Below are 288,358 nucleotides of genomic sequence, written 5' to 3' on the forward strand. Positions count from 1 at the left end.
TAGGAAGGATTCTTTCCTGAAGAGAACTTTCCTGACCATTCTAACAGTTCCCCCATCCCAGTCGCTCTTTTTCCAATACCTCCTTTTATTTTCCATTTGCTGCTTATTAGAATGAAATTATTTTTTTCTGCCTGGTTTTTGTCAGTGTGCCCCTACTAGAAAGCATGCTCCATTAGAGCTAGAGGCTTATCTTGTTGTGTTTTTTTAAAAAACTCTCTATTCCCAGCACTTAGGATAGGGTACAAGGATAGGGTACATCATTCATTCATTTGTTAAATAAATTAATATGACACAGACAGTTCAGACCCAACAGTTTCAAATTCATCTCATTTTTTGCTTTCACCAAAAGTGTTCTGCAACTTCAATTCTCTATTCTAGTGGAGTTTTATCTACTTTGTAGATAAAAACAGGACAGTCATCTTTAACTACTCCCTTCTCTCAATTCATTTGCATTTGTTTCTCAAGCCCTTTCCATTCAGACTCTAAACTGTCTGTTGAGTCCATACCTTCCTCTCTTTTCAGAGTCCCAAACATTTAAAGTGGCCTCCCAATGGGTCATTCTTTGCCTGCTGTTATTGATTCTCTACGCTACCCACAAAATTACCCTTCATAAAATATAAATTTTGTAATGTTTTTCTTCTTGAAAGGGTTCCAATGAATCACAGGAAAACATGTAAAACTCCTTAACACAGCTTTTAAAACTATTCCCAATCTGGTCCTCTACCTTCTTTTTCAGGTGTGTCTATTTATTTTTTAAGCTTCTTTTCCATGTACTGATATGCACTGTCTGCTTCTTTAGAATCAACCCCCTACTATTCCTTGAAAACGTCATACACTTTAAAATATTTCTTTATCTTGTTCAAGCTATTTCTCTGGACTGGAATTCCCTTTCTTCTTCCTTCCACAGAGGAAAATCCATTTATCTTCTTCAAATCCAATTCAAATGCCACATCCTCCATGGAATTCCTTTATCCTATCTGTCAGAAATTAATAATTCCTTCCACTGTGCTCCCATGGCCTTGACATAGGCACTTCTGTTACAGCACTAAACACCATCTGACCTAGATTAAAGCAACTTCGTGCGTGTCATCCTGGTAAATTACAAGCATCTTATCTTGAGGGGTAGAAATTGACTTGTTCATCTTCCTAAGTGCCCCATGAAACCTAGCAAATTCTGTGACTATATAGTCTTTTGGAAGATGTTTGCAGAATTAAAATCGACACCTAAAGAAGCAGATAAGCTTTTGAGAGCATCTCAACCAGAGATTTATGGGCATGCTCATTTGCTGAAAAACACAAGTAGCTTTCTTGTCATAGGGTGACCCCTCGGCCTTAGTCTCCTGTTAAATATTCACGCCCCACTGTGACTTCCTAACATCTTTCCCCCTCCTCCATCCTCATTACAGTATTTTGACATTCTAATTATATCTTTGGTACTTTTTCATATAAGGTGCATCAAATCCTCTTTCAAAGTACCTTTCTCAAAGTATTTGGCACGAGAGGTTTAGTTCATTTGTAATCTCTGATTAACACTGTTCATACCTCACTTTAGCTGGCAAATGGAAAACAAATGGTGAGGTCCAAAGTTTTCCTAGCTACTTATGGACTCAGACTGGATTTTTAAAGTTTCAAATAGGAAAAGCCAGATATCACGTGCCTACTGATGTGATGCAATCAGAAGCACACATACCCACCTATGTAGTATACTTGCCCCCAAAATTGAGCTTGAATCTAATCAATCTTCTAAGACTAACTCCTAATTACAGAAAATATAGGGAACAATAGGTCAAGTTAAATAACATCACAAAGAGAACAAAGGAAAAAACAAAATGGGGTAAATTCTATAAGACAACTGATCTAATTTTTGCAACATCAATGGGAAAATATGGGGTGGGGGGAATTATAGTATAAGAAGTTAGCGAACAATGTCGAAAAAGGAGAAAAAATTAGAGCCTCTAGAACAGGGGTGTCCAAACTTTTTTCAACGTTTTTCACCAAGGGCCATATGCGGTAAAATACACAAACAGCCGGGCCACTCACTCGAGGTAAAGTATGTACTGCCTCACCTGGTTTATTTAGGTAAACTAAATGTATTTTTGGAATTTGCTGCGGGCCAATTAACAATGGATTGTGGACCGCAGTGGCCCGCAGGCCGCAGTTTTGACACCCCTGCTCTAGAAGGACCCACCTATAGTGAAATGGGTCTAAGGAGCTCTGAAAATCAAAGAATAGTTGTATAACTCCTTGACTCAGAGACCTTGCTTTCCTGAGATGTGGCCTCTATCAGAGAAAAGCAATGTGATCACAAATTTTCTGATTCCGCCACTATCCTTTGATATTTCAGCCAGACTTGCTGTACTTTGGTTTAATTTCCTTCAAAATTGAGGCTGTAACAGTAGCTAATGGAATAAGGGGGAAATGGGCTTTTCAGTGTACCCAACTGATTGAATGAGGTTCCTCAAAACAGGTGACAACTCTAGAATCAGATTCTTAGAGTAAATGAAGAAGTGGCCTAATGCACTGTTTAGAAGCCAAGAACTGTTCTCCTGACTTGCCTCACTTGAGTTATAATGTGTGACTAAGAAGTTGAAAAAAGAAACAAAAATAGTGGCTGCAGAGTACTCCCAAAAAAAGGTTCCCCATTAACTGAACATCCTATTCAAAACTGCAATGTCTCCCTTATTGTTGCTATCTTTCTGGGTCCACCATCATCACAGTTTACCAGCTGTTTGATTTTCTCATGATCTACCTGGAAGCCAATACATATAGCTACAGGAAAGTAATTACGTTCTTTAAAAGGGGGTCGGGGGCAGCATTGCTCTTTATTCCCCTGGCTTCATCCATCCTCAAATAATACCGTGGGAAAGGAAAGGTAAAGCATCTCCTCTGTACTTTCAAGTGGAAAGTAAGCACAGAAAAAAATACACTTAGCTAAAATCACTAAATGACATGAGACTATTAAAAGCTGTTACTTATTTTTAAGTATTGCTGTGATGCAACCAAACATATAAGCATAGTGGCTTGCAAGAAACTGTGATGTGGTAGAAAGAGTGGTCATCTCAGGGTCTTGCCAATAGAGGAAACTGGGATGAGCAACTTCTCTGAATCACTGGTAAAATGGAAATCATAAAACCTGTCTCACATGGAAATGGGTTCATGGACATGATGGCACTTTGTAAACTCTCAAGCTCTATCTAAATGTGAAGCATTGCTACTGCAAGTTTTATTGCCGCACTGAACATTAAATGGCAATGATAAAGTTGCATTAGAAAAAGAGATTATTTTATATTGACCAGGTATTAGATAGAAAGTCAAATCCCTACAAGTCTAGCAGTCAAAATTCTTAAAATGGAAAACATTTCTGACATATGGATTTAATACATTTGGCAACTATAATTACACTTGACAATTGAATAAAATAACCTATCATATTGGTGAGTATAATACGTTTGCTCTCCTTTTGGTGTCTCTGTGGATTATTAATTCTCTGAAAGATAATAGGTACATACCATTTTCTTAATCAAATGAAGAAAATCAAACCCTATTAAGAATGCCAGCATTTGCACTCTTAACAATAAATTAGGACCCTCAATCTTTTTTATTGTAACAGTATTTGTTGTTAAGTGTTATCAAAGATCAAGTCAAAATGCAAGTCATGTATCCAGTAAGTAGGAAAAAGCCCTTTTTCTTCTTATTCACAATTGCATTCTCCTCTGAAATAAAATAATAATAATAATAATAATAATAATAATAATACCTGGCATATATTGAGCACATATTATGTGTCAGACACTATTTTAGTCTTCCACAAATAAAATCATTTGTATTGTACATATTAACTGTATACAATTTTCATATCTATTTCAATTAATTTAGAATAATTTTCCCTTTATCACTTTATATTTTGTTTTATCTACATCACAATTCCGAGACTGAATGAGAGATGTTCTCATCTACTATCAAAAGGGAGTTCCACCCGAGTACATGAAATGACATATTTAAATGAACTCCAAAGGACTAAAAGTTTATCTCAACTTTTCTATAAAAACAAAAAGAATTATTTATCCCCATCGTAGTATGTTAGTTAATTGAGCTAGAAATATTACATAATTACTGAATCCAAATTTCTGAATTCAAAGTTTAAAAATGGGTATCTTTCTTTATATAGACAAAAATATGTTCTACTTCTATAATGGTTCATATTATAGTTCTTCTTCTAGAAAGCTAAAAATCTATTAAGAAATTCTCTGTAGCTTAAGTTCCAAAAAGATAAATATTCTCCATCACATTTTCTAATACACACCTCTACTGAGATTTGTCAGAGAGTCAGAGAAATTGAAAAGAGGTGGGCAAATACAGATGGTTTGAATTACCCAACAACGCCAAGAAGTGGATTCTACATCTATTGAAAAGCAAACAAAAAGCATCTCATGTCAAGATACAAGCTTGAAAAGTTTTGATCAGTGTGTTTAAAGGACTTGTCACACCTGCATGCTTATGACAATCACCTGCCCACTGCTCACCTGGCTCTGACAGACAACCAAGTGAGCAGAAATATACCGCAGCCCCCTACCCTCCCAGCAAGAAGGCTGCTATAAACAGGGAGTTGTATATGTTTCTCCAAAAGCTATGCATTAAGCACAAAGCACTTGGTAAATACTGTGCTTAGCAGGTTACACGTAATTATCGCAATTCTTTCAACCCCACCTATAAAATAGCCACGATTACTTTCTATATTTCACAATGAAGAAACTGAGGTTTAGATGACTCAAGTACTTCACTGAAGGTCACACAGTAAAATGCAAAGAACTAAATCAAATGCAAGTATGTCTGATTCTGGAGCCCACTCTCTTAACCACAATACCATATTGCCTAAATGTGATGGGCTTCACTAGAGAAAATTATAATTTGAGTATTGACTGCCTAATTCAGTTTACTTATACATCTCACGTGATAGAGAATTACCCAGCTTTTGGGATAATTATTCAAAAAATATAAATCTCTGAAAACCTCTGTTAATTTTGAAATGTACACATCAAGGATGTTTACTCCAAGTATAAACTTTGATTACTGTTATAAGCAGTAGTAGCATTACTTATGTGTTAGGTTATTTACTTATCATTTAAATTCATGAACAATTTCCAGCTCTAATTAACAATTCTAAACAACTTTATAAGTCTTGCTAAATATTTCTGCTGTTCTCCCGCATGCTATTTTTAAAAAGATTATCTTAATTTAGTGATTTGAGTATTATACTGGAATTTAGGATACTATTAGGTTGGTGCAAAAGTAATTGCAGTTTAAAATGTTAAAAATAATTACAAAGACCACAATTACTTATGCATCAACTTGAGAGCTAGCCCTCTTCAGCTTTATTACTAAACGCCCCCTAAAATATAAAATAGTTCAGTTTAAATTCCCTGAACACTGAGCAATGTAACTGGCAAAAGAAGTGCACTCTATGTGTGCATGTGTTCAAAGTGAATACTACATCATTTTCATTGTTAAGAACCTATGGGTCTAATAGTTTCTAAGATAAATATAAATTTGCCTAAGTAATTGTTCAATAAAAAGACACTTTTTACATACTTTACTATTTGCATAACTTACTCATTATATAAGTTTTCCTCAAATTCTAAAATCCCTGTGATAGCATGATGCAATTCCGGGGGTAATCTCTGTTGGCCGTCAAATACAATAGCAAGGACATTTTGCGGGTGCAGGAAACCCCAGTCTTGGTGATAGCTGCAATCCTGAGTTCGTCTTTAAATCTAGTTACCAATCCCCACATGAAAATGACCTATTTCCCTGCCTACCAACCCCTGCCTACCTATTTCCTTGACACTAGCTGTTCACCTCAGCGATGAGTTTCTCTACAAAACCTTTATGTTCAGAATTTCAGAACTGGAAAAATTATAGGGATCATCTCTACATACAAACCTGCTCATTTTATAAAAGAAAAACTGAGATAAGGGGAGACAATTTGCCAAAGGTCATTTTGTTTATAAATTTGAATTTGATGCCAAGATTAGTAGAATAACATGAGAACTAAGCTGAGCTAAAAAGGATCAGTGTACCTACCCTTCTGGAGAAGCTCAAATTTTGGAAATTCTATATTAACAAGAGGAACATCAGTGGGTGGGTTTCAATTCTGGTTCCATCAACCCCTAATCTTGGACAATTCATTTAAATTCACGGATTTCAAGTTTTCTATTCTATAAGATAAGCAATCAAATGATCTTGAAATTTCCAGTAACCTTGAACAAATGAGGAAGGTAAAAATGTGTGTGGTTGTTGAATACAGAAGTAAAACACCAGACTGGAGGCATGAATTAGAATATAATAACAACAACCATTAATTGATCATTTACTATGTTCCATATACTCAGATAAATGTTCTGCATGTGTTTACTTAATCCTCACAACTTTGAAATAGATTCTACTATTACTTTGATGTTGCAGGTGAGGAATCGAAATTTAAAGAAGTAACTCAGCCAAAGTTTCTACCTATGAGTTGGAGCAATAAGGGGTTAAACACAGGTTGCCTAACTCTAAAGTAATGCTTTTAAATACTTCACTGTCCTTTGGAAAAACATTTTTCTATCATTTTTCTTAACTAGCCACTTTTCTGGATTTTTTTTTTTTTTTTAGAACAAATGTGCTTCTCCATGACTCCTGATAAAATCCAATTCCTAGCTCTGTGGGCAGCCATTCACTCCATTTCTGTTCCCGCTGGCATCTGTAAATTAGCCTCTGGTAATTATCAGTGTAAGAAGCAGCAGGCAGTGTACAGAACAATGTAACTGTTGGTCAGATTCCAACATGGGAATGTAGCATTCTTGAGACATAAATCAACCAACCATGGCCCAACCTGAGGATGGATTTGCTCAAGCTTTAAAAATAGGCTTAACTGCCATAGCTGTAGGCAAAATACAAATTCATATACCTGAAACAGTAAATCTTCAGTCTGCAAGAAAGAACAGGTGTTCACACCTTGTCCTCAGAGACAATTGGTTCCCACTATGTTTGACCAGACGGTGAGTACAATTTTAGGGCATCTGTCCTCCCTTGACAGTGTCTTGCCTTCAGTAACAGAAGTCATATGCAAGGACTGGAAATGTAGCCCGAGGAATAACTTTAACTTAAAAGTTAAGATTTAGACTCAGTAGCAAGAGAATAACTTCCTAAGAGGCCTAAAATCTCACAGAGTTTTGTTTTCTTACATGCCTAGGCTGTGGAACACTCATATATTATTGTGTTTTTCTTTGGGGGAACTGGAGCACATGGGAGAGATGAAACTAAAATGACCCAAGAAAATAGGTTATCTTGGGTTTAAAGCAGGGCTTGGGAAACTACAGCCTCTTGGCCAACCTCCCTGCCACCTGCTTTTGTAATTGAAGTTTTATTGGAACTCTGCCACTCCCACATGTTTCCATATTGTTTATGACTACTTTCATGCTACCACAACAGAGTTGAGTAGTTCATGCTACCACAGAAGAGAGCACCTGACACCTAAAACCTAAAATATTTATTACCTGGCCCTTGATAGAAAAAATTTGCTGACCACTGGCTTAAGGCATGGTGAACTTGAAATCTTAATATACTTAGTTCTTTGTAAGTTTCTTATAAAAATATATCTATATCTATAAATGAAAAAGTAGAAGTGCTCATCAGGTTACCTATTTTATCTCACTTAAGAAAATGCAACCTAACAATCTAATATCAGCAACTTTAACATCAGTTCCATTAGCAGGTGGTAACTGTGCTGGTCCCATAACTTCATACTCTACAATCAAAATGGTTCAGTACTCCTAGTAGAGACATCTCATCATAATAAATTGTACTTAATGAAATAAGAAAAGAAAGGGGAAGAAAGGAAGAGTGCCAGGCACAACGGACAACATCTTATTTGTCTTCAGGGCACTGAAGACCTACTTCGTTTATTTCACAGCTATTCCTAGTCCTGGCCTTCTTACTCTCTTACAAAGTGTGTCAAAAAATAGAAGACCATGTAAATGAAGTCTCCTGTGGGCCTGAGATCAGGCCCTAAAGGTGCAGAACAGAAAACATGACTGCTGATCCTTTGGTCTAAGTAGAGATGGAAGACAGATTCAAAGAAATAGCACTGAACAAAAGTGAATCAACGTTTAACAGTCAACATAAGTGAACCAGAGCCTCAGAGAAATGGTGGTTATAATGTTCTACTGAGGATCTATTTCTTTTGATCTTCTGTATTTCAAAGTACCTGTTCTTCTATTCCTGAATGATCTTGGGAGTCCACTGAGAAAGTACCAACATAAATTAGAATGATGGATAAGGAAAAATCTAACTAATATTTTAATTTCAAGACAGTAGACTTTTGAAATTCCAAAATTTAAAAGTTTACTGAAGCACAAATCGGTATTGCATACTTTGTAAATTTGGTAAACTGAAATGAGTCATTTACGTAATGAGTGAGCACAGCTGACAGCCCAGCTCTCACATCTCAAAATAGCTTTATAGTTCTCTGTTCACCTTCCAGATGAAGCAATATTCATGAAGTGATTACCAAAATGGTACACCAAGGAAAACTACCTGCTAGTGCTCATGACAGAAGAGGAAAAAGGTAAGGAAGGCTAAGAATATGATAGTTCTAAAGCCACAAAAATGGAAGGCTTATGGATACATGCTATATAGTGATATCATAAATGTGAGCTTTTCAAAGTTTTAATAGCTATACCACCTGTTCATGTCAAAGGAGGGAGCAGGGCAAGATGGGTATAAAAGATAAGAAGAAATCTAGCTGTGGTACTGTGCATTCTGGGACATACTGTGTATCATGTACCTATATATATATATATATTGGTTAAACGTACTGAAGAACTGAGCAGTTGATTATAGGTGCCTTCATGGTAGAGAATATATACATAAATATCTGTTACAGGAGAATTTAACCATAAATCAAGTGTAGAGACTGGGGGCAAGTGCAATCTCTAGACACTGTATGTTAACATACAGTGAATTTGAAAGGATTCAGCACATTTGACAGTCAACAAAAAGAAAAAAATGCATGGAGGTGATGCAGGGGAATATGGCAAGGCAGTGAAAGAAATTGTCCTGAAGGATCAAGTGAAGAGCAAGTATCTGGAAGTTACTCACTAGAGGATCCAGCAGGAAACTTCAGATAACTATTTGGCATTCTCAATAAAATATTTACATTTCCACTATAAAACAAGAGAGTCCTGCTATGTGGAGAGAACAGATCAGAAATAGAAATAAAAAATGTGATAAAATGGAATGGAATGAGATGGAGGAGATGGATCAGTGGGGTTTAGGATTCCACTCTAAGAATTCACTGGGACATGTTATCGGCTCACCAGTTTTCATAATTTTTGTTACTGTCATTTTCATATTTTTTTGATGAAAACATGTATGCATTTTGAGTGTATATACCAACTTCTGGGTCATAGGGTATGTGTATATTCAATGGTAGTAGATACTATCAAACAATTTCCAAAGTGGTCATACCAATTTATACTTCCATCAGTAGTGTATGAGAATTCCAATTGCCCTCCACCTGTACCATCCTTGACAACACTTAACCTTTACAGTCTTTTTCAATTTAGCGATTCTACATGTATGTATATGTGTGTATCACATTGTGATTCTAATTTGCATTTCCCTGATGGCTGAATTTGACCACCATTTTATGTTTCTTACCATTTGGGTATGCTCTTTTGGGTTCATATCTTTTAGCTATTTTTATTGGTCATTCTGCATTTTTCTTATCAATTTGTAGGCATCCTTATATATTATGTATACAAGTCCCAACCGTGGCTTGCCCTTTCAGTTTCTTAATCATTCATTTGATAAACACATTAATTTTAATATGGTCCAATTTATCAAATTTTCCTTTACAATGTCCCTTTCTCTGTACTGTTTTGTATGCCATTAAGAATCTGTCATAGACTCTCTCTCTTCCCAGATTATAAAAATAGTCATTTTTCTAAGATATTTATTGTTTTACTTTTCACAGCAAGATCTGTGATTCATCCAGAATTTATATTTGTGCATCATGTCAGGTAAGGGTCAAGATCCATTTTTCTATACTGATATCCAATTAAACCAACACTATTTATTGGCAGTGCAATGGAGAACCGTTGACCATCACAGTGTTCTTATATATGGATCCTAATTGACAACTTTATAATGGTGAGTCTCCCTATCCACTGGTTCTGACTTAAGGCTAATCCTTGTGGACCCGGAACACACTTCATGCAATCTTCAAATCAGGGTGGGAGTTTATGGAAACCATGTGGCAACTGGAGTTATAACATAAGTCCCCACATGATTGACCAAGTGAAATACTGAACCTATTCCAGAGATATTTTTTCTAGTTTCTATACATTGGAAGATATATTCAGCAAATGACAGAACATCTTCATTGGCTTCTTAACCCACTGAGTGAGAATTAGTATGCTAAGACGGGCCAGGTGAAAGCCCCTGGATCTCCTTTTCCCTACCAAAATAGTAAATCAAAAGTAATCCTGTATCTTTATGGAAAATTCTGAGTTTAATGTTACCAAGAAGAATTTGAAAGATACAGGATTGGTGACTCCTATCATACAGCCATTTGACTCACCATTTAGTCTATGCCAGAAGACAACTGGGTCTTGGAGGATAGCACTGAATTGTTGCTAACTAAATCAGGTGATGACGTTCATTGGATCTGCTCTTCCAAATGTGGTCTCTTCGTTGTGATCAATCAACAATCTAGTAGCAGATAGTTTTCTGAGAAATACTTTTTACCTGTCCCTCAAAGCGAAAAATATCAGAAGCATTTTGATTTATTTGGCAGGATCACAAGGATAACTTTTGAAAATTCTGACACAGTGCTCTCCCATCTCTTGAAAACTGATTGCTTTACCATCCCACATGGCATTGCATTGGTTTTCTACATTGATGATATGAGGCTGATTGGACCTAGTGAGCAGTAAGTAGCAGGTACCAGATATATACATGCCAACAAATGAGAAATAAATCCAACTGAGGGATGATTTCAGTAAAGTTTCTGGGAGTTCAGTGATCTGAGCCATACGAGGTTATCTCTTGCAATATGAAAGACCAATTGCTACAAGTTAATTTCACCAAAGCAGCATTAGTCAATTTCTTGTGGCCCGCTTGGATTTTATGGAAAACATACAATATTTGGGTGGGTTACACTGGCCTAATTATTGAGTGACCCAAAAGGCTACCAAACATGAGTGAGCTAGGAACAAAAGAAGGCTCTCCAGTTGTCCAGTTGCAGAGCAAGCAACTCTGCCATTTGAGCTTTGACCCAGCAAGTTCCATAGTTCTCAAATGTGCATAGTCAACCATGATACTATGTGAAGATTATAGCACGCCCTAGTGGAACGATGACAGCAAAATCCTATATAGGATTTTAGCAAGTAATTATTCTTATTCAGGCTACTACACCTGGTAGAGAATTCATGCTTGACCATGACACATCGAATGAACATGCAACTGGAGTGACCCATCCGGGTTTGGGTATTAGCTGACCTCCAAGCCATAAAGACTCGAGTGCCCAGCAGGACTCTATAATCAAGTGGAAGAGGTCTAAATAGGATTGAATTCAAATAGACATTAAGGCACAAAATGCATGAGTTTGCTTTATTTTCCCTGTGTACTTACTCATACTGATCTGCCATATTGCCATCAGCACATTATTTATGACCTAATAAGGTGGTCCCTACATTAAGTTGATAGAGAAGGAAAATATTTTTCCTAGTTTACAGATAGTTTTGGACTATATGAGTAAATAAAAATGTTCAAGAACTGTAGCGGACCAGCCGTTACGAGTCGAACAGTTCCTGACAAGGGGAGTGGGAATGAAAAAGAGACACTCACACAATTGATGATGTGGCCGGTCTTCAGTGATCCTGAAGCGCGGAGTTTACTTTCCTTTACCAATATATACCACCTGTGTACGTGCAGCTTAACAATCACGAGTGAGCATTTTCTCATTGAAAGTAAAATTTGCAACTTTTACATATGAACTACAGACTCACTGAAACTCTCCCAAAGTCATTATGTCAAGGACAAAGCCCACCAATTACCCTGATAATCATCAGTGATCTGTGTCCGGGAACTGGCCCTTCCCCCCTCATTCCTTAGCAGCTTGCAAGCACCCTCCAGGTGTAAGCAGAGACAACGCCTTAAGAGCTAAAACTGAGCCAGTCTGCAAGGTTACAGAATAAACAAGAAATCATGGCTCCCCACAAAGAACATTTTATTGCCCACTTTGTTGAGGTGGAAAGATGGCCTGAACCTTTCCCAACTCGTGGGAAATAGCTGATGGTTTGGTCAGATGGTAAGGGACTTGTAAGCAACTAGATGGGAAAATTGACATAAAAAGGAGGTTTGGAGAGAAGTTTGTGGGTACAAAGTATAAATTATTTGTATCCCATGAAAATATTAATCAAAAGACCCCTTCTGTGAATGAGTCTCTCAAAAAGGACCCTAAGGTAAAATAGTTCCTATGAAAAACTCAATAAGAAAAACAACGTATAGAAAGGGTAAAAGCAAACTGCACATAATTTTTTAAAAAACATTCAGAGAGTACATGAAAAATGTATGACAGATAAAAGATTACACACACACACACGAGATCTGACAATTACATTCACAAATCCATCCAAGAAAAAGTGCTACATACCTCATTGCTGAATATCACTATAGTCACCTTCAAAGTACTCCCCTTGGAAAGCTGTGCACTGACGCCACTACTTAGTCCACCCTTCAAAGCAATTTTGGAAGTCTTTTTCTGGAATGGCCATCAGAGCTGTTGTTGTATTACCCTTGATATTCTGAATATTGTCAAAATGTCTTCCTTTCAATATTTCCTTTATCTTCAGGTAAAGAAAGAAGTCATTGGTGGCCAGATCAGGTGTGTAGGGAGGGTGTTCCAATATAGTTATTTATTGTTTAAAAACTCCCTCACACGCAGACCCATGTGAGCTGGTGCATTGTCATGCTGCAAGAGCCATGAATTGTTGGAGAAAAGTTCAGGTCATTTTAGTCTTTTTCATGCAACCTTTTCATCACTTCCAAATATTAAACTTGGGTAATTGTCCAGCTGGTACAAATTCATAATGAATAATCCCTCTGATATCAAAAAAGTTTAGCAACATCGTTGCAACAAGTTTACAAACTTAATTATCATTAGACCTTGGGGGGGGAGAGAGAGAGAGAGAGAGAGAGAGAGAGGGAGAAAAGAAATATAGAAATAGTTTATGTCTCTTAAATCTGTCCTCTCCTTTAAAATCTCTAGAGTTTACGTCTGGCTTCTCAGGCGGGGTAAGAGATGTGGTCAGACTGTATAACATAGAAACTTTCAGGTGACTCTCCCACCTGTTTTTAACCCTATGACTCAATTTCGTCCCGATGGTACCTGTTGCTGTCAAGACCTGAACAGGTCTAAATTCTCATCAGCAGCATTTGGTTTCCATCTTCCTTTATTCTGCTTTCGGTCTTCTAAATATATGTGACATCTGTCCATTTTTGCCTCTTCTCTAAAATGTTATGGTTTTATTTATTTTACTATCAATTTATAGAAAATGGGAATGGCAGAAAAATTAATGCCTTTAACCCATCATTTAACAGCACTTCTATCCTTACCTTTTTAACCACCTCCTCCAAGCAAAGGTACTTTTTCTTCTATACAGTTCTTTTCCCAGCTACCCATATTACTACTTGTTCCCTTTCTAGTCCCTGTGGTCAACTCCCACCTCCATTCTTCCGTCATCCTGCCAATCTTGATCTCCTATTACACTTTCTCTGTGGAAAATGGCCTGGATGTCAGATTCAGATAAAGAACAGACTAGATAAAGCAAAGTTGAGTATATTTTGAATTTGGTGGCTGTTCTCTGAAAAGGTATATGTCTCCTCCCCTTGGGGAGAGAGAGGCTGCTTCTCAACGTCTTAGGGAGAAAGTCTGCTTTGGTTGCCAGCCCATCTTTTACCCAAGGCTTTCAGGTCACAATTAGGTCCAGTCAGCTTACCATTCCTGGAATGTTGAAGGCTCCATGGTAACTATTTCCAAGGTTTCTCACTTTTCCCATTTCAGCCATTTAGTAGAGTGTTGAAGTCTACAAACTTTTCTGTAATTCTCTATGAAATTTCTTTCTGCTTTGGGACATTATATGATCCCATCATATATCAAACTTAAGTTTCTAAAACATTCTTTGGACATGCGTACTACACCATACATACATATACACATATATTCTCTACCTACACTCACTCCCCAGGTGCTCTCATCTAGTGTGTGGCTTTAAATACCATCTTGATGCTGCTGGCTCACACATTTATTTTAAAGTTCTGGCTTCAAGATGTGTATATACAACTGTCTAATCTACATCTCTACTTAGTTGCTTAATGGGTATCTTTTAACATGACTAAAACCAAGCCTCCAATTTCAGCACACTTCCTTCAACCTGTTCCTCTCATAAACTTCCCATGTGAGTAAACTGTAACTTCATCTTTCCAGTTGTCCGAGCCAAATATCTTGGAGTCGAATGGATAAAGAAAATGTGAGAGATATAGATAGCAGGGACAGGGATAAGGATAGAGATGGGATAGGGAGGGAGATAAATAAATATAGATAATGGAACACTATTTGGCCATGAAAAAGGAACTTCTGCCATTTGTGAGAACATGAATGAACCCTGAGGGCATTGTGGTATGTGAAATAAGTCAGAGAAAGACAAATATGATATGATCTCACTTATATGTGGAGTCTAAAAACAAAACAAACAAACAAACAAAAACACCTCACACAAACCAAGATCAGATTGGTGGTTGCCAGAGGTGGGGTGGTTGGAGGGTAAGGGGATTGGGTGGGTAAAGGTTGTCAAAAAGTACAAACTTCCAGTTACAAAATAAGTAAGTTCTGGGGATATAATGTATAACATGATGACTACAGTTAAGAATACTGTGTTGTATATTTGAAAGTTGCTGAGAGTAGATCTTAAAAGTTCTCATCGTGGGGGGTGGGAGATGAGGGTAAAGGGGATCAAATATATGGTGATGGAAGGAGAACTGACTCTGGGTGGTGAACACACAATGGGATTTATAAATGATGTAATACAGAATTGTAGACCTGAATTCTATGTAATTTTACTAACAATTGTCACCCCAATAAATTAAAAAAAAAAAAAATCCATTCAAAAAAATTTTTTAAAGTGAAAAGAAAAAAAAAGTTGTCATCATCACAAGGGAAAAAATGTAACTATGTGAGGCAATGGATGTTAACTAAACTTGTGGTAATCATTTCACAATATATACACATATAAAATCATTGTATTGTACATCTTAAACTTACACAATGTTATATGTCAATTATATGTTAAAACTGGAAAAAAACACTTAAAAATAAAACAAATATCTTGGAGTCAACCTGTACTCCTGTCCCTCACACACCATAATAAATGTATTAGCAAATTCTGTTGGTTCTATACTCAAAATATATCCACTTCTGCCCTCCACCACCACTACCATTCTATTCCAATTCACCATCATCTCTCACTGAAAATATGTTGAAAGCCTTTTAACTGATCTCCTTGCCTTCTATTCTTGCCTTCATATAGCCTATTGTCAACAGAGTGTCCAGAACAATCCTTCCAAGATTTAAGTCAGATCATGTCACTCCCCTACTCAAAACCTTCCATTGGCTCGCCGTCTTACTGAGACTAAAATCCTGCAAGCCAGTTAGCATTGGCTACCACCTCGTACCACTCTCCCTCCTTACGTACTCTCCTCCAGCCTGGCCTTCTTGTTTTTTCTTACACATACCAAGTATAATGCTTCTTCAGAGTGTTTGCACTTGCTATTCCCTCTATCTGTAATGCTTTTCCCCAGGATGTAGAATAATTTCTGAGGCTTCCAGTTGGCCTTCCCCATAAAAGCTCTTAACACATAGAACAAGAAACAAGTGTAGTAGTGCTATCAACTTCCAAGTACGTTCATTCCAACAAAACCTTTCTTGTTTTCTAATAAAAAAAACATTTCAAGCTAGAAATTACCCTCTAAGCATTGCTTTACTTGCATCTTATAATTTTGATGTGTTGTATTTCCATTATTGTTCAATTTGAAATATTTCTGTAGCTTCATTGTGAGTTTATTTTTGACCCATAGATTACTTAGAAACGTTTCCATTCTAATCAAATATTTGAGAAATGGAGAAATGACCACTAAGTGGGTTCAGGACCCTCTGTGAGCTGGACTCATCCAGGACTTTATTCAAACCAGGTAAAGCCATTTCCATAGAGTTAATAAAAATAAACTCAGGATATTAGGCACATAGTTTCAAAGTCATCATTTAATAGCTCCCAAAGCAAGACACCTTCTCTGGATAAATTCTTTAGCTTTATGAAGAACTAGAGTTTTTGGATTGCACATTGGTGGCCTAAATGTCCAAAGTCTGACCACAGATGTACTTTGATTCGCACACAAAGTGTTTTCTAAAAATTGAATTAGTTGCAAACAGTTAAAAAGCAATAAATCTCACAATAAAATTAGATTGTTGACTTCTCTTGAAAAGGGATATATGTAGGAACACTTGGGAGTAGGCTGCCCTCTCCCCATTGTAATATTCAATGGTTGGGACCCCAGCTAAACTGTCCACTCTCCTCTGGGGAAAGCACTTCTTATTGCCTGTGGCATAACAGATATAAATTGGCAGAGGTTCAGACTGCAATAAGTTTGCACCACTGAGAAACCAGGAGCCTGGAGTATATTTTTTATTTGTGGAATTTCAGAGCATCACTAACAGAATTTGCAAACAGTTTGGCCCACCTAATTTTTTAAGCCCTAATCTCTAAAGGCCAACGAACAGAGTCTGGGACAACTATGCCAAGAGTTAAAAGCAGAACTGATAACTTCTTAGCCAGTCCAGAATATCCACTTTTAAATGTAGTAATGAATAGAATGAACTATAATATATCCCTTAATCCTGGCTTCCAGATTAGATATTTTTTTAAAGTTTCTCCCAAAGTAGCTCCCACCCTACCATTTAGTATTCAAAGCTGTTTTGTACAAACTGCTCCATTTTAAATGTTCACATCTTTATATAAAGAATAGCCCATGGCAGAGTAATTTTCCCATTCACTATCCCCAAAACATACATGGCATCCAGACCCCCGAAAATCATAACTTTCTTGCATAATTTGTATAATGGTCCAATGAACTTTGTGGGACCGTGTGCCCAAATAGACAGCAAACACTTGATAAAAGGAAACTTAAATGTTAAGAGCAATCACACCTAGATAGTTGGGTAATCAAATAAGGAAAGTAAAGACTCCTGTTTTTCAAGCCAGGGACCGAGTAGCAGCCTCAAGTTGACAAGGGGACATGGTAGTAACTGATTTCTACCAAAGTGTGTAGGATCATTTCCCCCAACATCCAAGAAAGAAACGATGTCCAAAACTCTGACCGTGGGCTCAACACAAATCTCTTGATATTGATAGCACCCAAAAAACAAACCATCAGGCTCTCTCTATATAAACCCCAAGTGTTCAATAGAAAGTTCTTAATCATTGGGGATCATGTAGGTGTTTTCCAATAACCATTCTTCTTTGGTAATAATGGGGAGAGCAAGAGTAAGCAGAACAAAAGGCAAGATAAGGTGGTGGCAGCCTGGGAAAAACAGGCAAAGGGCTGAGGTAAGAATACAAGGTTGCTAACATTGGATCCCTTCCAGTGAAGATAAGATAAACCCATCTCACTGGAGTCTTGTGGGAATGAGGTAATCAGAATTATGCTAGTGCTCATTATGCATAGAATGATGAACAGATGTTTCCAATATCTGAGGCGCCAACAAGTAGGAAAGGGCACACACTGCAGCATAAAGTACGTCTTAGTGTTTCTGCAGCTTTAATGTGCATCACCATCACCTATTGAATCAGAATCTTTTGCAAGGCGGGAGTTGGGGACGAGAATTTGCATTTTAACAAGTGCCATGGGGGACTCAAATAGAGGTGGTCTTCGGACCATATTCACATAAACCCTGCATAGTAGTGAGCCAGAAGCAAGAACTATCTACAGCTGGGGGTTAAGTCTCTGGAGAGAGCTACTGATGGGAATTACTGAGTCTCAGAGGCCATTCAAAGTAAAATAAGGATCCTGCTTTCTTAGTGATCTGTGCAGAGTTATGAAAAGCAGAAGGAAGGGGATATTGAGGCAAAAATTTTTGTTTTTTGTTTTTTTTAGAATAAAACCTCGTTGGCTACATCAGCAGGAGGTCAGGAAATAAACATTAGAGTGGAAAGAGGTCTAGACTGAGGATAATGTTGCTGAGTATTTGTCTTTCCGCAACTCTAACTGGCAGAGTAAACTTCAACAAATCACTTTACTCTGCACTTCTTTGGGCATGATTTTCTTCATGAATAAAATGAGATTAGCCTAAAATTTCTAGGTGCCCCTGTCTTAGTTTTCTATTACTTCATAATAAATTACTGCAAACTTAGCAATTTGAAACAACACAAGTGTATTATCTTAACAGTTTCTGGAGATCAGAAACCAGGTTTGGCAAGGCTGAATTCTCTGCCCAGAGTCTCACTGAGCTGAAATCAAGGGTTTGTCTACATTGTGTCTACATAAAATTCATATGTTGAAGCCCTAACCCCTTCAGTGTGACTGTATTTGTAGATAGAGCCTTTAAGGAGGTAATTGAGGTTAAATTGGGCCATAAGGGTAGGACCGTCATCTGAGAGGACTAGTGTCTTTATAAGAAGAGGAAGAGACAACGGATCTCTCTCTCCCCTTCTCTCTCTTTCCCCCTCTCTCTCTCTCTCTCTCTCTCTCTCTCTCTCTCTCTCTCTCTCTCTCTCTCTCACACACACACACACCCCACCACACCACCTCAAGTGTACACAGATGGAACAAAGTGATATGTCCAGGTTTGCCATATGAAAACACAGCAGCTGTCTGCAAACCAGGAAGAGAATTCTCACCAGAATCTAACCCTGCCAATATCTTGATTTCCAGGTCTGTGAGAAAATAAATTTCTGTTGTTTAAGCCACTTGGCCTGTTGTATCTTGTTATGGAGGCCCTGGCAGACTCATACATCTTTCAGGTTCACATGGTTGTAGTAGAATTCAATTTCTTTTCATTGTAAGCCTGAGGTCCCTGTCCTTGTTGGCTGTCAGCCAGCGGCTAGTTTCAGTTCCTAGAGGCCACCTGCAATCCTGTGGTCCCTTGTACCTTCGTGTCCGTAATGGAGAAATTCTTACACATTGAATCTCTCTCATGTTTCAAATCTTTGACATCTTCTGTCTCTGAGCCCTAGACTGACATTTAAAGACCTCAAGATATTAGGTGAGGTCCACCCAGATAATCTCTCCATTTTAAGGTTAATGATTTGAATCGTAATTACACCCAGAAAAATCTCTGTAAGCAAAACAACATTAGTGTCTGAACAACTAGAAGAAGGTATATCTATACCAGGGTCCAGGAATATTGGAAGCCATGTTAGAATTCTTCCTATCATAACCCTTCAAAAAAAATCAGCTAACCTCTGGTCTATACTTTTATGATATAAAAAGAGTTACTCATTATTTTTCTTTCATTTATAATGTTATGTTCCTGGCAAACCTAGACATGTCACATTGTTCCATCATAAGGTTTCTAGTTTTAATGTTTTTTGCCTAAAAATGAAATTTGTAGTCATTGTCTTTTTATTGAAGAGATTAAATAAAGTGGTAATTAAAGTGGGTTTTTTTGTTCCAAAAATTCAAAACTAAACAGCAAAAATCTATTTGGACTACTAACTTACATCTATGACATCTATAAAACAATAAAACTAAAGATGTTTACAGTCATTTAGTCTACTCATTTTTAAATATTTCTTTAGCTGAGGAATCTTTTAACCACGGGAAATCTTACACAAAACTTCAAACAACAATTAGGCTATTCTGCTGAGGTGAAATGTGGTCCCATTTGGCCCACAATAAATAAAGAGGCATTTTTATATGCGTCATAATCTTACTCCCTCACTTTCTTGAAACTTTCAGGTTTAAAGAAATAATGTGCTTTTTCCTGCCCCATATATTCACATTAGTGGTAAAGAAAAGCATAGAACTCTAGACTTCTCAAGTCTTGATTTAATGTTCTTTGCAGTCAACATGTATAGTAGACTATAGTTCTCTCCCTGAATCTTTCTACCTACTCAGCATTATATAGCTACCATACAGTAGCTAGAGAATTGGATTAAACCCATTTCCACATATGGGACCAGGTTATTTTAACCTAATCAGGACAGTCCCCTTACCTTTGTCACAGTTAATTGGTTAAGGTAAATCAGACCTAAGTCATTGTGTAAATAGCATTTTTTAGGTGAAGTGATTCAGAAATGAGCATATGATCATATTCAGGCCATTTAGTCTTGGGGGCTCATTTACTACAAATGAAGATTCCCTCACTCTTCTGAGTCAGTAGAAGACAGTCCTCACAAAGATTGATGCTAAGCTTTAAAACATCTCAGTATCTGATTTAATTGAGATAATCAGTTCCTGGCCTAACTGCCTTCCAAAAGCAAAAGTTATTCATTGCTGGAGAAAGATACCATGGTTCAAAACTTCAATTTCTCATTATAATTTTTTATACACTATATAGAGCATGCGATCTGAAATTATCAGGCATCAAAAAGATAAAAATTGTCTGAACATTAAGAGAGAAAACAGAACAGAAACAGACGCATAGGAAATCCAGATATTAAACATGTCAGATACAAAATTTAAGATAATCTTGGCTGATATATTCAACTTAAACAAGATGGAAAATTTCACAATAAAAACTATTTTAAAAATAAAATAGAAATCTGAAACTAAGAAAGCAATTATTAATATTAATCAATTTAAGACAGAGTTAATGACAAGAAGATAATTCAAAAGAAAATACCAAGTAAATAGGAAGACTCAATAGTATTAAGATGTCAGTTCTTCCCACCTATTTCTATAGATTCAGTGTAATCCCAATCAAAATCCCAGCGAGTTATCTTGTGAATATCAACAAACTGATCTTAAATTTTATATAGAGAAGCAAAAAACCCATAATAGTCAACACAATATTGAAGGAAAAGAACAAAATTGGAAAGACTGACATTATCCAATGTCAAGACTTACTATAAAGCTATAGTAATCAAGAAAGTGTGGTATTGGCAAAAAAGTAGACAAATAGATCAATGGAACAGAGTCGAGAGCCCAGAAACTGAACCACATAAATATAATTAACTGATTTTTGACAAAGTAGCGAAAGAAATACAATGGAGAAAAGATTGTCTTTTCAACAAATGGTGAAGGAATAAGGCATCCACTGCAAATAAATGAATCAAGACACAGACTTCATACCTTTCACAAAAATTAACTCAAAATGGATTATAGATGTAAATGTAAAATACAGTATCACATAAAACTTCTAGAAGGTAACATAGGAGAAAGTCTAGATGACCTTAAGTATGGAGATGATTTCTTAGATACACCAAAATCATGATCCATGAAAGAAACAATTGATAAGCTTGACTTCATTAAAAGTTAAAACTTCTGCTCTGTGGAAGACAATGTCAAAAATGAGAAGACAAGCCACAGAGTGGGAGAAAAGGCTTGCAAAAAATATATCTGATAAAGGACTGTTATCCAAAATATACAAAGAATTCTTAAAGCACAATAATAAGAAAACAACTCAATTTAAAAAATGGACCTAAGACCTTAACAGACAGCTCACCAAAGAAGATACATAGATGGCAAATAGGCATATGAAAAGATACTCCACAACACACGTCATCGGGGAAATGCGAATGAAAACAACAATGAGATTATACTATGCATCTATTAGAATGGCCAAAATCTTGAACACTGACAACACCAAATGCCAGCAAGGATGTGGAACAACAGGAACTCTCATTCATTGCTGGTGGGAATGCAAATGGTAACAGCCACTTTGGAAGAGAGTTTGGTGGTTTCTCACAAAACATACATATACTTATAAGTCAACTCCTTGGTATTGAACCCAAAGGAGTTGAAAACATGTCTCCATAAAAACCTGCACATGGATGTTTATAACAGCTTTATTCATAATTGCCAAAACTTGGAAGCAACCAATATCCTCTAGGAGGTGAATAATAGGTAAACTGTTCCATATCCAAAAAATGGAGTATTATTCAGTGCTGAAAATAAATGAGCTATCAAACCATGAAAAGATATAGAGAAGCCTTAAATGTATATTACCAAGTGAAAGAAGTCAACCTTAAAAGGCTACATTCTGTATGATTCCAACTATATGACATTCTGGAAAAGGCAAAACTATAGAGATAGTAAAAATACCAGTGGTTGCCAGTGGATGGGGTAGGAGGAAAGGATGAATAGGTGGAACACAGAGGATTTTTAGGGCAGTGAAAATACTCTGTATTATACTATAATGATAGAAAGTATTAATACAAATTTGTCCAAACCCATAGAACGTACAACACCAAGAGTCAACCCTAAGGTAAACTATGGACTTTGAGTATGATGTGTTGATGTAGGGTAATCAGTTATACCAATTGTACCACTCTGATGGAGGCTGTTGATAATGGCAGAAGCTATGCATGTATGGAGGCAGGGGATATATAGGAAATCTCTTTACCTTCCACTCAATTTTGCTGTGAACCTAAAACTCCTTGGGAAAAAAAATAAAATAAAATTATATATATACATATATATATATATATATATATATATATATACACACACACACATATACATATATATATGTATATGTATATATATATATATAAAGTCTTTTTTAAAAAGAAAATATCCAGAATGAATCAAAAGGAATATGATAAAAATATATTTAACACATGTAATTGGCTCTCAGAAAAAGAGAGAATGAGATTAGAGCAATCTTTTGATATATATTAGCTATGAATATATATGAATAAAAAATTATATGAATAAAGCTATGAATTTTCCAAAAGAAATGAAAGACGTTAATCAAAAGACACTACAAACCCCAAGCCAGATATATACAAAGAAAATGATATCCAGGTACATCAGAGTAAGATGTACCTAGTTTATTTACAGAACTAAAACTGCTGAAAAATAATAGTAAAGAGAAAGATTACTTGCAAAGGAGAAACAAAAAGACTTGGGATAACTTTTCAAAAGAAATAATGGAAACCAGAAGATGACGAAATGATATCCTCAAAATACTTTAACCTAAAATTCTATATAGTATAAAAATTACGATTTAAAAGTGAAAATTCAATAAACCCATTTCAAACAAACAAAAAGTAAAAGCATAAACATTTATCACCAGCAGACCTACAAAAGAGGAAGAGAAAAAGAGAGAACATAGAATGAGTTTGAAAAATATAAAACAAACAGTAATGATAGGTTTAAAAACAAATATTTAAGTAATTACAATAAATTTAGCCTTACTAAGTAGTCCAATTAAGAGACAAAATTGGTAGATTTGGGGGAAAAAAAAAGATAACTTAATTCTATATTCCTCATAAGAAACATGCATTAAATCTAAAGAAACCAAAAGGCCTAAAGTAAAAACTGGAAAAATATGTACTATGCAAACGCTAACCATAAGATAGTTTGTGTAGGTATCCTAATATCACACAAAGTAGATATTTTGGCAAAAAAATTTATTACAGATGAGGAAGGATATTTTGTCATGATAAAAATACCATTTAAATAGGAAGTTATAAAATTTTTAAAAGTGCACACATATAATAATATAACCTTAAAATTAATAAAGAAAATGTTGACAGAATTAAAGGAGATGTAGACAAATTCGCAATCATACTGAGAGAATTTATCATACCTTTCTGAATAGTTGATAGAACAGACAAAAATATCAGTTAACGATAGAAAAAATTTGAAAACAATTCATTAAATTGATCTATTTATACAGAACTCTCACCTTCGCAATTGAAGAAGACATTCTTTTCATGTATATATGGAATACTTAGCAAAATTAAACATATGTTGGGCCATAGAGCAAGTCTCAATACATTTCAAAGGATCAAAACCATTTAGAATATGTTCTCTGATCATAATGAAATTAAACTAGGATTCAAAAACAGAAATACAACAAGAAATTACCCACATTTTTCCAATTAAACAATGCATTTCAAAATTGCCCATGGTTCAAAGAAGAAATGAAAAAAATTAGAAAATACTTTAGTTAAAATGAAGGTGTAAACATCTTGAAAATTGTGCAGTACACCTAAATCTGTACTTAGAAGGAAATTTATAGTACTTAGTGAATATATCTGAAAAGAAAGAAGTCTGAAAATCAATTATCTTATCCTAATAAAGATACTAGTCATTGGACTCGGAGCCCACCTTGGTCCACTCTGACCTCACTTTAAGTTCTACATCTGCAAAAATCCTATTACACATAAGGTCATATTCATAGGTATCAGGGTTAGGGCTTTAGCATAACTTTTGGCGGGGGGACACAATCCAACACACAAATATTGAAAATACGTCCTTTCTACAACATTTGTGTATAGATTTAATGTTATCTCAACCAAAACTGAGGCAGATTTGTTGTGGAAATGGACATGCTGATTCTATAATGAAGATGGAAATAAAAGAGTCGAGAATAGTCAACGCAACTTTGAGGGGAAAAAAACAAAGTCAAAGGACTAACACTTAGAATGTTTAAAATAAAAAGACTGATATTGCCAAGTGTTAGCAAGAATGGAAGTAATTGCAACTCTTCTACACTCCTGTTGGAAGGATAAATTAGAACAATCACTGTGGAAGACAGTTTGGTAGTGAATTAAGAAAGAATCAGATTGTCAAATCAGACTCAAAAATTCAGAGATCTCCCCCATACCAACAAATAATTACAAGGATATAGGTCATTGTGAGACACCGGCAAAGAAAAGAGATAGGTGATTACCAATGCTGCCCTCCATGTTCTTTCTTGTCATGTTAGGAGGCTGTAATGCATACGGGCGTCACATATACAAATGGGAGCGCTTTCAGTTGTGAAATGTCTACATTTTACAGTCTGATAATTAAATAACTTAGGTGACATTTTCTTGGAAGCCTTACCCCATAAGGACATACATTCCAGGTTTATTTACAAAGAGCCACATAAACTCTAAGTCCATCCTACTAAAAAGCATTCCACAGATAAGGACTCTCATACTAGTAAATACCATCAGTGTATTTGCCAGCAGGTCTTTCATTAGCATGTTTATAAGAGGGTTTACCTGGGTCATTTTTCTTTCTTTCCCAGGCATCCCAATAAAGGGAGAAAATTTATTGCAGAGTCCTGCTGCCAAATCTTTCCTTCCCGGGCAATATTTCTGAAAATTGAACCTATGTACATATAACCTAATGTACACCTTTTCCACTCCTATATTTCTATCCAACAGAAATGTATTATATGGATATGAAAACACCATCCTTACATAGCAGCCCTATCTGTGGTAGCCAAAATTGGAAATAATCCAAATGTTAGTCAACATTAGAAAAGATAAATAAGTTGTGATATATTCATAAGTGAAATACTATACAGCAATGCAAATTAATGAATTACTTCTGTACCCAACAACATGGATGAATCTTGCAAACACAATACAGAAAAAAACAAATCAAGTATCAAAGAGTACATACTATATAATTCCAGTCAAACAAAGTAACAAAAAGGGCAACATTAATCTCTGGTGTTAGAAGTCAGGGTGGTGGTTACTTTAGGTTACCAAGCATTACCTGCTTGGTGGTGGTATGGAAAGGGCTTCTAGGATGCTGTAATGTTCTGTCTTTAAATGCGTGATAGCTACACAGGTGGATTCACATTGTAATAAGTTATTGGTCAGTATTGTTATGATTTGTACAGTTGTCTGTATGTATGTTGTAATTTAATATTAAAGTTATTTTAACTCCACACTCCACAAACCCTGCCCAAACACTCACTATCTCATTACAAGTAGATGACTTTACTTCTCACTTCATAGAGAAAATAGAGATCATCAGTAAGAGTGTTTCTACTTCCTGTGTTCCCTACCTGATGAACCCTTCTCCCTTCCAAACTCATCTGCATCTAAACCTAACCTGGCTTTCCTGCAAAGGACGTGAAAGAGTTAGTTAGCCCATCCCTGCCCAGGAACACTTCCCCATCTTTGTTCAGGATTACCTGCTTTAGAACCTCATATCATGAAGTAACCTCCTCTCACCTTTCGCACTCGGCTTTGTCCTTCCCAGGAGTATCTACATTTCTCAAGTATTTTCCATGAAAAACCATGTCATGGTCGTAGGTTCCCCTCTCGTTACTGCCCTCTTATTCTCCTTTCCTAGCACAACTGCTTGAAAGACTTATCTGTGTTTGCTTTATCTACTCATCATCTTGCATTTATTATTCACATCATTGTAATCTGATTTTGTCCAAGTCATTCTACCAAATCTACCCTGACCACCTGATTGCTAGGTAACAAAATGGACATTTCTCAGCCCTTGGCTCAGTTTACTTCTCTGAAGCAGCTTGCTTCTCCCTCGTTTAAACACTGCACATTCCTCTCTCTAGATTTTCTTTCGCTTCCCTGGATGTTTCTTCACTTCATAGGCAATGTACAATGTGGTTGTTTGCTTCTTCAAGGCCAGCAGAATGTCTGCCAGACCCACCCAGGATAATCAAAGTCAACTAATTAGGGAATTTAAGTACATCTGCAAAATCCCTTTACTTTTGACATGCCAAGTAACTGTCATCACAGGAACAATGTCTCATCATATTCACAGGTTTGCCCACACTCACGGGGAGTGGATCATACAAGAGCATGGGTCACTGGGGGTCATTTTATGGAATTCTGCCTACCACAAAGGCCAGGGTTAGGAAAGGGCTCCTAGAAGAATGGATGTTTGAGGGGGAATTTGTAGGTAGGAGTAATGTGAGACTTCACCATGAAATAAGCAGGGGGATGGATGATACTCACCTAGCTTGGGGTATCATTCCCTTGTCACCCTTACAAGCCACTGGAGGTCCCAAGGACCTTTGCCCAAGTAGAAAGTTCTGCCTTAGGTAATGGCGAGCCTCCCAGGTGAGAGATTTTTCCCCTGAAGGCAATGCCCAGATGGAAGTAGGACGTGGATAGAAGGGCAGCAAAGTAAAATCTGAAAAGGAATATGAAGGATTTTTTTTTTTTACATTCATCAAAAGGAGTCATGGGTTTTGAAAAATTGAGAAATGTCACATTAGATCTTGATGCATAAACACATGAATGCATCCCATGATCAGAGTTAGGTTAGAGGACACTATGAAAGCAAGAGCCGAGGCCTGAGCAGAAGAGATCTACTGCTGCTTCCATCCACTGTTTCCTTCCCAGGGCTAAGTACAGGTGAGAGATTTTTCCCCTGAAGGCAATGCCCAGATGGAAGTAGGACGTGGATAGAAGGGCAGCAAAGTAAAATCTGAAAAGGAATATGAAGGATTTTTTTTTTTTACATTCATCAAAAGGAGTCATGGGTTTTGAAAAATTGAGAAATGTCACATTAGATCTTGATGCATAAACACATGAATGCATCCCATGATCAGAGTTAGGTTAGAGGACACTATGAAAGCAAGAGCCGAGGCCTGAGCAGAAGAGATCTACTGCTGCTTCCATCCACTGTTTCCTTCCCAGGGCTAAGTACAGTGTCTGAGCTAATGGGTGATAGTATCAGCTGCTGGTTATTGATCTCCTATAAGTAGCCCTCCCTATACACAGAACTTGATGCATGCTGTCTTAGCCTCACAATAGGAGGTGAATATGACCTTCAGCTTGCAGATGGAGAAACTTAGAAAGCAAATTGTTCCGACAGCCTAGCTAGGAAGTGGCCAAGCTGGATTTGGACACAATTTTGTGATCCCCAAAGGCTGTACTCTTAACTATGATACTTAACCTCCACTAAAAAACCTCAAGCACCAACTCTTGTGCCACACAAGCCTAGAGGCTTTGTAGGCATCACCTTATTTATATCTCCAGACAACTCCATAAGGAGGAAATTGCTGTTTTAGAAATCAGGAGAAAAGATCAGAAAGCACCTTGCCCAAAGGCAGAAGTGTTAGAACTGAACCTCAAATTCTTATCTAAGGTTAAAGTCTGGATTATTTCCATATTTAAGTGTCTCCCTTTGTAAGTGACTAAAAAACTACAAAATCTGAAGGCTACTGAACAGATGTCACGCAGGGTGTCATGCAGGCTCTCTAGTCCCGCTCCCCACATAAGAACGCAGGACATGGTGAGGCCAAAAAGGAACACCCATGGAGCCATAGATAGGGGAGTCATACCACTATATGCTCACTGGAGGCTGGGCTGGAGACAAGGAAGCAGGCTCCACATGATCCGCAACCCGCCGTCCACTTGTCTCTGCCAACCAACCTCACTTGCTAACTGCAATCCACACTCCGCCCTTGCCAGCCACCATCTGCTTGCTAGCCCCCATTTTCTGCTAGCGTAGCCACAGCAGTTATATTAGTGCCCAATAGCTCACTGGTTACAGCTGACGGCCAACTAGCCACAGCTGATGGCCATTTACTACCTGAGCCAGCACCTTTCCACGTGAGGCCGAGAGCCTGGAAACTGCACTCCGGGCTCTGTGCCCACAACCAGCAACCCCGCTCTATTTCCTTGAAGCATCTACATGTAAAAGAATCCATCTTTCACACCTTAGGATGGATTTAAGACAATACTTTAACTTTCTAGGGATATGCACTTTTAATTCTCATTCCAAATTGCAGAATCAATGGCCTTGTCCCCAGTTAAGGAGTTTTCGCTAACATAGGGGCAAACTAGCAGGGAAAACTTCAGAAGTTTTGCCATGGATTGTCAACTCACTTTTCTCTGGCTCCATGCAATTGGATATCAGATAACTTCCTAAATAAAAACTATATATATATATATATATATACATACACACACATATATGTGTGTGTATGTATATATGCATATATATATATATATATGCATATATATATATGCATATATATATATATATAAAATACGTGACATTTTGGTGTTTTTTTGTTTTGTTTAAGACAGTTGGGAATAATGAGGAAAATATTCTATTCTTCTGTTTTAGGACTTCTTCAACTCCCCAGGTCTGACCATTAAAATCCCGAAATGCCGAATCCTCTTCTTTGAAGGTCACCAATCATACGGAATTACTACCCCACCCTTATGACCTCCTGTAACCTTTATTTCGTCCTTCCTAACAGCCCTATCTCCAAATACAGTCACATTGAGGGGGGAACACAATTTAATCCATAGGAAGGGCTAAGGGCTATGTTAGACATGTGGGGTCTTGGAATGAAAGTCAGCTTGTCTGATTAAGGAACAACTTGATTGTTATGTGATTTTGGCACCTGCTTGTCTAAATTCATCTTTACTGATTGTTTTCTCAAATGAAGTGTCCTGGAGGGTTAAGGAATAAGAAAAGCAATAAGCTTTTGTAAGACACACATCAAGCAGTAAATGCCCAAATTGATTATTCAATAGAAGGGTTATTTTTCTTTTTTAAGTTTCTATCCTCAATTCTACATAACAGCCAATCTTGATTCCTATAACAGTGAAAAGGACATTGCTGGTGCGTGGGTATGTGTTTCTGTGAACTGAGCCCGCCATCCAGTGGCCAACATAGAAATTGCAGAGACAAGCACAGCACACAGTACTTAGGGCAACTAGCTATAGGAGTGCTTTGCCTCCAACAATTGCACACGATCACGGCTGATTACAACTTCCACCTCCAAGTCAAGAAAACACTTCTGGAAAACGGTTCCTTTCATCCTAAAGGTGTTTGCCTTGAACCATCTTAGTTGAGAAGAGGATAGAAAACGGGTTTGTGGGTAGAATTGTAGATAGGGAGATTCAGCTTTAGCTTCCTTCCCTGCTTTTGCCCTCTCTCCTGATCTCTGGCCTACCAAGAGTCTCAGCAGACACCTGCTGGCCCAAAGCCTACCATCCTTGCCAAACTCCACCCCCCATCTCTGCTGCTGGGCATGCCCAGGCTTTTCTCCCTTGACCCATTTCTTATTCCTTTTAAGCAGACAAAACTAAAATTTCTCAAACTCATTTTCTTTTCCCAAAACCTTGCTCCTTCACTGGTGTTTGTCCCCTCAGTGAAAGGCACCAATATCTGGTCAGCCCCATGGTCCAGGCACACCAGGCCTTCCCTGTCCTCCACACACATCCAACAGTCACGGAGTCAGGCCCAGGCTACCACTCGGCTGTGTTTCCAACCTCTCCTTCCGCTCTTTTGCTATTACTACAGCTCTAATTGATTTTTCTGTCCCTATTCATGTCCCATCTGCACCCCTCCAACCCATTCTCCATATTGCTGCCCAATAAACTCTACAAATTTTTACTCCTTGCACACTTTTTTGGTGAGCTATATTAGCCAATGCTTCTAGGCATAATTCAAGGAGAAAAGAGAATATTCCCTCCAATAAATATAAGATAGAATAAAGAACAAAATGAATATAGATGATAAATGTGAGTATGAATGGTATACATGTATGTATATAGGACAACACATATATACACAGACACACATAGATATATCAAAGTAGAAGAGACATTTGTAACCATAATGCAACATACAGAAGCCATAAGGAAAAGCTTTGATTACAAATAAATTTTAAATTTTGATAAAGAAAGATAATATAATAAAAGTGTTTGCCAGACCAATATCTCTGATGAATACAGATGCAAAAATCCTAAACAAAATTCTAGCAAATCAAATACAACAATGCATTAAAAAGATTATTCATCACGACCAAGTGGGGTTCATCCCCGGGCACAAGGATGGTTCAACATCCGCAAATCCATCAATGTGATACATCACATAAACAAAATAAAGGACAAAAATCATATGATTATATCAATTGATGCAGAAAAAGCATTTGACAAGATACAACATCCATTTATGATTAAAACACTTAATAAAATAGGTATAGAAGGAAAATACCTTAACATAATAAAGGCCATATATGACAAACCCTCAGCTAATATCATAATTAATGGTGAAAAAATGAAGCCCTTTGCTCTACATTCAGGAACACGACAAGGCTGTTCCCTATCACCTCTGCTTTTCAACATAGTATTGGAAGTCCTTGCCAGAGCAATCAGGCAAGAGAAAGAAATAAAAGGCATCCAAATTGGGAATGAAGCAGTTAAATTGTCACTCTTTGCAGATGACATGATGCTATATATAGAAAACCCTAAAGACTCGACCAAAAAGCTATTAGAAACAATCAACAAATACAGTAAAGTTGCCAGCTACAAAATCAACGTACAAAAGTCCATTGCATTCCTATATACTAACAATGAAATCTCAGAAAAAGAAATACAAAAAACAATTCCTTTTGCAATTGCAGCAAAAAGAATAAAATACCTAGGAAAAAACTTACCAAGGATGTGAAAGACCTATATGCTGAAAACTATAAGACATTTTTAAAAGAAATTGAAGAAGACACAAAGAAATGGAAAGACTTTCCATGCTCATGGATTGAAAGAATCAACATAGTTAAAATGGCCATATTACCCAAAGCAATATACAGATTTAATGCAATCCCCATCAAAATCCCAATGGCATTTTTTAAAGAAATAGAACAAAAAATCATCAGATTTGTTTGGAACCACAAAAGACCCTGAATAGCCAAAGCATCTTAAGAAAAAAGAACAATACTGGAGTTATCACACTCCCTGACTTCAGCTTGTACTACAGAGCTACAATAATCAAAACAGCATAGTATTGGCAGAAAAAAAGACACATAGACCAATGGAATAGAATTGAGAACCCAGAAATAAAACCACATAAACATGGACAGATAATTTTTGACAAAGAAGCAAAAAACATACAATGGAGAAAAGACAGCCTCTTCAATAAATGGTGCTGGGAGAATTGGATAGCCATGTGCAAAAGAATGAAACTGGACTGCTACCTGTCACCATGTACCAAAATTAATTCAAAATGGATCAAAGACTTAAGCATAAGACCTGAAACAATAAACTGCATAGAAGAAAACATAGGTACTAAACTTATGGACCTTGGGTTCAAAGAGCATTTTATGAATTTGACTCCAAAGGCAAGGGAAGTAAAAGCTAAAATAAATGAATGGGACTATATGAAACTTAACAGCTTCTGCTTTTAAGCAAAAGAAGCAAAAGAAACCATCTACAAAATAAAGAGGCAACCAACTGAATGGGAGAAGATTTTTGCAAACAGTGCCTCCAATAAGGAGCTAATATCCAAAATATACAAGGAACTCATGAAACTCAACAACAGAAAAACAAACAACCCAATTGAAAAATGGGCAGATGACCTGAATAGACATTTCTGCAAAGAGGACATACAAATGGCAAATAGACATAAGAAAAAATGCTCAACATCACTAATCATCAGAGAAATGCAAATAAAAACCACAATGAGATATCACCTCACTCCAGTTAGAATGGCTATCATCAACAAGATAAATAATAACAAGTGTTGGAGAGGCTGTGGAGAAAAAGGAACCCTCATACACTGTTGGTGGGAATGCAGATTGGTGCAGCTGCTATGGAAGGCAGTGTGGAGGTTCCTCAAAACATTACGAATAGAATTACCATATGACCCAGCAATCCCTCTCCTGGGTATCTACCCCAAAAATCTGAAAACATTTATACATAAAGACTCGTGTGCTCCAATGTTCATTGCATCTTTGTTTACGGTGGCCAAGACATGGAAACAACCAAAATGTCCTTCGATAGATGAATGGATAAAGAAGTTGTGGTATATATACACAATGAAATACTATTCGGCGGTAAGAAAAGATGATATAGGAACATTTGTGACAACATGGATGGATCTTGAGAGTATAATGCTAAGCGAAATAAGTCAGACAGAAAAAGCAGAGAACCGTATGATTTCACTGATGTGTGGTATATAAACCAAAAACAACAAAAGAACAAGACAAACAAATGAGAATCAAAAACTCATAGACACAGACAATAGTTTAGTGGTTACCAGAGGGTAAGGGGGGTAGGGGTGGGAGATGAGGGTAAGGGGGATCAAATATATGGTGATGGAAGGAGAACTGACTCTGGGTGGTGAACACACAATGGGATTTACAGATGATGTAATCCAGAATTGTACACCTGAAATCTATGTAATTTTACTAACAATTGTCACCCCAATAAATAAATAAATTAATTAATTAAAAAAAAAATGTTTGGGAACTTTCTTGGCCAAAGATCAGGAAATGTGCCCTTTTCTTTGGTATATTTTAAATAAATATAAATATAAGGCTGTAAGAAACAAAACTCAGAATTCTAAGAGACAGACATCAATCAATGTACCACTCAAATGGTTAATATTTACACAAATGTTTATTAATAATCAAATATCATACACCTGAAAGTAATAACAAAAAAAAAAAATCACATCCAAGAGGGAAAAAAAGCATCAAGTATCACAAGAGCTGCTTTCTCAAACCTCTGATGGTAAAGATTCTTTCTTTTCATTCAAATGTTTGAATGGTGGAAACCTCCTTCCACCCATCTTAGGAAGGACCAACAGACAGTTGTGTCCACCATCAGGCCCTTCTTAGGATAAGAACTGTTCCCTTTTACCCAAGAGTGAAATTATTTGACTCCTTTTCACGTCCTAGTTGATGAGAGTGATAAGATGAAATTATAACTTTTCTTATTTGGGTCACTTAAAGCTGAGCGTCCTCTATTTTCTCATAGTAATATTATAGAATAAATGTGCATAATTACTCAAAGAGCAAAAGACGTAAGAATTCTAGAGTATATTGCATTCTTCTGTTCCTTTCTCTTCTTGCAACTTGTATAAACTAAGTTTTGGGGATGAACCAGCTCTGGTCTTTGCTCTAAGAATAAAAGTGACAGCCTATTAGGCCCCACTCTCTCCAGGTGAAAAGGATTGCCAAATGTAACAGGCAAAGTAAGAGTCTTATCCTAGACATGCAGGATTTTTCCAGGCTCTTGACAGGTACCAAATTATCAGCTTTATTAGTCCCCCCCACATACACAACCCCTGATGGCCCCAGCAGAGGTCTGACCTGACTCAACTACCCACTAACTTAACACTGAGAAATTAGAAAACAGGGGTGTCCAGAGAAGGGAAATAAATCTAGTATACGAGGCCTGATAGGAAGTTCTTACAGGAAGAGGCACAAGAAACCATGTCATGCATGGGAATGACCTCTGGCAGATTTAAACCCCTCCTGACAGAAAAGCAGTATCTAACCAACAGATTAGCGCCCCCACCCCTGAAATCAGGAATCATGGAGGAGAAATTCCCTTTACAACAGTCAACAGTAATAATGGAGATGGCTTCCCTTCACCATTACCACTTATAACAACCCCCCCCACACACACACACACACATACACACACACACACACACCCTTTACTCTTTGACCTCAGTGCTGGAACAACCAAGTTCATAATGAGGAATGTGACTGTCTCAAGGAAGAAAACCTGTAGCAGATCAGGGTAGTTTTGCTTCCACTTCGATGAGACCTCTCCTTCTACACCTGTTACTGCTCTTTGTGTATCTTCCTTGGGCTCATATGGATGAGATTTTTGTACCTAAAGGCTCTGAAATGGCCAAAACTAAACATTAAAGTAAATTAACTTCAAGGCCAAACTGCATCCTGTTACCTGAGTCAAAATTTACTCCCTACCTCTTTCCCATCTCAAATAATGCCCAGCTTCAGTGTCTTACATAGCTCCCCAAAAAGTGTGCAAGGAGCACAAAGGACAGTGTTAAATCCCCAATCCTTTAGCAGCAATACAAGTATGCACCAAATTTAGACAACATGCATCCCTTCAAATAGTAAGTGTCTAGAGAAAAACTGGACTCCAGAAATAAAATCCTCTTGAATATTATGGCTGAAAAAAAAAATTTATCCCAAAATTTGTACCCCTCCCAAATTCTTATTTTGCTTAGTTTTAGAAAAATTTCCCCTCGTTGCCTGGGTAGAGTCAGGTCCCTGCTTCAGTAGCCATCTCCTTTCACAAAATGAGCACCTTCATTACCTTCCTAGTTGAATTAATCAAACTCAAATCTCTCCCTTAAACCTGTTCTTCAAAGAGTCATAGTAAAAAGAAAAAAAGAAGACACCAAGCATTAGCCCTCAGGCCCAACATGTAGAAAACACAAATGGCCAGTTCCTACCATAGTTACTCCAAACAAAAGAATCTTCTCAAAACCCAGTATTTAAAGCAATCCAGAATCACATTAGGAGAAATACACCATCAAAAAGGTCATTGTGATATTATATATCCTCTTTCCTAGGAAAAATAATTCACCTATGCCTACTGCACCCTCTGCCACAATGGCATTTGAGACACTTCCGCCCTGTGGCATGTTGGTTTGCAACCTCATGAGTTTCCCAGATGAAATCTGAAGCTGGTCCCCACACATAGAGGGTGAAGAGAGACCTAAGAAGGAGACAGACCATTCAGATGGGTTGGGGTGGCAGGTATAATAAGCAAGGGAACTTACTTATGAGGTTTGTCGTGAGTGCTGCAAAATGAGTAGATCTCTCTCAAAATCTCAGCTTATATAGAGGCCTTAATGGGATTCAATCACATATACCACCCTGATGTTCTCAGTAACACTTTGCTCTCTCAAGGCTGCGTCCTGGAAAATGGCTCTGGCTGTGGGAACGGAGGGCGGAACCTACATTCCAAGGATCAGGGAGGGGATAGGGAGCCTCCAATTGTTCAGGTGCAACTTGAGGGTCACCTGGAAGTCACATCCTCCCATGACTTCCTCCAACATAGCAAAACAGAAAATTTTGCAAGGTAGTGTCTCCAAGTGTTTGGTTTTACCTGAGATTACTTTTCTCCCCCAGGATCCATTCCACATATTTTAAAGCCTTTTAATGTCTGGTTTCCCTTTAAGCCTTGTGTTCCTGGCATCTTCATCCTTAACTGGTAAGAATCCAGACAGGGAAGGGTAATACCATAAATTGGATGCTCCTCAAACAACTCACCAATCATAAGATCGCCCTACCCAAGCCCTGTCCTGAAAGGAACACAGCTCTGACATATTTCATATCTGTCGGACCTGAACTGTAACATCTCAGTCTTTCTAAGGAAATTCTCTTCTTCCTCCAGCTCAATTAACAGGCTTGTCTTCATTTTCTCGTTACTTCCTAAGTACAGGCATACCTCATTTTCTTGTGCTTCAATTCATTGTGCTTCACAGATGTTGTGTTTTTTACAAACTGAAGGCAAGACCCTCCTACCAGCAAAAAGATTACAACTCCCTTCATTGTAATACTAACTTTATTGCAGTGGTCTCAAACAAAACCTGCAATGTTTCCAAGGTATGCCTGTATTATTCAGAAGTCAAGCCTAAAACCTGATTTTTACCAATTCTCTTCCTCCTTGAGTATCAGGACAAGCCTGCTTCTTATTCCAGGAACAGTCCCTTTCATTTCTCCTAAGTTCAGGGTTTACAGTAATTCAAATGAATTCATTCTCAATCTCAGCAGAAAAAGCTAACAAGCACACTTTGGTGACCCTTGAGTTTACAACATTTCATATTCAATAGTTGTAAGACGCAGAGGTAACGAATTGAGGGAACTATATGGGTTGTGTGAGACCCAGGTTTTCAGGAGGTAGTTCTTTCCTCCCCAGCACATCAGTGTAGAGATATTCCTCAGGGTTGTGATTTTTCTCTTCAGGATATTTGTGCTCTGTCTTCCAAGGCAGGATCAATATCTTCCCTTTTTTATAACCAACTTCCCGTGTCCTACTTGTAGAAAGGGCTTGGTGATTTGAGGAGCACCGCTGTGCCTCCAAACAACCACCACAAAACCCCACCCCTGTCTCTATGGTGACTCTGATTCTCACCACACATGATGCAGAGTCAAGAGGCCAGTGTCCAGTTTCTGCCCTGGGACTTGAGGGGGCCTTACTTGTCTCAGTTATAAAATGAGAGCATAGGGCTCGACCCATCTTCAACATCAGTCCCAGCTCTGTGTTGCCATAAGAATTACTCTCAAGTCTTTTTAACATGAAGTTTGCATTTTGACCATGTTAAGATATTATACTTGTGGAAAGAATGTAAGTGATTAGGCAATTAACATACTAAAAGAATTAATGTGCTGATGGTCCTATCATAGAGCAGTTAGTAGAATTTCAAAATACATATGTCATTAGACTGATAAATTTTGAGTTTGAAATATTGGAGCATGAATCTTGTCCCAATATTGGTACATGTCAATAAAATTCTGAGAAGCCAGTAGGCAGCCTGGAGCCCTCAGTGTGTCAAAGGAGTTCTCTAAAGAGGCAGGAGGCTATCAGAAGAAAGTGACACCAGGACCTGTCTCATCTTCATCCCCATCACAAGGCCACCACGGGACAGCCTTGGTCCTGCAGAAAGCAGGGAGCTGAACTGATTGTTTTACCTCCAACATAACCCAGGAAGCCACCATTTGCAGATTCTGTTCCATTTTTCTTTAGGTAGGTCAACAATTCTTTTGAAGTTATGATTTCTATCTTAGATGTCTGCACATTGTTGGGTCTGACTATTGTCTTTTGTCCATTACTGTCCTCAGCATTTCTTCCCACAGTGGGTACCTTCATTAAGCTGGATTCTCTACGTGTGCCATAAATCGGTGCACTAATTCCATGGGACTCCTCAGACTGTACTCTGTACTCTGTTTCCTTGGACTTTCAAACACCCTTCCTTGATGAGAATACTCTCTCTTTCAGTATAAGACCAGGGTCACTGCATTTCAAAATATGAATCCTGAACACATACAGTAACAGCACACTGTCAGTGTAGGACATCAAAGGGACTCTTAGGGAGAAAAGCTATTCGGGGCTGCGAGTGGGCCTGACTCTGTACAACAGCAAGTTTAATGACACATTTATCTAACAGTTAAGATCAGGAATTAAGCCTTTATTCTCTATAAGAATAGCAAATAGAAACTGGATCCTGTTTAAACTGGATCCTAAGTTGTGTACTACCACTGAGAAGTGAAAAATAAATCAATTCTTCATTCACATTTACAAAATTTCCCAGTGATTATTTTGTGTGTGGTTTTTTTTTTTAACCTACAGGCTCAAATTCTACCTACCCTTCCCACCATGCATCGCACACACAGACATGCATGCACATATGTACACATATTCACCTACACACATAGCTGCAAAATATTTAAATCCCATGAACAATTTCATCAACATAGTTACAGTATGCCAATCACTTTTTAGCTTCAGATAAATAAATGCACAATGTGTTTTCAAATGTTTTTATTCTATTTCTTCTTACAATACTGAATACCCTGAGTGCTTTTCTTAACCTCAGTGAATATTGAAGTCATAGCTTTCTCTTTTTCATCAATAAATCAGACTATATTTTTTCCACGTAACCAATGGCTCTCCAACTCAGTGTCCTAGATTACTTCTTAGCATAACCACCCAAAACGTCTCAAGAGAAGATATATCCATTAGCTTTAGACTTCTTTCAGAGTTTTTCTAGAACTCTAATGGGAACTCCAAGAGAAAATAGAGTCTCCCGCCATATGGGAGATGAAGTCATTTCTGAAGGACACCTGTGAGATGAGAGTCTTCAAGTGGAGGTTTGCCCTGTGAGACAGGAAGAAGGGAAAATGTGGAACATACTCTGACAGCCCCTCGGAGCAACAACCCTCTGCACACCAAAAGTCACACAACCGTGTTGAAACAGCCACCATAGACACAGGAATAGTGCTCTCCCAACTCTTACCAAGTAGCGGATCCATCCACAAACTCAATACCTTCCTTATTTCCCATTTAGTCGCAAAGAAATCATATAAGATGGGGAAGAGAACCATGATCTTCGTTCTGCCTTCTTGTAGCTGGGTTCTTTCTACATGTCCCATGAGTGAATATGTAGATATCCATAGGAGTCTGCCAGCTGTGTGCAGGCAACTCCCCCATCACAAATCAATGCAAATACACCCAAAACTTTCCTTCACTGTCTTTCTAGTAAGTCTATATACTGAAAGTAGTATCTTTAAGCCTGCTTATGAAAAAAATCATCATAGTTTGATTATTGTCAGAGAAACCTAGGCAATTTCCTTTATAATTTGTTAGCTAGCTAACATAAAACTTTTAAAAATCAGAGCATTAGACATAGTGTAATACATATAATATTTGAATATTTATGCTCTTACAAACAATAAATGATTAGGCCACTTTTTTTGGCTTAGATGTACACACTTTATCTTTTTATAAGATGAGTGTCAAAACTCAAGTATCAAAACTCTTTGTCTATATGTTAGATGTATCTGAATATATATGAATCAAATTTCTAAAAATTAAACCATTTTAGGGGTCTCACAAGAGCAACTTAAAAAAAAAAACGAAGACCTATAATTTGTCATATAAATCGCCATGCCCCTGATTTACACCTTTGGTAAATTTCTGTGTTAAGATATTTTATTAAAGTCAAGGCTGTGTATTACCTGAAAAATAGTGACTTATTATGAACCGAGACTTCTGAGAACAAAGGAAAATCCACCTCTATCATCCTCCATTGCTGGAAGTCATCTCAGAAAATATGTTGATGGATTTGGGGTGTAAGAAAATATAGGAAACTCTACTTTTTACAACTAAAGATACAAAAGGAGCTTCCTCTAGAAAGCTCCATCACTCCATTGAGTAGAAAAGCCCACCATTCCGAGCCACAAAGAAATTGTGAAAGACCTGAAGACTACAAGAGGCTTAAAAAAGGAAGGTTATGGGTTCCTTACTCTCTCATCTCTTTCTGTGTCCTCTTAAAAAGAAGGAAGTCTGTCCAATTTAAGTCTTTTTAATTGTAACTGTTATTTAAAGCTATTTTTTTTTTGTTTTGTTTTGTTTTGTTTTGTTTTGTTCGTAGCTCAGCTCCAGGTCCAGTTGCAGTTCTTTTCTAGTTGCTGGGGGCACAGCCCACCATCCCTTGCTGAACCGGCAACCCCGCGGCCAAGAGCCCACCGGCCCGGTAGCCCCCAGAGCCAGGAGCATGGAGCCCCAACCGCCTGAGCCACTGGACTGGCCCTTAAAGCTATTTTAAATCACAGTCCTAAAGAACAAAACTATTGTTTTCACTGCTCTGGTGCTCTGGAAAAACAAACAGGGATAGCTGAAGATGACCTCACACCCCATATTGTTACAGATCACAAACTCTGGTTCTATAAGGCATGGAGCACATTCAACCTTAAAGAAGATAGCCTGAGCAACATCATATCTGGCGAAGGCTTTTCTAGTAAATCAACTCAGAAACCAAAGTGTACATCTAAGGAAAGATTAGTCCCAAAGCCCTTTGTAAGTGAATCTTCTGGTGACTGAGTGGATGTTAAAATGGATGTCTGTTCTGAAGATGGATTTTCTTCTCATTCCTTTCCTCGTGGCCATTACGCTGAGAGTATTTGGAAGTTCGGTTGATATGAACAGGCTATCCAACAATCAGTGGGTTTGAAAGTTGTGGAGGTTGGCTATTTACAAAGATCTGAGAAAATTTTAGACTGTGCTATATAAGAACCCTAGCTAATAGCAGAAATCCACAAGAAACAAGCATTAAACAGGCAGAGAACTGCTTCTCCCCAGGAAATGGAAACTAGTCTGAAAGGACTGAGTAATTCAGAAATAAAGATGAATTTCATATTGAGCTCCAAGGAGTTCCCCTGGGGTCCATTTAAGAAAACTTGAGTTCTTTAAGAGCAGACTGGGAATACAGAGTGAGTCACTCATTTCTCTCACAGATTAAGCACAAACCTCCTAGAAGCTAGGCACTGGCAGTCACCATTTAAAATGACAAAAGGCAGAAAAGCCTCAGCTAATTACAGCCCTGAAGGGAGGCAGGTGGCCAGTACTTCATTGTCTCAAAATCCTGGTGTCACAGAATGAGTCACACTCTGAATCCAGCTATAAGACAGCTCAGCGCCCTTAAAACTGCATTTCTTCAGAAACTAATATCTGGGCCAGTCCAAGACAAAACTGTGAACCAGTCAAATGTGCCCCTGGTCTTGTCCCAAAGTACACTTTTGCAATCCCTCTTGGATCCTGAACAGAAGTGAAACATTATCTCCCCTCCCCTGAGACACATGATTTTCCTGGTTTGTCTTATTGCTGTGAACTTTCTAGAGAATTAGTGTAATCACTACTCCTATCCATGTCCCTAAAACATCTCCAAGCCCAGGACCCAAATCTGCATCTCCAGCTGGGATCTCCCTCCTCAATTCCTGAAGTCTCTCTCCCACTTTCCTGAAGTCAGTCTTCTCTACATTGCTACTGGCACATTTCAGAAGTACCTCTAAATTCTGCAAAGACACAACTGAATATCTTCTCAACCCAGTCCTACAACACCTCCAGTGTTCTCTGTCTCGGTTAAAACACCACCAAACCAACCACTCACCCAAGTGAGAAACTGGGTACCATTCCAGATTCCTCCCCTCAATCCAGTCTCCAAAGCCGAATCATCAGACCATTTTAATATCTTTAAAATATGTCTCTTCTCACCATGCCCATCACCTCCTGAGAAGCTCCCCAGGTTACAAAATTAATGCCTTGTAATGTGATTTTTTTTAATATTTGGAAAAATAGAAGTTAATTATTTTTATAATGGAAGTTAATTATTTCTATAATGAACATGAAACAAATGAGGCTTATCTGGAACTATTGAGAAATGGGACCACTACTTTCTTACAGGACTTTCTTCAAGGTACATATATCAACCCTAAACAAAAAATTCCTCATGAAGTTTATACGTGAGGTGTGACCAAACAATATGGTGAATGTTTAAATTAAAAAATTCCATTACAGTAAAAGACGCATTGCCATAAATCCTCCTCAAAATATATCCCCTTTCTTCAAACATATATACAATGGACTATTGCTTGGCCATGGAAGGGAATGGGTTCTTGCCATCTGCAGTGGCATGGATGGACCTGAAATGTATTGTTTGTGCTGAGTTGAGGATATCAGACAGAGAAAGACAGATACAATGTGATTTCACTTATACGTGGAATCTGAAGAACAAAATAAATAAACAAACAAAACAGAAACAAACTCATAGATACAGAGAACATTTTGATGGTTGCTAAATGGGAGGGGCTTGAGGGAGCGGGTGAAAAAGGGGAAGGAATTAAGAAGTACAAATCCTTTTCAGCATTTTCTGTCTGACTGATTCCGCTTAGCATAATAATCTCAAGATTCATCCATGTTGTCGCAAATGGCACTATTTCATCTTTTCTTACGGCAGAATAGTATTCTTTTGTGTATGTATATCACATCTTCTTTATCCAGTTCACTGATATGTGGGATATAAAACTGAAAGCAACAAAGGAACAAGACAAACAAAGAAACAAAAACTCATAGACACAGAAAATAGTTTAGTGGTTACCAGAGGGTAAGGGGGGAGGGGGGTGGGAGATGAGGGTAAGGGGGATCAAATATGTGGTGATGGAAGGAGAACTGACTCTGGGTGGTGAACACACAATGGGATATATAGTTGTATTACAGAAGTGTGCACTTGAAACCTATGTAACTTTACTAACCATTGTCACCCCAATAAACGTTAATTAAAAAAAAAAAGAAGTATAAATTGGTTGTTACAAAGTTGTCATGGGGATGTAGGGTCTAGCATAAGGAATATAGTCAATAGTATTGCAATAACTATGTACGGTGTCAGGTGGGTACTGGATTTGTCGGGGTGATAGGTGGAAGGGGGTTGGGAGGCAGGGTGTAAAAGCTGAAGGGATTAAGAAGTACAAATTAGTAGTTCTAAATAGTCATGGGGATGGAAAGTAAAGCACAAGGGCAATAGTCAATAATATGGTAATAACTATGTATAGTGCCCGGTGCGTACTAGACTAGTCAGGGGGATCATTTCTTAAATTATACAAATGTCTAACCACTATGCTGTACTCCTGAAACTAATATGAAATAATGATGAATGTCAAATATAGTTGAAAATTTTAAAAAGAGGGGAAAAGGTGAAGAGGAATGAGAGGTCCAAATTTCCAGGTATAAAACAAATAAGTCATGGGGAGGTAATGTACAGCATAGGGAATACAGTCAATAATATCGTGATAGCGTGGTACAGTGTCAGATGGTTGTTGGACTTATCATGGTGATCACTTCTTTAGGTATATAAATGTTGAATAACTATGGTGTACCCCTGAAACTAATATAATATTGTATGTTAGCTATATCTTTAATAAAAATCTTTAAAAACAAACAAACAAACAAACAAACAAAAAACCCTGGAAACTTCGAGCAGAAATAATAACTCACCTAGTTAGAGTATAGCAGAATCAAATCACTTATTCAATTTTACTTTTAATAAAAGTAGAAATTATCCAAATAAAAAAAAAAATTTGTGTGGCCAGGTGGCTTCCTCTGATGGTCCTAGAGCGCATACACAGAGAAAAGAAGAAACTGTAGTTTATGACCATCTAACTCAAAACAGAAGTGGAAAACCAGAAAGATTCAATGGCAGAGTTTAAAGAGTCCTTTGTCTTATGCAGTCACAAAGAAGATCTGGCTGAGGACCAAGAGCAGGCCTGATTTTAGAAGATGTAAAGTTGCAAAGCCTATTAAGTGTTCAGCTCCACCACATCTCTTCTCAAAGATAGCGATGTTATCAAGTGGTGAAGGAGTGGGACCCTAAGATATGTGAGGGGGGCATTTGAGCAGTCAGAAATGTATCTGAGAACTTTGAACCCCCCAAATCTTTCTAAACCTCCCCACTCTCCTTCTTAGGGATGTTGCCTTCTGAAGGAGAAAATAATTTCAATGAGTGTATCTGGGATAATGACCTCAAAAAATGGATGCTTATTTTCCTAAGGACCCAGCCCCTCAAACTTTTCCTAAGTTCATAATGGGAGTTCAATACTAACAGAGTCCAGACAGAAATACAGTGTCTGCTGCAGGATTCTGAAAAGCACGCATGCAAGTGGTTTGAAGAGTGTGTCACCAGGAAAACCGAAATATAAAGCTTGTTTAGTTACACAATCATTGTTATGGGTACACTTACCCAGGAAATAGAATTTAATGAATTGACTTTAGCACCCAGCGTGGTATTAACAGTCTACTGGATTGGTTAATTGAAGCCTGGACTCAACAGTGACAAGCGGTCAATAAGGTTAAAACGCCAAAAATTCTCTGGCTTACTTCAGAAGAATGAATCTGGAAATGTTGGACCAGATGTATTATGACCAACTCTAACCACTCAGCCAACTCTAACCTAACCTTACCCTCTAGAAGGACCTGAGGACACTCCACTCACCAAGACATTTAAAAATCAAGATATTTACTGAGGAGAGGGAAAGATATTTTTTGGTGGGGAGGATAAATAACCAGGATCTTTGAAAAAGCTCTATGGTAGCTGTCCTCTATAAACCAACGACAACAGGGAGATATGCCACAATGCTCCCTGGTTTCAGCAGAAATAATGGGATCCCCAAATAGTAGAGGACAAGTGATAGCCTTCACCAGCACAGATGAGGTGGACACAATTACCACAATGAGCCCAAAAAGTCGAGTTGTTATCAGAGGGTTTACTCTCACAGGACTCTGTAGGATTATAATTGATCATGGAATCCCAAGAAATGAAGTAGATGGGCAGCTAACAAAGGATGCAGCTTGGCAAACATTCTAGGTCTGCTGAGAAGAAACCTAACTTGACTTGCTGTAGTGAGGAACTCACACCCTCTTAATTAGTTCCCACATCTAAATAAGTTCACAGACCCAGAATCCCTTGACTGAGCAAGAATTTTGAGGGAGGATCCCGCAATGAAACCACAGATGTTTACCATAGCTCATTCCTCAAGTCTTTCCCTAGGTACCTACTGTCATTTAAGAGAATACTGGACATTGGGGAAGGTGAAATACCAGACCTTCTGGAGTTACATAGTGGCTCTGAAGTGACTCTATTCTCCAGAGATCCAAAATACCACTGCGGCCCACCAGTCAAGAGTGAAAGCTTAGGATGTCAGGAATAAATGGAGTCTTGGCCCAAATTGATCACCCAGTAGATTCAATGGGACCAGAGACCCATCCTATCCATAGTAATCTCCCTAATCCCAGAATATAAAGTAGAAATAGATGTATTTTGCAACTGGTAGAATCTCCCCTTTGGCTCCGTGGTCTATAAAGTGATGGCTACATGGATAGGAAGGGTAGAATGGAAGCCTCTGAACTGCCTCAACCCTTTCAAGATAGTGAGCCAAATACAATACTACATCCCTGGGCTAATTGCAACAATTAGTGCCACCAGATAGTTGAGAAATGCAGAGATAATAATTTTTTAAACTTTTTAAAAATTGTGGTAAAAATCATAACAATTTACCATCTTCCCCATTTTTAAATGTACAGTTCAGTAGTGTGAAGAATATTCATATTGTTGTGTAGCTGATCTCCAGAACTTTGTCATCTGGCAAAACTGAAACTCTATTGCCCATTAAATAGCTCCCCATTTATACCTACTCTCAACCCTTGGCAAGCACCATTCTACTTGTAGCTTCTGTGAATTTGACGACATTAGGTACTAGGGATGGTATTCCTTTTTTTTTTTTTTTTTTTTAAGATTTTTTATTGGGAAGGGGAACAGGACTTTATTGGGGAACAGTGTGTACCTCCAGGCCTTTTTTCCAAGTCAAGTTGTTGTCCTTTCAGTCTTAGTTGCAGAAGGCGCTGCCCACCATCCCTTGCAGGACTCAAGGAATCGAACTGGCAACCTTGTGGTTGAGAGCCCACTGGCCCATGTGGCAATCGAACCGGCAGCCTTCGGAGTTAGGAGCATGGAGCTCTAACCGCCTGAGCCACCGGGCAGGACCCAGGGATGGTATTCTTTTTTTTTTTTTTTTAAGAGGTTAAAGAAAGAATATATTTGAACCACATAAACAAACAAAAAGGTATTACATAAGAAAAAATAATGTAACAATTTATGTAAGTACCTAAAATATGAGCATGCTCTTACATCTAAAACAAAAATAAAAAGGTAACATTGGTAACACACCATTTAACACTTGCCTTCACCCAATGCAAAAGCAAGATAGGGCACAAAGATGCTACAGATTATCATAAACAGTAGCAGATAGTGATGCCAATCACTACTGAGATTCAGATGTGGTATCTTCACTGAGGTAAATTAACATACCCGCTGGCAATTAGTGGGCATGAAGCAATGTTTTTCATTTTTATTAGTAAGTATAATCAGAGGTAGTTGCCTTCCTGTAGTAGGAAGAACAGTGTATCTATACTGTCTCGCCTCAGGGCTTTACATCAGATACCAACATTCAACAGACAGATTGGGAATTTAAAAAAAGAAAATATATGGGAAATAAAATCTAGTAAGAAAGTTAAAGGATCAGATCAGGAGATCTATAATAGAAAAATAATAACTCTTTTTTTAGAAAAGAAATAGAGAAGAAACCATCTCAGAAATTTTTTTAATGTTCCCAAACTGAAGAATATGAATTTCTCAGTCATAAAGAACAAAATGAACAACCAAGGAAAACAGAAATAAACTCATAGGAAAAAAAAAAAGAAAATATTCACCAAGTGCCCAACATAGTGAATGAAAACACCACATTGAACTGCATCATCATGAAATTTCAGAAGCCTGAAGATAAAGATAAAATTTTAAAGAGCTTCCAGAAAGACAAAACAATTCAATACAAAGGTTTAGTAATGAGGACAGTCTCAGACTTCTCAACAACTCTGGAAACTAGAAGATAATGGAGAATTGCCTTCACATTCTAAGGGGGAAAAAAAATGTATATATATATGTGTGTATATATATATATATATATATATATATATATTAGAAAAACTGTATATATAGATAGATAGATAGATATAGATAGTTTATAGTTTGTTATGGCCTGAATGTTTTTGTCCCCCCTCCAAAAAAAAAAAAAATATATATATATATATATATGTTGAAGCCCTAGTCTCCAATGTGACTATATTTAGAGATAGAGCCTCTAATAAAGTAATTAAAGTTAAATGAGGTCATGGGATGGAGCCTGATCCGATAGGATTAGCGTCCTCATAAGAAGCGACCCCAGGGAACTCCATTGGTGGCTCTCTTTCCACAGGCACAGAGGAAAGGCCATGTGAGGACACAGCGAGAAGGTGGCTGTCTGCAAGCCAGGAATAATTCTCACCAGAAACTGAATCAGCTGGAACCTTGATCTTGGAGTTCTAGACTCCCAAACTGTGAGAAAATAAATGTCTGTTGTTTAAGTCACCCAGTCTGTGGTATTCTGTTATGGCATCTTTAGCAGACTAATACATAGTTGAAATCATTCAACTATAAGAGAATGAAAACATGTTCAAGCATGCAAATCAAAAACTTAATCTGACATGTCCCCTTTCTTTAGACGTTCCTGGGGGATGTGCTTGAGCAAGTATGGGAGTAAACTAAGAAATAAGGAGGCATGGAATCCAATTCAGGAAAGAGGAAAAAGCTATTTCCAGGATGATAGTAAAAGGAAAACCAGTATTTGGAAACCCTCTTGGAGAGAATTTATCCAGATTAGGGCAGGAGAACTCAGAGCTACAGAAATAAAGTCACCAAGAAAGAAAAGAGAGAGGAGGGAGGAGCTAGAGAGGAAAAAGAGAGGGAAAGAGAAAGGAAGGAAGAAAGGAGGGAGGGAGGAAAGGAGAGAAGGAAGGACGGAGGAAGGGAGGGAGGGAGGCAAGGAGGGAAGGAAGGAAGGAAGGAAGGAAGGAAGGAAGGAAGGAAGGAAGGGAGGAAGGAAGGAAGGAAGGAAAGGAAAGGAAAGGAAAGGAGAAAGGGAGGGAGGGAGAGAAGAAACGAAGGAAGATCAAGAAAGGAGATTATCTTACATGTATAAATATATTGAGATGAAATTTATGTTTACAGGTGCAGTTTGGAACTAAATTAAATAGATAGATCAACAGAAAACTCAGAGAATTTAAAGCAAAGATATATTTAATATATAGAAAACAAAAATATCACAGTACACCACATAGTTCAGCTGTGAAAAATATTTACATAGTTACAATAACAAACATGCATATTGACTTACCATATATGTTAGTAGGTTAGAATGTTGTATGTGTGGAGGGGTGGGTGGTTGGGTACAAAAGTACTAAATCCTCACCTTCCACAGTGGAAATTAGGGAGGGAGGAATCAAGAAACAGTCATGTAAACAGGTTACTTAGAAATATGATGGTAAAATTTAAAAAGGAATAGCTAACAGTCAAAAATAGAAGTTAGGGTAGGAAGCAGTAGGGCCTTACCAAATAGTTTATTTTGTATACTCTGTTTTATTGTTCTTTGATAATATTTATTACAGAGCATTAAGAAAACAATGCCTTGCTTCAGAAGTATTAAACAACCATTTTTAATTTGGAATCTAGTCCTTGATATTTGTCTCACTTGCTGCTGTCAGGAAGAGTATAGTCGATGGCAGTTTTAAAAGAGTAACCCTTTGATTCATGAAGATTCCCTTACTTAAATAAGCAATGAATTCAGCTTTTATGATTTCTTTTGTTTCAGATGTTAAAACATCACCACAAAAACCTGTCTTTGTTTAAAAATGGAAAGAAAAATATATTCTCTTCGGGTGAGTTGTGTGGCTTTAATGTCACAGACCATGAATGGCAATAATATACACCTGACCCTGCTACTTAATTGCTATCTGAAGGTATTACTCAAGATCAACTCTTCAAAAGTCAAAATTAGACATTTGGGTAAATGCCACCTAATACTTAACTGCCTAAAAACCCCATGTTGTGAGTCTGTTTGGTTACTAAGAAGTAGATAATACAACCACTTCATTTTAAAGGATTCACCAAAAATTAACCATTAATTTAGATGCCTCTTTTTCTGTTTATATTGGAAAGCTTAATGATATCATGACCATGCTACATTATATAGAAACTTTGAATTCATTGTCCCATTTTTTTGTGTGTTGGAAAAACGCCTGAATTTTTTCTAATTTTATAAAACTAAAATAATATAATCGAGTTAAAGTAAAATAAAATAAAATATGCTTCATTCATGAAAAAAAGAAACTTGAAGGAAACATGACATTTGACTACCTCCCACTCCATTATCTAAGAGAACTAGACACCAGGACCACATCCCTTATAGTCCTCATAGAATGTCTCACCCTACATTATTCTGTGACAGTGCCAGCACCTTGCTGGCTCACCCCCATTTAACACATCCTGGATCAACACGGATTTGTTACGAACCACCTTGTGATGGTTAATTGTATGTGTCAATTTGACTGGCCTAAGGCATGCCCAGAGAGCTAGTAAGACATTATTTCTGGGTATGCCTGGGAGGCTGTTTCTGAAAGAGATGAGCATTTGAATCAGTAGACTGAGTAAAAGAGATTTGTCCTCACCAACGTGGGAGGGTGTCATCCAATCCACTGAGGGCCCAAATGGAATAAAAAAGCAAAGGAAGGAGAATACCTTCTTCTCTTCTTGAGCTGGGACCTCCATCTTCTTCTGACCTCCAACATCAGAGTTCCTGCTTCTTGGGTCTTCAGACTCAAGCTGAATTAATTATACCACTGACTTTCCTGGTTCTCCAGCTTGCAGAGGGCAGAATGTGGGAACTGTTGGCCACCATAACTGCATGAGCCAATTCCTGTAATTAATATATATATTTGTTTCTATTGGTCTGTTTCCCTGGAAAACCCTGACTAATACAAACCTGATTCTGAAATATTTTCCTAAAAAAAAATAAAAAAAAAAAGAACAGGAAACAACTTTATATATAAATAACTTTGGTGTAGAATTTATATACTTTCCCAATGCTCTGCACGCTATAATAGATTCCTAGGCATTCTTGATGACTCAGACTCACCTGTTATATTACATAGTCCTTCTGTCTCCAAGTTTGATGTCAGCTGTCACTGGCAGAGTTTCTTTTCTCTTAAAATGTCCCTTCTAATTTGCTACAAACACTTGCCTCCTTAGAGCAGGAGTCAGCTCATTGGTTTCATAATTTGCTACAAAGCTTTCTTTTAAGGAATTAATTCTACAAGCTGATTCTACATGGATGGTTATTCCAACCAGCCTCTCTGAGGAAAGGCTCCCTCCTAAATGGATGGTGGTTCTTAGAGAGACATGGCTGCATCTTGGAGCCTAACCTACTCACTGTCATCCCCCACCCCTGATTCCACAGCTTTCAAGCCAAACTGTCACCTTTTTAAACTGCTTTTAATTACCTCCTGCCAATCCTCTTCCATTAGAAACTTGTTCCCCACACTCACTCTCTTTTGCTTCAACTATTAAGTGTTCACATATTATTAAAGTTACCTTCTTCATTATCAATTAATCTTCCTCCCATAAAGGGCTGATCTCCCTTTCCTAAGCGGCCACCTAGTTGACTACACAGACCAAAGTCCAGGTCCTAACGCCTTCCTTTCAGAGTCTAACCTCTACGCTAACTGGCCTGCTGTAGGTTGCTTATGTAAGAGATCAAATTCTCCTCCAACCAGCATACAACTAAGTCAAGATGTGTGCTTTTTTTTACCAAAAATAGAATTGCCAAATCCAAACATGGCCTGCAGCTTATGGGAGCAACATTAAGAACCAAGCTCATTGGCAATAGGGCAGGCTCATTGCAAAAGTCTCCTGTTTTCTGATGGGTAGTTTCAGGAAAATAAGCCCACATAGAGCTCCTTCCCACCTGGGAAATGAATCAGCCCTTTGTCCAGCGTCTCCACGCTGTCGACACTTCCAGCCCATTAGTCACTGAGCAGCCCATCCTCAGTGATCAGATTGACTGTTATGGTATGATATCATGGTGCTTGTGTTAAGTCATCCTTATTTTACTTAATGACGGCCCCAAGGCCCAAGAGTAGTGGTTCTGGCAATTCGGACATGCCAAAGAGGAGCCATGAAGTGCTTTATGTGAAAGGGTGAGTAGTGCAATAAGATATTTTGAGAGCGAGAGACCACATTCACATACCTTTTATTACAATATATTGTTAAAATTCTTCTACTTTGTTATTAGTTATTGTTGTTAATCTCTTATTGTGCCTAATTTATAAATTAAACTTTATTATAGGTATGTATGCATAAGAAAAACCATAGTATATACAGAGTTAGGTACTATCCGCAGTTTCAGGCACCCTCTGGGGATCTTAGAACATATCCCTCGCAGAGGGGGGACTAATACAGTTGTACTGATAGAATTTTCCTTCAAATAAGGTCAGAAAAGGTAGTATAATTGATGTGTGAACTTGGCAACATAATGTATAAGGGTAGTTTTCTTTAGGGATCCACAAAGTAGTGGAACAAGGAAAGAAAACGTTCCAAGAGTCTTGGACCTAGAGAGATAGCTGGAATCAAAGGGGTCAGTGGGAAAGCTGAGAATCTAACACCAGAACCTCTACAGATTGAGAAAACTGTCCTAGAAGCTATCTGGAAGGAAGGAAAGGACACCTGTCTGCCTTAGTGTCTGCTGCAGAACCTTCTCCAGAACATGTAGATAGATGTCTCCACTTAAGAACTTCTGAAAATTAAACCACCACTGGAAATAAAAGTGGCTTAGTATAACAAACAAAAGGACACACCTCCAATTAAAATGTATATGAGGACACTATTAAGGCTGGATGCTACCTCTAAGACATGAACTGCTTTTTACTTATTTTACTTAAACCAACATTTGTATCACGCTTATTATGTGCCAATCACCATTTCTAAGAGGTTTACAATTGTTAACACTTTTCCTCCTTATAACTGTAGAAATAAACAAAGATTGCCCCAATAAGAACAAGCAGAGGCTATTTATTCAGAGGTGGCTATAGCAAGGAAGTCAACCACCGTCACTTGCATTTGGCAGAGACTCAAAGGCAGGCAGAGAAATGGGGAAGTTTTGGAGTGGAAAGAAGGGAAGTGTTCAGGTGTGCCTGGCCGCAGCGGTTGGTGTGGGGAAGCTGTAGCAGCACCAGGAGAAGAACATCCTATGTGACAGGCTGGTTGGTCCTAAGTTGGAAACAAAGACGACATTTAGAACAGCTGTTCGTTATTAATCAAATCCTGGCTCTTTGGGGCCAGTTGTTACAGGGGTTATTGTTTGACTTCCTGGATTGTTTGCTGGAAATAATGGTTTGATTTCCCACATGTCTGACTCGCAGGCAGTAGGCTGGCTTCCTGGGCTGTAGAGAATGGATTGGTTTCCTGGGCTGGTTGCTGTGGATTGTAGGTTAGCGTTCTTTTTTTACATATATGGTCTGGCCACTGTTGTTTGAATATTCAGCCTCTCCCAACCCTATGGTATAATTACTATTACACTCATTTTACAAATGAGGGGCGTGTGACACGGAACAGTAAATGCAGAGGAAGAATTCAAACTAAGGCATTCTGTCTAGTCTGTGCCCCGAGTCCTGCCGGCAGCTGCATCCTGTGTAGCCATCTTGGTGTTGGGTCTGCTCTGGACATTTCTTTTCTATAAAAAAAGTTTAACTCACTGTTTTTCAACCTAGTTGTTCGGGGTCCTACCCACCTATTTTTGTGGCCCACTCCAAGACGAGAGCTAGACTTTGTCATGCTAAAACACAATGCTGTGTAATGTACTGTTACACTAATAACTTGAGGAATAATTTTTTTTCTTTTTTCAGTTTTGTTTGTGATTGTCCTCCCTGCTAATACTAGGACAGGAGCATATTTACAGTTGGGTTCCCTGAAAGTAGGCTCTGAACAGAGATTAGTAAGCAGTAAGTCTATTAGAGAAAGCTCTTGGACTCAACCCCTGCGGAAGGGAGTGGAGGGAAACAGAACTGAGCAGAGAGAAGCTGAACTGTGCAGCAGGCTTAACAAAGACCTCAGCCTCCCTCATGGAGCACAGTGCAGCGGGGACGGCCCACCTGAGTTGGCCCGCACTACAGCAAAGGCACATGGCCTTATGTTCCCCAGAAACCGGTCTGTACTGCAGGCTGACCTCAAGAACAACCTGGGCAGTTTCCAGCGGGAGCTGAAGGCTGCCTTCTGGCAGCACTTGCGGCACCTGCGGGACCAGTCCTGCCCCATAAAGAGGGACAGGCATCCCAGCACTGACGACAGAAAGTAAGTGGGGAGCATTTTTATGTACTGAAAATATCATTCTTAGGGAGCAAAAGCTCTAAGAAATTACTCCTCAGAAACTACTAACAAAACAAAAAAAAAAAGTGTTTTTAAAGTGCTGAATCCTGGTGGTATTATATTTGTCTGCACTAACATAGAAACAGTTGAGCCAATAAGGAAAACTCTTAGTGCTGATGTGACAGCCTTCGGGGTAAGTGAACCAATACAAACACAGAGGGTGCCAAAAACATGTATACACATTTTAAGAAATGAAAAAACTGCATTAAAATTACGCTGATTGTGACCACTTTGAGCACCTGTTGTAATTGCAAAAGTCAAACATAACTTGTATTCATCTTTTGTTATCGGTATATATTATTACAATTTTTTTAAATTAAAGTTTATTGGGGTGACAGTGGTTAGTAAAGTTACATAAGTTTCAAGTGTATAATTCTGTAATACATCATCTATATATCACATTGTGTGGTTCACCACCCAGAGTCAGTTCTCCTTCCATTTTAGTACAGTTCTTTCCTTTCTTAAAATGTGTATACATTTTTTGGCACCCTCTGTACATACCCAGAAATGTGGCCAGGTGGCTTTTTCCTCACCATGTTCCAAAGATGCCTTGGGTCGCAGCTTGATCCTCATTCATACCACAACCTTTGCGATTTCCTCAAAATAGCAATGCTAAGTGCATGAGACTCAGTTCCTGAACGGGAATTAGACCAGATCATGGGTCAGTCAATAAGTTCTTTTGGATTTAAGACCAGGTTCTCTACTTGCTTTAGGTTTAATTCTTGTGATCCCTCAGCCAGCAGCCTCTCCTTCAATTCTGGCCAACTCTGGAAAGAGGTTGAAAAAGTTCCATGAGGATGTAAGGAGGAAAAAGAGAGAAAGAAGAAAAGAAGCAAAATGAGACTGGTGCTTCCACAATATCCTACCTGAACACGGGACAGATTAGAATACATTTCAAGATTCTTTCATCCTCATGATTCTAAGATTAAGTTGGCTTTGTAAGTAATTTCCTGGTAGAAATCAGACGCTCTTCTCCCCACCTACCAAGGCTGGTTTTATATTGGAGAATGAAACATCATTCGACCTACTAGTATTGTCCTAGAGAAGAATACAGTAAAACTTTATAATGTTTCCTTCCCATTACTTTTAGCAAATAATCTACAGAAAGACACAGATCATGCACTGAAACTGCACCCTCCCCACTTGTAATAGAGAAAATGGGTAAGAGACAAAGTCAGGAAGAGTGACACCCCATAAAAACTAAGTCATGGAAGCAGAAAGCAATCTTTTCAATTCACACTAAAAGTAAGACTATGAGAAGGAATCATCTATTTTTCAAGTAGTTTGCACTTATAACAAAGTGTTCAATGAAAAAAAAAAGGTTTAACAGTTCAGAAAATAACTTTGAAAGTTCCTATACAGGAGCATTTTCTCAAACTGTTTCAAGTAAAAAAAAACAAAAACAAACTGTACATCACGTGTAGGAGAAAACCCGCTATTTTCAGAAGTTGAAGAGCCCAAACAAATGCATCTTTCAGATTTTCTAAATACCCTAACAGAAATCCTTCTCTTTATTGCACTGAAGGATCCCTTCAGAATGTTAGGCCTACATTTATTCCAAAAGTGCACTACTTTGAGATTTTTCTTTTTCTACTTTTTTCACAGGTTTCTTAGTAAAACATTCAGTCTGTCCTGGTCTCCTCTGACTCAGCTGAAATCTTTATAGGTTAAGGCAGGTTTTGGAAACTTGCTTTTTTGACTACCAATACAGTGAATCCCATATTAATTTTTTAAAAATCATTCTTACACAAATACAGCTAAAACTCAGATTACCTGAACCATACTCACATCGAAAGGATGCTAAAAAGTATAATCCTTGTGTTATGCAACAGGATTATTTCTTCCTCTTCATTTTATTGTTTGGGATTCCACCTATACAAGCTTAGAAATATATGAAATGTTTAAAAGTAACTAAAACATGTCATAGGTATTTGGCAGCTAATTCAATATTAGTTATGCACACAAAGTTGTTCATTGTGGTCACTTCTAGAGAGGCTTTTTTTTTATTATTTTATTCTGTGTTTCATTATTTTGGTGTGAGAAGATCCTCCTTCCTTTTTGCAGGGTTTTTATTAAGCCACTGACGCTTTTTTCTACATACTTAAACTGGAGATTTCATTGAAGAAATTTATAAGGTTGAATTACTTAGCCACGAATAAGCTCTAAGTTTTCACTAGGCCCGGGCGATGTCGGGGAACACACTTCATAGTTCCCTTTCCTTCCTACCAAACTCTGACACCATCACTGAGGCTGCCTCACTGGGGAGGACATCAACGTCTCTAAATGTAGCACACCTTATTTCTTTTTATTTAGTGTTAGGTGACAGTGCTGTTGCTATTCTCACAGATATAAAAAACTGGGCTTACTTAGGTAGACATTTCCCAGCCACCATAAAATATTATACAAAGCAAAACCCCAGTTCCATCAACATTCTGGGGCCCTGGGATTTCATGAAAATTGTGTCTCTAATTTCATGACTTCTCCATCTCAACAAGGTCCTAAAATTGTCTGAGACCTGTTTCTATAACTGGTTCCATTTTGTGCCATATTATGTATCCCCAGGTTGGCATCACTTGGCAGGAAGGGGCTCTCAGAATAGAGTGAAATACCATCTCCTAGGTCTTCAGAAAATGCACAAATAAATTGACGCATGTAGTCTGTCACAAGCAGGAAAGGTAAAACATTATCACTTCAGCTGTGCTCCTGTTTCTTAAATGACAGTCTTGGAGAGTGTGGACCCTTGCTGGGATGGTGAAGATGACAGTTTACGATTTTATATGCCCCAGGGTTAAGAATTTAATTTTCTTTTCCATCAAGTTTTGAAGTGATATTGCTCTACTTTTCCCATGAGCACAGAGAAACTGACATAAATGCAAAAGAGAGAGCTGTTTTGTTTCAGTCTTAGAAAATTACCCTGGTTTTGCTTAGCATAGACTTTGGTGAGATTCTAGGTATGATCTATGTTGTACTACACTACAAGGGATTCAGTGCACCTCCCAGTCATTTAATTGCAGTATCTTTATTCTTAAGTCCTGTATTTTGATTCAACTCTCATTTTTCCAGATTCATTGGCAAAGAAATTTTCATGAGTGTTGTATGTCTCACATGCTTTGTATTAGGCAATGTGTGCCTAACATAGTTGAAGGACATCTTCATCGGCTAATGTTTTTGGGTCAAAATTTCTTTCTCTCAGAATTTTGTGAACACTGTCCATTAACTTGGGGACATGGGAGAGTGGCACGGGACAGTTTGATTTTCTCCTTTGTCAGTGACTTGCTTTTTCTGTTAGGATGCCTAAAGCTGCAAAGTAGAAGTAAAGAAACAGAGTTATCACAGGAGCTGGTAAAGACAAGAACATAACACACAACAGCATAACCAAGGAGTAGATGTTGGTTCTAGGACATCTCAAGTGTTCTCTGCCTCTGTTTTACTCCCTGTCCCTAAGGGGGGGCAAAGGTCTGAGGAATATCCTTTCCCCAGGGAAAGGTGGTGACTCTCAGATCCCTGTGGTTGGTGGGGACAGCCCAGATAGAAGCCTGTATCTTTCCAAAAGTTCTAACACTTTTGGAAAGTGAAGAAAGGAAATAAAAAGAAAACGTAGAAAGTTTCAATCAAGGCCTATCCAATATCTCTCAGTCAGACTATCCAAGTAGTCAGAACAACACAGTCTAAACATCTGGGACAAGTATTACTAAAACTAAAGCAAAAGTTTCTTGGTTCAGGCTTGAGTTGAAGAAAAGCATACCTATATACCTACATGAGCCTGAAGTTTACCAAGTACATTTTATTTAAAGGGAAAAAAAAATGAGATCTAGGCACTAGCAATCTTTAATAAGATTTATAAATTTAAATATTGTATCAAGTTTCTAATACAGCTCAAGGGGAAAATATCAATTAAGATTAAAAATTAATTGCATATCTAAAATGACAAATTTAGCTTCAAATAATTCTAAATTATTACAGTACAAAGTTTTTTACCAAAAGAGAGCTTTTTTTCCCTCTTCTGTTTTAACACTTCAAGCTACTGCCTCTCTGAAGTTATCTATAATTCCAAGTCATAGTTATTTGGAATACTTTGCAGAGGACTTGCTATTCACTAACTCTACTCACATGATTATTCTTCTTACCATATCAGCAACTAAATTTTACATATTAAAAATGTTTAGACTTCTGGTTCCTCCAAGAGAAGAGTAGCCCCATTCCTCTCAGATCCTCTCCCTTACAATTAAAAAGGCCTGGATACAATACAAAAAGCATTGGAAGTCCCTGAAAGGTGGAAAGAAGGTGGAATGCCTAGGACCTCAGGACTTGAGAAATGACTCCGTGCTGAGTTCCCAGGGTGTTTTAGTCAGGGTTCTCCAAAGAAACAGAACCAATAGTATACATGTAGATATACAGAAAGAAGCTTATCATGAGGGATTTGCCCACATGATAATGGAGGCTGAGAAGTCCCACGAGCTGCTGTCTGTAATCTACCTAGAGGCCCAGGAAGTCCAGTGGTGTAGTTCTAATCCAAACTCAAAGGCCTGAGTACAGGAAAAGATAAATGTCTCAGCTCAACAGAGAGCAAATTTGCCCTTTCTTCTCCTTTTTGTCTGTTCAGGTCTTCAATGGATCGAACGGTGGCCACCCACACTGATGAAAACAATCTATTTTACTCAGTCTGAGTTTCCTTGTGGCCTCCCTTATATTCTGGACATGGTGCTGCAGAAGCTTCCAACAGGTACAGATGGAAAAAGCTCCAAGACTCCAAGAAAATACTGTCCCTCCGAGCTGAAGGACTGGGGAAATCGTGACCTACCAATGGAAGATCTTTTTGGTAAAACCTGCCCTAACACCAAAAGGAAAAACCACAGCCACTCGCATCTCCCTGTGGTCTCAACAGGGTTAGTAGCATATGAATCTGCCATCACACCACCACCCCGCCACTCAGGAGCAGGCATGCACTGGTGTTGGTGTCAGTGGGGATAAGCAGGGAGCAGGTCTTCCCTCACCCTTGAGAGGAAGCCTGTGCTGCTCTGATTTCCCCACCAGGATAGTGTCAGCAAGGCCCAATGCAGTTGAGCTCCAGCCCCACCTGGCAATAACAAAATTGAATGAGGCCATGCAAAGCAGGGCCAGCTGGCATTCCTGCCCTTCCACCTCCAGTGTCCGCAGGGACCACTGGGAACCAGAGCCTTCATCCCACCTAGCAACAACTAGGTGAAAGGAAGTGGTATCAGGTGGGTTACTCAACACTCCATTCCCCCTCCTCCTCTTCCTGGAGGCAGCAGGGCTCAGTAGGGAGCTGATCTTACACCCCCACTTAAAAACAATGAGGTAGTTAGTGCAGGACAGAAAGGTGACAGTGGGGCCAAGGGGGAAGCTGAACTTCCATGCAACCTGTCTGCAACAAGGCAATTGTGAATCAGTGCCTCGCTTTTTCCAGAGAGGTGTTAGCAGGACTTAGCAGAAAGCTTAACATAAGTTGTCCATGGGACAACTTAAAAAGTTACCTACCTGCCATACCAAGAACCAAGATGAATTTAAAAAGACAACTAAGGCCAAGATGGTTCAGTGGTGAATTCTATCATACATTTAAGGAAGAAATTGTACCAATAAAACTAGTTAGTTTCAGTTGTTAATAGTGGAAAAGTAGGAAAGGGTAAAGGAGAGAGAGAAAGGGAAGGTAAAGGAGAAAATAAGGAAAAATGAGAAGAAGAAATCCATTAAATTGAACTCAGATCTTTTATTTTAACAAGTTGGTTTGGATTAGGGTTTAAGAAATTGTTATGAAGGTGCAATTCAATTCATTGTTCAAGAAATAATTAACCTGGCTGGTTCAAGTTTAGCACTGATGGTTGGTTCACTTTGTCGCTGTCATGCAGGGTGTCAGGCGGGGTCTCTTGTCCCGCTCCCCACATAAGAACGCAGGTGAGGCCAAAAAGGAACACCCACGGAGCCACAGATGGGGGAATCACACCACTATATTCTCGCTGGCAGCTGGGCTGCAGATACAGGAAGCAGGAGCCACACTATCCGCAACCTGCCATCCACTTCTCTCTGCCAACCCACCTCACTTGCTAGCTGCAATCCACCGTGCTAACTGCAGTCCGCTCTTGCTAGCTCAGCCACCATTGTCTTGCTAGCCCCCATTTTCTGCTAGCGTAGCCACAGCAGTTATATTAGTGGCCAATGGCTCACTGGTTACAGCTGACGGCCAACTAGCCAGAGCTGATAGCTATCCAATCACAGTTGATGGCCATTTACTACCTGAGCCAGCACCTTTCCATGTGAGGCAGAGAGCCTGGAAACTGCACTCCTGGCTCTGTCCCCACAATCTCAAGAGTTTGATTTATAGGAATTTGTATAATCATGTAAGTGTATACACACACACACACACACACATCCAGTCAGCACTGGATCACAGCAAAAATGATAAACGTGACTCGACTTCTGTTTCTCATCCCAGATATTTATCTGTCTTAAGAAAATGCCCAAACAATAATCAAAACAGCATGGTATTGGCAGAAAAACAGACACGTAGACCAATGGAATAGAACTGAGAACCCAGAAATAAACCCCCATAAATATGGACAGATAATTTTTGACAAAGAAGCAAAAAACATACAATGGAGAAAAGACAGCCTCTTCAATAAATGGTCCTGGGAGAATTGGAAAGCCACATGCAAAAGAATGAAACTGGACTGCTACCTGTCACCACGTACCAAAATTAATTCAAAATGGATGAAAGACTTAAGCATAAGACCTGAAACAATAAACTGCATAGAAGAAAACATAGGTACTACACTTATGGACCTTGGGTTCAAAGAATATTTTATGAATTTGACTCCAAAGGCAAGGGAAGTAAAAGCTAAAATAAATGAATAGGACTATATCAAACTTAAAAGCTTCTGCACAGCAAAAGAAACCATCGACAAAATAAAGAGGCAACCAACTGAATGGGAGAAGATTTTTGCAAACAGTGCCTCCCATAGGGGCTAATATCCAAAATATACAAGGAACTCATGCAACTCAACAACAAAAAAACAAACAACCCAATTGAAAAATTGCAGAGGACCTGAAGAGACATTTCTCCAAAGAGGACATGCAAATGGCAAATAGACATTTGAAAAAATGCTCAATATCACTAATCATCAGAGAAATGCAAATAAAAACCACAATGAGATATCACCTCACCCCAGTTAGAATGAATGTCATCAACCAGACAAATAGTAACAAGTGTTGGAAAAGCTGTGGAGAAAAAGGAACCCTCATACACTGTTGGTGGGAACGCAGACTGGTGCAGCCGCTATGGAAGGCAGTGTGGAGGTTCCTCAAAACATTACGAATAGAATTACCATATGACCCAGCAATCCCTCTCCTGGGTTCCTATCCAAAAAATCTGAAAACATTTATCCATAAAGACACGTGTGTTCCAATGTTCATTGCAGCTTTATTTACAGTGGCCAAGACATGGAAACAATCAAAATGTCCTTCAATAGATGAATGGATAAAGAAGTTGTGGTATATATACACAATGGAATACTATTCGGCGGTAAGAAAAGATGAAATAGGACCATTTTTGACAACATGGATGGATCTTGAGATTATAATGCTAAGCGAAATAAGTCAGACAGAAAAAGCAGAGAACCATATGATTTCACTGATATGTGGTATATAAACCAAAAACAACAAAAGAACAAGACAAACAAATGAGAAACAAAAACTCATAGACACAGACAATAGTTTAGTGGTTACCAGAGGGTAAGGGGGGGAGGGGGGTGGGAGATGAGGGTAAGGGGGATCAAATATATGGTGATGGAAGGAGAACTGACTCTGGGTGGTGAACACACAATGGGATTTACAGATGATGTAATACAGAATTGTACACCTGAAATCTATGTAACTTTACTAACAATTGTCACCCCAATAAACTTTAATTAAAAAAAAAAAAAAGAAAAGAAAATGCCCAGAAAAACTAGTAACTTTTGAATATATTTAGGGCACTTTATCACCAATAGATCTGGGTTAGAGCCATCTGAACCCTATAAGTTCTTCCCCATTAGAGGAAATAAACTTTGGGAAGCAGGTTAATTGGTAGGTTCCAGAATCACCTATCTCTAAATACAAGTCAATTTCCTTTATGATCTTATATTGAATTAGCACACTCTTGAGAAATCAGTTACTTTTTTAATATCATCAAAACCAGGCAGCACATTATTTTGTTTATAAATCAGTATCTCAGCTCACTGTGACAGAACTCTGAGCATGCTTATTGATTGGTCAGCAGGGTAGGATCCTGGCATATGACTTATGGGGAGACTTGCCAAAGTAAATAACAGGATTAATTAGTACAGATATAACAATCTGATCCTAGCACTTTTGAAAGGCGGCGTTCATCTGATTAATTAGAAAATTACAGTGGAAACCAAGAGCATTTCTGAGAACTGAGGGTCGTCTGGGAAAACGAATAACTTCACATTTCACTCACCCCCATTATGCCCAGTCTTTAATCCTGGTTGATTATTCATCCTTCTGACACTCATTTTGCTGATCTTGCTCTATTGTTGGCACCACTTTCCCCAATCCTTCTCCAGACCTTCCACCACCACCGCGACCACCATCATATAGCCATCTGAAATTAATCTAGAGCCCTTGAAAGAGAATGGCTGGCTGATACAATTCTTGGTGTTGGGAGTAGAGGAAAAATGGAGGTGGTTCTGGGCTATGATAAATCCATAAGGAACTAATTTCCCTAAACCCAAGTGATCAGATACAATTATTGCAGATACAATTATGACTATATTCCCCTTTTTAACTAAAGAATAACCTCCATCGTAAAGTACTATATTCATCTTACTATTGTGTACCCACTTACTTTTTCTAATGAACATTTAGAAATTATTGCCAAGTAAATTAAAATGCACAAAATCAGTATTTTATTGAGCACCATGGAGCATACAAAGATGCTTCTTGTCTTTGAGAAGTTTAAAGTGTAAGAGTAGAAAAAAAACTGAAACATGTATTGGGTAAATAACAATAGAAGGGAAACTATAAAACAGTCCTAGATAAATTGCCAAAGGGTTGTTTAACCAGAAAAAGGTAAAGATGTTCAAAAAAGGTCTGAATGACTTTGGAAGATTTTATAGAGGAGGAAGAATTGAATTGGCTTGTGAAGAATGCTAGAATTTAGAGAGGTGGAGAAGAAAGAGCAATCTAGCCAATGGAAAGTTGTGTAGAATGAGCTCCTGGCAACTGAGCTAACGTGTCTAGGTGACAGAGAGTTTGTGGAGAAAAATGGTTGGGGATTAGGCCAAAAAGAGATTTTTGCCTATTTCAAAATGGCATTTGAAGTCCACTTATTTAACTTCCTCTGAACATAAAAATATGGCAGAATTTTTACCAGTTCTGGAACACAGTATGGTATTTACCAGAAGCCAGAAACTTCTAAAAAATTCTACAAGATACAGTACAACTAGAATCAAAGTGAAGGAAGGTTCCACCATTCCAACTTCCAACATACAAAAGCAAAGTGGGCAGAAAATAAGGAGTTGGGATTCCTGAAAGAAAAAAAAAATTATACACCCCAGTAAACTCTGAGTCACAGGCCCAGAGACAGTGGAGGCTCTGTGAGGGATAGCAGAGGCCAAATGTCACCCTTGGAATGAAGTTGGGAAGGGCAGGAGGTATTGAAGCACCAGAACACGACTTCCCTCCCAGCTAACACTAAACATGGGCAGTGTGTTAAGATTAAAGACAGAGAGAATGCTCTAATCAAGCACAAACAACCTCTTCCCAGTCTGGATGGTGACAAGGATACAAAGCTTGACCCCATGAGCAACTTCAGAAAACGCAATATGGGTCAATGTGCAGGGGAGAGAGCGCAGTGTCCACCTCACGTGTCATGTGCCAGATGGGGCTGTGGCCATGGTAGGTTCCTAACGAGAGTGAGTTAGCACAAGAGGCATGGTCTCTGCTGACTTCTGCTGCCACAATAAACATGGAAAAGAAATAACTTGGCTCAGTTGTGAAGTTCTGGCCCATTCAACAGCCATGGGCTATAGCGTTCTTGATGTTTTTCACAGTCAATTAGAAATTAAACTGGCAAAATAAAACCATAGAAAGACAGGTGGTCCTCTTTCCCCCTTTTTCTGGGACTAAAAGATCAAAACAGAGACTCACAGCATCCCTGAATCTCTAATTCTAACACTGGAAATTATAGACAAACTACATGTAAGATTAAACTAAAAAGGGAAATCACCAGCCTCGCGATTTAAAAGACATGGACCAATCTGTGGGATGGAAGTATATGTTCTTCTATGATAACTTTCCCGCAAGAAACATACACTAAACTTCAAAATACCCCACTGTATTATTGCTACAATTCAAAAGATTGTTGCATCTAGAAGGGGTGGGGAGAATCTGAGATCAGGGAAGTCCGTTTTAGATGTAAAAGAAATTACAGGCTACATGAAATAGAATGGAGGCATTAATCTATGAGTTAACTATCACAGGAATAATATAAAAAATGGGAAGTTTAGTTTGAAAAATATTCCCAGAACTCAGAGGAAAAAGATCCCATGGTGATGAGTGACAGAAGAGATGTAGGAGGCTGTACCGTAGTGGTGTAGCCGAGCCTAAAAGTCAGTCAGGCCTGGGTTTGAATCCTGGCTCTGATACTTCCTAAATAGGAGACCCCGGGAATTACATCGCCTTTCTATGTTCCTCGTCTATAAAGTAGGATCAATAATAATAATAATACCTGAGTCACGGGGGTGTTGTAAGATTTAAATGAGAAAAGGTAACATTAATGTGGCACAGGGCCTGGCACTTAAAAAACACCTGATAGATGTTACTGGTGATGCTATTGCTGGTGCTGATGAAAATGTGATGCTAATAACAGTAATAAATCCAGAAACATAAATGTATTCATAATAAGAATTGCAGAATGAGAGAATGAATTACTCGATGGTGCAGCAATACATCACAAATGATGTTTCGGCTACAAGTAAGAGAAAACCTCACCAAAATAGCTTAAGTAAGTCATTGGCTCACAAAAAAAAAAAAGAATCCCCAAGGCAAAGCAGACTCTCAACCATATCAGCAAATCCAAATTCTTTCCATCTCTATATTCTACTGGCTCAGAGGGTCAACTGCTCCCCTCAAGTCTACCAGAAGGCTTCAACAGCTCTAGGCCTCACAACCCCACACACCAAATCTATAGAGAGAGATAGAAAGACAGAGAAAGAGAGAGAGAGAGAGAGAGAGAGAGAGAGAGAGAGAGAGAGAAAGAGAGATGAGACATGAGATGTTTTCCTTGTGATCCTCTTTTTGAAGCAAAGAAATCTTGCCCAGAAGCACCCCCAACCCAAGAGACTTCCCTCATTGTCTCATTGCTCAGAACTAAGGTCCATGCCCACCCCTAAACAAAGAGAATGGGCCATTATGATTTACAATGTGCAGTCTGTACATTATAGCAATTAGCATATCATAGTTAATACACGAAAGTAGACTTTTGGCAACTGTAGACTTTTTACCTCTGGTTACAGGGTAACGTGTCCATTAGCAATGCATTCAGCTGCAAGTAACAGGAAACAGAACTCTCAGTGCCATAGGTCTTCACTTGCCTTATAAGACCAGAAGTTCCAAGCTCATACATCTACTCAGCGATGCCATCAGGGACCCAGCTTCTTTCTATCTTTCTGCTCTGCCATTCGCACGTTGGAGTTTATCCTTATGCTTGACTTGTCTTTTCCTGTACATCCAGACAGCGCAACTGTATTTCAGAGAGGAAATTTAGTGAGGAGGAAGGGGAAAGGACAAAGAGGCAAACAGGCTTTCTCTTGGTTAAGTCTTTGCCCTTTTATTCAGAAAGCAGCTCTGTCCACAGGAACTGGTGCCTACATCTCATTGTCAGAACTGTGTCATATGCCATAACTCGCTGCCAAGTAGACTGGAAAATTGAGTAATTTTAGCTGGATGCTTTGCCCTTGACAAAACCTGAATTCAGTTTCTAGAGAAAAATGGAAGAAATGGATATTAGGCAGCCTATTACTAATGTCTGCTACACTCAATGAAACTGGAAATAAAAATGGAGGCAGAACTTAAAAAGTCAAATCCCTTGGAAATTTAAAATCAGTCTCCCTTGTGATCCTTGGATTAGGAAGAAGTAAGAATTTTAATGCCATCTGTACCAATTATAATATAACACTACATACCAAAGTACACGAAACAACCCCAAAACAATCAGAGTAAGATTTGGGGCTTTATTTTTATTATTACATTTTTTTTTAGTGAAAATAAAGGAATTATTTGAAGAAACTAGAAAAAAGCACAAAATTAACCAAATGAAAGCAGGAGATAGGAATTAGTCATGATAAAATCAGAAATCAATTAATTATAAAATTAAAAAGAAATAAAAATCGAATAAATACCAAGGCTATTTTTTGAAAAGACCAATACAATATACAAAACATAGTCAAGTCTAAGAGAAAAAGGGGAAAAATGAAAATATAAGGAGTTGGAAATGGAATATAATCACAGTTGTAGAAGGAAAAGGAAAATTTTTCAATTACCATATCATGTATAACTTTTTTAATAGGAAATGTGATAATTTTGATCAAACTAATAAACTCTATATGGATATAAATTACCTCAATTGGTTCAAAAATAAAATTATGTTTGGAAACAACGAAAATAGTAGAAAATTTAAATAAAGAAAAGAAGCATCTCAATTTTTTAATGGAGCTAGGACAGCGATATGCTAATACCTGCGGAAGGAAGGAAGGAAGGAAGGAAGGAAGGAAGGAAGGAAGGAAGGAAGGAAGGAAGGAAGGAAGGAAAGAAAGAAGAAGGAAGGGAGGGAGAGGAAAGGAGGGAAGGACAGAAGGAAAATAAATAAATAAATCATACTTATAAACATAATACAAAGTAAAATATAAATATGTTAAATCTCGCTCTGATTTAAACAAATAATTCACCACTACAAGAAAAATATGAACTGATAAATATAAGAAAACATTTCTATATATATCTTGTCATATTTACAAACCAAATATAAAAAAGAAAATATATAAATAATATGGACAGGTGTCAAGGCATTTAATAAATACAACACCCATTCTGGAAAAAATTAAAAACTTACAAATAGAAGGAAATTTCCTGGGTATAGTAAAAAGTATTGCTCAGAAATCACTATTAAATATAATTAATGATAAAATAAAATTATTGCTAGAAATAAGATAAGCATACTTGATTTCATCACAATTATTCAACATTGTTCTCAAGGTTCTTCTTCAAATTCAAAAAGAAGTAAGAGATGGGGCGGCCAGATGTCTCAGTTGGTTAGAGCGTGAGCTCTGAACAACAGGATTGCCGGTTCGATTCCCACATGGGCCAGTGAGCTTTGCTCTCCACAACTAGATTGAAGACAAGGAGCTGCCGCTGAGCTTCCGGAGGGGCAGCCGAATGGCTTAGTTGGTTAGAGGGTAAGCTCTCAACAACAAGGTTGCTGCTGGATTCCCACATGCGACGGAGGGCAGTGCCACCTGCAACTAAGACTGAAAACGGCGACTGCACTTGGAGCTGAGCTGCGCTCTCCACAACTAGATTGAAGGACAACAACTTGGAGCTGAAGCTTAAGGGGCCTGAAGAAAACACACTGTTCCCCAATATTCCCCAATAAAAATAAAAAAAAGTAAGAGATACTCATAATGCACAAGATAATTATCATCATTTTGGGCACATGAAATGATAGTCTACTCAGAAAATCATAAATAACCAATTAAAAATTTATATAACTAACAGTTCTTATTCAAAAAATATTATTAGTCTTATTATAACACCCAGCAGAAAATGTAAAGAGAAAAGTTTCTATTCATAATAGCACTAACAGGAGTGATAAACACTACCTAGAAATAAACTTAAGATATGTGATATAGATAAGACCTAGATGATGAAAACTGCAAAACTTACTGAGTAACAGAGAAATCTGAGAAAACCAAAAAATAATTTGTGTTGCTTATAGGAAAATTTTGATATTACTATATGAGTTATCTCCAAAATTAATCTACAAAATTTAAGCAATCCCAATCAAAAGTGCAAAATAATTTTTTGGAATTTAACATTCTAAATTCATTAGGAGAAATGAACTTAAGAGACTAGCCAGGAAATTTTTGAAAATGATGAGGAAGGATTTGCCATAGCAGATACCACTATACATTATATGGTATGTATAATAAAATATACACTACATATATTATATAACATATATATTATAGAGTTGCAATATTTAAAATTGTATAGCAGTGGCACAGAAACTGATAGACAGATCAATGGAACATAATAGAAAGACCAAAACAGGTCCAATTTTTATAAGAATTTAGTAGATAATACCATAAAAGCATTAGCTGTTCAATAACTGGTCCTAAGGCAACTGGCTAATCATTGGAAAATGAGAGTCATACTTCACTCCCTATTTCAAAATAAATTCTAAATAAAAGAAAGTTTAAATGGAGCTTAATACACTTTAATATTTATATTTTATTTTGTTTGTGAAAAAATATGAATACAATTAAAAGGTAAATCACAAACGGGGGAAATTTAGAAATAAATATAACACAGCAAAAGTTAAATCCTTAATCCACAAAAAAGTTTTTATAATTTTATGTGCTTTTAAAAAGAAGACCCAACTTTTAATAGATAAAGAAGAAAAAGAGTTACCAATAAACTCATGAAATAATGTATGATGCTCAGTAATAAAAATAAATTTGAATTACACACAGTAGTGGGACCAGTTTTTACCTATCAGGTTAGCAAAAATACAAAAGAATGATAATACCCAGTGCTAGCGACGGTGAGGAAATGACCACTTTCAGGAGATAATTTGGTAATACATTTATACATTAATACATTTCAAAGCCTTAAAATCGGAAGTTGTGACCCTATAAATCTATATCCAGATATTTTTAACAAAAGGATTTTCATTTTTTGAAACTATTTAAAAGGATTTGCATTGCAGCATTGCTCATAATAGTGACAAGTAGAAACATTCTAACTATCCAAAAATAGGAGATTAGTTAAATAAAGCACGGTACATCATACAATAGAATGCTGTGTAACCATTAACAATGGTATTGTGGACATAACAAGATGTGAAAACATATTTCAAAGTGAACAAGAAAGCAAACCCCTAATTGGAAACCATAGTTACTTCTGAATAGGTAGGTTACAGGAATTTATTTTTCTAATTGTATTTCTATTTTTTTTCTGATAAACATGTACTGTATTTGCAACTTCGAGTCTCAGGGTGTTTTAGTTTGCTGGAGCTGCCGTAACAAAGTAGCACAGCCTAGGTGACTTAAACAATAGAAATTCATTTTCTCCCTTCTCATAATCTTTTCTCACTTCTCATAATCTTTCTCATTTTGCATAATCTTGGAGGCCAAGATTAAGGTGTCAGAGGTTTGGTTTCTTCTGGGCCTCTCTTTTTGGCCTGTAGATGGCTGTCTTCCCTGTGTCTTTACCTGGTCTTTCTTCTCAATGTGTCTGTGTCCTAATCTCTTCTAATAAGGACACGTCATATTGGATTAGGGCCTACCTAATGTCCTCATTTTAATTTAATCACCTTTAAGTACCCTATCTCCAAATACAGTCACAGTCTGAGGCACGGGACAGGGTGGGGGTGGGGTTAGGACTTGAACATATGAATATGGGGGCGGGGAACATAATTCAGCTCCTAACACAGGGTTACTGGGGCTATGGCTATCCCAACTGGGGATGGTAGGCCTGAAGGTAGGTGCCATCTAGGATGGTAAGCAGTAAGTTACTTACCCTAAGCTCCGAAGATGCTCTCTACTGGAGTACAAGTCTATCTTCAAGAAACTTAGAATTAGGTTTGGAGACTAGACATCATCATGAGATTCATTAAATGAGGATTAAGCATTGCTTTCATTCTGTCTACGAGGCTGTGGGTTGAGTTCTCTATGTCGGGGCATTGGGGTAGATGTGAAGAAAAAGTTTAAGAAGCCACTTTCTGGACTGTGGAGAGCCACAGAATATTCTCAATACAAGTGAGAAAAAAAAAAAGATTTCCACTTGAGAGAAGTAAATCCTATTAATGCCCAGTACATAGAAACTGATAGACTTAGGTTCAAATTCCTGTTGCTCTGTAAATGAATCAACAGATTTCAGCTTCTCTGCGGCTCACAGAAACTGGCCCAGAGTAAACACCTTTTCCCTTTTCCTCCAAATCTTGACGCATTAGCCACACATCTGAAGCCAAAACCAAAACAAGTGGTCTAATTTTCCTGTACACAATATAACCTGAAATTACCAAAAGTGACCAGCAGATGATGCTCTTGAACCAGTGAGGTGAATGTTCCTGTAGTTATTTCCAGTATGAAAATGAGCAACCCCCCCAAAAAAAGGAAAGAAAAGAAATAAACTGATAAGTTCTTGTTGGATGCTTAAAACTGTATAAAATTCAAGTGAATCAATAAAAATAATAAACTGCCCTTATTAGAACTTAAGACAAAGAGGTGTTGGGGTGGGGAGGGGGCTTGTCAAGTTCCTTATCTCTAAGGAGTAGAGTTTCAGCAGATGCCTTTTTTCTCCTTGTTCTCACTCTCTTGCGTGTTCAGCTTAAGTATCAATACCCTTAATCAGCTACAACTGAGTTTCCCCAAAAATAAGACCTAACTGGACCATCGGCTCTAGTGTGTCTTTTGGAACAAAAATTAATATGACTCAGTCTTTTATATTATATTATATTATATTATATTATATTATATTATATTATATTATATTATATCATATTATATTATATTATACCTGGTCTTATATTACATTACATAAGATTGGGTCTTATATTAATTTTTGCTCCAAAAGACACATTAGAACTGATGGTCTAGCTAGGTCTTATTTTCGTGGAAACACGGAAGAAGTCTTTGAGGAAATGAAAAGTAATTTATATTCAGAAATTTTAGGACTGTCTTAACAGATAACCGATTTATGAACTGGAATATTTCATCAATTTCCAAATATTTTATTATTCCAATTATTTTCTTAAAAGCTTTCGTACATCAAGAAATCTAGCTCAGCGCCCTTAAATACCAAAATTACGTAACTCCCCTTTCTTTGACCAAACCACTAAGAAACCTTCTGATTAAAATGTGGCTGCCCCTGTCGCTTTCCTATAGGCAAAGGATTGAGACAGGTTAGTTAGTGTGACATCAGGCAATTAGAGACTCCTTGGTAGACTGAGCAAAAACAGAACAAAAACAGAGCACAGGACAACCGTACCAGGACAAAAATATCATCAATCATACTCTGGAACAAATGGGTCTGTTTTAATGGCCTCCCCCAAGCTGAGCAGTAGAGCGAGTCTGGGAAACATCCATAGGCACCAGCATCCCATCATCCCCCTCCCAAGTAGAAATAAAGGTATATGAACAGAAGCTTTTTGCCTTAGCTAGTGGGCATCCCAGCTTCGGGCACCCGCTCCCACTCGGGAGCTGTAACTCTTTGCTTGCTATAATAAACTATCTTACTGTGCCACTCTTTGCCTCTCCCTGGTCCCTGTATCCATTCTTCGGCTCCACGAGACTACGAACCCCGGCATTCACTAAGGAACATCCTACATCAGGATGAGAATTGCTAATGTTATTATTCCTACAGTGGGCTAAGAACTATGCCAAATGCTGAACTTCATTTACCCCCAACCACGCTAAGCCTCTGTTTCCTCTTCTAAAAATGGTGTTAATAAATGAGGTATACAGAGGATTGACTTGCTCAAGGTCACAGCTACAAGTTGTCAAACGCAGGCTAATTCCAGAACTCAACTCTCCCCATCTCAGCAAGACCCAGGTTGAGACAATCCCTACTGCCTTCCCTGCTTTGTTCTCCCACCACTTATCATCGTCTAAGAAACAACTTTTCCTTTTCCCTTTTTTGTTCATTGCTGTATGCCCAGCATCTACAACCGTGCCTGGCACACAGTAGGTGCTCAATAAATACTTGTGGGATATTTACTTCAGTCTCTGTCCTCTTGGATAATAAGAGCCTGAATCGGTCCCTGAAAGAAGGCTCCCCTTCCAGGTGCTGACCCCCCAGATTTCTGAGCAAGCACAATAAGGGGCACATGCTAGACCACAGCGATTTCACTAAGTAGCACCCAACAAGTAATGACTAGAGAGACAGACTGCCTTCCTCTGGGCACCCAGCCAGACTGTGCCTTTTCTGTTAAAAATTTCTACAGCTACCACTGGGTAAATATCAGCCATGTGTGCCAACCACTGCTAAATTGTGCATTGTGTTTAATCCCAGCAGTATCTCTTCATGTGACAAGGTGTTGAAATAAGGCTGGGAGTGTCTAATTTGTCCGAAGTTGCACAGCTAGGAAGTGGCAGAGCCAGTACTTTAATGAATGTACAACTAACTACCAAGGACCAGAGGTAGTTATAGATGGAAACCATGCTGTTAGTGCAGGCAGAATCACCTCATGGACACAACCCACTCCTGCCCTGACTATTCTGCATCACAAAGGGTCTCCTGTGCATACATATGAACACTCAGACAGACATCCAAGCCTGCTCCATAACTCCTCCAACAGCCATTCTTTGGCTACCCTTCAGGCCAAGAAATAAGCACACCAGAGGGGGAACCAAGGCCAGAGGTCCCTGGGGGCTCAGGAATATTTGGGCCAGGCATTCTGGGGTCCTTTGTACTGGGAGCATGGTCTAGAAAACAGGGGTGGCTATGGATTCCAGGTGAACATATCCCCTTGGTACCAAGGATTCCTCACCTCATGGAAAAGGTGGGGAGTGTCTTCTCACTATGGCTCAGCTGCTAAGCGGTCCTAGTGGGAGGTAGGTCACCAGATGTCTGTCAATGCACCAGGATAAGCAAACCTCCCACCTCACCCCATATCCACAAGGTGCCATGGAGTTCTTCCACCTCAGGGACAGAATTTGGTCTATCTGTCTACTTTCCCTCAGTTCTTTGGGGGCCAAGAAGATCTGACATATCCCAGCAAACCTAGACTCATCTTCCCCTTGAGGTCCAGGAATCTGCTTAGAATCCTCCATTTTCCTATCTTTGCCCGGGGGCTCCCCAACTTGTCTCCAGGTACTAGTCTCACCCATTCCAGTACTCCAGGCAGCACTCTGAGGTCCTGCTCCTCTGCCAGTCCTGGCCATTGGGGCACGGCCCAAGAGAGGTGGACGGAAGCTGCAACCGGGAATGGAAGGAAGTAAATGTATCCATCAGGCTGTCATCATCTTTGAATGCTCTGCCTACTTTTTAATTTGAAGTGATATGTACTGATTTAATTTAATATGGAGATTATAAAAATTGAAATGGCTGGCCCTTCCACCAATTCCACTCTACTGAAATAACAAGTATTAATTAGGAAAGTGTGTCAGTCCACAATGTATGCTCCCACAAACATAATGGTGGACATGTTGTACAAAAATAAACTTTTACTCTTCGTTACTGCTACCAAGTGTCAGACCCCCTTTTCCTCATGGGCAGTGGCTCCCTTTATATCTCAGCCCAATTTCAGAATTTTCCATCACTTTGGATGTTAGAACAGTCTCAATTCAGTTTTGTCTTCAATCATATACCTGATTCAAAGTTCTCATTCTCACCCCTACCTCTGACAACAGTTTATGCTAGACTGATGGTTCCAGCTGTCGCTTTCATACCTCCTCCCTCTTTTATGCACTTGTCCTTTGGAAATAGGGTAGGGAAGAGGCAGAGGAAAAACTAAATCACATGGCTGACCAGCAGAATTGCTTATCTGTTCCCTTCTTTTGGTTTTGGTTGCTTCTCTGGCTAATTGACAGATGGCTGCTCAATCCATTGGCCAATATCCAAATGCTGATTCTCTTTGGGGGTGTCACAGTTGGAGCTTCTAAGGATCTAAGGAGGGTCACCCCTCTCCAACATCCTGCCAAGTATGTTCTTGCTTCTGGGATGCCTTTACCCAGCAGGTGGCCCTCTTCTGAGGGTACCAGCATGGTCTTTCAACCCAGCTCCTTCCAAGGGCTCCACTCACTCCCCAGAAAACTCAAGCATTCCTGCTGTGCCAGGCAGTAGAGGGCAGGCTGTCCCCTTGGCACCTGTACTCTCAGCCCCACTACGTCTCCAAGTCCCAGGAGCAGCCAGGACTCTGCTGGTCCAACAGTTCAGAAGCTTTCAGAAGCAGTAACACTCCTTAATCGAGTGCACTGTTCCAACACCTTCAGTCTTCTAGAAATAAGGATGGGAGGCCCAAGTGAAAAGCCTCCTTTATCCTGGTCAAGAGAGGATGCGAGCTTTGTTGCCCACCATTACCCGTGTTCCCTTGCTAAATCCGTCCTCTCACTCACTCAATACTCCTCTTTCGCAGATGAGAAAGCACCAGTTTTGGTAAAAGTCCTCTGAACTTACAGTTTGGGTGATTGTATTACCTTTTGTCATCAATTTTAAGTTTAGTCAAATTAAAAAATATATAAGGAAAGTCCCACGTGGCCACTAACCCCACCTCAGTACGCATTCACTCAGATATTGTTATCTCTTTTCCCACTTTTACGTTCTGTTCACACAAATAGGCAAATACATGACTCTACCTTTTTAGGCTATACTGAAAGCTAGCTGCACAGGGTATGACACACAGTGAATGCTTAATACATTATTAGCTGTAATTGTTATTATTACGATTCCTTCATGACTTTTTTTTTATTCACAGAGGCCATTTTTTCTTACATCTTATTCAGCATGTGAAATATTTTATTTAAAATGTTTTGTTTCCTGTAGGAAAATACTTTTGTGAGATGCTCTTCCGTGAGTTCTTCAGAGTAAAGCTCCCCCTCTTAAGCTTGAGATATATGTTGTGTTTTAGTCTCCTATTTGTTCCATCTTTTATGAGGCCAGAACATTGTCTTACATACTATAGATGCAAATATTTTTTAATGAAGACATAACTAGTACATACTTCTCAATATTTTTAAGTAGAGTTAGAAATTAAAGCTGGATGTGAGGCTGGTTGTATTAATTTTTCTGAAATATAATATAATGAAAGCTCTGAGTTTAATGAATAGATATTAATCTTAGTCTTAATAGTAACCATACCATTAGATCTTTTTTCTCTCTTGCAAGTGAAATTTGTTGACGATAGCATTTCTATGCAATAACAAATTTTTAAATTCTTATTAAATATTTCACTAATGTTTCAAACTTGGTAGGATTTTAACTTGGATGGCTCGTGAGATTATTATGCTGAGCAAAATAAGTCAGACAGAAAAAGTCGAGAACCATGTGATTTCACTGATATGTGGGATATAAAACTGAAAGCAACAAAGGAACAAGACAAACAAACAAAGAAACAAAAACTCATAGATATAGACAACAGTTTAGTGGTTACCAGAGGATAAGGGATGGTGGTGGTAGATGAGGGTAAACGGGATCAAACATATGGTGATGGAGAAGAACTGACTCTGGTTGGTGAACACACAATGTAATATATAGATGATGTAATACAGAATTGTACACCTGAGATCTATGTAACTTTACTAACCATTGTCACCCCAATAACTTTAATTTTTAAAAAAAAGTCACAAGCAGATACTAATTTTTCTCAATGATACAATTTAAAATGGAGTTACAACTAATCTGTTACTATGAAATACGTTAAATTATCTCAAGCATTCCAAAATCAAATATGTACTTTTTCTTTCTTAACCCTAAAGTATTACTTTTATAGGTTTAATTTAATCTGCTGTCTACTTATTGCTAATTTTTTTCCAAGGTTTAAATACATTTACTCAGTAAGGAAGAAAAGTACGTTATCCCCAATTGTTTCTGAATTGCCTTCCCAAGCAAAATTATGGGGATACCTTCACAGATAGCTGAGATTGCTAAAGTTTGCAGCTCACATCAATATTGTAGCTTTCTTCAGTGCTTTTGTCGGTTTTGCATTTTTTTGCTTCCCATTAGATACATGTCTATTTAGCTCTAAAATGATTTTAAGGTCATTCCACTGGATCTTTCATGCTCTTAGTTCATTCTATTGCAATCACTTTGAATAGGAAGAATCCATTCTTTTCTTATTCCAACAATCTGGTAAGACCACAGCTTTCTTGAATTCTAAATACTGTCAGGGAATTGCCTGACTCTGTAGTCATAGTTCTGTGGTCCAATAACAACACAGAAGATAAAGTAATTAATACTTTTTGGAGGAGATATAATAATAATAGTACCCTACACGAAACTCCTTATTTTCAAGAATAAACCTGAGACAGACTTGAGGCCTGAGACTGCTGAAGACTGATACTACACCCAGGAAATTAAAGTTCAGTTATCTATTCTTACAGTACGTACCCTATACCGTAGTGCTGTGATCATTGTGTACGCGGGCAGCAGGCAGGGACAGACAGCAGCTTCCACAACACACCCTGGTGGTGCTGGTGGGGCAGCAGGGAGAGGGGAGGATACAAAACCCTGAGGGAACTCATGGAAAATGGAGACTTGGAGCTCTAGGAAGCCTCTGCCTAGGGGCATGCGGCTTTGTCTTCTACTTTGTGGAACTATCTCTATGAGATTCTATATCCTTTACCACTAAAGAAACTTTGTACCTTCTGTATCTTTTGAAGGGTCTTTCTATCAATCACATGATTGTACTGTTGTGACAACTGCACACAACTGGAAGCTAAAAACAAATAAAAAAACCCTCATTCAAACAAGTTTAACATAAGGGAATTTAAGGACCCGGGTACCTGAAATATTCAAAGGTATCTGTGATTTCAGGAAAGGCATGAATTAGTAACCCAGAAATATCACCAGGATGATTCCTCATGGTCCTAAAATTGCTCCAACACACGCAAGGTTCATGCTTCCCCATGAGTAACAGCAGAGTAAGAGAGAACATACGTGTTTCGGCATTTCATAAAAAGCCCTGAGACTTACTCTGATTGGACAGCTTAGGTCACATACCTACCCCAGATCCAAACACTGCTACCAAAGACTAGCTTAGATGAGGTCGTAGGTGCCAATCCCATATTCAGGTAGGAATTATTCTCCCTGAACCAACCCAAACAGAGGTCAAGAACTATGTATGCTGGGAAGGCATCATAAAATCCACTACATAAAAAAGAAAATAATTTTCTCTCTCCCTCTGGCTATGTATTTGGCACGAGAATATAACATATTTCATTTCATGAATGTTCAAAGCTGTACTTAAAATAGCAGAAATATTGGGAGGAACTTTAATGTCCAACAATTATGAAATCAGTTAAATAATTCATAGTAATGTCTGTATAACAAAACACTATACCAACAGTTCTCAGCCTCCTAGATCTCAGGACCCTTTTATATTCTTAAAAATTGTTGAGGACCTAAAAGAGCTTTTGCTAATGTGGGTTATAGATATCACTATTTACTGTTTTTAGAAATTAAACTGACAAAAAAATTTAAAATATTTATTAATTTGTTTATAAATAACAATAGTAATTCTATTACATTGTAACATAAAGTTTTAAAAAAAAAAAATCCCCTCCACACAATAGTGAGAAAAGTGGCATCATTGTCTGGTTTAACAGAAGTGGCTGGATTCTCAGATCTGCTTCTTTGTTAAATCTGTTTTGATATGCTGTTTTGGCTGAAATGTATGAAGGAAGTTGGACCTCAAACAGATATGTAGTTGGAAAAGGGAGAAGTATTTTAATAGCCTTTCCAGATAATTGTAGACATTCTTCTTTGAAACTGTCCCAAAACTGGACAAATGTTAGTTCCTTAGAAGATTGGTTGCAGTGTATAATCTGAAACCATATAAATACGTTTTTTCATATACTGCTATGTTAAAATCCATTGGTCCATTGTGCACTCTGAATGGATCTCTTACTTGTGCATGATTTTATAAGATAATGTATTAATCATCCAGAAAATATCGGTTCACTGAGTTACGCAGATCTTCTAAATGTTGACAAAAATCATTATATAAAAAAATAAATAAATAACTTTACTCATCACATTAGAAAAGTCTGTGTTATAGGAAGCTGTCACATTCCTGGTAGCAAACACAAGTTTTACAAAATTATAAATTTTGCTAGAAATCTCAAATTTTATCATTGGCAACAAATACCCATCATTTTTCCCTGAAGTGAGACACTGATGTTCACTTTTGAAGAAATGTCCACCACACACCCAAGTCTGAATAACCAATCATAGTTTTCTATTAGTCATTCTTTTCAGTAGAAATGGTATTGCAAAGGGGAAAAAGCAATTCACTCAGTTCACAAATCAAAGGAGTGCTTTCTCTGGAGACGACCATCATACTTTGGTAGCATAAATGCCTTCTGCGTACTTGCCATTTCATCACGTGTGCTTAAGGATTAAGAATTAAGAAAATCAATAATTTGGTGCCATTGCCTTGATCTGCACTAAGGTACCAGTGGTTTTACTCACTATTGCTTTACACCCTCATTGCAAATATCAACATAGTACAGAAGGCAAAAAATATCTTGGTATTAGGAAAATACTGTTTTGCTTTTGCAGATCCCCTGAAAGAGTCTTAGGGACTCCTGGACAACAGTCTGCAGACCACACTCTGAGAATGACTGTACTATATAAAGCCACAAAACAAGATTCTGTGGGAAATTATTTAACGACATTAAAAAATTTCAAAATGTATTCAAATGAAATAAGTAACAAACAATATGTTTGCTTCTCTAATTCTACTTCTAGAAACAATCTGAAATAGAAAAAAATGACAAAATCACAATAGGAAAGTGATTATATCAACTAAAGTTACAATAGAATAATATGTTGCTGTAAAAAACAATGAGCTAAACCAATATAAAAAAGTTCTTCATGCCATATTAAGTAAAAAAGTTCGTTGCAGAAAATTGCATAAAGTGTGATCTCACCTGTGTTGAAAAAATAACATATGTAGATACATATGCAAAGGCATGTAAACGCAGAAGAAATGACTAAAGAACTATAGTTCTTATATACAATAGGAGTTATCTTCTAGTAAAGAGCTGGTAATGGGTGTGAGGAAAAAGGAATACGGGGACTGTGGAAAGATGTTTTTGGCATAGCTTGAATGTTTTACAAAGAAAATTCATTCATGCATTATTCATGTAACAGACTAAGAAAAGAAGTGAAGATAAGAAGTTTTGGCAGGATACACAAAAGGGGCCGGCCCATTGTTTATCTGGTGGAACTATTGGTAATTTTTATTTTCTTTTTCACTTCTCTGGATTTTCTAGAGAAACATAATCCTTCTGGCAATTGCCAGCTTAACTAAAAAGACCCTTCTTTTTTGTTTTGGCCATTGATTTCTTGCTGGAATCAGCTAAGATCTTATTTCCTTTGTCAAACCACTCAGGTAATTTTCTCTTTGAGGTTTCAGATGAAGTCTATAGGAAAGAAACAGAAAAGGAAATATTTGTACTGTTGAAAATGTGTGTCAATTACAAAAACTAACATAGATTACTGAATATACACCCACATCCTTCTCTTGCCAAATAAAACAAAATAGTGAGATCTACAGAATTTATTTCTAGATTAAAAAGTAAATAAAAGAGATACAAAATTACTATGTCATTTCTTTAGACAGTTTACTTACCATCCGGCTACATATTCTAAGACACTTAAGTGTAGACACTCATTGGGAAGGAAAGAACTAGATATTATTTCATATCTATGTCCCATGGTGTATTTGCTTAGAGTTGACCAAAACAGCGAATTTAATGTTCTGAGGAAGATGTCCTCCAGGGAATGCGTGTGTGCACACGCGCACACACACCGAGTTATATTAGGCATTTGAAAAAGAATATAACTTCTACATGTACAATGGTAGACAGACTAGAAGAGTGGTTCACTCATCAGCAGTACCTTGCAGAGTTACAGAGACAGCTGAAACTAAAAAAAATTTGCTGAATAAATTAAAAAATTGTTTTTTGTTTCATACTCTAGAGATTCTGCTAAAAACTAGAGATCTACTTCCGAGAAAACAAGACAAATGTACACAATACTTTGCACAGTTTTAGTGGGCCCATGCACCAAATGATGTCTCAGGACCCTAAGTTAAAAGTCCCTGAAGAAAACTTGTTTTAAGAACCAAAGGCAGTGATTGTGTACTAAACAATCTGCACAAGAAAAAAATAAAAGCAATTTTAAATAGGTAAGTGTTCCATAAGTCTAAAATGGTATTAATTTGCATTATCTCAGTTTGAGCACTAGAAACTCACACTAACATGACAATTATTCTAACACGAGTACTCCTTGGAATTTGGCAGAGTTAATTTAGTTATTAGAACTAGTATTTGAAGGACTTTATGGTAAGGTGGCCTCATCTAAGCTGTAATGTGTGTGTTAGCCTAAGATATAAAAACATAATTTATTCAATTTCAAAAATGAAGACTATATCTATATATTGTTCATTAATTGCTTGCTATGTTTTATTATGTTTTCTGTTTAAAAATGGTTTCAAAATATTTAAGGGTAGGAAAAAAAAATATTCTTGGCAGAAAACTGTGAAACCTTATATTAAAAAAAAAAAAAAAGGTAAGAACTGTTAGCTGTTACACCTTAATTAAAGAAATCCAGTGTAGAAGAAAGGACTATTCACACTTCAACAAAAGCTGGGAAAAAAAAGAACTGGCTAAGATAGCAACTTTTGTCCTGAGTACCGATTTCCTCGTAGGGAAGAAAAGACCAGGAGAAGAAATTAGATTTATATTCACTGTACGATACTATAATGTTTGCCTTAGAAATAATAAATATTAGGGATATAAAGTGGCACCGAGAAAAGGCATTTGGGTAGAGATAAAATTGGCCCAGAAATATTTATTCTTCTCAAAGGATCTTATTAATATCAAAATCCCTTGCAGCCACAGACAGCTACAGTTGCTTACAATCAGAGTTGGAACCCCTGAGTGTATCTGGGGAAGGAAACCAGTTAAGATTACAACACAGCCAAAAAGTAAAACAGCATGGAATCTGAACAGTAGGAGAGCAAAGGAAAAAAACCGAAAGTCTTTTGTTGTAGCTGAATACCATGGAGTAAGCAGGGACTTTGAAACCAGACAGAACTATGTATGAATTCTGAATCACTTGCTAAATATATGCCCTTATGAATGTTATTTAAGCCTCAATTTCTTCACACAGAAAATAAGAACAACAGCACATAATATTACTAGATTATCTGGAGAGTTAAATGAGAATTTATGTAATGAGAATATATGTAAATGAGAATATATATAAAATATCAAAACATTCTGATTTATCTGTGACATTCACTAATTGGTAGCTAATATCATTTAAAGTCTTTTATCTTCTGTAATATTTCTATAGAATATGATTTTCAGCATTTTTCTTATAATTATAATAATGATCTAATTTCATTGAGAAAGGGTGAAATGCTTACTTACATTCAGTGTATCTTTTGAATCGCAACGATAAGTATATGGAGAGACTTAAGCTATGAAGTCTAGGTCACCTATCAAAAACAATGCCTGGCAGAGACTAATTCCTTATCAGTAGACTAAAATTCCCAGCAATCATAATAACATTTTAAGGGGATATTTACATCTTTTTCATACTCCAAATTCTATTAACAGACTATTATCATTAAGGTGAGCACACAAAACCTTCACTGGTTTGCTGATTATATGTGCACGTATATATGTAACCAAATAGAGATATACGTATGTTATATTCATATTTAATTTCATCTAAAACAAAGATAAATCTAAACATATTAGTTATCAAGCCTGATGCATGTGTCATGGAAACTATTTTAATAAATCAATTTTTACCTGTAAATGAGAATCTGTAAACAAGTTTTCTAGTTCTGGATCGCTGGGAGGCTGATTCCAAGCAGTTAGCGAATTTCCGTGACTCTCATTCTTCAGTGAAAAATTACAAGGATGTTTTCCATCAACCTTTAACATTTTCATAGAAAACAAAATAGTTACAGCATGTACTATTTCCTTAGGGGAAAAAAACTATGCCTACAAAAGCAAAGCTTAAGAAAATTCTTACTATTCTGAAGTACTGTATTTTAACAGTGATTATAATAATATTACCCATAAGGCATTTTTTCTGAGTATCTTATAATAGTTTGTAAATAATATTGTATATTTTACTTCATAATGAAACTCAGTGGCAGGGCAAGAAATCTATCTCTCTCTCATTCTCTCTTTCTCCTTTTCTTTCTCTCCCTCTCTCTTTCTCTCAGGCAATCAAGAAGAAATAGAAGGGAAAAAGTGATACAGGAGGAAAGGGTTCTGGGAAGATGGAAGCACCGGCATAGTTTTTTACTTACTCTTAATCCTTGCATTAAAACTAATAGAAATAGGTGGAAAAAGCAAAAATTTATCATCTACATTTACAACAAAAGTTACCTCAGGAAACCAAAACTATATGTAAGGACAAACCATCAATAGCCATAAGACCTGCTCGGTATAGCGTCTGTATGTGGGAAAGCAGAGGCAAGCAGTGAGGTGCCTGAGAACATGAGAACCCCAAAATAGCCCACAAGTATTTTGGAAAGCATGATAGATTAATTTGAGAACAGCATCTAAAAGTGGGAGGGCTTTTAAAGCCCAGGTAAAAGTGACAGAGGAGTGTATCTCATAAACCAAGTTTCTATATTTTGAACATAACACAAAAACAACAGAAGAGAGAGTTCTGTGAGCTTGGAGAAACTATGCTGAACCATGTCTTCTTTTGAAACTACAGGGAAACTAATGTCACATGAAAACATGCAACAGAAAAGTGTCAAGATCAAATCCAAGACACCAAAAAAGACTTTCTAAGATAGAGAATAAAACTGTAACCTCTGAAAATGAGCTAAAAAACATTATGAAAATGATTCAAAACATGACAGAACTTCATAAATCAAAATCAGAAAAACTCAAAACTGAGTGGAAAAACTCAAGAAAAAATTAGAAATAAAAAGTAAAATCTAAAAAACTTTCCTGAAACTAAAATTTTTGAACTATTAAAAAAGTTCCAGAAACTAAAAAAAAAAAAAAATTGACATAGTTAAAGAATCCACTGTGTACTTCTTAATTCAGAACCACCAAATATCAAGACATAATCTTCCTCCATTGAACAGAGGCATGACTGGGCCTCTATCTTAATAGCTATCACAATATTTGTAAATCTCATGATGCGTCAACTAATAAAAAAAATTGTTCTGACATTATTCTTTATCAGAAGCCTCATAATTATAAGAAGAAATGCACTAAGGGATACAACTAGGTTGGTAGAGACGATGTTAACATATGAAAGAAAGATCCGGATACTAGGCCTCTGACAGACTCCACAGTATTGGAGTTTTCTATACCAGGAGGCAGATGAAAGAAAAATACTTTGGCTCACTCACTTCTTAATCTACGTCCCAGTGCCCAAATCTTTGTTCCCTTAAATGGGAGGAAAGAGAGCTAAATCCAGTCCCACCCACCGCCCCCACTTTGTTGCTGGCATCTAATGTTATTTTGATAGAGGAAAAGCAAAACTGTTGATGTGTGGTTAAAATAATATTTTCCTATAAATATGCTTCAGAAAAAATTAAGGAAAATTGAAAAGTTATACCTTTTCCTGTATTGATAGGTAGAAGTTGGGGAAAAAAGTCTTAGGCACCTGGTACAGATTTCAGAAATAAAAGGCTGGGAATCGAAGCCAAATATTACTAACACCACCCAACACATATTTTCTTTAATGCCCTTTTTATAGCTAGTTCAACTGTCAAAATAATGTAAAGAATTCCAATTAATGAAACTTCATAGGCTATCTAGAACAAGACTATATACAAACCTAACTGAAGTACAGAATTAAATAAGATCAGCTCTCTTGTTTTTAAGCTATTGAGAAAAGCAGTATAACTGTTGAAAACCTATAAAGATTATCGTAGAACTGAAATGGAGTTCCCAATTCTTTAATATAAACATTAGCAACCACCTACTACCATGCTGAATTTATCATGTAGAAACTAAATTTTTAAATTAATTATTTGTTTTCACAAATGTTTATCATGGAGTCATGTAATTTTAGACCTGGAAGATACAGAAGGCCAAATTTTCGATTTTATACAATCATTTCATAGAGTCACACTGTCAAATAGTTATTCTCTGATGACTATTTATTTTTTTCACACCATACACAGAGAAATAATTTTCAAAGCATTTGATTTTAATAAAATGTGCTATCTAAAATAATACTAAATGCATGGTCTGTCTCTGATCTTGCAAAAAGTACATTGCGATATGCTCTGAGCCACAAGCAACAATTATCCTTGTACCTGAGATATTCAGTATACCGTGTTTCTCCGAAAATAAGACCAGGTCTTATATTAATCTTTGCTCCAAAAGTCGCATTAGGGTGTATTTTCAGGGGATGTCTTATGTTTCCATGTACAACAATCTACATTTATTCAAATACAGTCATGTCATCGTCTTCTGGAACATCGTCAAAACGTACTAAATGCGTCCGTCTGGCTGACAATCTTAACTGGGGCTTATTCTCGGTGTAGGTCTTATTTTCGGGGAAACAGTAACAGCAACAGAGTATGATAAATGACAGAATAATAGACAAACCAGTTTGGGAGGTATTCACAAATAGAATTCGTTTTCATTTTCATTAATCACATAAACTGTCATATGTTTAATGCCAGTATTAATTACACCTATGAAAGAAAGAGAATTTCCAGGCTATATAATAGGAAATAGAGAAAAAACTTAAGCTGACGTTCCACACCATAAGCTAAAAGGATAAAACATTCACCATTTCTGTCATTTAAAAAAATCACTTTTCTCAGTTCAGATTTATAAAAAGCAAAAGAAATATGGCACACAGATGAAAAAAAAAGTAGCTTTATATCAGAATTTGTGACAGTTGAAAACATACAGCATTCTAGGATTAGAATATGCAAATTAAATAAACTGATACTTTATGAATATTCTGAATATAATTAACACCTTGGTATTAGGGCCTACTTCTTCTTCCTTGCTTCTCTTAGAACTTGAATAGCTCTCTTCAGAGTCGGGGAAACATCTCCTTTTATTGGAATCACATGAAGGTTGGAATAACAGTCTGTTGTCACAATCTTTTTCCAGGATCTCAATCACCATATGGATAAGGTACATGTCAATGTTTTCAGGAACAAACATTCTAATTAAATTAATTTTATTCAACTCTGTAAAGGAGGAAAAAATAAGATTTAAAAATAAATTACACAGAACATTTCAGAAAACCTATGAGCTGGAAATAGTGAAATAGTTTGAAGATATAAAGGAGGAAGGTGGCCAAAGAAAATGTTCCTCTTTCAAATGAGTGTATCCCTACAGAAGGGCAATGACTAAAACGTATCCTTCACTCCTGAACCGCCTGCACCCTCTGCGCACAAGATCCACAATCAGGTCAGTGCCATTGACTCTGCATAAATTATGTCTCATAATTTTTGTGGGCAGCACTGAGAATCAAAGCCACCATTCCTAGAATTGTTTCTAAAGGAAATATGCTTCAAATTCCAAATATCAATTACAAGTTAATGTCTTGAAAATAACGTATTCTTAAAATAAAAGCTAATTATACCTGTAAATAAGAGGCCAATAAAATGGATCCTTTCAGTGGATACTGTAGCATGACAAAACACATCAATTATTTAAAATGCATATTAACTGAGTTTTGGGGGAAAATATATCTTATTTCCAGAATCAAGAAATTTTTAATTTTTGTAACTCAACAGAGCTGATTCAGACTATGTCAGTCTATTACACCTTTTACAAATTACGTAGCAATTCCCCCGCAGACCAGTATTTATGTTCCAAGCACTTCCTTCTAGCATCATTCATCTGCAATTCTCTAAAGTACAGTAAAGCAGCTTAAACCTAATCACTCATCTTCATGTAATTTAGAAAAGTGGTATCAAACATTAATGACACCCAATTCAAATTAACAATCAGAAACCAAGTATTTGTAAATGACACTCTAAAAAGGTGGTCTTTAGATTTACTAGAGTTTTCAGGTTTGTAGTCTCCTTTCTTCCAAAATTCTTATCTTGCTACTCAGGATGTCCCCCCAAAAACTACAGTTTAAAAAAAAAAAAGGTAACACAGCTAACAGATTATTAGGATAGTGGGCTATCCAATTATTTGGCTTGTACTCTTTCTAAATTTAAAGTTTTCAAATGGAAAACTGATGTTAATAAAAACCTTGGAAAGGTAAGATTATTTCTAATTGTGATCAAATCAGCAATGTGACTATCACATCTATGAACCAAACTAAAATTTTATTTGTCCCTTGGTCATTATACCATCCTAATACCATTGAAATTCTGCCAATTTTACTACTTCAAAAAATTTTAATGGCTGCGGGATCTTCTTTGTATATAACAGAATTTACTTTGAGTTCCCTTTCATTTGTCCTCATTTTTTTCTTCAAAAGAAGAAAACGTTCTTTTGAACATTATATTACACATATCTTTCCATATTTCTAGATTCCCAGAAGTGAAGTTGCTAGTTCAAAGGCTAAGCACCTTTTATATTTTGACACATATTGCCAAACTCTCTCTATAATTGTGTTGTTTGAGACAATAACCACTAACCACATGTCTACAGGGCACTGGAAATGTGGCTAATATGCCTGAGGAACTCAATTATTAATTTTTGGTAATTCTAATTAATTTTAAATTAAATTTAAAAACTGATACTTGATTCAGTTATCAGAACATTTTTAAGTATGTTTGGAATAAATTGGGTATCTCATCTATTTATTCGATTGTAAATTTTATAAAGGCTAAATACAGATCAACCATTTCAAATTAAATTTAACATCAGAACTGAGATATGCTTTCAATGAAAAATACATACCTGATTTCAAAGGCTTAGTACAAAAACACCCTCATTAATATCTCATTAATAATTTTTATACTCATTCATATTGAAATAACATCTTTAATACATTGGGCTAATTAAATTATATAAATAAAATTAATTACATCTGTTAATTTTTACTTTTTAAATGTGGCTATTAGAAAATTTTAAATTGCATATGTGGCTCACATTATATTTCTTTTTGGATAGTGCTGTTCCAGAAAAACCATACAAATTTTCCCATACTCGAGCCAAATAACACAATTACATTATACTACATTCATGTTCTTCTCTAAGTACTTAAATATTGGATAAACAAACTATACATCTTTAGTTTCACCACACTATAAATGTAAAATTCAAATACTAATTTTTGGGGAAACGTCCACACAATCTTGTCCTATCATAATATAATTGGCTAAATGAATTATTTTGAAAAGGAAATAATATTTTATTCCATTTGAAACAACCCATTTCTAGTATTAGAATCTTCTTTTCATAAAATTATGATGTATAAACATTTGCCTATTGTTTTTTAAACCATTAATGATTAATAAATGTACAGTTGTTATACTGTAATTAGAATATAATTTCAAGATATAATTAGCAAATTCATTTATTTACTTACACATTTCTATAAGTATCCTTTATATTTTTATCTTAAAGTCATTGTATAATATACATATGCAAATAAAAGTCATCCTATAATATACATATGCAAGTAAGTGGCATCTAGCTCTAAAGATGCTTATTATTCTGCCCTAACTTTCCATGCAGGTAAGTGCTGAAAATATCTATTGGAGAATGAAATAATGAACACTGGCTACACTCTTTCAGTGCTTTAAAAGAGATCATATTACCCCCACTTTTGTGGCAGGTCCCTTGGAAGGCATCCTTAATTTTCCAGGCATATGGACATAAAGAATGGGAGAATGAAATTATTCAAAATACTATCCAGGCACCTCATTAAATGCCTTGCTTAATTTATTATTAAGCGTAGTTAGAATCTCAATTCCGTAAAAGAAGCTTAAAATTATATAAACATAATAAAACTAAGAATAAAGAGGTACAGAATTTCTTTAAATATTAAGCTACAAAGACAAAAATCTGGTTAGCAAATTAAGACAGTATGAAAATAATCGATATAATTTCTCAATTCACAAGTACTCTATTTTTAGGTATAAGATTATGCCATAATAAAATACAGAAAATCCTCAAGTCAGGATTGTTCAAAATTTAAACACAGTGTTTAAACACTCATTAAAACACTGAATTATGTGATATGGCTACTGTTAAATAAAAGATGAAAATAACATATCTGAATCATTAATATAGTATGTATATCTTCATTTCTTATTATAATATATAACAGCAACATTTTCTCCAGTAAGAGAACAAATAGTTTTGTCAAGGAAAGACAAAATTAAAAAAGTAAAATTTCACATCAATAAATTATATCTTATAGACTATAAATGTAAAATCAAAAGAAATAAAATTTAGCACTCATGGTTCTCACAATCGTTAACTTTCTCAATTTTGGCTTTGGAAGTAAAGTACAACAATACACTTTTCCGTATTATATGTACAGCCTACATACAGTATATCAACAGAAAGATGAAATAAGTGTTTAAAAGTATTCTATACTGTTCTTTGGAACTTCAATTTAATATATATCCCTGAATGAAAATTTATTTGCAATAAGTATACAGTGCCAAAGACAAATGTTTTAAATAATGTTTTACTCACTAACGATTGTAAATATTTTTCTCATCTCCCTGATATTTATTGAATCAGGCTATGCAATAATAAATAGGGAACTTTTCATGTTTATATATTCTGCTTGATTTTAATATTTCTTAATTTAAAAAGTTACATCAGAAATTGGAATTGCTAACTAAAACTCAGAATGTAGAGGGTACCAGATATAGTAGAGAATACTCAAAGATACTAGATATATAAAGATATTAAACTGAATATACTTAAGAACATTTATTTTACTCATCAATTAGAGGTTTATAAACCCAAATCCTCTATCAGGATTAGAAAGTGTGTATTTCTTTCTTTTAAATAGTTGGCAGTACAACTTTAACATAATATAGGAAAAAGGAAAACCTCGTTCTATCACTAACCTTGACATTATATTAAAACAATGTGCAACTCTCTAGGCCTCAGAGTCCTATCTCTGAAACAGGTGGGAATAGGAAAATGAAAATATAATGATTTCCAATTTCCTACCAAATATAAAATTCTATAACTTTACAATTCTACGATTTAGGAAGCAAATTAACAGCACCTCAATGCTTCACATAGCAAAATAAAATAGATGTTGTCAATACTTGGCTCAACTATACAATCTTAAATCTTCCTCTACCATTTTCCCCTACCAATAATGAATTGAAATTAGAACCTTCATTTTATGTCATTTAAGAATATTTGCCCAAGAACTCTTCAGTACTTGAAAAAAAAAGAAGACAGATAATTATAACCTGCCTGAATTACTGAAGTTGTTTGTTTCTATAAGATACATTTGAAACCTCCCTTCTGGTGTACTTATTAACTTCATATTTTTCTTAATTAGCTCCTAAAAAGGATAGAGTATAAAAGTAATCATATTAAGAGGTATATTGAAGAAGCCAGAAGATCATACCATCTACTTCTTCAATCATCATCATCATATTCACTATCATTGCTGCCACCACCACCACCACTGCCATTTACGAAATACAGTTGTTCCTGGTATCTGAGGTGGATTAATTTCAGGACCCTGTGCTCAAGTGCCTTATATAAAATGACATAGAATATATAACCTACGCACATACTTTAAATACACTTTAAATCTCCAGATTACTTATAGTACCTAATACAATATAAATGCTATGTAAATAGTTGTTATGCTGTATTGTTTAGAGATCAATTTTCTGGAATTTTTTTTCCTAATATTTTTGATCCATGGTTGGTTGAATCTGCAGATGCAAACTCGAGCATCCAAAGGACTAACGATACTTACCAAGTACCAGAGTATTCTGTGCAGTATCTAATTATTTCTCACAATTCTGTAAGGGAGGCAATATTATACCTCCATCTTCTGGAGAAGAGGAAACTGAGGCTTAACAAGGTTGGGTAATTTGCCCAAGGTAACAGCTCTGCAATGGTGGAGCCAAGATCTGAAGCAGATCAGCTGTTACCAGAATCTTGCTCTTACGGACTAGGCTAACATCCATCCATCAGCAGTTTTCAGGAGTTAAAGAAGGCAGCCAAATGATAGCAAACATGATTGTCAACAGGAAAAAAATTGCAGGAACTTTTTCAGAGAATACTGCCTACCATCCAACAGCTCATCAAAAACACACATTTCTCTGAGTTCTGAGAGACAATACATATAAAAAGAAAAAAAAAATAATTCCAGAGGATTAAAATAAAAAAGGCCTCTGAATCTCTGACTACTTCATTTTGCATTGGAGAAAAAGGGGTTTTATACAATCACAGTTCTAATCCTACAAAGTAATTTGGTGTTTTCCTGCCTCTTCCGCCTTAATTTCTAGTAAAACGGCTGCTGAAGTAGGAAAACTGGAATGCGACCAGGAGAGCTGGCTAGCTTTCTCAAACCACGACTCACAGCTAATTTACCTTGGATATTTTATCACAGTCCAGGATTGGACCCTCAGATTTCAGATTTAGAGACCTAATTTAACCTCAATAGATCCACATTAACCAAATTCACGAAGTGCTAATTTATTAATTTACAATTATGAATTCACAATTATCACATAGATAAGTACCCAGATTGGCAGACTAGTGCATACTTTCCCTACAGACAGATCCACACTGGAAATCAAATGATAACCAGAAAGCCAAGAAATGACAGAGAAGCAGAATTCATTGTCAAGGTGTTTTCTTCAAGTAAGATCTTGACATAACTTAATATACTTGAAGTCTCATTGGCCAGGATTAGAAATTACATATTTCTTTCTTTTAAATAGTTGGCAATACAACTTCAGCATGGTATAGTAAAAAGAAAAATTTTAGTTCCCTGGAATTAACTTAGATGACTAATGCCCAAACTCGCCTCCGTGTCTCTCCTGTGATTCCATGGGCGATCAATGGAAGTGATGAAGGTGTCCTTTCTTTAGACCTTCAGTCAAGTCTTGCCTAGAATTAAGGCTGCCTGTGAAGGTGACTTGAATGTCTTTGATCTGATCAATTCAGTATAGTATTAATTATGCTTTCAAATGATTTTATTCCCCTTATTTCCAAATTTTGGGGGAACCATATATCTGTTCCCAAGTGGGAAAGAATTTGAGGTAATAAAAAATTTAATTATTTGCCCTGCAGCTTTGGAGATAAGGCTTTTTCTTTGCCCACTACGCTGTCCTAACCATCTGAAAAGATTTATCAGATTTATTGAGTTATATAACACGTCCACTTTATATTTGTACATTTAGGAATAAAAATCCTCTAAATGTATGTCGTGTGAGGCAGCCTGCGGGGTCTCTGGTCCCAATCCCCGCATAAGAACGCAGGATATGGTGAGGCCAGAAAGGCACACCCACGGAGCCATAGATAGGGGAGTCACACCACTATACTCTCGCTGGCGGCTGGGTTGGAGATACAGGAAGCAGGAGCCACACTACCTACTGTTCACTTCTCTCTGGCATCTAACCTCACTTGCTAGCTGCAATCCGCTCTTGCTAGCTCAGCCACCATCTTCTTGCTAGCCCCCCATTTGCTGCTAGCGTAGCCACGGCAGTTATATTAGTGGCCAATGGCTCACTGGTTACAGCTGAAGGCCATCCAATCACAGTTGATGGCCCTTTACTACCCAAGTGAGCACCTTTCCACATGAGGCCCGAGAGCCTGGAAACTGCACTCCTGGCTCTGTCGCCACAATGTACCTCATCTTTACTTCTGTAAAAAATGAATTATAATTTTAAAATAGGCATATTAAAAATTTTCTGCAGGGCAAGCAAAGGGGCTTGATCTCCACGAGCACAGCTGAGGTTCTGCAGCAAAGTGACAAAAGGAAACCCTTCTACAAGGGCCTAGAGAACTTGGTCTATCTTCAGTGTCACAATGACAGCTATTACTGGCTGTAACAATTTGAAAGTCTACGCAAGTGAAACCAATGACAAGGAATCAGAAAAAGTAGGAGTCAATAATTTGGGGGAATGAATATCGAAAAAACTTGTGTGTTTTTTTTCAAGTGATGAGATAGAAATTAGAAAAGGATGAAAGTATACTGCTTTAGGATGAGTGTAAATTGTAATCTGAAGCTGAAAAAAAAAAAACACAAAAATTTCTGACTTAAACTTTCCCCTAAATGATAATGGGAAGAAATACTGTTTTTTTCTAAAACAAAAAGCATTACAAAAGTAAAGGTTTCAAAGTAGCATAAAGGGCTGAAGTTGTTAAGGTAAAACATATTAATGAACTGGCTTGTTTACTTCACTTGGGTTCAATGACTCAAGTCATTAAGGCTGCAGAGCAGGGCCATGGTGATCACCTGAGTTAATGGGAGGGTTTCGGATGACATCCGTAATAATCTTCTGGACCTCTGGAGTCAGGCCTGCTCGCTCCATATCGAGCGGGTAGCCAGCTTTCACCGCTTGGGATAAGTGCATGCCAACCTCTGTGAGAGGCAGATTCCTGTTCTCAGCTACACTCTCCTAGAGAAATAGCAGTAAAACAACCAGTGAGTTTTTTTTAAGTTTCTACTATACGGTATTCAAAGTGTCCGAATCCTTTAGGTAATAAAACATTCACTGAGAAATAAACAATGTATTAAACCTTCACTTAAAATTTTCATTTTAACTACGTCTTTAAAACTACACACATTATAGAACTCTACAGGCTCTACTTGTTATACTGAATAAAAATCATACAGCATTAGCTAAGAAATGCATCCTCATCCCTCTGCAATTTTCACCTTAAAAACCTATCAATGGCAGACAGTAGTCAGTCATTCTATGTAAGTCTAAAAGCTGCCACAACCTTTTGAAAATATAGTGAACTGTAATCCAGTATTCTATATACTTACAACATGGTATTTTAGTTACATGAATTTCCAAGAAGACAAACCCTGCAATGCTTAGTGATAACACAGGCTCCAGGTGCATTCTATAAAAGATTCGTGAGAAGACTATAACAGGTGTTTTAAATTGGATCTATTCATAAAATTAAAAAAAACACAATTTAACAAGGGCTGTCATCATTTGCCTCATATTGAATTTAACATGAATTGTGTTAAATTTAGGACAATGTTACATATTTATGTAGCTTTTTAAATAAATGTAGTTCCAAATCCATTTAAGATATGTGTTAGATAAAACATTCTTTAAAATGCTCAGAGAATTTAGTCATTCAGATATAAATTATTTCATGATACTCTTTTTAACACATCTTGAAAGTCTGAATTTGGACTGTATTTATGTGAATGTTGATATTTTCATAGAATAGAGCACTTAAAGCAATAATTTTAATCCTTCAAAGGTAGGTTTTAAATTACTTTCATTAAATGTCTACTCTTTTCTACTAGACAGTGTGCACCATGTGTGCATAATATCAGGGTTATTTGATACCAGGCATCAAATTACCTAAAACTAATTGTATTATTGCTCCTGATTAATTAGTCCTTAGGCATGTTTAATTTTGTGGTTAACTGGCAAGACCCTCTCAGACTCCTGGGAGGTAGAGATAATTACACGATGATATTACACAATAATATACAACCAAATATTAGCAAAAGACATAAATGAAAATATACTACTCTTCACATTTTTAACCATGAATATGTAAGACAATACATGAAACATCATATCACAGTTGAGTACTCAGAAAATTTGGAGGCCATACCACATTTTCTTAGGAACTATATTTAATTATACCATATATATATATATGTGATTGAATTACATATATATAAGTAAGACCTAGTCAGACAATTAGCTCTAATGTGTCTTTCGGAGCAAAAATTAATATAAGACCCAGTCTTATTTTACTATAATATAAGACCCGGTCTTTGATATGATATGATATGATATATGATATGATACTGGGTCTTACATTAATTTTTGCTCCAAAATATGCATTAGAGCTGATTATCTGGCTAGGTCTTATTTTTGGGAAACACGGTATATATATATACACATATATATGTATATATATATGTATATACACACACATATGTACGTATATATACATATATATATACACATATTTAACATGTACATTTAAGTTACTATTTAAAAGACTAAAACTTAAATTACTATTTATCATGTAATTTGTTTAAAAAATAGTACAATGGTTTCCTGTGTAATGGGTTCTGTACTTTTAAGGAATTTGACTATCTAATTAGAACATCTATTAAGTAATTAAGACAAGCTATAAACTATTCTTATTTATATTGTACCTTAGCCAAAATAAAAAGTGTGTAATGTGGCCTAATAGACGGAGACCCAGAATAGGAAAAGCAGACCTTGGACCACATAGCCTGTTGCAAATCAATTTAATGTCAGAAAGGACAGGAAATTCAAGTTAGTTAAACTTACCTGGAAGCTTCATTCTGTCTCTATTCCACTAAGATTTGCATAAATCAAAATGCACTCTCTACTTTGTATATTTAAAAAAATACTCAACAGCCTTAATGATTTATGCCAGAACAATGAAGAAACATTAAGTATGGCCATTTTTCATAGGAATAAGATTTTTTCCAAAGAGCACCAGCCATAGTCAAAAAAACACAATAGTACTAGAGGATAAAGACTGAAAAGTAAGTTTGTTGTTTTACTAACTTATTTCTAGCTTCTTCAACATCCTTCCAGAGATATTCTATGCATTTCTGTATACATCCACAAGGGTATGTGACTACGCAGGCATGCATATACACATTTATATGTTTGCTTTTCACACTGTTCTGCATCTTCCTTTTTTTACATACTAAGTTTTTTAACTACTAATCTGATTTTTTTAAATAGTCTTAAAATACAGTGCTCTAATATCCCTAAACTATATATGTGTTTATCAGTACCTCTGATACAACCTCTATAAGATAATCATGGTCAAACTATTTGCTGTTTTTACTTAATTGACAGAGGTAAGCTTAGCAGAAGAAGAAAATGACATTCTGTTCTAAAATTAAATACAAAATGAAGCAATATAAAGTAGAGCAGGATTTGAAGAAATTTATCCCATCACAACTTTAATATTGAAAAGCTGATAAAACACGTTTAGATAAATTTTACAATTCCCTCTCACTTTGAAAGTAATACTTACCAAAGACATCTTCTTTTCTTGGAATAAAAAATATGTGATGGCTATAGTCTGTGAAAGTGAGTTTGCTGTGTTTTTTGCCACCAGACTTTTCTTCTGTTCTTCTTGAGGTTTTGTACTTGAAAAGAGGTCTGTCTACAAAATTTTAAATGTACCACAAAAGATCAATAATAATATCAACATAATCACGGATAGAATATCAATATGATCTTTAGGCATTAGGGAAAAAAATAATACAAATAAAACCTCTAAGAAACAGTCAAAATTCCTTTTTATGAGCTCAAAAATGATCTTTTTTTTTTACATATTGATTCAAAAAGGTAAAATAAGGCTAGAGGGAATACATTTTTAATAAAATATGTATAATAAACATGGTTATAGAAATAGAAATTCTTAGTCTTGCCTTTAGCAAACAAGAGGAAATAAAAATGAACTATAATGTGGATCATTCTGCCTCTAAATAAGGCTCCTAATCCCCTGGAAGTGAATATTAAATAAATGAATAAGAAGAATTAATATTCAAATTTAGGTACTATAACCACAAGTTCTGCTAGTATGTCATAAGTAAATATATAAATTTACTTATATATAAATATAAGTAAATATATAACTATATACATATTGTTTAAAAGGATACATATACACTATGGGTCTAAATGTGAAGCATTATATAAATTGTTAAATATGGTTGCTTAAGAGATGTCTGAAAGAAAATAAACGGGGGAAGGATTGAAAAATAAGATTAATGAAGAAATACTGGAATTTTTTAAAGCCTAAAAAAAAAGGAAAGAACCAGTGATAGTTTATGATAGAATTATATGATGTATGATTCACATAGATATATGAATGGTTTCCCTCCAAAATGCCAACTTTACCTTCCAAAACATAAAAACCACTATTAAATTAAAAGAATTAAATCCAACAGAACTTGGCATATTGCAACCCACACTAGTCCATTCCAACCCTAGACAAAAAGTGAGCCTGTACTGAAGTTCAGATATGTGGACAACCACAGATTGGTGAACAGAGAAGCCAGATAACACCACAGACTTAAGGTCTCCAGGTTGTTTCGAGGCACAACTAGATTTTCAAGGAAGAACATTTTTTAGTAAATCAAAATGCAGTGTTCCCATCTGACTCCTTAACATAGTCAAATTTGGCCTTAAGTTTCTAGGAATGCCTAAAATCAAACTCAATTAGCCGGATTCCTCAGGATTAGAGTGTAATCTATACCTGGAGACCACAATGGGATACCCCTATACCAAGGTCTTGGAAATGTGACCACTGTGAGTTATACGGATTGGCAAATTCATAAAGATTTTAGGATTTATGGGACAAAATCATGATATTGTCTATAAATGTGTGCCTACAGGGTTTAGAAACATCCAAAACAATTAGCAAAGTAATATAAGAGTAATAATCTCAAGAAAGTAGGGCTAGAATATGATTCTAATAAGCAACAATCAAATCATTTATGTAGATAAAAGACTACATGAATAGACAGTGATCAATTATGGTTATAAATAGTAAAGGCAGAAATACAAAAGTAGGCAATACCTAGTCAACCACTATTCAGATGAGAAGACATCTTGGCTCACTAGATTTGAATATTACAGTTTCTTTGGCAAGTAGTACATGAGAATTCCTCAACCTGCCTTTGCTGCTGAGACTAATTAAGACACTACTGGAATTTCCCTTTGATAGTCCAGACTCACTAAACAACTTTCACTAAGCCAGCTTCCCATATATCTTCTTCTATAGGGAAGAACACACTTCCCTTCTTCTATAGAGAAGAACACACAAGTTTCACTTGATTGGATCAAGTGAAACTCTCCTGTCATATTTCTCACTGTAAATTAATGAATTTGCATTCTAATATATACACTTATATTTATATATGTACACACACATATACATAAACCCAAGTTCATAGAGAAGGATAATGCAATCTACTCCCCCAAACACAACTACTCTGTGACAAGACACATGAGTCTTTTAGGATTACAAGGATGAAGACTGAACCCCTAACTAGACCATGACAAATGCCACCATGTGAGTAACCAGCTAGGCTTCTCCAGAAAATATGGATTCTGTCTTGACGCATGTTTTATAAAAACTGCAATACACAGCTATTCTGAAGCTTTAAAATAAAAACAGAAATATGTAACACCTGGCTATGTTTTATTTAGGTGTATTATATGCTCAGAACACCAAATTCCCACCCCTAGGGTTATTCAATTGTAATTATGTTTCATGTTAATGTCATAGCATAATGCTGATATTCTTCCATATGCAAACGGAAATGCCAAAAAGGTTTTTTGCCTTGGATCAGATCATTCAAATTCTAAAATTAGCCATGTGATACATGACATAGAAAAAGTAAACATTTCTATTTTTCACCATGCAGTAGACCAATACTCAACTAACATAATCTTTCATTAAAATTCCTGAATTATAGGAGATGAATATAAAAAATAAATTTCTTTCCCAAGAAAAGCTCATATTCTTCCTCATGTGTGTATACACAATGGACCACAATGATTAACAACCTTATCAAAATGATAGCAATATTATTCATCAAAGAACTAGAATTTTCTTTAACTTTTTAAATTAGTTTGTTATAGGTTTTATTATGACTACAGTATGCTGTTTTGATCTATTTTTTATGTGTAGTTAAAAAAATAGTTATCCATCTCTTTTTAAGCTTTTTAAAGTAGCTACCAACTATGAATTCATCTTCAAAGGGGGTAAACATTTTAAGAATAGTATAATTCTCACAAAATGTCTTTCTATAAAATAATGTTAACATTTTTCCTAAATCTTTAATAGCCACATCTTCATATTTATAACTTTGGATTTGTATTATGACAGTATCTAAGTTTTACTTCAAAATTTTAAGTAAGTTTAGTAAAAGTTTAATGAAAGTGGTGAATAACAAAGCTGCTTAATACACATTACAGTTTATTAATTTATTTATTTAATAATTGGTTTCAAGTTGCAGACAAGTGCAGGCATAATTCCTAACCAGAGAAATTAGCAGTCATTTTCTCTAACCAGAAGGTTCAAAAAAGTTTCATACCTATCCTTTAGAGCACTGATCTTTTCCCCTACTTCAATTTCCTCTTGGAAAGGGATAATTCTTGGGAGGGATAATTCTTTTATTATTAAATAATACCACTAATTCATGAAAGAAGATCCTATCATCAAGTATTCGAAGAGAGAAAACTTAATTCAATTACCACTGATAATTCTTTATCATATTGTTAAAAAATTTTTACTTCATTTTCAAAATATCCAATATGAAACAAGAGGAATTTTCACATGAGGGCTTCAATGAGAGTATGAAAAGAAAATTTAAAGTTGCCAAATATATTCTGTATCAGAAGAGGGAAATGTTACATACAAAATGCAGAAGTGTTATAGTCAGAGTTAGAGAATGAGTTCTAAAGTGGGACTCAATCACTTTCTGTGCTGAGGCATACTGGAGTCTGCATGTGGAGTTTAAAGAAACCCAAACAATCCTTATGGAAATAAATGATCATATATGGCACAGCAAGAAGAAATAAAAAGATACAAGAAAACAATATTAAGACTGAAGATAATACCATGAAATCTAGTTAATATCAAAAGACAGCATGCCTGGAAGGGGAGAGTAATTAGGGTATATAACAAAAATGAGAAAAACAAAGTGGCTGGGCTCCTTACCAACTATAGCAAGGATTACTTTGCAGCTTTAATTTCTATCTCCATTTGAAAGTAATTTATCAACCTAATACATAGTACTTATTCAAATTTAAAAACAAAACCTCCCAACAAAATACAAACACATGAGTAACTTGGACAACTACCTTAGTTTATCTTTAAAATAAGGTAACTAGGGAGAATAAGACAAAAGTAACAATGTCCTGGTTTTGAGACTAGGCTTCAAGAGCTCTTGCATGATTCCTTTTGCTCTCTTCCATCACAGAAGAAGGGTAAGAGGCATATAGAGCTAAGCAGACCTAGCTAAGGTGGCCCACCCATTTCCAGCCAAAAAAACAAAGCTCCCAGTTGACTCATAGCTGCTCAAATGAGCCTACCCAAGATCACTGAGTCTAGTTCCAGTCAAGATGGCAGAGTAGGTAAATGCCAGACTTGCATCCTCTCATGACTACATCAAAATTACAGCTAAACTATAGAACCACCATCATTCAGAATTGCCTGAAGTCTAGCTGAACAGAAGTCCTATAACTAAAGACATACAAAAGAAACCAAAGCAAGACTGGTAGGAGGGGCAGAGACACAAAATGGGCTGGTCCCACACCCACGTGTGAAGGTTAAAAATCGGGAGGGATATCTCAGTTGCAAAGGAGGCCCCAGGGGCAGCATGCCTGGTGGCCAGAATTGGATTAAGCTGGAGTACCAACAGGTCACCTCCACAGATAACATACCCAAAGGGCAGACTGTGCAGGCACCAGAACTCTGCTAAAGCAAATCCTGCTCCATAGGGTCAGCCTGTGCACCATCGTTTCTCCACTAAAGTCACGGTCAGTCCTCACAACCACTCAGTCCCTCTCATTGACATGCAAACAGCAACCAAGGCTCAACTACAAGAGGAGGCCAAACACAACTCACACAAGGGACACACTTAGAGTATCCACCTAAGGTGACCATGGAGACTGTGCCACCTACTACATAAGACCATGCTACTAAGACTGGGAGAAATAGCAGCTCTACCTAATACACAGAAACAAACACAGGGGGGCAGCCAAAATGGGGAGACAAAGAAACATGTCCCAAATGACAGAATAGAACAAAGCTCCTGAAAAACAACTAAACAAAATGGAGACAATCTACCAGATGGTTATACGATGCTCAATGATCTCAGTGATAACTTCAACAGAGAGATAGAAAACCTAAATAATGGAGATAGAAAACGTAAAAAAGAACCAGTCAGAAATGAAGAATACAATAACTGAAATAAAGAATATATTAGAGGGAATCAACAGATTAGGTGAAGCAGAGGTTCAATTAGCAATTTGGAACATAAGGTATCAGAAAACACCCAATCACAATAGCAAAAACAGAACTGAATCCAAAAAATGAGGAAAGTTTAAGGGGCATCAACAATATCAAGCGTACCAACATTTGCATCACGGGGTACCAGAAGAAGAGAGCAAGCAAGGAATTGAAAACATATTTGAAGAAATAATGACAGAAAACTTCCCTAACCTGGTGAAGAAAAGAGACATACGAGCCCAGGAAGCACAGAGCGTCCCAAAAAAGATGAACCCAAAGAGGTCCACACCAAGACACAACATAATTAAAATGCCAAAGGTTAAAGACAAAGAAAGAATCTTAGAAGCAGGAAGAGAAAAGCAGTTAGTTACCTATAAGGGAGCTCCCATAAGATGTCAGCTGATTTCTCAACAGAAACTTTGCAGGCCAGAAAGAATTGGCAGAAAATATTCAAAGTGATTGAAAGCAAGGACCTATAACCAAGATTACTCTACCCAGCAAAGCTATCATTTAAAATTGAAGAAGGGATAAAGAGCTTCCCAGACTTCATCACCCCCAACCTGCACTACAAGAAATGTTAAAGGGACTTCTTTGAGAAGAAAAAAATATCGAAAATATGAATAACAAAATGGCAATAACTCCATATCTATCAACATTACTTTCAATGTAAATGAATTAAATGCTCCAATCGAAATACACAGAGTAGCTGAATGGATAAGAAAACAAGACCCTTACATATGCTGTCAGCAAAATACCGATTTCCGATCAAAAGATACACAGAGACTGCAAGTAAAGGGATGGAAAAAGGTATTTCATGAAAATGGAAATAAAACAACAAAAAAAGCTAGGGTAGCAATACTTATACCCAATAAAACAGACTTTAAAACACAAAGGCTTTAAAACAAAGACTTTAAAACGAGACAAAGAAGGACTCAGTAATTCCACCCACTTCTGGGTATTTATCAGAAGAAACCCAAAACACTACTTTGAAGAGACAAGTGCATCCATATGTTCACTGAAGCACTGTTTACAATAGCCAAGATACAGAGGCAACCTGGGTGTCCATCAATGGGTGAATGGATAAAGACGACGTGGTACATATATATAATGAATATTACTCAGCCATAAAAATGACTGAAATTTTGTCATGTGCAACAATATAGATGGACCTAGAGGAGATTGTGCTGACTGGAGTAAGTCAGACAAAGAAAGACAAATGCCATATGATTTCATTTATATGTGGAATCTAAAAAACAAAATAAACAAATAAACAAAACAGGAACAAACTCATAGATCCAGAGAACATTTTGATAGTTGCCAGATGGAAGTAGGGTAGGGGGTTGTGTGAAAAAGGTAAAGGAATTAAGAAGTACAAATTGGTAGTTACAAAATAGTTATAAGGATGTAGTTTAGCATAAGGAATATAATCAATAGTACTGTAATAACTATGTATGGTGTCAGATGGATACTTAATTTATTGGGGTGATCACTATATAAGTTGTATACATTTCTTTCAAAAGCATTTTTTTATTAAATATAAATTTCTAATCACTATATTGTACACCTGAAACTAATATAATATTGGATGTCAACTGTAATTGAAAAATAAAAAACTATTTTTAAAAATTAAGTAACTAGGGAGTGGGAAGGTAGAAAAGGGTAAAGGAGGTCAAATATATGGTGACAGAAGAAGATTTGACTCTGGGTGGTGAACACACAATGCAATGTAAAGATGATGTATTATAGAATTGTACACTTGAAACCTATATCATTTTATTAACCAATGTCACCCCAATAAATTTAATAAAGGATATATATACCTGATATTACAGATATTCTCAATTTTATAAGGATTTTGCCTGTAATGTGAATGATCTTTTTTAATAAAATTAACTGATGATTAAAAAAACTAGGTAACTAGCATGTTCTTATAAGTGATTTACTGTAGAAACCATCTGAATTCATTTTCTAAGTACCCAGTGCAGAAATGAAAAAATACAGGGAGAAAATGTTGCTTTTGAAGGGTGTTTTTGAAATTGTCAACAATTTTTTTCTCTCATACCTCCGCAAAGCACAGTATTTTACCTGAACACTATTTATTTGACAGAAATGTTTGATGACTTCCAGCAGAGGGGCCAACATAGTAGCTTTGCCTTCAGAAACACCATCGATCCTTTTCACATTTTCAACTGTAGTAGGTCTGTCGTTTAAAAAATGTTTAAGTCAAGAAACCACTGAAATATTATCACTCCAGCAACATAGCTTCATAATGACACTCAATAAACATGTAATTTTTTTCAACAACCAACAACAATGTATAACACAAGTAACAGCATTTTATAATGAATGCTTTCTTTGCTTTCCACCATTTAAAGATTAGCTGTTTTAGCCATTAGTGAATAAAAACACCAACACCAACACCCCAAAAACACAGTACCAACTAGTAAACAGATCATTATCATAAAGAAATAGGCTAATGTTCTACTCTATTACTGATCTTATCATTATTATAATTTTTATAGATATGAAAAGAAAAACTAGTGGGGATGATAGAAGAGGGTAAAGGGGGTCACATAAATGGTGATGGAAGGAGAACTGACTCTGGGTGGTGAATACACAATGCTACATATACACAATGTATATATAGCATTGAAACCTATGTAGTTTTTTTGACCATTGTCACCCCAATAAATTTTAATTAAAAAAAAAAAGAAAATCTATGAGGTGTTAACTGGGGATAGCTAAGAAATTCAGAAGATAATTTCATTCAATATATATAAAGTGTTTATCTGTAACAATAAACCTAAATACTTCAGTCTTTTAACTCAATATTTCTTATTATGTCCAATACCCAAGAGAACGTCTGATGTCTTCTTTCTAAAAATCTGCCAATGTAATGATTACCCCTTTTTCTTTAAATATCCTCACTGAATATTAAAGTATGGTCTGAATATTTATTTTTAATGAAATAATTGTTATAAGATAATAAGCACTATGTAATATTATTAGAAAATTCTACAATAATGAAACATCTCTGGAAGATATTTAGTGACAATTTTTTAAAGAAGTATAAAAGACCAATAAAATTATCAAGCAACTATATACTCTGCAAACGATTTCTTCTAAATATTTATTGCCCACATAGTGTTTATTAGGCATTCTATTAGGTCCTTTGGAAGACACGAAAGGATGGGAAACATATCCTTTATAATAATGAGTATTATCATTACGCACAGAGTTTAAAATCTAGAAGACATAACACATGTATGTCAATAATAACAAAAAATAAAGCACTGTGTGATAAGTGCCATAGAAACATCTCCAAAATTTATATTTAAAAGTCCTTTATGAATTCCAAATAGAGGAATTACTTTGCTGATAAGAACTTGGAAGACTTCATGGAGACAATAATAATAAAGCCAGGTCTTGAAGAATTTCCTAACAGGAGTTTTGGGGAATCAAGGAAACTACAAAGTAGAAGCAACATTGTAAATAAGTACCTGGAAGCTGAAAAACGGGTCTTCAGCAAATAGTAAAAAAACCTAAGTAAGATAAACCATTTAAAATTCTATGACTTAGATGGAAAGTAGGTTTAAGTCCAAAAATGGAGGGCCTTGAATTGTAAGCTAAAGAAATTAAGATTTTGGGAAACTAGTTAAACAGAAGTACATGATAAAGAAAGATTAATTTGGTACTCATATATCAGGAGAGAAACTAGTTAAAAGGCTTTTGCAATAGTCCAAGGGTCGGGGTCTGAACTAACACGGTACTCCTAAAAAGAGGGAAGAAGGCACAGACAGACACAAAAAAAAAGCATTTAAATAAAAAAGTCTAAAAACTATTTAAACAAAAGGAAGACTGTGATATATGTTAGAGGAGTGAAAATAACATCAGAGGTTTTAAATACGCGTTATTGGGAACAACATGGTATGACTAACAAAAACAAGGAATTCAGAAAGAAGAGTTTTGGTATTTGCATGAAATGCACATCTGGGGGGTTGCTGGGTAACAACTGAGATTTTTTTTTATGTACTGGATCTGATGGCTGAAAACAGCTGGTTTTCATTCACACAGGAACAGGGAACTAAAGCTCAGTGAAGATATTGGCAGCAGCATGGGAGATTTGGGAGTCAACAACAGATGTGACAGATGTCATATTCAACAGATTTGACAGTTGGAGCCATAGTCATTATCACTTAAGGTATGTTTTACAAATCTATTACATTAGAAGAAAATTAAGTTAGAATATAAACAAATAGATAGTTTACCTCATTTTGGCCATATCCAGAAGAATCTTATTTGTTGCCAGAACAGCTGGAGGAACATTCACGTTATTGGCATGTTTCTGCCTAGCTTCTAACAATTTGCCGTATAACACAGTCTGAACAAAGAACAAAAAAACAATTCAACGTTTTTTAAGATGTTCTTAGACAAACCCAGTCCTTTATTTTTAGAGCTTTAGATATCATATTTTCCCTTAGGATGAAAAATCAACTGAACTCTGTATCAGACTCTTAACTAAAGAACAATTTTTAAAATACTGGCACAGAATTTTAAGCATGCACAGAATCATAACTAAACTCTCAAAAACCAACTGCCTTTTAAAAGCCATACCTGAGTCTCCTGCTCTTGAGTGGAAATAGCAGGTTCTGCGGACGTGTAAGATTTTCCTGGTGACTGCACCATGATGCTAAAAAATTTAAAAGAAAACAAATAATAGAAGCTTTTCTTTCTCCAAGTTCACTTTTTATTTCACCTCAAAATGAGAATATGTTTCCAAGTCAATGCTAACATTATTCTTCCCCACACCAATAAGGCAATTGTTACTCATATGACAGTTTAGATTTTAAACACTTTAGATTAAATATATTCATTACCACGGTAAAGTTAAAACGTAATTCAAGTTCATCCCAAAATTGGTGTACTTAAGAACTGCATTTGCCCTGTCCTCCTCCTCAACCAAATGCTTCGAAGGAAATACTCCTTATTTACATAGATAAATTTTTTTTTTTTAGCCAAGAGGGATACAATCTAAGATTCTTTGCTGTGATATCATTAATTTTTGGTTTGTAAGTAACATTAGCATGGGATTAATCAAATTATTCATAATGTTCTTTAAAATCAAACGAACAAAAATAAGCCAAAAGGAGTAATTTTGCTTTTGACTCCTAAAAAGGATAAAAACACCTAATTAGTGAACAACTTGGTATGAAAGAGGCTAGGCAGCAAACTAGATAGAAAACCAATTTCTACAAGGAGCATTTCTCATTGATTAATCATAAAGATAAAAATATAAAAATGAGATGGTATAAAATAGTCTATATAAAAGATGCCAAATTTAAATAAATTCCTTCTTTTTGGGTGGAGGGAAGGGGAGAACATGTTTGATATTTAAGAATTGTTTATAAATTTCTGTTGCAACAATTTGAAATCTACAGAGTAATGTAAGATTTCATTTTCACAGTTATCATATCCTATCACTAAAATTAAATAGATTTGAACCCAAAGAAAGATAACTCCAGTTCAAAGAATTAATAACATCAGGTTACTCAAGACAATTACAAATTTGTTGTAAATAATATAATTACATTAACCTTTATCTTAGCATTTATGGAAATCTTTATACTAATGTACTATTTGTAAAAGGCATATTAAATTATTTCACAAGTAATAATTTTATTACCATATATACTGGCAAAATACTGGCTAACGTGTCCCAGAAGCAGAAATACACGTGGAAATGTTTAATAAAAAATGTTTTGCCTATGAATGCTATTACAAATACAAAGAAGAAAAGCTCAGTATCATCAAAGAGATAAGTGGAGGTACCATATCCATTAAACAAGAAAAGATTGCTGTATATTAAAGAAGAAAGAGAACAAGAAATAATTCATAGAAACTAAAAATTTGATAACTAAAATTAAATTTTCATTTGATGGGAGACAATATAGTCAAGGAACTCAAGAGAATAAATGAACAAAAAGAGATTGAAAATAGGAGAAAAGAAAAAGTAATAATAGGAACACTAAAACACAAGCAAAGAAAACAAAAAAAGGCAGTAACATCAAGGAAAATTAAGGTGATAGTAGCAATCATTACACACTTTGGCTTAGTAGTATATAATATTTGAGTAGATATAATAATGTGAAAACAAATTATTAATATGACCAAAATTTGAAATATAATTATGTTGGGGGGGGTAGGGCGGAATCAAAGGAGGGGAAAGGAGGGAAGGGGATATGGGACATAAGACCTAACCTATCATTATTGGATGTCAACAGAAAATTTCTAAAACTAGTAAGTCAAAAAATAGTAACCTAAGCATGTCACTTAGAAATATGGTGGCAAATACCAGAGAAACCAGGCAGAAGATTTGAGGGTGACTGCTTCTATAAAACAGAACAAAGCGGGTCTGGCAAGGGTGTGAACTTTGTTATATGCCTTTAGGTGCCAACTGACTTCAAAATCATGTACATGTGTTATTTTAATGAAAATTCAAATGAACTTGTTCTGGTAAGGCTTGTACGCTGAAAATGGTCTTTCACATTTTTAAATGGTTAAGAAAAATCAAGACATTCCTGTGACATGTGGAAATTACATGAAATTCAAATTTCAGTGTCCATAAATAAAGTTTTATTGGAACACAGCCACACTCATTCATTTACACAGCATCCATGGCTGCTGTCAGACTACAACAGTAAAGTTGAGTAGTTGAGACAGACACCACATGGCTCTCAGAGCCTAAAATATTTACTATCTGATCCTTTACAAATTGTTTGTCAACCCCTGTTCTCTATCATAAATTGTCCCTGTTCTTCAGGTCACTGTTTTTCTTAAAACATTTCCTTAGCTCCAAACGGCCTTTATGGCCCAACTCAAGTGCTTGACATAACCATGGATATCCTGGGCCCTATTTAATTCTCCAGTCTTAAATATTACCACTCTCGTTCCCCTCTACCAGGTAATCACTGGCATACCAGTGAGTGCCTCAGTGATGTCATACCCTCTCTTGCTTTCAGGTTTTAGTATGTGAGCCATTCCTCTGCTTAGACAAGTTTCCCTCACTTCACTGGACAAACTTCTACTGAAACCTCAAGGGTCACTTCCAAAAATGTGTCTCCAAAGTATTATAATGCTGGATGGTAATTTTATGTTCCCTTACCTGTATTTCCCGCTAGAATACAAACTCTGGGAGGACCAGTGACTATGTGTCTCTATTATTCCCCACTGAATTCCAGTGCCTACAAGAGTACCTGGCCCAAAGAAGATGCCTAGTAATAACACAGTAAATGTTTGAATGAAGAAATGCTTCAGTGTATCAAATGAATATATTGTTTTGTATACTCCTTAAACCTTTTCTTTATATAAAACATAGTAATATCCAAACAAAAAGAAATTGTTTGTGGTGGGAGAGTGGTATGGTAAATGTTTCTGTCAGATCCAAAGTAGTATTATCTGAGTAAACAAACCGTCAGAAAGTGAGTGTTAAAGCACATTAATTTACTCCCCTCTGATATGTATGTAAACATAGTCTATTTTAATCTGCATATAGGTCCTCGGGAGTTTTTCAAATTCTCCATCTTCAGACCTTCTGTCATTCTGTACATTCTCCACACTTTTATTAAGCCAGCAAGTCAAATATTAAAATTTAAAGTACAATAGGTACATTACCTTTAATTTCTACCAACTCTAATACCTACCATTTTATGTTGCCATAGAATCTTTATTTTAAAAAGTGGAATGAGAATATATATTTCATACAAATAAAATTAATTAGTGTTTAGATGCTAGAGGTTAACAAATATAGATTTGAAAGTCATCTCTGCCATTACTTGTATGCTTTTGAATAAATTAGTTGACTTCTTAACTGTTGGTATCTTCAACTATAAAATGGGGATAAATAATAGTAGCTAACTCATAGGTTGTTGTAAGAATTAAATGAGATATCACATATAAAAAAAAAAATGCTTAGCACTTAGCATAAAGCCGGGCAAACAATAATACCCAAGAAGTATTAGCCAGTAAATTAGTATTAGTACTGTCATTTTATAGGTCTGCTTTAATAAGTATAACATTGTAGGCTTATGCTTTAACTGTAACTTCCTTCTGCCAGTGAAGTGGCCCAACACCTCACAGACTTTTCTCTTTAGGAAAGAAAGAAAAATAGTGTTGATAAAGTAAGTATAGAAAATAAAAATTTTGAATTCTGTACCTTTTTTTAGGAATGTTAGTCCCAGAAGAAATTTTATCATATGCTTTGTAGGAATACATCTTCGCCAAGTTAAACTGCTTTTAAACATAGAGAGGTTCATTTTAAAAAATTAGAAGTTTCAAAAAGCTTTTAAATATGAAGAAAATAAGATACACTATCTATAATGACAACATTTCCTCTGACAACCAATTCATCAGATAAATCACCTGAAAATAAGCTCTAGAATTATTAACTTCTAAGGTTCTAAAAACAGTTAGAAATGCAACATAATGTCCCATTCCTCCCAAATCTATAGAAAATTTATCATCAAAATAATTATTTGAGACATAACAAGAGCCCAAGTTACAAAAATGATTCAATTACATTCTGCATACTTTAAAAAAACAGAGCAAGTTCACCAGAAGCATTTTTATCTATTACCCGTGTTCTAATTAGCTGAAATCTGCTTGTAGGTAAGTATTTAATCTGTAAAAGTTAAGATCCAAAAACAAAGCAAGAAAGGGTGTGTGCGTGTGTGTGCGCGCGCGTGCACATGTGTAACTTTAATGAGAACATTTAGGAATCAGGGTTATTTTTCTATCAACTATAAGTATCAAAATATGTAAAAACAAAACAAAACAAAAATCTGCAAGCCAAATGAGTTATAAAATAGACTTAAAAGAATCAAAATAAGTTACTTTGTCAAATACTTCTCACTATTCTATTAACCCAGAAATTACATTCCACACATTTTATTCTGTTCATTATCACTTCTCTTTCAAAATTTTACATTTTGTTATACATGGCATGCTCCTCTTTAATTGGAGGGGATTTAAAATATAAAATTTTTAAATAAGGGTTGCATCAATAAAAAAATGAAACAAATAAGAACCACCTCTTCAATAAAAACCAACCTTCTTCTCTGCAGTTAATTCAAGTGGTACTTGATTAGAGGAATGCTGTCCAGTGCCCGAAGACAAAGTTTTAGAACTGAAAAATAATAAAATTAAATTATCATAAATGTTAAAATGTAATTATCTAATACATCATACCTCTACTCTTAGGAAGACCGATGTAATTATATTACTCTTAGAACTGATGATTTAAAAAAAATTTTTTTTCAGAAGAAGCTCTGAAAGAGCTTTCAAAGCTCTTTAAACTTTAAGTTTAAAAGAAAAACTGATTATATATATGCACAACATAATTATAGTCAACAATACTGTATTATAACTTCAAAGTTGCTAACACTAGATCTTAATTGTTCTCAACACAGAAAAGAACTATGTGACCTTATAAAAGTGTTAGCTAAAGCTACTGTAGTAATCTTACTGCAACCTATAAATGTATTAACCAACATGTCGTACACTTCATACTTACACAATGCTATATCAATCGTATCTCAATTTATTAAAAAACTGATAAATGATTGATAGCACGTAAAGGTATAAAAAGCAGGTAACAAGTGTATTTCCTCCCCACCTTCTACATATAAAATGAAAATATAGTATATAGGTTCTTCCACATTGATCTCAATGCTTCTTCTTTAATCAATGGGAAAGCAGCTTTCTAAATACTATACACAGCTATTTTCTGTCGACCAAGAAAAGTGTTCTATAATTTATCTTTCTTCCACTGACCTATATCCCAAACTGACTAAAAAAGATATGCAAAAACAGTATCTTTACCCATTTTACCTGTGTGGTACCTGTAAATTGAATATAATTTGAATCATTTAAACAACGAAAAACCCAGAAGTTACAACAAAAAAGAAAACAGAAAAATGAACCTTGGTAGAAGAAACTTTCTTGGACACAACTCTTCATTAGCTTGAAGGATAAGTCTCGGAGGAGATCCTGTATTGGCTTTACAAAGCCAATTTCTACCCTATTGAACACAAGAAGAAGCTTTTAATGTATAGGGAGAAAAATTGTATCAAACAGGTAGACTTCTACATCGTATACCTTTTTTGTAAGTTGGCAAATTTTTACAAATTTGCTACGCCCAGGAGACTCTACCAAGAATCCCTCATTCATGAGGTGATGAGACAAGGCCTTCCACCAACTCTCTGTTTGATCCTTGCCTGTGCCAAAAAGGCTGTGACTGCGATATTTATCTGGAAGACGCTGCGAATTCTGAAATTAGGAATACAATCAATATCTAAAAATGCTTATTTAATTAAATAGGAAGTAAACCACAAAACTGTCTATTGAGTCTCTGGATTTAACACCAAGTTTCAGCTTTAAAAACCTACATAATTTTTATACCCATCCTTCCTGCTCTGAATACTTAAGTCACAAATAAATATGTAATCAAAATAGTGTTCCTGTTGTTTTTTAAAAATAATGGCAGAAAATTTCACATATAATTCACATTGCATTTCCCCATGTATAGATCTGGATATGTTTGGACTATTTAACTTTTATTATTTAGACCTTGTATGAACACACATTACTGTTTGAAAACAGTGATCATAATTACAGCTCTGGACTAAGAAGCACGGGTGTTAAAAGGCAGTGTGACCCAACAGCTAGTAACCAGGGAGCGCAGTGCAACCACTCGGTTTCCACCGCGTGGCTGTCATTACTGTGCTTTTTGTTCATGATGCACTGCCAAGTTCACTTACTGTGTTTCCCCGAAAGTAAGACCTACCCCCAAAATAAGCCCCAGTTAAGAGCTCAGCCAGACAGACTCATTTAGTGCACTATGACGATGTTCCAGAAGAAGATGACATGACAGTGACTGAATAAATGTAGATTTTGTACATGAAAAAAATAAAGACATCCCCTGAAAATAAGCCCTACTGGAGCAAAAATTAATATAAGACTAGTTCTTATTTTCCGGGAAACACAGTAATTTCTGATTTAGCTGCTTCACTCAGCTACACCAGGAAAGGCGGGTTTGTGCTAAAGAGCTGCTGCTTTTGAAATATTTTTCCGTAAGTGAAGAGAATATTCCGATGGGAGACTCTTCGTAGCCATTGAGTTCTAGAAACGTTGGGGAAGCGAGTCTGTCATATGCAATTCTCTTGTTCTCTAACGGAGATGACTCTCCCCACCTTCACTCTTTATAAAGTACCTTTCCATTCACTTTGCCCTCTAACTACCGCTTTCATTCATCCTACACAAGCAAATACTACTTTCAAATGCATATCGTGGTATATATAGGGCTTTATGGAAAATTGCTCTTATCCAATGTATTTGTGGTGAATATGGCAGATTGTAATTCAGGGGTCATTCTAACCTTCATTCACTGTAACATCTACCAGAGAAGTTACAAACACAATTTCTCAAACTCCCTTTCAGCTAGGGTTCTGAATATAATTTAACTTCCACTAGCCAGAGGCATTTACATGACATCTATAAGCAGGAAGTGAGGTAAGGCTGCTCTTCTGCTATTTTTGCAGCTGCATTTGTGGAGGCGCTTGCTTTTTACAAGAAAGTGTTAACAAATAATCCAGCATACAACTACTACCTTAGCTTCCCAAGTGTCAAAAGGCATCCATCTTATTGATACAGATTATAGCAGGCTGAGGGTGGTCCCCAGAGCATGCAGAAGTAGAACCTTCCTTCCTGATTGTTACAGCTCCCTATTCGGTGCAGTTCAGGGTCAGGCACTGTACCGGCTGCTTCCCCATTGACAGATAGCCTCTTGATCACAGAAGAGGCAGCAGCTCTTGTGGTGGACCATTTCTAAATATAATCTTACAGACAATACTATAAAGCTATAAATACTTAGTAATATTAAGTACCTTTATGTTTAAATTACTTAGAGTGATTATGAGCTTTCTAATATAAACACTGGATTTTAGGTTATATTCATGTTTCAAAAACATTCATTCCTTGAATATGCCAAGAGGTTAATGTACTCTAAAGATTTCAATATAACATGCAGTCCAAAATTTTAGAAACAGGCACCACCTGTCATTCAACATTTTTACATTTCATCTATACTCTAAAGTAGGTTTAACAATCAATGCATGTAAAAATTCAGGGGTCAAAATCAAACGTATTTATACGGTGAGTTTCAGCAGACATAACTCAGGCACAATAAGAGTCTCTCTTATGAATGTATTGGTTTTGTTCAACAGATGAGAATGTTATAGTTACAACTTTATTATTTTGGAATGTTAAAAATGTGAATACAAGTGAAATAGCCTAAACGAAGCCGATCTTTCACACAAAGGCAATCTAGGCTGAAATAAGATTAGACTGGGATAAATTCCCATCAGAGACACATGAGGGCCTACATACTGAGCTTAAAACGTGAGCTTCCAGTAAGTTTAGTTAACAAAATCTGTAACATGCATTCTATTAAATCTTATAAATAAAAATAGAATTCTTTTTATTAAAATAGCTAAGTAATAAGCTTTAGTGTCATGAATTTAGTTACAGAAATTTTATTAGAACAAGATTTACAGAAATAGAAACACCCACCTTATTCTTAATAATCCCTAGCTATGTAATTGACTTACATCATATAATTTCAGAGCTGGAAGGAATGCTGGAACTCTTGATCTACTTAATCATTTTTTACTCATATTGTGAACAAATAATCAGAGGCTCAAAGATGTTAAATGGTAGACTAAGGTCCTAGAGCTAGGACTAGAACACAGGCTTCCAGACTACTGGTTCTAGTCTTTTATTACTATTCCATACACACATGTGCACACACGTACAAACACACATACTAACATATGTACATGTACACATATACATTTACATATACCTTGAGTGTAGTTAGTACAGCAAGACTACCTGTGTTCAAGTCCTAGCTGTGACATTTACCAGCCTTTTGACTTTGGGCAGATTACTTATCTGTGCTTCTATTTCCTTGGCTGCTACACAAGAATAATTCTAGTTTCTATCTCTCAGGGATGTTGTGAAGATTGAGTAACCAGGACAGGGCCTGGTCAACAGCATTGACTTAGTTTTTATTAGCTAACATCTGATCCTTTAACCGAACCTAAATTTCTTAATCCTAAAGGAAAAATCATGACTTGGTATTTAGTTAGTTTTCCCTGCAATACTTGTAATGGCACACTGCATCTGCTAGGGCATAACTTTGTAGTAGAAGATGCTACTGCTTGCAAACTAACACCAAAGGTATTAAGTTGCCTATCTAGTACTTACTAGCAATCTGGGTACTAAAAATTATTCCTCTAGCTTTTCCTTTCATAAGCAGAAAAATAAGTGAAGTGAGGGAACACATTTACTAGTATGAAGCTAGTAAAATAAGGGGCACCAAACTGGTATATCAAGGAATATGGAAACCTAAAAATTGATGGATAAGTGTTAGAATAAAGACAGTTGACTGGCTAGAGCACACAACTCAAAGTATCACTTTTTGATAAAAGCAAAATCTTTGTACCACTATCTGACAGAGAAAACAAACAAACTTGCCACTTCTCTGATTAGCTTCTTGATTCCCCACAAAACAATATAGTGTCCTATACAAAAACATATGTTTAATAACTAGTGGGAAAGAAATTATAAACAGTAATGCAAAATTTTTAAATCTCTATGTTCTTAGAGTACAAAACAAACCCATAGTTGCTATTTATATTTTTATTAACTTTTTTTTTCCTTTTATTTTTTCCCAGTTCCTACAGGCCAAAGAAGTTCACAGCTGCCACTTCAGGGCTTTAAAAAGTCATTTCTGGAGCTGTAATTCTATGTACATAATGAAACCAAAAATAAAGTAACAATTTTTATCACTAGGAATACAATTCAATCAGACAAAATAGCTTATACAGAAAATTAAGTATCAGACAGTTTGAAAATTATAAAGGGTGATTAAAACTACCAATAATTTTCCAATGGCTGCCTACGGTCAAAGCATCTTGTATCAATAGTGTTATCTAATTCTGCCACCATCATAAGGTTTACCCCTTTTATAATGTGATCAGGAAAGAGGTTTAACTTAATTTCCTGGTAATGCAAATTAGTGACAGTGCTTCTATTTTCTGATCTATAATATTAAGATAACTGCACATCTTATCACTTATTCACACAGGGTGTTTGAAGATATTTATGTGGTAAGCTGTTTAGACACTAAAACAAAGTTTCTTAGGCAACATTTCTACTATTTAATTTCTAACTAAACTTGTACTTTTAAAAACAGTTTTAAACTCCATTCACAAATACCTGGATGGGCTGCATAATCATTTATACTATTTAGAAGTCTTGTGTAAGGAAGGAAAATCATGCGCTGCTGAAATTATATTTGTTGTATATATGTACAAATATTCTCTCCTTAAATAAACTCCAAGAGTTCCCAGTTTAAGATATTTATCATCTTACAGATCAAAATTATCTACAAAGACATTAATTTTGCCTAAATTAGTTAAGGTGGACGATTTACTAAATGCCCAAGATAACAAAATTTATTGTTATAATTTTTAACAAAAATTATAACAAAATTATAACAAAAGATAACAAATTATAACAAGATAACAAAAATTATTGTTATAATTTTTAAAACAATATCCCAGTAGATACCAAGATCACTGATATGGAGGGTGAAAAAACTGCTTTATTTTCACTCTAGTTAATGTCTACAAATTTTTGCCAAGTGGTACTTTTTTAAAAAGTTTTACACCTTTACCTAGCAAGGGTAGTATAAAATTTCACAAAGAAAAAACTTCTTAATTTGTAGACTCCCAGAAGAGACAGCCAGTATAAGTGGTCTGACTTGGTTTTCAAATAATAGGTGAAATCTGATCCCTCTTGCGACCAGTTCAAATTTGTCTAGGAGCCCACTTACACTTATTTGTTGATACTGGATACCACTGGATTATAGCAAATTAAAACAAGAATAATTTTTCTAAATTATACATTCAGCTGGCATACACAGGTCTTGAAGATGACAGAGATAGAAGAAATTTTCAGAGATACCATTATATTTAATCTATCCCTTCAACTTAAATACTTTTTATTAAAAAAAAAAGAACTCACAGCAGCTAAAATCAAATTCCTTAGTCAACACAATGATTAAATTTCTAATCAAATGTGGTGTGATTTAAAAACAAATTTTGAACTCCATTCAGAATCTAAAAACATCACGACCCAAAAAGTTAACGTTTTCAACATATTTCATTAAAAATATTTATAACTAATTGAATATGTCCCTTCATAAGCAAAATAAAAACTCAGAAAATATTCACAGAAAGCATTCATGTATTCGACAAATAAATGCTTACTGAAATTATTTTTTTAAATGCTACGTACAAGTGAGAATTTTAATCTCTACTTTAAGTACATTTTTAATCAATATACATATTTGCAAAGGATTCTATCACACTTCTGATTTATTCAGCTAATATTAATATACAATACTTATCTTTGCTTTACAGACTTCTAAATCAGGAATAAAATTATATAAACAAAAGAACTACAGAAAAAGCTCTTTAACTGTAAGGGTCATGACTTATTCATATTCACCTGCCATTGTTAGCTTAATGCTGGCACACTAAAAAAAAAAAAAAGTAGCTGAATTGACTATTCATTGGTACAGCAAAAAATAAAAATAAAAAACTTCCTTATAATTTTTAATGCTTCTGATAAGAAACAGAATAGGAGAAAAATATATACTGCCAAATATTTTTTTCACAAATAATCACTGAGATTAAAGTCTTGTTCAAAGAATTTACTACTTTCCAGGGCACCAAACGATACAATTTTGTTCTAACTTGTTCCTTGACCTAATAAAGGTTAACTTTTCTTATTCATCCTAAGAAAAACCAGTCTAGGGATTCATCCAACTGCCATGTAATAAACTTGCTTCCACACTGAGATTCAGAGCTGAATGTCAGCTTGAAATATGAAAACAGCGGTAGATGTGATACACACAGGTCAGAAGTAACTAACACAGTGCCTAACTGTAACTTAATGACTCTGTGTGTTTCTAATAATTCTTCTAAAGCCAAAGCTACAATTGTAATACAGCAAACCTCTGAAGCAAAGTGTAATAGGAGTAAAAAAACTATGGAGGTGATTCACAGATATACTTACAGAACCTCGGAGAAATAAAATTGAAACCCCAATTCCAAACATTCCTTGGAACACGTTCACAGCAGATAATAGCTGGAATGCTTGTGGACCAAAGTCCTGTGACATATCATCTGAGTCATCAATGGAAAAGCAATGATTCAATCTAAATAAAAATAGTATGTTAGAAAGCTTAGCTAAAGCATATACCTTCAGAAATAAAAAGATTTAATGTAATCATTAGCCAAGTAAAAAATATCTCAAAATATGCCAACTGCTTCAGAAGCTACAAATAAAGTTCATTACAGTCAAGTTCATGTGAAGTATGTAAAACATGAAATATAAACTATAATGTAGCATCACACGTATGTTATGCTGATGGTTTTCAACTCCAGTGCCCTAGAACCCAAGTTTCACAGGAGGTACCTCGACCATAATAGACAGAAGAAGAGGAAGAAGTTTAAGCAGAGAGCAGAAGTAGAGCTCTGAGAGCGCGACTGATTATATAAATATTAGACTTGTGTGTTAAATTTTGGAAGAACTTAACTTGGAAGGAAAAGTTGCCAAAACACATTTTTAACTTAAAAACAAATCTCTCATGCAATAAATTGTTAGTTTAAACTGTAATGACTGTAAAATATGACACAAAGATTATAAATTATAATCTGTTATAAACTGTTCATTTAAGTCCTTTTTAGAAGTTAAATTCCTAAACTATCCTTGGATAGATTTGAAATTATCATTAATACAAATGGGAATTCTTTAAAGGGGGTTGAGAACAAAAGGACTCCTTAGAGAAAATCAACTAATGCAATTCAACTACCTAATTCAACTGCTTTCTTTATTTCCACAAAGTACTCTATGCTACATCTTATAAGTTTTAATGTATATTATTGGAATTACCACTAAGTTTTAAAAACGTTTTAATTTCCAATCTGATTTTTTTCTTTGATTCATGAGCTATTTAAAAATGTCATTTTTAATATCCAAATGAGTGAGAATTTGTTTATCCTTTTATTTACTTCTAATTCAACTGCATTCTGGAGAAAATGTGGTGTTTGATTCCAACACACTGAAAATGTTTGAGACATGCTGCAATCTAGCACAGGGGTCAGAAAACTTTTTTATAAAGGGTCAGATAATAAATAATTTAGGTTTTGTGGGAGATATAGTCTCTGTCTGTGTCACAACTACTCAGCTTGACCCTGCAACAACAGCTATAGATACTATAAAAAGGGCACAGCTGTGTTCCAAGAAAATTTGATTCACAAAAACAAGCAAGTTTGGTTCATGTGCCATAGTTTGCCAATCACTGCTCTAATAATAGTCAATTTTTATAAATATTCCACGTATATGTAAGAAGTGTAGTCTCTAATTCAGTCCTTCCCAACCATTGTGCTACAAAAAGTTTATAGGTGTGCTGAAAGGTTAATCACTTCACACCTTAGGGTTCTGTGCAGAATCTAGACTCAACTAGCCTTGTGTGCTATACAGGTATCATCATTAACTTTGTGGGCAGAAAGTAAAAATGTTTCAGATACATTGCTCTAATTGTTTGGTACAGGGTTCTACATAAGACATGTCTGATAAATCAGACTTGTTACTGTGTTAACCAAATTTTCAATAGCTTACTGATTTTTTGATTGCTAAAAATTTATATCAAACTGCTCTACTTTGATCGTGGATGTGTTGATTTCTTCCAGCTGTCCTGTCAATTTGTACTTTTGTAAATTTCCTTTTTTTCTTTGATGCATAGAACAAGTCTGTCCTCTTGGTGAGGACAGACTACATGAGAACATTCCATCCTTAATAGTACTTCTTTTGTCTAACAGTAACACAGTTACCACACCTAGGTATACGATTAATTCAACTAGGTATACTATTTGTTTTCACTTTATTTTTTCAATTAATATGTAGTGAAACTGACTGTGGTCTGTGTGAGTGTGTGCATGTGTGTGTGTGTGTGTGTATGTAAAGTTTTACAAATTTAAACACATCCATGGATTCACATACATAGACTCATCTAACCAGCCCCACAATCAGCTACCTCCACCACAACCAGGACACACAACAAATCCATCACTGCAAAATACTTCCTTGTACTATTCCTTTGTAATCATACTCTCTCCCCTCCCTCGAACCTCTGGAAACCACTGATTTTTTTCTTCATCCCTACAGTATAGTCTTATGTTTGAGAGAATATCATATAAATGGAAACATACTGTAGAAATGGCATTATTTCTTCTTGTAAAATGTTTGGTATAATTTGCCATTAAAATCATTTGGGCTAAGGAATTTTATATTCAGAGGTTTTTAACAAGGATCCCATTTCTTTAACAGTTGTAAGACTATTCAGGTTATCTATTTCAGTGTGGGTGAGCTTAGTTAGCTTGAGGTTCTCAAGGAATAGCTCTATTTCATCTAAATTACTGAATGTACATAAACTGTTATTCATAATGTTTCCTTATTATTCTTTTAATGTCTGATGGAATTCCTTTGAAATTCCTTTCACTCCTGATATTGGAAATCTGTGTGTCCTCTCTATTTTCTTGTTAGAAGTTTCCATCAATTTTATTGACCTTTTCAATGAATGAGTTTTTGAGTTCATTGGTTTTCTCTACTGTTTTTCTATTTTCTATTTCATTGTTTTATGCTCTTATCTTTATTACTTCCTTCCTTCTGCATCCTTTTAGCTTACTTTGCTTTTATTTGCTTCTTAAGGGGAAAGCTTAATTACTGACTTGAAACTTTTTTTCTGTTATAAGGATTTAATGCTCTAAATTTCTCTTTCAGCATTGCTTTCCTGCCTCCCATACATTTTATATTTTCATTTCATTCAGTTCAAAATGTTTTCTGATTTACCCTGAGAATCCCTCTTTGACTCATGGGTTATTTAGTAGTCTGTTATCTTTCTGTTACTAATTTCTAGTTTCATTCCATTACAGTCAGAAAACATACTGTATGTGAATACTACTCTTTTAAATTTAAGTTTTGTTTTATGACCCAGAATATGGTCTATGTTTGTGAATGTTCCCTCTGCATCTGCCGCTGTTGGGTACAATGTTCTACAAAAGTTAATAACGTAGATCCAGTTTGTTGACACTTCTGTTTATCCTTCTTACTGATTTTCTATCTACTAGTTCTATTACTTACTGAAAGAAGATGAAATTACCAACTGTAATTATGAATTTCTCTATTTCTCCTTTCAATTCTGTCAGTTCTTTTGTAAAATATATGCACATTTGGGATAACGTATTCTTAGATATGACAGTTAACTTTAAGTGTCAACTTGGCTTGGCTATGGGGTCCAATTGTCTGGTCAATCACACTAATCTAGATGTTGCTATAAAGGTATTTTGTAGATGGGATTAATATTTACAATCAGTTACTTTAAGAAAATTATCCTTGATAATGTGAGTGAGTCTCATCCAATCCAATGAAGGCCTTAAAGAGCAAAGACTGAGGTTTGCTGGTAAGCAAGGAATTATAACTCGAGACTATTAACATAGAAATCCTGCCCAATTTTCCAGCCTGCCCGTTTGCCCTACAGATTTCAGACTTGCCAAACCCTACAACTGCATGAACCAATTCCCTAAAATCAATATCTCTATCTCTCTATCCCAGTGTCTCTGTCCATCTGTCTGTCTCTTCTCTGTCTCTCTCTCTCTCTCTCCCCCTCTTTGTCTCTTTCTCTCTGTGTATACATATGTGTGTGATACATTGGTAGACTGATCCTTTTATTGTCATGTAGTGTCTTTATCTCTGGTAATATTCTTTCTCCAAAGTCTCTATTGTCTGATATTAAAACAGCAACGCCAGCTTTCTTTTGATCAGTGTTTTCATGGTATTCGTTTTTATCTTTTTATTTTTAACCTACGTATATCATTATACCTATACGGATTTCTTATGGACAGCATATAATTGGGTCATATTTTTAAACCAGTTCTAACAATGTGAACCTTTAAATGGTGTTTTAGACCTATTATAGTTAATGTAACTACTCTATGTCTAGATTTAGGTCTACCATTTTATTGGTTTGTCTATTTATGAAGCAAAATATATTGTCTGTTTTGTCATCTATTTACATATGTAAGTTCATTATTTTGTTTAAAAAAACACACTACATATCATTCAACAAAAACTAATTAAAAATTATTTGCAAAAGAAGAGAAACAAAGACTTTTAGAATGTCCATCTAGAAGGAGAAATCTTTACCTGGACTTGCAATTATCACAGCATTTTTCAGTTCCCATAATACCCAAGGAGGCTTTTCGTAGTTGTTTGTCTTCAAAATGAGACAAGATGATTCTACCCAAGAGAAAATTTAAAATTAAATAAAAGAACAAAAACATATATGTTAAATTCATTGCTGAAAATAATGAGGTGAAATCATCATTAATTGATTCACCTGGGACCTCATTATTTGGCTTCAGCTTACTGAGGCAAAAAGAATGCTGCCTTAAAAATTCAGTACATATGTAACACCAACAAAATATTGTTTCTAAATACTCATAATTATTTTGCAAAACTTCTTTCTTAAAAGAGCACCATCCATAAATCCATGTTATTAATTGATATAAAATAAATAATACATACTGTCGTCTACAACTGCTGGAATAAAGATATTTTTCCATATTTGCCTCCATCTTTAATTTGTATAATCGAAACTTTTCATTTTTTATCTCACTAAGGCGGTACCTGTCAATTAAAAACATCACAGGAATACATAAATCACTTAGCGATTTTGTTACTTTTTATTTACTTTCTACTGTTTATTTTTCATAACCTATAACAGTTACACCCCTATGAAGATAGATAACATTTCTATCATCCCAGGGAGTTTTTGTGTCCCTTCCCAGTGAATGTCCCCCACAAGAGGCAAGCATTTTTCTAGTTTTTAATGAAAATTATTTTTGAAAGAATTCTACTTAGATCCAGTCTCTCTACACTGAGACTTTGCCAATGGTATGGCTTCTGCAACAAGAAATATATAATTACATATTTACAGTGATGACTAGTCAAGTTTCTTCTCAGTCAGAGGATTCTAACATAGGAGAGACTCTAAACATTTTGTGAATTACAGTGATCTTCACAGTTGAGAACCAGCAACTCCATTTATTCTAAAACTTTTTAGTTTTTTCCTAATAGAAGAGGTTTATCACAAGGATGATAAGATGTGTCCTCAATCCTTGTTAAATTCTTTTTTATCCTAATTAACCCTAGTTTTATTTCCTTTAGGATGGACGCAAAGAACAACCTGTCTATACTAAAGACTCAATCATGGGTTTTCTGGCACCATTATTTGATTACTAATCACTGTTACTTCCTGTTAAATCTTAATGAGAAAAACCATTTAAAATATCTTTTGAGACCCAGGAAAACAGGAACTATCTCCATTGATGAACCTGAAAAGCCACAATATAAAACTCAGGCTGTTAAGCCTTCAACACCTTTAGCATAATGCACAAATAAATAAGAACTGGTAGGAATCAATGTTTGACATAATCCCAAATGTAATAGTAGCATGTAGGGTTGTGTTCTATCCCAATTATTTTCAATCAGTTTATAAAAAATTTTATATAGACACTAGTGTCAAAAGAAAAACAATTGTTCTGTTTAAGATGATTTTATTGACTCTATGTTAAGAAACAGAAACTACTGACTAGTCTTAAAAGGAAGAGCTTAAAATTTATAGCAAACATTTTTACCTAATTAATCCTTGATCTTCTTTCAGATCTCAACTTACCCTATTACTTCCTGAAGGAAGATTTACCTGAACTCTGCAACTTGGTAAACTCATACCCATTATATATTCACTGCTCATTGCAACTTCCCTTCAGAGCACTTAACACAATTGTAATTTTATACATATTAGCATGATCCCTTTTCTTAAAAAACTTCTGATTGAAATTTTCAAACACAAAATTAGAATGGTAGAATGAACCCTATGTATCCATAGTTGTATGATTATGTGATCAAGATCTGCCATTCCCATTATACTGTACACACTCTGAAAACAGGTACCACATCTGCTTTTATTTATCCCCAGCATAAAGCGTAGCGCTTGGAACATAGTGGGCACTAAAAAAACAAACAAACAAACAAAAACTTGTATTGGATAGGCACTCTCATCCTTTTAACAAAATGGGCTAATATGTCCATTCAAGAGCTCAATTTATCTAGCTACATGGGTGCATTTTGAAAATATTTCAACTTGGCAGGCCCATCAGTTACAACATACAAGTTTTTATCCTGAGTTTTTCCCTCTATGGATAAGGGAATCAGTTGCTAAATGCTGCCCTTAAAATTTCTGCAAGGTGAAGTTATCCTTTCCAATATAAATCTCACAGAATTTAAGTGCCAACAAAATGCCTGTTTAGTATTTAAATAGAGTGGTTTTCCTGTATTTAAACACTGAACACTTAATATTTCTTTCATGACAGTCAATCAGTACAGTGCAACATGATTATTCACACCGTCAAGGACTGGTATGCTCTCATAAAACTGACAAAGGAAACAAATGGTAAAGACAGCCAAATAAAGGATAGACAAAAGTCATTTGGAATAAGCACCATTATAGCATGGGATGAAAAAACACAGTAACAAAAATCAATGGCATCTGAAGTAACTGTGGCTGAAGACATATCAAAACTTGAGAGGACCTAAGGAGGAAAAAAAAAGCTCATTGATGCACAATATTAGAAAAATATTACATAGGGTCTATGTTATATTCCCAGGATAGTCCTGATTTAGTTAATTCTTCATAGTAAAGTATAACTGAAATAGGTCACCTCCTCTGGGTGGCAACACTCATTGCAAAGGTTCTTAGATGTCCTCAGTTTTGTTTTGGCTTTAAATGCACTTATACACATTACTTGAAATTCTGGATGCTGCCTCAAATACTTTCAAAGCTTATATGACAAGAAAAAAGAAATCTGCCAGGGTGAAAGCAATAAATTGTTTTACCTATTTAAGTTAATGTCTGCTGGAGCCCAGAGTACGTGACAAGAACTTTGAAGTCCATCACGGCCAGCTCTACCAATCTCCTGGTAATATGATTCCATTTCCTTAGGAGCACCATAATGAATGACTCTGCGAATGTCCGCTTTATTAATGCCCATTCCAAAAGCTATGGTAGCTATGACGCACTGAGAATAAATAACAACATGGTTTGACAAAACACTGAGCAGAACTCAAATTCTACATTTTCACCTTTTATTTTTTAAGATTTTTATTGCTATGTCACAGGTGCCAAAAAAAGTACACATTTTAAGAGATGTTATCTATGTATTACTTTTCAAAGTTGAATTGTGGTAGCAATGCACAGTATATTTGCTCAAAAGATGGCATTAATCAAATGAATGCTAGCATCACTCGTGGTATTACAAATTTAGTAGTTTTTTCCTTTCTGTAATACATTTTTTTGGCACCCTCTGTATAACTAACATACAATATTATATGAGTTTCAGGTATATACCATAGTAATTCCACATTTATATACCTAAAAAAGTGATCATGCTAAGTCCAGCAACCATCTGACACTGTACCATGCTATCACAATAATACTGACTACATTCCCTATATTGTACGTTACATCCCCATCACTTGTTTTATACCTGGCAATTGGAACAATTTTGACCTTCTGATAAGAATAATTAGTTCATTAACTAAAGTCTCTGGCATGAAACTGAATTCAATGTAATTTCAACCAATCACTTGTAGATTGAAAATGCCGAACAAATCAGAGGAAGTATTATAATGTTGAGAGAAAAATAAGTACAGGAATAAAAATATATGAAGAAAAAGCTTAGAGTGAATAAGACTAGGCAATTTTCCTATATTTAAGAGTGAATAAGCAACATAAGCCAAATTTTATTTTTTTAATGTTATTTCTTATTCAATTTTTTCCTGCTTTACTGAGATATAATTGACATATAATATTGTATAAGTTTAAGATATATAATGCGATGATTTGATATACATACATATTGTGAAATGATTAACACAATAAGGTTACTGAACAAATCCATCACCTCACAGTTACCATTTGTGTGTCTGTGTGTGCACAGTGAGAATTTAACTTTCATCATATGATACTCTTCTTAGATGAGACCAACCTATTCTCCCAGGTACAAATAAAGATATTTTATCAAATAATTTACAACCTAATTCCAGAAACGAAAAGAATTCAAGCCACCTCAAAAAGGCAAATAAAATACAAAACAACATAAAACTAAAAGTCAAGATTAAAAATAAGAATGCATGGTCACACACTGAAAATACAAACCTAAGTCCAAAGGTGCTTAGATTTGTTTATGAATAATTGGAAAGAAAAAAGAATGTTTTCTGAAACTGTAAAATAGAAAATGCTACAATTCTAACACTCAATCCAAGACATTAAGAGCTAGGGAGGTGAGCTAGGGAGATCAGCTCTGCTTTTAGGCTCACAGTAAAGTACATATCAACTGTAGAAAGACAGGAAAGTAAATATCTAGAGTTCTGTACATATATATATATATATATATTCAGTAGGCACTAAGTAAATAAATAAATGGCAAGTAATACCAAAAGCACCAGACCATTCTATATACATGAGGAAATGTATTTTCATCATCCTGAGAACTCTCAATTCAAATATGAAACTTCTAAATTCTTTATAGTGGCAAACGAGGAGCTACACCAGCCAGTTGTAAGACATAGCAGAACCCCTGATGCCAGCCTATGGTGACATAATCAATGTTAATTTATTAATTTTCATAATGTTGATGAAAATTTGTGACACCTGTCTATAGCAGCATATACCTATATATATATATACCTTGTAGATATTAGGTATGATTAGTGATCACTGTGAGGTTTTTAAAGCCATATTTCAGAGCATTAATGTTTCAGTGAAGCTATGTATTGGCAGGAAAACCAGATGCTTCCAACAAAGTCTCCCATCACAACATAATATAGGTAGTTTGTACTCTCCTGTCTTTCGGAGCTGTTTCTACCTAAATGAGTAATTAGTAGTACACAATAATAGAAGAAATCCTGTTCAGTTAAGAGCTTGAACATCGATTGTTAAGATTCAGTAAGCAGCAGCTAATAATAATTTGATCTGATAATTTTCAAGCTCCTAAGAAAAACAGAATAAAAATATAAGCATTTAAGAATATGCAACATCTCTATTCTGGCAGCTGTGATAGCTGTTCCTTTCTTTGGAAAGAAGAGGAACACAGAGAAGAGATGCTTTCATGCAGGTATGCATTACAGCATGTCAAGGCACAGTGAATTTTACAGACAGTTCGTACAAACCAGACCTGAGGTAAGTTGTTTGAACAATGTTGGTTTGGGGTGGTTAACAACTACATATAATAAGGAGGGCTATCTAGAGAGGAAATGGATGGCCTATTGGAAGACAAATGCACAGCAGTTCATTTCTACTGGAGAGGAGGGCTAGTCCACAAGCTCATAGTGACACAGTGTGGATATGACGTGGACAGTGAAGTTGGTGACCGAAACCTACTAAGGTGGCTTAAGCTTAAATCTCCCCACCTCTTCTGTATGACACCCACTGAATTATTTCATGATTTCCATCACGATGGGAATCTCAGCTGCAGCATTTCATAGTACCTTCCATACTCTTCCTTTCTACAGTTTTTCTCCTTTTCTCCTACTTAGTGCTACCAATCTAATGCTTCTAAAATATTATTATCATGCGCAAAAACACAGAATAGTCTGTTGTGATGGTTTTCAAACTCCATTCTGGGTACTCTGAGGATTATGAAAGACACCCACAGATGTCTTAGAAATAGGGAGACTCTTGGACCCCTTTCTCTCGCACATCAACTTCAACAAAAATTATTCTACTTCAATCTGTTTTACCTATTAGATAAAATTTCATTTAAATAAAAATTACTAAGGCTGAAAGTAGTCTGAAAAAAATCACTCCGATCCCAGCCTGTCTCTTTGCAAGTTTCACAGGCATCTATAATATACCCTGGCCAACCGACTTTCCTACGATCTCTAACATTTCCCCCCCGCCTTTCTTTATACCTCCCCTTTGAGCCAGTTTTACTTCACACTCCCTTTCTCTGCAACTCTTCCAACTTACTCCCAATTTCCTGCACCCCGTATGCACTCTCAGATCACAGTGCTTTGCACATGCTACTTTCTTCCTGGAATTCTAGAACCAATTCCTTTTCCCTCTTTACCTGCTGGCCTTGCATACATGACAAACTTCTGTTCGTTTGTCAGACTCTACGCAAATTGCTTCTTCCTGGATGGACCATCCCCATTACACAACCGACCTTAACAGATAGCGTTCCCTCCTCTGTGCACCTTAGCACTGTGTACAGGCTGCTATTTATATAAGTCTGTAATAGTTTGTTCATGTATCTATCTCCCACATTATACATGAGTCCTTCCTTCAGAGGAACTATTTTATGCTCAATAAAATAGTCAATAAAAATCAGGTATTCAATAAAAATCTGGTAAATAAATATTAGTGATACATCTGTTTCCACTACGGGGAAGACAGTAATGATGACCAGTCTTCACACCTGGATTTCGTCTCTCATGAACCTATGATGAACCTCTTTTCTTGAGTTAATATTCATGCCTGCATGGTATGTTCCACAGGCTAACGCCAGTTTCCTAAGTTCAGCTGTAACTTGTTCTGTCATTTTTCTGGAAGGACAATAGATGATGGTTGGACCTTCAAATTCCCAGACAGAACTAAAGAAAAAGAAAAACATAATAACAAATATATACATATATATATGTGTGTGTATATATATATATGCTTCAGACCTCTTTGAGTTTTATCTTATTTAATTTTCCATTTCTTTTTAAAATTTTAATGTAATTTAATTTAATTTTCCTTTTAGTAAATGACTAAAAAAATGAGAAAGCACATAGAAAACAATTTAGTATATTTAACTACGTGAAATAACTACATAGTATATTTAACTACGTGAAAATCTAAAACATTATGGCAAGTCAAATGTGGAAATGGATTATGTTAAACACCAAACACCTCTGACTCGATTTTTGTTCAAATTAAAGTTAAAACCAGAGACAAGTTTATTTATTTAAGCAGAAGCCTTGATAAAAACTTATAAACTATTGGAAATGCAATTTCCGTATGTTTACATAAGATAGCAAAGTGAACAATACTAGCATAAAGAGAGGCTGTCACAATGTCACCAAAAAAAAAAGTAAACACTTTCAAAAAGGAGAGTGTTATTAGGAGAAAATGCCATTGAAATTGAGAATAATATTGACTGAAAAGGATCAAACATAAAGAGAGTAGATAATAATCTGATTGTGGGGACTCTAGCCTAGATTAAACAGCCTCCTTCAAGAGAATGATTTCCCTTCAGGATGGAAGGGAAATGAAGTATGAGTACTAACTTTAGAGAGATCACTAGAATAGCCAGAACACTCAGAATATATTCATTACATTCTTGTCTTATTGTGAATATAAGCAAATCGAGACAATAGCAAATCCTACAACTTAAATTCGTCCTAAAGGTCTCTAAGAGTTATACCTGAGTTTCCTTAACCTAACACTGATCTTCTTTTCTTTTTATCCTTTTATGAAAAGGAAAACACTAATGATGCTCTTAAAGATTTTTTAATATTTGCCTAGATTATTTTATGCTTGTAGTGGTAGGACAAACATTATCTCCATGTATTGTGACCTAAAAACACATGTCATAACATGAAAATTAGAAGCTTTTCACTGATTAGATAGATCAGGGAATAAGGCTCTGCAAAGCTTCTCAGCATACATAGGAAATGCTTTCAAATGAAATAAACAGGAAGATGTACTAGTGATGGTTTCTTCAGGAAAATGAAAGTAACATGTAGTTTACTGAGCAGTTATAAGGATTAAACTAGACTGCTTACATAAAGTGCCTAGGACAGTCCTTGGCACAGGACATGGACTCAAAAAGTGTTTATTACTAAGATGACTTTGAAAATTTCCCTAATACTCAACTTAGTCATATAATTAGTGAACTAGATAAAATTCATACAAAAATTCATCTGTTTTTGTTGTTTTCTTGTCAATTAAGAGTATATGTCCTGTTCAGGCAACAGTATGACGTATAAAAATATTGAAAGAATTAGTTTCTGACTTCAAACATAGACTTTTCCTCAGTCACTGTCTTGATTATACAACACCACACTTGACTTGAACCAATGCTAAGTAGAATTTGAAGTATGTTAAATACAGATTAGAAGGAAAGAATAAAAATAAAGAAATAAAATGACATATGTTTTTTGAAAATAAGGAAATAGTTACCAAAATTTGTCAACCATGAAATCCTCACCTTTCCTTTTGGACAAGAAATTGCTTCAGATCCTCAATGATGTTTCCTGTTTTTCGCCCAACTTCTAAATACAAGTTTGGTCGATCAAAACTAGTACAGGTAATCTGAGGGTCCTTGAGGTTTAAGCAACGTATAATGTCTTCCCGGATTGAAGAACTTGCAGTAGCAGTGAGTGCAACTATTGGAACCTGAATGAAGTACAGTCGATTTTTTTAAAAGGAGAGAGCGCTCATTAACTCCCAACAATTTTACCACCTTCTTACAAAGAGACTGGGAGACAATTACAGGAGAAACCGTTTTTAAAATGCAATTTTAAAAATCGTTCCTTTTTAAAGAAGGAAAATAGAGAACTTCCTACTTACGTGTTTCTCAGCCTCTGAATATTTACTTTTTTAAAATCAAAAATCATTTAAATCATATACTAAATCCATTAGATTTATAAATGTAATCTACCTTGTCTTATTAAATTAAGATTACTTATTAGCTATCTACCTCTCCATTTATTATATTTATAATAGTACTAGTAAAAGTTGGGGTATTGCTGTGCCTTATTTTTGATTAATCTATAATTCACAAATTATAAACCCTTTCATTCCCTGAAAATCTAACTATACAAAGCAATAGTTCTTTTTTTGTTTCCTATTTGGTTATGGCCTATTGGTTATGGCTTCTCAGATCTAGAAGCAAAGCTCTCAATGACCAGAATAACCTCTCTGCAGTTTTCCTAAGTTAATCATGGCATACTACAAATAAGAAAAATGCATAAAATGAGACATCTATGATTAATTGATTTCTTGAGCAATCAAGTCATGTTCTATTTTCAGTCTAGCATAGACTTCTTGACTGGATTAGCAGCCAAAGCAGGGAGCATAGCTCGTACCAGGAAAAACATGAGTACGTAATCTTTCAGAAATTCTAAAGTAAGATAACAACATACCTACCATGAAACTATATTTAACATTTTTGTTTCTGTTATCATGGGAGTTATAATCAATAATGCTGGTAGTTCATAATCAGAAAAAATGGACTAAGTCTTAAAGTTGTTCCTAAATCATTAACTATTCCATACCCAAGAATGCAACTTTCTTAAAATGCTCTTTTTGGCCAACTACAAACACAGTAAACAATATCCTGATAAAATAGCTCTTCAGATATATTGCAATTACCTCAAAAATCAGTTTAAGCAATTCTCTTGTATGTAAGTGAAAATGTATGTCCAATTTGTAAAAAAGCATTATAGAATTTGAAAAACAGTTTAACTACTTTATAAAAAAAACTATAAACTACTTTACAATAAATATAGCTTTACTGAATTAAAAATTATCTCATAACCCATGTAAAAAGTATCAGTTAACTTTGGGAGTATCAAAACAAATGTGACCAAGTAATTGGCATTTTTTTCTCTACCTTAAATTCTGTGAAATTATTTAAAACGGTAACCCCAAAATTAACAATTAACTTCACTGATTTCTGGGCTTACCATCGGACCATTCTCTGTATCTAGCGAGTGCCTGCCTAACAACTTACAGATGAATAGGCCAATTTACAAAGAAGTTATTTCGCTAATCAAGCATACACACACACACACACACACACACACACACACACACACGCAATGAAAACATCTATATCTATATCAAACATAAAGCTGAAAAGAAGGGAACTTGTATACTAGAATTTCTTAGGACATGCACAATCTCATCCTCACAACAACAAAGAATTTTCATCAATTTAAGTGCTTTATTCAATTTATAAATGCACTAATAAGATACTTGTTTAACTGCACATGCAGATAAAGGAAGAACTTTTCAGGATAGAAACTGTAAGACGTTTTACTTTGTTTCTAAGCAATATAATATATGAGTGGATGGGCAATTATTTATGAAAATAAGGAAATAAGCATGAAACATGACGCCTCTTAAAGAAGTTAGTAGAAAAATCAGGCAAAATAGCAGCACAGTAGTAAAAAATCTGGCTTAGAATCGGTTGCCTGAGTTCAAATCTTGCCTTTGCCACTAACTAGATATGAGATTTTGAGCTGTTTATTTCACTCTCCAAACTTTGGTTTCCTCATCTATAAAATAGCTACAATAACAGCCACAATCTCATAATGTTAATGAGATAAAACATATTAATGTGCTTAATATAATGCATGGTACACAACAAGCACTAAAAAAGTGTCAGCTATTACTGATACTGTTATTACAATAATTGAAAAGACTTCTATACAAGAACTCCAGAGACATAGGCACTACTCCCAGATTTGCCACTGAACTTGGCAAGGGCTAAATTCTCCTGGCCTCAGTTTTTCACCAAATTATGAGACAGAGAGAGTCTCATGATATTAGACTCTCTAACAAAAAATTCCCATTTTGCCACTAGGAACTCTCTATTCAAGTGACCTGCTAACAGTGAAAAATCACTATAAATTCAGTCTTTTGTCTCAAACATTCTAGAAAGTCAGTTAAGAATGTTGCTCCCACAACTAGAATGTAGAATAAAATAATAGAATATATTAAACTTAAAGAAACAACAGTCTTTATTTTCACTCCAAAAATGGACTGAATCTTTTGTCTTAGAAGCTTGTGGTGCTTTATGAAATTTAAAATGTATAAACTAGAGTGAACCTTAAAAATAACATATAGGCTAATTAAAAGAAAGGTGACCACACATCTTAGTTTCCTGGGACACTCCCAGTTTATGCTGTCATCACAGCATAATTATTAATAGCTTACACCCTTTAATTGTCAAAAGTGAACTGATTTGGACAATAAATTATACTGTCACCTAGTTATATCAAGATCTTAACACATGAAACTCTTATTCTTTAGGTTGGCAAGTCTTGGTTTCTTTGGTTAATAAGTGCCAGGTTTTGTTAAAACAAGCAACAAAATGTAAATTAATCTGACTACAAATTTAGGAATTATCTAAGTCACATATTTCAATGGAAGAGCAACTAGTTTCAGAGAATTAGAACTGTTCCATCTGCTTCTAAATTTGGGTCATGTTGCTAATTCTAACTCTGTACTCCATAATATCACACTTCATTCATTCAGTCATTCATTCCAAATAGTTACTGTCTGCTATGAAATGATATTTGTGAAAGGACTGGGGAATAGAAAGCACCAACATGTCTGATGGATCTCACAGTTCCTCTTATTTGAATTTTACAGAATTTTAAGACTGACATAAAGCTTTTTACTTGGCTGCTCTTTCCTGAGACTCACTTTGTCTGATTCTCTCCAAATTGGAATCTTTGTGCCAACTGGTTTAGTGATTTCTTTGCAGTTTTTGAACATACTGAAATAATGTGGTGTGAAGGACTGCAGGTTTACACCAGTTGTCCCAGTGCAATTGCAATTGGAAGGAAGAAAAAAAAAAAAAAAGCACTGAGAACAGTAAGGAAAATGAGAGCTCCTTAACCACCAGGTGGCATTTCTCACCTCTTAGCTAATAAGGAGGATTCATGAAAACAGTAGGGGAAAGGCTTTCTCAGCCATTACTTGACGAACACTCTATTCTATAATATATTGAATCATTCCAAGAAATGAATTGATCCAATGGAGTCCACAGCCAGACATAATAAAAGACTTAAAATTCAACACCAAAAAATTTTTAAGAACTGCAGAGAATATTTAAAACATTTCTAACACAATCCTTCTAGAATCAAAGGCCTAAGAAAGGAATACAGAAAGCAATCTTCCTACTTTCCAAAAGCTTACTTTAAACCATTCTAAATTAATGGAAAGCAGTCTTCAAGGTACAATGAGCCTAGTGACTTTTACCATATAAATATCTTCTTTTTCTATTATATGTACTATTAACACAATTAATCTTTCTATATTATTCATATTTTCCCACATACCGTTTATTGTTTGGTACTATTGCTTCTACTTTTTATAGGTATGAATCTAAACTTCTTTACTGCACTATGAGCCGGTTTAGGGCAGAAACTATGTTTCACACTTCTTTCAAATAATTTGCTTTAGAAGCTAGCAATGCCCCCCTGTGTCGCTATTGCCCAACTCTACTACTTACTACCTGTGTGAGAAAGTTACACAGAGCTGATTCTCATCTTTCTCATCAGAATTCAAGTTTCATTTATCTAATTATTTATGGAGCACCCACTATGTTCTAGATTTGATAAACTAAACCATCAAAAACTCCTCCCCACAAAGAATATTCTAGTAGTGACTCACAGATAGTAGACAAAATATAATGCAGGAAGTTAAACAGTGATAAATGCTATTAAAAAGTAGTAAAGGAGTTTGAGAAACGTTGAATGTTGAAAGACAGGTAATTTGAAATTTTTCATATGGTGGCCCAGGTGGCCTAAATCAGGAAGTAATATTTCAGCATAGACCTAAGAAAAATAAGAGGTCACACCCTGTGAATTAACTGGGTGAAAAAAGTATTCAGGGACAGGGAAGAGTGGGAACAAAACCCTAACATAAGAGCATGTCTGGCATGTTTGAAGAATATCAAAGAGAAGAGGGTGGCTGGAACCAAGCAACTGAGTAGACAAGTAGTAGAGGACAAGGTGAAAGACACTGCACTTGGCAAAGCTTACCGACGGGAATGCTGCCTTTAGGGAGCCCAAAGCCCTAAATGAACTTCTAAAATCATGTCCCCACTCAGAAATACAGTGAGCCTCATCCACAGCAATCAGTGTGATACCTACAAAAAAGAAAAATAAATAAATCGGGAAAATAAATTAAAGTTCAAAAATAAATAAATTCATCTAAAACAGTATCACATTCTTTACTTAGAATGTATAAATACCGTGTTTCCCCAAAAATAAGACCTAGCCATACAATCAGTTCTAATGTGTCTTTTAGAACAAAAATAGTTTATATTATGTTTATATTATATTATACCCAGTATTATATTACATTATATTATACCCGATATTATATTATATTATATTATATTATATTATATTAATTATATTATATTATATGACCCGGTCTTATATTAAATTATATAATTTAATATAAGACCGGGTCATATATTAAAATAAGACCAGGTCTTTTATTAATTTTTGCTCCAAAAGACGCATTAGAGCTGACTGATTGTCCAGCTAGGTCTTATTTTCAGGGAAGCACAGTAATACAGAATGGAGACTAAATAATCACATAACAGTATTTGGTTCATATGAAAATATAAGCAGAAGTAATATCAGGTTAACACCAAAAGTCACTATCAAGAATAGAAGAAGAGAAATATATAGATTAAAGGTATATGGATAAAAGAAGGAAACATTTACATATAATTCAAAGAACATGTTTATTGGATTTCAGCTTTCATCATTGTACCTCAGAGAAATTAATTTCTTATTATTACTTGTCCTCAAAACTATCACTCATGAACCATCTGTAATGATACTGCCCTGAAAAAAAGGCGTTGTACTACTTCTCTTTGGTAATACTTTTAATTGTATCTCATGGATTAGGTATCAAGGGGATAGAATCAGCAAATTTCTAGTGAGAATAAATGCATCACTATCCATGATTGGCCACATGTCCTATTACAGATAGTTCCTCTGAAATGACAGTATTGCAAACACAGGATGACATCCACATTTTCTAATGTGCAATGGTAAGGGAAGAACTAAATCTCATTATGTACAAAGTAGATAAGAAGGAATATAATTTGTTCGTTCTTCCCCTAGCAACCCCTCCACTGTGCCCCACCACCACACACCCACACTGAAATGGAATCAATAGTGCACAGTAATGCACTTCAGAACAGGGCTTCATCGTATAACCATCCATGAAAATGTCTTCAGCTATTTCAGAGTAATGACAGTAGTGCTTTTACCCTCAATTACCAAATTAATACTTATGACAAAAATAATTTTTCTCCTTCAGTTGGGATGATCATTACTTGATACTTATCTGAGCATTAATATTGTCCTACTAGTGGGGTGATTAAAAACATGCGCTCTGGAGTCAGACTACTTGAATGCAGAACTTGGCTCTGCCACTTACCATTTGTACTATATAATATTACCTTAAGCAAGTCACTCAAGCTTCCGAGTCTCAGCTTCCCACAAGTAAAATGTAGACAATAAATAGTACCTAACATTTATTAGTTACTCTGACAGTTAAACTAGATCATTCATGTAAAATGCTAAGATAGGCCTGGCATAAAAGAGATCTCAATAAAAAAAATTACAACTATTATTATTATGGTTATTAAATGCCCACTATGAGCCAAGCACTTTTCTAGGAACAAAAAGATTAATAAAATGCAATCCATGACCTTGAGGAGCTCATAATTCTAAAAGAAGAGATAGCCATGCAAATAAACGATTATAATTCTTTGAGACTGACAACTATAATAAGAGTTGGAGGGGAAAGAAAGCAACAAAGAAACCTACTAAATAAAAGCAAAATGGGTTGATTAGCATCAAAATTCTCTGGTTACCACTGAATGGCTGGGGAAAATTCAATGTTACCACTATACTACTTACCTTGGCTTTAGAAACTAAATGATCCAGATTTTAAATGAAATAGGTTAAAACAAAGATGGTAGCTCCTCCTTTATTTAAAATTATAGGTCTAACTATCCCTTTCAATGGAGTTGAACTTTGTCCCTTACAATCAGTTTAGGCAAGCTTTTGCCAACTTTCAGTTTAAATGTGTAAGTCCAACTGTCTGACCAGGTTCTATACATATTTCATTTTGGCATACCTGTCACTCAAGCCTTATTTCCAAGTGTGTTTGGGTTTAAGGAGTCTCCATATAAATTACGTTTGTTGATTCTGTTATAAATCCATACTACTTAAATAATATAACATTTATCATAAAAATCATGAATCTGATTACTTAAATGTCAGACTACTATACAAATAAATTCTGAGTATATTCACCTTTGCAAGTATTTTACAATTTTCTGCAAACAAAAGCCAAAGTAAAATATTTCAAACAGAATTTATCCCCTTTTGTTCAACATTGAGTCAACCAACATCATATACAGAATACGCTGCTGTAATGATTGCCATGTTCATAACTTAATCCATTACAAAAATTAAAAATAGAGAATCAGAATTACCTTTTCAAGAATCTAAGTACAGACTTAAGCTAATCATTGACTCCATCATAGAAACAAAACAAAACAAAAATAATAAAATGGAACAAAACATATCCAGACCACAGAGGGCACAGACCCTAGCTTTTGCAATAAAACCAGGAAATTTATTTATCTAGGGTAGTTAGGCTTAATCTGAAGTAAAATATTCAGAAGAACTTCATACAACCTAATAGGAGACATACCAAATTTGTTTTCAATTAAAGGCAAAAATGTAATATGCCAATAAGGGAGTTTAACAGCTGATGGATGCACTCTTTGATAACACATTTAATCAAATGTTAGCTTCTTTCCTCATTCTTTTGCTGGTATTTAACACATACTAAAATGATACAAATTTGTTTTCATGATATCCTTAGAAAAATTGTTAAATGCTTTCCTAAAGGTATATCCAAGTAACCATTAAATGAGATGCTGCAACTTTGAAAACCTTACCTATGTGGATTTATTTTAATGCATAATAATATAATGAGATCACATAATATCACAAAACTAAGATTGGTTGCTTCAACCGAACGTTTGAAATATGTGCATTTGCAATAGAAGCCTTGATTGCAATTCTTAGTTAGCTTAGCCTAACAATCAAGATGGAAAAAACAAAGACACAAAAGTTTTTTAAGTCCAAAAAAAACTGTGTCAGCTTTTGATTAATTCTATATTTATATTTTCTAGGAAATAAGCTCTGACTTACTATCTAATTTTTTTAATTAATCATAATCACTGGGGGCAAATAATCAAAGGTACTATCGTTTCCAGCCCTGACTATACATCAAAATCACCTATGAAAAACTAGATGTTAGGGTCCCACCCCAGGCATTAAATCAGATTTTTCAAGGTTGAAGGGTCCTACACTTTTCTAAAGGTTGAAGAGTCTCATAAACAAAGGTAGATTTAATTTAGATTCAGAATATGAAAAAACGAAAATTATAATTTCATAGAATCTAAGATTCAACATTCTTTCAACAATACACTCAAATGCTACTATGTGCCACGCATTGCACTAGGGAAATATAAATAAATAAAAATGGTATTTTTCTCCCCAAAAAGTTTCTAGTCTAGCAGAAGAAAACAGATATATAAATAGGTAATTATAATATAGGAGCCTAATTTATATGGCAGAAAGAATTACAGGGTACAATGGGGTAAGTCAGGAAAGACTCCAAGTTGGAGAGTCAGAGATTTCCAGGAGGAGATAATGTTTGAAACAAACTTTAACAGAAGTGAAATCCAGTATCCACCTATAAGTTTAACTTTAAAAGATAACTCAATTCAATAAATACTTACATTGTACCATTTACCAATATAAGGATCCTATTATATTACTTACCAATAGTAGCCTCAAGTTGCTGGAATAGGTACAAGTTGCCTGAGCAGAATTCTGGAGTTAAGTATACAATCCGGTATTTGCCTCTGTAAAGACAAACAAACAAAAAAAGAAAACAGGACAGGAAATGCATTACAATAAAGAAAACAATCACCCAATGAATTACAACTTAAAACGATTATAAATTATAATTTTTTAAATAATACATTATGCTACTTACTAAAAACTAAACATATGTTTTATATATTTATATATGTCGTGTGTCAAAAAAATGTACACATTTTAAAAAAGGAAAAAACTGTATTAAAACTGCAATACAGGTGATGTCATAAAAACAGCAGCATGAGGTGAGCCTCTTGAAATCTCCCCTGGAATTTACAACAAAAACAACGATAATTCCAGAAAGGACTCCCTGCACAGTAGACAGGTAAGACTAAGAGATATGCAATTGAAATCATCTAAAGGTGGGCAAATTGGGCGAGCAGGGCAGAAGGGAAGGGGCCAGGCAGGCGCAGGACGCAGACCTAGCTCGGTGCTCTGAGCTCCCTGCATCCTGGAACTACCACAGCTGCGGGAGAGGGAAGAACTCAGTCTGCTAGGGCTCCACTTATGGTCCACGGGGCTGAGGGGGCAGTATATAACACGGCTGAACTCAATGCTCACAGCTAAGGCCTCGGAGCAAAGACTGAGGGCAGAAGGCTGAAAACGGTGGTTTAAGCCCTCACTACCGAGCAGAGGAGAGAAAGCACAGGCACGGAGCCTAGATGCCCCCTCCTTATCCTCCCAGAGCTCGCCCCGCCCCCACCGTCCCAGTGCTAGAAGCTGAACAATTGCAGTGTCAGATCAAAAGAACAGAATATTTGCAGTTCTGAGAACTGTGGCCTTCAGCCAGGGACTGTCAGCCCAAGTAGTTCTGGCGAAAGGGAGGGAGCCTTGGGTGCGGGACTGGCTGTGATGGTGGTCACTGCCATTGCTCTGGGCCACCTCTCACAACCCACCCTGCCCCTGTCCCCAACTATCTGGGGGGATCCCTCCAGAAGTAAACAGAGCCACTGAAACACAAAGGCTCTGAAACTTCAGAAGCTCTCCACATCTCCCTCGAAGACAGTGCCCCGTGACCCAGGCAACTTGTTCACAGAGTAGAAGACCACCTTCCAGGGAATCTCCCCATTGTGTGAGAAGCTGGAACAGTGAAGAGAAAATATAACACTACAGTGTGAGAGAGAATAAAAGGCTGCAGTCAGAGAGTAAATAAAACATTCTACCAACACCTACAGGAAAACAAAAGAAAGACCTCTTCCTATCAACCTGTTGCAGAAGCCACTCCTGTAGATGTCTAAGAAGAGAAATAATAATTCATTAATTGCCATGAATAACCAAGGTAACAAGGAAGCTCAGAAAGAAAATGAAAAGTCTCCAGAAAATGAATTTAAAGACATGGAAATATGTGACTTAAATGACACAGAATTCAAGATTGCAGTTCTTAAAAATCTCAATGAGATGCAAGACAACACAGACAGGCAGTTTAATGAACTCAGAAACACAATCAAAGAACAATATGAACATTTTACCACAGAGAATGAAATTTTAAAAAAGAACCAAGTGGAATTTCTGGAGATTAAGAACTCAATAAAAGAAATAAAGAATGAAATAGCCAACTTAGTAGTACAGTTGACCAGATGTAGGAATCAGTGACATCGAAGATAGAAACCTGGAAATGGCATGGATGGAAGAAGAAAGAGAATTGAGACTTAAAAGAAATGAAAGAACTCTACAAGAACTTTCTGACTCCATCAGAAAGAGCAATATAAGAATAATGGGCATACCAGAAGGAGAAGAAAGAGAGAAGGGAACAGAGAGTATATTCAAACAAATAGTCGACAGAACTTCGCAAACTTGTGGAAAGAACTGGATTCTAGAATCCAAGAAGCAAACAGAACACCAAATTACCTCAATCCCAACAGGCCTTCTCCAAGGCACATTGTATTGAACCTGTCAAAAACTAACGACAAAGAAAGAATCCTCAAGGCAGCAAGGGTAAAGAAGACGGTAACCTACAAAGGAAAGCCCATTAGATTATCAGCAGATTTTTTCAGCAGAAACTCTACAAGCCAGGAGGGAGTGGAATCAAATATTCAAACTATTGAAAGAGAGAAATTATGAGCCAAGAATAATATATCCAGCAAAGATATCCTTCAGATATGAAGGAGGAATAAAGATCTTTCCAGACATACAGAAGCTGAGGGAATTTTCTAACACATGACCTACACTACAAGAAATACTGAAGGAAGCTATTCGACCTGAAACAAAAAAAGCAACAGAATACAAACCATGAGTAGTATTATGAACAGACAGAAGCAGGAAATGGCAACCCCTACACCAAATAGGACACTATAAACTCAAATATAACATACACGGTAAATAAGGAAAAAATATATATATTTTAAAAAAAAGAGGAAAAAGACAACTTGCTACTGCAGCACAGAAATCAACTCCAACATAAATAGGGATAATTTGTGACAACAAAAACATAAAAGGGAAGACGGTAAAGTTCTGAACTGGCATAAGGGAATGGAGAAAGCAAGCATGCTGAAGAAAATGGAATACTCTAAATATGAAACTTTCTTTTACATGAACTTAATGGCAACCAATCAAAAAAAATCCAGAACTGAAATATATCACATTAAAAAAAAATAGAGGGAAAACTCATAGAATACCACCACAAAGAAATAATAGACAGCAACGAAAAGGCAAAGAAACAATGGAGACACCATCCTACCAGAAAACCAGAGATAGAATGATAGGAAATTCTCACATATCAATAATCACCCTAATTGTAAATGGACTAAAATCACCAATAAAAAGGCACAGAATAGCAGATTGGATCAAAAAACTAAACCCAACGATATGCTGTCTCCAAGAGACACATCTCAGCTATAAAGACAAATATAGGCTCAAAGTGAAACGGTAGAAACTGACATTCCAAGCAAATGGTGTTCAGAGAAAAGTAGGTGTATAAATACTGATATCAGAGGAAACAGACTTCAGGATAAAAACGGAAACCAGAGACCAAGATGGAAATTCCATAATGATAAAGGGAACTATACAACAAGAAGACATAACAGTCATCAATCTTTATTCCCCCAATCAGGGAGCACCAAAATATAGCAAGCAAATACTAACAGAACTAAAGGGAGAAATTGGCCAAAACACAATTATACTAGGGGACCTAAATACATCATTGACAGCTATGGATAGATCATCCAAACAGAAAATAAATAATGAAATAGCACCCATAAATGACACATTAGATGAAATGGACATAATTGACATTTATAGAGCACTTCATCCTAGAACATCAGACTATACATTCTTTTCTAGTGTACATGGAACATTCTCAAGGATAGACTATATACTGGGACATAAAACTAGCCTCAGCAAATTTAAGAAGATTGAAATCATACCAAACATACTCTCCAATCACAAGGCTTTGAAATTAGATATCAACTGCAAAAAGAAAGCAGGAAAAACCACAAATATGTGGAGATTAAACAACATACTTTTAAACAACGACTGGGTCAAAGAACAAATAAGAGGAGTAATCAAAAAATACATAGAAACAAATGACAATGAAAATACATCCTACCAAAATTTTGGGGATGCAGCGAAAGCAGTTTTAAGAAAGAAATTTATATCATTACAGGCCTATCTCAAGAAGCAAGAAAAATCCCAGATAAATAACCTCACATTACACCTTAATGAATTAGACAAAGAAGAACAAATGAAACCCAAAGTCAGCAGAAGAAAGGAAATAATAAAAATCAGAGCAGAACTCAATGAAATAGAGAACAAAAAGACAACAGAAAAACTTAATGCGACAAAGAGCTGGTTCTTTGAAAAGAGTAATGAAACTGACAAACCCTTGGCTAGACTCACTAAGATAAAAAGAGAAAAGACACAATAAACAAAATCAGAAAAGAGAGGAAGACACCACGCATGCCACAGAAATACAAAGGATCATCCAAGAATACTATGAAGGATTATATGCCACCAAATTCAGTAACCTGGAAGAAATGGACATATAGCCTTCCTAAGCTGAATCAAGAAGAATTAGAAAATCTAACCAGACTGATCAACAGCAAGGAAATTCAATGAGTCACCCAAAACCTTCCCAAAAGCAAAAGTCCAGGACTACATGGCTTCACTAGTGAATTCTACCAAACATTCAAAGAGGATCTAATACCTGTCCTAGTCAAACTCTTCCAAAAAATTGAAGAAGAGACAATACTCCCTAACTCATTTTATGAGGCCAACATTACCCTGATACCAAAACCTGGTAAGGAAAACACAAAAAAAGAAAATTACTGACCAATATCTCTGATGAATACAGATGCAAAAATCCTAAACAAAATTCTAGCAAATCGAATGCAACAATGCATGAAAAAGATGTATACATAACGTGATGCATGCATCACGACCAAGTAGGGTTCATGCCAGGGGCAAAAGTATGGCTCAACATACAAAAATTGATCAATGTGATATACCACATAAACAGAATAAAGGACAAAAATCATATGATTATATCAATAGATGCAAAAAAAAGCGTTTGACAAGATACAGCATCCATTTATGATTAAAACACTTAAAAAATGCATATAAAAGGAAAATACTTCAATATAATAAAGGTTATATATGACAAACTTTCAGCTAATATCAAATTAACTGTGAAAAACTGAAGCCCTTTGCTCTATGTTCAGGAACATGACAGAGTTGTCCCCTATCACCTCTGCTTTTCAACATAGTATTGGAAGTCCTAGCCAGAGCAATCAGGCAAGAAAAAGAAATAAAAGGCATCTGAACTGGGAATGAAGAAGTTAAATTGTCACTTTTTGCAGATGACATGTTGCTATATATACAAAACCCTAAAGCCTCCACCTAAAAGTTATTAGAAACAATTAACAAATACAGTAAAGTTCCCAGCTACAAAATCAATGTACAAAAATCCATTGCATTCCTATATATTAACAATGAAATCACAGAAAAATAAATAAAAAAAAAATTTCTTTTGCAATTGCAACAACAACAAAAAATATCTAGGAATACACTTAACCAAGGATGTGAAAGACTTACACACTGAAAACTATAAGACATTTTTAAAAGAAACTGAAGAAGACACAAAGAAATGGAAAGACATTCCGTGTTCATGGATTGGAAGAATCAACAGAGTTAAAATGGCCCAAGGCAATATACAGATTTAATGCAACCCCCATCAAAATCCCAATGTCATTTTTTAAAGAAATAGAACAAAAAATAGTCAGATTTGCATAGTACCAGAAAAGTCCCCGACTAGCCAAAGCAATCCTAAGAAAAAAGAACAACGCTGGAGGTATCACACTTCCTGACTTCAGCTCCTACTACAGGACAACAATAATCAAAACAGTATGGTATTGGCAGAAAAACAGACACAAAGATCAATGGAATAGAATGGAGAATCAAAATAAACCCACATAAATATGACAGATAATTTTTGACAAAGAAGCAAAAAACATACAATGGAGAAAAGACAGCCTCTTCAATAAATGGTGCTGGGAGAATTGGAAAGTCACATCCAAAAGAATGAAACTAGACTGCTATGTGTCATCATGTACCAAAGTAACTCAAAATGGATCAAAGACCTAAACACAAGACCCGAAACAATAAAATGCATAAAAGAAAACATAGGTACTAAACTTATGGACCTTGGGTTCAAAGAGCATTTTATGAATTTGAACCCAAAGGCAAGGAAAGTAAAAGCTAAAATAAATGAATGGGACTATATCAAACTAAAAAGCTTCTGCACAGCAAAAGAAACCATCGACAAAATAAAGAGACAAGCAACGGAATGGGAGAAGATTTTTGCAAACAACACCTCCAATAAGGGACTAATATCCAAAATATATAAGGAACTCATACAACTCAACAACAAAAAAACAAACAATCCAATTTAAAAATGGGCAGAGGACCTGAATAGACATTTCTCCAAAGAAGACATACAAATGGCCAATAGACGTATGAAAAAATGCTCAACATCACTAATCATCAGAGAAATGAAAATAAAAACCACAATGAGATATCACCTCACCCCAGTTAGAATGGCTATCATCATCAAGACAAATAATAACAAGTGTTGGAGAGGCTGTGGAGAAAAAAGAACCCTCATACACTGTTGATGGGAACGCAGACTGGTGCAGCCTCTATAGAAGGCAGTGTGGAGGTTCCTCAAAAAATTAACAATAGAATTACCATATGACCCAGCAATCCCTCTCTGGGTATCTACCCCAAAAAATCTGAAAACATTTATCTATAAAGATATATGTACCTCAATGTTTCATTTACAGCTTTATTTACGGTGGCCAAGACATGAAAACAACCAAAGTGTCCTTTGATAGATGACTAGATAAAGAAGATGTGGTATATGTACACAATGGAATACTACTATTCTGCCATAATAAAAGATGAAATAGTACCACTTGCGACAACATGGATGGATCTTGAGATTATTATGCTAAGTGAAATAAGTCAGACAGAAAAAGTGGAGAACCGTATGATTTCACTGATATGTGGTATATAAAACTGAAAACAAGGAACAAGACAAACAAATGAAGAAACAAAAACCCATAGACACAGACAACAGTTTAATGGTTACCAGAGGGTCAGGGGGGCGGTGGGTGGTAGATGAGGGTAAAAGGGATCAAATATATGGTGATGAAAGGAGAACTGACTCTGGGTGGTGAACACACAATGTGATATAAATGATGTATCACAGAATTGTACACCTGAAATCTACGTAACTTTATTAATAATTATCACTCCAATAAACTTTAATTTGTAAAAAAATCAAAAAAAATTTTAATACTCAATATATATCGATAATTAAAGCTAAATACAAGTCATATGTATACATTTTTTGGCACCCCCCCCCAGTGTATATACGAGTATATATTTATCCACATATATTGTTCTTTGTTTTCACTTCAATGTTTCAAAATAAAAACTAGCAATGCCTGTCCAGGAATACTCAGCATTAAGGTGACATTAGAAGCCTGGTTCTGATTTCTAACACTCTAGCCCCAAAACTTGATCCTTGAGTTAAATGATCAAGCCTATATTAAACCTTTTTATGTGTAAGCAATCCACCCATATATTACCCTCCTTCTTGGAGAGTTACAACCCATTATCGTACTGCTGCCCCTTCTCCATGACTAAACCCACAGTACCCTGTTTGGCCTATGTATTGTGCTCTTGCCTAAATCTTCTTGGGCCAGGATTAGGCATTGTATCAAAGTCAAGTCAATCAGTCTCTGTCCTAGAAATTGAGGGTCTGTCTGATCAAGAAACAACCAGTCAGTCTCTGCAGGTGGCAAGACCTGCAGCATGTAAAAACGGGAGTTGCAAAGCAATCTTCTCCTATCTTGTGACAAAAAAGGCAGGGAATGCTTATCTCCACAGAGAAAAGAATGAGGAAGATATATAGAGGCTATAGATAAAGAAAGAAACTACTCTCAAAAAGTCTGGAAGTTTCTTATAAAGTTAACATAGAATAATTATCGTATGGCCCAGCAATTCCTCTCCTAGGCATAAACACAAAAGCACTGAAAACATGTTCATTTCAAAACTTGTACATAAATATTCAAAGTACCATTATTCATAACAGTGAAAAAGTGGAAAGAACCTAAATATCTACCACTGATGAATGAATGGATAAATAAAATATGATACATCCATACAATGAAATATTATTTGCATAAAAAGAAATGAAGTACTGATAACATTGTGCTAAGAGAAAGAAGCTAGACACAAAAGACTACAATACTGTATGAGTCCATTTATAGGAAATGTCCAGAACAGTCAAATCATGGACAGAAACTAGATTGGAAGGGAGTGAGGGAGGGGACAATGGAGAATGGTTAATGGATACGGAGTTATTTTGGGGTGTGATAAAAATGTTCTGGAATTAGTGGCGATGGTTGCACAGTGTTGTGAATGTACTAAAAGCCACTGAACTGTACACTTTTTAAATGGCTAAAATGATGAATATTAAATTATGTAAATTGACCACAATTAGAAAAAAAAGTTAAAACATTTATCTACCACATGACCTAGTCATTCCACTCCATGGTTTATACAAATAAAATGAAAGCATATGTCCACACAAAGACTCATATAAAAATGTTCATAGCAGCTTTATTTTTAACAGCCCAAACCTGGAAATAATCGAAATGGCTATCAACAGCTGAATAGATAAAACAATTGTGGCATATTCATAGGATGTAATTTATTCAGCAATAAAAAGGAATAAACTATCGATACATGTAACAACATGAATGAATTTCAAAATACTGATGCTGTATGATTTAATACAGACAAAATAGCAAATATTGTATGACTGATTTTGTTTAGGTACAATTTTAGGAAACATAAACTAATCTATAGTGACAGAAAGTAGACCGGTGGCGATCTGGTGTGTGGGGTACAGAAGGTAGGGAAAGGTGGGAGGAACGGACTACAACAGGTATGAATAAACTTTGGGGATGACGGGTATTTCCATTATCTGGATTGTGGTGATGATTTTGTGCTGATTTAGATGCCAAAAACTGACTAAATTACATACTTTAAGAATGTAAAATGTATTACATGTCAATTATACCTCAATAAAGGTGATTAAAAATGTTTAGAAAAAAATATGTTCAAAAAAAATTTTTATAGGAATATTCACAGCAGCTTTATTAGTAACAGCCCAAAACTCTAAATAGCTTAGGCATCTATCTATAAGGAAATGAGAAAACAAACTGTGGTATTTTCACACCATAAAATACCACTCTGGTATTAAAAAAAAAAAAAAACTACTGTTACATGCAATAGCATGGAGGATTCTCAAGACATTATGCTGAATGTTTAGTCTTACACAAAAGAGCTCGTATTGTATGACTCCATTTATACAAAGTTCTAGAACAGACAAAAGGAAAATATGGTAGAAAAAATCAGAACGGTGGTTTGCTATAGGATGGAAGATAAAAGCATAAACTGGGAAAGGACATGAAGAACTTTCTGGAGTGACAGTAATATTCTGTATCTTGATAGGGGTTTGGGTTACATATTTATATGCATTTATCAAAACTCAGTAAATACATGTGTGTATGTTTGTATATGAATATACCAGGAGTGTCAAAAAAATGTATACACATGACTTGTCTTCTTCTTTTCTTATCGGTATATATGGAGTATTACAATTTTAATACAGTTTTTCCTTTCTTAAAATGTGTATACATTTCTTTGGCACTCTGTGTGTGTGTGTGTGTGTGTGTGTGTGTATTAATGTACATATACATGTGTTTTTGTGTGTGTCTGACAATTGTATTCTTGTTAGGAATTATGTCATAATGGGGGATTAGTGGGGCAAGAGATCTAGAATCCAGTCCCAGGTCAGCCATTAATTCATTGAGTGAGTGCCTGGGCAAATTGCTTTCTTTGAGTCTCAGTTTCCTGTAAAGTGAGGCAAAACTATACATCTGTAAAATGAGGCAAAACTAGAAATTGTCCAAGTTCTCGTCCAAAACCAAAATTTTACAATCCTATGATTACAATGTTCACCTTACAGTCCAAAAACCAAATTTCTTTAAATTTGAACGATTTTTAGATTAACAGTTCTGCAAATGTACTATAAAAAGAAAGTACATTTTTAAATCATGGACATTTTGTTCATACATTAAATAAAATTTTTTATGTACAAAATTCTCTCACATACCATAGATATTTGACCACATGATTAGAAATAATAAAAATTACTCACAATTTAATATCCTGTAGGACATTTTTTGACTGTGCTGATCCCAGCAAACAAGCTGAAATGTTGGACATTCTATAAGAAAGAAAACAAATATTCTGGAGCCATGTACACACTACAAATACCAACTTCATTCTTAAGTGAGAAGAAATAAAGAAATATAATGATGTACATTCCTCTTCTTTGCAATTCTCACTCATTTTGTAACTCATTAATCTGATAAACAAATTCCTTCAAAGGCCATATTAGAAAGTAGGTTGTAAAGGTGGGTTTTTAAAAAAAAATTGCAAACTCAAGTTAAAAAAGTTTAAAATTTTTTCATCACTAAAATACAGACTTCCATGTATACACTTCATATTGAGCTGAAGAGCGAGAGTAACTAAAAGAGAAAATAATTTTGAGAGACACAATTTAAACTGGCATAAAGTTTGCTTTTAAAAAAATTTTTTCGGGGCCACCTGGTGGCCTTGAATTACAGAGATCTCAAACAAGAAAGTGAGTTCTTCCATTAAAGTGTCATTTATTATTTCTAAAGATAAAGCAACACTGACAGAAATGTGTTACTGGGAACTAGATTTTAATATACACGATAGATCAGATATTTCCTTCACAGAAGGAAAAAAAAGGGATAATATGGCAATGAAAACATTACTTACTCAAGCTGGAGCACTTGGTCTTCCATCAAAGAGATAAGAGGAGAGATGACAAGGCCAATTCCGCCCACATAAACAGGTGGATACTGAAAGCATAAACTTTTTCCATATCCTTGAAATAAAAATAATACATATTGAAATAAAAATAAAACTTTGATACTTTGATTTCTTCTTGCAACATACTAATGGTCACTTACTAATATGTTACCTTCCCAAGAGCAAATTCTTGTATAAATGTAAGCATCTATTCTCAGGTCACTCTCTTCTGTATGTTACACTATTTGTGTTTGTACAGCAGTCCCCCCTTACCCACAGGGCATATGTTCCAAGACCTCCAGTGGATGCCTGAAACCATGAATAGTACTGAACCCTATAAATACTATGTTTTTTTCTTATACCTACCAACCTGTGATAGTTTAAATCATAAATTAGGCACAGTAAAAGATTAACAATAACTAATAATAAAATAGAACAATTATAACATTATACTGTAATAAAAGTTATGGGAATGTGGTCTGTCTCCTCTCTGTCAAAATACTTTATTGAACTGTACTCACCTTTTCACTTAAAGGAAATACTTTACACCTTCTCTTTTGCATATCCAAATTGCCAGCATCACTATACGTGCACTTCGGGGCCATTGCTAAGTAAAATTAGGGTGACTTGAACACAAGCACTGCAATACTGTGATAGTTGATCTGATAACTGAAATGGCTACTAAGTGACTGTTGGGCAGGTAGTGTACACAGCATGGATATGCTGGACAAAGGGATGATTCATATCCTGGGCAGGATAGAGTGGGACTGTGTGAGATTTCATCATGCGACTCAGAAAGGTGGGCATTTTGAAACTTATGAATTGTTTATTTCTGGAACTTTCCATGCAATATTTTCAGACAGTGGTTGATTGTAGGTAACTGAAACCACAGAAAGTAAAACCGTGTATAAGGGGGAACTACTTACTTTATTTGTATTTTGAGAGTTTAATGAAAGATTAGGCATTTCCAAACCTTTAAATTTTATTTGTTAAATGATTAAGCTATTTATTTGCTTAAGTATAACTTACCAGTTGCCATGACAACAACATTATCTCTTCTTTCTTTCAATACAGAATGAATCACTTTCCACTGAACTCTGGAGGGTAAAAAAGCAAAAAGCTATTTTGTTTTACTAATAAGAAACCCAAAGGACAAGCTGAAACTCATTTAATTTTTTCATTTCCTCTAATAGCATTTCTTTTATATTTTTGAGCTTCAATATAAAAATGTATGAACCCTAGAACTTTAAAATGAAGACACCCATTTGATCAATCTCCCACCCAAGCTGACTGAACAACTAGGAGTTTCAATTGGTATATGTAGTAGGTTTTATTACAGATATCTAAAGTGTAAAATAAATTCCAAGCTTCAAACTAGATTTCCAATAGAATCATTGATTTAAAATAAATAAGAGAAACTATCCAGGGGCAAGGATTGACTGAGAAGGAAAATGAGGAAACTTTCTGGAGTGATCGTAATGTTCCATATTTTAACAGGGGTTTAGGTTACATGGGTGGATGCTTAAGTGCACTTAAGATTTGCAAATGTACACTTAAGATTTGACCATTTCCTTCTATTTAAATTTTACATCAAAAGAAAAATAAATAAGTATTTAACTATAGTTAATGACTAATATGCCGAAGTATTTAGAGGGAAGTGTAATGATATCCACAATTAACCTTGAGATGAATTTTAAAAACTGGATGAATTAAGAAATGGATAGAGAGATGATCGATGGATCAAGCAAGTATAGTAAATGTGATAAAGCAAGTATAGTAAAATGCTGAATATACAGTCACTCATAGAAAAAAAATTTCCAACTTTACTGTATATCTTTGAACTTTAAAAAATAAAATATTACGGAAAAAATCAATTGGAAAAGTGATCTTCTGGTGTGGTGATAATGATCTATTCTTTCTTATCTGAGAGCTGGTCACACAGGGTGCCTAGTATGTGAAAATCCATTGATCTGTACATTTATGTGCACTTTTCTGTATACAAGACACAGTTTAATTTTTTTTTAATTTTAAAATCAAAAGAAAAAACGAATGCTTCCATGGATTAAATTTTAAATTCCCAGAATAGAAAAACTTCAGTCTAGATTTTTTACATTCTTATTAGTTTGATTCAAATTTACTCGTTCCTCATCTCGTTTCAATACTTGAAAGATGCCCCCTTAGATGTAAATACATTTGAATACATTAAAACTGAAAAGATTATCACTATTCTTCAAACTGTTGTCTTATGAATTTCTATTACATCAGCGTGGTTTGGACAATAAGATGCACAAAATAGGCACACAGATATTTAATGAAAAACAAATCACCATTAAATTAAGATTCATTTATTAATGTATTTAAACTAGTTTCTACCTAGACCTCTCTATGGTCAGGAAAACCATTTTTTCCTTGCTTAAAAAATAATTTACAGATATGAATTTTATATAACTATTACTTCAAAATAAGTGTGTAGTCACTTATAAGAAATACAGTGTGGCATGTATAAACTATAAGTTGTGCTGTTACTGTTAAATGGGTGGATTCTTAGCGTTTATTCCCTTGTGAAGAAAACAGTAAATATGCAATTTAATTAATTGAGATTATACTCACGGCTTAAAACTGGAATGGCCAAAGTAGGTCTTGAGGCAAGTAATTTGATTTGCATTAGGTTCTGGTATTGAATGGTCTTAAAATAAAATAAAATGTGCATGTATGTTAAAATAGAAGTACATAGGGTGAGAGGGAATAAAAGCTTTATTTCATTGGTTTCTTGTAAAAACTACAGTGATAGGTACCAAAGGTAACTGTTTTCTGTCTTTTAAATTCAACCAATTTGGTCCTCTGGGTACCAGTCATGTCTCCAAGTAAACACCTTGACAATGACTTAATACTAAGGCTTAGAACTTTGTTGTGGTTCATACTTTGCCAGCACTGTAAAAAAAACGATGTTTTAGTATTTGCTATACTTCTAAAAACTAACATTTAGACCCAAGTTATATATAAATCTAAATTTTATAATAAACCATCTTTCAACTATTGGTAATCAGAAATTACACTACAGTCACAAAATCCACAGATAAAATATAATCTTCATCTTAGTTACCATTCAACCAAATCTTTGACCAAAATTCTAACTGCATACAGAAGGGAGTCAGTTAATTTTACCCAACTGATTTTCATTTTCTACTCAGTTTGAAAGATTCACTAGTGCCCAAGAAAGAACACAAAGAATCAAGAAATGAAAATTCAATATTATACTTCTCAGCTTAAATAATTCTAAATAGAAAACTAAACTGATTTGGAGATATTATGTCTGCATTTAATACAAGAAAACAAAGGGAAAAACATTTTTTAACATCTTCATATGTTTTCCACCTACAAAATGTATTTTAAATTTGCACGTTATAACATTGATGAAATAGAGCTCTAGATTTATGAGAAGACTCCAAAGTTTGCTGCAATAAATACCGTTACATTTAAATAATAGGAGATTCACTTAGTGGCTTCTTTACTATAGTTAGGACACACAGTAGGAAAATTAGTCCATTTTGCTATTTGAAATTGTGCCAGTTATTTTAAGTAATAAGCTCCTAAGAAACAGATACTGTGTATCTATGTCATTTATAACAATGTTTAATGTAAGTAATTTATGATTTTTTATTAACGATTTTTTATGATTTTGATAAACAGAACATAAAATTCAGGATGAAATATTTCACATCACCACAGTCACCAAATGATACAACCCTTCTATAACTCTATTTTTATAAATAGAGTTATTCTGCTTTATGAAGACCAAAGCACTAAGGGATTTAATGACAAGTTTTTAAGATCTAATTAACTATATGCCACAAAATCCTTGACCTTCAAAACATTTTAAAAATTGGACCGTTAATGAAAGTCATTGATAGGTATCAGAGGTGAGTCATTTCAAACATAGTACAGTGCTTACCTTCATCATCTTCTTCTTCCTTTTCAATAGCTTCATCCTCATCTTCATTTTCTTTAGAAAGAACATCCAGATTTCTTTCCACTTCTATGCATGTTGAATGAATTGGATCTACTGTGCCACTATTTAGGTCTTCTAAAGACTGAAAGTTTAAAACTAATTTTAAAACCATTGACGGTGTCGTATCTTTTTCACCAAACACAAAAGAAGTATTATTAACAGAACCTACAATTTTGTTCAAAGCTGGCAGATGTACAAGCAATACCACAAAAGAACATGCGTGCTCCAGTTTAAATATGTATGTGCTTAAGAATGGTTTCTAAGGCACAAGGCCAGAGATGGAATACTTTCAGCATAAACAGGGGTCATTAATAGCATATAATGAACTGCACCTGGGGAGAGTTATCATAAATTATGAATTTACATAGTTTAAAACATGTTCTTCTTTATCATAATTCAATGTTTTCAATTCCCAAGTAGTAAATGTGGGTTTCAACGTTATTTTTGTAATGACTTCCTCTGTATCACATGTCAGTCACACAAACAATAAATGTGTTTCTGGAATTGTCAAAACAGAACAGAAAAGATTCAAACAATTTTAAGAAAGAGACATTACAAATGTGACATAAAGTTTTTTGGTTTTATTTTGGCTTGAGAGTATATCTGATTTCTTACCCTAAATGAAGGTTATCTATTTAAAGAATATTAGGATAGTTCAAAATTGTTTCATTTGTAAATTTTTTACTGGGAAGTGACAGGAAGAATTATTAAACCACAGTTCTTATTTTTTTCTGTTTATAAAACTTCCATTTAATAAATTTGACTTTAAAGGTTTTTTTAAAAGTGTATTCATTTCAGGCCTAGAAAAGGAAAAAAAAAAGTGATTTTGTTCCTTATTTTTTATTCAAGTCAACAAACACACTTAGAAAAGAATTTTGAAAATAAAGTTCTCTCAGATGGGCCTCTAGATTAATTCTAAGAGGTTCAATATGTAAGTTTATAGAAGTCCTCAAGTATCCTACAAATGTACTTAAACAGCACTCTTCAGAGAAATGGTTAATCAATAAAGGAACATGATTTAGCATTTTATGTCTATTATTACTGTTAGCTAATATTTATTAAACACTTACAAAAGACCAGGCTCTGTACTAAGCTCTCACAAGTAACAGCTTAAATAATAATTACAACTGTTAACTGAGTAACAAACTTGCTCAAAATCACACAGCTAATAAATGGAGAAGCTGGGATTCAAACCTACATCTAAAATCAGAATCCACATTCCTAATTACTACTCATTACTCTGCCTCAAAACTGAAGAATTAAAAACCTAATCTCATTTCATAAAAGAAATATCACATTGATCTAAAATTGAGGAACAAAAAGTATGCATAATGGTGAACTTCTGTATTTTCATTTTTCACTTAATTAGGCTGAATTTAGGCTTTTTTCCCCCTAATTATTCATCTTTGGTTCACAACACCTGACAAAGAAACTGGAGGTTAGGTAGGTGATAGAGTAGAAAATACATAAATTATAAAATAGTAATTTCAATATTGGTAATTGTAATAGTAATTTCAAAATTGGTAACTGAACCATTTAAAATATTAGAAAATTATTTACAAAATACAAAGTATCCATAGTAAATAAAACCAAAGAAAGAAAGAAGAATACTGAATGTATAAAAACAGAACTTCCAAATAAAAGGGGATATATGGGGTCTGACAATTAAGTTCGTGAACTTGTTGCAACGATGTTGCTAACCCTTTTTGATATCAGTGGGGTTATTCATTATGAATTTGTACCAACTGGACAAACAGTTAACCGAGTTTACTATTTGGAGGTGCTGAAAGGCTGCGTGAAAAAGTTAGACGACCTGAACTTTTCGCCAATAATTCATGGCTCTTGCATCACAACAATGCACCCACTCACAGGGCACGGTCAGCGAGGGGGTTTTTAGCCAGTAAACAAATAACTGTACTGGAACACCCTCCCTACTCACCTGATCTGGCCTCCCAATGACCTCTTTGTTTACCCAAAGAGAAAGGAAATATTGACAAGAAGACATTTTGATGACATTCAGGACATCAAGGGGTAATACGATGACAGCTCTGATGGCCATTCCAGAAAAAGAGTTCCAAATTGCTTTGAAGGGTGAACTAGATGCTGGCGTCGCATAGCTTCCCAAGGGGGAATACTTCGAAGGTGACCATAGTGATATTCAGCAATGAGGTATGTAGCACTTTTTCTAGGATGTGTTCGCGAACTTAATTGTCTTTGTACATACATGGGAAGAAAGGGAAACCTATGCTGGAGAGCTGAATCACTACCCACATTTCAAAAAAAGACTAAAAGAAAGTGATGTAATTGTTTTCTAGTATGTAAAAATTGACATATTGCTACTAAAACATTATTCATAGACCATATAAAGATATAAAGAAATATGAATTAGAAAACAAAATCTAATGTTACATAATTGATAGCAATCTCACCGTGATGGGACCAGTTTAGAACTAAGTAATATTTTATTTAATTAAATTTCCTTAGGAAAGATTTGGAAGTAATTTTCTATAATTTTAAACATACCTTAAGCATTGCCATTTCTAAATCTTCATCACTTTCAATTATATAAGATGTATCCTCTTCATTATCACTGGAAGATAAATGCTTTAAAAAAAAAAAGAATTCAAAGATTAATTTCCCATCTAATTGACTCCATACCCTCTTTTCTACAAAATATAGTTCTCTTGTCTAATAGGTAAATTTGCAATATATATTTTTGTGTTTATATGATAGGAAGAAAGAAAATAAGGAAGAGAAGGTTGTAGGGAAGAAGAAAGAGGAGGAATAAACATAGAAACAAAGAACCAAATAAAAAGAGAAAGAAAGAAATGCAATTGGAAAGATAGACAAGATAAACAGACTTGAAATAAAGCCCACACTCTAAATGAGAATACAAAGACAAGTTCAACTATGGTTAAACAATGTCAAATTGTGTTCCCCAAACTTTTTGAGTCCAAGAACCTCTTTGAAAGGTTGAAATTTTCTGTACAAAGCCAGGAACAATAGTTGTTCTTTTCTATCCACTGATTTTAAAAAGATCATAAAAAGCTATTATGATTATAAAACTACTTTTACATAAATCACTATTTTACAGATAGCATATACATATATTTGAAAAACAGCGTCAGATAAATTATTTATTTAGCCAGTGCTGATGTTTGGATATGAGGAACCTTTATAATAATTTGGCAATACCCAGGAAGTAAGTGTCCTACAGCATGGGAACCTGCGTAGAAGATATCCACAAAAGAAATATAGAAGAGAGGACCCTCACCAAAATGTCTAATCTTTAAACTGTATGTAGGAAAAGAAAGTATAGTCTTAAATATCCTGCAAAAATTAAGCTTTAAAAGAAGAAGATAAATATACAAGAAGAGAAAAATTTACTTTTTAAACGGGGTCTTTAACGAAAAAAGGGAAAAAATGCTAATAATTATTACACAGTAAAAAATGGCAATAATTGGAGTAAATGATGTCAGTCAGATCACAATTCCATATCATTATATGAAACATCATTTTAAACTGTACACATATGAAATTTCTAGAAAATTAAAGGGTAATGCAGACGTTAGCATTTAGCATTAGCAAAAGACGTTTCCCAAAAAGGAATCTGTTTTACAAATTGTCAGCATGAGAATAGTTTGAAAACAATTTTAAAATAAAGTGCATTTATATGCTGATAGAAATGATTACTAATAATAACAAAAACATAAAGAATTTCTCAAATACTGAGACTTTGATTGCCATTAGAACTGAGAGAGAAATAACCCTATTAAATGACTTTTACATCTAATTTTAAAAAGCTTAAAAATGTAGTTATTGTAAAAAAGTATAAAATTCTACTGAACACGGGTATCACAGATAATTTTTAAAACTAATAAAAAACGAATGAGATAAAAATATAGTTATATGACGTCTCTTTTTATGATCTGTCTTTACAATAAAAGAAACATTCCTCTATACAATTTCATTATTTGAAAAAAAATACTTAACATGGCCAAGAGAAAAACAATATCTCACAAACTAATAGAATCAGAACATAATTAGAAATCAAAACATGAAGTTGAGAGAGAATATAGAATGTTTAACAATAATCTATTAAGAAAAAAACATAGGTCACTGACTCGCCATATGACAGTAAATGTTAGTGTCAAGCAAAAACATCCATTTATGAAGAATCCTCTCATAATAGCAAGTAAAGAAAATCTGTATGAGGAAATAAAAATACTCCCCAAAATTAAGTTCATAAGAGTAAACTCTAGTAGATATGTAGGGAATCCAAAAAAAACAAAACAAAAAACAGATATCTATTATGTAAGAAGCAGAAGAGCTAAAATAGTATTTTACAACAAATGTGTACTGACACCATGAAAGCTTTCCACTATAAGACTATAAGATGTTTCTTACTTATACTTTGTCAAGAGAAGCAAAATATGGCTCACAAGTCAAATCCAGCCTATTTTTTATTTTTGTAAATACTTTTACTGAAATGCAGACAACCTCAATTGTTTACTTTTGTCTATAATTGGCAGAATTGAGTCGTTACAACAGAGACTGTGCAGTCTACAAAGCCTAAATATTTACTATCTGTCCCTTTACATTAAAAAAAAAAAAAATCAGCCAACCCCTACTGGTGAATGAGAATTGTTTTCTCTTTATTTAGTTACCTCAGGAAATTCGCAAGTAACATCACTAAGGTCATTTTCCTGAGCCTGCTGTTCCAAAATTTGGAGTTCATATTCTGCAGTACCTAAGGACATCAAATAAATTCCCTCTGTATTCTCTTTCAAGTTAACGTCTTCTAGTCCATCTTCAAATCCACCTCCTCGTTTCACTCCATTTCCACACACATTTTCTCCATCATGTGTAATTACATTATCAAGTGGTATGTCCCATGTCTCATCTTTAACTTTAGTGAAAATTGCATCTTCTTTATCTTGCTTCTGTTGTACTCTACCAGCAGGTGGATCTTCCAATGGTAATAAGTTAAAATTCCTTCTGGGCCTCAATTCAGTCTCGGCAGAACCAAGTATCATCTTCCTCATTGAATGTAGATTTTCTGAAATATCCTTCAATAGTATAGAAACTCTAAAAAAAAAAATAAAGTTAAGAAAAGTTCATTCAACTTTAATTGCATTAACTATAAGGACAAGTTTTAATGCTTTTGAATAAGTAGCAGCTTTCTAAATTGACCTTCACTTAAGTACACATTGGATTAAGGTTGTTCTTCAATCTCTACTGCCCACTATACTATGCTTATTGCTGGCAGGCTGCTCTCTAACACAGCAACACACTTCTGCATTCAATAGTTGACTGATACGCTTATTAAGTACTATTAAGTACAGCAGTGTTTGGTCCCAAACGAAATGTTTATGTCAGCCATACTTTTTATGGCAACTAATTTAATTAAATGTAAATCAAATCAGTGTGATACATGACCACCAAAAAAAACGAATGCCATTTCATTGAATTCTAAGTTGAACATATGGAAAGGCTCAGCAAATGTCTTTTTTTAAAAAAGTTCTGTCTGAGTAACTATAGTTAAAATAACTATAAAAGTTTGGAGGAAAAATATTAGGACTCTGCATTCAGATTGCTTCAAGTGTCTGAAGTTTTCACTCCATTTTAAAGGAACTGAAACTGGAAATTGTAGGTGATACATATTGATGTTTGAAACAAGAAATTGCAAAACTCCAAATAGCAGGCCAATATTTAATGAAAAAGCCATGATGTATGCCAAAAGACTAGGAACACATACATATTAATATGTTAAGTTAAAAGAAAATGTTTATGATCCCATGTTTTACCTCATTTTTTCCATTTACTGATCAAACTAGTCCCAAATGCAAGACCTAAGAGTGCTTACGATATTCGAAAATGATGCTGCTTTGCATCTTCAAAAATCTCAAAACTAGAGACATATTCTTTATATTAGAAAAAAATTTCCTTCAGTGGACAAATGTAAGAAGTAAAAAAATATGGAGAAGATGTATATAAATAAATATGAACTGAATTTCTTAACTATTTAATTATATTTGCTAATATAACTTTTTTTTTCCCCAAGTCAAGTTGTTGTCCTTTCAGTCTTAGTTGTGGAGGGCGCAGTTCAGCTCCAGGTCCAGTTGCCGTTGCTAGTTGTGGGGGGGCGCAGCGCACCATCCCTTGTGGGAGTCGAACCAGCAACCTTGTGGTTGAGAGGACGCGCTCCAAACAACTGAGCAATCTGGGAGCTCAGCAGCAGCTCGGCTCAAGGTACCATGTTCAATCTTAGTTGCAGGCTCCGCTGCCCACCATCCCTTGCGGGACTCGAGGAATCGAACTGACAACCTTGTGGTTGAGAGCCTGTGCTCCAACCAACTGAGCCGTCCAGGAGGCAGCTCAGCTCAAGGTGCCATGTTCAATCTTAATTGCAGGGGGCGGAGACCACCGTCCCTTGCGGGACTCGAGGAGTTGAACCCGCAACCTTGTGGTTGAGAGCCCACTGGCCCATGAGGGAATCGAACCAGCAGCCTTCGGAGTTAGGAGCACAGAGCTCCAACCGCCTGAGCCACCGGGCCGGCCCGCTAATATAACATTTTAACTAAGTGACTTTATACAGCTATATTATAACCAATCCCGGTTAACTGGAGAGGAAAACCATTGCTAGAGTGTAAAATGAAGCACACTTATCTTGCATGTTGGTTATGGGCCTTATTCAGCAATTTTTAGTTACTTCACAAAAGTAGAAATTTGAGGGAGAAAAGGAAATATAATGATCAAAGAGACATGCTTTACTATTTAACTAATGCTTGTGTTTAGCTCTTCTAATTTTTTGTATTAAAAATCAATACTTAATAAAATCTAACATGACTTTTAAAGTTTTTATACTGATGATTCAAATAAAGGTTTGATCATTCATGAGAATAAACTATTAAAAATGCTGAGTTGTTTCAAGAATTATTTCCACACTGAAAAATAGCACTATTAACAATACTCCAAAGTTGGGCTCAAGCTTAAGTTGACCACGTCTAGATCAATACAAACATAGGCAAAATTAAATTTAAACCTAAAATCTCAGTAATTCTAACAATCTAAAATTCTTCAAATCTTATAAAGAACATTTAGCATTATACACAGGTATTCAAATATAAGACATGTATGTAAATATATTAGTGGGAACAGTTAAGTGACACAGTTTAATTGTTAAATGCACAAGGAATGTTGTGACATATAAACACAGCAACAATGAGTGACACATAGATTGGCAAGGTTGCAAGGGCTCACTTACCCTGTGCTAACATCAGAGAATAACATGTTTTATGTAAGATAACTATTTACTCTAAATAATACCAAAAGCTGTCCTGTCTTCTTCAGTAAGGTACAGTGTACTTTTCCTTCTTTCTTAGGATTGTTATTATATTACGTAATAGCCTGCAGACAACCTAAGCATCCAGCAGACCGTCGAGTGCATGACAGCAATACAACAGATATGTACTGAATTTAAATCAATGACTAAATATAGTCCAATACCTTCCCAGGTCCACTGGAAGCATAAAGCTGTTCCCTTTTGTAACAAATCTCAAACTGCTCTATTTTAAAAGTTCTTCTAATTTTTATAGTTTTGCCCACTCCTTCAGAGACAGCCAACTGTAACCTCCAGATTTGTCATGTGCATACCATTCCTTATCCATACCTGGTTTTCATTTTAACTGGATACTTGCAAACTGTATCTGTAAACGAAAAGCAAATATGTTCTGAATGAAGCCTCAGGTACTCCACTACAAATGCAGTTAGGTGAATTCATGCTTAGAGCATGTATTATGGCTATTCAGATGCCTTTTTTGTTCCCTCCTGGTTCTGAGGTATAATCTACATAAGTAGGTATTGCTGTAGAGTTGTTACAAAGAACCTGAAATAAGAGATTTAACTAGTTCTTGTTTTGGCACTTAATCTTTACAAGATCTATCTTTACTAAAAATAAATCCAGTATTTCCCATTCTCTAGTTTTAAGGAAACCTATTTAGCTTTGGTATTATAAAGCAAAGCATTAAAGCATATGTAATTTACATTCAATAGGTATTTTAATTGCCAGAACAAAAATCTGAAATGTATGTAAACATCATGTAAAAGGTAATTTCTCATCTTTCAGGGAGAGAAAAAATGTAAAAATGAACAAGAAATGGTTTTACTGGTACCCTTCCCATTTGAGAGTTACATCTTTCAGAAATTCTCAAAATCACATTAAAAACTACTAAACCAAATTTGTAGAAGGAAAAAAAATGACTTCGAAAAATAGCTGAATTTCTATATTCTGTTTGGATATCTCTCAATCAAAATATATCACAAATCTCATCCAAAACAGGATACATTAACATTCATTGTCAGAGTCAGAATTCTATTTCAACCGCTTCATATGTCTACAAAGCATTTTTGCCTCAAAATTATATTACCACACTGTACTCATTCACTGTTCAAAAGCAATCCTGCTTTTAGATATTTAACAAGGAAGTCATTCAGCAAGTAAGACAAGGGCAAGACCTGGTTCCAAAAAAGAGCTAGCTACACAGCACCAGTAGACCCATGTCTGTTAATCCAAATATCTCAAGTTATCTAGTACATTAGCTCTAAAATGATCTTTAAAATCTGAATGCCTCCTGTTCTAATAGTGTACTGACTAGGTAAAATTTTTTATATAATAATCGATAATAATGGGAAAATTGAAGCTGTAAATATAAAAGTTTTTATTTATAAATTTCAAGTGAACAAACTATAATTAAATGAAAGATGCCCATAAAAACAAAGAAAAAGATAACTTTGACTCTTAAATATTTTCCATCACATGGACTTATGAACTTTATTTTGCTTTGTTTCATAAAACATCCTACAAAGCAGATAGAAAAGCCTTAAACTTTTTTATGTGTGGACGGGAAAGGGGCCACGTATTAAACCTGACAAGCTCAGAAGACTGAAAATAACCACATAGATGGTGAAAACATAAAAAAAATTTCATAATTAAGTGGGCCGTGGCAGGAAGTCACATCTTTAGCTTCCTTCATAAAGGTAATCCGTGCCTGTAAGTGGGCTTGTTGTTTTTTTGCGCCTAAAATAACCTCTTTGGAATGTCAGTAATCCCCCTCCCCCACCAGAGCAGGAAAGTACTGAATCTCTCATTATTATTCTTGTCTTTTGATCAACATGTTTATGAGAACTATTAACTATCCTGTACCCACCTATGTGAAAGAAGTACCTGTCTCTCCAATTTACTTTTATCCAATCCCAGAGATTTCCCCGCTTACTTTCTCCCACCCCCTTAATCTATCACCAATGGATTTCATGTAACCTTTCTCTTTTGATTTTATGTATAAAATAAGCTGCAATCCGCCAATTCGCAGAGCATTTTCTCAATCAGCTGAGATTTTGCTTCCCGGCAATTGTCGTCAGTTTGGCTCAAATAAACTCTTATATGCTTTCTCTTAGGCTGGATGTTTTTCGTCGATAGATGCATAATTTAACAATTGGAAAGATATCTCTCAAATTCATACATTGGTCTGTGTGCATGTATTAAAGCAAATTTATGGGTCTACTTTAATGAACAGTAATTCCTCATAGATAGAAAACCACAATAAAAACAGACAGAACTGATTTAAAACAAAAAACAAACCAACAAAAAAACAGAAGATATTTAACCTCTGTGGATTTTCCAATTTTTCGAAACTGTCTGGAAGATGCTTAGCCAGATCCATCATCTCCTCAGAGACTGAAGCCAATTGTTTCTTCATATCACTGGATAGTATTTCTTCCTCTGGAAAAAAAGAATCAATATTAATCTGCAAACCATAAAGCAGAGATATGTATTTAGACATTTATTTAAACAGTATTAGGGCTCACATTGTCATTTTCTTTCTTTAAGTGAATTCCAACAAAAAGACTTCCTTATCCTATCTTCAAATCATCTTAGTCATTTTATTTCCCTTTAAAATTTTTGCTGTTTAAATTTTAGAATAAATTCGAAATGATATGCATTCATACATATTACAACCCACTGGTTTTATCAACCAAGGCAGAAGAAGATAGAAATGAGAATTTGAACTATTTTAAAATCAGAAATTAATATAACACCATGTGGCTGCTACTTATTAAATATAGTTTGGTAAAACATGACCTTCCCCAACAGCCATTCCTCACTGCCCTCATTATCAGTCATCACCAAGATAAAACATGAAGCCTTTCTAATCAGTGATCGTCTTCCAAACTCTGAACTTCATTCTGTCTGGCACATAATTCCCCATCAGTACCACTAAATCGGCTCTCATTTCCCAAACCTTTCCCTGGCTTAGAAGTTCTTACTCTTTATTACCACTTATCTTGTCATTCAAAAAGTTCAGCTCCTCGTAAGCATACAACATATACAATCTGCTATTCCTGATTGCTGCAGATATCTTCTGATCCCAAAATCACATCCTTTCATTCATTGAAGATTTTGGCACCTGGTTCACTACCTTTCTCATCACTACTACTCCTGTGATAATTTCTAATGATTTCCACATTCACAGAGATGCTCCACCTAAAAGTGTGGCCTTTTCAGTTCTTTGATCCCTCCATTTCCAACAATCTTTTCCTCAACTAGCCTCAGCCACCCATTCCCAAAGTCGAACCCTTGACCTTATAAACGCCAATGAAGTCACCCCTTCCAAACTTCAATGGCAAGCATTCCACCCTCTGAATACCAGCATGTTCTCCTTCTTCCAAACATGCTTTCTCCAACAAAATTCTTTCACGCTTGCAGAACCAAATCCATTGCCCCTACAGCCTTTTCCTTATCCATTATCCTTCCCACTCCCACCACTCTCCACCACCTCTGACTTTCCCCTTTCTTACCTATATTATAGTAATCATTCGCTTTTTATGGACTGAACTCATTTGCTCCTTCCTCTCTCCAGGGTATTTACCTGGCAAAATCCCTACTCTAATTAAATCTAGCTTTTTTACCTGTTTGATGTCTAGACCCAAACAGTTGAATACAGCTGAAAATACAACACATCTATGATGACTCACCTCACATGGCTTTAAATTCATGACACAGATCTCAAATGAACGCTCAGTAATGACTGCATTTCCCACTTTCCCACACTCAACACGACTGTTTCATACCTCTTTCTTTCTCTCCAGCGTCCAATATCAGTTTGTTTCTCCTTTTACTCAGGGAACAACTCACCTCTTATTTCACTAAGAAAATAGAAACAAGAAGAAGAGAACTATCTCATTGTCCTACCTCCAATCGGCTAATAGTCTGTATTCATATCACTACTCCCATTTATAGCAAAATATCTTGAAAGAGTTACCTCCAATTTTCTACTCCCATTTTCTCCTAAACGGATTCCAAGTAAGCTTTCACAACCCCACCAATACAGCATAGCTGCTTTGGGAAGGGTTACTAATGGTCTCCACACTGTCAAACCTAATTGTTAATTCTAGTTCCTCATCATCTCTCTCAAACTCTCCAAGGTATTTAAAATAGTTGGTAACTTCCTCCATTTTCTACACTTAGCTTCTGAACACCACACCTCCGACACTTGCTCCATCACCATTGCCCCTTCTCAGTCCTCTTTACTGCGCTCTCCTCATCTTCCTGAATGTGGGTGTGCCCTTGATGTCAATCCTTGAGTCTCTTTGGTTCTTCCTTCCATTCACTCCCTATTTTACCTGATTCAGTTTCACTGTTTTAACTCCCATCTTCCTACAGATGATTCCCAAAGTTACATCAGGGTCAACCTCTCCCCCAACCACAGAATCATCTTTCCAAGATATGTTCTTAGATATCAAAAGGAATTAAAATGTAGCATGTTCAAAACTGAAATCTAGGTTTTTCTCACCAAAACCTGCTCTTCCCATAATTTTTCCATTAACAGATCCTTCCATTCAATCAGCTGATCCAACCAAAACATCTGGATTGTTTTCTCAGTCTCTATATCTCCCACCTTACAGAGACTTCATTAGCAAATTCTTCACAATACATACATTCAAAACATATGCAAAATCTACCACTTCTCACCACCTCTGATGCTACCGGCCTAATCCAAACAATTATCATCTCTTACCTGGACTATTACAACAGCCTCCTAACTGACTTCTCTGCCTAAACACTGGCCCTCTATAGCAGCCAGAAAAATCCTTTTAAAATAAAATTTTAATCATGTCATTCTGCTCCAAATCCTGTAACGGTTTCCCATCACTCAATGTATTTATTTTAATTAATAAAATATGAAGTCACAGCCTGTAAGGCTCTAAATGACCTGGCCCGAGCTATTTTTCTAGCCTCATATCCTACTGCTCTCACCCTTACTCATTTGGCTTCAGTTATGCTCAGTGTCCTCAAACAAGGCAAGCAATCACACTCAGAGGCTTTGCCCCTTCTTGCCAGTATGCCTGCTGTGTCCTTCCCTCAGATATCCACGTGGCTTGTTCCCTCTCACTTCAGTCAAGTGCAACAACTGGAACAGTGCTTGACCCATAATAAACGCTTAACAAATATGTTCTATGAATACATTAATATTCCCTTTCCAAAACAAGCTTCTAAAGGAAAGCTGTTCGCACATGCTTTCTCACACTCCTTAGCTCTAACTTAGTCCTCCATTCATGTTAATGATTTCCACCCACCTCATTCCACTACTCCACTCTTGCTAAGGTTCAGGTACCTTCATGTACCGAAGCCTGGGGACTCTTTTCTGTTTTACCAGCACATGCCCCAAAAGACCACTCTTTCCTCAAAACCCTCTTTTGTCACCCAGTACAGCAAAGCTGCAGTAAAAGGTTACAAATGATTGCCACATTGCCAAATCTAATGATTAATTCTAAGTCCTCAGTTTCTCAGACTCTCAGAATTTAAAACAGTTGAGTGCATCCTCCTACTTTTGAAAACATGTTAAGTTGGTCTTTTGCACCCCACACCTCCTAATTTCCTTCTATGCCCACGGCAACTCCTCTGGTGGTCCCTCCTCCACGCAGACATTAAATACTAATGATTCCTCAAGCTTCTTAGCCCCAGTTCTTTATCTCTAACTCCCAATTATTTTTAACTCAAACCGTCTTCTGAGTTACATACAGGCTGTATGTCTGAGTGCCTCTGGCCACCTCCACTGTGCTATCTCAAAGCCTTCCTTCCTTTAACATACTTAAAATCAACCGCATGACTCCTCAGCTACAAATATGGCTCCTCCTCATCAATGCTTTTTATCTCTGTTGCTCACGCCGACAACTCAGAAATGATCCTTGTCACATGGCTCTCATCATCTCATCAAATTCTGTTGCTCCTACTGCCCTATTAAATGTATTCTGAATCTACCCACGTCTCCCTGTCCCCAAGTCAAGTCACCATCACCTCACTTGGATTACGTAGTGGCACAGCCTCCTAACAGGTCTTCCGACTGCAACCCTCGCCCTCCTACAATCCATTTTCTGCTCTACAGCGCAAGTCATTATTTAATGTAATTCCCATCACTCCTGTGTTTAAAACGCTCAAGAGCTCTTCGCAGGGAATGTAAACGCCTTCACATGGCTTATCCGCTTTCCTTTTTCTGCGTCTCCTTCACTTCTCACCCTGCTATATTCGATAATTCACCACACTGAACTACACGCCTATAGATACCACGAACTCTCTTATCTCTGAAACTTTTGCATCTGTTATCTTCTGTACCTATGACACTTTTCTGCTACTCTTCAGCTAGCTAACTACCGCAATTATCTGAGGTCTTGCCTTAAACATCACTTTCTCCAGAAAATATTCTCTAATACCTCCACATATGCATTGGACGCCTCTCCCATGTGCTAACCATAGCACTTGTTTTCCCACATCATAAGACTCATCTCTCCACATTGCAATTGCCTTTTTGTTCTTTTGTATTCCTACAAAACTGTAGGTTTTCCTCTCAGGAAACAGATTTATGTCTGTCTTGTTCACTACTGTATCCCTACATTGTAAAGCACTCAACAATATTTAATAAGTGAATAAATACATTCTTAACTACTATGTCATTTAGTGCTTATTATCTACCACCTTAGGAATAAGCTAATATTTTAACAGTGAGAAACAATGTGCAAATATCCTCTGATTTTCTAATGTTCTAATCTATTTTTATCCTTTAATAATAAGAAAAAAACAAAATCTTATAATTAAGATCAAAATTGGTCATTTGAAAATATCATCCATATGTAGACCAGGGAAAGTCAAGACAGGTGAGGTCAGTATCTCTCTGACTTAATATCAGGAAGGAAGGGAGGGAGGGAGGCGAAAAAAAGTAATGATTATCTTAGTTACAATTCACTGGCATCCTACTCAAGTTACAGCACTTCAGATGTCACAAAATACCTAGATATAAAATGTAATAGAGAATAAAAGTGAGGGTCAAAGAATGTAGCATTGCAATGGCAGGTGCACAGATACCAGGACTTCCAGTATTGACTTATAAATATATGTTACTTTGGTGAAATAGCTTAAACATTCCTCAGAAGCATTTTCATGACAGACAAAACTGCAAGTGTAACCTAGAAACAATTCTGCAAACCACAAAATCAGAAAATCATGAATCCCCTCTGTTGAATTTAATTCTATTATGAGTTAAACAAGTTCTTATATCTTGTTATCTAGCTCAGCTTCAAAAACATATTACCTGACTCAGTAATCAAGATAATTTCTAGCCACAGTAACTTGGCTACAGAAAGTCAGCATGTGCTCATCAGAAGTGGTTTTCCAGGGAGACAAAGAAAGTACAAGAAATCCTCTTATACTTTAACATTTTGTAAAGGAGGGTCTACAACAGAGGGTATGGATCCCTTCTTGTGACAATTATACAGGATATTATATAATTTTATATGACAAGGTAATGCCATATTTTTAAGTTTATTTAGCAAAATCACCTAATTTAATTAACATCTTAACAAACACAATTACTTACAATCTCAAAAAGGAAGCTACAAGACTAGTAATAACAACTATATACAGAGCAATATAGGCACTTTGAAGAGTGTGTCCCTTTTAGTACCCACAACTATTCTACGAAATATTTTTTATGCTATCACCCACGTATCACCCACTCAAATATGGGAAAACAGGTAAATTCCAGGTCACGTGGCTGGGATTCCACCATTGGTCTATGTGACACAAAAGTCCAGGCCCTTCCAATTTACTACCTAGGTCTGCTATCACTGACCTATCGAGATATCTGAGAAAGGCCCTGAAGTTGAATGAGGCAGCCATTCTTTTTGGAGACAAACAGTAGAGTTGTCCCACCCTGGAGAAAATATAGAAATTTAAACCAGGGTAAAGCAGCTTACACACTTCAAATATTTATAACAAGGATGTATACTCTTCAAACTGGGAGAGAGCTGGTTGTATCACTGATGTTACAAAAGCCACAAAGCCCCAACTCTAGAAGCTTAATAAACAGCAATGCTACAATGTTAAAGTAGTTAAGTCCTGCTTTGCCACAAGTAATATGTCTGAAATCCTTATCTTTGGCCAAATAGATCTTAACCTAATGTCAACACTGCTCGGACAGTCGAGAAGTTGTAATAATACTAAATACTTTGCATGTGTATAAATATTGTCTTTTTGGAGATAAACCTAAAAAAAAGCAAACTCAAATGTTATCTTTTATTTTTAGATCATAACATACCTTTATTTATAGCAAACAACTGTGCATCCTCATCCAAATTTTTCAATTTTTGATAAATGATGAGACCAGCCTATAGAAAAACAGAAAAATGAAAAATGCATACTAAAATCACCAAAATAAAACTCTGACCCATCTTTACAAAAACCTAAAACAGTGACTCCTGAAGCACCCAAAAAGCTGAATTCAACTTACTATGTTTCACAGTATTTAAATGTCTTTATTTATTCACCATACCAATTGTGAGAATGAAAAAAATAAGCAGTCTATGTTTTAAAATAAAAGTTTAAGTTTTCATGTTCTAATACTCAATATTATAAGCAGATATTAGTCAATCTATAAACAGTCCCTCTAAGTACTGTTAATAGGAACAATCAAGTCACACTGATTTCTCATGAAAATGCTATAAAATAAAAATGCTATAAAACGTGAGCTAGTTATCAAGTTTTATGATTTTTTTAAACAGAACATAAAGGAAAATTATCAACCGATTTCTGACAAAATTGAATATTTTTCGGTTTGTAAATAGAAGTTTCCATTCCGAAAGTAGATGCAAAAAAACGGGGGGGGAAAACAACAAAATATTCATCCACAAAGAAAAGTATGAATTAGCGGAGAAAAATTGACCAGGACATAAAATATACTTCTTGGGAAAAAAAAACAATAGTGCAATATATAAAGATAAACCCAGATTTCATTATGTACGAATATTCTATAAATATGAAAATGCATCTAACAGCAGTGGAAAGCTAAGTCTGGAGGCAATTTTTCTAAATTTTTACCACATTTTAAATAGAAAAAAATAAAGCCAGTTTCAATATAGAAACTATCTTGTAATTATTTTTATTCTGAAGTTGCTTATAAATCAACATCATCAATACCATTTGTGTGTGCTCAGTCTGAGCCTATTAGCCTTTCACGTTTTCGGAGAACTCACATTTTTTACATACAAATTGGACATTATTTTGGCTTCATGACAATAAAAATAACTAGCACTGAACAATCTGTTGATTGGTACTTGTTCATTAATATTGAGAATTAACAGTTTCACTGAAAGTCTTCCTAAGCATTTTTAATGCCAAACTGATTTAAAATGTTTTAGCTGAGTTTGTGCCACTACCACAATAAAATTTTTCTAAAGGACTTTATTATAGGTTTAAAAAATGCATCATATTTAAAGATCTTTGGTACATACATAAGCATCAGTGGCTGCATACAGTTTCTGGTCCTCAGTGAGAGGATAATTATTCCAATTGCTACAGCGGATAGACTTGTCTTTCAGAAGCTGTTTACCGAAGAGGTGTTTAACCAAACCACTGAGGCTCCAGGTCTCTCTACATTTCAGCTAGAAGTAATGAACAATCAACATAGCAAAAATTATTTCCTTCTATTTTCAGATATTCATAAAAAGTGTCAAATGACCATGCCACAAATAAAGTTGGAAATGTTATACCAAAATATAAGGCATAGATAGTCTTTAATATATTTCTTGTCGTTAAAAACCTCATTTGCAGTCCACATTTATAAGAATTTAATTCTGGAAATTCCCCGATGCAATTATTAAAATTCTTGGATTATAAAAGTATTGTTCATGGAAAAAAAGTTTAATAGATTGGTAGGCTTTCTACTTCCCAGCCAAATGAATACTTGGCTAACTATGAGACTTTAACCTAATGACAATATTAATAAAATATGTAAAATATGGACGACGGAACTGATGGTCAAACTTCCACTAAGAGCATAATACCACAAAAGATGCATTATGCTCTCAAAAGAAACAACAACAACAAAAAAAAGGAATTGGGTATTGATATAAGTGGATTAAAGAGATAAAATACAATATTTAAATTTGCAAATATATGAAACAAAGTGAAATAGTACTAATATGGGGGAAGTACTTGCTTAAAGAAACTATTTGCTAAAGCAATAGATTAGAACTGAAGGTTTTTGTTATGGAACACTCATTTGGGACTTCTTTGTTATAAAAACATACAGCTTAAATTATTTTTCCAAAAAAGTCTAACATTCAGATAGAAGAGACTTTCTATGAAACACAAATTTATCTTGTTTATGAAAATAATATATGTATTATGGCTACCTTTTCATTGGCAACATCTGTTAGCTCCACAAAACTCTTCAATTTGATATTAAAGTCACGCAGAAGTTTCCACTGATCTCCTTCAATTCCAACACCTGCTTTTTTAATTGCTTCATTTTCAAGCAACATTTTTAATCCCTGAGGAAAAACTATAACATTTTATTATTATTTCCATAGGTTCTATCAGGTATGATGGATTTATTTTCTACTTATTACACATTTCTATGTGTACAGTTAAATCTATGTTTATGTTAAGTTTAAATTCAGAAACACATTCACTATGAGTATTTCTTTTCTTATCTAAAGCAAATAGTCCTTGATTGATAAATGACAAGAAAAATAATTAGTTTGAATGCTATCTCTACCAGCACTGAAAGTATATTCCTGGTCATTTAGCCCCTCTAAACTTCAGTTCTCTATTCTCTAAAACAGGAATAATATCAATGATAGAGATGTGAAAATTAAGCAAAACGGATATGAGTGAATCAGGTGGAACATAAATACTTAAACATAAGGAGATGAGAGAAGTGTCAGGTAATTCAAGAACTTAACTTTATAGAAATAAAGTTAATATAATTATTTACCATATAAAAAAATGAAACAAAGAAAAGAGATACCAACCTGACATAGAGGAAATATGAAACAAGTAACATTTGCTCTCTGACACACACAACTGAATTAGTGCAACTCTGCTCAGCTTCCCTTTACTGTATACTGGTGGCCATTCCATGTCAAATCCTACCACATCTCCATCAGACAGACTCATGCTTAAATGGGGGAAAATAATATGAATTAATTACATTAAAATTTTAACTTCTGCATAAGTAAAGACATCATTCAAAAAGTTCAAAAACAAGCCACAAATAGTAGAAGATTTCTGTCATACATATAACTGCTAATGAATAGCCAGAAAATAGTAAAAATTCCTTGAAAAGTCACTAAGAAAAAGACAAATAATTCAGTAAAAAAAAAAAAAAAAAATGGAGAAAAACACGAATAGGCAATTCCCAAAAGGAAATCCAAATGCCCAATAAATCCAAACAAATATGTGAAGACATAAAATCTCACTAGAAATCAGAGAAATGCAAATTAAATATACACAATTCCATAGATATTTGGTAAAAATCAAAGCCTCACAACATCAAGTGCTGAGAAGGATATCAACTAGTGGGACGGCTCATATACTAGTGAATGTTTAAATTGGTAAAATCCTCTTAGAAAAATTTTGACAATATCTAGCTAAAAATGTAGAAACACTATGTATGACCTGGCAAGTTTTTCTCATAAATACATGAAACTCTCATATGTGCACAACCAGACAGAAACATTTAAGAATGTTCATTACAATACTCTTCCTACTGGCAAGAATGGAAACAAACTACGTTTCCATCAACAAAAGAATGGACAAATTATGGCATATTGAAACAAAAAATATTATATAAATAGGTAAAATAGAACTATATATACCAAAAAGAAAAATTCTCAAAAACATAAAATGTTGAATGAAAAAGATAAGTGGCTGAATATACATATAGTGTAATAGTATTTTTTCAAGTTTTTAAATGGCAAAATAAGAGTACATATTTTGAAATATAAAATTATGACTATTACAGAAAAAGTGAGGGAATGCTAAACACTCAACTCATAATAGAAGTTATCTTAGACGGCTGCAGAGGGGAGAATCAGAAAAGACATGCATGGGGCTTCAGCTGTTATTTTATTGTTTCATTTCTTAATAAAGATTTGAAGAAAATGAATATTAAGATTTAATAAAGCTAGGTGGAAATATAAGTACTGTTTATATTTGCATATTTCAAATTTTTTTAAATTAAAAATGTATTTTTAAAAATTTTTTAAATTCAATTTCTGCTTTGAGACAAGATGGAATAACAGGGATTCCGATATACCTTTCCTCCATGAACACATAGAAAATTGGACAAAACATATAAACAAAAGTTTTCAGGCACTGGACAACAGGCAGTACAGGATTGTGTTTTCTGAGAGAAGAGAAACAAAGGGTGAATCCTACTGTTGGCCCAGCTTTCTGCCTGGAATACTTCCAAACAGAACAGGAAGGAGAATCCAAGGCAGAGCTAAGTTGGGGAGACAGGATTCTGAGCCAGAGAAGTTGAGGCAACTGGAGGTTGTGAGTGAAATTCTGGAGAGGAGGGAGCTAGGCAGGTAAGGACAGGCAAGCACAGAGTGAAACTATGAGGCTGGACAAAGAACAACCAGGGAACTGTAAGCTGACCAATTCTGATGGCTCACATAGAAGTAAGAGGCATTAAACTTCTGAAAAGCCAGAATAGAGACTCTTATTGATCACCTGGAGCAGTCAGCGAAGACTCCAGAAGGATCACACCTTATTATAGGGCTAAATTATGCCCAGAGTGAAGGCTACTTTAGAAAGCTGTCCTAATAAAGCTTAAAAATAAGCCTCAACATGTAAAACTGATACTTCCTGACGGAGGAAAGCTCCTTTCTTTGAAGAAAGACAACAGAATCTAACATTCAATAAGGTAAAATCACAATATCCAATCAAAAATTGCAAGCCATGAGAAAAAAACAGGAAAATGTGACCCATAACCAAGGTCAAAATCATTTAATAGAAAAAATAACTAGAATAATGGAATTAACAGACAAAGGCATTAAAACAGCTATTATATGTTCAAAGATTTAAAAGAAACATGACTATTATGAGAACCAAAATAGAAGATGTTTTTTTAAAAAGTAACAAATAGGGCCGGCCCAGTGGATCAGGCGGTTGGAGTTCCGTGCTCCTAATTCCAAAGGCTGCCAGTTAGATTCCCACATGGGCCAGTGAGCTTTCAACCACAAGATTGCCGGTTCAACTACTCGTCCCGCAAGGGATGGTGGGCTCTGCCCACTACAACTAAGGTTGAACACAGCACCTTGAGCTGTGCTGCCACTGAGCTCCCGGATGGCTCAATTGGTTGGAGCGTGTCTTCTCAACCACAAGGAAACAAACAAACAAACAAAACAGGAACAAACAGAACTTCTAGAGGTGAAAAATACAATAAAATTAAAAACACAGAGGGTGGAATAACAGCAAATCAGACACTACAGAAGAAAAAAGTAGTAAGTGAACTTGCAGACATAGTAAAAGAAACTATTCAAACTGAAGTAAAGAGAAACAAAAAAGAATAAAAGAAATCAAAAAAAGACTGAAAGGAAAGATAGCCTCAGGATCGATGGCCCAGTATCAAGCTATCTAACTTCTGTATTATATAGAGAGTACCAGGAAAAGAAAAGAGCAAGAGGATAAGAAAAAAAAATATTGCAAGAAACAATAAACCCACAGATCCAGAAACCTCAAAATAAACCACCAAGCAGGATAAACACAAACCACATTACACAGGGCACATCATAATCAAAATGTTGAAAATCTGTGACAGCAAAAATCTTTAAAGTGGCCAGAGGTGGAAAAAAAAAAACCTGCCTGCCTTTCATAAAACATATACAACTCATCAAAACTACATTCTTAAAATCACTTATGCTTATTGCCTTCAGATATGACATACTGTTGTACTGTCGCAGGTAAAATGGTGGAGTTAATTTATAACCACAAATAACAGATTTGTTATACAAATTACCTTCTCTGTGAGACAAATTCAGTTCTATATAAGACCCAAAAGTGGACAGATAACTGTAGTGGGAGTGAGGACACCTGAATGCTATTTCTAGAATATATCTACCACCAGAAGATCATTAATAAATAGCTTAACTTACTTCTGCTTCTTTTAATCCAATATATAATAGTTTAAAAATAAACAGGTACAACAACTTCAAAGATCAAAATAAATTCCCTACTACTTTTTGTAACATGTTTCAAAAGCCTTAGATTGCATTACTGCAGAGTTCTAATTTAACAAGATAATTTTTAAAATACAGTTATTCCTAATGTTATTTTAAGGATCATTTGCTATAATTGTTGCTTAACTAAATGCAACAAAGCCAATCACAGCCATTATTCAATATTATTTTTAATGAAATATAAAGGTGCATTAGAGTTTGAATAATTCTTGTATTTTTCCCCTAAATTGGTGAAATAATCTCATTTTCAGTAGTTCTATATATAACACCTTAAGTATTGAAAGTAAAAAATTAGCTAAAGTAATAGAAAGGCTTATGAATGAATAAACAGGTACATTACAAATTTAATTCAGTGATTTTAAATTTTTACTTAAAAAGAATTAAAATTTATCACTGATATTCTACATACAGACATAATCATCTATTGAACATACCACAATTGTAAAACTCAGTATACTTACAAATATTACCACAATAGGTAGTTACCTCCCAAGGGTCCAAATTCAAATGAAACTAGGAAATTCAAATCTCTTACCTAATATTTTCTGATAGGAAAGAAGAATCGCTAGGTTCAAAACTGTACACAATGGATCCAGTGAATTCTAAGAAGGGGAGGTCATCTTCAAAAACACTCTTCTGAACAGATGCCTTGAGTTAAATAAAATTCCAAAAAGGAGCAAATAAAGTTCACATTAAGTAATAAATATTCATTAAAATAATAAAGTTCACTGAAGCATTCAAATTACAGTTCTAAGTTTTATCAACTAATGCCTTACAGACTAATAAAGTCATAGGGACAATGTAACAAAGATAAAGCCATCCATTGTAAAATTATTTTTACATGAATAAAATAAAATAAATAAGCTAACAAGCTTATTTGCAAGTAATACTATTTTCATATAAATTTATTTAATTAATTTTTCCTGGAATTATATTAGTATTCCAGATGTAATAATGCTGCCTTAAAATGCTGAAGACTGAAGACTGGTTGGTGGATCTTAAATCTCCAAGGACCTAAACTCATTCAACCATAAAAATTCAGCAAAGTAAATACTGTCTGAATTACTATCTGCATTGCAAACAAGTAGTAAGGTCAACCACCCAAACTTGATAAAAAGGGGATGTATAGAGTAAGAATTCTCATTTTGTAAGCCCAATTGAAATTTAATCCCATTCACCCATTCAGTGACTACATTCGAGTTCATTCCACAACAGCTCCTCTAACTTAAATAATAACCTGAAGTGTAAAAGTGAGGATTGCTTCATTTTACAGTCAAATTTACATAAAGTTTCCCATCTGAAGGAATAACTGATGAACTGCATACCTTTGCTGCTTGTACAGCAGATGTCGTATTCTGCATAGACATCCATGTAGGAAGTTTCCGCTTCTGTGGTGTTTCCAATTTTTCTTCATTCATCTTTAAAAGGGTCTAGTTGCAAAATCAAAAAAACAATGACTTGTGAATAAATACAGACTCAGAGATAGGCCTGATGATATTATTGAAAAACAAACATACATATTTGAAGTCAGTTATGAGTCTAGGCCCAAATACAGGATTTAAGAACTGGAATCACAAAAGAACAGATAAAATACGCTAGATCTAATGACTGTATGTATATTTTTTATTTCTCCTTTTCAAAACAAGTGAGCCAGTTTAACTGAGTTCTAAGGTTCTAGCAGTTTAAAATCCTACTGTTCTATGACTGATTCTTTCAAGGAATAATCTTTATCTCATTAATAATGAAAATACTTAGGAGAAGAGAGGATTATCACTTTGTGAGGGGTATAAATGTCTAACTATTATATTGCTTTGTCTACCTGAAACTAACAAAAATAATAATAATGATGAGAATACTTGGTTGTATAAATTGCTATACATTTTTGACATCTTTAATTTTCTTATCATCTATCTGAAGATATAAATAAACTCAGCAAACTGTTAGATTTGTTCACAAGTCTACTTAAAAAGAAACTTTGAGAAAGATAACAGCTTTTCTATCTTAAGGTGTTGTGGGTTTTTTTTGGGGGGGTGGTTGTTTTGTTTTGTTTTCTGTTCTTGGCCTAGCAAGTGAACAAGTTTCCCTAAAAATAAGGGTTTCCTAAAGGATTTTTTTTTTAATCTGTTACTAGTTTTGAGGGCTGTCCTCAGTGTAAATCAAAGTTCAAGAATGGTTATAGAGAACACAATGAATAAAAGAATCATGACCTATTCCTTTTGTTAATGGTAAAATGGATCTATATCCATGTGACTTATACTAAATTGAAGTAGCTTTAGTTCTTAATAAAATCCTTCATACCCCAACTTTACTAACAATTATTTCAAATTTTTAGGAAATGGGCAGCAGATTTGAACACATACCTGTAGATTCTTATGATGAAACATGTTTATGAGAAATAATCAAAACAACGATTTATGATTTAGGGGTAGCCTGTCATCCCTATTAATATTTAGCAATAAAAACTCTGAAGAAATTAAACAACATCCAACAAGTATCCATTTTAATTGCTCATTTTGCCAAGCATAAACCCCTAAAAATGAAAATATCGATAATTTATGGAAGAAAATTTTAAAGATTACTTTAGCAAAATTTTCTATATAGAACAAACTCCACCACTCTTATGTATTAGGAAGGAAAGGGTTAACCGTAGACTAGTAACTCACTCTTCCTTCTAGGGGAGGGGGAATGAAAGATCTCAATCAGGAATTCTGGAAACACACTAATGATCTCAAACCAGATGATAGCCCTGTAAACCTATCTATGGTATTTAAAACAGAAAAATACCAAAAAGATATATCAAGATAGTCAAGCAAGCTGTGTAATTAAGAGAGCATAAAAGAGGAGATCCAAAAACAAAACAACCACCTTTGTGCAATTCTTTTTTGCACACATTGCTCAAAACTACTGTTATTCCAAACCATAACATGTCCTAATACAGAAGAAAAGGTCATTTTTGGGATCTGTGTCTAACAGTTTGGGGTTCCAAAAAAAGGAATATTCCATCTGTACTTGGTGCTTGCCTGTACTTTTTGAATCATTAGCAAAGGTTGGAGTTGGGTAAGATCTATGATTCACTAAATCAGAATTGACAACTCAATTCTTGGTGTTAGCACCTGCATTATATGTAATAAGATAAAATAAGTAAAATATACTCATATATGCTTTATTCACTGTAAGGCATTTTACAAATGTTAGTGGTTATTAATAAGTTTACATTTGTCACAACTGAAAACCTTTGACAGGAGTCAAAAGTTGGTCCCAAAGTGTATATACGTATATGCATATGGTCTGTTCTTAAACATTTTTTTATCAGTTTTAGTTGACATTCAATATTGTTTATTAGTTTCAGATGCAGTGATTAGGCATTTATATAATTTATGAAATGATCCCCCAATAAGTCTATTACCACCTGGCACTATACATAGTGATTACATTATTGACTATAGTTCCTATGCTGTACTTTACATCCCCGTGTGACTTTTTTGTAACTATCAATTTGTACTTCTCAATCCCTTCATCTTTTTCACCCAGCTCCCAATCCCCTCCCATCTGACAACCATCAATTTATTCTCTGTATCTATGAGTCTCTTTCTGTTTTTTGTTTGTTTGTCGTGCTCTTTAGATTCCACATATAAGTGAGATCATACGGTATTTGTCTCTCTGTCTGGCTTATTTCATTTAGCATAATACCCTCTAGGTCCATCCATGTTGAAGGAATGGTAAGATTTCATTCTTCTTATGGAAAAGTAGTATTCCATCATATATATATGTGCCACATCTTCTTTATCCAATCATCTACTGATGGGCACTTAGGTTGCTTCCATATCTTGGCTATTGTAAATAGCACTGCAGTGAAGATAGGGGTACCTGTATCTTGTCAAATTAGTTTTAGATTTCTTCAGATAAATACCCAGAAGTAGAATTGCTGGGTTATATAGTAGTTCTATTTTTAATTTTTTGAGGAATGTCCATACTGTTTTCCATAGAGGCTGCACCAATTTGCAATCTCACCAACAGTGCACGAGGGTTCCCTTTTCTCTCCACCCTCCCCAACACTTGTGGGTTTTTTATTTATACATGATGGCCATTCTGACAGGTGTGAGGTGGTATCTCATTGTGGTTTTAATTTGCATTTCTCTAATGATTAGTGATGTTGAGCATCTTTTCATATACCTGTTGGTCATCTGTATGTCCTCTTTGGAGAAATGCCTATTCAAGTCCTCTGCCCATTTTTTTCATTTGAATTGTTTGTATTTGGGGTGTTGAGCTGTATGATTTCTTTACAAATTTTGGATATTAACTCCCTATCAGATGTATCATTGGTAAATATCTTCTCCCATTCAGAAGGCTGTTTTTTTCGTTTTGTTGATGGTTTTCTTTGCTGTGCAAAAACTTTTTAGTTTGATATACTCACATTTATTTTGTTGTTGTTTCCCTCGCTCAAGGAGACAGATAAGAAAAAAATATTAGTAAGAGCAATATCAGAGAGTTTACTGCATATGTTCTTCTAGGAATTTTATAGTTAGTGTTGGGTATAGATAGTTACATTTAAGTATTAAGTATAGTAGAGTTACATTTAAGTCTTTACTCCATTTTGGTCACAGATTAAATGACCATAGAGGCATGGGTTTATTTATTGGCTCTCTATTCTGTTCCATTGATCTATGTGTCTGCTTTTATGCAAGTATCATGCTGTTTTGATTACTACAGCTTTGTAGTATAGTTTGATATCAGGTAGAATGATGCTTCAAACTTTGTTCTTCTTTCTCAACAGACTGCCATGGCTATTTGGGGTCTTTTATGGTTCCATATAAATTTTAGGATTATTTGTTCTAGTTTTGTGATAAATGCCTTTGGTATTTTGATAGCAATTGCACTGCTATCTATAATTGCTATCTATATCTATTGCATCTATAAATTGCTTTGGGTAGATGGACATTTTAACTATGTTAATTCTTCCTATTCATGAGCACGGTATATGCTTCCATTTATTTGTACATTCTTCAATTTCTTTCTTCAGTGTTTTATAATTTTCTAAGTACAGGTCTTTGACTTCGTTGGTTTAACTTATTCCTAGGTCTTTTCTAATTTTGATGCGATTTAAATGGAATTGTTTTCTTAATTTCTCTTCCTGATAGTTCATTATTGGTGTATAAAAATGCAACTGATTTCTGAATATTAATTTTGTATCCTGTTACTTAACAGAATTCATTTATCAGTTCTAATAGTTTTTTTGGTGGAATCTTTGGAGTTCTCTATATATAGTATCATGTCATCTTCAAATAATAAGTTTTACTTCTTCCTTTCCGAGTTGGATGCCTTTTATTTCTTTTTCTTGTCTGATGGCTGTGGCTAGTACTATGTTGATTAAAAGTGGTAAAAATGGACATCCCTGTCTTGGTCCTAATCTTAAGGAAAATGCTTTTAGCTTTTCTCCATTGAGTATGATGGGAGGGTCTGTTCTTAACCTTAAAATATATTTTATAGAGTTGGAAAACAAGATTTTGCTCTACGCAGAGTAGATCATTTGCAAAACTGCCATAAAATTGAGGTTCCTGCAAATAATACATAACTCTATAAAAACAGCTATAAACTCTTGGAATTTCATAAGAAATTCATTCATACTGCCAAAACAAAAATAAATTTCAATAATGCTTTACTACAGCCATCTACAACACTAAAAGCACTTTAATTTGAAGAGTCTAATTTTTAGATGTAAATACTCTCTTTTGAACATAAAATTCTGTCTAGATGCTTCCAGGAAAAGAATTTGAAAGTAAACTTGTTTACAAACCTAACATCTTTGTCAAATTTACTTTGATTTTGGGACAGACAAAAAAACACAGAGAAAATTAAAGTTGCAGAATAATTTGCAATAGGATAATTGTTCAACATATATGAGGATTTTAATCATTGATCAAATAAAGGTTATTCTTGGAAAGGACCCAAGTTATTGAACAATAGAATTTTTTCTTTATATATTTAACTGTTATGCTGTTAAGTACGAACAACTTTGACACATCTTTTTCTAAAACCAAGTCTTTTAGCGTTTCATAATGCTTCACATTATACCATTAACGAACCTTAAATTCCTCTTTGAAATAAAGAATGTATTTTGATGTGCTTTGGACTTTCCTGGAATCATCTTGCCTATCTACCACTACCTACCACTTTTCAACCTTTATCACTTTTTTAAAGACTGCCTTTAAACAACATCTGGGATTTTTATTGTTGTTTATTTTTATTTTATGGTTTGAATAGCTCAATTTGAACATGTCTGTCTTTCAATGGGGAAATTCATCTTATTCACAATTAGCGTAAAACCTTGAGTTTTCCCTTTCATCTCACTTTGATTAGCACTTATATTCCTTTCTTCAGTTTTCTCTTACTCTTTTTCCTTTTTTTCTGACTAGGTGAAATTATCATTCATACTCTTTTTTCCCCATTGTCAATGTTAAAATTTCACTTTTTTCCATCCTACTATTACTGTACTATCTCAGCAAAATAATAAAACTAAATCCCTTCCCCACAAAGACCCTACATCTGTACCTTCCCTCTACCTAGCAAGGCAAAACTCTTAGAATGCTTTTACTCTCCCCCACTTTTAACTGTTGTTTTTTGATGCTATGGTTTTTATTATAGCAGGTTAATTTTCTTAGTATTGCTCTTCTATTTCAAGAATCCTTACTATCGTCTAAACATTTAAGTTATAAATTTCTCCATCCACTTTAATATAAATGTATGCATAAATTTAAATATATGTAAATGTATATATTGCTTACTAGTTTCTTCTTCATCTTAACCTGTCTTGAATGTCTGACTCTGTTGTTGTTTAGCAGACTTTTTCCAATTATTTTCGTCAGGTAGAATAGGTAGGTAATAAACTGATCCACTGCATATGTGAAAATTTATTTTTTTAAACAGGAGAATGAAAATGTGTTGGCTGAGTGTTACAGTCTCTCAGTAGTTTGTAGATGTTCTCTTACCGTCTTCTACCTTTCAATATCGCAAGTAAGAAATCCATTGTTTTTGATACTTTTTTCAATTGTGAATAATCTCTTTTCCCTATGAGGGAGCTTGAAAGACTTTCAAGGATTTTTATAATTTCCTATAAACTTAGGATCTATATTTTAAGATCCTAAGTGTACACTCTTTCTTCTCCTTGGGATCCATGAGTCCTTGGAAAGGATTCCTATCCAAGTCTTTTCTTAATATCAGAAAAATTTCCCCTTGTTAAGGGTTGAATTATATCCATTCACCAAAAAAGATATGTTGGAGTTCTAACCCCCAGTACCTCAGAATGTGACTTTAAAAGTTGGAGTCTTTACAGAGGTAATTAAATTAATACGAAGTCATTTGAGTGGTCCCTAATCAAAATGAGTGGTATCCTTATAAAAAGGGGAAATTTTGACACAAAGACAGACATGCATAGAGGGAAGATGATGTGGAAAAATGTATGAAGAAGACGGTCATCTACAAGCCATGGAGAAAGAAGGTCTGAAACAGATCCTTCCCTCACAGCCCTCAGAAAGAACCAACTCTGCCAACAATTCCAAACCTCTGACACAATAAACTTCTGTTAAGTCATCCAGTTTGTGGTACTGAATTATGGCAGCTGTAGCAAAATAATATACCCCTATTACTAGCTTAGTTATTAATTATCACATCTATTCCTTTTTTTTCTTTCTGCAGCATTTAATCACATGCTAGTAAATTTCTTCTTGCCTGACTTTCTTCTCCTACTCTTATTTTTTCCTTCCTACCATCTCTTTAATTTTGTTCTGTACTTTAAGAAACTTCTTCCACTTGATTTGCAAGATGCTAATTTCACTCTCAACAGTGATAGTCCTCTTTCAGTTTGTCTACTGAATTTTTATAATGTTAAGATCTTGATTGTCAGCTCGGGACAGTATCTTTGTTCTCTAATTGAGTCCCTCTAAATGTGTTTATTTCTTTCTTTTGCAAAAATTATAACCTAACTATTTCAAAGATGTTTCAATAGTTTCCTATTCTATTGTACTATGGTTCTTTCCACTGATAATGAGTTCCTAAACCGGACTGTTATATTATTTGGTCTATATAACTCTATGTACCATCAGCAGTCATCAGCACTTAGCGTCCCTCAGGAAGCTGCAAAGGGGAAACCAAGAAACAAGTTTTCTACTGAAGCATCAGGAGGCAGTTTCTCTATCCACAGATCTCCAGAGCTGTAATCTCAAGGTCTAGCCCCTCAGCACACTGAGCCCATCAGAGTATTTCCTCTGGAAGTCCTCTAAGACAGGAAAGATCAAGTGGACCTCCTAGGATCAATCAGTTGTTCAGTTCACTGAACAAAAACCTATTTAATTTTCAGCCATTATGTGTTCTACCACAGTAATTCTACTGAGCATTTTATTTAGGAAATTATGTTTTAATTCCCTTCCTACCCTCAAATTTTCCTTTTCCAACAGGTTTCAACATTTTCTGTTGAATCCATTGATAATACTTATAGAAACTTTAAGTTCTCTTTTTGATTAGAAATTATTTTTTATCAAGGGTCAACTGTTCAGTTTAGTGAACTTGATATATGTTGATTTTTTTCAAGTACACTATAATTTTCGATTGCCCACTTCATTTATAAAGGAAGGTCTATACCACGAGTTGACAACATTTACAAGTTCATGGCATATTCAGAAAATGAACATATTTTTATGGTACTCTGGGAAGAGCAACTGGGAATGTGAACATAAAATTTTGTAAGACTTTTATTATATATTCTTAATAAAATTAAAAATTTCAATCTCTTTAAATAAGAAAATTGAAATTGTTTAGATGAACGTAACTTTTGTATAATAGGTTTTATGCTTCACAAGGCTAAATACAACTCCTGATTAAGATCTTTTAACATTTTCTTAATATTCCATGTAGCAACCATCATAAAGAAGCTTTGTAAGCACAAGTGGTAGTAAATGGCAGGAGGAGGCTTTGCACCAATACACTGAAAATTCCTTTTTCATGATTAACTAGCATTCTAACAATTCAATATCTTTAAATTGTACTTGAAGGATGCTAAAATTCTTTAAATCTAATAGCTTCTCCTTTTCTTCTACTAAAACATATGTTAATTCTTTCTGATGATGTAAATAAGCTTTGAATACAAATGAATTTTTTATTATCAAGTATTTAGATATAATGCTAAAGCTCTGTCTCAGGCACACCCTGATTTTGCAGGATTATTAATTCTTCTTTAACAGTCACATAACACCAATTAAACATCACTTCTAAAACTATTTTTCTACTTCATTCTCCCAAAGTTAAATTTTTACTCTCCATCCATGAACTTTGTCAATACACATTAATATATTTTCCACACGATCATTGCACTTCGGATTAAGTTAATTCAAAGGCTCAAAATGTCAGTTAAGGATATCATTTTTTGAAGCCAATAACTATACTTCAAATCTGCAAAGTAAGACTTATTTACATAGAATAATTTGAAATTTTTCTTTTAGTATATAAATTGTCCTTTGGGCTGTTAATACACTTCCATAATGAAATAGCTAATCACATTTCTTTCCCTAAAGCTGAAAAGGAGTTACTATAGCAGCTTGGATTTCGTTAGGTCTATCATTTTTATAACATGACTTCATGTGGAATTTAGAACTATAGGCAAATTTTAATATACCCGTAGAAGAGCTTCTCTGTGAATAAACAACATAACAGTTTTGTTTTGTTTTTTAATATTGAACTTAATGTAAAGGCTTTATACCTTCCTGTTACCGTCAGTCCCAAACTTCTGTTTTCATGTTTCAAATTATTCTTTTTTTTTTTTAACTTTGAATATTTCATCCACATTTGATTTTGTTGGAACTTCTCTGCCAAGGAAATAATGTCCTTCCAGGTGTTTTTCTTCAAGAATTCTATACAGCCTTCTAACTGAGGGCCACTACCAACATTTACAGATTCATATCTTCAATGAACACGTTTTTCATTAAATAATCTTCTGGGTTAGAGTTGACTTTATATATTGGACAAATCTTCAACATATCTTCTAATAAAATAATCGAAAATGGCAACTTTTCTATTTCCTTTGCCTCACTGGTGTCAAACATAGTGTTCCATACAGGTGGAAACAAAGAGCAGTGACGTATCTGGGCTTTATTAACTGTGCAATCCTGTAACTAGCTTCTTGAGCTCAATCTCATTATTACTTTTATCAATCTCTTAAAAGAACTTTGTTCATATTTTGTACTCAAAGATGCTTTCAAAAGTTTAAATCTTCTGTTTTAAAAAAGATGTTTTATAAAAAGGTACCAGAGTCTTATTTTGTTTGACATCCAGACTTCATTTGATTTAGGCTGAAAAGTGAAGAATTATGGGAACACCAAATCCAATTCTGAGATAATCCTTTATTGCCTATTTATTTATTAAATATTTACTATTATGTTTGATAAATCAGATAACTTTCCGGCTTTAATCAATATATTAGACACTATGGTGAAAAAGTAAATATCTGTAGAAATTAAATCTATTTGAATATAAAGTACTTAAAATACTGTAGATCTCTAATTGTTTAGAAAAAGGTTTTGTCAATTTTTAGTTTGAATTCTTATGAATATTTTTAACACATTCTATACAAAATTTTTTTAAAGTAAGGAGATGAAACAAAAACTGGGTGTACTGAAATATTTATTTTCATTTAGTTTAATATTTTAAAATTTTAAGTAAAATATATTTCTGAATAATCAAAAATATTTTATATGAATTTCTGAAGTTATAAAGGCCTATATTTTCTATATTGAATCAACTGAATTGTATATGTTCAATTATTATTTTTAGATATAAGCACTAGTTCTTTAAATTCTAAAATCATATGACCCTATCAAACTCAGGGTTTGACACACTGTCACATTAAAAGCCCATAATACATAACTAAAAATTAAACAACAAGCAAGAAAACTAACAAAATTGTTTTCTATCAGAACACTAGATATCATAACAATAACAATCTATCAGAACACTAAATATTATACAAGAGCTAATAATCATGCTCTTTTCTATGTTAGCAGTAAAATTTCAAAAATTAAGACAAAATTTAAAGAATTTTATGTACACAAACACACATAACTTTCCTGATGATTAAATAATGTACACATGCACAATTAAAGTAATAATTAGATAGGAAATCATCTAACAGGAAAGTCAGAAGGACGTACTACATGATATAGGCACAACACAACTATTTTGACCATGTTTACTATGCATAGCCATACATGTTACTGAACTCAACTAGTTTATAGAGGACCTACATAAAGAATGCTCAAATATAATTTTATTTATTATAAATCTTTGAATGTTTGTTTTATAAAATGCTTTTATATGTTTGAAAGCTATAAAAAAATATATGCAACCATCAAAATCTTGCATTACCTATACTACATATCACTATGCTGTAACACAAACTGGAAGCTACTAACATTGCTCCAGCTAACTCTTGCCAATAGTCGGAGTGGACCCAGTGTTGCCAGACCTTCCAATTTTTCAAAAGACAAAGAACTGGATGTCACTATGCTATCTTTCATTTGATATCAATTTCCAAACCCCTATACAAGCCAAAATTTAGCTTTTGAGCCTCTCAATTTATAACCTCTGCTATAGACAGATCAATGTTACCAGCTGGTATGGGTATCCCTAAAAATTTTTTAAGTCAATACCCCTCACAAATCATTCTTTGAGTGAAATACTTGGGTATATTTTTCTAGGTACAACTACAAAGTGAGTGGTGGGGAAAGAGTTAGAAAATGCTAACAATGGAGTTTACTTCAGGAGGTACACACAAAAAACAGGGTGGTAGGCTGGGGTATCTGCTTAAGTAGGGGAACAGAAAATGAAAGGAGCACATCTCCCTCCCCCCCCACTTCTGACTACTGTGTCAACACATCCTGGCCTGGAGCATTACTCCATTCCACAGCTTTAAAACTCATGCTAGGAATGCCCACCCAACAAATGATTGACTTTCCCAAGCTGCAGAACTGTGAGTAAGAACTATGAACCCAGTGTACAGCACTGGCCAAGTTATTCCATCCATCACCTGTCAGTATCAACCATATGCTTTAACAGTCAAATTGTTAAAAGGACTGGTTTGAAGGTGTAGTATGAAAATTAATGTACCTAACCAGAGCCCAGGATAACTGGAAGATAAGCCATCTTCTTCATGAAGGCAGGCCAAGACGTATTTTCATGCAATACCAAAATTTCCCTCAAAATACTTCTTAAGTCTTTATACCATTTTACCCAAAGTTTCATTTTTCAGAATGTTACAAAAATAACCAGCATTCTCCCAGAAAGATCTATATGTAAGGACAGTCATCCATGTTATACAATATTTTTAAAATATATAATGTAATATATATTTATAATAAAAAGTTGAAAACAGACTACATGTACAAGGGAAAAATGATTATATAATAAATGATTCCATAAAACAGAGCGCTATGCATTTATAAAAACATGTTCATATAATTTATCAAGTGAAAAAAGCAAGTGATACTAATTTTATAAAATAAATGTGTATATTTGTGTGTGTGTGTGTGTGTGTGTATGTGCATGATAAATATATACTGGGGTGACAAAAAAATGGTATACAAGTGGACACTTTGGTCAATATTGATCAAGCAGGAGTTCGCCATAATCAGAAGTGTCTGGATGCTGATGGTAACCACTTCGAGCACCTCTTGTAATTATAAAAGTCAAACGTGACTTGTATTTATCTTTTGTTATCAGTATATATTGAGTATTGAGTATATTGAGTATTACCATTTTAATAGTTTTTTTCTTGCTTAAAACGTGTATACATTTTTTTGGCACCCTCTGTATATCATATATATATATATATATATATATATATATATATATATATATACATATTATATATTTTTAAAGGTCTGGAGCAATGTATACCAAAATATTAATGGTTATCCCACAACTGCAGATGGTTTTTAATTTTCTTCTTTATACTTTTTTGTATGTTCCAAGTTTTCTATAAGAACATCTGTTACTTTTAGCAATGGGGGATGGAAGTATGCCAGTAAAAGATGTAAAGTTTTTTCTAAATGAACAATCAAGGCAACATTTTTTTTTATAGTATAAAACAAGAACTAGAAAACTTTTTCTCTAAAAGATCAGATAGTACATATTCTAGGCTTCACAGGCAAATTGTCTCTGTTGCTACTAGTCATGTCTGCCATTGCAGCACAAAAGCCATTGACTAGGCTTGAATAAGCATGGCTATGCTCCAATAAAACTTTATTTATAGACAGTGAAATCTGAATGTATACAAATTTCATTAAATAATCTTCTTTAAATTTTTTTTCAGCCACCTAAAAATGTAAAAACCATTTAGCTCATAGTCAGTACAAAAGCAAGTCAAATGTGCCCCACTGGTCAGTTTGCCAACTGCTGCTAGAAAACACAGACAAAATGCTCTAAGACTGGAAAATGTCCAATGCTGCTGTTATTATCAACCCACTATGGCTATTTTTTAATCACCATAATACATTCATAAAATATCTAGTAAGAATACAACTTCCTAGTAAAACCTTTTTGAAAAATTAGTTGCAAAATGGACCTTATGATAGCTAAATTAATGGGCTTACTATAGGGTTAGTAATATTAGTCAATTAAATGTTAACAGATTATCTTCTAAAATTATGACTTATGTTTTGAAAGAAATTCATCTTAAGTGATTTTATTTGACAGCAATTAATTGTAGGGCAAGCTATCTACTGAAGCCATTTCTGGTTAATGTCAATGGAAATCACACCAATAAGATTTAAGTCAGAACAAATTTAGGAAAATTAAGAACAATTACATTCCAAATCAGCTAAAAAGGGACAGTCTTTAATCACCTGGCTTTTAAACCATATTCTATTTCACTCTGGCAGACTGGAAATTCATCTCAAGAGCACACATTTTTCCACTTAGAATAGTGTTATCTTCTAGACAGACTTAACACCAGTCTCCAGAGAAAACTGGGTTTCAGTAGATTAGCTCAGAGATATCTTTGTTCCTAAAACCTCTAACTCAGGCAAGGAGATAAATACCTACCATTACCCCGTTACCACAGTAACTGACTTGCTTGAGGGCTAAACTGAATAAAGTATCCCAACCGTTTTGAAATGTACCAAAAAAAGAGAAAAAAATACCACTGTTAAGTTAAATGGCAGATAACAATTTCAGATACAGATAACAATTTCAAGTCCAGGAACAAATTACCAGTAAATAGTTCAATGCTTAACTCTGATAGGCAATTATATTGTTTAATGTGGATACATTTTCACTTACGACCTAAAATGGTTCAGTTCTATTATGTTCAAAATGTGTAAGGCTAATCTGACGAAATACACCATTTTATAAAATCTGATTATTTAATCAAAAATGCAAGAATGTTTATAATTGCTCTGAAATTTGCTAACAAAATGTCATAAAAGAGCAGTCACGGTACATAAGCAATCACTCTGGGCATTTATGTAAGTTTTACAAATATCCATTGACTTTCACAATGTTTCTCAGAGGAAGAAAGCTGTATCACCATCACTGTGCACAAAGGACAACTAATAACAAAGACTAGCTGATATTTCAAAAGTTAGCAGACCAGTCTATTAAAAATTACACTATGAAGAAGCAGGGAAGTAGAGTGGAAAGAAATCTGGACTTGGTGTCAGAAAACCTGGTTAGGCTCCAATATCACTCTGTGTCAAGAAAAAGAACCCAGAAGTTAGAAGTATGACAAAAAGAAGACAGTATGTTCTTTCAGTGTCCTAGAGGAGCACAAACCCACCCAAGGATTATTTCATAAAGAAACATACGTTTATTTGACACATCTTTTACTACTGATTAAAAACTCAGACTCTATGAAGTTTCACGTTAACTTGTAAATTTTTGTCTGGTAAAGATGCAACTGAATTCTATCCAGTAGAAAAGATAATCTCAAAGGCTATGGTTTTATTACCCTAAGGACATCTTTGTAACTAACCTAGAAATCTTATTGCAAAGTTCTTTCTCCAATGTCTATATGTGACGGTCAATTTTATGTGTCAGTTTGACTGGGCTAAGGGTTACCAGCCCAAAGCAGGTAAAACATTATTTCTGGGTGATGCCTGGGAGGCTGTTTCCAGAGGAGGTTAGCATTGGAACAGGTAGACTGAGTAAAGAAGAGTGCCCTCACCAATGAGGATAGGTATCATCCAATTTATTGACCAAAAAGGCCAAGGAGGGCAGATTTGCACTCTGCTTAAACTGGGACCACCATCTTCTGCCCTTGCACATCAGCACTCCTGTTTCTTGGGCTTTTTGACTGGAAGCAGGACGTACACACCATTGGTTCCTCTGGTTCTCAGGCCTTCAGATTTGGACTGGAACTACACCACTGGCTTTCCTGGGCTTCCAGCTTGCTGATGCCAGATCACGGAACTTCTCAGCCTCCATAGTTGCATGAACAAATCCCTTATAATAAATCTCTTTAAATATACATAGATATAGATATAGATATAGATCTCCTATTGGTTCTGTTTTTCAGGAGAACCCTGACTAATACACTATATATATATATATATATATATATATAACTTTTGTACCTCCTTGAAACAATTTTATCTCCTGTTGGTTCCCTCTTTACTGAACTGAATAAATGGGACATGTGTTTGTTCTATATTTGTGTAAGAATCGGTCTTTAATTTTTTGAAAAATTATTCTTTGACATTTGGCCATTTAGTATCCATGTGGCTTTGGACAAGCCACTTTACTTTTCTAAAATTTCATTTTCTCATCTGTAAAACAGGATTAAATTCCCATTATATTACTTGCCTTATTATATTACATTTTTATTATATATTATTAATTGCCTTACTAACCACAGGGTTGATGTGAAGATAAACAGTGATAAACATGATGTCACATCTTTAAACTGCAGTTAGTTAAACATGAGCCAGAATACTGATAGGAGGAGTTAGTGACAGATCATTTACTGCTATTACACCTCGGTCCCTTTAGAGTACTGAGAGCGATCAAGAATCTGTGGGCTCAGATAGAGATACCAAATCCCCATAAACTAGATAAAGCATATAAATTTATCCAAAGTTAATTAAGCACTGAAATGCTTCACAAGGAGAATGTTCTTTTAAATATAATAATAAATTAAAATAGAGACGAGAAAATGGATTTCTTTATTCAAGAAGACTTCCTTCTTACCAACCAGACCTGACCCAAGGAGTACTGAATTTCAACATGCATCTATTTTCTTTTGTAAGAGACCGTTAGCATAAGAACTGCTATTTTAAGGTCAGGGTTAACAGCCCCTGGCTTGAAACACAACCTAATTGTAAATTCCAGGATGTGGGCAGTTGCAGCACAGAGACCAGAGGTCCTGTAGCTTATCTTATACTCTTTGAAGCTATGTAAGTCCTGTAGTTTATCTTGTACTCTCTGAAGCTATGGAAAATTACTGAGTGCCTTGAAAATGCTATATAAACCCTTGGCTTTAAGGGTTTGGGGTCCTTGTTAAAACCCGCTGCGTTGGGCAGAGACTGGGACCCCAGCTGGCGGGAAATAAACCTCGCTGTGTGACTTGCATTATGGTGTGTGTCCTCTGTCTGTCTGAGGGATGGACGATTCCAGACCTTAACACTTTCTCGAACTATACTACACAAAATATATTTAGGAGGCTTCAGTCTACAATCTATTAATACATCACAGTAGTAAAATTCATATACTCATCAAACTTCTCATGTATGTAGAAAAGAATATAGAAAAAAGGAAATTTCAATAACTGATAAGTATGAGATTGGATTAATAAGTATTCTCAATAGCCTAACACAGAAAGCTTATAAAACCAAAGCAGCTTAAATGCTTCAGCAATTCAGTTTGGTTAACAATGCCTTAATTTTGGTTAGATTCTTCAGGTTTCACCTGTACAATTTGTTATTTTCACCAAGAGAGACAGCTTCCAGTCAAAAAGCCTTTCAAACTTAATTAACAATGCAATGAACTTTAAAAATTCTGAATCTGATTTAATTTATTATATGACATATTTTCTGAAAATGTAACTTTGCCCTTTTAGTTTAACTATACTTAACAATATATTAGCAACTAGTTTATATACTGGGATCCAACAAAAAGTGGACACTTTGTTTAACGTTACTGTGACAAGCAGTAGTTGCAGTAATATGAAGTGTCTGGATGCTGATGGTACCACTTCAAGCACCTCTAGTAATTGCAGAAGTCAGACATGATTTGTATTCATCTTTTGTTATCGGTGTATATTGAGTATTGCAATTTTAATAGTGTTTTTCCTTTCTTAAAATGTGTATACATTTTTTGGTACCCTCTGTATATCAAATATATATGTATATATATACACAAATGTACATACGCATATACAAACATATATATACACATACACACATTCTATACTTTATTGTAGAAGATGTAATTTATACGGTATTCCCCTATATTGTTTTTAAGAATATCTTTCTACTTTTCAGGTACTAACAAAATAGGAGGGGATGGAGAAAAACAAAGAGGAACCAAACAATACATAACAAAGCCCTCATTAAATTCCCTAAAAAGGCTTTCAAGACTTCCATTAATCCATTGCTAGATTTCTGCTAATCTTAATTTCCCTCCAAACAAATTTAGAAAAGCTAAACGAAACTACCTACTAGCATTTGGTTTGTCTATAGTAAGTCACTGCAATTTTAAAAAGCAACAGGATGTTTTCGGTTTTTTTTAAGACTTATTTGTTTACATTTCTTTGTCTACCAAATTTTCATTACTGTCAAACATTATATAATATATAATTTGCATTAATAAAGTATAAATAAAAACTGTTAATAAAGTCAATTGAAATAAAGTGTAAATGGAACCAAATTAATACAATAAAGTGCCATTAAAATGCTAGCAATAGGGGGAAAAGATAAAAGCCTCTCTCTATGCTGTGTCATTGTGAAAAGCCTCACTGCCCACAAACCAGAAAATGACTTGACCTGAACTGAATCCATGGCACAGTGAAGTGCTTTATAACTGAATTTCACGATCCAACTGAATAATTCATTATTTTTAATGAATTTCCACTGTTCTGTAAGTAGCTATAGCCAGTCAGCTGAAATCAACCATTATAAACTGGGAAACTGCAAAGAAAGATTTCAAGTAAGTTCATTTAAAACTTGCTCAGTCTATTTTTCCTTTTATATTGATTACTGTTACCTCAGATGGATGGTCTGAAATGGTATTTTATAGGACTCATTATGAATTGGACATTGATGGTTGCCTATGTTGTACCCATTCCACCCTGCACCCTTTTTACAGTACCATAAATTTAATTCAGATAATCAACAGTTACCCTCAAAACCAGTGTGCTTTTAAGGGAAGCTGCTTCCACTCCCAGCTCCCATGATAAACCCAGCTGATCTAAAGGGAGTCCCATTCCCCTTCCCACAGTGATGATTCAGAAACTCAGGCCTACCCTCAAGGCATTCCCCTGGATTTAGTATAAGAAGAAAATAAATGACTTAATTCAGGCCAGTGACACAAAAGGAGGTGTTTAGGGAGGGTTCTGAGAATGGCACTGCCTTCCTCTGATAAGAAAGCTACCAGAAGAGATGCCCTCTATTTGAGAAGGTGGCTAGGCCTTCTAAAGCTATTTTGCCACCATCATGGAAGTCAGCTTGGGGACACGCCAACTTAGACACGAAGCCAACACACAGAAGGCAAAGATGAGAAATGGAGTCAGAGTCAATAGACGAAACCAGTCTTCAAGTCAGCCTTATCTCAGCCTTCAAGTTATATTTTAATACTAAATTTCCTTATTTTTAAAGCCTATTTGAATCAAGTTTTCTGTGCTTGCATTCTAATACACAAATATAAGTGAAAATAAAATTATATGGTCAATCCTTGTCTTCCTTTAATCCCTTATCTTAAATAAAAATAAATCATAATAAACAAAATAGCTACACAAAGTTACAATACCATAATTTTCGTAACGTCACAGTTTCAAAACCTTTTTAAATCACAAGAACCAAAATAACATTAAGTAGCAATTAAATAGAAAATCATAACTAAATGGGAGTAATATTTCACTTTCAGATGCAAAGCTCTGCATTAGGTTGAAATTCAGCCTTGCCAGGTAGAAATAAAAATGCATAAATTTTACAATAAAACCAATTTAACTACAACTAGACTGGAAAACAATGGCTTTAAAAGCAGGGATGGGGGTTGACGGGGGCAACATTTAAAAAAAGACCAATTTAAGTGTGGGAAGACTAGTTAAGGATAAAAAATGAAGATTGGGTGAAAAACAAATTAGAAAATTAATACACAATTCCGAAAGCAACCATAAATTTTCCTAATGCAAATCTTTCATGAGAACTCCTAAAATAGTCTCTTCAAACAAGGCAAGTTTATGTCAAATGAATAAAAGGAAAAAATCAGCAATTTTATAACACCTCCTAGAAAGCAAAAATTATCTTCTAATCCAATTATCTTGTTACTGTCTTTCAGTGCCTTCATTTTACAAATGAACAGCAAAAGCAGATGTGGTACCAACAGATGATGTCTCATGCCTGTACATCAAAAGTTCCAGGAGAACAACAAAGCTTTGATATTTTTTCCAATGGCTTCTATTTTTCCTACCACAGACTAGAAAGATCCCATACCTCTATCTTATTAGTCTAAAAGAGACTTAAATAGAGGTGAATCTCTGCCCTTCCCTGGAAGCTAGCCTACTAGACTAAGGGTGGAAGAGATCATAAAAATGCAGAGACAAGAACATGAGTCAAAAAGAAACAAAGGCTTGAATTAGCCTCAGAAGGGAAGGTCATTGGTTCTATTTATTTGGGGGAATGTGAAATTGTTTTAATTTCTTATTTCCCCATGAAGAAATTACTTAAAAACCATCCTTTCTTAATCCTTCCATATATTAAGCATTTTATCAACAAAGAAAGAAAATCACCTTTAAAAGAGCCTGACAGCTATTACTAACCAGCTTTTACAAGAGGTAAGCTTAACTTTTATCAAAAAGCTAAAGTCTCCTAAAATAAATAATTTTTCCCGGTATCTCTTTGAGGGCAGGTAATTTATCTATTTAATTAAAAGGAACAAATACTCCTGAGATGACCAGATTCAAGATAAGCACACCCAAATTAAGTGCTTTTCTATAAATTAAGTACTGTTCTGTACACAAGCAAGAAGGAATTAAAAATATAATTTATATCTAAACTCAGTTAACAGCAAAAATGACCACCTACTGAGGAATAAACCTAATATGAAATATGTAAGACCCATTTTAAAAACAACTAGAGAAGTTTACTAAGATGTGGAAAAACGGGCTAGACAAGATACAGTGAGTCTCAAAACTGTAAATATATTAATTAAATCAATACACTCCAGAAGCAGTACCAAGAAAAAAATGTCAGCAGGATTTTCATCAAACCACACAAGTTTATATTAAGGTTCACTAGGAAGAAAAAAATGCTCAAGAGCAATAAATACTTTTCTTTGAAAAATAAGACCAATAAGTGGAAACTCACCCTACTAAATATAAAACCGTACAAAACAGCAGTAATCAAATAGTGTGGGATTCGTATAAAAATTAAGATATAAATCAAAGGAATAAAACATACCATGTCCAGAAACAGATCCATGTAAATATAGAAATTTGACATATTTGATAAAGGAGGCATTCCTAATATTTAAGAAAAAACAAAGTATTCAATAAATGAGGCCAACAAAACTGTCTATAATTCTGATATACCACTGTCAGCAAAAGTCAAAAAGATTTTCTACAATATTTGCAAAAGAATAGACACTGGCTCAGCATTTTCAAAGGCAGTTTTGATAACTTGTAGAAGTTATCAAAATTTTAAATCTGCATACCCTTCAAACCAACAATTATATCTGTCCTATGGAAATACATGCACATATGCACAACGATGTATTCAAAGAATGTTCATTGTATCAGTCTGTAATAGCAAAAATACTAGAAGCAATTAGTAGGGTAAATTAATAGTTAAACAATAACATATCCATAATACGGCATAATAAACAGTAAATAAAAGAATAAAATACAACTATATGTATTACGGTGAGAAGTTCTGTAACATATGTGCTAAGTAAAACAAAAAAAAATTAGTGTCAGCAATAGATACCATTTAAATTTTAAATTATGAAATTCTGTGTCGCTGTAAATGCAAAGAACAATTCAGGAGGATATATAATCAGTTAACAGGGGATGCTACAAGTAAAAGAATGGAATTGAGGTCAGGTATGTGAAGGGAGAATTAGTATTCTACAGTTTGTTTCTCAGCAAGCGTGATATCTACCCTTCTCCTGCTCTCTCTCTCTCCCTCGCTCCTTTCCTCTTCCCTGTATACCTCCTTCTGTTCTTGCAATCTGAGAGTAATAGGAAGGGACTCTGTAAATAATGAAGTGACTTATATTTTTCCATTTTGGGATCCTGAGAATAAACAGTGTCATGGTTTTAGTAAAATCAAGAACAGAGGAGGATAAAGAGGCTTGATTACATTAATACTAAGAAAGACAACAGTAACACACCCATTTAGCACTCCCCACCTCAGCTCTCAGTGAGTGCCAGGAATGACACCCAATTGTTTTAAGGCCAATAGGGAAATCCCATTCCTCTTGCCACACCATTAATTCAGGGATAAGAACTATTACACAGGTCTCAGTTCTCTGGTCTACATTCTCCTGTTCATATTACTAGATCCAAGGTGGTCCAATTGTAACAAAGCTCAGGATTCTCCTTCCATGGTATGGAAAGCAAGGCTTTGGCTATGGTTAGATGTAAAGGGAGAAATATATAGCTGGGTTGTGGCTATAGAAGAAATCGCCCAGAAGATAAAGCAACTTCATGCCTCATGGAAGAAGGCCAAGCACAGGGCCAGAAAAATAGTGAGAGCTCTGAATGAACTTGCTTCAAGGTCACTCTGTCTCAGGATGTGTCAATTAAATAGGCTAATAAGTAATCTCTAATGGCTGAAGCCAGTTTGATTTGGCTTTTCCATTATTTGCAACTGAACATATCCCTGTTGATGGAATGTGATAAGTAAAACCTAAGACCACTTTGTGATCTGACTTTTTGAACTGTATAGAATTGCATTTTCTTTATCCCTATTGATATTGATTTCCTATTGAATATTAACTATTCCCTATGGATGACAGCTTGCAAATTTTATCACAACTAATGTTCAGGGAACACCTCTGTGTACACCTTTAGGCTTTCGTATTATTATTTCTACAAGATAGATTCCTAGATATGAAATTATAGTTCACAGAATGTTCTTACTTCTCTGCCTGCCTCCTCACCAATAAATTATTCACAACCCTGAGAGATAAGACAAGCCCAAGAAGAAGCCTACCAAAAAAAAAAGAAAGAAAGAAAAACTTATTCTACAGAAGCTGCATTATCATTAGCCTTCGGTGAAGGATTTCAAGCCAACAACTAAGAAAAGATGCCTCCCGTCATCTGCCACTCATAAAAGAACACTTTGGTCAAAGATCAGAAGTCCATGAGGGCTTATGGATTGGCTATGAGTTGCCATGTAACCATATGTAATTCAATACCTAACTTTCCAGTGTTAGATATAGATCAAGTTGATAGTGTGAATGGACCATGATCATCACCGTCGCCATCAGGACTGTAGCCATTTATATCTACAGCCTACCTTTTTACCTTCTACTGGTCCAGTAGGTCACAACGTTCGATGCGCAATATTGTCTCTCAGTTTTCTGACGAGCTCTCCTCCAATAATCTCACCTACACCTTGCTCCACTGGGTTGTTCACATAAGGACATCATTTCATTACCAATGACTAAATCCTTCCATAATCTCAATCCCAAGCATCTCACTACCCAATCAACATCTATTTTTCAAGCTCATTCGCTCTAGAAGCACAACTCAAACGATCTTTTGACCCAACTGGGACCAATAATCCAATGATCCTACTACCTTTTCACTTGCCTCACCCCCGGGTAGTCCTTACTTCCTCCTTAACCAGTTTAAATTACAAAGTTTTAACTACTTCCTTGCATACTCTCTTAGCTTCATTGCCCACCGCTGGCTTCATTATTTTCTCCTAGCAAAACTCTAACCCTGAATAAAAACAAATTATCTGCTTACTCAGTGCCTATAACTATGCAGCTGAATGAATGCAGCAGGTGAAAAACACAACCAATGTTGACTGGTGTCATTTTAAATTTTGACCACCTACCTCAAGTGGGCCCTTAGTTTTCCTAGCAATTCTACAACTTTTCACTAATTATTTACTATCTTCCCCTTCTATTTCATACCTTCTCCTCTCTACTTAAATCTATCATATCTCCTCCGTCCTCCTCACTTTAAGCCTAGGACTTTGCTTCAGATTTCACTTAAGCAATCAAAAAAGAACTTACACAAGCTCCTACTCTGATGTTTATTTACATACTTGCATCTATGCCCATATACTCTACTGTGATGGTTAATTTTATAGTGTCAACTTGACTAGGCCACGTAGTGCTCAGATATTTAGCTAAACATTATTCTGGGTGTGTCTGTGAGGCTGTTTCCGGATGACATTAACACTGAAATCAGTAAACTAAGTAAAGCAGACTGTCCTCCCCTTCTGTTGAAGATGTAAATAGAACAAAAAGGATGAGTAAAGGGAGAATTCACTCTGACAGTCTTCAAGCTATGACATTAGTCTTCTCTTGCCTTCAAACTCAAACTTAGACTGAAATATATACCATCAGTTCTCCCGGTTCTCAGGCCTTCAGACTTGAACTAGAACTATACCGTTGACTCTCCTAAGTCTGCCACTTGCCAACTGTATATATCAATAAGGAACTAAGAATTGGCCCATGCTATTATGACGCGAGGATGAATAAGACAAATATAGAGATGTACAAGTATATATATTCCCCATAAGCTAACTGTGCTCCTAAATCCAGCCCCTCTATGTGTACACTAGATTCCATACCCTCTTATCTACTCAATGTTTCCGCTCTCTACTAGTCTATCAGAAAAGTCCCAAAGCCCCATCAGTATATAAGCATACTGCAATTTCTGCAATCTTAAAAAAAAAAAAAAAAAAAAAAAATTTGATTCTTGGTTAACTGCTCCATTCGTCTCCTTTATTGAAAAACTACTCAAACGAGTCATCCATTGGAAACTAGCATCTCCATTTCCACTTCCTCCATTGTCTCTTAAACCCACTGTATCTGCTCCATCCCACCAGAAGGGCTCATATCAAGGTCACCAAAGATCTTCATGTTGCCAAATCCTAGTCAAGTCTCAGTACTCATCTGGCTCAATGTACCAGCAGCATATGACACAATTAATCATACCCACCTTCGTGAAACACTTTATTGGGCTTCTGCGACAATTCTTGATTCTCCAACTACATCAATAAGAATTCCTTCTCAGTACCATCTGCTGGTACTTCCTTACCTCTCCAAACTCTAAACATGACAGCATTCCAGATTCTGGCCTCAGACTTGTTCATTCTCTTTTCCATCTACATTCACTCCCTTGGAGATCACATCCAGTCTGATGACTTTAAAATTATCTATGGCACACAGACGACTTCCAAATTTATGTAAACAGCCTAGACCACTCTTCTATTCAGTGACATCAAATCTGAACTCTCCTACCCACCCGACTTTCAACTCCCTAAAAGTTAATATACAAAAAAGTACCCTGACTTAAAAGACTGCTAAATTGGCATCCTAAGGATTTTATTACCCTCTTCCACGGGGAGTAGTATTTTTTACATACTCAAAGCTATCCAGAAAACAACTCAGATTCAGCCAGAAAACAAAACAAAAAAATTAAGGACTGACTTGAACTCAAGAAATCCAACATAATTTGTTAAATTACGCGTATCTGGTTATCTCCCTCGACTTTGTGTGTAAACATGGAGTGGCTCAAGTTCTGCAGCAGTAAAGGCCTTATGGAAAGGAAAGAATCCTAAGACCACATGAAAGGCACAAGCTGGGGACAGGAGGGATGAGAAAACACACTTTTTGACTGACAGCTCTGAGAAGGCCTGCAAGCGGTCAGGATTCCTTTTCCTGGGTGCTTCGGAGGTGGAAAGGAGAAGGAAGATGTCCGTTTCTAAGGAATCCCTCACACACAGCCCAAGGCTTGCTCTGCGGAACTGAGCACCTCCAAGGTCGGAGAAGGCTAGAGTGATAGCCCAGGGTCTGGAGCTGGCGGAAGCAGGAGTTGGGAGGACACGTTACCCTGAGAAGAGCCAGCTCAACGGATCTTCTCCTTCAGCTGGATGACATGGAGCGCCACAACACCAGGGCCTGGAACCCAGAAATCCAGGCTAGACACCAATTCAACAGGCTTTATTCCCGCTCTGCAGAATGCACGCTGGAGCGTCACGGCGCACACAGTACACATCAGCTAAGGGAGACTACCTTGTCCTACCCCTTCCGTCCCGCCCCATCCTCCGCTCCGCCCCGTTTCAGCCCTCCCAAGACAGCCCAGCTGACTGAGATGTGCGCATGCGCAGAAACTCTCGCTGCTGCTGAGCACTCTGGGAAGTGTAGTCTCTGGGAAGTGTAGTCTCTGTGCGGTTGCCGGTGGGCCGAGAGTCCTACTTCCCGGCGGAACCTGGAGAAGTCAGAACACTCTCGCCACCGGGGTCCTTATTCCCATCTTCACACCTGTCGGGTCACCTCGCACTCACGCTCCATCCCCACGCGCTGGGCTTCGATCAGGGCGCACCCCGAGAGAGAACGCGATATCCCCTCTTCCATTCAGCGGGTTGTGCTAGAGGAGGCGGGGTCCACTGCCCGCCACCCTCCCCACTCCTCTCCTCCCCTCCCTGGCGGGTGTCGGGCTAGTGCCGGAAGAGAGACGGCGGCCCCCGCAGCGGCCGCAGGAGGGGCGGCGGCGGTGGGCGCCGCAGGCAATGCCCCTGCCCGGCTGCTCCGGCGGGAGGTGGTGCGATCGGCGGCGGCGGGGAAGCAGGAGGGGGGCGGCGGCTGCGGCGGCTGCAGCAGAGGGGCCGAGCGCTGGCGGCGGCGGCGGTCGTGAAGGGCATCGGTGGCTGCGGTGATGGCAACGCTGATGTGAGTGTCTGCTGGCTGGGGACCCCGGGGCTGCCGAGCCCGAGGCGGGCGGCCAGGCGGCGAGCGGGAGCGGGAGGCCAGGGGCGGCGAAGGGATGCTGTGTGCGCGGTGCAGAACTGGGTATGCCGCCCGTCGCCGCCGACCGTCCGGTAGGGGCCGGAGCTCTGCGCTGGGGTGGCCGGCGCCGTGGGAGCGGAACCCAGTGTGGGGGTCCCAGGCGGAGGCGGGGGCAGCGCAGGCCGAGGGGCGTCTGCGATTGTTCTCAACACCCCTCCCCCACCCCACCCCGTGTGTCTGTTTGTCACTTGCAGCTGAAGATGGAAAGAGCCAGGCGAAGGGGAGGCGGCGGCGGCGGCCGCGGCCGCGGCGGCAAGAATGTAGGGGGCTCTGGCCTAAGCAAGAGTAGACTCTATCCCCAGGCCCAGCACTCCCACTACCCCCACTACGTGGCTTCAGCCACCCCTAATCAGCCTGGGGGCGCAGCCGAAATCCAGGAGCTGGCCTCCAAACGAGTGGACATCCAGAAAAAGAGGTTTTACCTAGACGTGAAGCAAAGCTCCCGGGGCCGGTTCCTAAAGATAGCCGAAGTCTGGATAGGGAGAGGCCGGCAGGACAATATCAGAAAGAGTAAACTGACCCTCTCCCTGTCAGTGGCAGCGGAGCTGAAGGACTGTCTAGGGGACTTCATCGAGCATTATGCCCACCTGGGCCTGAAAGGCCACCGGCAAGAGCACGGCCACTGCAAGGAACAAGGCTCCAGGAGAAGACAGAAGCACTCTGCACCCTCCCCACCAGTGTCGGTGGGGTCCGAGGAGCACCCTCACAGTGTCCTTAAAACCGACTACATAGAGAGGGACAATAGGAAATATTATCTAGACCTAAAGGAAAATCAGCGGGGTCGCTTCCTAAGGATTAGACAAACCATGATGCGGGGGACTGGCATGATAGGTTATTTTGGCCATAGTTTGGGCCAAGAACAGACTATTGTCCTCCCAGCACAAGGAATGATTGAGTTTCGTGATGCCTTGGTTCAGCTAATTGAAGACTATGGCGAAGGGGACATAGAAGAACGAAGAGGTGGAGACGATGACCCACTTGAACTCCCAGAGGGGACTTCTTTCAGAGTGGACAATAAAAGGTTCTACTTTGATGTGGGCTCTAATAAATATGGAATTTTCCTGAAGGTAAGTGAAGTGAGGCCACCTTACCGTAATACTATTACTGTTCCATTCAAAGCTTGGACAAGGTTTGGGGAGAATTTTATCAAGTATGAAGAAGAGATGAGGAAAATTTGCAACAGCCATAAAGAAAAGAGAATGGATGGCAGAAGGGCCAGTGGTGAAGAACAAGAATGCCTCGACTAGAGTGAAATTGAACTCCATCAGGCAAAATTTAAAATCATAAATTGGCTAACGTACTGATCCATAGTCATTTGAAGAAGTTTTTCCTCTTTTTTGGCCCTTTGTTATTAGTGATACCTCTAGTAGTTTATACTTCAAGGAGTCTGATTCTCATGTTATGTTACTGCATACAACACTATAATTCTTACAGGAATTCCAACCTTCCCAGAGCTAAATAGTTTAGCTGCTTCATCTGCTCCAGACTATTGAAGTATGCAAATCAGCACAAAATGTGATATTCTGACCTTCTAAATACCATAACTAAGATTTACATTGCACTATGACATAATCCTGAAAAAAAGATACATATACTTAATGTGGAAGTGTGAATTACTATTTAACAATTTCCCAAAAAAAGTATTCCATCCCTACTTCATTAAAAGCTGCTAAGCTTACCTGTAGGACAGTTACCACAGAAACAGAAATTGACCTCAAAAATAGTATAAATATATTTATAAAAGTACAAGTAGAAATGTATTGATTGTCCGTTGGATAACTGAATATTAGAAGGTACCATTTAAGACTCAAACCTTAGAGTTACTATAGTATTCTATAATTTCAAATTTTGTGGTAACCCTACAGTTTATAGTTGCCATATCAAAGCCATGGGAAAGTTTTAATTGGTTATTCTAAACTAGTACAATCCCATCTTTACCTCTGTTTATTGTATCTTATATTTTATTCACTCCAAAGTTTCAGGAATTACTTTTATGTCACTATTGAGTGGGAGGCTTCATCCTATGGCTTTGCTATGGAAATCTTGATGTTTTAGCTTTTCTTGCTAATTTGAAGGTTGTGAGAGGTTTTTTCCCAAAATATATCATGGACTCAAGGTGTTATATTTTATGCTTCTTCTTTAACACTATTTCAGAGGGGTTGGTGCACCAGTTAACTGATATAAAAATGTATCTGTAATAATATATTTTAATAACACTTTTGCAATTTCTACCCTTAAAACTGTGTCAACACTTCCAGTATAAACCTGACTTTTACAGGTGTTTTAATTCCAGGAAAAAAAGGTTTTCTCAAAAAAAGCATTCATAATATAAATTTTCAGTCTGAGAAAAATATATTTGAAGATTGGTTATAAACGTATTTAAAAGGAAAATTCAGACATTTTCCATGGTGCTCTTTATAATACTTAAAAAGGTTTACTTTACACAAGACTCACCCATTTACCTGTATTAAAAATTACTTTCCAGGAAGTGCCACAGCAATTTTTCAACACCTAAGCAATTTTTTAAACAAGTGGATATAGTGTATATGTGTACCAACCCACCCTGTATTAACTAACTGAATTTTTATCTGTTGAGCTACATTTTATTCTGAAAGAAATTACTGTCTTTTATCTTGGCTTTATTCCCCTCCCACACAATAAGTCCATATAATCATGTTTAAGAGCCAGACACTGATTTCAAGCCCCAAATATAGCTCTCATTGATGAGAGCTGGCTGCATGGATTGAGATCAGAATATAGCTCTTCTTTTATACGCTATAGGTAATTCAAAACTATTTTAATAGTTTTTTTCCTCCAGAAGTTTCTCCCCAAATATATTTAAGTAAAGTCACTAAGAAAACTTTATGATATGAATTAAGAAAATTAATTTCACTGGTTTATGTTACTTAAAAACAAGCAATCAGTAACCCAGACATATATGCTGGTGCTGGTTTGCAGATTGTATTTCACGTTTCCTCAAGTACTATGAAGGAATGTCATTAGTTCATTATAATTGTGGACCATCTGGATCACTATGGAACAATTAAAGGTTAGAAGATAATGTTAGTAACTAGAGTTAATAGCACATGGTGGGTGTTGAGACTCTAAAAGTAGCAAGGATTTTTAAACCGTCCTAACTGTAAAATAACTATCATAGGCTTGATAAGAGTAGTTTTTGGTATATGAAGGAGTGGTGTGCACTTGAATTACTGTACTACTGATTGTTATTGCTGCCCATCATAGTGCCTATTAATAATAATCAACCTGTCAGATTTTGGCAAACTGGAGCTGTGAATATTCCAGTATTTGAGTGTTCCTATCACTATTGCTGTGACTATATACGCTCTCTTAAATCCTTCCCTTCTAAAATATTTATATCCGTTAAGTCTAAATGATTTTTTTGGTTATTAGTCTGATAAGATTTGAGTGTGTGTGTCTATATATATATATATATATGTATATATATGTATATATACATATATATACATATATATAAATGTGTATGTATATATGTCTGTTATATATATATATACATATACATGCAATACTATGTCAGACTTAAATATCTTTAATTCATTGTATATAAATATTATTAGTTTAATTTTGCATTAATTAATTTAAGTAAAGAATTAGTTAAGCAGCCAAATTTTCCACATTGTATGTGTACTTCAAAGTTTTTACCATCTCAAAGCTATAGATTGAGTAGATGCATATATACCGTATATACCGTATATGCCGGCAATTGACTATACTTTAGAATCATTAAGCCTTCTACCAGTCCTTTGTTTCATGTTTTCATAGTTAATGTATTCCTTGAAAAGTGAAATGATGCTATGATTTTTCGATACTTAAATTCCCAATCATTCACTAGCCATAATCAAATAAGATCCAGTTAAAAACTCTGGTATTAGGACACGTATTGCCATGTATCTTATAAAATAAGCTACTATTCTTATCTGTGCAATATACATTTTATTTATTGTCATTTGTGACATAAGTGAAGCTGCAAGTGTACATGGTATTCTTCAAAATAATAGGATCCCTGCCTTGAAGACATTAAACTCTTAAGGCATCCGGATGTTAGCAGTCAGAAATGAGCATTAACGTTAGTAACCAAAATTACTAGTTCACTGTATAATTCTAAAACACTGATGATGTTTTGCACATAATAATCCAAGCATAATGTGGTACAGACTCAAACTGTAATAATATAAGCTAATAGTATGAAATTTGGAAACGGGTTCCTCATAATAGTTGGCAGTGTGCTCCTAGCAATTGAAAGCAGCACTAATCTGTTGCTTATATGCAAAAGTCGCAATGTATTATAAAAGTATTAACGTTCTGCCACATTTTATAATTTTTCTTGTTAAAGCCCCAAATTGCCATGTCCCTTAAACTTGAGTCAAACACAAGCTTATTTGCACTAAAGAGCATGGCCAAAAAATAAATGACAGGGTGGAAAAGCTAGTTGGAACCTCTTGAAGTAATTGGTTCTAATGGGAGAATTTCACATTTGTCTATTTGAAAGCTATATGGTCCAGGCAGACAATCTGTCAGTTCACTAATTTAATAATGCACTTTACCTTTTGTATATAAAAGATGTACATTTATGCCACTTGACAGGTGGGATGTGTTTCAATAACTACGTAGTTAGAATCTATAGGGTGATCTCTTGCATGCATATGTTTGTGTTGGAACTGCTGTAGTAAAACGTTTCCATTAAATCAGTGTAATGGAGCAGGGTAGACAATGCTTTTGAAACAATTCCCAATACACTTAACAAATAATTTTAAAGTAGAGTTCACATTTGTATTTTTAAGGACTAGAATCAATTAAAAAAACAGTCTAGCCCCGATTAATATTAAAGTTGAAACTGTATCTAATTGAGACGCCCCATAATACCCTGAATGTTAATTTTGACAATTTGTGCTGACAAAAAATTTTTTAATGATTCTGTTTCATTGTTCATATGTGCTTAATGAAAAGACAGTACATGATACTGTATTAGAATTAAAAATATGGTTGACTGATATAGTGTCATTAAGAAAATACCCAGAGTAAAGAAATAAAGTTTCAAATTGAGGAAATTCAAAAAGCCTAAGAATAGTTGGTAAGATAAATATGATACTATTTCAAAATTTTAAGAAGAACTTTCACCGACCAAAAAGGGTATATTGGGGGATTTAGTGTATCCTTCCATCCTAAAAACTTCCTAGGATGTACATTTCAAAACTAGATAATGTTGTTTAATAATAGGTTGTATGTACTTTACTAAGAAACACTGTGTACTAATAATTCATGGAGAGTATGCTATATTTACTGCATTCATTTTATACCTATGGATACGAATACATTATAGTCATCTCAATATAATCATGTATTTATATTGTAATTTTGCACATATTTTCAGTAAAATAAACATTTATCTGAGCTGCATAATTTGAAGAGGATGAAATTGGAATATGCCCTCAGACACTCATTTTTAATAAGCAGCTACCATTGATGTATGTATTGCCATTTTGTTTTATGGTTTATTTTAATAATTAAGTGGGTAGGACTTATTTTGAATTTTTAAGTGGTGTCCTGAAAATTTTTTTGTAAGTGTAAAATTTCTTTTCTTGCTTATTCCCAAATGTCTTTCATTGGAACTATTTATAAAAATCCGATTCCAAACTTTATATAAGGGCTTTGCTTGGTCACCACATAGTTTGAAGTCTGTCTTTACCAAAAAACCAAACATCTTTGGCAGGATAAAATCCAAAGTAAACCACAAAGAGAAGTTAAAATTGATTCTATGCCAACAGAATAATACAGGTATAATACTTATCACTGCCAAATAAGATTCTTAAAATCTTTCTGAAGTTTCCTTAAAGATTTCTTGAGTTTCGTAGAGAAATAGTATCTAATTGCTAGCCCGTCAGAGAGAGAGAGTAAGTTATATTAGCATGCTGTTGAGACAATCCATAGTCCACAATGTTGTAGCAGTGAGGTACAGGGAAAATGTGTTTTTCACTACTTAATGTCATGTGAAAATTGAGTCTTCAGATTACAGTTACTCTGTCATAAAGTAAATGTACCCAAATTTATGTGGATCTTAGGAAAACAATATATGTGCTAGTATATTTTTTGTATGATGTAAAAAAAGTCTTTTTTCTTAATTTGACATAACTTTTTAAGTGATTTAAATTTATTTTAGTAGTGAGTTTTTAATCAATATTTTTGAATGGGGAAAACAAAATATACATGCTACAGATGGGTAGAAAGTAAAAAGCACTGACCAATGTTACCAATTTCTTGTGTATCTTTCTAGAGTTTCTATGCATATACAAGCATATGTGTATGTATATATATTCCTTTTAAACATACAAATTAAAACATACCATATACACTATCCTATACCAGTAATATCAGTTTTAGATCTGTTATTCCAAGTGAATTTTTTTCCCTTTTACTTAGATACCATACTTGATCTAGTTAACATAGCTTTTAATTTAAACTATATTATTACACCGAGGGAACCTCAAGGAAATTTTGAATGAATTCCATTGGTATTTCCTTAAAAATGCAAATATTGTATGTATATATTTTAATATCTATAAATATTTAATTTACCTTCCCTATCCCTAACCACCTCATCTTCCTATCTTCTTCTCTTTGTTCCCTCAAAATAAAGTATTGGTCTTTTTCCTGAATAATACAGTTCAGGACTGACAGAATATTACATTACTTAGCCAAGTGTTATTTTAGATTAACTCTGTTCTCTAATAAAAAAACACCCATATTTAAAAGCTTTAGTAAATTATTACTTCTAGTCAATTTTTATTGATTCTGTTACTGTTATCTTATTTTTTAAGAAAAAAGCGAACACGTCATAAGAGCAATCAAGTACTAGAACTATAGCAAAAGTAATGACTGTTGAAATATTTTGATTTATTAACATGAGATTTTATTTTTATGATGAGAAGGGTATAGGTTATTAATGAATAACCTATTCATTTTTATGATGAGAAGGGAGAAGTTTATTAATGAATAATTAGTTTAGCAAATTAGTCAAATCCAAGACTAAACAAAGGAATAAAACTAGTTCTGATTTTTTTAAAGCATTGATTCCCCATTGAAGGACCCAGAGTCTGTGAGATGTCCTTGGGACCGGAAGATACGATGATTTGCAGAAAAAGTAAAAACTTTAGGGCTATGGGGTTACACGTACAACTAAACCATCTCCATTCTAGCAAATATAATTGTTTAAACATGAAGTTAGCAAAATTACTATTCCTGAAAATGTAAACAAAGCTGCTTTAATAGTTCCCCAGCCTTCCCCCAACCCCCCCAAAAAAATTTAATTCTCTTTTTATTCACATCAAGGGAGCATTTAAGTTCACTTTTCTAATGACCATCAAGAAGAATTATCTGAAAAATTGAAGGTCCCATACTTGAACCCAGAAGGATACTATCTAGTTATAAATTAAATCAACCAGAGTAAAAGATCCAATACTATTAAGAATATCTTAAAGCATATGTGGGTTGAGAAAGAATTTTTTAATGGATTGGTATCTGTAAATTTTATGAAAATACTAAAAGGTTTAAAAATGAAAGCATTGGTTTAAACTTTAGAATCATATCTACATAATTGGTGGCATGATTTTCTGTTTGTAAAATGAGGTGTTGTTAGAAGACAGGATGCTCTTTAACATGTTTTTAAAGCATAAGAGTTGACTTATTTTAATGACAAGTAATTATCCTTTGCAGAATATACAACATTGGGAAAGATCTCTAGGTATTTTACTTGTTTAAGCTTAAAACGGTTTATATGTGTTGTTCCTTATTTAAAGAGAAGGGTCAAAAGGAAGGTAAATTCACTTTCAAGAATGAATTTTTCTTAAATCTGGTCTAAAAAAAGTAACGATTACCCGTACTTACTCAAGGAGTGTCCCGTGTTGCTGCTCTGTGGTAAATTGTTTTCCAAACTTTACCTTCTTTTGAATATCCCTTGTGAGAAGTTGCTTATTCTTACTGGGGCCAATGGCATATACCTAAGTAAATAAAAACTTATGAATTATGCTGCTATGGCGAATTTAGTTTGTGATGTGAATATGAAGAAAATACTGACTTAAATGGAATATACGGTTTCTTGAATGTTGTTGACTTTTCTAAGATTGAATAGGAGTTGTCTGTCCTCCCATTCTACCCCCTTATACTTGGTTTCTGTAAGTTATTCTATTCAAAGTTTTCATTGTTTTCATAGTACCCGCTAGAAAGTATCAGGGGTAAAGAAAAGGGGAAGTAATCCCTAAGAAAAGTGTTCATAGTATTTGAAAGTTAGAGTTGCTCAAAAGGTATGATTGGGGGGGGCAAGAGTTGTTGGGTTTTGTTATTACCAAAATAATGGTATAAATCTGATTACGATATTTGATGTGATTAAAGTCAGAATTTCTTTTATCTGAAAGTACTATATTCAGAAACATTTAGTATTTTATTTTTCTCAGAGAAAATGGTTCTGTAGGATAATACTCTTCTTCAGGATATTATTTGTTATTTGTTGTGGATTTGATGAAGTTATTGCCTAGAGGTAGGTAATATAAAAGAAGAAAGAGAGAAGAGAATGGTAGTGGTTGATTATTTTGCTTGCCTGTAACAAAAATCAATCTAAAGGAAATGAGAGAACTAAGTCATTCTCAAAACTCAATCCCTGTTTATTTAACCTTTAAAAGAACATTTGAGAAAGAATAAGACCTAATTCTGCCAAGGTATAGCCTGACCCTGAGCAAATCATTTAACTTCTGTTGTATGGCTTCCTTATATGAAAAACGAACAAGATTGTGCCAGAAGCTAAGGTTGCCTCCTATTCTGAACTTTTTAAATTCTCTATCAATGGAGTGTGTAAGAAAAAAAAAATAGAAAGTACCAGAATTGGAAAATGTGAGTAAGAGATTCTCTCTTTATATTAAAAACAACTATAATAATGCAGCAACCTGTGAAAATAACCAAAGGAACATACAGAAGTGTCAGTTTTATAACATGTATGTATCTCTTTAGCCTCACAAAATAAAATTTTGTTCCTAGTCCTTTTTAAGACCAAATTGTTGTATACTAACTACCTAACTATCCTATGGTTTAATTTTTTTAAAGAAATATTTTTATTACCTATATGAGGTCTCATTCTCTGGAAGCATCCCTTGTTTCTACACATTCTGTAAGCATTTTTTATATTCTGCATGGCAAAAGATTTTAAAAATTAACATCACTGCTTGAAATGCCATTGTTCCTGAAATAACCCTAAGTCACATTGCTAAATAACACAATAACACACTGCAACTATCATTGCAGTGGTCCCTGACAATCAAGTTCTGCTTTCCATCTCTATTTCCTTGGTCCTATTGAACATCCTATGTAACAAATAGTGACATCTAACAAAGAAAATCAGGAAGGACACTTAACTGTGAAAAGTATGGTTCTGCTTTAGAGGACCTATAAGTAGTAGGGTGTCCAAAGATAAAACATCATAATGGGTTCATTTGTTTTTAGCCTTGAGAAACTGCAGAGGTTGATGATTGGAGAGTAAAAGAAGAAGCACACACACGGTTTTTATCTTAGTGGCATTTATTTAGGCACCCTAGTCCGCCGCCACCACTGTCAATTGAGGATTAAAAAAGTGACACCTTTCTCCTTACATGTCTCTTTTTAGTGCCTATTTGTTTATCAAAGATAGTGTTTAAAAGTAACCAAAGTGTCTTTTGAAGTCATATACACGTGTATTTTGTTCATTTCTTCTCTTCTTTTCCTCCCTTCCGTACTGTTGGAATTGGGTAAGAACACTATAATTTCTCCCACGATGACCATGGCCCCACTGCATCCTATTTATTTGTTCAGATGACAGTTGAAACACAATAAAGACTAAAGCTGCTCTTTTGAAAATTGAGAAACTGCCCTATGAACTAGGTCTATAGACTCTAAGAAAGAAAGGCTATCACTTCACTCAACTAATCTCCACACTTACACCATATTTCTGTATAACATTCTAGGATGAATAGGAGACATTTCACTTGGGATGATATGGACTAAAAGGACAGTTACTCCAACTTTTCAATATACAGTGGATCTTCAGAAAATATTTTGACTAACATGATTGATAGGTAATTTCAGAAATGAATTAAGCCGTTAGGAAAATTGCACCATGACCATTTTTAAAGAGAAGGTGGTAACAAAAGGAAGAGTCAAAGAGTAATAGTACTAATAACCATTACATATTGAATACCTACCATATACTAGAACCGTTATATCTATTATTTCTAATCCTCATAATAGCCCTATTATCATTTCCATTTTAATATAATTTTCCAGAGATTTAGACACTGGTTTGATATTTCAGAACTAATATATTTGAACTAATATATTTGAACCAAAGATTGTGCTCATTCAGACTACACTGCCTTTGAGACTTACTCTGAAAGTTAGCCCCCTAACTAATACAGCACAATCTACCTCCAAACACCACTATAAATAAATCTGTGTCAAATGACTGGGAATTATTTTATCCACAACTGCTCCCTATATATGAAGCTAGATCCAAGAGACCTTTGCTTTTATATCAGACTTCATCTAGGTGGTTAAAATGTAGTGCTAATAATACAATTTATTTGATCTTAAGTATAGTTTACAGGTTGAACCTCTATTTCAAACAAATGTCAATAATTTTTAAAAGGTATCAGAGGAAAATGTAGATGGGTCATCCCAATTCTACCCTTAAGACCAGAAAGGAGACAAATTACTCCTTACTTTGTGTCTGCAATCTCATTTTCATAAACCCAAAATAACTGGTTAAATCAGTTGGAAATTTTTATCTATATTAGTGAGTTATGTTGTTTTTTTGCCACTTTTTCCTGCCATCTTACTCTTCCTACATCATTCATTTTCATATTTAATTGCTAAGTGTCCTCTTCTTTAACTCCAGGAGGATAAACTGAGATGACTGTCCTATTTACAGGTAGACATTTTTCTCCATTGCTCTAGGCTAGTGTTTTTCAAACATTAGTGTGATTAAAATCACCAAGATGCTTTGTTAAACCACAGATTGCTGGCCCCCACCTCCAGAGTTTTTGTTCCTTAGGTCTGGGGGGAGCGGATTGAGGAGAGGACTAAAAATTTGCATTTCTGACAGTTTCCCAGGTGAACTGATCTGGGGACCATACTTTGAGAACCAGTGTTATATGTAAGTTGATGTGCTTTTTACCTTAGCTATAAAAGACAGTGAAGGAAAAACTTGGTCAAAACAATTGTAGCATCTTGGTAGAAAGAAAGACTTGGTGCTACTCATTCTGCCTTGAGAAGTTTACAAATCTTAAAACAAGCAACATTTTTTATAAATTGACTAGAGTTTGGATAAAACTTATTCCCTTTTTGTCCTTTCACTACATTTAGTAACTTTTCTTAGTTCCCTCTAATTTTTGACAGCTGTCTTGAGATAATTCTGATAGAAATGAACAATTATGAATGCATGTATGAAAAGCTTAGCTTTCAAATTCCCTGTTTCCCCGAAAATAAGACCTAGCCGGATCATCAGCTTTAATGCATCTTTTGGAGCAAAAATTAATATAAGACCCGGTCTCGTAAGACCGGGTCTTATAGTATAGTAAAATAAGACCAGGTCTTGTATTATGGTAAAATAAGACCGGGTCTTATATTATGGTAAAATAAGACCAGGCCTTATGTTAATTTTTGCTCCAAAAGATGCATTAGAGCCGATGATCTGCTAGGTCTTATTTTCGGGGAAACATGGTTTATGGAGACTGAAGCATATTGTAATTTTTTAAATAACTCTGATGTATAAATCTTAGTAAAAGAAAGTGAATAATTTGTACTCAAGAATTATTAATACAAGTTTTAGTGAATATTAAATATTAGGACGTAGGAGAAGGTAGAATTGGTTTAGTGACATAATTTTGTGTATGTCAAGTAGCTCAAATGGTTCATAATTACTAAAATAGGCTAAGTAAACAAAATAAAGGCTAAAGCTTACAATGATTATCTCTTAAGATATATGTGGTAAGAAATATACTAATCTCTTTAAAAAGCTATATTTTTACCACCTTCCTGTGTCCTATCTATATGTGTAGGATAGAGGAACCATATGTATACTATAGTGTATTTATGGTACTTTTAAAAAATTAACAATTGGACCCATTGATTTAAATTTAGAAATACTTCACCTGGGACACACATTGAGCATATTACTTGAAAATGTAACTAACATTTAAAAATAATTTATGTTTACCAGCCTATACACATTCTGTAATTGATGTGTTAATCAAAATTAAGAAAACCGTATTTTATATATACATTTACACAGTTAATACATATGACTATACATAACTTCTTAATAGCTGTCATTCTAGTAAGTCACATCCTATCAGAAATACTAAATTATTTATTTATAGATATTTGGCCGTTCTGTGAGTTCATGAACTTCTTTTTGCAATTACTACCCCTTTGATGATTAGTGTTCCAAAACAGTGAATGAATTCCTAATTGTAAAAAGATTAACTGCTGACATAAAAAATCAGGATCATTATACGTAGTGTAACTTTTTTTAATTCTCTGTCCTGTCTGTATTATAGCTACAGTTTAAATTTTAGATTTTAAAAACATTTAAGTCTTAGAATTATAAACTGAGTAGGCTTCAGACAGAATAGAAATTTAAAGATTTCAACTCAACATGAGGGCTCACTTCAAGAAGTAGTGTTACCTCCCTGTTACTGGAATTACTTAAGGCAGAGACTAAAACATGCTCTTAAAGTAGGATGCATACAGCAAATTAATAAATCAGAAAAAAAGATTGATTTTTATTACCTTGAAGATTTTTTTCAACTCTGAGAGACAGAATTTTGGGGAATAATATTTGGAACTTTTGATTTCAGGTCCTCTGTTAATTTACAGGATTGAATTAAGAAGTGTGATTTCAAGTTTTCTAGTATTATTCCGAAAACATATTAAGAAAAAACTTATTTCCTCCCAACCCTTGTTATTGCAAAACAACATAAGAAACAGTTTTCAAAATTTCATGAGTTTTACTAATTAAATAGTTAAGATAGGTTTTATGAAATTTGCCCTGCAAAACTAAGTCTAGCTTTTATAATTTTTATAAGAAAATGTTCGCTTTTAATCGTTTTTTTCAGAAACAATTATATGAAAGAATAAATTTAGTATTTATATTGCTATTTCAAAAGTACCTGCTACAGGTTTATTTGGAAAGATATAAGCGATAGTACAGTAAATAGGAAAACCAAATTATTGGATATTATCAAATAAAGTTTATAAAAATCCAGATTAAATTCTAGTTAAAGATTGAAGCAATAAAATATTTTCATTCTCCGTTTTTTTACTCTACTAATTTAACTTATGATAAAAAAAAGTTTGCTAATTTCATCTTAAATTTTTTGTGTAAGAGAATAAGTTTCCAAGTAAGTTGATTATTGCCGCAAATAATATTCATGATTCTCTCCTGGAGAGTTTCAATGCATAATAAAGGGCAGAAGGGTAGCTGTGGCAATAATAAATTCAGGGATCTAGTATGAACCAATATGAAACTCAGTTCTCATTTGCAGGGTCCACTTTTTCTTATTACTTCTTCCAGTCATCTGTGCTTTCTGGTGGGTGATGCTGTAACATTTCCAAATTTCAAGTGAACAAATACTAATACTTTTTGGAGAGCTAAGTTGAAATGTATTACACCAAAGTCTATAAACTATATCTGTATTACACATTTCTAAATATTTAGCTAAGTAAATTTTACTGTGCACAAATATTACATGTGTGTGTATGTGTGTGTGTGTAAAATTATAAAGAGGGCCCAGTCCTTGTCCCACCCCTTCCCTGCCCTTGGAGAAGTAATGACAAATTGGTTTTATCTTGTTACTACAATTATTGGCTACCCTAAAGTGCTATGTTGAGAATTTGAAATCTGCACCTAGAAGGAAAGACCAGCATTTATGTCAAATATTTGTTATTTGTTATCCCTGCTTTAGAGCTATGAAAGTTCTCTAAAAATTTCAGGCTTAGCCAGACAGCTGACTCTTGCAGCACAAACTACCATTAAACTCACCTAAGAATATGTCTCTTCTAATATTACTTCAAAGAGATTGCTTTAATCCAGTAGTCCCTCCTTTAAAACAGCAAAGAATCTTCAGTGTGCCACTAAGGAACTCAAAGGATCTTGGCCATGATGATGTCATTAAGAATACCCTTAAGCATTAAACTCTATATTTGCCTCTATGATGAGTTCTAACCACCATTAAAATGATAACGGTTTCTCCATTTAAAATGTAGTTCAGTCATTCTCAAACAGTAGTGTACATCAGATATTACAAATGTAGGTTCTGGTCCCCATCACTGGAAATTCTGATTTGGTTGGTCCAAAGTGGGGTTCAGAAATTGCCATTTTTGTCTTGCTCTTTCTGATACAAGTGGTCTGGAGGCCATTCTTTGTCATGGATTTAGACTTGCTTCCTTTCTTCCATATCATTTTTCCAGCTAGACTGTTTTTAGTTTTAATACTGTCAGCCATAACACCCTGGGGTAATGAGTTTTTGGTTATGCTATTAACAAGTAATATCTAGGGCTCACTGTAAACACAGAGGCTAAATACAGAAATCCAAATATTTAATCTAAGGTTTTATACTACCATTTTGGCTGGCTTTCTGGGCAATGATTACCGGGAATGCTAGTTTCTCCCCCACCTCCTAAGCTCAAATTCAAACTACTTGACATGTCACCACTGATTGCATGCTCCCCAGATTTCATCACCAAAGCATGCTGAGCCTTTCCAGCCTGAATCAAGTTCATAGGTGATTTGTCTTTTGCCTTCCCACAGGTTGACCCTCTAAATCTCAAATGACTTTTCTCAGTCGTTTTTTTAGATATAAACTTACAGTTTATTAGGAGCAGAAAAAGTATCCTTAATCAATCTGAATACCTCACTCTTCTGCTCTTGTTCAGCTTTTTAAAATTGTGGTAAAAGAAAAAATAACATAGCATAATTTACCATCTTAAACATTTCTTGTTGTATTAACCATTGTTACCCATTTCTAACTATATTGTTAAGTATATTCACCTTGTACAACCAATCTCCAGAACTTCTTTATCTTACAAAACTGAAACTGCCCACTGAACAATTCGCCATCCCCCTGCATCATCCCCTGGCAACCACCATTGTACTTCTCAACTGCTTTTAAATAAGAAAGGTCTTTGCTTAACCCTTCCCCCATCAGTAATGGGTTTAGAGTTATTGCCACTTAGCTATGCAGGTATAATCCTTATAGTTATCCTGTACTGTTGTAGTTCTCACCTGTAGAAAGATTTACAATTACAAAGCAATTGTGCTTATATTAAGAGATCCTTAGAGTCTTTGGGTGACTGCAAATGAAGGATATTTTATCCTGGAAGCTTTCCACTGATTTACAGGGAAAGCTAACCCTTTATTCCCCATGAAACATAGGGGACTCCAGAGGGATACTTTGTGCTTATTTGTGTTTGTTGAAGGTTTGAGGGTAGTTACCAGGGCAATTAGGTGTAAATCCTGGAATTTCTGTAGATTTTTCCTACATATTATACAATCTAGGATTGTTTTTGCATTATTTATGTAGTAGATTGGAAATTTTTCTGGACTTTGACAATGTTATTGTTTGATAAATGATTTCAAAATCATTGCTTAGTACAATATGAAACTGTTTACCTTTAAGCAGTTTAATTAGAAACATAATTTGGGAGAAAATAGGCATAAATAAAAGTGCATTTTCTGCAAATGGAGTGTTTTCAAATGTTATTTTCAAAATCATTGGCAGTAAGAAAATCCTCAACCCAGGAAACGTTCCTAAAACTCTTAGATTTTTCAAAAGTTTTTCTTCAAAAATTTGTCTTCCTCTGTCATTAAAATTTTTTAAGAAGTCAATAAAGTCTGAAATCCAGCAAGCAATATCCATTTAAATAACCAGCAATGATGAGTATAATGCTTATGATTTTGACGTAAAAGAAATCTACCTTTTCTAAGTCTAATTTATCTTGGAATTAACATAAAAACTCTGATTGTGAATCTTGGATGATGATAACTGAATCTTTATTTTATGAATTTAATAATTTGCAATATCAGTGTAGTCTTATGATTTTTTCCAGACAAATGCAATTTATTGAGAACAATTTAAAATAATTCCATACTTTTTGTAGTGCCCAGATTTTTCTTTAATGATCTGCTGCAACATATTGACAATATTTCCTTCAAAGAGAATTCTTTAAAATTAAATCTCATTATTCCTTTGATTTCCCTTATAAAATTAGAAATTCTCAGTAAGAAGAAACTTTTGAGTTGGAAAGAATTAGTGAAAGAGTTGGAGTGAATTTAGTTCAATAAGATAATAAATAGTTACTTTTTTTTTCTTTGCAGTGCTCCCTTCACTGTTTAAGATCTTTCTTCATTGCTCACCATTATCATCACACCTAAATCACAGAAATTCACTTAGTGCCATGCAGTCCTCAGGGCACATGCTGTCTAGATCTTAACATCTCCTCTGTATTCTCAAACACAAGCTAGCACTAATATTTTGCCAGTAGGAATCCTTATCAAATATAGTGAACGCCAACCTGAAAATTCCCCAATTTCTGAGCCTTTTATGGACAATTATTTACCTACTTTATCAATTATTAAATTTACTTAGAGTAAAGGATGTCTGTTTGATTTATAATAACTAAAGTTAGTTTGCATTATTGTTCTTCAAGCATTATTACACTGTATTCCTAGTATTTAAAGGACCCTTTTGTAAGGATCCTTTTGTCATTAGGTAACTATGTGCGATTTGGTTTGTTATTTACCATTTATTGTTTGACTCATTTTTTTAAAAAAGACCCAACTGTTACATTTAACAACATACCAAGCTGGGATTCAAGCAATACCTTCCTTTAAGGTGATTTGCTTCACTTGAGACATACTATGTAAAATCTATGTTTTATTTGGTGGAATTTTTTTATATCACTTGGAAAAAATTAATCTTAGGTAAACACAGAACTTGATTCTTAAATTAGATTTTCAATAATTCAATTCTAAATAACAAGTTAGTTTTAATAATTTTGTTACAAAATAACGACAAAGTGAATATGAATGTTATATTTGTGCTACAATTAATAAAGCCAAATCAATTTTAGTTGTGTATTATTTGGACTATTATTTCGAGTATTCATGACATTGAAAGAATCCTAAGGTCTCACCTTTGTCACTTTATTTCAAAGACTGACTCACAAATTAAGGTGTGGTAGAATATGAGATCTTTCTTTTCCTGCACATCCTGAATTTTACTTTAGAAATATTCTTTCCCTTGCTTAATAGATAAATGATCTTCTATTCACTCAATGGATATTGAGTGGCTACTCTGTGCCAGGACCTATGCTGGGGAATAGAGATACAATAAAATATTTCACTGCCATTAGCTTTAAGTGTGCCATGTACAAATTATTTGATTCAAAGCAGCTTTTGGAGCTTAATCACACTCATTTTTCATTCAACAGATATTAATCTGATTATCTGCCTTGTGTCACTGTGTTGGTATATATTGGAAGTATGTTTGAAACTGTCTATTATAAAATGCTGTGTGTTATTTTCCTTTTAACAGTTTATCCTGTTAGTATAATTTTCTATATTCTGTTATCGTGCTCAAAATATATCTCATTGATGCCAATTTAGAGAGCTATAGTGATATTATTTAAAACAATAATTCTGTCTTCCCCATGCCAAATCTCTTTTGATGTCCTAGGAAGAAAATAATAATTCTCCTTCATCTCATGTGCCTATTATATTCAAGTGGTAATGATTTCGTGAGCTCTAGGTTAGAGATGACTGTGAAGCCCCATGCAGGCTCATCATAAAAGACTGCTGTGATTTCTGTGTGTGCATGGAGGTTTGACTTGGGGAAAGGATGAGGAAGGCAAGGAGTAGTGACTTTCATATCACATATTGGCCCTCCCTGTCCTAGGCTTTTGTACTCATTCTCACTTTAAATTTATTTCACTTTCATCACATATACAGTATCTTCACAAACTCCTTTTCTCCCCACATGTCTAATTTACAAAAATCCATCCATCCGTGTTCTCAACTATGACCATCTCACCAGTCTCAGCCAAAAAAATAAGCCTGATTCTACCATGACTGTGTTAGTAAATCAGAAGTTGTAATAATTTTTACTATAGGCACATTGCAATGAAGAGCCCAAAATGCATAAATTCAATTAGTCACTGGTACAAAAGGTTCATTAGTCCTGAAGGTTTTTCCATAACTGGCCATTAATTCTGAAATATTTTCCAGTTAAATGTAAAAAGAATATAGAATTTTAAATATAATTTACATATAATTTCACATATTTTCAATGTTCTTTCACATAGTATTATATCTCATTTCATCCTGGTAAAAATACTGATTTAGATTAGATTAGTTTGATATCACTAGCCTCACTTAACAGATGAAGAAAACTGGCCCTGGCAGGTTAAATGACTTGATATAGATCACTTTGCAGTCTAATAAAATACCAAAGCTTATAAGGAGCCCACTGTACATTGAAGCCTTCTTAATAACACTATAGAAATTTTAAATGGTAAACTTGACATCAAAATTCAGTAAAATGAAACATGTTTTTATAGCTAATTTAAATGGGTTTTTGAAAGATATCCTACATGTTTTCCTGTTTTGGTCACATCTTTAGGCTCAATTCTGCACTCAATCCACTGTTTTGGCCCTTGCAGAAGGCATATCAAGTCATTATATTGGTCCTCAATATACACAAACCTAGATTCAGCCTCTTTGCCTGTAATTATTGAGTCTTTGACCCTCTCTATTATTTTATCTTACTCCCTAGGCTTTGCATCTTAGTGAAACTTCTAGAACTTAATCCTAATGTCTAGAATATAGATGGATCCCTTCCTGACCAGTGAACACAAGTCTTGTCATGGCACCTGCATTGCCTTCAAAAAACAAAAAAATGGACCCTTCAAAAACTGTTATTTACAGAATTTAAGAGATAAAACTACATACTTCATTTGCATAGTAAGTTCAGTTAAAAATCAACTAGAGAATTTTTTGCCTACACTGTTATGAACAAGAGACAAATGACCACATAATAAGTTGGAAGCAGGCTTTTTCAAAATCCTGTTTGAAAGGGATGCTCTGAGTTTTTATCAAATTACCCCAAGAACCCATTGACATCATTATAAGGGAATTATAGCTGTTAACCATGAAGATTCTAGAGTACCACAAAATTTAACAATGCTCACTATATTATATGTATTCAAGATTCAATTGGATTCAATTTCAATAGAATTAAAGCATTATGGTTAAAGCTTTGTTGACTAGGAAATTCCATTATATAAATGACCTTGCTCCTGGCTTCCCAGTTAACCATTGTTTTGTAGCATCATGACTGAGGAATTAACAGGCTGAACTCTAAATTCTTACTTACATACACATTGAATTTTTCTGTCCCTCCATTTCTATGGCCATAAAAGTTTCATAATGGCTCAATCTGCACAAATTACCACAGTTATAAAATGATCGATATGCCTAGGATTATCAAGAAGGAACTTACAGAAGTTCCACATTTGCTTTTTGCTAAGAGAGAAATAAAACAACAATAATTTTAACTCATTGCCTTTACTTTCTTAAGCAATAGCGGTAATTTCTGCTGTATTTTTAGGCGCTGGGTCCCTCCAGAGTTATCAGGAAGTCTCAGTGGCCTTAGTACCGTGTTTCCCCGAAAATAAGACTTAGCCAGACCATCAGCTCTAATGTGTCTTTTGGAGCAAAAATTAATATAAGACCCGGTATTATATTATATTGTATTATATAAGACCAGGTCTTATATTAAAATAAGACCGGATCTTATGTTAATTTTTGCTCCAAAAGATGCATTAGACCTGATGGTCCGGCTAGGTCTTATTTTCGAGGAAACACACGGTAGAGGATAGTCAAGACCAGAGACTTTGCTGCTAGGCAGTCCTGGGTTCAAGTCCAAATTCTGTCACTTATTGTATAATCTTGTGCAAATTATATAACTTTATAGAGTTATTGTGGGAATTTATTCAATCAGCATTTAGTTTATACTAATTAATGCCTCACTGTGTACTGGGCCATCATCTAGGGCCAGAAGATGTATCAGTAACAAAACAGATACTGTTCCTTCCCCTCACAGAACCTAGAGTCAACAAGAATTCTCTTAAAGAAAATTAAATGTCTTAAGATGCATGAAGCTGTTAGCAAAATTTCTGTCACATAATAAGCATTTAATAAATATTAATAACACCATTATTTTTCCCAACCCATAAAATATATCATTCCCTAGAAGGTATAACCAAATTACGCAAAATTGAAAAGGAGCCTTCTTTTACCACAGGAACTCTCAGGTATACGAAGGAGGTTGAGTTAGTTATAATCCTTTGAAACTGTTTTCTGTTAAATATGAAACCACACAACTGCTTAAGCAGAAATTTCTTGGACAGGAAACAAAAACACTAACTTTTATAAATGGAAAAAAATTACAAATTAGCCTTCATCAAAACTAAAAATCTCTGCTCATCAAAAGTCACCATTAAGAAAATAAATAAGGAGGCGCGGCCAGTTAGCTCAGTTGGTTAGAGTGAGGTGCTCTTAACACCAAGGTATCCAGTTCGATTCCCACATGGGCCACTGTAAGCTGCGCCCTCCTTAAAAAAAAAAAAGAAGAAGCTGTGCACAGACTCAGAAGTATGCATACTTTTATTGCTGGAGAAAATCAGAGCTGCTTTGTTTCCTTTTTTTAAAAAGATGATCATTAGGCATTTTGCATGATTTAAAGACCAACTGCCCCACTACTAAAAGGATTACATTCACCTGTTGCCTAATATTGGTGTAGGTCTCTATAATGACTTGACAACTTAAGATTTTCTTGTCTAAATCTGCCATCAACTTTGCTGATTTGTTGTTGTTGTTTTTTCCCTGAAGGAGCCGTTGGAGTGATGTAACACCCTCATTTTATAACATAAGAAAATATTAAAGATGTCATGTGACTTGTTCAAAATCATTTAACTAGTCATTTCAGAGCCTGAACTAGACCTTATTAAATGGTCTTTCCACAATTCATTGTCTACTTCTCTATTACTTTGCTTGAAAATGAGAGGGAGATAGTACTTGGAATTCATTCAGAATATTTGTTTTCTCTTAGCTAGAAGAGTTTTCTCATCTGTTTGTTTTAAAGTTGAAAACATTATTACAAGATTATGTTTGTAGGTCATTTTGACTCTGAAAAAAATAGCTTTCTCATAGTTGATACACACCTTATCCCTTGGTTTCAGGATGGTAAAGGAACCATTATAATTTAGGGCCCAGTTACTGTCATAGAGGCTCCTACAGATCATCTTGATACTGAGCTTTTCCTCATTTCATATAATCTTGAACTATATTTTTTTCTAGCACTTGGTATTCTGTTTTCCTTTGGTACTTACAGATCCTTTAAACCTCTCACTATCTCCGATATGTTTACATGAAACATCTCACAGCTATCCTTTCTATTAATTACATAAGTTTTTATTGTTCACTCTGGAAAAGGAAACGATGTCCTTTAATGTCACTGAGGTTTTTTTAATAATGTATAGCTAAAAATATAGGTTATCTTGTGTCAGTTCATTGTTATTTTACAATTGTGTCGATTTATATTTATGTGATTTTTGTGTCAGAATAGCAGTAGCAGTAGTAATGATATGTGGCTTAATACTTTCAGAGCATTGCTTTTTTTTGCTAATTAAGGATGTGCCTATGCTTTTCCTTTTCAATCATATTGAATTTTTAATGTGCAGTAAGAAGCCACTATTTGAGGTAGGAAACGGCAATTTGAGGGAAATGAAAGCATTCATTTATTTATTCAACAAATACTTATGAGTGTCTTCCCATAGGCCAGGCATTGTGCTAGGGAAATTGCTTACTTTTACTTTTTTTTCCCCCCTCTAATCTCAGGTGGAGTTGATGAAGAATAGTAAAATTGTATGTCATTTAAGATGTCTTTGTATGAAATACGCATTTACAACATCATAAAACATTGGAGGGTTTGAATTAGAATTACAAAAAGAAATACATTGGAGAAATAATTATCTGACTTTTTATTACAGTTTTAATTTTGCCCATGAATACTTGTCATTATTTGGAGATAAGCTCTGTTCAGGATATTACTATTTTCTTCCCAGAACAAGTAGAATTGTTTTTTACTTATTTATTTTTAGAATTCTCAGATAGTATAATAAAGTCATTTTAGTAGGAAATTGGGAATTCACTGGATATTTTGACTTTTTAAAACTCATGAACACATGGCCCCTTAGATTTGAAATGGAGAAGTAGCCATTATAAAATAGGACCCAATTACTAGCATTCAAAATGGTTGTAAAATGTAATATACCATATATACAGTTGATGATGCACCAAGTAAGTAGCATAAGGTAAAACCTTATTTCCTTCCACCTAAATGTTTTAAGTTAATCAGTCTCCTTCCAATACTAGTGGTGTATTACTTACTCCACGGTATCTACCCATCCTTGGAGAACCCCCAAAAAAGTAAAGGACATATTGCCATGATCACTTTTAAATAGCATTTGAGCCAAATTTTTAATTAATTTTATGGTTTTATAAACTAATATTTTCACAATGATAAATCAGACTTGGGAAACTAGTGTACTTTTTAAACATAAGATGTTTTATAGCCTTTCTTAGAACAGATACATTTAATATGGTTCAAAAAAGAATTTGTCTTCTTTTTTCTCCAGTAATAAAAAACCTGTTTTGGTTCAGTGCCCTTATATAAAATCCATGTCCTCTGTACAGTGGAAGCTATGGATCCTATTCTAGGATCGATCTGTTACTCTCTGTGGGACAGTATGAAGAGAGAAGTTTTGACATGAAAAAAAGAAAAATGCCACCCAACCTCTAGTGCTTGAGCAAGAATATTGTGTTTAGTAATAATGCTTTTTAACATTTTAATTAAGATATAATTTACATAAAGTGAAATACTCAGATCTTAATATACCATTCAATCAGTTTTGATGAATATCAAGACACAGAACATTTTTCCCACCCCAGAAAGTTCCCATATCCCTTTCCCAGTAAACATTCCCACCCTCCCCCATCCCAACTTCCAAAAGCAATCACTGATCTGATTAATTTCTGTCACCACAGGTTAGTTTTTTCTATTCTGAAATTTCATAGAAATAAACATGAATTTTTTGTATTTGGCTTCTTTCACTCAGCCTGTTTTAAGATCATCCATATTGTTGAGTTTATCAGTAGATAGTTCCTTTTTATTCCTGATGGTACTTTTTTAAAAACAGGCAAGAAATAAGCAGATCTTCACTGAGTATCTTAATTGACACATACTACTACTAAATCATAGCAGCAAACCTATAGGTACTAATAATTGAGGGGACAAAATAACCTCTAATATTAATATTCAATACAGTACTCCTAGCATTCAAACAACTCTTCCCACCTTAATAAATGTTGTATGTATCAAGAGGTACTCTTTTGGAAGACTAAATTATTCTATTAAAAACAGAGGTCCTGGGCAAGTGCACTTCAGCAACTGCAATGGCCACAGACTTGTTACTGCTTCTTTCACTTTATATTTCTGCTTTGACCTTGGAAAGTAAATGTGAAAATAATTTCAGGTGAGGATATACTTCTTATGATGGTGATAACCTCAGTAGCATTTATGTACTCTTAAAATTCTATAACAGACCTTATTAAGTTAGTGGATCCAGACATCCACTCTGATCCATAATTTATATAAATGAAAGGAGAGTAGATACAATGAATGCAACGTCCAGATTGTATTTTTGCTAAATTTTTGCTTAAATTTTGCAATTTTAAGCAAAGATTCATTGAGATTCTGGAGAGTGGCAATAAATGTAAGCAAAGATTATAACATGATTCTGGTGAGCCATAGTAAAATATGTACCAATAATAAATCAAAAGGGTGAATTCTTACTATCTGCTGTTGCCTTTTGCAAGATAATTCTGTCCTTACCAAAAAGGAATCTGAATTTTGACATAACTAATCATGAGAGAGGATGGAGCTGGCCTTTGGCTAGTCCATCCCAATTTTTACCATCTCCACCTGTTAAGATTCTAAAATAAGAAGCTGCTGAACCACCAAGAGATCCCAGAACACTATGTTATATACTATAGGCATACCCAACTGGCACTTTCTTAACTTTGGAAAGTTGTAGGTGATTTCAATGTTTATACAACTATTCAGCAAAGGAAAGAATAACCATATGGGACTATAGAGCGTGTATCAGTTTTACGGAAAACAGCACTCAAATGAAATAAATTTGCCAGATTACTGAGAGAATATTAATACATTTTCAGATTATTCCCATTCTTCGAATCCCTCATCCACTTACTTTCTCATTTCTTTTGACTTTCTGAGTACCACTAAAAATACACACCTTTCTTCTTCTCTCTCATACTTATTTTTCTCCATAGTTCCTAAATTCTTTTACCATGTTCATATTTCATTCTGATAATTCAAAAACTTCTGAAACTTCCCTTTAATATGACCTACTTTAGTGTAGAATTCGGCTTAAGTCTTATTTCTTCTAAACAGGAAGTTATGTTTAAACTACCAAGATAATCTCTTTAGTATAATTTAACCCATAAAGAGGACTCGCAGTGCTACCATACTAAGCTTCAAGGATATGTGTTCTATTATAAAGACATTTAACCACTTTTGAGCAGTATACATGAATTCTTTAAGCAGTTTATCATTTTAGTTGTAATTAATTTTAATTAATTGTTGATAATGTTTGTTGCCATGTGGAAAAATGAGACTATGGCCATTGTTCCTATTTGACTATGAGTGATGATACCAGTTTAATATTAAAAGGGTATAAGTTTGATTGCCAGTTAGTACACACTGCTTGAAGGATTTTGAAAAGTAATAGCTTAGCAGAAATTCAGGCTGATAGTAAATCATCTTTCCTCGTCCCATGTATTTATGGTTCTGGCTAATAAAAATTAGATTTTTGCTTCTTACTTTGAGAATGAAGAATGTTTTTGTTGCTTCTCAGTCAAAATGTTCTAATTAATAGTTCTGTTTTTACTAACATGTATAACAGTTTAAATTAAAATTTAATGTGATAATCATTTGTTTTTCCACTGACGTATTTAAAACCAGAACTCTAATTTTTACCAGAAATAATTTCACCTTCTTCCCTTTGAAATTGGAAATAAGGTCCTGAATGTAAGACCTGTTCTTTAAGGGACATGTTCATATAAAGTAGTAGGAGTAGGAGCTAATTTTGCTGACAATATGAAGTTTTATAACATCCACATTATTTTGAAATAATTTAAGTAGATTTATTCAGGATTTAAAAGGCTTTACATGGTATTGTTGCAAAAGAAGTGATGGTGTTTTAAAGAAAACTTTAATATTCACCATTGTTCAAAAGTTCCAAAACATCAAACATTTTGAGTTTAACTATCCTTGTTTCTTAAAAATAAAATATACTTTGTGGGTGGCCAGGTAGCTTAGTTGGTTAGAGCATGGTGCTGACGGCGCCAGGGTTGCCAGTTCAATCCCCTCATGGGCCGCTGTGAGCTGCACCCTCCTAAAAACACAAAATTTAAAACAAAAAAAAAAGTCTGGAAAAAATATATATACTTTGAATACTGTGCAGATACCCATCTTATCAGAAGAGGAAGCAGTTAGCACAATATAGAATTTTAGCGCTGGAAGAGACTTTGACATAATCTAATTTAACCTCAGCATTCACGTAGTTCACTAAAATCACTTTCTCAAGGCTCTTTGCTTTTCTGCACTTATTTCCAAAAATATTGAAGATCCACTAGTCCCCAATTCCTTTTGCTTTATATGTGTAACTGTCTTCATTCCCTTCTGATATTTTCCATAATCATGCTAATGATTATACCTAGGAGGATTATTTCCTTTGTTCTTTATGCCTGAATTAGTTCAAGAAAAGAATAGTGTATCATATGCTGAAGCATAACCTTTAATTTAAATACTTGGCAAAAGGAACGGTGAGTAATTCAAAATTTTAGAAGTAGTTGTAGTAACAGTCCATCAAGTCACTGGTAGTCTGGAGGACACATACCATGTGGGCTTTGCCATCATGATTTAAGAGTCAGTAATACTACCCTACTGTATAGGAGAAGTAATATCACCTACCCTACTCGAGTGGAGAAGTAAGAGCGGGCAAGAACAGCTTTTCAGTTGGGGGGGCTGTTTTCTCAATCCCATTTCTCATTAAATCAACAGATTTTATTTTGCATACAGCATAAGCTAAACAATCTGCTATGTCTGGATATACAGCAGACAATAAGATCTAGTCTTTGGCTCCAAGGAGCATGTGGTATACCGTGTTTCCCTGAAAAGAAGCCCTAGTATGATTTTTCAGGATGACATCCCCTGAACATAAGCCCTAATGCATCTTTTGGAGCAAACCTTAATATAAGACCCAGTCTTATTTTCGGGGAAACACGGTAGATAGTTAGCACGTGGCAATGCTAGATAACTGCCTACAGAGCGGAAAAGATACACAAGATCTTTTAAAAGCCTTTGTAGCTCCACCACTGCAGAAGCAATTATTAATTAGCTTTGCCTTCCTCATGGAGAGACAATGAGAAATATTTATGATAACTAATTGTGGGGCATTCTGGAAACGAAAAGGGCTATAAAAGAGCTGAATAATAGCATACAACATTAAATTATATGGTAGAAACAGTTCTCATAGGTATGTGCTGTATTTATGTCATCACTATACGACTGTTACCAAGGAAAAGCTAAATTAGGTAAATAGAATTGCCTGCCTTTTGCAAAGTCAAGAAAATATCTATTCACAAGAGAGATTGTAGAATCATATATTTGGGGTATTATATGAGCTAAATATAAATGGAATATCAAATATAAGGTGTAGTTTCCACATGTCTGCAGCTTCTATTAACAATCTGCATGTCAATGTTTGTTTAATGTATTTATCTCTAACAATGTTTAAATGCTGCCACTATCCAAGACGATTACTCACGAACAAGGGATTATATTTTCACGCTTAGAAACTATAAGAAGGTTCATTAAATTACATAGAATGAACATCTAACCTTTCTGTGATTAACCTATCAGTACTCTAGGTTTGGGGAAGTTGTTATCAATGATTTATCATACCTGATCCTTTCTGATTTTACTTATGTTTTTAAAGTTTGTTAATTCTCTCAGAGAACTAGGATGCCAATTTGTATCCCATTCTACATGCTCAGAAGATGAAGAATTTATAGAATTGGGCATTTCTTTCGTGTGCTTTTATGTAGTCATTCATTATACCCAAGATTGAGATTCTCAAACTATTGGAAAAAGAAGGGATTCCTTTTTTATAGTCATTTAATGTTACATGACTATGAACTAATCCTAATTTTAACATTAGCTCTTTTATGTTTTTCACCCTAATTAAGTGAGGTAATAATGTTTAGCCTGTGGCATAATAGAGGACAGATGATATGATTTACATTCTCTTTCCTCTGAACAATATGATTTTTTGGGGGGTCTCAGTTTATAATGAGACACGTCTCTAGTTTAACTTCAACACACCCAACAAAAATATTTAAACTTTAACCTTATGTGCATGTCATTTATTTTTAAAATGTACATTAATATAATTATTACTTATTAAAGAGATCTTCATTTTTTATTGTCTTACCCTGATTTAACAAATTGATTAATATGGAGAACTTCCACACAGTTGCTTATTATTTTATTTGTTCTATGTATTGGTGCTTTTGTCTCTAATGTCCTTTTGTCCTTATTATTTTATCTCTATACATTTACATTTAGCATTTCTACTTAGAATAAAGAGATAGAAGCATGAAAATGAATAACCCATGCAGCAAACAGATGTGCTTAATAGAAATGAGTAATTAAGGCTGGAACCCTCAGTTCTAATACTGTTTTCAAAACTCGGTTATTGCCTATATTGTTGCTTCAGTGATTAAAGAGAGTAAGTAAGGATAATATCTAGTCAGATTAAAACAGGATAACTAAACCTATGGTTTAAAAAAAAGAGCATATGATGTCTGTGCACTGCATAACAAAGTATTACTAAAACTCACCCAAATAAATTCTCATATCTTCAGATTTTATGGGAATGCTCTAGCTAGACTTGGATTTGAATCTTCATAATGACAAAGGTTCTAACATTTTTTAAAAACACATTATACTGTATTTAGAAAATTAAAAATTCATCTTCCTCGTTATACTTCTGCTAAGTTTGTGAAACTGTACTGTACTATTATGAAAAAGGTAAAACTTTATATAGACTTAAATTATGAAAAGTAGCATCATGTGCATTTAAAAAAATTTTTGGTAACTTGTGGCACTTTGGTAAAGGAATGTGCAATTATAAACGTTTATGCCATTTTATTGGTTCTTTAATTCCCAGGAATTACTAGGCTTTAGATTCAAAACCAAACCCAATTTTAAGACTAGCACTTTTTACCTACTGGTAGTTCCTGTTTTTCTTTATGTGTGGAACATTTCATTTAAACCGTTGTTTGCAATGAGTTTTAGCTTCCCTCCTCCATCCTAACCTCAAAAACCTCTAATTTAAGGAACACTTTAAATTAATCCAGTGGTAATTAGAAAAGCATTTTGGGTACCATGGCTATTTATTCTGGTGCCCGACTTTAGTAATTTTCTGACAAAAATAATTCCTGAAAGATAATATTCAAACATTTTAATTAGTTTTTATTGATTATAATTAATTAAGTTGGTGTCCATATAGTCATAATTTATCTTAAAATCTGAAGCTGCCAACAGAACTAAGTATACAGCTGTGCTTAAAATACTCTCATATCCTCCAAAGTGAAATGATAAGAAGAAATAAAATTCTGTATGATTATGGCTACTATATATATTTCTATTAGGCTACCAGTATTTTACTGTGACACACTCATGGGTATTGGAAACAAAATGAAAACAAATATAAATGCTTTAACATTAGATGTTGGCATCAATACAGATTATACATAAGCTGTTGCAATAAAATATTTATGTGCCTGTATGTAAAGAATTTATCTTAGGTTTTTTTATGGTCTTTTCATTTGAGGCTGCACAATCATTTTAAATATAAAGACAACAGAATATATGAATGATGTCCTTGTTTGCCATGCATTAAATATCTTGTTGAATTTTTGAGGGACTTTAGCTGCCATATATTATGACAAAAACTAGATTGTTCAGAAGCAAAATGTGAGTCTTATGTACAAATCACCACATTTAGAAATTATACATCTTTCTCTTTCCTCACAAAATGAATTTAGAATTTATAATTCAGATTTTATCAATTCAAGCTGCTAATTATTAAAACTTATCTAATATGCATTAAAAGAGTAAATGAAACAGACTACAAAAGAATGCTAATTAATAACATAACCCCGTATACTATCAAACTTTTGATAATGTTAAGTTTCTTGTAAAGCCTTAAAATATTTTAGTGAAAAATTAATTACTTGGAAGTGAAGGCACTTTATTACCTTGAACTAGCTATCTGTATAGAATTTGTCTAAAATTCCATAAAATATTCTTTATGCTTTTATAAATTTATCCTATTTATGTGTTTTTCTAAAGCTTCTTATAATTCAAACTATTTTAACTTAACAGAAAATTGCATTACATAATATAAACAATGAACAATACAGAAACAAAACTCAAGAGTAACAAAAGTGATGTGATAATGGCAAGATTGTTAGTCTAAGTTTGTCTACAGTCATTTGAGGTTAAAATGTAAAATTTAAAAGCTAATTTTGACAGCTCTTATTTTTTTTAATCTTATTTTTAATTGGTACTACCTGTGTTGAAATGTTGGTCCAATATAAGGGTAATCAAAACTATTAAGCCAGCCTGTCATAACTCAATTTTGTTTAGTTGAGATTTTTATTAATGTAAACCTAAAACATTAAGAAATCAGTTCTGTTTCTTCTATGCTCAAATCAGCCATGCCTGGTGAATTATCAAGTTTAAACTGGTAACATGGATGTGCTTCTGTGTATAGCTGTTTCCTCTTCAAAAAAATTACTAGTTGATTTATACAATGGATTTAATTCAGCAAAAAGAGCATTGGGTAATTTTTTTCAAAAGTTACATTTTTTTTGAAGTGTAAACTTACATCTTTTTGATATTTATAAAGATAGGCTAATGTTTATCCAAGAAGAATTATTTCAACAGAAGAATATTTCAAAGTGAACAAACTTTGCTTTCTTTTTTGTTTGGGAGCAGTTCACTTAAAAAAAAAAAAAAAACATTTGTCTACAATTTTACTTACCTTTAATTCTTTCTCTGTGGTGGCCATATTTCTATCACTAGTTTTAAATGTTTTACTAAATGTAAATGCTGTTTCATAGACACAGTTACCATTACATAGTACGGAAAGGAGTCAAGTTTATTAGAGGTCTTCTCTTACCAAGGAGAGACTGAAGATAAATTCCATGTCAATTCTTTGGTTTGTCTCTTTGTTTCTTTTTAAAATAAGATATATTAACCCAAAGGTATGTTAATGTCATGGCATGAACAATCTTAAATGTAGATCTATTGAGTATTTTGTGATGCTGCGAACAGACTTTTCTCAAATTTCTGTGATGCTAAATATTTTCCTTAGAAGGTTTTAATGTTAGATTGTTGTTCTGAAAGATGTTGGTCCTAGTGGGATTTTTAAAAACTGGGAAAACAAATAAACGCATGTATTACAAGTATAGAAATGGTGAAATGTAAACTTAATCGTATAGTACTGAATCTATTTTCAAAAATGTTTTGCTGTTAAATACATACAACGTAAAATTGCTGCCGTACTGTAATTGAGTACTTTTTCCTAAACGACCCTGTTATCACTATTCCAGAATTAGAAGTTGGGCAGACACATGATTGGTTCATGTGTCTGCATAGATGCTTCAAGGTATATTCTCTTGGTGAGTAAAAATATATTTTCTTTGACATCAATGCATTGAGATCTGAATATACCTGTATCTATCTATTCTTATTGCACATTTCTTATACAGTAATCCTCTAATATGCCAAAATTGGCCTAGACACAACTTAAAATTGAGGGTTTGTTACATGCTTTCTAACAGAAAGGTTTTCAATGATATTCATTATGGGTTTGTACTGTAAAAATAGTAAAACTCCCTTTAAAATTTCATCTATGCTAAATTTAAATTAATATTTTTTCTTTAGCTCACAAATTACCCTAAATCCAGAGAGAATATCAACCTTTTCACTGTTGTCAAATCCAGCATAAGGAACAGCCCTATGACACTACAAAAACAGTTGAGGAATAAGGAATAAGTCTCTTATGTTACACTTCAGAATAAAGGCACTGGGTGAAAGAAATGAACCGAAGTTCACCGCGAATGCAAGGCTTCTGTACTTGACATTCCTCCACGGAAGGGAAGACAAGTGTCAACACCATTGACATCATTTTCAAACTGATCTTATGTGGGATATCTTCCACCACACTGGAATACTTCTTAACTCTATCAGGTTTTTTATTTTGGTTTTTTGATTCATCAAGCCTTTCAGTTTTCAAAAGACCATTTGTCAGCCATGAGGTAGAGAGACATAAATTTGAAAATACTTTCTTAAGAGATCATGTAACTATATAACTCAATTTAAAAAATGAGGAGGCGGGATAATTTCAATCCACTGCCTCTCACAAGAAACATGTTTTTAAATCTGTAACTGCTTTAGTGTTAACAGGGTACAAAGTGTTTTTTGTCCTGTATTGTACTTAAAAGGTTCTCATTGATTGGTGATTGTATTGTACTGTATGAAAACAAATCATAAATTGCCTTGTATTGCTTATAACAGACCATAACATGTACTACTTCCATTTTCATGTTCCAAGTTTTTCAGTGATGCATGTTAACAGTTAGGTCCTAAAATTCTGTGGTGCTAATTTTTCCATATCCAATGGTGCTTTTGTGGATGCTAACTGCACACATGCTGAACAAAGCTTGAAATTTAAAACTTTCTTCCCTTCCTCTGTTTATATGAAGTAAAATAAAATAACTTGAATACGTCTCAAAGTATCACTGACAATCTAATAAACTGGTTTATATGTGTCATTAGTTTGGATTTAATTTTTTTTTAGAAAGCAGATTAGTTCTACTGGGCCCTCATGTCAACCAAAAATTGATCTTACCATGTGTTTATTTTGTTATTTCATTTGTGCCTACAAAATTGTAGTAACTTTGGGAATTTAAATTCAGTTGGCCTGGCTTCTAAAATCAAGTTTAGATCAGATCTGTAAAAACTAGACCTATCAAACCCAGAAATAAGTAAGTTGAGAAGACCAAAAATGTGCCATTTGAGTGCCTTTGTTTATCTTAGTACTTTATTAATAAAGTTTTATCATCTAGCTGAGCCATGAGATAGCATTTGCGTGGACGCAGGTATGCCTCAAAACCTTTGTTGCAATTCCAATGACAATGAAAAGGCTGTCCCTGTATGCTGATATTTAAAGTAAAAGTTCTACTCCACACATAGGAAAATAAGGATGGAAAAATGAAATTGGAACTTCTCAGGAAAAACTGTTATCCTATACCGTAATGACCCCTGCAGTCATCTTACTGCATGTTTAATTTTAGCATCTGCACTAAGAATCACAGCATTAGGACAAATGAAGTTACTATCCTCATGAGGATAGAGGGTTGTTTCTCTTAAACCAGAGCTAAATTCAATATTAAGGCAGTGTGCAAATTTACATTCTGACCTTGGTATTTTGCCTAGCCCATAGATAATCTTAAATTTAAAAAGAAAAGATCAAAACACATCTATTAACGTTCTGCAAGCAGCAATCATTGATCTCAAATAGATGATCAAACCTATCAATCTAATCTAGTGTGTCCCATGACTGAAATGACACTCCCATACTACAACGGTTCTTTATTATATAAAGAAAGTAACTATTTGCCTCAAATAGTTAATCAATCATGCCTAACTTCTAACATCAGAAGATGAAGCTTAGAAAATAGAGCCAATATGGATAGTAGGCTGACATCTCCAGGACTTGAACAAATGCAATATTTACTAAATCACAGCCCAGATATTTCTACTGTATAGTTTTGTAAGTGCCTTTACAGCATTTCATTTTATGAAAACTGGCAAATAATAAATGTGCTACAAAATAATTACAGGTTTTCTTTAATAAAAAAGAGAGACAAAGTAGGTAGGCCTATGAATATTTTAGAGTATCTTACTTCTGTGGTAATATTTTTGCCTGTTAATTGAAAGAAAAATTAATTCTAATTTATGAAAGGGTGAGAGAATAAATTGCTTTTGAAAAAAATGTACGTTTTAATCTACATGAAAAGATCTCTAATTGTGTCCCCACACTCACTAGGTTTATGTATTATTGTTCATCCTGTTTGTCCCACCTGAAAAATTTATTCTCACAAAATTTTTTATCAGATTTTTCTGTATGAAATTATTTTTAAAACTCATCAACCTCAAATAAAATGAGTACACTTTGTAAGTTTGATTCATTTATGAAAATTATGTAGTCCCTCCCTCTTTAAGTAATACCGTTATTTAAGCTTTATTAAAGTTACAAAATTATATTTGTCTTTATAGTTTTATCAACAGTATTTTGGGAAGGTGTGTTTTCTGTTCCTAAGATAATAATTTCCTTTGGCGATCTTAAGCTCATTATGTAAATCCTTGAATGAAATCACTTTCAATAAAGATCCAGATGTTCTTCATTAAGGAACATCTTTTGAAATAAATTTCAGTACATTAAAAACTTAACCCTTATTCATCTTAGGGAACTAATTTTTCTCATCAGATCAGGAATTGCTTGGAGTTGGAAAATGGCCAATAATAATCTTGACCTTATTTTATTTTTTTTTAAGCCAATCTGTAATCGACATAATTTCAGATATGTCTTCATGCATTCTTTATAAAACTGTCTTAGTAGGTGCATCCTGACTTCACCCTAAGATTAAAATCACTTCTCTTACACTACCTCCCCTCCACCACTTTATCCTTGCGGCAGTGAAAAGACTCCTAGAAAATAACTAAGGTGTAATACAATTTGCACAAAATCAAATGAGAGGTAGTTCATAAGACTGAACAAACCACAAAATGCGTGAGCAGAGCATTACACATATTCTCATAAATTAGTCTCATATTCTGTGAGAGGTAGCTCAAGCTTACACTTTTTGTGAAGCATAATGTTTGCCATTATAAAAGACTTAATGAAAGACTGGTTCATGAAGATAAAAAGACCTTTGAATGAAAGGGTTGGCCCTCAGTTTTATGTATTTAGAAACTCAGTTTTGTTAGTTCATTCTGGGTAAATACACAAGAGATTCCTTTAAAACAAGGTTATAAAGAAAGCACCTTGAGCGGCAGATACTCAGTGGAGAAAATTAATTTATGACAAAAAAAATAGTGTTAATCCTACAAAGTAGAACTGAAAGGAAACTGTACATAAGAAGTGGACTTCAAATTTTGCTTTATACTTTTTAAATTATTTAATGATCAGTATGTATTTTTATGATTTTAAAAATGATTTTTTACAACAAGGAAATAAATGCTAGATAGATTAGAATTACCTATATTAACTGATCATCACATTTTCTATCTAGTAGGAAAATCTCCTTATAAAATCTAATTAACATCAGAATGTTGTTTGACAAGTACAAAGTCATATGAAAGGAAATGAGTATTAAGGGACAGCATTATGTTATGCTGGGCTCCATAATACAGACCTGCCAAGGAAACAGAACTATCACATCAGCTCATCAGAGCAGTCACCCCAAGTCAGAGATGGAGACCACTAACAAATTCTTATGCTTTCAATCTTTTTTTCTAGATTCCATGTGACATTTTCAGGGTGAAAATGTTATTGTTTATATATTAGGTTGGTGCAAAAGTAATTGCAGTTTAAAAGGTTAAAAATAATTGCAAAAACTGCAATTACTTTTGCACCAACCTAACAATATGATTAAACCACATGTTATATTAGTATGACTTTAGGCTCCTTAATGATATAATGCCATTTTATAATTACCATTGAGCATTATCTTTACTTAAATAATATCATCCAGTCATATTATTACATCGTTACATCATATAATTATATCGTTTTTATTCATCATTAACCATCATTATTAATCATTCACTATCATTAGGTATATCATTCATCATTAACACAAGTTTCACATACAACACCCCTCTGATCATGACCCTTCTTGATAGAGATTTTGGGAACGTCCCAATACAGAAGTAGCTACTAATGAAAGGTCAAGACCCTCCTTCCTTGCCTTAATGGCAGACCTTGCCAATAAGTCACGTCATTCTTTACAAAGCACCAGATACAGCTCTAGAGTCTGTCTCAACCCAGAACCCCTGGCAGCCACTACCAGTTGACTAGATTTAAGACTGACATATTTACCATTCTACCTTAGACACCCACAGGCATATATACGAGCTGTCTGTCTCAGTACTCCAAGAAGCCGATGCCAAGATGGGATTAGTTATGGGAGAGATTTATTAGGAGAAATGCCAGTGAGGGAACATGGAAAAGGAGCCTTCGGACTATGATGCAGGCCTGCCGCCTGTGAAGGAGAATAAACTAGGGAGGGAGTAAGGAAGTGAATTCTTGAACTTGGGCACAGTTCTAAGAAAGTTCCAGCCAGTCCTATGGGCAGTCCTTGAGCCAAAGTCACCCTGCAGAGGAGGCCAGCATCGTACAGGTATGGGCCTGCTTATTATCCCTGCCACACTCAGGCATTGGCTGGGAGCGGCCATAGGGAAGTACAACCTCATGCAAACGTGGTGATAGATTTCAGAGCATGGTGGCAAGTCTGTGGATCAATTAAGGGAAATGTGAGACATACATGTCTATGGCCACCACAGGTTTCTGTTTGCACTGCACAGATCTACATCTCATCCTAAGTTGGAGGAGCACCTTCTTCATGGTCCCGACAGGCCTTCTTTTCTTCCTTCCTTTCTTCTGAGGGAAAAGCTCAGAAAAGGGGAGTAAGTAAGATAAAGCACAACCCCTGGTGCTGCATTTGATCTCAGGGCCCCAGCTGGAACTCATCCTCTTCCTCCTCCACATTTATTCTAAACTGCCCCTCACCTCAGCAGGACTCAATGGCTTATCTGGTGGTGTGACTCAAACCTTCACTCCTGAGGGGTCTGGTCTCTTGTAATCATACCCTCCTTAGGCTGGGGTGGCAGCACAGTTCCATTAGCAGTTACAATGGGTCAAGGAAGTACCAAGAAGATGCAAGAATGAGCACCTGAGTTCCACCCACGTTTCTTCCTACCCTCGTTGTTTAAAGCAACACTATATTCTCCTGATGAAGGACACTATTTTCTCCAGATGGTGATTCCTGTCCTAACCTGCTTGTTCCTAGGCATAAGGAATCCAAAGTGCAACAGCTGTCACTTATAGTTCCTGGTTGTGTCCTTTGGCAAAAATGTGCCCCATTTGGGGGCCAGAACCTCCAACCCTGCAAAGCCCAGAGCTGCAGGGACAGGAAGCAGAAACTCCCCCAGTGGGTCATGGGTGGTAATGGTAAGTGAGGCCATTCTTACCTCCATACCCCGGATTCCCCAATTCATGTGGTCTTCCTGTTGAGTGCACAGCACCACATAGAGGTCTCTGGTTTAATGCATATACTGTATCTTGAAGCGGGGGCATCCCATGCTTTCAGAGTATTGACCTCAAGTTGGTGCATCTGCTGTGCCTTTGGAAGGCTGTTTCTGTATTCAGTGACGCTGGCTTCTTCTGGCTGGTGTGATAGTCATAGTCGTGTCATAGGCCTATGCCATCCACTTCCCTCACTACGAAATAGTTGGATGCCTCTGTCTCTGCTACCATGGCCACTCTTCCTGTGCCCCGTATGCCAGTTCTGAGGTGGCTACTGGCACTGATTCATGTCAACTGGCTGAATCATTTTGTCTGCTTGGTTATTCAGTGCCTTTTCCATGGTGGATGCCTCCTAGTGGACATTATCATAAGAAACAAAACTCTTCACAGTTCATGCCCACTCCCATAAGTCCATGCACATGTCTCTATCCCACACCTCTGTGTCCCGATCTTCCAGTCCTTTTCCTTCCAGGCCTCTGACCAGATAGCCAGGCCAATAACAACTGCCAGGTACCATAAGTGTTTTCACCTCGGGCCACTTCTTCCATATAAAGTAGATGATTGGATACACTGCTTGCAACTCTGCCCATCGGGAAGAATTTCCTCTCCCCTGTCTTTCAAGGCCACCCCATCAATTTTCGGCTTGCACCCACACATACCTAGCCACCTTGCCCATAAGCAAAACTCAGGCTTTTTCTTCCTCCTTCGGCTGGTTGTATGGGAACTGCCATATGTCCATAGGTGTAAGATGGGAGAGGGACACTGGTGCATCTCTTTGAGAGTGGTCAAGATACAAGCTTTGGGCTACTTGTTCATACAATGTACTCATGATCTCCGGTCCTGCTCAGGCATGATCTTGGATATATCATTTCCCTCTTGTGATGATCTACCACTGGCCCATCCAATTTATGACTTAGAAGGTTCAACAGAACCCAAATAGTAATGGGCAATTCTATACCCAGGGTCCACAACGATCATCTCCACCAGGGCCCAAGGACACTCTAAGAGCTGTTTCTCAAAAGGTATCCAATCCTCTGCTGGTTGGCATGGTCTTATTCCAGAATCCCAGGGGCCTGCATTGTGATTCCTCCAATGGGGCTTCGAAAAGCTCTATCATTCCCACCACATCTTTTCCCATCACTGACACTGCCAAAGCCACAGGGTCTGCTCAGGCATATGTACCAAGCAGCAAGGCTGCTGCACCTGCTGCAGAGCCTTTCATGCTCTGAGCTCCACTCAGCGCTGGCAGTTACCTGTACACATGGGCCAATATGTCGTCTGCCACGCCCAATAAACCTACCCAGGTGCTGAGCTTCCTTAATCATGGGGTGCAAGACGAACCAATATGTTTTTTACTTAGCAGAAGGTATCCTGGCATGCTCCTGACCCCTGGAGCCCCTACTGAAGTGGCAAGAGCCTGGGTGATCCCAGGATACACTCTGGAGCTCCCACTTCCCTTGGCCTCTTTATCCTTCCTCTGACCAGAAGGACCAATGAGCACTGTAGCTTGCACTGCAGCCTAGACCTGTTGCTGAGTCCTTTCCTGCTAAGGGCAACTCAGAAATTCCCACTTCACTGAGTGTTGTCATTTTTGACGTTGTTTTTGATAGCCTTGTAAGAACCACTCTTAGGGGCAAGCAGTGTGTTTGCTGCATTCCCTGAGGTACCTGTCAATGTGTGAAATCTTAGGTACTGAAAAAATTAAAGTCCAAACCCCTTATCAAGCACTCTCAAAATAGAGTCCAAGGTGTACTCCTCTAGCTCCTGTCTGTATATGCAAGCTAATTCTTGTAGCTCTTCTGGTGTATACTCTCTTTCCTTCTTAACCATTCCCAGCACGTACCCATCCAGGTTACACTGGGACTGAACGTTGGTTATCAGACAGGGAGGAGGTGAGGGCAGCTGCAGAGGGGAGCACATGTGCCTTGTGAGGGAGAGGTCTCTGCAACATCTTTTAACACGATACAAGTGCTAAGTCTTAGCAGACCAGGGAAGGACAGAACACCACTGCAGGCCTAAAGGATTTGGGGGGCGGGGGGGGGCAGGAAGGAATCCTGCAGAGATAGTATACTCAGAGGCATCCATCTACATGTCCTCTTCCCATTTTTCAGCATACCAGCTGTTCCCTGACCAGCACCTTGTTATATGTATCAAGATATATTTCTCTTGATATATTATCTAAATATGTCTTGATATATCAAGATATATTTCTCTTGGCTGAACAGTTAAACATCTGGGGACCTCTGCAATTCTGTTTGAGCTTCAGCCTGTTCCACTCTGTCTGCTGTCCCACACTAGAGGAGGTAAAGGCCTTTTTATAAGCTATCAAAGAGACCCTCTGGCTCTCACACTTAGTTAGCCATTAACTGCTTGACAGGGGCTCTGGATTTCTCATTATTCCTGTGCTGGCATTGGTACAGTTTATCAGTAATCAGCCAACTCTGCTGTCTTTGAGGACATTGTTCTCTCCATAGCTTTCAAATGTCTATTCATCACATCTGCAACAGCATTCTCCTTTGCCAGGGCATTTAAGGGTCACCATCAATGAAGTCTTTTAACACTTGAGTCACCCACCACTGTAGGCTAGGGACTATCCAGGCCCCACCTGTCACCCAGGTTAACATCCTCTTTGCCTATTGGATGGTTAGTGGGTCTGTTCGAAATCAAAATCTTTTCTTGGATCATTCGTGGTACTACTTGTGTTTGTCTAGGTCAGCTGAGAAGCAAGAGTTAAGATAGGGCTAGATATATAAGAGATTTATTGGGGCAAATGCTGGTGAGGAAAGATGGAGAGCTGGAGGAGACTGGGAGAACCATCAAGCCGATGCTGATGGAGCCCCTGTGAAGGAGAGAGGGAAGACGTCCGACTGCAGCACTGTTCTAAGGAAGTTGTCGCAAGGCCCACAGAGAGTCCTCAAGCTAAGATGCCCTTCAGAGGAGTCCTATGCCTTTCAGAAATGGGTCTGCCTTCGTATTCCTGCCATGACAGTCACTGGGAACAATCCAGGGGAAATGGATCTTGGAGTGAACACAGAGATGGAAGTCAGAGTACAGTAACTGCTGCTTTGGTTAATTATCCTGCCTGCAGTAGGAGATCTGGGAGGCACATTTTCCTGGCTGCCACACCATCACATAGGGACAGACCGCTGTGATCTCAAAGAGCTCGTCTCAGCTACTGATGAAATGTTGGTGCTTATTTGACTCAGACTGAGAGAGGGATAATTTTGATCCTTATATTTAAAATTGAGGGAGTAGGATTAACCTCATTGGAGTCTGAACTGACCGTGAGTAATATACTTAAAAATAACATTAAAATATTTGTGAGTACTCTGAAGCTCTATAGTCAAATTTCTACTGCAAGAAACAAGTACTTTAAAACTTTAAAAAGTATTTCAATATACAAATATCTCACATATATGTTATATATATTTACATACTAAAAGGAAATATTCTTTCAATATTAAAAAATCTAAATTTATACAAAAAGTAAACATGGAATGATTTTTGTATAATCTAAAGATTTTTTTAATTTCCTATATAATATATTCAATAGCAAACTCTGCTAGCATCTTTCTGTAATCATTTAAAAGTCTTTGATTTTACATAATCATAAAAGTTATACATATATTTTTAAATCAAATAGTACCTAAATGTGTTACTTAGAAAGCTAAGGTCCTCCATAATCTCACTCCTGAGAGATAACTATTGTTAACAGTTCAGTGAACAGTTTTCCAAATTTATTTACATGCATATATTAACATACACACATAATTCTAAAACAAAAAGGGAATTTTACTATACTCAATTACATTATTACCAAATTACCTTTTTAACATTGCATCTTTTACTCCTTATTGTTTTTTTTAAGTAACTTTTCTTTCAAATTGAGATACACTACTTCTCATAACATAAAATTCACTATTTTAAAGCTCTACTTAAGTGGTTTAATTTATTCACTATGTTGCATAACCATCACCGCTATCTAATTCCAGAATATTTTCACTCCCCCAAAAAAATCCTGGTTCCTATTAGCAGTTAATCCTAATCCCTCTCTTCTCACAGGGGCTGTCAGCTACTAATCTACGTTCTGTATTTATGGATTTGCCTACTCCAGACATTTCACATAATTGGAACCATACAATATATGGCCTTTTGTGTCTGGCATCTTTCACTTAGCATAATGTTTTCCAGATTAATCCATGGTGCAGCATTTACCAGTACTTCATTCCTTTTTATGCCTGAATAATACTCCATTGTGTGGATATACCATATTTGTTATCCATTTATCAGTTGATGGACATTTAGTTGTTTCCACTTTGGGGCTATTATGAGTAATGCCACTATGAGCAATCATGTACAGGTTTTTACATGGACATGTTTTCAGTTCTCTTGGGTATATACCTAGGAGTGGAATTTCTGGGTCATACAGTAATTCCGTGTTTAATTTTTTGAAGAACTGTTGTCCACAGTGACTACAAAATTTTAGATCCCTACCAGCAAGCAAATTAATTTTTATAACTAAAATATGCTAGGCATCTTTCTGCATATAAAGATTAATACCATTAGTTAAATAACTATTTACATTCCATTGTATGAAGGCATCAAAATTTATTTAACTAATCCTCTAATAATGAGCATTGCACTGTTCTCAGTTTCTTATAGTTTCAACTAATGCTGTATTAAACATATTTTATACATATTTTAACAAGTGAAGTTACTTAGTCAAAAGAGATGTATATTTTAATTATTTGATTGAGGTATAAGTGACATGATGTATATTTCAAGTGTACAATTTGGTAAGATTTGATTTTATATACAACCATCAAACCTTCACTCAATCAAAATAATAAACATATCCACCACCTGCAAAATTTTCCTTCCCTCTCTCACACCAATCCTCACCCTTTCCCCTATCCTCAGGCAACAACTGACCTACTTACCATCAATATTTGCATTGTCTAGAATTTTATGTAAATTGAGTTATACAATATACACCCTTTTTTGCCTGGCTTCTTTTATTCAGCATAATATTATTTTAAGATTCATCCAAATTGTTGTGTGTGTCAATAGTTCATTTCTTTTATTGCTAAATAGTCTTCTATTGTATCAATATACTAAATTTTTTATTTATTAATCTATTGATGGACACTTTGGTTGTTTACAGCCTTTGACTATTAAAAATAAAGCTACTATAAAAACTTGTGTTCAAGTATTGTTATGTACATTTGCTTTCATTTCTCTTTAGTAAATAGCTAGGAATGGAATGGCTGGATCACATGGTAAGTATATGTTTAACTTTTTAAGAAACTGTCAAACTATTCCCCAAAGTGGTTGTTCCATTTTACATTCCCACCAGTAATTCTTCCACATCCTCAGCAACACTTGGTTTTATCGGTTTTTTCTAATTCTCACCATTTTCCCTCTGTATATAGTATGGAACCAGTTGCATAAAAAGAGGGAAATATATATTCACATTTGCTTTCACATACAGAAATATTACTGAAGGACATATGAGACAATTAACAATTGCTGCCTTAGGGAAGCAGAACTATGTACTAGATTAGGAAGGAAACATTTTACTGTATACACTTACTTTCTTATGAAACCACACACTATCGATTCAAAAATAAATTAGAAAAAAAAAATTTAACCAAAATGAATATTCCAAAAGAACAAGTCACTTATTCAAACAAAATTTCTTTGTCTTTTTTTCCCATCTCACACTTTCTTTTTCACACACAGAAGTTACCAAAAAGTCCTTCTCCATCCACCTTCAGGATCTTCAAAATTAGTTTCAGGCAAACTCAATTTATACAAGCTCTTCTCTCTCCCTCATTACTTCCCCTTCTTATGTCTACTTTTTCTCATTTCCAATAAAGCTTTCTTTTTTCCTGACATGATGCCAATAATCTCTCCATGGTCTCCAGTTTGTTTGTTTTTCTACCTTGACCATTATCCTCATGAACTAGGGCCAATCAATAATAACTTAGGCTCTTCCTCTTAGGAGGTGAGGGGAAAGAAGATTAGAAAAAATTATAATATAGTTTCTTTCCTCCTTTTTATATCTCCTTAGCATCATTATCCATTTTAATGTATTGATTTAATAGAATATCTCCAGTACCTAAGGCAGGGCCTGGCACATACTTGCCACTCATTATTTATTGAGCTGAATGAAAGAATGAAATTAGTGAATGAATGATACACCCTGCCCAGAGATCAGCTCATTTTTTCTATGCAAACTTACAACAAATGCTGCCACTCCCAAATTTTAGGAGTTCCACAGTGCCTGCGTCTGTCCTCAGAACTCCCCTAAAGGTGATTTGGACATATTTCACTCTTGGCTAGAGAAACATGTTGTTAGATGCTTGTCCACTATGGGGATATTCTTGTCTTGTTTTATTTTACTAGATCACCAGTTTATTATAAGAGGATATAACTCAAGAACAGCCAGATGGTAGAGATGCATATATATATATGGCAAGGTATTGGGAAAATGGGGCCAGAGCTTCCATACCGTCTGGGTACACTGTTCACCCTGTACTTCCATGTGTCCAGCAACCCAAACCTCATCCTTTTGTGGTTTTATGGAAATTTCATTACATAGGCATGATTGATTAAATCACTGGTGATTGAATTCAATCCTTAGCCCTGTCCCCTCCCTGGGGGAGGAGCTGAAAGTTCCAAACCCGGAAACTTGTGGTTGGTTCCCCTGGCAACCAGCTCCCATCCACAAGGCTTTCCAAAAGTTTAACATAAACTCTGGTGTGGTTAAAAGGGACTTGTTGTGAGCTCCTATTGAGCTCCTATTATGCTCTCATCACTTAGGAAATTCATGGGGTTTTAGTAGCTCTGTGACAGAAACAGGACGAAGACCAACACTATTGGGGATATTTAATGAAATTGCAGAGACGGCTTGCTGTGCTTCATGTTTTCTCTGAATTCTCTAATCTTTCTATCTCCCATTACCATTGCAGGTCAAAGCAATTTGGCACGGTGTCTATGTACTCAACACCTCTCTCAAATCAGCTGGAAGGCTAGGGTTGCTAAATTGGAAAACGTCCTTGTCTCTCAGGACACTACTTCTATAACTTCTTGATTTGTACGTCTCAAAGCAGAAAAGTGAAAATTTTTAAATTTTCTGACAGTTCTCAAAGGACACCAGAGTGAGAGGTTAAAAACACCAACACCTACCAAATGGATTTCATGAATGCTCTTTCCTCCATGCTAACAAAGAGTAGCTACCAGGTTTCCCCGAAAAGATAGACCAGGTCTTATGTTAATTTTTGCTCTAAAAGATGCATTAGGGCTTATGTTCAGGGGATGTCATCCTGAAAAATCATGCTAGGGCTTATTTTCCGGTTCGGTCTTATTTTCGGGGAAACATGGTATTAACAAAAGGTAAATCATAGCCTTTTGACATTCTGTTCTCTCACTGCTGCCCAATAAACAAATCTCAATACTAAAACTCTCTAATTATATTCTGAATCCCCCATATACCATGTTTTCCCGAAAATAAGACCTAGCTGGACAATCAGCTCTAAGGCATCTTTTGGAGCAAAAATTAATATAAAACCCAGACTTATTTTACTATAATCTAAGACCGGGTCTTTAATATAATATAATATATTATAATATAATATAAATATAATACAATGTAATACCGAGTCTTATATTAATTTTTTCTCCAAAAGACGCATTAGAGCTGAATGTCCGGCTAGGTCTTATTTTCAGGGAAACACTGTAGTGAAAAAGCAAATATTTATCAGTGAAGAGCTTCACACTGTAAACCTGGTTTCTATTTAGCAGAAAATACACACACACACACACACACACACACACACCACTTAAGAAACTACTATATCATTTATCACATACCCACCATATTCTAGACACGATGATATTTTCTTTCATAAGAGAGTTCCTTTAATGTATCTCTTCTTGTGTGTATTTATTCATTCATTGCACAACTAGAAGCAGGAGAAAAAAAAATCTAACAGGGATTTATCCCTCTTGACATGCCTGGGTCCTTAACAATGAGGATAGAGAAAATGAAGGGTTAGTGTAATGTGCTTTGATTTTCTACAGATGGAGGGAGCATTGTTATTTAAATATGATTTCTTTCTTTATGTTGTACTCGCTGGTTTTAAAAGATGCTTTCATGGTTGAGCTAAAACTAGACATGTAGCATCAGTCATTTAAACTCTCACTTGTTAATTATACTGGAAAACATTGCGCACTGTGTATAGATTTGAAATCACTGGCCACATCCCAACCTTGTGAAAGATGAGGTATAAACAGGAGCGTGTCTCACAACTGAATAACGCTAAATGCAACTATGTGGTTTTGCTATGTCAATACTTAAAGTAGCATGTAATCCTATGTGCAAATTTGTTGGGGTTTAAAGGGAAATAAAAGAGGATATCTCACAAACATCACTACAATTTAATTTTACAATATTTTCATCCCTTATTAAAGAAACCCTATACCTATCAGCAGTCAATCCCCATCCCCCATCCTCACCCCACTTCCCAGCCCTAGGCAATCACTAATCTACTTTCCATCTTTATAGAGCTGCCTATTCTGGACATTTCATGTAAATGGAATCAAGGCTCATCCATCTTGTAGCATGAATCAGTACTTCATTTATAAAGAAGGCTTTTTTAATATCCAAAAATCAAATAAATTCTTTGTGAGGAAATGAATAAGGCATATTGTAGATAAACATGTAATTTAGTTATGCACCAATATATCTTATTTTGACTGTGTCAGGTAGGGACTTTTTACGTGTACGTTAAGTCCTGAAAATAATAATTAAAGAGAAAGACTAAAGCAAGTAGGACACGTTTTATACCTTAAATTTGGTAATGTTTCTCCACTTCTGACAATTCACAAATATTATGGAAAGTTAATAGTTTCCATAATATTAACTTACAAAGAGAAAAATCTGAAGGCCTAAAAAAAATGGACACTTGAAAACTGATGAAGAGATTGGTTTTCTTTAACCAAATACCAAACAGAGGTCTGAAAACTCATTTTAGAGTTAGAATATTCAATTGCCTCATAAATAAAGCAAGGTCGTGGGTTTTCCATTGTGTAAAAGAATATGAAAAATATCATGCCAACTGTCAGCTGCCCTTAGGGCACCAGGCAGCGATAATATCTTTCAGCAATTCACCCCTTACTCTTCTTAATTTTTCATAGGTCCCTTCATGGTTCTTTGCTCTTACCTTCCTTTGACTTTCAGTTGCCTTCTCTCCCTATCCTTGAGCTGTTCTCCTTTCAGCAAGTGTATCTTTCAGGGGAAAAGATCATAGGAGCAATCAGGTACCAAATGCCAAAGTGACTTCTCCAGAAGACTAAAGTGACAGCAGCATCTCGGTGGGCTTTTGCTGGGCTGTACACTAGGCCATCTCAGCCTTGATGAAGGCTTCAGCAAATCAGGAATGGAGAGAGAGAAAAAGACAGAGAGAGAGAGAGAGAGAGAGAGAAAGAGAGAGAGAGAGAGAGAGAGAGAGAGAGAGAGAGAGAGAAGCAAGCCACATGTTTAAAATTACCATCCCTCTACTCTCTCTTTCCCTCCCTCCATCCCCTTCCTTTCTTTCTTCTCTCTCTCTCTCTCTCTCTCTCTTCCAGATTCTCTAGCCAGTCTAGACAGACATGCCAGAATAACAGACAACAGCAATCCTCTTAGACTAAGATTACAGTCCTGGGATGTTACAGGATTCTGTTGATGCTTATAGGTAAGCGTGGAGAGTATCGAAAATAATTCACCCATCAATGTATCTTGAAATTACCCACTTCTAACTTGCTTCATTCTATTCAACAAGTCACTAATTTCACCAATAAAACAATCATTTTGACATTGACTCTGTTAAGTAGTAGAGTAACTATGGATCACGATATAGGTTATCATAGAAACACCACATGTGGAGGATAGTCGTCTCTGGTAATCTCTGTTCAGAACGCTAGGTTACAGCTTAACCTAAGTAACAAACACATAATACTCAGAATATGCTGAATTATTTTAAAGCAAATTACAGACATCCTAACATGAGAATTACACCATAAACTCATCCGCCCCTGGAGTCTCAGGTCCCCATGTGAGTCTCGTTTGTGAGCTTCTGTACTCCATGCACAGCATGCAGGCTTGTTCATAGCGCTTCGAGTGAGCAGAGTTCAGGGGCATTTTCCATATGGCTGTGATGAAGGGCAGGATGAACAGCAACAAGATCAAGGAAAGTCAATCCTCCTTCCTCTTGCCCCTCACATTAAATCAGTTGTCGAATCCTGGCCATACTCCTGCCATAATTAAGTTCACGTCTATCCCTTCTATGCACTTTCAATGGGCCAGCAACCTGGGCCCATTGCCTCGCATGGGGTTTTGCAAAAGCTCAAGGACTGCATCTAACCATGCTTTGCACACAGTGGGTGCTCAACAAATACATCAGGGAATAAATCAACTGAGTTATAAACCAGAAGCAAAATCAGAAAATATGTAACAGAGCTGGACTAACTGATCAGCCCTATGTCCTTTGATATATTTAAGGTACAGCACTGCAGATTTCAATGGAGAAATCAAACTTTTTACATAATAATCCAAATATACATGTAAGTGTACCTATTAAAGTTCACTGTTTAGAAAGTGTCTAATGACATTAATAAAAGGAGAAAGTTAGGTTGCTATTTGCTGCCATAAGACTACTTTTAATGGAGACATGGACAAAATGTGTCCAGTTGTTCAATAAATAATTACTGAGTGCCTACTATGTGTTAGGCACTGTTCAAAGAGCTAGGAAAGCAGTGATGAATACAACAGGAAAATGTCTACACTTTCCTGGAGCTTACAGTTAGATTTACATCAGACAGTCAATACTTCTGTTCTTTTATCTCTTTGATTATTACAAAATGGAAACTGTTGGAAATTTAGAACCACTTTTCCTAAATTATGTTAAAGTTTATAAGTGATGTGTTAACATAATTTGTGCTATGCAAATCTGCTCTCAAACCAATTTTTTAGGGGGTAGATCCTTTCCTTTCCTATTCTCTATTCTCAGTCCTAAACTACCATGATAACTAACTCACTCACTCATTCATTTTTTTTTTTAATGTTCTGGGGATCCAGCGGTGAACTGAACACAGTTCTTGCCTCAGGAACGTATATTATAGGGCAGACAGACAGACAAGAAACAAACAAGAATTTGTCAGGTGATAAGAAATACTAGGAATGGAAGGAAAATACAGCAGAATGTAAAGCATAGGGAGTCCAGGGGGGTGGGACTAATCACAGGCCTTATGGAAGGTCTCTCTGATATGTTGTATTTATATAAAACTTGATGGAAGTGAGGAAATGAGCCACATGGGTATCAGAGGAAAGAGCATTCCTGGCAGAGGGAACAGCAAGTTCAAAGTCCTTGAGGCAGGATTGTCCCTCCGATGTTCAAGGTACAGTAGGAAAGCCAGTGTAGCTGGAACCGAGTTAAAAGGGGAGCAAATAATGATGAGATCAGAGAATTGGTGGGGTACAGGGGACCAACCATGTAGTGGTGTGTAGGCCATCATAAGGACTGTTACTCTGAGTAAGATGAGAAGCTACTGGAGAATTTTAAGCCTGTGAGTGTCACGATTTGACTTACATGTTAATAGGATCAACTAGTCCACAAGAGGGCAAGACAGAAGCAAAGAAAACTGTTAGGAGTCTTTTGCAGTAAGCCAGGCAAGAGATGACAGTGGCTTGGACCACAGTAGCAGTGGAGATGGTGAGAAGTGGAAGGACTATAAATATGTCCTGGAAATGGAGCCAACAGAGTTTGGAAAATACATGAGATATGAGAGAAAAAGAGGACCCAAATGTCTTAAAGGTGAATCCCTTCCAAAAAAAGAGAAAATATACATCTAAAAATATAATGCAGTTTTATATATTATATATGTGAAATATAACAACATAGTAACTTTGTATTTGGCACTCTAAACGCTTCTTGTGCATTACCTCATTTTTCTTCATGTATCTTTGTCAGGTAACCCAAGAATCTATGTCAATACTATATTACTCCAAGTATTAATATGTAGAACATCTATATCTACGGGTAACTTGCCCAAATTTATTTTAGATACATTATTACTTATTCTCATTCTAACTTATTTATTTTTTCATACCCCATGCCCAACCGCATCAACGTTATCATGCAAAAAATGTTTTATATGCACATAGTAGGTAAATATTGTTTTCTGCAATCTCTTCCAAATGAAATGATTAAACGGTATGAAATAGTGATGGTAAAAGTGTTTTCTAAAGATGACTTGTCAGGAAAAAAGGTTATATAAATCCAAGGCATTTTGGACTATTATTATTAGGTTTTTAATATCAAGTCACATATATTTGTAGGCATTTACAAGTTAAATTTTCACAAGCTCTTCTCTGGCACGTTTTACATATGTCTTTGAAGCTTGCCAACCTGGGTTCATACTCCAGTTCTGCTTCCTGTTAGCTGTGTAATGGTGGTCATTTCCTCATTGTACAACAAAGACAATAATAGCACCTAGTTCATTAGGTTATTGGGGGTTAGACAACGTGCAGAATAATGCTGGCACGTCATAAGCACTCAATAAATAGCACCTTCTATCACCATCATCATCACGACATCAGGCTAGCAAAGTCTGTAGATAAATCTTAAAATCTTAAATTGTTTCAACCCAATGCAAAAACAACCATTCATTGCAGTCAATAAGAAAGAAAACATCATTTGACCCAGTACAGACAAAGCACCAGTTGTCTGATAGATTTTTTTCCCCTACTGCCTTTCAGCATGTTATTTCTGCCATTATAGTGGAATAGACAATGGAAAGGAAATTTGTTTGTTTGTTTGTTTGTTTTCCTTCCAGCCAGTGTTTTCACTCTTGGTGAAAACTTCTGGCAACAGCAACAATCACTTAAAAAGCAAGGGATGGCTCTTATCTTCAGGGCAATCCCTGCTTATTCTGGACATTAGCGGCCCACTGATTAGATTGCAATGGAAACAGGTGAGTGTAGCGCTTAGCATTTACATTTGACGCGTTTTCTCTCTCATCACTGAACAGTAGAAAATTGTTGCAGTGAAGCAAATTCATTCATTTAAAAAAAACACAAACCCACAACATATTTCAAGCCTGCATTTCTGCCTATTTTTACCTTGAAAGGATGATTTCAAACAAAATTCACTTCTATGAAGATAAAGCAAACTTATTTTGCCCTTTTCCACATGTGTTCTATGGATTTATTAAAATCCAAGCTACCTCTTCCATCTTTCTTTTAAGTGTAAAGAATGCCACTCTTTGTGCATTGTATCTTAAAATCAATATTCGATGTTAGGGAGAGGAAATAGGAACCATTTGGAATGGTGACGACTTTAATCCCAAACATCAGCTTCTGAACCAGAAAACCTCCTAAATTTTCAAGCATGTGGGGGTAAGGGTGAGTGTCATTTCTTAAGAGGTCTCACCTGAGGTCTTTATTCCTCACATCTCTGCATATTTTCCCCAAAAGCAAAATCTCAGCTTCACAAATTTCTCACCTGGAAACTGTTCACTCACAGTATTTTCAAGTTGTTTTCAGGATAAACTAGATTTTTTTTCACGACTGTATCCCTGACACGTAGCACGTAAGTATTTGCTACATGAAAATAATAATGCTGAATGACTAATTATTTTTCAAGAAAGATATGTACAATATAGGCATTTAGTCAAAGAGAATTCTGAGAGAAAAATCAATCCACTAGAGGACTTGTATGTAGACAATACAATCTGGCAAATTCTTCTTCTTCTACTTGCTCAGAAGTGATGACTTATTAAAGACAAATGTAAAAGGAACAATTCGTACCTATGCTAAGCACTTGCTAAAATCAGAGATGACTCACCATTTTTTACTAAGCCTAATTTTGGTTCTTTTAAATAAATCATAGGGAAAAATTTAAAACTGACAAGAGTTTCAAAGACCAGTAAAAAGATTTTTTAATACCTATTTATTCTCCAACCAAAACAAAATTAAACAACATTCAGGGATAACCATACCAGTTTTAGCCTTCTGCTGATAGGAGTTCCTTTTTTCATGTTTAATCAGATGTAACCCTCCCCACATTCTAACTAAAAGGCGAACACAGTGGTTCTTACCTGCAGTGGTTTCCCCCTGCTTCAAAGAGGGAAAGCATTCTGGTCCTTTTTAAAATTTCTGCTGTGGGGTGTGGCCAGATGGCTCAGTTGGTTAGAGGGCGAGCTCTCAACAAGGTTGCCAGTTCAATTTCCGCATGGGATGGTGGGCTGTGCCCCCTGCAACTAAGATTGCAAACCATGACTGGACTTGGAGCTGCGCTGCACCCTCCATAACTAGATTGAAGGACGACGACTTGGGCCCGGAGAAACACACTGTTCCCCAATATAAGAAAAAACAAACAACAACAACAAAAACTTCTGATGCAACAAAGATGGGCAATGATGACATCTAATCATGGTTCTCTTACCTCAGTTACAAAGTGTTCTAAGGGTGGGTTCCTCTCTATTCTTTAGTATGAATATTAGTGCTTATATTAGTTCTAATATTAATACAATGTCAATGTCAATATTAGCATAATTTATATTAATGTTAGTGTTCTCCAACCAGAAATCTCATATTGGACTTGATGTGAGTAAGAAGTAAAATATTATTTAGTCAAGCCATAGAGGTTTGAAGATTTATCTCTTACAGAGCATTATTTCCTCTAACTAACATAGTAATTGGTACTAAAAATATAAATTATGAGCCATTACGGAGACCAGAGCCTCAAGAAGGAAGGACCATAGGTCCCTTAACAATTAAGTGGAAAGCCACTGACCCAAAACACCCAGTTGGGCCTTATGTATCTAGAAATAGACTTCTATTGTGTTAAACCACTGAAAGGCATTAGTTAAACCACTGGACTTTAGAGCAGCTGCCATTACTTCCCCTGAGTAATCAAAGGTACTGTGTGATCTCTAGTATCTTTTCAGCTGCGTGGCTCTACCATTCTCCTGTTTCTCTTTGAAGGTCAGCTCTCTCCACTCCGTATACTTGTGGCTGGAATGGAGAGCTTCCCTGAAGTCAATTCCAGCCCTGACTGTCCATGACCATTCAGTTCAAGTGCCCATAATCATGTAACTGACTCAGAATCTCATTGTCACAATTCCAACTTTTCAAAAGCAAAAATCTAATTGGCCCCGTCTAGTATCAGGTATCAACAACTTGTCCTACAAGCTGTGCTGGGGTGGGTCACAATGGCCTGTTCCAGAGGCTGCGGGCAGAACATTATCTTGAAAAAAAAGCACTGTGGATAGGAAAGCGATGATTGCCAATTTTATCACAGATACAATCTCTGCATCTCTTAACTAAGAGCTCTCCTTCCTGAATCCCTCATTAAAATCTATCCCTAAAAAGATCAAGGCCTTAAATGGGACATATGTTCCCTATGATGCACTCTAAGTTCTGATTTATTGAGTTAAGGCCAATTGGATAAATGACACCAGGACAAATTGATTCCTCCAGAGAAAACCCTCACTCTGTTCACAGAGGTGTGGCATTCCTCAACATCTGAAACACATTAACCAAATCAGGATTCAACATCAGTAACCCCAACATCACAAAAGAATTATGCATAGAGTGACAAGCAGGGCAGATGTTTTAACCATTGTGAATTACTCTTAATTGCCTTTGATCACCCGTTTCTTCTATTGTCCTTAGTTGAGACTTGAAAAAAAGTTATGCTTAGACTATATTCACTCTTAATAAGAATTCTTGGCTGGGGCCATTATCATTTCTCCTGCACCTTCCATTGAAGGAAGTCAGAGGACTTGAAATAGCAGAATTCCTGAAATCACAATATCCAATATCCACATGGAAATTTCATGCACATGTAACAGGGAGTATGACTTCTGAACTCCCATGCAGTTAGCCATGAGAACAGGGTAAATCTTGAATTACTTTGGGAAATCAAGTTGGTTCTTGACCTGAATGGACTTATTTTGGAGTTGTAAGGGGCTTTGGGGACATGTTTAAGTGGTCTGTTGCTGCCTCTGGTATTGAGCGCAGGACTGAGGCAAAGGAAAGAAAGAAAGAGAAAAGGGTACACGCGGGAAAGAAAATTGGTCAGGAAGGAGGAGGAGAGGGACAATAGAGAGAAAAGGAAAGAGGTGTATTTGAAGGATGGGAAGAGAAATCTCGCCTCCAACAAACCCTTAGGATTCTAAATAAGGCCACCAATGGTCTACCCAGATGAAACTGAGATGGTGTCTTTCTTTAGCTTTCTCTAAATTTTGCCCCAGCCCCACCCCACTGCAGACAGACCCTGTGGGGACAGAGCCCCAGAGAGCAGTTTCCAGGCTCTCAGCCTCTTGTAGAAAGATGCTAGCTCGGGTAGTAGATAGCCGTCAGCTGTGGCTGGTTGGCCATCAGCTGTAACCATTCAGCCATTGGCCACTAATATAACTGCCGCAGCTACGGACGGAAGTGGAGGAGAGTGGAGGAGAGATGGTCGGTTGGCAGCAAAGCGGACAGCAGGTCGCACGTCGTGTGAACCCAGCCTCCAGTGAGACCATAGTGGTATGACTTCCCTACCTATGGCTCCGTGGGTGTTCCTTTTTGGCCTCACCATGTCCTGCGTTCTTGTGTGGGAAGAGGGAGCAGAGACCCCGCAGGCCACCTGCCATGACAGACACACACACACACACACTGTCATGCAGGGAGTCATTCAGGGTCTCTGTCCTGCTCCCCACATAAGAACGCAGGGTATGGTGAGGCCAAAAAGGAACACCCACAGAGTCATAAGTAGGGGAGTCATATCACTACAGTCTCACTGGTGGCTGGGTTGGAGACACAGGAGGCAGGAGCCACAGAATCCACAATCCACACTCCGCCACACTCCGCCGTGCTAACCGCAATCCGCTCCTGCTTGCTCAGCCACTGTCCTCTTACTAGCCCCCATTTTTTTCTAGCGTAGCCACGGCAGTTATATCAGCGGCCAATGGCTCACTGGTTACAGCTGACAGCCAACTAGCCACAGCTGACGGCCATCTACTACCCAAGCCAGCACCTTTCCACATGAGGCCGAGAGCCTGGAAACTGCTCTCTGGGGCTCTGTCCTCTACCCCCACCAACCGCCCCCCCCCACACACACACACGCCAAGAGGCCATCTTACTATGCTCTAATATGTGTTTACCATTAACAATTCACTTCAGTTTTATTTACTATATTTGCTCCAAGTTTTTTTCTCAAAGTTTTAAAATGCTTTCAAAATTATTTTTTAAAGGCTCAGAAGAGTGAGAACACTGCAAATCATAGTATCAAGGACTTGGAGTGGTTTGACTTGCCAGTGGGAATCCAATAGTGTGTATACATCGAATAGTGTCTTTGATTTTGAGTCTTTGTCTAGTTTCCCTACTTAAGTAGGCTTTCCTTATACTAGAAGCACCTTTCCACAATACTTACATTAGTGTTACAAACTGAATGTGTCCTCCCCGAATACACATGTTAAAGCTGTAATCTCCAATGTGATGGTATTTGGAAGTGAGGCCTTTGGGAGAGAATTCAGTCATGAGGGTGGAGCCCTCTGAATGAGATTCATGCCCTTATAAAAAGAGACACAAGAGACATGATCTCTCTCTCCATCATGTGAGGATTCAGCAAGAAGGTAGCCGCCTGCACACTAGGAAAAGGACTAGCAACTGAATTAGCCAGCACCTCGATCTTGGACCTCCCAACCTCCGGAACTATACAAAATAAATGTGTGTTGTTTCAGCCTCCTAGTCTATGGTATTTTGTTACAGCAGCCCAAACTAAGACAGGGGTGTCCAAACTTTTTTCAATGTTTTTTGCCAACGGCCATATGCAGTAAAATACACAAAGAGCCGGGCCACTCACTCAAGGTGAAGTACGTATTGCCTCACCTGGTTTGTTTAAGTGAACTAAATATATTTTGGAATTTGCTGCGGGCCAATTAACAATGGATTGCGGGCCGCAGTTGGCCCGCGGGCCGAAGTTTGGACACCCCTGAACTAAGACAATTAAACTAAGAGGTATTCAGGGTGCAACAATATTGTGTCCATTCAATATGAATCTGGGAGCAATAGCTCCTTTGTGACTTGTGGATGTCCTATTTCTCTGCCCCAACAGTATTGCTTTTATAAGTTAATTTCATATACTGGTTTTAATCCAGCATGATTGTAATTGACTTGATCTCTCAAGAACCAGATTATGAAGAGGAAAATTTAGCTGAAATATTGTTTTCTTCAAAAAGGCTGAGGTAAATGGATACGGTAATGGTTACACAATATCATGAATGTACTTAATGCCACTGGATTGTATACTTTAAAATGGTAAAATGGTAAATTTTATGTTATGTATATTTTACCACAATAAAAAAAGGATAAGTTTATATTAAAGATACACAGACAAGTCAAATACAGCAATGGAAACAAAAGGCCATTGATCAATAAAATGTTATATTAGAGTACTTTTGTTCTCAAGCACAAGAAAGGAAGCCCAAATTTGTTTATACAAAAAAAAGGACTATATTGGCTCATGTAACTTTAAAAGTCAAAGAACATATATATATATATATATGTGTGTGTGTGTGTGTGTGTGTGTGTGTGTATTTATTTATTTATTTATTTATTTATTTCAGGCATGGCTAGATTCAAATATTCAATGTCATCATGACTCCTTTCTGTATTGGCCGTGCTTTCCTCTATGTTATTTTCATTCTCTTGCAGGTTCTCCCCAAATGGTGGTAAAAGTGGCTACGCACAGCTCCAGGCTTATATCCTATCACCTTAGCAACCACAGCAGAAAGAGAATGCCTCTCCAATAAAACTCCTGGAGCTAATTTCATGGCATGGCTTGAATGAGGGCCAATTCCTGAGCCAATTACCCTGTCTGGGGAGAGATGGAATGCTCTAATTACCCATTCCTGGAATGCAGTCGCATCTTTAGAACACAGGGATACAGTCAGCGCCTCCTAAACCACCTGAACTGAGAGTGGGAGAAGGGTGACTCCCCGAGGAAATTAAATCCTGTTACCAAATGAAGGGATCATAGATTTTCATAGATATCCAGTAAGGGTACAGAATGGAGACTCGGACATGTCCAAGAAAACGAAAACCAATAGAAATATTTAGAGATTTAAAGGCAGACACAAAATTCCCTAACTTTAACTGATAATATTCCATTCGCATGGGGTGTTTGCTTGCTTACTTGCTAGTTTTTTTAACCTTGCATTCCTCTATAGCTACCTTGCTTTCTTTCTCCTTTCCTTTCCTTTTTGGCCAAGATTCTTAAAAGACTTGAGATTTTAGTTTAGAATTGTCTTCTGAAATGATAAAAACACTACACATTTCCACTCCCTTCCTCTTGCCCCAAAAAGTTAACACAACGGGCTGCCAAGTGCTACCAAAATTAGAACATTCGGTATGTGCTATAGATTGAATCTGGGTCATTGGCCTCGTACTTCATCACCTCCTCAAATGGTTTCTATGGGTGAAAGAGGAAGTTGACTTTTACTGTCTACAATTACATAATTATACCTTCTGTGTCTTCTTTTATTTATTTTATTTTTTTTAATAAATTGTGTTTTTTTTAATTGGGGAAGGGGAACAGGACTTTATTGGGGAACAGTGTGTACTTCCAGGCCTTTTTTCCAAGTCAAGTTGTTGTCCTTTCAATCTTAGTTGTGGAGGGCGCAGCTCAACTCCAGGTCCAGTTGCCTTTTCTAATTGCAGGGGGCACAGCCCACCATCCCTTGCAGGAGTCGAACCGGCAACCTTGTGGTTGAGAGGACGCGCTCCAACCAACTGAGCCATCCGGGAGCTCAGCGGCAGCTCAGCTCAAGGTGCCGTGTTCAATCTTAGTTGCAGGGGGCGCAGCCCACCATCCCTTGCGGGAATCGAGGAGTTGAACCGGCAACCTGTGGTTGAGAGCTCACTGGCCCATGTGGGAATCGAACCGGCAGCCTTCAGAGTTAGGAGCATGGAGCTCTAACCGCCTGAGCCACCAGGCCGGCCCTGTGTCTTCTTTTTAACTTTAAATAAATTTTTATTATACAATGGTTGTCACATGATTGGATATTCCTCTATTTTGTACATAATTATTCTTACTCTCCACAGAAAGGCTGCTTCTCAACTTCTCATCAGATGACGGCAAACACTAAAATCCTCATTTTAATAGAATAATAGTAAAAATGCCTCAGTAGTTTGAGTTAAATTTAGTACATTGGTACATGGCTCTTGCACCTTGTTATCAGGAATATACAAGTGTCTTTTTATTCAAAATTACAAAATAATAAACTGTGACTACTACAACTTCTGCTGTAGTTAACAGAGAGGCCACTCCAGCAGCATCCAATAAAGCAGTTCTCACAACATCTGTGTCTTTTCTTGATGCTCAGTTGTTCATCTTAGAGGAGGACTACCAAACCAAGAAGATTAAGCATTAATTCGGAGTTTTGGAGTTCCTAAATGTGGCACTGATCATGCATAATGGCTAACATGTTCCAGGCTCATTTGAGTTTGTTCTTTGATTCTCACTGCACACACACACACACACACACACACACACACACACACACACTTCTTAATGTCTGACCCTGATCAGAAAGCGTACAGATCGCCAAGAAGACTGTTGCACAATGGTAAGCACAGACACTAACCATGTAGTTAACAGAAATATAACTTGAATCCTCCCCATCACCCCAAATTATTCTATTTCCCTTATCGAAATATAATTATGTGATTTAAGTACTGAGGAAAAGAAATAGCCCTATGTCTAGATAACATATCACTTTTGTCTCTCTGTTAAACTGAGGACCTAGCGCTCAGTATTCCATTGGGCCAAAAAATGGTCAGGAAGGGAAAGGCTCAGTCCTGAGAACCATGTTTAAAATACATAAATGCTATCGGGGATACATTTGTGAGGTACAGCACACAGGGCTTATCTTTTCTCACTAATAATGTACTAACCCAAGGAAAAATTCACCTAGCTTCACTTTGGAAGTCAGAAAAACAGCACAGAATTTCAGCATTACATTGAAATAAGTAGAGACCAGAAATTGTTAGGGAGGGGCAGTCATTTATGAGGCCACTGGAATAGGGAAGGAAAGTCCCAAATAAACTCATAGTTATTGGAAAGAATTTTAAAAGGGAAAATCAGATTGAAATGAATAAAAGACAGGCAAAGGAGTTAACAGGAGGCAAGCAGGTATATTTGTGATTCAATCTAGGAGAGATGAAGAAAAGTGAAGCTAAATAGATATTAGGGAAGAAGTAATTGAAATGTGGTGAAAAGGGTTTCATAAAGCAAGAGGATTCTCCCATGCTCTCACATGAAACTAAAGTCCTGTCACTTGGATATTGGGAAGAGATGGGAGAAGCAGGCTGGGGGTAATCGCTCCCCCAGTCAAACCAAATTGAATAGAATATATTAAGGCTGTTCAATGTTTTTCCATCTCAGGCTTATAAATTTCTCTGTATCTCTTATAATATTGTAGCAATTTGAAGCAGATCTGAAGTATTGGAGGTTGGTTCTAGGGAATGCCATGAACAGCATTTATGCTTCAGAGAAATCACCATGTCTTTGTTATCTTGTAGCCCTACACCCAGGGGAGTGGCCGGCACATAGCAGGTACTCAATAAATGCTGAATAGTTGAATGTTGTAACAGATGTAGTCAGAGCCTTGATCTTATCCGTTTGGTCAACCCTGACATCACCAGCAGTGTTAGGTGTGATCTCCCTTACTTCCTGAAGGTTTCTGTTGTTTTCATGTCTGGACCTATTGACAGTGATGTTGCGGTTAAGAATGCCCGAGGCACTCACCTGGGCCCATACTACTTGTGGCACCCCACCCCCCCAACACACACACACACATACATTTCCCAGAGCCAGTGACCTAGGTCAAGCGTGGGGTGCCTAGGGTTTCTCTTGATTGGTGCCCAGGGCTTCCTAAAAGGGAACCTTCATGAGGGTGGCCTGGTTTCTTATCTAGTTGGTTTTCTAGTAGCTGTGTCATACAGCTGGCAATATGGGTCGTTCAGAATGGATGTCTTTAAAATGGGTGCCTCAGCAATCAAAAGCTTAATGTCAGGCACTTACTATACTACAGCTTCCTAGTACATCTCAGCCTGAGGGTTTTCTCTGGCCACAGGAACTGTTCAGCCTGGGCCCAGCAGACCGGAAGTGCCACAAAAACAATCCTCAACTAAAGAGGGGCAGGAGGTGAGACAGTTCTGAGGTGTAGTCTATACAATCTCACAGAGGGTCCCTAGTGCATAGAACCATTTTCACATTTCCTTAGCTACTGATTAAGTCATCCTTCCGTCACCTGTTCATTAAGGAATCTTTTATCAACTTCCCTCTCTTCCCTGTCTTATTTATTCACTCCTTCAACATGCTTCTTGGGATACCCTCTGAATAAACTACTTGCACCCAAATCCTCACTTAGGGTTGGTTTTGGGGGGGGCAAGGTTCAAAAATTAAACAAATTGCTGATACGAAACCTATTAAGTCAAGTGACTTTCTCTTCTTATTTCCCTGACCTTATAATTCCTTTCACAGAGTCTATGACCCCTGGGCTTTAAAGTTATTAGTCAGGGAGAAACATGGCTTTGAACCCCATGAGACACAGTTTGTTATTCATCAGAGTGAATAAAGACTGAATAATAATCACATTCTGTTGGTTATAAAGCCAAAGTCAGACATCCCTCTATTTAAAATGTTTGAGAAATCTGAACACCAAGCTGGTTGAACCAATCACTTACGAGTATAACTCATTTCCAAAAGACTTGTAGTAATACTCGTATTAATACCTGATATAGATCCAGTCTATTTTCACCCATATCACTTACCCTCGCAGCAGCTCCATTTTTCTTATTTGTGAAATGGAGATAAAACCACCCTCGCCAGCTCCTTCACAAGGACATTGTGAGGATTGATGAGTTAACGCTGGGAAGCACGTTCTGCCTTAGATGAATGTTGCTATATAAATGCAAATCATTGCATTACAGCCCGGCTTACATGTACAAATGCAACGACTTTTAGATCCTAGATTCTTTCATAACACTGAAAGTAATTCTAATTTGAACACAGCTTCCTTAATTTTTTGTCCAAGAGAAAAGGCAATCAGTATGAAGGGTAACCAGGAATGTTTGAGTTGCTCCTGATGCTGTTTTCCCAGACCTTCTCCCTGTCTCCTAATTGCTGCTAACTGGTTATGTGTATGCATTCTCCTTAGCTACTGATCAAGTCCTCCCTCCTTCACCTCCCATTTACCAGGTGTTCCCATCACTCCTGGAGCCCTTTGAGGCTTCTTTAAATGAGCTGTCTGCTTCTATTAAAAGAGAATCATTTTCTACCTTATGTTTTCAATTCTTATAGAACCTCTCTTTCTTCAAATTCACCCCTTTGAAGGCTGACCAGGTAGATTCTGGGCAGTGGTCAAAGAGGAGAGCAGTCAAGTCCTTAACATTCCTTTGATCAGACTTTCCCTACATAAAACTTGGACAAATGTCCGTGATCTGCAGGACGACATCCACACTCCTTAGCTCATCACTCTGCCTAGCCCACTCCTAATCTGACCACATGGCTCTTCCCATCCCTCTCTGTCACTATCATCCTGCACAAAGAGAAACCCCTTCTCTTATCCACCTGGATTTAGTCCCTTCATGTCCCTACTACTTGTGTGAACTTGTATAAATTCTTTTCCAGTTTACATTTTTTCACCTACATACCACACCTGTGGTACAAAATTCAAATAGTAAAAGAAGTTCAAAAGCGAGGCTCCCCTAATTACCCCCTATTCCTCACCTCGAGAGGCAATCACTGTTAGTGGTTTCTTATAAATCTTTCTGAATATAGTCTAGGCATATACAAATGCATATAGGTATAGCCACAAAATAACTCGCTGGGGTTTTGATTGGGATGGCATCAAATCCATAGATCAAGTTGGGAAGAACTGATATCTTGACAGTATTGAGACAATCTTCTTATCCATGTACATGGAATATTTCTCCGTTTATTTACATCTTCTTTGATTTCTTTGATCACAGTTTTGTAGTTTTCCTCGTATAGGTCTTATATATAATTTGTTAGATTTATACCTGAGTGTTTTATTTTTGGGGTGCTAATGTAAATGGTTTTGTGTTTTAAATTTCAATTGTTCATTACTGATATAAAAGAAAGCAATTGACTTTTAAATATTAACCTTGTATTTTGCAGTCTTATTATAATAGCTTATTAGTTCCCAGAGTATTTTTTTAATGATTCTTTGGGATTTTCTACATAGACAATCATGACACTTATAAACAAAGACGGTTTCATTTCTTCCTTCCCAATCTGTGTATGTTTTATCTCCTTTTCTTGTATTATTGCATTTCTAGGAGTTTCAGTGAGGTGTTGAATAAGAGTGATAATAGGGGACATCATTGCCTTGTTCCTGATCTTATTAGGAAAGCATCTATTCTCATTGTATGAGTTTGCTAGGGCTGCCATAACAAAGTACCACAGACTGCGTGGCTTAAACAACAGAAATCTGTCTTACAATTCTGGAGGCTAGAAGTCTGAGATCAAAGTGTCAGAGGGTTGGTTTCTTCTGAAGTCTCGCTTTTTGGCTTATAGACGCCTGTTTTCTCCCTGTGTCTTCACATGGTACCTCTCTGCCCTGCCAGTCACCTTTCCCTGTTTATCTCCAAGTGGTAGCAACCAAGGTTATACCTTCCAGGCAAAAACCACAAAATACTCCTCTAGGAAAACAGAATGATCCCAGAGGAACAACAATAAACGGTATGCAAACTGATATTTTTAGGTTTCTTAAAATCACCAGGGAACTTGCACAAATGCCCTACAGTGGTCAATTCAGTCTGTACACAGAGGGCTTTAGTCAGCTTTTTAGTATTTCAATTAAATATGAGAGAACAATCAAGGGTCACCATACATTGGAAGAAAGCCAGTATCATGAAACACAAAGACCAGAAAAGCAATTCAGAGGAAACATAAAGAGCAGAAGAAAACTTTATAATATCCTCAGAGAAATCAGAGAAGATACTCCATCCATGAAACAATATCTGATTCCTGTAAAAATAAAACCAGAGAAAAAAAAGTGTTGGTTTACAAACTGGCCCCCTTACACAGAAGGAACCAAACACAGACCAAAGAAAGAGGCAGTCCACTGCATATTGGTGAGTGGTAGGTTTAATAAGCAAGGGGAATGTATGAGACTTGTCTTGGGCCACTGCAAGACAAATAAATAGATCTCTGCCCCAACTCTCCAGAATCTTAAAGTTTATACAGAGGCCTTAATGGGGTTCAGTCACTTGTAGTGTCCAGATGGTCTCAACAGCACCTCGCTCTCTCAAGACTGCATCCTTGGAACAGTTCGCGATGTGGGAATGGTGGGGAGAACGCACATTCCAAAGACAGAGGAGGAAGGGAGGGTCCTCTGATCGCCTGGGTCCAGCTTGCAGGTCAACTGGTGGTCGTGATATTCCTCCAACAGAAAAGGCATTTGGAAATTAAAAACATGAGAGATTAAATTAAAACTTTCAGTAGAGCGGCTAGAAAATAAAGTCAGGAAAGTCTCAAAACATCTAACAGAAAGGCAAAGCGATGGAATAGAGGAGAATAAATCTGATGTACAGGAGTTTCACAAAGAGAAAACAAAGCAAATGTAAGGAGGAGATTTTCAAAGAAAAAAAAAAGTTTAACTAAGTTTATATCTGAACTAGGTTTCAAGATTGAAACTGTCCTTTAAAATCCCAGGATAATGAACGAATGAACCCCTAACTGAGGTACAGACAGCACTGGGATATGTGAATGCTCTCAGACAATTGTGCTGTCTGTCTCTCATCACATTGGTTGTGTGAAGCTCTTCTTTAGTTGATTCTGCAGGAAGGGCTCATGAGAACAATGCCCCCAAAAACCTTTGAGTTTTTTTGTGTTAATCAGTTTGCCTGTGCCCTTCTATACGTGCAAGTCCATGTCCAGGGAGTGTGTGTATGGGGAGGGGGGCTCTGCCTTTCAATGTACAGATTCTCACTTATTTTGCCTCTCGCTCCTTTCTCCCTTCCTACCCTCTGCTTGCTGTTTTGAAGTGTGGAACTTCTCTCACAAAATTTCTTCAGGTTATAAACCTCTGGTGTCCTACAGAGGCTGGAGGAAACGCTGTTGCCTCGCTATGAAACATGGGAAAAGAAATTGGGATCTGTTTTATATAGAGATTTTTCAACTGACCCTTGGTTTCCGCCCGATCACTTACTCTTACCTTCCACTGCTTCTGGTGCCTCCGGTAACTGACCCTTTCTGGCCTTTTACAGGAAATGGGCTTGTTCTTTTTCTGTCATCCTCCTACACGGGCATATAAGATTTCTGCTTTGTCTGTTCTATTAAAGTTATCACTCCTCCCTGTCTTCCAAAACTTTGTTGACACCACCAGTCCATTTGTTGTCTCTTTTTCATTACCCAGGTGAATTCATACATTTCAAATTCATTTTCTGTCATTTTAGTGGGGCCTTGGGGGGAAGCAGCTATATACAAATATGTTCAATGAAAGTTTAGAAAGAAGTACTTTCTACTGCTTGAATAAAAGTATTGTGTTACTTTCTATAACACGGTCTTCGGACACACTGTGTCCTCTCTACAGAGGGCTCTCTCTCCTTCCTTTCCTCCAAGACACACTCACGTAATGTAGTAGATTCAACTGTGTCCCATAAAAGATATGCCCAAGCCAGTACCTGTGAATGTGACCTTATTTGGAAATAAGATATTTACAGATGTAGTTAAGGAGGTGGGTGAAATAAACTTGTTGAAGGGCACCTGGGTTATAGTCTACCAAATTGGGATTCAGGGCCCAGCTCTATATCCAACAGGGAAGCTACATGGGAGCAGAGAACCTGAATAGACATATCAGACAAGCTGGCTATACCTGGAAGTGGGGAGCATGCATGAGGGTATCTGTCTGTTCGTTGGGTGTGACTATTATAGGCAGGTTGCGGCTCAGTGCTCACATAGACATCCAGCAGGGCTCCCTTCACCTTTGGTATATCAATTACAGATGTCACCCAACTTGTGATGAGGTTATGTGCTGATAAACCCATTGTAACTTGAGCATGTTGTTAGTCGAAAATGCATTTAATACTAGACTGTAGAGTATTGGTTGTTTACCCGAAATCCAATCACTGATGTTCTTGTCAGAGAAAGGAGAGGAAGATTTGAGACACACAGACACAGGGAGAAGACTCAGAGGAAAAAAGTCCATATGAAGATGGAGGCAGAGATTTGAGTGATGCAGCCAACAAGCTAAGGAACTCCAAGAGCCACCCAAAGCTGGAAGAGGCAATGAAGTATTCTCCCTTTGAGGTTTCAGAGGGAGTATGGACCTGCCAATGTCTTGATTTTGGACTTCTGATTTCCAGAACTGTATGAGAACAAATTCCTGTTGTTTGAACCACCAAGTTTGTGGTTATTTGTTGTGGCAGCTCTAGGAAACTAATACACCTAGATAATTTCAACTCACTCTGCAAATCTCTGCCTAAACATCACAGTAATATAGGTCCCCCAAATTAGATCCACTTATTATACAACCTCATCATATTCTTTTGTTAGTATTTTCCTTGGATAACTACGGTATTCATGTGCTTCTTTGTTTTATATCTACCTCTCTTAAGAGGCAGACTGTGTCAGTGTTGTCCCCTCTTGTGTCTTCAAGCCCTGATACAGTGCCTTAACATATAGTAGTTGCTTCATTCATTCATTCATTCATTCATTCATTCATCCATTCATTCTTCTGGAATGTCTTCATTTTTTTCAATTCTACCCAACCTTAATGGCACAGCTGAAAAGCATTTTCTTGTTATTCCAACTATATTACTGATTACCTAGACCTGTAATATTATAATTACTTCTACATGTTACCATAATTTATTTCCCCAAAATTTTAGCTAGAGAAAACAAAAAAGGCTTTTAAAGGAAATGGCCTTTAAGCTCCCTATCTGCCCCTCACTCCCCAGCATTGCTCATGGTGGGAGCAAATAATTATTTGTTGGTGGCAATGGCAATAGCTCCTTCAAGAGTTAACATGTATCGGGCACCGTGGTTAACTTATCTTCTCCTCTGTGTCATAATCAAGCCTTGGGAGGCTGTGAGAAGCAGAAGCAACATAATACTCCCAAGTGCATGTCTGGTAGGGGGAAAAAAAATCAGTGGGCTTGTGTGTCTATAATTTTTAATTACAGTATTCCTGAGGCTGAAGCAGGGCATCCTCTAGCAGCTTTATACTATACTTCTTTTTAACCTGTATATATCTCTATCTTTGAATCCAGAATATATTGTATATGTATGTGTTCATATTATGTAACTATACACTGGTGTGCTTTTTTCATTAATTCATAAGCTCAGAGAGGACTGTGTCTTATGCATCACTGAATGTCTCTCTCTTAACAAAATGCTTGGCATATAATAGGTGTGCAACATATATTTGCTGAATAAATGAATGCCACTTAACTTTGCTTTGTTCCTGAAAGCTCCCATTCAGGATAATTTCGAAGCATTGGACATTTTTGGAAAGCCACGGTTATATGTGCAGCCATCTAGGGGGCCTGTAAAACAGGCCTTAAACTGGATGCTGTTCATTGATTCTCAGATCTATATCCACTGTTTTATTTGCCTTGTGTTTCTATAAATAGACATGGTGTGGAAATTTGTACATGGTATAGCAAAGTTAGGAAACGCTACCCCCTTCCTTTATACCCCTCAGATTAGAATATGGACACATTAAACCTGATGGCAATTAAATAATGAAGAATACAAGCATGTGTCCAGAAGAAGCCTGCCAACACTGAGGAGTCACAAACCACACACACACACACACACACACACACACACACACACACACGAGAAAATTCTCATCACCCCAATTCAATAGACTGCAGCAGAACTACTGGCTTGGCCCTGCTCTTGTGCGTATGCCTGTGGTTTGCTCTCCTCCCTCACCCAGGGCTCTAGCTACCCAGGTAGTCAGGAAAGTCTCTTGGAATAACGGACAGATATAGCACTATGCCTCTTTGATCTCTGTAATGGACATTTTGGGGGCTCCACCCAGATCCCTTCAGATTCTTTTTACCACTTCTAAGAGTCCTCCCCCCAGCTTCTGTTTTTTTCGTTTAACAGCCCACACCAGTGACTGTCCTCAGAGCACTGCCCAAGTGCTACCAGAGCCAATTTGCCCCACTTGCCAGAGGCAGATGTGTCTGGCAGTTTGCCTCTCCCTGGAGGGAAACTTAGCCAATGGCTGCCTTATGTGAGTGTAAGAAAGACCATCTCCCTTATCTCGAGAGGGTCTAACTTCAAGGGTAATTTACTCCAGAGGTCCCAACAGGGACATGTTAAAGTTGAGTTTTGCACACTTGCTTCCCATCCTGCTTCCCCATTTCTATAAGTTTCTCCTGGAAGCACCTCATCATAAAATCACTTGCTCACAAATCCTTGTCTCAGTGTCTGTTTTGGGGGACAGCCTAAGACAGTTGGTTCTGAAAGGGGGTCCCAAGAAGTTGACTCTAAGCATGAGGTTCTAGAGTTGGGTCACTTGCCAGCCAGATGGCAACCAGGACTTCTTCAGTGGGAGTAAGTCAGGCTGTAGAACTGCAATCACTGACATTCACCTGTGGTGAATCTGGATAGGACACAGTGGGAAGAAAGACGTGGCTTGTGTAATTTCTCTGTTTGAGAAGTAGGAAGGAAATGGTAATTATATGGACTGTGAAACTGGTTGTTTCTGCACATCCTTAATGCTTTGAAAGAGGCAGGCTCAGGCGTGAAAGTCAGAAGGCCTCCTCAGCACCATGGAAAGACACTTTGAATTCCAGAAACCAGAGGACATGGTATACTAAAGACCAGGCCAGGACCTAACTGTGTGAGTAGCAGAACTGCAGAGAAGGCTGAATTTGCAGCCTTGACCAGTCTTCTAGACCACAATCTAGGCTTGTTGGGGAAAGATTACAAACCTGAGACTTGGAATGATTACATCTGGGTAGACGCACCTGAGAACCTTGAACCCTCTGGGTCAGCAGAAATGACCTCTATGCCCCTGGCTGGAGGACAGTGTCCCACCTGTCCCCTGAAGACCACATAAGACCTGAAGTGAGGCAGATACCTTGTGCTCCTCGATACAATATTTGCCCTCCTCAAGTTTAGCAACCTCCTCCCCTCCTGGCCACAATGAGGGACCAACAACAAGGGCCAAGTCTCACTGTCGCTTGATTAGGGAACTGCTGGCCTTGCCACGGAGATAAAGAGAGAGAGAGAGAGAGAGAGAGAGAGAGAGAGAGAGAGAGAGAGAGAGAGAGAAAGAGAGAGAGAGGGAGAGAGAGAGGGAGAGAGAGACGATTCACTGAAGGAACTTCGAGGCTTGGCTAACAAGTCTAGGAGTGGATCTTATGGGTCCTGGACCCAAGTTGGGGACAGTGATCTAATCTGGATAAGGGAGAGCATGTTAATCTGAGGGCACTATGCTACCACTCAGGATTTAAAGTCTTGCTAATGAAACCAGACCTAATGTGTTGCTGAGATGGCTTTTAGAAGTTTGCGGAGGGAAATGACTCGTTAAAAGAAGTAGAGATACAGAATCGCCTTGGCAGAGTGTTAAGAATGGTATTTAAAGGCTAGAGATAAGAACAAATCAATCATCCAAGACTCAAAGACCTACTATGTTCCTTTTGAGGGCCCAGAGGACACTCCTTTTACTTACAGGGTAAGGAATGTACTAACGAGGAGGGCACAGCACTCTTCAGACACTCAGTTGTGGGGTCCTCCATTGCCCAAGGCCACTGGTTCCAGATGCCGTTATGGAACTGTTCTCCTTAATGATAATGGGGACAATAGGATTCCGGAATAGTAGAGGCCAATGGCGGATCTTAACCACCAGCGACAAGGTAAACTTAATTTCTGTAGTATTTTGCAAGGTTGGAATGGTTCATGGCTGGTCAGTTCTTTGGAGCAAGCCACCAATGGAACGGGCTGCAGTGCAGACCCAGGCAGGGGTGTTCTTGAAAGACAGTGGTGAGGGGAAATCCTCCTGAGTTTCTGGCAGTACACCTGGTCATCCATTTGTGTGAAGAGAGAAATGATCTGGAGTAAGGTTATCCCGGACTGTTGGGCAGATATTGTTGGGAGACAGGAAGTTAGGAGGAGGGACAGTGGGAGCAGTCCCCCCCAGCAAGGAGGAATAGTATAATATCAACATTGTTTAGAATTGCTACTACACAGTGATAATAAAAAATGAACTGGTTTTTATTATTGTTTGCAAATCCTCTACAGACAACACACACCCTCTTGCCTGCACAAGAGTGGGCCACAGCTGCCACTGTCCCCCCAAGTTCACCATTGCTTATAGGCTGTGGTGAATAATTCAGTTGCTTGGTCAGAGGTCTGGAAGGAGTAAGACTGGGACATGGCAGCTCTGGGGGTATATAAGAGTGAACCTACGTGTGAGTATCTTTGTATCCCCTGTGAACGCCCACCAGAGTGGATCCACTGCAGTAGAGGTATTAAACAGCTAAGCCTTTGCCCAAAATGTCAGACTTCTATCTCCAGCGACCTCATGCCTGAACAAAGACGACCAAGATGGAGGTTATGTAGGGCCCAACGGCGCAGACTCCCTCTCAGTAAGCTGATTTAGCTATTATTGCGGCTAAATGTCTGGTCTATTGCTAGCAAGGACTGACACTGAGCCCTCACCATAGTGCTTTTCCTCAAGAAGACCCCATAGTGGCAAGTAGATCACATTGAATCTCTTCCACCCTGGAAGGCACAGTGATTAATTCAGACTGGGATCAACACATTTTCTGAGTCTGACTTCCTTGACCACAGTATCTTGGGGTCCTGCATAACAAAGCCTCACTTTGCATAACAAAGGGAGCCTATTAAGAGCAAAGGAATTGTAGCAAAGGCCAATGGCCACAAGATCAATTGGTCATACTACAGAGGATGAGAATTGGTCCTACGGAGAATTGGTCATCCATCACCCAGGCCCAGGTTGCCTGACTGAGAGTTGCAGTGATCTTAAAAATGCTTTTAAAGATGCAGCTATGGCACCAGCTCAGAATGACTCCCAATGAGTTCAGGCCACTGTCTTTCAGGATGTTATACCTTCAACCAGTGGCCTTTCTAGGCTTCTGTGCGCTCCAAAAGTAGAATACAGAGGCCCAGAAACCAAGGAGTGGAAATAGAAGTGGCACTGCTCACTGTCATTCTTAGTTACTCAGTTGGAGAATTTATCCTTCTTGTCTCCTTAAGTATAGGTTCTGTGAGTCTATATACCCTGGTTGCCAGAGGGGAAATGTTTCCACCACGGAACATCTCACGAGTCCAACAAATTTAAAGCTATAGCTGCCACATGGTCATTTAGGGTTTTCCTTGCCAGTAGAATAAAGAGCAAAGAAAAGGTACCACATTGGCAGAGGCAACAGACCCTGTTCATCACGAGGAGCTAGAGCTGATGCTACAGAATGCGGCAAGAGGAATCTCTTTGGGACAGAGAGGATCCACTGGGGCAAGTTCTGGGCTTGCAAGCCCAGTTTTATCTCTAAATGGGCAATTGCAGAAAAAAAATGGCCTAATAAGGGTCTGGTAACCAGACTCCTCAAGGGCTCAGGCTTCTCAAGGAGCTCAGACTCCTTAAGGACAAGGGTCTGGGTCACCTCATAAGGTAGTCCATCGACACCAGAATAAATTCTTGCTAATGAGAGAAACTAAATTGGGTAGAGAAGGGGAATAATGAATATCAGTTATGACCTCAAGACTGACTGCAGCAATGGGGACTTTAACTGATCTCACCAATATTCCTTTGGTAAGTTTCCCCCCAAGAAATGTGGTCAACCACCATTCTGAAGGAACCTGACAGGACAAAGTAAACTTAAAGTGAGACTCAAGTAGATCTCAGTGTTAGAATGAGTGGACAGAAGTGCCCACTGTTGGCACTAAACTGGGATCCCTTACAATTCCTTAATTCTTTCTGTGAGCCCTCCCTTATTTTCCATGCTCTTTTGTTTGTAATGGCTTGTTCATGCAACTTCCTTCATACAACTTCCTGACAGCTACTGGGGCCTCTGCCCATACTTGCTGAGACCTCAAAATAACTTGGAGTTTACATCCCCTGGAGACATCCTTTAACAAATGACCAACTAATGAGAGAATATGCAAGTCAAGCTTCCTTGCCTCAGGTTTCCACAGACTCTGATATAATTTACACTCCAGAGCTCCTCGTGTGATCAGCTAGTAATATATCCGAGGTAGGCAGAACTCCAAGATGGCTGCCAATGACCCACACCCTTGTATAATCACCTCCCTTTGAGTGTATTGCAGGACCTGTGAATGTGATGGATATTCCTCCTGTGGTTATGTTGCATTATATGGCAAAGGTGAAAGGATTCTGCAGTTGTAATTAAGATTCCTAGGGAGATCCAAGATGTTGGAGTAGATAAACGCTGTGCCTGCTTCCTTTCATGAACAAATTAAAATTACAACTGAATTATAGAATAATCAACCTGGAGAACTATCTGAAGTCTGGCTGAACAGGAGTTTTATAACTAGAGATATAAAGAAGAAGTCATATTGAGACTGGTAGGAGGGCCAGAGACACAGAACTGGCTAACCCCAAACCTCTGTGTGGTGGTTGAGAACTGAGAGGGATTTCTTGGCCACGGAGGTTCTCCCAAGAGGAGTGAGGGACCCCAGCCCCACACTGGCCTCCTTAGTCCAGTGTACTAGTGCCGGGAAGAGGAGCCCCCACAACATCTGGCTGTGAAAAACAGTGGGGATACTGACCATCCAGGTGGGATGGAACATGGCAAAAAACTCAGAGGTCCTCTTAAAGGGCCTGCATACAGACTCTCTCACTCTCAGGCACTCACCTTGAGCTCCAGCGGAAGGACAGTAACTCGAGGGGTGTCAGAGACATACAGGGGGCAAACTGAGTTGTGTGGCTTTGAGACGAGGGCTGAAGGACAGTCAGCATTTTCCCTGTGAGTGGTCCTCCTCTCGTGCAGCCAGTAGGCTGGTGCCATCTTTCCTGTGTTGAGCCTTCCCCCTATGCTTACAGTCAAATCTGAATCTAATTGGTCTGGTGAGCTCTGCCCTGCTGACTCACTGGGGTCCTGTCCCACCCAACTCCCCCAACGCTGGAGGCACGTTCCCTAAGAGCAACCAGTCCCACATGCATTACACTCTTTCTTAAAAAGCTATCAGAGTCCAACAGACCCAAGGTGGGTGGTTACTAGCCCGGTGTGCTCTGAGATTTTTGCTGAGTAGTTTCAGGCTTAGCATTGGCACCAAACCAGAATTTATATTAACCTGGTAACCACAACTCTTCCCACGCCAGTGACTTCCTGAGACCTTGCGTCACCCAACTTGCATACTGCACAAGGCGTTATCAGTGATTGAACTTTAAGGAAGCTGGCAGATGGAAGCAGGTTTTGGGGTGTTCTGGCATTTTTGCAGAGCTACCCCAGACGTGGTACTAGAGGCAGACATACTTGGTTTGCAGTGTGGCCTCTCCCATGTGCCTCCAGGGATAGTACAGGCAGCAAACACCTGTAATTCGCATTGTACCTCTTACCAGGTAATCTCTGGATGGTCACAGGCAGTGGGTAACCTGGGTCTGCACTGGAGAGCGTCAGAAGAGGCCCCAGAACCAACAAACTTGGAGGTTGGCTTCAGACCACAGGAGAGCACTGTCCAATTAGCCCCTCAAGCAGTACACTCTAAGGGCCATCTCAACAGGCACCAGAGCCCACTGGAGCACATCCCACTCAGTGAGTAAGCTCCCACAGAGCAGCCTGTAAACTGTGGACATGGCCAAACCCCACAGCCAATTAGACTGAGAGTCAATCCTACCCACTGACGTGCCAATAGTAACCAAGGCTCAACTATAACAGGAGGGCACACACAACCCACACAAGGGATACTCCTGCAGCACATGGTGCAGGTGACCAGAAAGACTGGGCCCCACAGGGCACCTACTACATAAGGCCACCTGATGAAGACTGGGGGATGTAGTAGATCTACCTAATACATAGAAACAAAGAGAGACAGCCAAAATGAGGAAATAAAGAAATACATCCCAAGTGAAAGACCAGTAGAAAACTCCAGAAAAAGAAATAAACAAAATGGAGGCAAGCAACCCACCAGATACAGAGTCCAAAAATGCTTATAAGGATGCTCAAGTAGCTTAGTGAGAACTTCAACAAAGAGATAGAAAACATAAAAAAGTGCATAGAAACCATAAAAAAGTACCAGTCAGAAGTGAAGAATACAATAACTGACATGAAGAATATACTAGAAGAAATCACCAGCAGACTAGACGAAGCAGAGGGTCAAATCAGCAATTTGAAAGACAAGATAGCAGAAAACACCCAACCAGAACAGCAAAAAGAAAAAAGAATCCAAAAAAATGAGGATAGTTTAAGAGATCTCTGGGACAACATCAAGCATAACAACATTCACACCGTAGGGGTATCAGAAGGAGAAGAGAGAAAGCAAGGAATTGTGAACCTATTTGAAGAAATAATGACCGAAAACTTTCCTAACCTGGTAAAGGAAATAGACATATGACTCCAGGAAGTGCAGAGTCTCAAACAAGATCAAACAGGCTCACACCAAGACACATTATAATTAGAATATGGGCAGCTGGATGGCTCAGTTGGTTAGAGTGCAAGCTCTTAACAACAAGGTTGCTGGTTCAATTCCCACATGGACCAGTGAGCTGTGCTCTCCACAACTGGATTGAAAACAACGACTTGACATGGAGCTGATGGGGTCAGCTCCTGGACAAACACACTGTTCCCCGATATTCCCCAATAAAATAATAATAATAATAATAATAATAATAATAATAATAATAATAATTAGAATGGCAAAGGTTAATGACAAAGAGAGAATCTTAAAAGCATCAAGAGAAAGGCAACTAGTAAGTTATAAGGGAGTTCCCATAAGATTGTCAGCTAATTTCTCAGCAGACAGTTTGCAGGCCAGAAGGGATTGGCATAAAATACTCAACGTGATGAAAAGTAAGGACCTGCAACCAAGATTACTCTACCTAGCAAAGCCATCATTTAGAATCAAAGGACAGATAACAAGCTTCTCAGATAAGAAAAAGCTAAAGGAGTTCATCATCACCAAACCAGTATTACAAGCAATGTTAGAGGGTCTTCTTTAAGATGAAAAAAAATCAAAATTATGAATAATAAAATGGCAATAGGTACATATCTATCAACAATTACTTTCAATGTAAACGGATTAAATGCTCCAATCCAAAGACATAGGAAGGCTGAATGGACAAGAAAATAAAACACTTGCATATGCTGCCTACAAGAAATTCACTTCAGATTGAAAGACACACACAGATGGGAAGTAAAGGAATGGAAAAAGATATTTCATGAAAATGGAAATTTTAAAAAAAACCTGGGGTAGCAATACTTATACCAGGCAAAATAGACATTAAAACAAAAGCTATAACAAGAGACAAAGAACCCAGTAAGTCCACTTCAGGATATTTATCTGAAGAAACCCAAACACTACTTTGAGGGGACATGTGCATCTATCTGTTCATTATATCATTGTTTACAATGGCCAAGATGTGGAGGCAGCCTGGATGTCCACTAATGGAAGAACGGGTAAAGAGCAGGTGGTACATATATACAATGGAATATTGCTTGGTCGGGGAAGGGAATGGGTTTTTGTCACCTGCAGTGGCATGGATGGGCCTGGAGGGAATTGTGCCGAGTGGAGTGTCAGACAGAGAAAGTCAGGTGCAGTGAGATTTTGCTTATATGTGGAATCTACAGAACAAAATAAACAAAACAGAAACAAACCCATATTAGGTTGGTGCAAAAGTAATTGAGGTTTGCAATTATTTTCAACCTTTTAATCCGCAATTACTTTTGTACCAACCTAATAGATACAGAAAACATTTTGATGGTTCCCAGATGGGATGGGGGTTGGAGATGAGTGAAAAAGGGAAACGGATTAAGAAGTACAAATTTGTTGTTACACAGTAATGATAGTCATGTAGTGTGTAGCATAAGGAATATTGTCAATAATATTTTAATAACTACATATGGTGTCATATTAATACCAGAATTGTTGGGGTGATAAAGAGAAGGTTGGGGGGCAGGGTGTAAAAGGTGAAGGGAGTAAGAAACTAACAAACTGATAGTTACAAAATAGTCATGGGGATGTAAAGTAAAGCATAGGGAACATAGTAATATGGTAATAACTACGAGGTCTGTCAATTAAGTTTGTGAACATGTTGCAATGATGTTACTAACCTTTTTTAAAATCAGAGGGATTACTCATTATGAATTTGTACCAACTGGACAAACAGTTAACCAAGTTTACTATTTGGCAGTACTGAAAAGGCTGCGTGAAAATGTTAGATGACCTGAACTTTTCACCAACAATTCATGGCTCTTGCATCACAACAATGCACCAGCTCACATGACACTGTCTGTGAGGGAGTTTTTAGCCAGTAAACAAATAACTGTGTTGGAACACCCTCCCTACTCACCTGATCGGCCCCCCAATGACTTCTTTCTTTATCCAAAGATAAAGGAAATACTGAAAGGAAGACATTTTGATGACATTCAGTACACCAAGCATAATACGATGACAGCTTTGATGGCCATTCCAGAAAGAGTTTCAAAATTGCTTTGAAGGGTGGACTAGGGGCTGGCATCAGTGCATAGCTTCCCAAGGGAAGTACTTCGAAGGTGACTGTAGTGATATTCAGCAGTGAGGTATGTAGCACTTTTTCTAGGATGAGTTTGTGAACTTAATTGTCCGATCTCTTATGTATCGTGCCAGGTGAGTACTAGTCAGGTGGATCATTTCTTAACTTATAGAAATGTCTAATCATTATGCTGTACATCTAAAGTTAATATAATATTGAATATCAACTGTAATTAGAAAATTAAAAAGAGGGGAAAGGTGGAGGGGAATAAGAGTTTCAAATCTCCAGATATAAAACAAACAAGTCATGCGGATGTAATATACAGCATGGGGAATATAATCAATAATATTGTGATAGCATGGTAAGGTGTCAGATGTTTGCTGGACTTATCATAGTGATCACTTCTTTAGGTGTATACATGTTGAATAACTATGGTGTACACCTGAAACTAATATAATGCTATATGTTAAGCATATTTCAATAAAAAATATTTTTAAAAATCCATGATCAGTTGACTTTGAATGAATAAAAATGATTACCTGAGGTGGGCCTGACCTAATCAGGTAAGTCTTTTAAAGAGAGTTTAGGCCTTTCCAGAGAAAGGGAGCCCAGTGAGGAAGTGACTGTAGTGGTCCAGGTGGGAGGTGATGGCAGCTGGACCCTGGAGAAGGGGTTGCAGATAGACTTTGGAGTCAGAGCTGACCAGCTTGCTGATGGCTTAGATAGGAATTCGCTCAAGCATCCCTCATAGATCTTCAGACAACCCCAATTCAACTAATAATTAAGTGACATAGAATTCATTTTCGAACAGCTTGAATTGACAGAACTTTCTGTTCTGTGGTGAGCTAAGTCAGCCTCATTTGACTCTGCCATTTGGTCCCAGCACCAATGTAGTGTAAGAGCCTGACAGTTGGTCTTTTTTATTGCAAATGGAAGTGCTTGACATTAAGTTTCTGATTGCTCATCAGAGCAATGCAAATAAAAACCACAATGAGATGTCACCTCACCCCAGTCGGAATGGCTATCATCAACAAGACAAATAGTAACAAGTGTTGGAGAGGCTGTGGAGAAAAAGGAACCCTCATACACTGTTGGTGGGAATGCAGACTGGTGCAGCCGCTATGGAAGGCACTGTGGAGGTTCCTCAAAAAATTACGAATAGAATTACCGTATGACCCAGCAATCCCTCTCCTGGGTATCTACCCAAAAATTCTGAAAACATTTATACATAAAGACAGGTGTGCTCCAATGTTCATTGCAGCTTTATTTACAGTGGCCAAGACATGGAAACAATCAAAATGTCCTTCGATAGATGAATGGATAAAAAGGTTGTGGTATATATACACAATGGAATGCTATTTGACGGTAAGAAAAGATGAAATAGGACCATTCGTGACAACATGGATGGATCTTGAGATTATAATGCTAAGCAAAATAAGTCAGACAGAAAAAGCAGAGAACCATGATTTCACTGATATGTGGCATATAAACCAAAAACAACAAAAGAACAAGACAAACAAATGAGAAACAAAAACTCATAGACACAGACAATAGTTTAGTGGTTACCAGAGGGTAAGGGGGGGTGGGGGTGGGAGATGAGGGTAAGGGGGATCAAATATATGGTGATGGAAGGAGAACTGACTCTGGGTGGTGAACACACAATGGGATTTATAGATGATGTAATACAGAATTGTTCACCTGAAATCTATGTAACTTTACTAACAATTGTCACCCCGATAAACTTTAATTAACAAAAAAATAAAAAAAAAACAGTTTCTGATTGCTGAGGGAACCACTTCAAAGCATCCACGTTAAAGACTGCTAGCTCAAATAAACACATTGCCAGCTATGTGACTAGATAAAGAGCCAGGCCACCCCACACAGAAGTTTCCCTTTTTTTAGAGATCTCTGGTTGTCTTAGATAACTGACTGCTTATTTTCCTCTTCCCACTCTTATGTTTTAAATGCACCAATAAAGAGTGCCTAGGAGCACCAGGAGAGCCTAGGCACCTACCCTCGACCTAGTGCCATATACCCTCCAGTACCTGAGTGATAAACCTTCCAAAGTACTGATGGTTGTTGCTGAGGTGCATCTTGCAATCATCATAACCACAAAGGCTGGTCCAGCCATAACAATGGCTCCAAAGCGAGAATGTCTGTGGAGGCTCACCTTGGCGCAGGTGAGTGCTTAGGGCATTTTGAACTGATCAGGTGAGGCCGGCACAGAATCCCCAGTCTCTGAAAATGGCCCCCGTGAAGGCAGCCTTCTCTTGACTTGCCAAATGTCAGCCCTGCCCGTTTTTCAATCTCATGAAAACCTAGTTTGGCAAGAAATAAGAAGCTCTCCCCAATAGTGAGTGGGGGTATGGACATAGAGATGGTCCTGACTTACAATGGTGCAAAAACAATATTCGTTCAGTAGAAACCATACTTTGAATTTTGAATTTTCGTCTTTCCCAGGCTAGCAAGATAGGGTATGATACTGTCTCGTGATGCTGGACAGGGGCAGAGCTACAGCTCCCAGTCAGTTACATGGTCACAAGGGTAAACAAGCAATACTTTACAGTCTAATATTAAATGCATTTTCGACTAACAACATGCTCAAGTTACAATGGGTTTTGTCAGCACATAACCTCATCACAAGTTGGGTGGCATCTGTAATTGATATACCAAAGGTGAAGGGAGCCCTGCTGGATGTCTGTGTGAGCACTGAGCCGCAACCTGCCTATAATATTCACACCCGACGAACAAACAGATAACCTCATGCATGCTCCCCACTTCCAGGTAGAGCCAGCCTGTCTGATATGTCTATTCAGGTTCTCTGCCCCCATGTAGCATCCCTGTTGGATATAAAGCTGGGCCCTGAATCCCAGTTTGGTAGACTATAATCCAGGTACCCTTCACCAAGTTTATTCCACCCACATCCCTCCGGGACTCTTGGTATTCCTTGCAATGACCCCACATGAGTTCTCCTTGACTCCCTGACTTAGGATCCTGGAAACCCACCTGATGCTGAGAATTACTGCTGTCCAGAAATCCTGCACACAGTGCTGTGGCCAATGCACTCAGAATCAAGTTTCCCGTCCTGGAGAGTACTGCTGACCTAGAGTCACCTGAAGATTGCCACATGCCCATGGACTTGTTGATATGATGTACATACTTGTTTTCCAGGAGAAGCAATGCGCCTGCTGGTTTCTCCCCAGCATTGCCACTTTCTGGCCTGGCTTCCTGACCCCGCTGGTTAGAATGTTCCAGCATGCTATACAGCTTGGAGTGTGAATTGTGACATATGACTGAAAGAATGTTAGAACTCGGAGTAATCTTAAAGGTCTTCTTGTCCAGTGCTTCTTTAACTTTTCTCTGAATCACACCTCGGAGGGTAAAACACAAATACCAATGGATACCTTCTCTTTATAGGCAAGAAAACAAACGTAGAGGCTAAGTGCCTTGCTAAAGGTCTTACAACAAATTATGATTAAGAAATATAATCACATAGTAAAACATATAGTACAGCATTTTATTTATCATTAAGCATCACATTCATTTGGATTTTTTTTTCTGTTAACTTGGATTTATTGCCAACCTATAAGAATTGTGAAGATTAGCGTGTGCACAATTAAAATTAACGTAAAAAACATTACTGATCTATATCAGGGATCATGCTAGGTATGGAAAAATAATATTTAAGGCAGTTTATAAAAATAATTTTTTCCAGCTCTATTGAGATAAATTTGACATAGCAGTGTAAGCTTAAAGCGTACACCGTGATGACTTGATACATGTATGTACTGGGAGATGTTTACCACAATAAGTTTAATACATCTTTTTTTAACTTCCGTAATTACCATTTTGTTTGTTGTTGTTATGGTGATATAAGACAGAATTCTTATGAGGTTTACAAAAAATAAGTTTAACAATTCTGCTTGAATAGAAATGGTAACCTTGATAGGTTGATAAGAAGGGTCACCATTTTTTCAAATGGATTCAGATGAATAAAGTTAATATAGAGAGTATAAAGAAGATAATAAGAGTATATGAAAACTAAGGTAGTTCGGCAATTTGGTTCTAACTCAGAGTGTATTTTTCTTAACTAGTCTTTTCAAAAAACAAAATCACATTGTGCTACATTTTCCTCAGTTTTTTATCTAAAGAGCAGAAGACTACATTTTAATAAAAGCTTAGTAATACAAAAATGATAAGAAATGATTGAGAGAGAACAAGATTGAGAACAAAAGATAGAGATGTGACTAGAAGGTTGAATAGAATTCCTTCCCAACGGGGGACCTTGATTGAATAAAAAGAGTATTAAAGAAAGATTCTAGGGCATTATATCGGTCTGTCTGGCTGCCATAACAGAATACCACAGACTTTAACAACAGATATTTATTTTTCACAGTTCTGGAGAGCAAAAGTCCAAGATCAAGGTTTCACTCCTTAAATATATCATGAACAAAAGAGAGAGATAGATGAAATGAGGACTGCAGAATGCTGATAATTGTTGAAGCTGGATAATGGATACATGGAGGTTCATTATTCTCTTTATTTTGGGGTTAAAAAATATTACAAACATTCTTCGGTGTGAGTACAAAAAGATCTGACTTGTTTTTCATGATCATAAGAGTATTACAAAAATTAATGTATTATACTTTTCTGTACCCTTACTAATAAGTGTTTAGTTTTTATCCCTTTTTTCCTCTTACAAATTACACTGTGATTATTCATTTACTCATTCATTAAATCAAAAATATTTATTGAGGGCTTCCAGTATGTTAGGCTCTGAGATTTTCACTTATATTTTTCTATGTGTCTATAGAAATATTCTAGTCTTTTCCTAATGAAGTGGGAACTGCACTAATATTCAGTTTATATTTTGATGCAATAGTAAGGTACAGTTATCATTAGAAATACCATATAATCCAGCAATCCCTCTTCTGAGTATATATCCAAAAGAATTGAAATCATGATCTCAAAGAGATATCTGCACACACATAGCAGCATTATTCACGATAGCCAAGATATTGAAATAACCCAAATGTCCAGTGAGAGATGAATGGATAAAGAAAATGTGGCAAATACACACAATAGAATAGTACTCAGTCTTAAAAATAGAGGGAAATCCTACTATTTGTGACAACATGGATGGACCTAGAGGATATTATGCTAAGTGAAATAAGTCAATCACAGGATAAATACTTACATGATTCCATTTACATAAAATACCTAAAATAGTCAAGCTTATAGAAGTGGAAAATTGAATGGTGGTTGCCAGGGGAGGGATGGAAGTGGAAATGGGGAACTGTTGTTCAACAGATACAAAGTTACAGTTATATAAGATAAATAAGCTCTAGAGATCTTCTGAACAACATAATGTCTATAGTTAACAATATGGTATTGCACACTTAAAATTTTGTTAAGAAGATAGATATCATGTAAGTGTTCTTACCGCAAAACAAATAAACAAAGGGGCACAAAGAAACTTTTGGAGTGATGGATATGTTTATTACTTTCATTGTGGCAATGTTATCACAGGTGCCTGCATATGTCCAAACTCATCAAATTGTGTACATTAAATATGTGCCGTTTTTAATATACCAATACCTCAATAAAGCTGAAAAAAGATAGTTATCAGTTCTATAATCAAACTATTTCAATGTGTGAAGTGAACACTTAATAATTTTAATAGAAATAATGTTCTAAATGCTATTCAGCCAGAGAAAAAGGGAAATTCTGCCATTTGTGTCAACATGAATGGAACTTGAGGGCATTATGCAAAGTGAATTAAGTCAGACAGAGAAAGACAAATACTGTATGCTATCACTTACATGTGGAACCTTAAAAGAAAAATTCGTAGAAAAAGAGATCAAATTTGTGGTTACCAGAGGCAAGGGTTGGGGGGTGGAAGAGTTGGATGAAGGTGGTCAAAAGGTACAAATTTCCAGATGTAAGATAAATGAGTACCAGGGACATAACGCACAACGTGATGACTATAGTTAACACCGCTGCATAGTATATTTAAGAGAGTAAATCTTCAGAGTTCTCACCACAAGGAAAACGGACATTTTTTTCTTTCCTTTTTTGTATATACATGAGGTGAGGATGATCTTACTGTGGTAATCATTTTACAATACTGTAAGTCATTATGCTGTACACCTGAAACTTACACAGTGCTGCACGTCAATTATATCTCAATAAAACTGGGGGGGGGGAGAAATAATATTCCATTGTATAGGAGCACCATTTATAGAGGGAAACTTATAATGGGATAATTGAGTTTTCCATATGTTATGTCAAATCAAGCCTAATGGCTCTCCTTCCTGCCACCAACTCCCTACCCTAATCCAGGAGATACCTCATCACTAGGGTCGGGTCGGTTCTAATCTTTGGAAGATGGCATGGAAGGAATCCTAACTTGATGTCATCACATCTGCTATTTCACACATCTGATACTTTACCTGAGTTATAATGACTAGCATTCTTTGATCTTGTTACATGTTCCTAATTCTAATGTTCATCATTTTTCCAGGTCCGCAGTCTTTTCAAGATTGGAGACCTGAATTCTTCTCAATTGTTGATTCCAGTGGTTGATCTCTCTGGCTGCCTGTTTGAATTTCTGATTTCCATTACCTCCAGAATTCACCTTTATATATTCCACAAGACTCTTAAAACACTTGCTACCCTGTCTTTGGACTACTCTGAGATCAATCTTGTTGGATTTTCCAACTCTTCTAAAATCTTTATTCTGCCTGTTGGTCTGGACTTCTTCCCAACCTCCCAATAGATGTGCTGGATCTGTTATTGCACGGCCCATTCTACCTCGCAGGTCTAGTTCTAGGTCCATATAACCTCCTATCAAGTTGTAGTCGGACCCATAATAAAGCTCTTCAAATGCTCAAATGACTATTCTCCACATACCTCAGAAAACTTCACACATTTCTAGAAATAGAAATGAAGTATAAAAGAAGAGTCATTCTAAAAAGAGAGAAACCAGTAAGTAAGAATCAAATTACAGTAATTTAGATGAGACTGGGAAAGACCTGATCTACGAATAGAGATAATGACTGGTATCAGTGATCTCATGGATGGCTGAAGGCGAATTTTTTGGAATAAATGAAATTGTATACAAATTAAGTGATCATATTGTCAATAAATAATAAATTCTACAAAGTAGAAATCTCTGATGAAAATTTAAAAAAACACACAAAGCTACCAACATAAAGATAACTTTTTTAAAAAATGATTGCCTGGAAATATTAAATGACACCTCTAAATTTTAACTCTTAGGTAAAGGAGAAATTAAAACTGAAATTACACAATAAAACCGAAAAAAAAACACCCTGAAATTACAGATTATTTGGGATATAGCAACAATATCACATTACTTATCAAGACTTCTGGAAAACAGCTAAAACCATATTCAGAGAAAAATGTTACAAGTATTTATGTTAATAAACAAGAAGTGTTGATCAATTATGCATTTATCTCAAGAAACAAAAAAAATCAAAAGTAAGTAAAATAAAGGACAGTCCTAAGTATTACACTAAAATCAGAAGCCATAATGAAAAATGTTGACAGGTTTCATTACAAAAGTTATTTTTAAACTTCTAAAGTAAAATGTGCCATAAATAAAAATAAATACAAATGACAAATTGGGGAAAATACATACAACATATGGCATAAGTATAACTGATGCACTTAGTATGTACAAATACATTTTAAATCAATAAAAAGCAACAAAAATACTTCAATAGAACAATAAATGGAGATTTAATAGAAAATTCACAGAAACAGAAACTAAGATGAAAAGGTACTAATACACTGACAAGGAAATGTAAACCAAAATAAAAAAATATTTTAAATCTATAAAGATAAGAAAAACTTGAAGGAGAGATTTCCCCAGAGCTGGCATGGGAATGGGGAAATTGGCATTCTTGTCTACTGTTGATAGAAGCATAAACTGGTACAGATTTTATTTTGGAAGGTTGATTTTGACAATATGTTTTGCAATTTAAAATTTGCACATTAACTTGTTCAAGATAGTGGCCGAAACAAACATGTTTATCTCTCATACCTGCCAAAATCTCACTGAAGTAAAAAAAAAAGAAAAAAAAAGTGCATAAAAGGAAGTTCTTTGATGGAATAACCATAAATAAAAAACCTGCCACCCAAAATAGAGGCCTGATACACAGCTGTGCAGCCCTCTCTCCTATTGGTTTCTAGGAGAAACTCCAAGTTCATACTGAGTTGGAATTGGAGTGAGTCATAAAATCAAAAATTGTACTGTTTGTATACAGAATACCTAGTTGAGGCATTCGCACCCAAGTTAGATAAGATGAGAACACATTTCTAAATAACTGAGAAGAATGTGAGGGAGAACATTGGAGCCAAAGAGAAGTAGAGTAAAACCCAATGCAACTTTGCAACTCCACAGCAGACACAAAGAGATAAAAAAGTGAAGCAACTCTCAGTGTTGAAATACACTATAGCACTCTGGCATTAAGTCTATCTTATTGCAGCAAATAAGGGGCCTGAGCTTAGCTGGGCTTTTCCTACCTATATAATCTGCACTCACTCTGAAAGGAATCCTGTCTGTCAGCATATGCCTACCCAGTCTTCCAAAGAGACCTGTCTCTCCCCCTATTCATGGGAAAAACTATCATAGAACAGGCTTTTAGAACTGCAGAGGTACGCTGGGTGACCTGGGTCAGCTTGTATGCTGCACAATCTAGTCTGTCATTGAAAAATATGCATGAGCAACTTAGAATCCCCAGATAGTCAAAGCAAAACAAAAGAAAAGCATGAAGAAAAACTTGACGATGAACAAGCGGAACAACTTACTATAAAAGAAACAGGTATTTCAGGAAGAGAAGAGACCTTCTTAAAACACTGCTAATTATTGTCCTCAGAGAGATCTGGAAACACAAAGTACCTGCAAAGTTATAAGCTGCCATGAAGTGTGTGGCGTGGGGGGGTGGGGGTGGGGGGGGGGAGAAAGGCGCAGTTGAGAAAGGAAAGCGTTCTCGGAAATTAAAAATGTTTATCACACAAGGCTTATTTGAGAATTACAAGAATGATTTGACATTGGAAAAGTCTTCATAGTATACACTATGAGTATAGTAAAAGAAACATACATTTACCTCAATAGATGGGAAAATATTTAGATAAAATGCAAAACTATTTTCTCATAAAATAATCTGTTGAATTAAGAATACAGAGCTGAGGTAAAACTCTTAAGTTTTGACATGAGAAAATGTTCCTGGTGCATTATTAAGTATGGTTACAAAACTGAATATAAATATAATCATGTAGATTAGGGTTTCTCACCTCAGCTCTGTTGACATTTTGGGCTTGATAATTCTTTGATGTAGGGGACTCACTGTCCTGTGCATTGTAGGATGTTTAGCACCATCTCTGGCCCCAACATATTAGATGCCAGTAACATTCCCAATAGCAGGCATCTCTTTGCCCAGTTGTGACAACCAAAAATGTCTGCAGACATTGCCAGATGTCTCCTAGAGAGCAAAACTGCCCTGGATTAAGAACCACTAATATAGATATAGGGATTAGTATGGCTCTATGTAACCAAAGTCTTAACAATGATTTTCTCTGTGGTGTGGGATTACAGAGTTTGACCTTCAGATATTATATGAATATATATATATATATATATAATATTGAATATATGTTTTGAATATATAAAATACATATTCAAAGACACACATATTTCATAGCAGTTATTATTACTGTCACCAAAAGAAATTCTGAGGCGATAAAAGGATGAGGTACAGTAATTTGTACCCATTTGATAAGGATTAGGAGTAAATAAAATATGAATATGTTATTGTGAAAATATATTGATGTATATTTATTGCATTTCAGGAGACGAACAAAAAAAACTCCTGAGTCAACATGTCTGTGGCATTTTGTGAGCAACTTGTTTTCTCAAGAATTTCAGTGTGAGATCACCTATAAATTTCACCTTTAACTTGAAGAATTTGTACCACAGCAGAGCTAGATGATGCTTGCTGAGGAGCCAATAGGAGAAGGATCTATCACTGAGTGCACGTGTTACCTTCTCCTTAGACATTTATTTCTCCAGTCTCTTCCTTCTTAAGTATAAGGTCTGACACATTTCTTGAGTAATTTATGGGTTAGACTAGGTATTAGAGAATCAATCAATAAAACAAAATATTTTTTGAGTGCCGAGTAAATGCTCAGAACTCTGCATAACAAAAATTATTCAGTTAGCAGCATCAATACAAGTAGGTCTCTTTCCAAAAACACATTAAAAATAACCCTGTGGCTAAAGAAATCTTGTGTTAAAATTTTAACAGATCTTTTGTATTACTTTATCATGGTTTTGTAGGTACAAGGATGCTCCAGAATAAGAAATTCAATTTTTTAAAATTGATACAATTCACATACCATAAAATTCACTCTTTTAAACTATACACTTGAGTGGCTCTTAGTACGTTTGGTATGTTGTACAACGAGCACCAATACTTAATTCTAGAACATTTTTCAACACTCCCAAAAGAAACCCATACCCATTACAGTCACTCTCCATCTCCCATCTCCCCTCAGTCCCTGGCAACCACAAATCTACTTTTTATGTCTATGGATTTGCCTATTCTGGACATTTCATATAAATGGAATCATACAATATGTGACCTTTTTGTGTCTGGCTTCCTTTACTTAGTATGATGTTTTCCAGGTTCATCCGTGCTGTAGCATGAATCAGAATATCACTTCTTTTTATGCCTGAATAATATTCCATTGTATGCATATATTGCATTTTGTTTATGTATTTATCAGTTGATGGATATTTGAGTTGTTTCTACTTTTTGGCTATTATGAATAATGCTGCTATGAACATTTGTGTACAGGTTTTTGTGTAGACGTATGTTTTCACTTCTCTGAAGCATATACCTAACAGTGGAATTGCTGGATCAGATAGTAACTCTATATTTAAATTTTTGAGGAACTGCAGACCATTTTCTAAAGCACCTGTAACATTTTACATTCCCACCAATAATGCATGAGGGCTCTAATTTCTCCACATCCTCACCAAACAACACTTATTCCCATTTTGTTTTACAAAGAAATTTAACTTTATACCTGTTGGATGTAAATTTAAGATAAAATCTGAAACTGTGATAATTCAAATGTTCTACAGGTAGACACCACTTTGCTCGTTAGACAGGGATTAGAAATAATGAATGCATGCTGGTTAAAAGAGACTACGCAAATTGATCTTCAAAATGACTTTGGAATGCCTGGTTGTGATTTAAAAAAACAAAAACAAAAACAAAACTTTTGAGAATAAGCTTTTTTCTTTTCACTGATTTTTTTATTTTATTTACTTTTTTGTTTGTTTGTTTATTGGGGTGACAATTGTTAGTAAAGTTACATAGATTTCAGGTGTACAATTCTGTATTACATCATCTATAAATCCCATTGTGTGTTCACCACCCAGAGTCAGTTCTCCTTCCATCACCATATATTTGATTTCCCTTACCCTCATCTCCCACCCCCCTCCCCCTTACCCTCTGGTAACCACTAAAATATTGTCTGTGTCTATGAGTTTTTGTTTCTCATTTGTTTGTCTTGTTCTTTTGTTGTTTTTGGTTTATATACCACATATCAGTGAAATCATATGGTTCTCTGCTTTTTCTGTCTGACTTATTTCGCTTAGCATTATATTCTCAAGATCCATCCATGTTGTGACAAATGGTCCTATTTCATCTTTTCTTACCGCTGAATAGTATTCCATTGTGTATATATACCACAACTTCTTTATCCATTCATCTATCGAAGGACATTTTGGTTGTTTCCATGTCTTGGCCACTGTAAATAAAGCTGCAATGAACATTGGAGCACACTTGCCTTTATGTATAAATGTTTTCAGATTTTTTGGGTAGATACCCAGGAGAGGGATTGCTGGGTCATATGGTAATTCTATTCGTAATGTTTTGAGGAACCTCCACACTGCCTTCCATAGCGGCTGCACCAGTCTGCATTCCCACCAACAGTGTATGAGGGTTCCTTTTTCTCCACAGCCTCTCCAACACTTGTTACTATTTGTCTTGTTGATGATAGCCATTCTGACTGGGGTGAGGTGATATCTCATTGTGGTTTTTATTTGCATTTCTCTGATGATTAGTGATGTTGAGCATTTTTTCATATGTTTATTTGCCGTTTGTATGTCCTCTTTGGAGAAATGTCTCTTCAGGTCCTCTGCCCATTTTTCAATTGGGTTGTTTGTTTTTTTGTTGAATTGCATGAGTTCCTTCTATATTTTGGATATTAGCCCCTTATCGGAGGCACTGTTTGCAAAAATCTTCTCCCATTCAGTTGGTTGCCTCTTTATTTTGTTGATGGTTTCTTTTGCTGTGCAGAAGCTTTTAAGTTTGATGTAGTCCCATTCATTTATTTTAGCTTTTACTTCCCTTGCCTTTGGAGTCAAATTCATAAAATGCTCTTTGAACCCAAGGTCCATAAGTTTAGTACCTCTGTTGTCTTGTATGCAGTTTATTGTGTCAGGTCTTATGCTTAAGTCTTTGATCCATTTTGAGTTAACTTTGGTATATGGTGACAGATAGCAGTCCAGTTTCATTCTTTTGCACGTGGCGGCTTTCCAATTCTGCCAGCACCATTTATTGAAGAGGCTGTCTTTTCTCCATTGTATGTTTTTTGCTTCTTTGTCAAAAATTATCTGTCCATATTTATGTGGTTTTATTTCTGGGTTCTCAATTCTATTCCATTGGTCTATGTATCTGTTTTTCTGCCAATACCATGCTGTTTTGATTATTGTTGCCCTGTAGTACAAGCTAAAGTCAGGGAGAGTGATACCTCCGGTATTGTTCTTTTTTCTTAAGATTGCTTTGGCTATTCGGGGTCTTTTGTGGTTCCAAACAAATCTGATGATTTTTTGTTCTATTTCTTTAAAAAATGCCATTGGGATTTTGATGGGGATTGCATTAAATCTGTATATTGCTTTGGGTAATATGACCATTTTAACTATGTTGAGAGAATACAGCTTTTGAGAAAAACTTTGTTTTTCTCAGTTGCTTCCTAGGCATTTTACAGTAGGATAACCCTGCTCACACCGAGAGACTGGACATTGCTAAGGACTTGAATTTAGGATGCCTTCCATAAGTTCCCCATTTGCTTTTCCAGAGGCGCTTTTTAAAATAACCTCTTAGAGTTAAGCCCACCTGCCCAAGCACCTTGAAAGAAATAGTACTTGCTAAACAGCTCTCTAACCAGCTGTATCTCAAGTTCCCTCTGCTCCTGACCGGAAACGGAGGACTGCCCTTCCCTCCCCACCACCCTGGTTGTGCAACCTCTTCCCCCTCCCTTTTGTCTGGGGTTTGTGAATAATAAGTATTGTGACTCTACTTACGTTGTGAGGATATACTGAAACTGCGCCTTCAATCAAAATCACTCGGTGGATTTCACTGAGATCTCTGGCGGAGGGAGCTACTACCGCCCCCGTGTGGGTGGCTTGTGGCCCTTCATTAAACAGGTAATGATCTGTATATTCTTAATTCAGTACACCAGCTCTGTCTTCTCAACACACAAATCTGAATTTGAGTCTCGCCTGGTTGACTTTGAGGTAAGTTAAACTCTCTGAACCTCACTTTTACTTTTCTATTATGATAATAATAATTCCTATTTCTAGAATCAGAGCTAGGATTTGAGGTCCAGAATCTTACACAGTTTTGAGGGCCCATCTTTAAGGAAAAGAATAAAAATTGTGAATACAAAATTAGGTGTGAATAAGAAATGATACCATAACCAAGTTCAGATTTAAACAACAAATACCATGACATAACAAAATTCAGGAAAATAACATAATATTTTATTCACTTCCTGACACACCTAACATATTTTTCCCTCCATGTTTAGGCTTCATTATCTCTGAATGCCTCCTTGTGTGATGTAAATGTTGTACTACCATTTTCTACAGTGAGAATAGGAAAATAATTTTGTCTTCCAACTTGGTTGGCTGATTTTTTATTTTATTACTTGATAGGATATTAAAAACATATGAATTTATACATACGTATATATAGATATAGATTTGCTGTTTGAAGCTCTGTTACTTGTTTGTGTCTAATAAACAAAGGAATTCTGATAAATATTGGTGCTGGACATGATAGAACACATTTAAATTATGATATAACTTCTCAACAGATACACAGAAATGACCATGAAACACAAAATATATAAACTCAAACTGAAGTATCCCCAATTCAAGATTCCTACAGTGACATCCTAAAATTTCCCACAGCCCTTTTAACACTACCCTGAAAGTAAAGGTAAGTGAAAGGGAAAATGAAGTTGAATCAGTGGTCTTAACATATTACCATTAAAATATCTTACTTTGGTAAATTTTAACCGAAACATATTGGCCATGCAAAAACATACTACAGTCCCTTTCACGATTTTGGGATGGGTCATGCAAGTGAGGATCCTGAAACTTAAGTTATAGAGTGCCAATCACACCAGAATACTCCGTTTTTTTGGTCATAGAAATTATTGCATCTCAGTGGATATGTCTTTACTAGTGGAAAAGCAAGAGTAATCATGCTTTCTCCCCCTGAGTATTATATAAAACTATAATGGAAATCTATCAACATTTATGAACATGTTATTTCTATTTTTTCTCTGATAGGCAGCTTAGTATATGATATGAGCCCAAAAGTCATATAGAAATAATTTTTTAAAGATTATATTAATGTAATATATTAAAGGGTGATGGCATCACCTAGAATATTTAGAATTCTGGATAAATGTATCAAACTACTCTTTTTTAAAAAAAAAAAAAAGATCACCTATATGGACTTGTTTTCAAATGTTTTCAGGTAAGAGAGTTCTGCATTTTTAAAGAGAAGAGAGCACAGATTGAGATTTTGATTGTGCTTTTCAATAGAACAATAAGCTCTGTGCAGTATGTGTGAGCCTTTCCCACAGACAGATCTTGATTCTGTACATAATGGCAAAAACGTAGGGTGAGGTGGGAGTAGCTGGCACTACTGTAATTAGAGAGCTGGAGGTATAGAATTTTTCAAGTTCAGAACCCTGGTTTGCTCAGCCTTGATTTATGGATTGTTCTGTAAAGTACTTTGTGCACAGCTTCCCTCTGCTGGATAATATAATGACAATTTGCCCAAGTTCATTGAAACTGGAATTATTATACTCAAGTATGCATTTAGCATTTAACAAATATGACTAGCTTAAGTATTGTGTTGAACTTCAGGGATGCAGACATGGGAAAAACACAGTGCCTTCCCTTAGATAGCATTTAGAAATTAGGGGAGACATAGGAAATCAATGATTGCAATACAGTGTTAAGTGCTATAATAGTGGTTGGCACAGATACTATTAGATTACAGAGAAAATGCTATTTATAGTCTAC

At 35.9% G+C, this 288,358-nt stretch overlaps 2 protein-coding genes across 4 annotated transcripts; one reads left to right on the forward strand and one right to left on the reverse strand.

The window, feature by feature from the left end:
* Window positions 1–76,663: 76,663 nt before the first annotated feature.
* Window positions 76,664–197,720, reverse strand: WRN (WRN RecQ like helicase). 3 transcript variants are annotated; one of them, XM_033104960.1, is made up of 35 exons: window positions 197,539–197,720; window positions 173,595–173,699; window positions 172,805–172,917; window positions 169,057–169,202; window positions 168,436–168,584; window positions 167,533–167,682; window positions 166,341–166,410; window positions 160,357–160,471; window positions 155,358–155,778; window positions 153,214–153,294; window positions 150,634–150,772; window positions 149,292–149,367; window positions 147,711–147,778; window positions 146,649–146,757; window positions 145,999–146,067; window positions 136,173–136,255; window positions 132,324–132,430; window positions 127,754–127,941; window positions 125,978–126,152; window positions 122,397–122,578; window positions 120,027–120,128; window positions 119,646–119,738; window positions 115,455–115,596; window positions 109,407–109,577; window positions 109,232–109,329; window positions 108,360–108,435; window positions 107,467–107,540; window positions 103,869–103,944; window positions 103,523–103,635; window positions 101,340–101,454; window positions 94,260–94,391; window positions 91,492–91,654; window positions 84,096–84,313; window positions 80,931–81,056; window positions 76,664–78,527 (listed from the first exon to the last, which is right to left on the reverse strand). In XM_033104960.1, exons 2-35 carry the CDS (start codon window positions 173,685–173,687, stop codon window positions 78,408–78,410), a joined length of 4,353 nt encoding a protein of 1,450 aa, XP_032960851.1. In that variant the 5' UTR covers window positions 173,688–173,699; window positions 197,539–197,720; the 3' UTR covers window positions 76,664–78,407. The 3 variants fall into 3 exon arrangements, with proteins under 3 accessions (XP_032960851.1, XP_032960849.1, XP_032960850.1); XM_033104958.1 differs by having other exon boundaries at window positions 107,467–107,543; XM_033104959.1 differs by lacking the exon at window positions 197,539–197,720 and adding an exon at window positions 197,317–197,530 and having other exon boundaries at window positions 107,467–107,543.
* Window positions 197,721–197,903: 183 nt separating this feature from the next.
* On the forward strand, window positions 197,904–230,665 carry PURG (purine rich element binding protein G). The gene is given in 4 exon segments (XM_033104434.1): window positions 197,904–198,378; window positions 198,690–199,562; window positions 229,773–229,806; window positions 229,809–230,665. Coding segments are annotated over 3 exon segments (969 nt in total). The 5' UTR covers window positions 197,904–198,378; window positions 198,690–198,695; the 3' UTR covers window positions 229,877–230,665.
* The last annotated feature ends 57,693 nt before the right edge of the window (window positions 230,666–288,358 follow it).

This window comes from Rhinolophus ferrumequinum, chromosome 4, assembly GCF_004115265.2.
Source record: "Rhinolophus ferrumequinum isolate MPI-CBG mRhiFer1 chromosome 4, mRhiFer1_v1.p, whole genome shotgun sequence".
NCBI lineage: Eukaryota > Metazoa > Chordata > Mammalia > Chiroptera > Rhinolophidae > Rhinolophus > Rhinolophus ferrumequinum.

Excerpts from the sequence above, each read along its gene's own strand:
- WRN (XM_033104958.1), bottom strand. The coding sequence starts at position 173,687 with ATGAATGAAGAAAAATTGGAAACACCACAGAAGCGGAAACTTCCTACA. Across the intron at positions 146,758-147,710 it reads TGTTGTTGTCATGGCAACTG|GATATGGAAAAAGTTTATGC; the intron begins GTAAGTTATACT and ends TTTTATTTCAAG. Across the intron at positions 120,129-122,396 it reads GCAGACATTAACTTAAATAG|GTACCGCCTTAGTGAGATAA; the intron begins GTAAAACAATTT and ends TTTAATTGACAG.